Source organism: Anastrepha ludens, chromosome 6 (genome assembly GCF_028408465.1).
Source record: "Anastrepha ludens isolate Willacy chromosome 6, idAnaLude1.1, whole genome shotgun sequence".
Taxonomy (NCBI): Eukaryota; Metazoa; Arthropoda; class Insecta; order Diptera; family Tephritidae; genus Anastrepha; species Anastrepha ludens.
The window spans coordinates 29,583,280-29,853,847 of record NC_071502.1 but is presented as its reverse complement, the minus strand read 5'-3'; the positions used below and the strand labels follow the sequence as shown (position 1 = coordinate 29,853,847).

At 37.3% G+C, this 270,568-nt stretch overlaps 4 protein-coding genes across 4 annotated transcripts; 3 read left to right on the top strand and 1 right to left on the bottom strand.

Annotated features, from left to right (window-relative positions):
- Positions 1 to 92,249: 92,249 nt before the first annotated feature.
- Positions 92,250 to 233,226, top strand: LOC128867000 (5-hydroxytryptamine receptor 2A-like). The gene is made up of 6 exons (XM_054108091.1): positions 92,250 to 92,341; positions 121,207 to 121,396; positions 125,557 to 125,694; positions 169,322 to 169,549; positions 201,088 to 202,066; positions 232,570 to 233,226. Exons 1-5 carry the CDS (start codon positions 92,250 to 92,252, stop codon positions 202,024 to 202,026), a joined length of 1,587 nt encoding a protein of 528 aa, XP_053964066.1. The 3' UTR covers positions 202,027 to 202,066; positions 232,570 to 233,226.
- Positions 233,227 to 251,692: 18,466 nt separating this feature from the next.
- LOC128866415 (E3 ubiquitin-protein ligase TRAIP) lies at positions 251,693 to 253,881 on the top strand. The gene is made up of 9 exons (XM_054107123.1): positions 251,693 to 251,998; positions 252,064 to 252,279; positions 252,339 to 252,408; positions 252,473 to 252,663; positions 252,820 to 252,912; positions 252,968 to 253,025; positions 253,085 to 253,201; positions 253,257 to 253,496; positions 253,561 to 253,881. The coding sequence occupies exons 1-9, from the start codon at positions 251,883 to 251,885 to the stop codon at positions 253,741 to 253,743; spliced, it is 1,284 nt and encodes a 427-aa protein (XP_053963098.1). The 5' UTR covers positions 251,693 to 251,882; the 3' UTR covers positions 253,744 to 253,881.
- Positions 253,882 to 256,889: 3,008 nt separating this feature from the next.
- LOC128866414 (armadillo repeat-containing protein 6 homolog) lies at positions 256,890 to 260,821 on the bottom strand. Its single transcript, XM_054107122.1, has 7 exons — positions 260,544 to 260,821; positions 260,361 to 260,484; positions 259,977 to 260,144; positions 259,293 to 259,910; positions 257,650 to 257,790; positions 257,435 to 257,584; positions 256,890 to 257,366 (listed from the first exon to the last, which is right to left on the bottom strand). Exons 2-7 carry the CDS (start codon positions 260,475 to 260,477, stop codon positions 257,148 to 257,150), a joined length of 1,413 nt encoding a protein of 470 aa, XP_053963097.1. The 5' UTR covers positions 260,478 to 260,484; positions 260,544 to 260,821; the 3' UTR covers positions 256,890 to 257,147.
- A 2,763-nt stretch (positions 260,822 to 263,584) lies between these two features.
- Positions 263,585 to 265,670, top strand: LOC128866112 (eukaryotic translation initiation factor 3 subunit J). The gene is made up of 6 exons (XM_054106610.1): positions 263,585 to 263,800; positions 264,039 to 264,130; positions 264,595 to 264,717; positions 264,931 to 265,219; positions 265,291 to 265,427; positions 265,497 to 265,670. The coding sequence occupies exons 1-6, from the start codon at positions 263,785 to 263,787 to the stop codon at positions 265,557 to 265,559; spliced, it is 720 nt and encodes a 239-aa protein (XP_053962585.1). The 5' UTR covers positions 263,585 to 263,784; the 3' UTR covers positions 265,560 to 265,670.
- The last annotated feature ends 4,898 nt before the right edge of the window (positions 265,671 to 270,568 follow it).

Below are 270,568 nucleotides of genomic sequence, written 5' to 3'. Positions count from 1 at the left end.
ATTGGTAAACACGAGATTTATTTATATACGCATACACTGACGCACACACACACACACATGTAGAGCTGCTTGTGGTGTTGCACACAAAATTGAAATGCAAAATGATATGCTGGCAATTTTAAATTAATTTTCCAATTCGTGATGCCCCCAGAAATATGCAATTGGTGCAGCGCCCGCAAATAACAACTGAATATTCTAGGGAGCGTAAAACTAAGTCACTTATTATAAGGATCAACTATCACTAAGCGTACTCAGTGCTCAGTAAAAGGACTCAGAAGTAGAAGCTTTAGGCTTGAGGTGGGTTTTTTTTTTTTTTTTTTTTATTTCATTAGGCGTTATGGTAGCGCGCTACCCTCAAGTGGCCTTCTGAAACCAGGCTGGGCCTATTTCCCTCCATCACCTCTCGCCGCGGGACAACCGTCAAGCATTACTTCGCGGGGAGAGAAGGCGATTAGTCGCCGTTGCTGTGTCGCAGTCTTTCCAGACGCCTCATCTCTTTCATAATCTCGGCCGCTAAGTCGCATGCCGCATTCCAGTGTTCCTTCGAGCGGAGCATGCGATGTACGAATGTTTCCGGCGGAGGAGGTTCTCCAATGGTTCTATAGAGTCTTTCTTTTGCAGAACGGAAGCGTGAGCATGTGAAGAATATGTGGTGAACGTCCTCTAGAATGTTTCCATCGCAGTAGTTGCAATTAAAGCATCCATGTCCACTCAAAAACCGGTTCAGGTAAAAGTTCAGTTCTCCATGTGACCTCTTTAACCAAAGCTTTAGGTTGGGAATGCATCTGTGCGTCCAACGCCTTTTGGCCGAGTTGTCCCACCTAGTTTACCACTCGTCGATGCAAATATCTCGTAACGCGGCCCGAGTAGACGAGGTCGCTGTGCTCTCGCTATTTCCATTGCTAATACGCCTAGCGGGTACATGCCAGATATTACTAAGGCTGCATCGTCGGACACCGTTTTAAATGCGTTACATACGCGTAGTACGCACAACCGGTAGGTAGACTGTAGACCTCGGAAGAATGCACTTGGTCCGTTTTATTCGCCCAAATTGGAGAAGCATACAAAATTTGGCTTTTCACGACACCAGCCAGAAGCTGACGGCGATTTTTTTTTTTCTTGTACGTTTAACATCAGCCTCGACAGCGCCGTCGTGTTGGTGGATGCTTTTTTGTTGGCGTACTCGAAGTGTGCTTTGAAAGACAACCTTTTGTTTATCATTATTTCCAAGTATTTGACGGCGGGAGTGGTCGTTATATTGAAATCTCCGATTCTAAAAGAGATCTCTTTTCGCTTTTTTCTGCAGGGTGTAAGGATTGCTTCGGTCTTTTGTTGCGCTAGATCTAGCTTATTTTGGGCTAGCCAAGATTGTACGCTGAAAACCGCATGGATCGCATTGTTGCGGATATCGCCTAGATTTTTAGCCGTTACTACAACGGCAATGTCGTCGGCAAAGCCAATTATCTTGGTTCTTATTGGAATCCTGACACGGAGAGCACCGTCGTACGCTACATTCCACAGCAATGGCCAGAGAACCGATCCCTGTGGAACGCCACTTGTTATTTTAATTTTTCTTCGTCCCTTTGATGTACTGTAAAATAGAACTCGGCCATCGAAGTAACTGCGCAATATTCTCCTCAGGTACATGGAGACCCCAATTCGCTCTAAGGCGTCTAAGGTTTTCACCCAGTTTGCAGAGTTGAATGCATTTCTGACGTCTAGGGTGATAATCAGGCAGTACTCTTTGGTGACATTTAGCCAGCGGGTGCCGCTGATTGCTTTCATTGCAAGCTGGATTGCTGAAGATACTGCATCTATCGTTGACTTCCCCTTTCCAAATCCGAACTGATTTTCGGCCAGGCCTCCCTTTGATCTGACTTCCGCGTCTAGTCGATCGGATAAAATTCATTCGAGCACCTTACCCGCAGAGTCGGTTAGACATATTGGTCTGAAGCTCGACGGCTCCTCCGCTGATTTACCTGGTTTTGGGAGCAAAATTAAATTTTGGCGTTTCCAAATTGACGGAAAGGTTCCCTCCGAAAGGCAATTATTAAATACGTTGCTAAACACTTTGCTTTGTTGTTCGATTGCTAGCTTGAGGTGGGTAAGTGGGCATATGTGAGGATACTTGATGATTATTATTTTCTTGCATGTCTTTCTTGAGTGAAAGATCTTTCAGAATTACTCTAATATGTTACTCTTTGCAAAGCAAAAGGTTGAAAAGTTTAGGCTACAAAAATTAAACCGAGACCAACAGTTTATTGATGCTTCAACTGGACATCGATGTCCATGGCGACGGCAAGTGTTAATATTGTCTGCAAAAAACCTATAGCAGATTAAAACTTACGCAATTTTGACTACTTTTCTTTTGGTTTTTTTAGTATTCAATAATTTTTCACAAAAATATTGTTTATCCTATAACAATTATCATAAAAATCAAGTTTCACGATTTATAAAAATTCAAAAAATGTCATTTATAATTCCAAATTTTTACATCAGAATTTAAAAATCATCCACTTTAGAATACCTCAAATCATTAAATCTAACAAAGCGCACCAGCCGTTACATTCTCGTACCAACCCGGACACGCAGTTGGACACACCAATGAATGCTAAGTCCTTCTCCATATGAAGGAAAGGTCTTCCCCTTCCTTTGCTAACGCTGGTACCGCATCTGGCTTCCCAAGCCGAAACCTTTGTATCTATTCGGACGAAATGACCCAGCCAACGTAGCCGTTGGATCTTTATTTGCTACATTATTTCTGTGTCGTCGTAAAGCTCATACAGCTTATTATTTCATCGCCTACGATACTCGCCGTCCCCAAAAAGTACAACAATCTTCCGCAGAGTCTTTCTCTCGCACTCACTCCTAGGGACGCCTCATCGGGTATTGTCGTCGTTCAAGCTTCTACACCATATGTTAGGACGGGCATGATGAGAGCCTTATAGAGTGTTAGTTTAGTTCGTCGAGAGAGAACTTTACTACTCAGTTGCCTACTTAGTAGCACTTGTTGGCAAGAGAGATTCTACGTTGGATTTCAAGGCTGACATTGTTATTGGTGTTAATGCTGGCTCCCAAACGAAGTCTTTTACAACCTCGAAATCATAGCTGTCTCCCGGGACGTGGGTACCGATACGCGAGTTCGTCGACTGTTTGTTTCAAGACAGGAGTTACTTCGTTTTGTCCTCGTTCACCACCAGACCCATTCGCTTTGCCTCTATCTCCAGTTTGGAGAAGGCAGAACTGATAGCGCGGTTGTTAAGGCCGACGATGTCAATAATCTCGGCAAACGCTAACAATTCTGCGCTCTTATAAAATATTGTGCCTGAGCGATTACGTTCTGCAGCTCGCACGATCCTTTCCAACATAAGGTTAAGGAAGTCACACGACATAGAGTCACCCTGTCTGAAACCTCGTTTGCTATAAAACGGCTCAGCGCTGATAATACGTCTCTCCTACTTTTCGGCTCCCGGTAGCGATACCACTTGCACCCGATCGCAGCAAGGCCCTATAGGCAGCGCCCTTCTTTTAGCTTTTCTTTCTAGGCAGCTTTTCTTTCTCGTTGTACCAGTTGTTTTTTTAGGCTAGCCGAGGTACGATTTCTTCTTCGGTGGCGGTACGTAGAGAACGAGAAATGTTGCTCCATTAATCGTGCATGCCAGATTGTTGGGCAATACTCTCTGAAGACAGGAGTGTAAGTCCAGTGGCGAATCTTCTGGCTGTCTGTTGCGATTGCAGCTTTGCGATATCGAACATTCTTTGCGTAGTTAGATGTACGTTTTTTGCTACACAAAAACATTTGCGTAGTTTCACTGCAAAAAAGCAATTATCCAAGTCGCTGTTGAGTCCTCGGACTGTATTTGCATCTAAAATACGAAAAGCGTGCATTCCATCTATCGCAACATAATCGATCTGGTTTCGCGCCTTTCGAACCGGAGACAACCACGTGGCTTGGTGTACATATTTTCAAAGTAGACAAAGTCTTTCATCGCCCCGACGTTACACTTTTCAACACTGGTAATAATTTTTACAACTATCAAACTGAAAACTTCAAAAACTCGTTGAAATATATGAGTGATGAAGTATAAAAAACCCACACAAAAAAAATAAAATTTAATCAGCCTTGACTCTCCTTCATTTTCACACATTCCGTGCAATTAAAATTTGCACAAATTTCCAATGTGGAATTTTATTATATTTTATCAGAAAACCCGACGGCTGCAATTTGCTCTACGGCCGCTGTTATTGGCAGACATCAATTTTTGATTAAACTTTTCGTTGCATTCGAGTAATTGTTGTTATCGGTAGCGCCGCTTCTGCTGTTTGAACGTAATTACGCTTAAAAGTTTAATTAATAAAATTTTCACAACATTTGCAAGGATTTCACGCCAATATGGACGAGTAGCAGAGGAAATGCGAGTACTCGTGCATTGAGGCTGGGCGCACAGCAGCTGGCAGAGTGTGGGGGCAAATATGCAAAATATTAAAATGTGGGCGTTTTGTTTTCTACAAAAATAATACTTGTCACTCAAATTAATTGCAACACCGTGCGGCAGTCAAAGTTGCCCGCGGAAAAATTTCCTATGCACGCGAAACTATAGATTTTATGCAGTAATGTCGCATGTCCGGTTTTCATTTCCTCATTAATTTAATTTTTCTAAGACTTTAAAGTCTCAAAGTACTAAATTTAGAATGAAAAATACAATAATTTTAAGTACTTTTACTTACCCTGTGCCATTTAAATGGATATCGAAAGAAAGCGAATACATACAGCTACAAATTTTTGAATTTTGAAACAATATTTCATTTCCATTTTTTATTTTTTTATTGTAAATATAATTAAAATTTATTATGAAAAAAAAATATTACTGGATATGTAGTAATACATATATAAACTCCGTTCTTCTTACTATTACAACTTTGCTCCTATGGAATAAAGTGCACACACCAGATATAGTAAAAAACGCAAATTTGCCCTCGCGAAAAGTAAACAAAAAATTGTGTTTAGTAACTGAGTCTACGAAAGGGTAGAGTGGGCAATCAGTTCGTTCAAACCCTACAAATCACGCGGACCAGATAGTATTTTTCCTGCTCTGCTCTCCAAGGGCACTGTGAAATTAATACAAATTCTGGTACAAATATTCAGATCAAGTCTTAGTTTAGGCTATGTCCCTTAGATTTGGCGGGAGGTCAAGGTATTATTCCTACCAAAGGGAGGCAATAAGCTTCCTGAATCTCCCAAATCCTATAGGTCAATCAGTCTTATGTCTTTCATGTTGAAAACCATCGACAAGTTACTAGACTATTACCTAAGAGAGGTGGTTATCTCGATAATCCCACTCCATAAACTGCAATTTGCATATCGAAAAGGGAAATCCACAGTTACAGCACTACACACAATTCGCGATATAGAAAAGGCCATTGACCATTGCATTTGAAAACGTAAACTTTCAAGCAATAGAACTGGCGCTCTCCAATAGAGCAGCCGATCCAGCATTTGTTAAACGGGTTAGCAACATGCTAAACCAAAGGATAATCACAGCCTGGCAAGTTACCCTAAGTGTTACAGTCGCGAAAGGATGTCCACAAGGAGGGGTAGATACTATCCTAGATGAAGATTTGGTACAAACCCTAAACAATAAAGGATATAAAAAAATAGGGTACTCCGATGACATTTCTGTAATAATTAAGGGCAACCACGAAAGGAGCATAAGTGCGACGATCGCTGTAAGTGCGAAGGTATTTAAACCCTCCTCACCCACCACAAAAAAAAAGAAAAACAAAAAAAATCAAAAAGGGTTCTACAAATTATGTATCAAAATGGCAGTTTTGGTGCTAACTGGGTCTGCTTTGCGTCACTCAGACAACACCTGGACCACCACCACAACCCCCAGCACCACGGAGTTCATATGTCAAATAAATTATTACCTCATTCCTCAAACACAACTTCTCGCATTAAATAATGGGCTTTTTAATCTCATTGCTGGAGCCGTGGCCGTCTACCAAATGAGTTACAAGTAATTTAAAATAAGATTAAGGGTATTCTCAGTCACAATGGACAAATTTAGGATTCACGTCCAAGAGGCTCCTTCCATTCTTCTAGGCAAACACGAAGCCTTACTTAAACAGCTCGTCGAAATCAAAGTATTTAATTACCTCAATCTGCGTCCACTGAAATTTCACTTTGGACATACATACATAAATAAATATGAATACAAATCAATGTTCTCCCATCTACCGTCGATGCAGACAGTAAAGGAAACTAGCGCGAGCAAACTTCTGTATCAAATGTTAGGCGACGACAAAAGTCTAGTAAAATTGTCTAAATATCAAAATACAGTGACTACCACAGCTCCAATCGCATTCTCATGTGTGAACCGCATCACAGTGCACCTACATATAGAGGAACCTTATTCCTAGACCTTAAAAATAAAGTACTGAGTTTGCACGTTTGGAAAACTAAATTTCCTTCCGATTTGCGCTGGTTTACGCACCACACCCTTTATCTCTTTGTACATTATTTAAATTTCTTCACTTACACTCACACATACATATGTACGTGTGTGCATATAAATACAAAAACACTTACTGAAGAAGACAAATGAAGTACGAAGCTAAAATATCGCTCAACGGCCTACGCACAAAAAGAGGTTAACGCATACACCACCCATAGACTGGCCGACCGATAGGCGAATCAATGGTCAAGCTTGCCAACGTATTTGTCAAAGCAGATATGCACTTTTACATACATACATACGAACATGTACATATACTTAAAATAACACCAAAAGCAGGCAAGCAAGGAAGCAACTAGTTAGATGACAGGCTGGACTAGCCATGCGCCTTCTTAATGGCCTGCCAAAGTGCGCCTAGACGAAGAAGAAGACAAAGGAGGTACTCATGAAAGGGAATAGCTGGCTGGTTGCGCACGAATGCCAGCAGAGCTTGTAAACTATGAAAGATATATTGTCCATTTAACACATTGACAACGAAATAAAGATTAATGGTCGCACCCAACGCTACCGAAACAGAGTGACGGTAAAACACGTCAAGAATGAAGACAGCAAATATGTATGGGTACGAATCCACTGGCGTAGCTGAGAAGTTACTAAGGGGAGTTGGTGCGAAATTGTTTTGAATTGTTAATTTCTTATGGGAATAACTCAAAAAATGTTGCACAAAACGTGAAAAGTGAGCTGCTGTTGACTGACTACAGAAATGATGCAGAAAACCCAGGAAAACAGACTTGCCCTCCAGAAACCCCAGGAAAACAGACTGGCAGAAGTTTAGGGAGGCGTTGGGGGCCTTGACGTGACGCCACAAAGACTTCGGAAAGAACAGGAGATTGAGGTGGCAGTTGAGAAACTCAACGCCGCCTTAGTTGAATGTTTTGAGACAGCCTGTCCAATTCGACCTCTCCTTGATCGGACTCCCGTTCTGTGGTGGAACCGAGAGCTCCAAACATTGAGGCGTGAGTCGAGAAAATTTCTAAACCGGGCCCTCAAGACTTACCTTGCTGAGGACTGGGAGCGATACCGTCATATTCAGAGGAACTACAAGAAGCTAATTCGTGAGTCGAAAAGGGCTTCTTTTAGGGAATTCTGCAGCAGTATTGAATCTCTGAGTGACACGGCGAAATTGGTTAGGATCCTGAAAAGGGACCCAACTGCAAAGCTGGGGTCACTTAAGAAATCTGACGGCTGCTTCACGTAAAAGAAAAGTGAGACATTCATCTTGCTGATGGACTCTCACTTTCCAGGAAATCAGATAAGCATTGGCCGGCAACAGCCCTCAACGAAAGAGGCTGGTGTCAGAGCTGCTACACCTTCTCGGCGGGACTGGTACGTTGTCAGGTCTGTGGTGAATGAAGCCGCCATTCGATTTGCCATCGAATCTTTTGGCGGCTACAAGCCCCCGGAGCAGATGGCATTTATCCCGCCATGCTGAAGGAAGGCATAGAGTCAGTGACTGTAGCCCTGAAGATAATTTTCACTGCATGCTTAGCACTGGCTTATATATCACGCTCGTGGAGGATCGTGAGGGTCGCTTTCATCCCTAAGGTTGGGAGAGATGACTACACCAGTCCCAAAAGCTTTAGACCTATCACCATGATCTCTTTCATGCTGAAAAGTCTCCACCGGCTAGTGGAGTTGCATATGCGCCAGAAGTCGGTAAATGTTCCCCACTCTCTCCATTTCAGCATGTCTATCAAAGCGGAAAATCCTGCGAGTCGGCACTGCACAACCTCTTTGCTAGGATAGACCAGCCCATCGACAGAAGAGACTACGCTATGGGCCACGGCGGGCCACTTCCTGTGCGTCTGCCCCGCCTTCGCTCGAATCAGGTTTGAGGTCTTTGGCTGATGTGTTAGGAAGCGACCACCTTGGCTCCTTAGTACCACAAGATCTACCCTGATTTCTTCGGAGATCGGGTAGATTTAAAGAAAATTAAAAGAGAATCCAAGTGTAGTACAATGGACTTAATTAATGTCTGAGTGCTGCACTTGCTAGTTGTCCCGACGAAAAAAAAGCAGCTGTTGCGAATTTGTTATATGGAGAAAACGCCCAACACTGTCAAGGGAAAAAATTAAACAAATCGCTTAACTTACAATTTGCGATCTATTATACTTAAATTGAATAAGGCATACAACTGCATAACAAAAATCTTGCTGGAAATTAAAAACCGAATTGTGGATTTTTTCTAATTTTTGGAAAAAAAATCGAAACTGGTTTTATGAGATTGGTTTAGGCTAGGGACGGGCAGCAGAGTGGCTCGCTCGCAGCAGAGCGTGCTAGCAAAGTGCTAGATGAGGGGGCGACAAACTTACATCAGAAGGGTAAGCAATAGACGTGTACGTATATTAATCAGTTCTGAGCAACGCATATGTGTTTGTAAAAAAGAGAGTGAAGCTTTGCCAATAGCAAAGTTACCAGATAAGGGGAATTCATTCCATGTTAGGGGATTTTGAAGTGTTGGGATTTGCTAGATCGTTCATAATATATATTATAATAAAATGCTTTTCGTTTTTTTTATTGGAAACGCTTCTTTGAATATTAACATCATCTTTGCAAATTTATATTTTATTTACTTTTATAATTTTTGTAATCAAGAAGCATAGGCGATTTTATAATCAAGAAGTTTGAACACTCGCATGTCAAAGTTTCATAGTTTCAAACTATGTGGAGAAATATTTGTACTGACAAATCAGTGTATACTTTTCTGAATGAAAAAATTGTCTTCGTTTACATATAAGTATGTATGTATATCGTATGTCTTTATGTTAGTGAATTGCTTTAAAGAAATGCAGCAAACAGTAATTTCAACCAGCCATGTTTTATTTAAACAATGCATGTTATAAATTTTATGTTGTTAAAAAAGACAATTTATACATGTTTCCATTAAAAAAATAGAGGATTTTTTCAAAAAACATTGAGGAAATTATCATAGCAGAGTGGGTATTCTTGGTGAGTACTTAGTTGCTCTCAAATTCAAATCACACGCATATGGCAATGCGCACAGTATGACAAAGTATACAAAAATGATTAGAGAAATTTGTTTGCATCCGCTCATGGATTTCGCACCATCGGTGGCAACGCAAACCACTTTTCGCCATGATACACCCATGCTTTCAGTACATTCATTAACACATTGAAAAAAATCTTCACCTTTAGTCGTCCCTTTCATTGGAATAATGTCCAAAAGTTCTTCACATATATTTGGGTGGGCATCAACTCCTCGGATAAAAATCGCTAATTGGGCTATGTCCGATATATCTGTACTGTTGTCAATTGCCAATGAAATCGCTGTGAATGATTTTATACGCTCTTTTAACTGCGATTTTGTAATTTCCGCCATTTCATCTACTCGTCTGCTTATAGTTCTACGAGATAAGGGGCTCTTCATTTAGACTTAAGGATTTGTATATACTTTTCCTTTCTTCTCCTACATATTCATCATATTCACTCCTGTGCAGCTCATAATGTCTCTTTATGTTAAAAACCTTACAGACCACACGTTTTTCACATACAAGGCATTGTGATACTCCGTTTCGGATTCAAATTTAACAATATTCTTTTATTTGAGGTCATGCTGAACCAAATGTTTTATATTTAATATTTTATTTAACTTTGTTTATCTAAATTAATAGTTAAAACAGAGTAATATATTACACATTAAAAATAAATTTATGTTTTTGTCGGCAGTTGAACACTGTGCACTTTGTTTTGACGTTCGCCGTTTCAAATTTTTAAATAGAATTTTCAGCACTTTCACTGCATCCACACCAAACAAATACACTTAATATTAGTGTTTTTTTACGCGACAATAATATGTAACTTACGGTCTCAAAAAATATCGTCGAAAAATGAAGAAATCACGAAAAAACTGATTTTATGTAATATATGAAATGTCAAAACTTATGAGTAAGAGTTGCCGCAGTTGTTAAATGTGGGAAACAATTTTGGAAATTGTTGATTTTATTATTCATGATTTATATACATAAGTATATACTATTGGTTGTTTATTTTTATTTGTAGTTGTGCATATCAGAGTGTATTGGATTTATATGGGCGAAATTAGTTGTCAATCACGTCCACGTTTTATGAAAAATAAAAGAAAAAATGGTATCATATAGTAGCTAAAAATTCTGAAAAATTTGACAAACTTCGGTAGCTGAAGAGAGTTTGCAGTTTTATAAAGTAATTTGCTAAAAAATTGATTTTCTGGATTTCTTAGCTCAATTTAAAAAAATATATCCGATCTCAAAAACCACTTAAGTAATCATAAGATAAGTGTGAATAATTTACAGATTCGTCAGTATATGCAGTGATCAATATTATTGAAGATTTAACTGTCATTGCTTTCCAATATGTAAGATTTTAATTTAGTCTCAAATGAAATATTTTCAGAGGCCTTAATCTTCTTTACATCTAGCAATTAAAAAACAGTTTACGCGAAGTATTGAAATGTTTTATTGCATGTCTATTGTTGTTTATTATCTTAATTCATTATTATAATAGAAAGTGTAATATGTATTTAATTTAGTTGTTGAAGAAAAATCTACCAAAAAACCAAATTTTTTAGAAATTTTTTGAGATGAAGTTAAAAGTTGCCATCCCTGGTAAGAACTCATGAATAATTGCTCTCTCATTCAGGATACAAACACAGACACAACTCGCTCAATTTTTCTGTTTCTTCCCTGTGCTTTGTTATCCCCCTTCACCTAGCACTTTTAGCTCGCAGAAGCACACGCTGCTGCACAGTGCAAATGTGCTGAGTTTGCCCATCACTAGTTTAGGCAATGAGCACTGCCTTTTTACGAAAAATAATGAGCATTCATCAAAAACAAAAAAAATGTTCAAAACTGCTCCAAATGCTGGTGTGCTTTCGTTTTGTCACGAGAAATAATTTTGGTAATTTTTTTTATTTTTTTTAATATAAACGACAAGGCCAAAATCACAGTGCGACCACGAAAGTACAGCTAAAATTATAAGCGTTCAACTAAAAACAATTTTACTTAAAATAAAACACAAATTAAGAAACTAATAGAAAAGGCGTTTGATTCAAAGAATTTAAAAATTTTCTAACCGAATTTGCCAAAATTCGTAGCTTTCTGCATATTTTTCTTTTAAGGGGTTACATCCGTCCAGAATTAAAAAAAAATCAATTTTTTTTACAGAAATTTTTTTGATATAATAGTTTTAGGCATATTTCTGTAGAAGTCGATTGTAAAAATTCCCTATAGGTACAAAATTATGGTAAAAAATGTAATTTCCCGACGAGAGTTTGATGCGTACAGGTAGCTGTCCTTCGTTTAAGGCAGCTGGCCGTTACCACTCGTTTTTCTCGAAACTACTTTTTCTGGCACGGTCTGGATGATAACTCATACAGTTTTTGATATTTTTTGATCCAGTTCTTTTTTTTAATATTTAAAAGTGTTTTCTCTATAGTTTGCCGAGCCGGATTTATAAAAATTTTATAAACATTTGCACAATTTTTCGAAATTCAAAAATCCGGCTCGACAGACTACAACTACAATTTATTATTTTACAAGCATTTTTTTTACTTTTCACAAATCCACCAACATTTAAAGGAGAAATGATGCAGAACGTGGAGCAACTTTTTTTCATTGTACTTTGGGTTACGTCATTTTTTATATAATAATTTTTATAAACAAAAATTAAAGTAATTTTTTTTATAAAGTTTTAGTCTAGTAAATAATGTTTAAAATTTTTTCTATTTTTTTTCTATTGTAATACCTTCTAAAAACAGTTTTTCTTAAATCATTATAAAATGTCATATTTTTCATTAGGTGCGAAACTAAGTTCTCGCTGTTTTTTTTTATGCAAATACAACTTTATTCTGAAAAAAATGGCTACAAGTGAACCATTGAAAGTATTGCCCACCGCTGGCTACTACTTTTTCCCATCTTTCTGGTAGATCTCGTATACCGTCGCGGGGAAACTGTTCATCTTTTGAGGCTATCCGAGAAACAAGCCATTTTTTGATGTCTTCATATGAATGGAACTGCTGGTCAGCTAGACCATGTGCCATCGATCGGAACATGTGAATGTTGTTTATGGTGCCGATGCACGTAATTTTGGTCTCCTCGATTCTGTTCTGGAATTTTCTCTGTTAAGTATATTAAAATGTCGATAATGTCGATGAAATCACAGAAATAATCGAAGTTCACCGGTATGTTAGTGGTCGTAGGAGCTAAAGATCGACCATCGAACAATTTTAAGTCATTTGCACAAAAAGTTTTTTGGGAAAATAATGGATTTGTTTTTCCCCAATCTTTTATATTAATAAGCAGAGGCACAGCATTTTTCATTGATTCGCTGTGCGTATTTGAATATAGGAAAACTCGAAAAGCTATGTAAAGCCCACTATGCAACTTTCAGGGATTACTGAGTATAGTCTCCGCTATTAATAAAAAAATACAAATGAAAATCAGAGAGTAGTGTTTTTCACAAATAAAACAAGCAAAAAATCCCAAAAACGTTAAGCAAAAATTTGAATACAATTTTTTTTTTTATTTTTTAACAAATTTTAATTAATATAATTAAATTTTTTCTCAAACAACTTTTAACAAATTTTTAATTTGAATTTAAATTAAATTCTTTTTCAAAAAATTTTTAGCAAATTTAAACTCAAATACATTTTTTTTTTCTCAATCATTTTTTATCAAATTTTTAACTTAAATTTATATTATTGTAAATTCTTTTTAAAAATTTTTTTAACAAATTTAAATTTAAATTAAATTTTTTTTCTTTAAAAATTTTTTAACAAATTTAAATTTAAATAAAATTTTTTTGCAAAAAATTTTTAAGAAATTTTTAATTTAAATTTAAATAAAATTCTTTTTCAAAAAATTTTTAACAAATTTTAACTCAAATAACTTTTTTTTTCGAACAATTTTTAACTAATTTTTAATTTAAATGTAAATTAAATTTTTTTTTCAAAATTTTTTTCAAAAATTTGAATTTTTTTTTTTTTCAAAAATTGTTTAACAAATTTAAATTTGATTTCAATTAATTTTTTTTTTTTTTCGGAAAACAAAATTTTACAAAATTTATTTTCCAAAAGAAAATTTCTTCAAAAGCTATACTTTATCCTACAAATTTTCAAAGAATTTAAAAGATAAAATTTTACGCAAAAATAATGAATTTAGTTTTCCCCAAGATACTATGAATATAATATTGCTCCCAATTACTGAAAAAATTAAAGCCAATTTTTTCATCAGTCACTAAATCATTGCAAAATTCAAACGATTTTGCACTTCTTCAACCAACGCCTTGTCTTTAATACTTCAATGGCATTAAAAATCGTTATTTAATTTCATATTTCTAACTACTTTCGTATGAAGGTTTGTGCCATTGGAGGCTGTGCAATTTTTGTAAAAATCATACAACTTAAAGTTGCAAACCTTGCACAAAATTCGCTAAAATGAAACAAGTTTCGAAATTAGTTTGAAGTCACTTGAAATCGTATTGATTTGTGAAAAAAACATTTCCATACAACCTTGAGAATTTTCTTCCAAATAAAGTACAAATTCGGAAGTCTTTATCTTATATGGAACGAAATACTTAATACCTCAGTGAAAAAAAAAATTCAAAAAATCAACGAAAATTGTAAGGCACTTGAAATTTCCACGCTGTATACTAGAATTGTATAGTTTTATTTTTTTTTATTTAAAAAAATGTGCGAGATTTTAATGGGGCTTATTGTTTTTTTTTCTGAATTTTTTTTTTTGTTTTTTCAAACTTGTTAAATAAATGTTTGTGAATTTTGTGCAAAATTTGAAGCTTTGAATTATATATGTAGCTCTTGTTGTAGCAAGCACAAAAATTCAATGAAGACTTAAAAACATTCATATACGAAAAAAAAGACAACAAAAATATTATTGGCTGTAAAACTAATTAATTTCTTATTTTTTTTTTTTTAAACCATTTATTTAAGTAAAAAGTGAAAAAAATATTTTATTCAAAATATTGTCCATCGGAAGCGGCAATTTTTTCCCATCTTTCAGGCAATTTATAGATTCCATCCCAAAAACACTTCTCATCTTTTGTGCCGAGAAAGTCATCAAGCCATTTTTTAATACCATTGAACTTTTACGGGAATAACACCTCTCATTGGAAACCCCTTTATTATTTCGAACACATTGACACCTGTGGACCTTAAAACTATTTTTTTTTAGTTTCGAAAATATATCCGTTTTAACTGTTCAATAATTGCAGCGTTATGTTGGACTTTCTTATAAAACTCCTAAGCCAACATTTTTTTTTTTAGAAAAAAAGATTTACTTTAAATAAAAATCTTGCAAAAGCGTACGCTTTCTTATTTGAGTTGACGTTAATCAACTTGCAGTTAAGAATTTTTCACAAGCACGCTCATTGGGGTCCGGCACGTAATGCGCCTCTACCAAACGCGCCGCCCGTCGTATGAATTTGTATGAGCGTGGCTCAGGAAAAGTGGCAACAAAGTGCAACAGTTTATAAAATTGCTAAGTTATAACGGTACTTGACAAACGCTTTCAATGTTTGTTGTGTGTTGGCACAATTGGATATTTAAGTTTAGGTCGACGTTGACGTTGGTATTTCCGGCTCAACGTAGCTTAGTCGACCCGCAATCTTTGACTCGCCGCACTGGCATCACCTAGGGCCTGACTTTGACTTACAACGTGGCATGCAACGTTTCCGCTTCCTTTTCAAATTCAATACCAAATGAAAGCGAAGTGTTTTCTTTTATTAAACTGAACGTGAGCACTGTGTACGTGTGTGTGCGTATGTGTGTTTGAGCATTTATTATGTATGTATGTATATGTCAATGGGCTATTCTTCTCACTTCTACCAACCATCCTCCGTTCGCTTCAGCCGCCTCAGCTACTTTCGTTTGGTTACTTAAAAAATTAGTGGTGTCGAAAATGAGCACATACAACTACAATAATAGTTACAACAACAATTACAATAAACTCTACACTCATTAGCACTACTCACGGCAGACGCACTTGAACGTAGCGCTGCGCTTCACACCTACCTTCGCACTTTATCAACTCTCAGCTCAACTCTGTTCGGCTCTACTCGAGCGACCATTAAACACTATTACCCTTAGTGCTATTAACGTCACCACTACTCCATACATACACGTGTAGGTTTGTATATACGTGTGGCAAATTACTTAGCAGCGCTGTTTATCATTTGTAACCCTCATTTCTTGCACATGCCCTTCATGCAACTAAACGCCCATATGTTTGTCATGTCCTTGCGCGTGCTTGGCGTGTCGGTATTGGTTTGACTTTGCTAATAGCAGGACCTTGGGAAAATTTAATGAGATTTACCTCTACATATGTATACAAATTGCCATCTTCCTTGACTGCACTTGGCCTGCCTTCCTTCTTCGAAACTCTCTCGGGTGCTCTTGAGTTTGCGGTGGACAGTTTCTCTGAAATTTCTGTGGATTTTTCTTTTAATTGCACTAACATCCGCCTGCTGGGAGTAATGCCATAAATACCCTTCATACTACGCGCCCCCCCAAAACTGAGCAGTAATTATAATCTTCTACAGTTTTAGAAAACTTTTTTTTTACTTTTTTTTTTGCTTTTTTGTTTTTGCTTTTTTTTTTACTTTACATACTCTGGACGCACAAAGGACTTTTGATTTTATTGCATTAGTGCTTGGCATTTTCACTTAATTTGTTACGAAAAGTTGTAGTATGAGAAATGAAAAAAAAAACACCTTTTACCTCAACTGCTTTCAGAATTGTGCGGCAAATTCACTCAATGGAGACAAGGAGGAGACGTGTACATATTTGCTGTAAATATGTCTCGAAGATTTTTTCTTTGTGTTAGGCAAATTTGAATTTTTTCAGCCACATATTCCATAAGCTAGATATTCCACAAGTCACGATTGCCACAAACAAAACTTTGCTCATAGCTGCACACCACCCGAGGTGAGGTCCAAATAAATGGCTACGAGTTGCTTGGTTTTTTCTACAAACCGCCGCGAGCAGCTCAGGCTCACCGAGTAACTATAAAGGGTGGGATCAAAACTAGTCATGGGAGTCCAATAGCTACCTATTGCAGACAAAGAGCTTCAGCTTTCCTGTAAGTCACGCGTTGCTTTCCGAATATTGTACCAAGTTAAACTTCCGTTAATCTATTAGGTTGGGGAAGTAGTTCGTAGTGAAGACTTTTATTTAAACAAAAAACAATAATTGTATCTATAAGTTAATCAATTTTATATTCGCCGTTGCAGTTTACAAACTCTTCCCACCACGCCACCAATTTGTCGATGCCGTTGCGCCAAAACTCGCCTGGTTTGGTGTCAAAGAAGTTGTTCAGATAGTTTTCAGTTTTTAAGAACCTCATTGTTATCGAAGGTAACGTCCTTCATATGGTTTGACAGGGGGCGGAAAAAATGGTAACAGGTCGGTGCAAGGTCGGTGCAAGGTCTGGAGGAAGTTTAGTTTGACATGTCGTTCAGATATTTTCAGGCGAATAGCCTCATTAACGCGGTGTAGATGGACAATGTAGAGCTCCTTGTTGGCCGTGGCATTCATTTCGTGCATATATCAGTGCATCATGACCTCCCAGTCCCTTCACACACATATTATGTTCTTATTTGGATGAAGATCCGGCTTGACTCTCGGCTTCGGCGTAACACCTGGAGCCATCCACTCCTTTCTTTGATTCACATTGCTGTATAGGCACCATTTCTCATCTCCCGTGCCGATTCGGTACAAAATGCGCTGCTTACGACCGCGTGTTGCTCGATGGCGGGCGAGTTGCTGAGAAGCAATTTGAAGGCGACTTTCTTTGTTTTTTTTTTGCGTTAAGCTCGTGAAGCACCCGACTTGAAATTTTTCGGTAAATTCTATGGAATGAACGTGATTCAGAATCGCTTTATCATCGCAGCTCATTTTTTTTCGCCAATCACAGGTGACGAAAAAAATTTCAGTATAATAAAGTCTAAGTTTGAAGGAGCAAATCGCATATATTTTTGACAATTCCTTTTTTGTTTTTTTATTTTGTGCACACAAAACGTAAGTGCTTGGTATAAAAAAAGGTGTATGCTTCATTATTACCTATTAGACAAAAGTGCTGATGAAACGAGTCGTATATTGATCAATATTTACGATAGTCACGCTCCTTAAGATACAACTAGTAAAGAGTGGTTTCGACGCTTCCAAAGTGGCAATTTCGACGTGACTGATAAAGATCGCGAAGGGGTACCGAAAAAATTGACAGATCAACCGTCGCTAAACATTTTCATGCGATAAGAATGGTCCAGAAAGCAAGTAACAGGGCGCCACATCAATTGAAGGAGAGGGATTACGTATGATCTGCTTCTTGAACGGCAGAAAAGAAAAGGTTTTCTGTATCGCATCGTCACTGGCGATGAAAAATAAAGCCTGCCCGGGGCACCAGGTCTATCGACAGCGAAAAAAAAAGTCATGCTTCAAAGGTTATGTTGTGCATCTGGTGTGATCTGAAGGGTGTTATCTACTATGAACTGCTTAAGCCATCTGAACGAATCACTGGCGATCGTTACCGACTGCAACTACTGTGTTTGAATCGAACACTCAAAGAAAACCAGCCGGAATGGGACGATAGACAAGACAAACTGATTTTGCCGCATGACAAAGCCAGGCTAGACGTATATTTCCCAGACATTGTACTTTCAGATTACCATCTGTTCCGATCAATGCAGTCAGCCCTTATTGGAGAGCTGTTCCCTTTTGAGAGCATCGCAAACTGGCTCAACGAATGGATCAAGTCAAAAGAACTCGAACTTTTCGTCAGAGAAATCCGTATGATGCCTGAAAGATGGAGTAAAGTTATAGTTTCCTATGGCACACTCATGTGAAGTAACATAACATTTTTTTATTTTTTTTTTAATACATTTATTTGCAATCTATTCATAGAACAATAAGCAAATTAGTTAACTAAGTAAATTTGACTTATATTATTGATCTCTTACTTATGTACAAGCATTTACATATTGTTTAATTTAATTAATTAATTTCTATAACATAACATAATAAATTCACAGTTTGATTCTCTGATGGCGTCAAGTAGATGTTTTCCTTTAGTATTGGTCAGTCTTGAAACCCAAGCCATGTTCTTTGCCTTCAAAATAACATCCGACTATAAATTCGTTTCCGAGTGACTTTAGGTAGCCGACATAATATTTTATTTTATTATTAAATTTTTGGCGGACAGTAAGCAGCTGAAGCAGTGAATTATCCATGAGTGTTACTAACTGTCGTTGCTTGTAGATGGTTCACTTTGAAATGCTCCATTTAGTTATGTATAACATTTTGTCCCAATATAATAGCTGTGCCTCCGTGTGCTTCATTGGCTGAATTATTGGTATAAAAAATTGTATATCCTGGAATTCTCAGAAAGGTTTTATCACTAAAATGTGTTTCCGATAGCCTTGGTATATCAATGCTGTTTTTTCTGATGAAGGTTTGAGCTTCCAGTATATGTTGACTTAGTCCGTTCGCATTCCATAAGGCCATTGTAAAGTGATTTTCTTTGATCATCCATTTTGGTGACGATCATTTTTTTCTTCAATTCTTGTATATCATCGTTTTGAGGCATTTTTCTATTTATTTATTTGTTTTATATTTTACTTTGTTATTTGTTATATGTGTTACTGCTTGTAAAGGGTGGTTAAGTTTCAAGGGCCAGTATTGATTTTGAATAAAATACAATTCTTTTAGGAAATTATTATCATTTCTCTTTATTATGTATTATTATTATATATATTATTATTATTATTATATTATTATTTATATAATATTGGTATGGCTCAATTACGTATGAAACAAAACATCGGCCAAATGGCCGCCACGGCCTCGGCGGCACACCTCCAGCCGATGGTCCAAATTTTCGATGACGCTGAGGCATAATTGAGGTTCTATGCCGTTAATGTGCCGAATTATCTCATCCTTTAGCTCTTGAATTGTTGCTGGCTTATCGACGTACATCTTTTCTTTCAAATAACCCCAAAGAAAGAAGTCCAACGGTGTCGTTGACGTTTAGGTGTGGTTCACGTTCAGCATCGGCCCTTGAAATTTAACCACCCTTTACATAAGTCCTGAAAGCTTTTCTGGTGGGTTCGCTTGTGTCGTTTTGCTGGCTTGGAAAATTTAAACTGATTATTATTCTGTGGACTTATCATTCTGGCAAGTGCGACAATGGGAAAATATTTTTGAAAAATAGCAAAATGGCAGACTTTTGAAGAAAAGGTATTTTTTTCGGGTGGAAATCAGACTGTAGTATGGAAAGTTAGGGCTGGAAAAAACGAATGTAGCACCTACCAGAATGGCAAGCCTACAGAATAATAATCGGTTTAACTTTTTCGTTTCAAATGTCCTGAAGAGCCAAAATTCTGTTGACAAGCCACCTATCTTTTTTTAAGACGCTTACTTTGGTGCCACACTACTAGAAAAAAATATGTCAAAAAAAAACCAAAATTTTTTTTTTTGTACACCGTTTGAAGTCAATAATAACATACTATAAAATCGAAATGATCGCATTCTATTTTCTTGAAAAAAAAAATCCTAAAAAATATCTATAAAAAATAAGTATTTGACCAGACTACATGCAAGCTCAAGTGTACATACACATATACATACATGGGGCTCACAGCGGACTACCCTAAAGGCAGAGCACTCCGTGAAGCATTTGCATGCCTGGATATTGTTTTACTGAACAGCAGCGGGGAACATACCTTCTTCAGAAATGGATTTGGTTCAATAATAGACATCACGTTCGTCAGCGCTACATCTACAGAGAACCTAAGTGGAAGCTTAGTGAGTGTTATACTCAAAGTGATCACTCAGCAATAATATGTGGCATTGACTTAAGCGAATGCAAACTTCAAAAACAACAATAAAGTTTGAAGCACCGAGTATGGAAATCCGGCACCTAGATCCTGGTATATTTAAAGAGATGTTGCCAACAAGCGAATATACGGCATGCGCGAACGACATGGCAACCAAAATTATGGGTGATATTCGTAGTGCCTGCGATGCGTCAATGTTTTGCAAGGCGACGAGATCAATAACTCCAGGGGAATATCGGACAACCAGTTTGGTTTCCGAAAAGGACGGTCCACCGTTGACGCGATGAATACCGCCAAAAAAAATTCCACAACAGGCAATAAGTGATACCCGATGGCTCGAAGGTCCCAAAGAGTACTGCTTAATAGTAACTTTGAATGTAAGAAATGTATTCAACACCGCAAACTGGGCCAAAATACTGGACGCACTGTACGAGTTCGGAGTATCCTCCTACCTGCGAGCAATGATACGAAGCTACTTCGAAGACCGCGTACTGAATTACGACACAGCAGTAGGCAGAAGGAGTTAAAGGTTTCAGGCGGGGACCCTCAAGGTTCAGTCCTTGGACCATTGCTCTGGAACATCATGTACGATTGTGTTTTGCGCCTCAATATACCCAATGGTGCCAACATTACCGGATTCGCGGACGACATCGCAGTAGTTATTACGGCGAAGAGACTGAGCGACATCTGCGAAAAAGCAAATCGGACCATAGCGTCCGTTAATTCATGACTAGTGCAAAACGGCCTTCAACTCGCCGAGCAAAAAACGGAGTCCGTTCTCATATCAAGCCGGAAAAAAGTAGAAGTGCCAACTATACAAGTTGGCAATCACAGCATCACGACAGTACCAGAAGTTAAATATCTGGGAATAATGATAGAGAGGAAGTTATCTTTTAAAACTCACCTGGAGTATGCGACCAAAAAAGCATCAGTAACTGTAGCAGCCTTATCGCGAATAATGCTAAACGCCCGCGCGCCAAAACAACGGCGACGTCAACTTCTAGCAGGCGTGGTGAAGAACCAAATATTATACGGTGCTCCTGTTTGGCACATGGCTGCGCAACATCTTTCCTACTTCTGCGGTATAAAGGCAGCGTACCGTTTATGTGCGCTTCGAGTCTGTTCCGTCTTTAAAACGGTTTCAGAAGAGGCAGCGCTGGTTATCACTGGAATGTATCCAATAGAGATATTGGCAAACGAGGCTGCAGTATTGGCTGACAATGAAACGCAGCGCATCGTAGCACGGGAAACTACATAGTACCCAAACTTTGCAGCAAAAATGGAATAATACAACGAAGGGCCACTGGACATATCGCTGCATTCCAGACTTGCGAAGCTGGATTGAAATAAAACACGGAGAAGTGGATTTTTATCTGACGCAATTCTTAACCGGGCATGGATGCTTCAAAGCATACCTCCATCGGTTCAAACATGAATTGGATCCCACTTCCGATTACTGTGGGGTAAACGCGATAGAAGACGTTCACCATGTATTCTTCGAATGTAAGCGTTTTATGGTTCTAGATCGAAGCTTCGGCGCATATTTGAAGAAAACTACGATCCAGATACATTCGTACAATCCAAGCTACAAAGCAGGGAAAAATGGACGGCAGCATGCGATGTCTTAGCAGAGAATATGATAAGACTAAGGACCCTCGAAAGATTACGAAGAAGGATCGGGCGACTAATTCGTTCTTCCCCGCTACGATGTAATACTTGGCGGTTGTCCCGTGGGGTGCGGAGCTTCGGCGAAACAACAGGCTTGTCCTGGTTTCAAAGGGCCACTTGAGGGTAGCGCGCTACCAAAACGCCCATGAACAAAAAACATACATACAAGCACCTCATTTATATGCAAATATATTTGATCACAATATTTCTTGATATCCATTTTTAGAACAGCCGCTACGGCATATTTACCCAAAGTATTTTACATATTTTTCGCACACACACACGTACACATGCATATATGCATTAAATTATGTGAATGCAACTAACTACATAAATTCAACTGGCAGTGAAGTATTTAATTTTAACTTTATGCAAACAAACACACACACACGCGCACTTTTAAACAAACAAACACACACACCAACTCATGTGCCAGCCAAAAAAGTTGCTGCTCACTCTCGTGAGTGCATTAACTGATAAGGAAGTAAATTTTAGTATTTCCTGTGCTTACATTTTTTATATTCTTATCCGTCTTCCTACAAAGTTTTATTGTTGCTATTTGGTAGCAAATTATTTTTACACTTTATCGAGTTGAGAGCCAGAAAATGTCGTCAAGATATTTCAAATCAGCGGCACACTGACACTCTTACACTTGTACAAACAATGCATAGATAGAGGCGACACACATACACGGGTGACACACACACACATTGGCTGTAGTAAAAGTTCTGAAGAACTAAAACGAAATGAAATTCCATCAATTGTGTGTCAATGACTCTTTGTTTGTTTTGGTGAGTATGTGGCAGTGTGTGTGTGCGTATATTTATTTGTCTGCATTCATCATTGAAGTGGAAATAAAGTGTTACTGATATGTGGCAAGGCATACGACGGAAAAGTGGTCGCTAGGTCCCAGCGATTTTGCCACTCAGTTATGCTCCCCAGTCTTTCTTCTTTACGCTCTTCCGCCGTTAATCTCCTGTTTAGGCTTTTGGCTTTGTCGTACACTCTACCCAGTTCAGAGGCCATTATATCTGGTGGCATGATACCCGATATGACACATACTGCTTCAAACGACACTGTCCTGAAGGCACAGGCAACTCTAAGGGAAATAAGTCTAAAAACTATTTCCGCCTTCTTCGCGTATGTTTTCTGTATCAGGGCTTTACCCCATATGGGTGCTGCATACATGAGTGTAGACTGGGTAACTTTAGCCAGGAGCGCTCTTCTACTCTGAGTGGGACCACCGATGTTGGCCATGATTCTTGACAGTGCCGCCGTCACCATGGCTGCCTTTCCGCATGCTTTTTTAATGTGCTCCTTGAAGCTTAGTCGAGCATCGATCATTACACCCAAATATCGTAGTGCCGCTTGTGTTGTGACGTTAAACCCATCAATGTTTAGTGTGGTCGTTTCTAACTTTTTTCTACTCGTAATGAGAACTGCTTCTGTTTTTTGCCCTGCTAGCTGTAGTTTAACCGCCGTTAGCCATTGTTTGACCTTCGTTGTGGCCTCGCTGCAGATACTCTGAATCTGAGGGATTGTTTTGGCGACTATGGTTAACGCAATGTCGTCTGCGTATCCTATAATTTGCACTTCCCTCGGCATTGGAAGTTGCAGTACCCCATCATATAGTACATTCCATAGGATCGGGCCCAGCACAGATCCCTGCGGTACTCCGCCCGTCACTGCATATCTCTTAGGGCCTTCATCTGTATTGTACAGAAGTACTCTTTCCGACAGGTAACTGTTTATAACCCGTACTAAGTATGCTGGGGTTTTTTTCCCTTCAAGAGCCTTTATAATATGTGGCCAGTATGCCGAGTTGAAGGCGTTCTTGACATCCAGAGTGATAACTGCACAGTATTCTTTATCACCATGCATCCACCTGTCACCCTCAATAGCCTTACTTGCAATGTTTGTCACCCTCCTGACGGCATCGATGGTTGAACGACCTTTTCGGAAACCAAACTGATGTTCGGATAGCTCAGCCGGCGCTTTCTCCAGGTGCTGTTCCAGGCGTGTGCAGATTAGTTTCTCCAAGATTTTACCCATAGTATCTATCATGCAGAGTGGCCGATAAGAACTTGGGTCACCCGCTGGCTTATTTGGTTTCTGAAGTAGGACCAGTTGTTGTTTCTTCCATACTTTCGGAAACGTGCCTTCATTTATACACTTGGTGAAGTGTTCTGCAAATGGCTTTGTGTTGCGCCTGATAGCGATCTTCAGCGCCTTGTTCGGAATTCCGTCAGGTCCTGGAGCCTTAGCATTGCCGAAACTTTCCGTTGCCAAAATCACCTCTGCTTCACTGATTGTGACACTATTTTCTGCTGCGTGGCACTGGGTCTGGCTTGGTTGCATGTCTTGCTTTGGAAAGAGTGTCTGTACAATCTTTTCCAAAAGAATGGGGCAAGTCGGCGCCTGTCCTCTACCTCCTTTGACCTTGGCCATAACGAGTTTGTAGCCATCACCCCACGGGTTTTCGTCCACATTCTGGCACAGTTCTTTAAAGCTAGCTGCCTTGCTGCTTTTAATGGCTTTCTTTAATTCTTTCCGCTTCTTTTTATAGTTCTCGCGGAGCCTGAAGTGTTCTGCCAACCCATAGCTCCTTTGGGAAAGGCGCCTTGCTTTTTTGCATTCGCTTCTTAGGGTGCTGATCACCTCGTTCCACCAGTATACAGGCTTTCTGGGAGCGCTCTGTGTTTTCCTGCTCATAGCGGCATCGCAAGCTCTGCTAACATATTTTACTAGCAGTTCCGCCTGTAGTTCCACATCGTTGGTGCTAGTTGGGTTCTTTTCTAGCATGATTTGGAACATTTCTTCATCAAGTGTCTCCACGCGTGATAGTGTCTGTGCGCGTGTGTGTGTGTGTACATTTGGAAATGGCTTAGTGAAATCAAATGTGAAAAGGAAATTAAGTGTAAATTTGTGTAAGTTTTATACTTTTCAAAAAACGCACACGAGCGTACACTTCTCAGTGCTTGTGCTCATGCACACACTCACACACACACACACACACATGCCAGTATTCATTCGGTTTAGAAATCATGTGCGTACGTACGGTAATAGTTCTGCTTTGAGCATTAATTTACTTCACTCAATTATGGATGCACGAGAATGTTGCTGCATGTGATTGTGAATGTAATTCTGTTCCATCTAATTCCGAGAAGTGTGTGAGTAAATCTTGTTTGTGGCGGCCTGGTTAAACTGTGGCTATGCAAAGTGGGCCTGCAGGGAAATCCGCTAGTAGTGGATTTATAGACATGACTAATTCGAGCTTCGTTTCTTTTCTATATTCTTTGCTTTGGTAAGCCCCTTCTGAGTTTTGCGCGGCGATGCCCCAGAGAGTGATAATTTTCGCCATTGCATCAATAGTGCCCAGTTCAACAGTTGAAACTTAGAAAGTTCTGATCATCCTTTTATTATTATTATTATTTCTTATGGTTCCAAGGAGGCACAAATGGCCACAATAAATTCCTTCCATTCAGAAATGTTCTGCGCCAGTCTCTTCGCTTTAGGTACGTAAGTGAAATGGTTGAAACCAGTCTGGCACTACCCACGTAGCACAAAGCGCCGTTTTGATACTACTATGAGACCTCCAATAGACAGATATCTCAGCCATCCAGAGCTGTTGATGTAATGCAGAAGATTAAAGTAATTCAGTGAAAACTTCTGTGATGGGGTTAAAAGGTAAACCTAGCTTTTGTGCGTGTGTGCCGATTGTCCAATGACGATGGCGAGGAGTCCAAAGGGCTTTCTCAGCCCTTCGTATATCGTATTGGAGCCAAAGGGTTTTCGAAATAGCACGCGAATAAATGGATCTCCATCTTTTTTGGGCCTTCCTGAAAAATAAGTTATGCAATTCCCTTTTAATAACAGTCAGGGTGATGTCGATAACGGGATAGGACACCACTGAAACCACTTCAGTTGACCCCTTCCTGGCAAGCTCATCAGCAATCTCATTTCTCTCTATATTCCTATGATCGAACTTTTTAGTTTCTTTTCTCATACAAAGGCCAAAAATGGTGATATTTTGAAATGATTGTATGGGGAACCCCCAGGGAAGTTCCAGGGGGTATGCCACTGGCATGGGTGGATCAGCCGTCTAAAGTTAGTGGGGGTCGGTCATACATTTGGACTCGATTGGAGCACTCTAAATGGGTCAAAGTGGGATTTTTCATTCGACCCAAATTGGGGGACATCAGAATTCGTTTTAGAGGTATGGTTCCTTCGGCAAAGTTTGATCCCTAGAATACGATTTTCACAGAGCAATGAGCGATTCTTAAATCGGCCCGCCCTACTGCACACCCAAGACATTTAATCTCTTCCTTACAGAATTTGACACCATGGTGTCGTCAGAGTCTTGATCGCGGCTTGATTATAGGAAAAGTTAGTTAGTGTCTCTCTCGTTCCCACGTACACATTCTGCCTGAAAAACACTACCCCGCTGAATTAGTGAAAAAATCCCTGCTCCAACTTGCAATTGCATCTTGCAGCCATCAAGGAACACAGAACCAGAACAGAACCAGTTTCGGTCCAGATTTTCACTTCGTTCCACTCCTGTCTATTTGGAAAGCTTGCCCTAGCACGACCCTCGAACTCGAGTTTGCGGATAGAGAGATCTGTCCAAAGTTAAGAGAAATATGGTGTTAACTGCCCAAAAATGTTCCCATGTACCTTGAGAGATTGCCTTGTTTAACCTGACTGCGTCTTGAACAGCGATGGAAATGACGTGTAAGTCTTAGACAAGTTGCTGGTGATGCCAATACAAGTAGTTCTTTGCACCTCCCCAATTTAGGGATGTTATAGGTCTTCAAAAAAGCTTCCCACCAAACCGGGCATCCATATGCAGAGCCACTACGTTTTGCGTCCAAAGAACGACCTGTGGCTTGAGTCCCCATTTTTTTGCCGAACGGAATAGGCGGCTATACTGGTCTTTAATATCCAATTTTCATTGTGCAGCTTCCAATGGGGTTTGTGGTCAAGTATCACTCCAAGATACCTAACTTACGATGAAAGCGGGAGAACGTGATTGCTTAATTTTGGAAGTCTCTTAGCTTTATTCCAGATTAAATTCATGGCGCGCGTTTCCAAGAAATTTGTTGCACCAGTTCTTGTCTTTCCTGCAGGGGTTTATAGGTATGTATGTATGTATGTATATGTGTATGTACATACGTATGTGTTCATATACTTACCATAGATACACATTATCACATGCACATACACATTTGTACTTGCGTTTACAACAAATTACTAGTAGATTTCTGCAGTTTAAAACAGATTTACGAAATTAAATTAAGGCATTTGATGTGACAAGTATCGTTCAAGTCACTCAAGTCATTCAAATTTGCCGCTTAAATGCACTTATATACATAGAAGAATTTATTCCAAGAGTCATTGAAGTGAAGTTACATAAGAATTGAAGATAATAGAATTAAAGGCCTTTGTACAAACCCATAATTAAACCACTTTAAGGTACACTCAAAGAGGTTATCAAGGAAAACATAAAAAATAATAAAATAAAAAAAATAAAAAAAAGCACAATCAGTGTATTGAAAGCAAGGAAATTACCGATATACTATGAATTTAATTTATTTCATGATTGACACTTACCACCCACATAAGAAGCTCTCGCATGGAAAGTTTGCTATGATTTAGAAACCAAGTGAGCCAATCTATTGGTTAGATAAAGGAATTTATTGGGTTGGGGGTCGTTTTTAAGTTCGTAGCGTTTTGATATTTTCTTTGATTTTACAACGATTTGTTTGCTGTTGGACAAAGGGTAAGTATTCATTCGATGTAACTCTTTCTGCCTTACGAAACTATGTTAATTGCATTTTTGAGTTATTTAATTTTTTAATATTTTTGAGGCTTAGAAATGGAAAACCCAGGAGGCAAAAATCAATATTTTCGACACCTGCTCTTCTTTGGTTTTCGTCGAAGCCAAAAAGCTGCTGAATCGGCCCGCGACATTTGCGACGTGTAAGGAGAAGGTATCATAGACGTGTCTACAGCACGGAATGGTTTGCAAAGTTCGAAAGCGGCGACTTTGACGGAAGTATTTCTGGATTCGAGGAAGAACCTCTCAAATCTGTTTTGAAGAAGCGGAGGAACGGTCGCCAAACCAGTCGTGAATTGGCAGAAAAAAAGAGTTGGGATCATAAACCACTTTCAATTATCCTCTTTCAATGCGATTTATCGAACAATTGAGAGCCGCTGCTCTTCGAAATTAATCGGTGAATGTAAGACAAAACTAAACAGTGTTGCAAAACACAAGAAAGTTTGTATTATTTGGGTGTCTGGATATTGCGGATATGAAGGCTCTGCAGGCACACCACTAGACCCTGAACGCTTTCTAAATGAGGTCTACCCATGGAAGACGTTGGCCCGAGTTGGGCTCTTGCAGAGCTTTGTGAAAGAACCAAACAGGAAACTAGCGACCTTTCACCTAAATCTGAGAATACTGGTGGATATAGTCACAGAACACAATGTCCTTGGTCAGCATATGGCTGCCATGGGAATCATTGGTGACGCAATATGCCTATCCTGTCTTGCGAATGAGGACACTGCAAAGCATTTTCTATTTTCTATGTAGCTGACTGGCGTTTTCTAGAATCAGCCTTGGGCTCTCTAAGGCTCTATACTCTTCCTCTTCCGGATCCTTTAAGATTCATCAATGAATCCGAAAGATTTGCGGAGGAGTTAGGTTAGGTTAGGTTATGGTGGTAATCGATCCGTATGACCAACTCACTTAGACCTTACAGGTCTGTTGTGATACCACTGTGCGACACGGTAACCTTGTTTATTTACTTCCACGAAACCATATTGAGGCTCTAATGAAGCGCAAGATTGGTCTAGTCCCCGTACCAGATAGTTCTGTAAGAGAATTGAAAAAGTGTTTACCTAGACAACCTGCTCTGGTTTTAGCTAAGAGTGGACAATTGCAAAATAACTGCTCTACTGTTTCTTCCTCCTCCTCATCCTCCTCATCTCTACAACTTCTACAATATTCATGGAATAACACTCCTAGTCTCAAGGAATGCCTGCCAAATAGCCAGTGGTCGGTAACGCAAGCCACGACCTTCGACATATCTTATCTTGAGAGGCTAAGCAATTCCTTTATTCTTTTCTTGTTTATTTGCGGCCATAGTAGCCTGGCTGTTACGCATTTAACATCATCTTCCTATGACCTATTGACCTCTTGGCTAATGTTGTGTTTTATTATTAATTTACTCGTGGCCAAAGGTATTCCAATGGTACTATTATCACGGAGCAGTTGAAGAACAGTACCTTTTCTGGGTAGCTCTACAGTTTCTCTCAATATCTCTGTGTCCCGAAACCCAAATATGGCTGATCTTGATTAAGACGCTCATATCATTTAGGGCTGCCCGGCATTTTGAGCAACCTTTGATCTTAGTATAGCCGCATTCATTGATTTAATGAGCGCTTGGCTATCCGAGAATATATTTATAGTCGTTTTTGTTACGACATGCGTATTTAGGTATGTGGCCACATCTTTTATGGTTAGAACCTCTGATAGACGCTGCAGTAGTCTGGTAGTCGAACGGATAGTTCCAGTCCTCATTCATTCGAAAATACTCCATAGCCAACTTTATCGTCTAGCTTGGAACCATCTCTATAAAAATTTAATTCCCCCCTTCTCCATGGCCTTGGTGTCTGTCTTTCTTCACGATATACTCGTCTTGAAGAGCTTGTCGAAAGTAAGTCTAGGAGTAGAATGGTATATTTCTTGTTTGTGACTGTTCAGAGTGTGCAAAATACAGGCGTGGCCAAACCGCCGTTCTTTCCATAGTGCCATACTTTTGAGTCTAAGCGCCGAGGCGGCTACCACGTTTTTCCTTACCAGATATAGTGCAGCTAAATTGATTAGCACTTCAAGCGCTTTGTTTGGGGTAGTTCTGAAAGCACCAGAGATGCATAGAGAAATGTTCTTTGAACCTTACTCATGATTCTAGCGCAACTCACCTTTAGAGCAGATGGCCACCATACAAGTATTCCATATATTAAGATTGGTCTAACTACCGAGGAGGAGTTACGTCAAACCAATTTTTCCGTCTTACCATCCGTATAGTGGTTATCCTGTGTCTCTATTCCTTCCACTGTAATTTTCCTGACTCAGAGCTTGGACTTACATATCTAACCCCTCACAAATCTAATCTACTTTAATTTGCAACCACTGAATGTGCTAAAATTAAAAAAAAATTCAAATATAGGGTATCTCATCAGGCTTTGCACAATAGATCGCTTTTGGTCGCCGTGCGCAGTAGCCTAATAATAATAATAAGACGACAACGTAGGTTTTTTGAGCTTGTGCTCTTAGCAGAATGACTAATAACCACACAAATCCTGTGGATTGGCTTTGCCAGCCTCTCAGGCTATACAACCAGAGCCGTCACAAATTCACTCCGCAGCAAAACTTAACTTTCTACGCTTCCTTGGACATCTTCTCCCTCATTCCAAATGTAACAAAGCCATTAAATAATAATTCAAGTTACTCAATTTGTTATCTGAATTAATAGTTTAACTGAAATGGTAATAAATAACCGCCATTGATGGAGTAAAATATTGTATATTCTCAAAAGTCAAACGAAATAACCCAACTGTAATTCAATATTTCTTCGAATTCGGGTAATAGCAGAGACATGCAAATGGCAGATTTATGTGGGATATTACCTGATTAAATAATTAGTCGATTTATTTGAGTTGTATTTATTACGTTTTCACAAATTAAATTTTATCATTCAATCCTTCGCACTCTTTCTGCATAAATTAGATTTTATGAAATACCCCATTTGTGCTCCATCCACAAGCGCTGCACACGCGAATTGGGCTGAAAAAGTGTTGCAAAAATACTCTATTTGAAATACGAATTCAACCGGCAAAAGCAACAACAACAACAACAATTTGCACTATCTCTTCAAATTGATTATGCAGATGGCGTAGTGAATCAATTTAATGAAAATGTGAATAAAATTTATAGCCTTTCACAAGCCCACACACACACACACAAGTATCCATTTAGCATTGAAGAGCGCAATGTAGGGAGAGCAAACAGGTGGTTGTGGTTAAGTTAGCAACGTTAAAAGACTATAAATACAAGAACTTGAGGTACTCACCCGCTTGGATGTCAATATCAAATATACAATTAATCAAATAAATTATTCCAAACGAAACAGCACTGAGCACATTAATTCTCGAATACCTGCTTGCCCCTCCAAAGGCATTGCCCCTACAAAGCTTTTGTATACTCGAGTACAAGCATACACATAAGGGCATGCATAAAGGCAGCTTAAGGAAGGGCGAATTAGAGGCAGGTGAGCACGTTTGCAACAAAACTTAAGCACAGGGTGTCTCAAGTAAGAGTTTCTTTTTGAAATTCAAATCACATGGCACATTGCGCATGGCAGTGAAAATTTACTATCTATTTATTGTTTATTTACCACATATTGTGTACAGGGTGTACATTTTATGTAAATTCAGGGAATGGAAATATGAAAATGTACTCAAATACGAGTGAATTTAGTTTTGATCTGCTGAGAACACCAACGACCATATTTATATTATTTCAGCTCTAAAAAATAACTTTACAACTAAGGCAAATTATAAATTTTCGCATACAAAATAAAAAAAGTAGTGCATTGACTATGCTTGCGATGATTTTAATAAAAAAATGAGAGACTTGCGGAAGAAGAAAGAAGCAGAAAGATTACATTCCAATGCTTTAGATGTGGCTGGATTGGTGAAAATACTTACTTGCATCCGATGGGTGCGCCATTAATGGCTTTATTCTAACAAACAAGTTTTAATAGGCGAGCGATTCCATGTCCAAGCTCAATAGTATTTTGGGCATTGAGACCTACTCTCCTACCTTCCATATCTGGGAGGCGTTCCCCTATCCACCATCTGGGGACGCGCCCCAGAGGGATAACAGGTTCCCCCAAGGGTTTGGGCATAGTCTTCAACTTTTCTGAAAATTGGTTTATTTGTAGGCTTGAGTAAAATTTAAGGAGTAAGCTAAAAGAATTTAAAAGACTATAAAAATGAATCTTATTTAACTTTTTTATATTTTTTAAATCAAATATACTTAAAAAAAAATTAACAAAAAATAAAAAAAATATATTAGTTGCGCAACTAAGTTCTCGCTGTTTTTTCGATGAAAATACAACTTTATTCTGAAAAAATGGTTACAAGTGAATCATTGAAAGTGTTGCCCATCGCTGGCTATTACTTTTTCCCGTCTTTCTGGTAGCTTTCGTATACCGTCACGGTAAAACTGTTTATCTTTTGAAGCTATGCACGGATCAGGTCATTTTTTGATGCCCTCATAGAGTGGAACTGCTGGTCAGCTAGACCCTGTGCCATCGTTCGGAACAGGCGATAATTGGATGGCACAATACCTGGAGAATATAAAAAAAAATTGGAATAAAAAAATTTACTTTTGTTAAAATTTTAGTTTTTGTAAAAATTTTAGTTTTTGTAAAAAATTTACTTTTTGTTAAAATTTTAGTTTTTGTTAAAATTTAATTTTTTGTTAAATTTTTTTTATAAATATTTATAGTTTTATTATTTTTAATTTTGGTTCAAAATTCTTGGAAAAAAATTTGTTTGTCTGCTTTTATTGCGAACGCAGCGCACTGAATTTTTTTGAAGTAATATACAAGTCTGAAGTGTCTTAAAGATCGCATTCATTTTCGAATTTTTTGATTGTCGCTAGTGGTCTCGCGCATTTTCTCAAAATAAAAAAAAATTGTAGCATTCGTTATGTGAAAGAAAATGCACCGCCAACAAGAAAAATTATCAAAAATTACCGCAAATTTTGAATTGCTCCAAGGTCGCAAAATTTAATGGGCATTTTCGTTGAATTTACGGAATTTTGTTGCCTTTTTTTAAAAACTTTTTCACAACGTCTGAAACTTTAAATTAGGCAATTTTTGTTGTAGTTGTATTATATTTTTATGAAAAAAATCTGAAAAATTTTACGAACAAAAAATTATGAATTAAGTGAAAAATAAATAATTGAAGAGCTAGAAAACTTTTTTTATAAAAAAATATCTAAAAAAATTTATAAAAAAAAAACAAAAATTATGAATTAAATAAAAAATAAATAATTGAATGGGCTGAACTGCATACCCACAATTTTTATGAAAATTTTTTTGAATTTTTTTTTTAACTTTTTCGCAATGCTTCAAACCTTAATTTATGCAATTTTTGTTGTAATATGTATTATTTTTTTTTTTTTTAATATCAAAAGAATTTTATTAAAAAAAAATTAAGAATTAAATGAAAAATAAATACTTAAATTGGCTACAAAACTGCATATCCAGAATTTTCATGAAAATTTTCTTGAATTTTTTTAAAACTTTTTCACATTGTCTGAAGCTTGAACTTATCCAATTTTTTTTGTAGTATGTATTATAAATATTTTTTTTAAACATCGTTATAAAAAAAAAATTAAGAATTAAATGAAAAATAAATGATTGAATGGGCTACAAAACTAACTGCATACCCAGAATTTTTATGAAAAGTCTCTTGAATTTTTTTTTTAACTTTTTCACAATGTCTGAAGCCTTAATTTATACAATTTTTGTTGTAGTATGAATTTAATTAAAAAAAAAAAATTAATTAAAATAAATATAATAAAATATTCGAACCTTTGCAATATGTCACGCTGCTATTATTGCGCACACAGCTGTATATGCTGCCAGTTGCAGCTGAGCTAAACCTGTAACGGTACAACGAGAATAACACAAATACGGCTTAAACACAGCGTAATACAGTGCAGATGAGCGTTGAACCTCGATAGGATGCTTTATTACAATTATTTACCACTTTTGTGTGAACAACAGCAGCCACAACAACAATAATACAGCATATAAAAACATCAAAAAGCCGCCTCCAGCTGCTGCTGCTGCTGCTACTAATTCTGATGCCGCTGCTGCTGCTGTGTTGCGATAATATTTTGGCAGTTGGTGCTGGCTGCTTCATGGGTGATAAAAACCAGGTGAATAGCAAGCAAAGAAGAAGAATGCGCGTGTAGCGCTGGACATGAAAAAGATACGAAGAATGCTTTTGCTACAGCAAATATTCACATTTTATGTATCGGTGTGCGTGCATGTGTGTGTGTGTGTGTGTGTCGGTGTGGACTTCGATAAATATTTCTGCTTTCGTTTGCTTTGCGTGTGCCACTTATAACTATAGTTTGCGCCATTTCAAGTGATTAATGGCCAGTTTTGCTTAGCGCGCAAACTTTTCCTAACTGCTAACTGTTCAAAAGCCGCAGAACGTACACACCAACAAAACACGCTACATACACACCACACTACACCACCAACAAAGCAAAAAGAAACCAAATGCAACTACAATCAACCGCAAGCACTACAATGATTCAAGTGATGATGAGTAGTGGTAGTAGAGGCAGTAAGGGGTAAGGCGGGAAGGGGAAGGGAGACAGGAAGAGAAATGAAAATCGTGCCGGAATTAAGGAATGAGTATAGCGCTTGCAAGCAGTACAGTGAGCGTGAGCCGGGGAAAAGCACTACTTAACCCCTCCCACGCGTTTTGCCTGCAGAAAACACTCCAACAGGTTTGACAGTGAAATATTAATGGCGCTTACCGGCGCGCAACTCCACCTGTTTCGCAACTGGCACCTATCTGGTGAGTTCGCAGTCATAACTAGTTTACACGCTTCTGCTTTTCCGCATGAAAACTTAGTTGTTTTGCATGGCGATATCTTGGAGATTTAGGATGTTATTGGGTGCTGAGATCAAAAATCAAAGAATCAAAACTTAAAGGGTGGTCTAGAGCTCGAAAATTTAGAGTATTTTCAGGATTTTTTTTTTACTATAAAAGAAATTAAAAGCGATATTTAAATTTTTTAGACTTCTTATTTAATTTCTTTTACATATAAAACTGAATTTTTTTTTTTTTAATTTTAATAATTTAAAAAATGGCACTGAAGGTGACCCTCCCGAAATTATTTAACTTATTTTACATACAAAAATGAAAAATTTGTTTTTTTTTTTAATTTTAATAATTTAAAAAAGGTCGCTAAAATTGACCCTCCCGAAAAATTGGACCTGTTTATCAGAGACACAAAATTCTAACAAATTATCAATCAGTATGACTGTAGCTATGTCCCATACTAGAATAAAAAAAAAAAATTTAGAAAATGGCGCGGTTTTAAATTTGACACTCTAAAAATCGGGTTTGTTTTTACAACACCAGGGCGAAAAAAATCGATTCGAGACAAATGAGTTTAAAGTTAGGGGTTCACGGGCGCGCGAACCGCTCTCTACCTAGTTAATGGTCTGTGGAAGCTATAATATTGGGAATTTCCGCATGACAATTTCACAGTATATTCTTAAGGTACTACTACCTAAGGTACTTTCGAAATATCAAAAAACAAAAAATCGATTTTTTTGAAATTTTTAGACCACCGGGTCGCCACACAATCCAATAATCGATTTTCACCATCTTCTCTTGATACCAAATTCTTATCACTCAGGAAGTTTTACAATGAGAGAAAAATATGCTAATCGCTGAGAGCCAGGACTATATGGTGGATGCAATTAAACTTCCTAACTAAGCTCCCAAAGTTTTGTGGTGCGTCACTGCAGACGTGCGCTGTCCTTATGGAACACAACACCTTTTCTGTTGGCCAATTCTGACCGTTTCTGGTTAATCGCTAGCATCAAACGGCTCAGTTGTTGACAGTAGAGATCTGATTTTAGTGTTGGAAGCAACTTATAATAAATGATTCCTTTTAAGTCCCACCAAATACCTGGTAGAACCTTCCTGCCTGTTAGTCCTGGTTTAGCCACCGTTTTAGGATATCATCAGGATTTCACCCCTCCGGTTTTCGCACAATAATCTCGCATGTGACCCATTCCTCATTCCCTGTCCACATCTGTTCTAGAAATGGGTCGATTTCATTCCGTTTGACCAAATCTTCGCAGATGGAAATTCGATCCTTCAAGTTTTTTGGTGTTAATTGGGGTAGCACCCAAGCATCAAAGTTCTTTTTGAATCCAGCTTTGCGCAAATGGGTCAAAATTGTTTTGTGGTCAATCTCAAGCTCCTGGGCTATGCGACGACTACTAACAGGCCGGTCAACTTCGATTATTTCTGATTTTGTCGACATTTCCGACGATGGGCCAGACTCTGAGAGGTGCAGCTTTAACATCAAAAATGCCTGAACGGAATGGACGAAACCGAAATTGCACGTAATTAGCTACTACAGCATCGGCACCAAAAACACCATTCACAATTTCACCTGACTCGCATTTTCCTTTCCGCCGCTATCAAAGAAAAACTGTAAAATATTAGGGATGTGACCTCGAGTCGAAAAAATCGATCATTTAATAATCGATTTTTTTCGTTTCAAGATAAATCGATTTATAAAAAATCGATTTTTGAGGGAATAATCGATTTTTGTGGATATTTCGATTTTTTAATACGAAAAATGCATATTTGATATATAAGTATGAAAAAATATCTAAAAGGACGACTTTAAGATTATAAATACATATTCAAATTAATGATACATATATACATTTTTTAGTACTCTTAAATATTTTATTGCAGTAAAAATAATACAAAACTATAAGAGTACAAAATATAGCAATATAACAAACAAAACTAAGAAAATAAAAGAAAGCTATCTTCAAGCTTTTAGTTTAAGTAATAAAAAAATTCAATTAAATAATTGCCACAAATGTTTTGTATCAATTAACATTCGACTAGAATCAAAATAAAATTAAACGATTAATTTAAGTATTAAATATAACGAGAATTGTTGGGTATGAACATTAAAAAAGAAAAGGAAGCTTCCTCCAAACCTCAAATCAAAATTTATCAGAAACTTAAAAAATTATTGCCATAAATCTTCAGTCAAAGAGTTTAAAAATAATAGTTTTGGTAGTCGCTTTCCTAAAATACGGTTTCGAGTTTTTCTGACAATATTCCCAGCCTTCGAAAATAATCTTTCAGCTGGTGCAGAAGTGGCCATCACTGAGAGGTGTTTCAAAGCTAAGTCTGTTAATTTTGGAAAAGTTCCCTCAGAACTTCTCCATACATCGAGAGGGTCTACTTTAAGATTTGATAATGGCGCTGCGATATATAAATCTATCTCTGTATTTTTTGTCATTGACGTATTAGCAGCCATTATTTTGTTATGGTGTACCTGCCATATATCTTGATCGTCGCTGGCAACTTGTGATGAAACAGATGATTCAAAATCGGTCACCAGTATAGTATCATCATTCCTAGTATTTAAACTTAGGCATCGGTTGGTATAATTAATTGTTTTTGACAAAGATAATGGCTCATCTAAATGAATTTTTTTGAATCTAGGATCCAAAAACGTTGCGACTGAGAAAAGGTGAACTTTCTGTATGTTTTCAAATCTTTTTTTTAGTTCTGTTTGCAATGAATATTTGAATTGATTGGCCAAATCACTGGTTATCGGTATAGCGTCTAACAAAGTTCTCAAGCACTTGATAATAGGTATAGCTTTACTAGCTGTCACATATTTTTCAGCGCTCATTTCTTCGGTAACATTGTGAAAAGGCTTTAAAACTTTTCCAATTTCTTTGAGCACAACGATTTCGTTTGCTTGAAGCATTTGGGGTGCATTCGGATGGTTTATTAAAATAGATCCAATTGTGCTGCTCATTAACACAAAACGTTCAATCATAAATAATTGTGAGTTCCATCTTGTAGACACATCTCCGACCAAATGCTTCAATTTTCCTTCAACAACGCTTTCCTGCATTTGCATCTGTCGCAATTCTTCAGCGCCTACACCACTTTGGTGGAACCAAGTTACGATTTTTCGTACTTTATCCAAAAAAAGTTTAACATCAGAGGAACTCACAGAATTTTCAACTACTAGATTCAACGTATGTGCTAGGCATCGAATATGTTTTGCTCTGCCGAAAGTAATCTCAATAGCTTTAACCATGTTAGCGCCATTGTCTGTAGTAACACTCACAATTTTGTCATGCGACAAACCCCAATCTTCACAAACATTAAGAACCATCTCCGATAAATATTCGCCTGTATGATTGTCATGAAGCGGTTCACATGCGATATTCACCGATTTCATTTCAAAATTTTCTATAAAGTGGACAGTCACGCCTAAAAAACGTCTTAACTGCATATCCTTCCATTCATCTATTGTAAGATAGACGTTTTTAACAGACCGTAATTTTTGTTTAATAAGGGTCTTTTTTTCGTCATATTTAGAATCAATGAGATCTGTGATAGTTTTACGACATGGAACCTTGTACAAAGGAACGATAGTTTTCATTAGCTTTTTGAATCCTGTTCCTTCCACCATATTGTAAGGAAGACTGTCCCGGCATATCATTTCTGCGATGCTGTTTGTTATTTGTTTATTTTTTTCTCCATCTGAGGCATATGCTGAAATTCTTGAAAAAGCCGCTCCGATAGTTGATCTAGCCCGTTTTGGAGTTAACGACGAAGCCTCAGTGTCTGTCAATGGCGAATGCACCAATGAATCATTATGCCTCAAATTGGTAGTATCCTGGGCATCAACTTCATGTGAATTCTGCGGTGATAAAAATAAAAACAAAATATAATTTAAAATATTTTAAATAATAACTATTACATCAAATAATGAGTTTTACCTCGTCAGCTTGTAAGACATCAGAATGTTTTCTTTCCATGTGCTGTTTCAAGTTTGTAGTGTTATTGCATGTTTTTAACTCTTTTGGGCAGTATTTACATTTTGCGGTTGCATTTTCCTTCCTTATTGTAAAATACTTGCGCCAGCAGCTTCTGGGTGTTTTAGCAGCGGAAGACATTTTTATGGTTAAACCAATATTTATTTCGACACTTCAAAGCTTCCAAGAAATAAATAAAGGCAGGATCACAATTCATTACATATTTGTACGTAAAGATGGCACTGATTTTTATCGACTTGTTCACATTAGTTAGCTTACTTATCCATTTTATCATCCGTCGCACAGATGGCACTATTTACAAAAATCGATTTAAAATGTGTAATTCATATAATCGATTTATTAAAAATCGATTTTCGCCTTTAATAAAATCGACTACAAAAAATCGATAATAAGAAAAAAAATCGATTAAAGCAAAAATCGATTATTTTTTAACATCCCTATAAAATATACCGAAATTCCTCTTTCTTGACTTCAATTGTTAGCACCCTGTCACCCTGTAACTCACAACTGAATACAACAAACAAAAAACAGCAAACGATTTTTTTTAGTGTGAAATATCACCTTGACAACGAGCAAAAACTATAAATGATCACTACAGCTATCTACCGAGTAAATAATGGATTTCGTTTTCCCCAAGCAGAACCCAAATGTTGGTCTCTTTATTACTGCGACCTCTCCTGTAGTCTATTGTGCTCGACGGCAAGCCAATAATTGGAGACTTCTTATGAATTCGAGTACTTCAGTAGGCTTTTTGTGCCATGTCACTAATAAATTTAGAGTCACTCCACTTAGCTGTAAGAGTCTTCACCTTCTGAGAGCTGCACATTCGCAAAGTTTCTTGGAATTCTCAGAGTTACTCTAGAGTTTCATTATTCAGTTTACAAAAATGCCAGATGCTCGCTTCTGCTACTTCTAGTTTCCTGATATGATAACGAAGACTGCAATGCCCCTTATATTTAGTGTCCAATGAGAGTTTGGAAGCCTTCTCTCTCCAGTTTTAGTAGCCGATTTGATGCTCCTTTAAAGGGAACGACAAACTGTTTAATCTGCCTCTGTGCTGTGCACTCCATCCATTGCCGCGTGAATTCCCCGTCTTCGCAGTCTTTGTTAACTTCCCTTATTTGGGCTTTAGTGCGCCGATATTACCATTTTTGCACGTTTCCAATTAATACTCGTAATAGTCTGATCACACCTATAAGGCTAGTAGAACGTTTGTAATTTGTAGAATTTCCCCTTTCTGCAGCTTCTCGTAGTTCAGCTTTTACCTATGGGGTATTTATGTATGTTTACATGTACGTATTTACGCGTATTGGTGTGTCCTGTCGGCTGCGGACTCCTACTGTGCAGTGAAGAGGTGAACTACTCGTTAGTAAGTATAGTAAATGGCTTTTAGTGGTTTGGCTTTTGCGGACTGTGCGACTGGCTGGCACGCCAATAACTATTACATTTACTCGGCGAGAGCGACAGTTCTGGTGCCATATAAGTACTGCGCACAAACTTATTTACATACATACACTTGGGCTTACATAATTGAGTCGCAAAATATATTTTTAGCATATGTAATTGCAAAATTTTTTTAAAAATTCTAATTAAAATCTTGAAAAATTTTGATGATAATTTTTTTTTCTAATTTTTTTAATTGTTGCTAATTTTTTTAACAATTAATTTTTTCTTATATTATAGATCCTCAACCGAGACGACTCTCTTCTTTGCGTTCGAGCGCTGGGAGAGGTATAGTTACGTTGCCTACTTTAGACGCGTTTTTCTCAAAACTATATTTTTCGAATTGGCGTACACGATAACTCGAAAAGTTATTGACCGTTCTCCCTGAATATTTGCACAGTTCTTTTTTATGTATTACTTTCCATGTGAATTTACAATTCAGAAAATTTTTCGAAAATATAATTTTTTCGAAGCAAAAATAGTAGGGAAATTCGCTCCAAAATTCATTTTTTTTTTTTAAGCAATTTATTCCGCAATTTTTTTCTTTTTTTCCATTTGCTTTTAATTCGTATAGAAATTATGACATCAATAAACAAAAAAAATTTGGGTTTTTGAATTCAGGTTTTTGATCGAGAACCCCGCTGCGATCTTCTTGGAAGAATTGAGTGTGCATCCGCCATTTTAAATAATTAAAAAAAAAATGTATTCTATTTTAATGTATAAATAAACTGTTTGCCAATTTTGAAAAATACATATTGCCCTCTTCATTTAAAATAATTTTAATGAAAATCAGGAAAAATATGGCCGTTTACAGGTATCTGTCCCCTTAAAGTGCCTCGCCAAAAAAGTAGCTGTTTTCCACCCAAAGCATAAATTTTTGTAATATTTTATGTGTACCCACAAACTCCATGTTGAGTCAAACTATTTCATCGGTAGTCACAATAAATATAAGAAATTATACAAAACGCAAAATAAAATAAAAATCAGTAGGGCAGCTTAATGTTTACATACACATACACACACAAGTACACACAGTAGTCACTTACGGCAATGCTCGCATTTCAAGTCCAGCTCTTTAGTGGATGATGATGCAGTATGCGCTGGTAATAAAACCATTTCTTCTAGCGAGTTTGTGTGTGTGTGTATGTACTCGTGTGTGGTTTTATTGTTTGCAAAGCGTTCGACTTTTACGGTATGATTTAAGTATTTTTGATCGTTGGCAAATTGTCGTAAAAGGTGTGTGGTTTTTATGGCAAGAAATTTATGAGTGGTTTTACTTATGTGAAACTATTCCTTTTCCTAACTACGCACGTAACCCTTCAGCTACGCAAAATGTGGTGCATAGAGGCGAGGCGGTGATTTAATTTTGCTAATACAAACTACCCATAAACAACTATATGTACAACAACAATAATTTATATAATATGCTCAAACCATGTTATAAGGTTGCCTTCAAAGGACGTCCATCTTTTATGCCGCATAAAACTCTTTTATTGCAAGCTGTTATTATTTTTTATTTAACTTTCTGAGATTTTATTAAAATTCTTGCGCGTTATAAAATTATTTATTTTACTACTTGCGTTACACAAAAATCCGTTTACACTCTTTTTTATTGTAATATAGTACTTTCGTGCGTGCGTGGCAAATGTTCCGCTAGGTGCAAAGTTGTGTCGACAAACACTTCATTTACTCAATTAACTGTGTGAAGAGTAGGTGGTTTAACGCCCCGCCTCTGTTATATGTGTCAATATGTTATGTAAACATGTTTTACATACACAAGTATGCCGTATAGCGACTGCTCAACTCTGTTAGTGGAGACATTTTATCAAGGTTTTCAATTCCTGTTACTGTAAATGTCCCATTGCCGTTACGCTGTTATATTGCGAGAGCGCGTTAAAATGCTAGAGTGCCACAGAGCCATTACTGCAAAAGCATTTGTGAAAATTGAATTTATATTTTTCCCTAGCGCAGTTATTTTTTCATTCGTTTAATGAAAATGCGCTCATTAAAACCGTGGCCGTAGTAAGTGGCGTGGAATTAATTGCTGATTCAAGCGATACATTAAGATTTATAACCGCTAAAAGTTTGGATTGCACTTGAAATGTTAAACAGAAAGAAAGCGAAAAGACCAAACGGGTGGTGTGCATTTCAAGGCAAAGTATATGGAGAGTTGTATGTTTTTAATGAAAAGTTGAATGCGTCATATTGCAAAGGTGTTAAAAGATCTTGAGCCTCCGAGAGCTTACTTCGCAATGCGAAACTATTTATTAATAATCACATTTAAAGCTCTGAAGAGTGGAATAGCCAAGCTATATCAAGAACTTAAGTGTGCATAGTTAAAAAAAAGTCATCTGCTCTAAAGCGAGTTACGCTAAAATCATGAGTAAGATCCAAAGAACAGCTCTTTTATGCAGGACTACCCTTTAAGGACTACCCCAAATAAAACGCTAGAAGTGCTAATCAATTTGCCTGCACTAAATCTCGTAGGAAAGAACGTGGCCGCCGCCTCGGCGCTTAGACTCAAAAGTATGGCGCTATGGAAAGAAGCCTATATTTTGCACACTCTGAACAGTCGCAAACAAGTAATAGACTATTCTACTCCTAGACTTACCTTCGACAAGCTCTTCAAGACAAGTATACCGTCAAGAAGGGAGTGGCAGACACCAAAGCCATGACGAAGGGGGGAATTAAATTTTTATAAAGATGGCTCCAAGCTAGACGATAAAGTTGGCTATGGAGTATTTTCGAAAGAATTAGCACTGGAACTATCCGTTCGACTACCAGACTACTGCAGCGTCTATCAGGCAGAGGTCCTAGCCATAAAAGAAGTGGCCTCATACCTAAATACGCACGCCCTAACAAAAACGACTAAACGGTCATTAAATTAACGAATGCGGCTATACTAAGATCAAAGGTTGCACAGGAATGCAGCTCTAAATGATATTAGCGTCGTATTCATGGACAGCCTTATTTGGGTTCCGGGACACAGAGATATTGAGGGAAACTGTAGAGCTGATGAGCTGGCCAGAAAAGGTACTGCTCTTCAACTGTTCCATGAAAAAGTACCATTGGAATACCTTTGGCCACGAGTAAGTTAATAATAAAACCCAACTTTACCCAAGAGGCCAATAGCTTATGGGAAGATGAGGATACATGCGTAACAGCCAGGCTACTATGGCCGCAAATAAATAAGAAAAAAACAAAGGAACTGCTTAGCCTTTCAAGAGAAGATATCTCGAAGGCTGTGGCTTGTGTCACCGGCCACCGGCTATTTGGCAGGCATTCCTTGAGACTAGGAGTGTTCTACCATGAATATTATAGAAGTTGTAGAGATGAGGAAGAGGTGGAAGAAACAGTAGAGCACTTCCTTTGCAATTGTCTAGCCTTAGCTAAAATCAGAGCAGGCTTTATAGGTAAACACTTTTTCAATTCTCTTACAGAACTATCTGGCACGGGGATGAGACCAATCCTACGCTTCATAAGAGCCCTTAAAATGGTTTCACGAAAGTAAATAAACAAGGTTCCCGTCTCGCGCAGTGGCATCGCAACGGACCTGTGAGGTCTAAGTGAGTTGGTCATACGGATCGACTACCACCATAAACTAACCTAAACTATAGTTAAAAACTCTGCTAAATTTCAGAAAAGTCGAATACTTCCGCTGCAATTGAGGTAACTCACATAATTGAGAGACAAAAAAAAAAGTTTCACAGAAATTTTAACAAAAAAAAATTAAATTTTATTCTAAAAATAATTTTTTTTCAGTATATTTTACGCTAAAATACTGTAAACCAAATCATTTATGAAAATACAAAATAGAACCGAACATATTTCACTTTAGAAATTCTATAACAAAACTTTCTACAACAAAAATTGTATCGCAAAATTAACAAATTTTTACAAAAAAAGTTCAGTTTACTTCCTATTACAAATATAAAAATTTTTAGAAAAATTCACGATAATGTCGAAAATACTTGAACTAGAAACGCTCATTTTTGGAACAGCATCGTGAAAACGAAACTAAGCTAAAAATCCGTAGCAGAATTTGAGCGCCACTTTCATAGCCAATTAAATTTTATTGTAATAAAGTGCAACTTTTAAGTGGCTTTTGTTGATTTTTGTTAATTTATTTCCCTAGCGGTATTGTGCAATTTCTAGAAGTAGCCCATTTATGTACATAAATGCCTCAAGCTCTCATTACAATTCATAGGTCAGCTAGTACATGCAAGCCCATTGGCAGGTTCAAAAGTATTCTAAATAAATTGAGACATTCTATTTAATTGCTTCAAGGAAAGCAAAAATGCGGGAAAAAATGCAATTATCTGCTTAATTATCTACAAAATTAACGATAAATGAGCGCAAAGCAACTAAAATAACCGAAGAAAAGCTGCTGCATAGCTAAGGAGAACAAAACACCAATTCTCTAATGATTGTTTTTTTGTTTTTGTGTGACAATATAAGTTGGCACGAATGTGGGTAGCAAATGGATGAAACAAACAAAGTTATAATGCACTAGTCGACGACTAAAGCGCAAGGGCATAATAGCATTTCGGCCACGTGCAACATAAAAACGAGTGTGTGAGTGGGTGAGAGCATTGCTCGAATTGAGTAGTACTTGTAGCGAATTAAGAACTAGGGGAACTGTACGAATGCTTCATGTGTTAACAGTGGAGTGGCGCAGGAGATAACATAATAAAGTGTAACAGGGCGTCTCACACATGAGAAAAACGATATGTGTGCTTTACTATAGCTCAAAGGTAGTAAAGGTAAAGGGAGTAATTTTTTTTGGTGTTTTTATATTACATTGGTTTTAGATCCTTCAGTTAGAATCGAGTAGCCAAAAAATTATAATGAAGGAGAAATGTCAAGAGAATTCAAAAGCATATTTTATTTTTTTTCATAACAATACTTGCCAAATATATGAAGCATGCGAAGAAAATTTGTTCAAAAGAAAAATGTGATAAAAATCATTATGAACCGCTTTCGTAGTCAAAGGTTAACTAATTAATGTTTATTAGCCACTTGTTGACAGTAGTTAATCAATGTAAAGGTTGTAGTTAACCAATGTATAGGTATCCATCAATTAACTAATAGTGAGAACAGATTAAGGGGGCAGATACCTGTAAACCATATTTTCCCTGATTTTCATTATTTAGATTATTTAAAATGAAGAAGTCAAAAATTTTTTTTTTTCAAAATTAGCATACAGTTTATTTTATGTACATTAAAATAATTTAAATTTTTTTTTTTATTTTAATCATTTAAAATGGCGGATGTACAGTCAATTCTTCTAAGAAGGTCGCAGCGGGGCTTCTCAATCGGCGGGCATTTTGGCATCAGCGTCAGTGACCTGATTACAAAAAACCTAATTTTTGTTTGTTTATTAATGTCATAATTTCTATATGAATTAAACAAAAAAAAAAAAATTCATAAAAACGATGTGTGCAAAATTTCAGGGAGATAGGTCAATAACTTTTCGAGTTATCGTGTACGCCAACTCGAAAAATATGGTTTTGAAAAAAACACGTCTAAAGTCGGTAACGTAACTATGCCTCTCCCAGCACTCGAACGCAAAGAAGAGAGTCGTCACGGTTGACGATCTATAATAAAGGGTGGACCATATAGCGTTTGCTTTTTGAACCACCTAATTTTTTGAGAATAGTATATTAACACAAATGACATGTCAGATGTGTTCATAATTTACTTAAAGGTTTAACATTTACGAAATGGGTCGCGGTTACAATAAATGGCGAACGTTACCGTGACATGCTCAACGACTTTTTGTTTCTAAAAATTGAAGAGGATGACATGGACGACATTTGGTTTCAACAGAACGGTGCAACTTGTCACACTGCCAAAGTTACACTCGAACTTTTGGCTACCGTTTTTGAAAACCGAATAATCAGCCGAAATTCCGATATCAATTGGACGCCTCGAAGCTGTGATTTAAGCGCGTTAGTCTATTTTTTGTGGGGAGCCGTTAAGGACGAATGCTATGCGAACCATCCAGAGAGGATTGATGCTTTAAAACACGAAATCGAAGTTGCCATTCATGAAATTGGAGACCAAACAATCGAAAATATGCTTAAAAATTGGGTTGATCGAATGGCCTACTGTAAAGCCAGTCGTGGCAGTCATTTGAACGATATTATTTTTCATTCATAAATGACAATGTTCAATCTTCAAAATAAAAAAAAAAAGTTTGAAAAAATATTGATTAGTTTTTCTTTATAGCCGATTCAAAAAACAAATTTTATATGGCCCACCCTATATAAGAAAAAATTAAATTTACGTTCTAAAAATTTTTTGACATTTTCTTAAAGGATTATGTTAACATTTTATGAAAAAAAATTGTTTTCGAAATTTTACAGGTATCTGTCCCCTTAATATTGAAACACAACAATTAAATTTTCAAACTTTTTAATTAAAATCTTTTAAACTGGTACTTTGATAAGTTTTTGTAATTAATTTTTAGTGCTTTTAGTAACGAACTTTTTATTTGCCTATAGTCTGTAAGAAACTTCTACTTTCGTAGACTAAATTTACATGAATAAATCGAAAATTAAAAAAAAATTGTATGCTCACTTTTAGGGTACATTAAATGTAATTATAAGCGCTCTAAATCCGCATGATTAGCTCAACTCACGGCTTTAATCAAATATTTAACATGACTTCTAAAACTTCTATATAAAACGATACTATTCACAAATCTTTTTACTGACTTTGATCTGCAGTATAGGGTCAGTCAAGCTCAATAGAACTGCACACGCAACATTTTGAAGTTATGTTAAAAAAGTCTCTCTGTTAGCAGGGGGTGGAGTTATATACACAAACATTCATTCCTTTCGCTCCATAGTAAAGCATAGAGCCACAGGGTGTTGAGTGGACTGTGGAATTTTTATTTGTAACAAATATTCTACAAACCCGTTCGTTAAAGCTCCACTGAGAATTCATCAATAAAATATATGGTACAATTTTATAGTGTTTTCTCAATACTTTGAAACATTTTTATAACCAATTACTGATATGGCCTTCAGCAGCACTATTAGCACACCGTATTTGATTGATTCAGTAACCTGTTCACGTGCACCATTAAAGTTGTGAAGACATAAAAATGTCAGACATTATCTGATCGATTGCATTTACAATTTTTAATAATCATAATGGTTTTTCATCATCCAGAGACTTGTAATCGATTACAATAAGTAAAAAAAAAATCAAAAAGCAAACATTACAGTGGCCGCTGTAGCCGCTTGGGTTGGTGCGCGACTACCATTCGAAAGTGTCCGAACGATACAAAAAGTTTTTTCTCTAATAGCCGTTGGCCGTCAGCAGGCAATGGCAAGCCCGCGAGTGTATTTCTGCCATGAAAAAGCTCCTCCATGAATAAAAATAATTTTCAATTCTAAGAATAGTTGTTTTATTTTATTCCATTTGTTAATTAACTAATTTATTTATTTAATTCCTCAGTTACAAAACATTACAATGACAAGCTATCTCCCTGACGGAAGATGTAATAATTTTTGCTAGTGGCGGCGTAAGTCAAAAAGTGTGAACTAAGCAGCGTAAAGGTCACAATACAGATTTCCATCATTCAAAATCGTTTTTTCTTTGTTTTAGTAAAAAAATTATGCAAAAACAAGTGGATGATTAATTTTGTGCCACCTTGTACTTACTAAAACCTAAAACGAAAACAATACAACTGCAAATAAATATGGAACGTGCGAAGTCCGGCTCAATTCCTCCAGAGCAAAATAAGATATTTCAATAAAGCAGCATAAATTTATGCTTTACAGACTCTAGACCAAAGAAAGTGGAATATTTTTACAAATAAGCAGACACTATTACGCTTGAATTCCATCACAGAATAAAAAAATTCAACAAAACTGAGACGCAAATGCTTTTGATGGCTTATAAACAATATACTGAACTGTCATTAGAACAATTTTGACATTGATGTCATGAGCTGTTTTACAGATACAAGCAGTGTGAAGTTGGTAACACTTCATATCGTTCACCCTGTATTTTGTGACAAATATTTTTTATTAATAAATATAACAAATATATATTTTTTAATCAATATAGTTTATTCAGCTTCCGGCCGCTTTTAAACGTGCTTTCGACGCTCTTCAATTGGTTTAAGCCGCTTTTATTTCATTAGCCACGGGAGTTTGGACAGTAGATAGGCATTCATAGACTATTCAATCAAGTTAAAATGACGAATGTTGCCACGAAATAATTTTATAATCCATATACTCCAACTTTCTACTGATGAGCTCGAGTTTTGACAGCTTAAATGCCACAAATCTTGAAATCTGTTGAGAGCCTAAAAACTCAGTTAAGAGGATATTCTAGAGTAGAATTTTGAAAATTTTTTGAATTTTGTTTTGCATATTTTCAAAGTGTATAATAATATAATATATGTACCCGTTTTTTATACATTGTCCGTCAATAAGGAGTTCACGTTCGCCTTTGTTTGATTTGTTATGAAAAGAAATCTTTACGAGTATGTCTTTTGATAAGAGAGGTTCTTATGTCAGTTTTATGAAAAATAACTGTCCACGTGCAGCCAAGAGAGTTTTTATGATTTTGGCATACGAATGAACTAAATTTTCTTTTAAAAATTATTTATAATTTTTTTTTAACATAGTAAAATTCGCTTTTTCTGAAATATATTTGTGATTTTCCGAAATTGCTTCATTTATTTTCTCAAGTACGATTAAAAACGGCACAGCTGCCAAAATTGTAAATTGCGGTGGCGAATTTTCAATACCAAAAAACATAAAAATAAAAATACCCTAAGAAACTGACGGCCTACATGAATTCCCTATACAGACATTAACGGCATGGTGCGCATACATTTGCAACGCAATTGCAATTTTAATCCGTTCAGCGTAAAAAAAAAACAAGAAATTGCGAAACAAATCTGCTGAGTGTGTACATGAAAATCCACTCCCGCAATAAGCCTTCCATGTTCCCCTCACTGATATTACACTTCGTCTGCCCGCGCTGCCTGCAGTTCCATTAGCTGGACATTGACTGCACTCTTAGTTGCTTTGTACTTGTTACTTTTGTTGTTTTTGTTGCTGTTGGGACATGTCTCTGCATTAGTGTAGCTCATGTTGGGTGGTGCCTACCAGTTGAATAAGCAACAACAGCAAGGGCAATCATTACAAAGGCAAAGGCAAATACAAAACCAAAACCACCGTACGAATGCAATGCACTTTCGGAGGTGTTCGTAGGGGAACAAATGTTGACAGCTAGAGAGCTGCGTTATGTTGCATTGAAAAATTCAATGGTAAACTGAAAGAGATAACACAAAATTTCCAACATGGCACGACCAAGCGGCGATTGGGTTATCATGGGTTTCATATGCTTGTAAGCATTCATGTTCGGACGAGATTTGCTGTAATTTTATTGCCGCACTCAACTGCAGCACTTTGTTGACGCTGAATCCCATTTCACAAACCCACCGAAGATTTTTGAGCAATTTGCATGTGCTTTCAAATGCATTCGCCAGTGCATTACGCATTGCCAACACGTTCAACACTGCCAACTCTCGCACCCAGTGCATACGAGCACTCAGTAAAAGGAGCACAAACGAAGATCAGCTCAAAGCGACTTTGGCAATTCCGTATCAGCGACCTGTAATGGCAGTCGTGTTGGTGCTGGAGGAGAAAAGTGTTAAAATGGCCGCGATATATGAAAATCGTTTTACGAGTGTAACATTGCGTGTCCCAGGCTGATGCATAAGTGACTTCATGCAGCACAGCAGCTGAGCGGCTTAGTGGCAGAGGTATTACAAGTGGCGCAAACTGTCGAAACCAGTCGAATCTGCTGTTGCTGTTGCATTGTTGCATTAGCGTAAGTGCAGAAGGGGAACAAGTAAGCGCACGCGTTATTTTCGCTTTTTGAAAGCTTCAACATGCAGCACATTTGGGATTCTTAAGGACAACCAGCTGTGCGTATCAGCAGTATCGTGTAATGCCACACGCGCTTACTAGGGATATACATTTTTTTTTAATTTTTATTTTTACAATCCCGGGTACCTGGATATTAAATCATTCGGGGATTTACGGTATTTTAAGAAGCTCTCCTACCATATAATAAGAAATAAATAAATGGCTTTTAAGTCCACTTTTCTATGCAAAGTGAAAATTATTTCATTAATAACAAAATAAAAGACATTCGCTTTTGTCTTTCTACGCATTCAATTAAATTTTGTACCCAGTGTTGCCATACCTTAGCCATAACCGTAACCATAGCCATCAGCTGTTCTGATCAAACATATGGACGTCACTGTAAACGATTATAGGTGCCGCACCATAACGCCATAGCCATAACCGTAGCCGTATGTATCCATTGAATTTTGGTTTTTCCCCGTAACTGTAAGCAGCTGTGAAATACCTGGCATTTGGTTTGACATTTGCGATAAAAATTTGAATATTAGAAATGCAAGACGAAACATTAACTGAAAATGCAAATATTTTCGTTAATTCTAAATAAAGAGGCTTAAGGTGTGTTGAAAACATATCGATGCAAAAAACTGAAAAAAGTAAGCGAATGTATTTTGTGATTGAAATAATTTATATAGGGTGGTTAAGTTTCCAGGGCCGGTGTTGATTGTGAATAAAATACAATTTTTTTAAAAAATTGTTGTCATTTCTCTTTATTATGATAATATTGGTATAGCTCAATTATGTAAGGAACAAAATATCGGCCAAATGGCTTCCACGACCTAGGCGGCACACCTCCAAAGGCCACCAAATGCCAATAGTTCCTCAACTAGAGAGTGGTTAAGTTTCAAGGGCCGGTGTTGATTTTGAATGAAATACAATTTTTTTAAGAAATGCCCGCCGCGACCTCGGCAGCACACCTCCATCCGATGGTCCAAATTTTCGAGGACGCTGAGGCATAATTGAGGTTCTATGCCGTTAATGTGCCGAATCATCTCATCCTTTAGTTTTTGAATTGTTGCTGGCTTATCAACGTACACCTTTTCTTTCAAATAACCCCAAAGAAAGAAGTCCAACGGTGTCGTCGACGTTTAGGTGTGGTTCACATTCCACATCGGTCCTTAAAATTATCCACCCTTTATAATTTTGAATCTCGTACAATCCACGCGGAAAGTAGTCGGCTTAATTTATCGAGGGAACACTTCTCGAACTTGTTAAATAGTCACAATAGCGCATGCCACAGAGAACGTGAAGATCCCGGTACCCCAATCGTTGACGGCGGAACTGTCGTTGTGCTCCCCGACCATTAAGCAATCGCTGGCGTATTCCGATAATATTGACATCATCGGCCTCAACAACTGCGCTGCTAGTTTTGTCTTTTTCAAACTGGATAAAGAAGCAAAGCGAATGGGACAAAACGAATTACCCCCTGCCAAACAATCGGCGCGCTCGCTTATCGGCACCCATGTCGCTGTTGACAGTTATAATTTCGAGATTGTAAAAGACTTCGTGTCAGCCTCGAAATCCAACGCAGAATCTTTCTTCCCAACAAGTCATACTTTGGACTAAGTAGGCAAATGAGTAGTAAAGTTGTAGTAAAGATTTTTAGATCTTTACACGTTGGTGACGGCGAATATCGCATGCGATGGAACGGTGAGCGGTATGAGCTTTACGGCGACATAGATATAGTGCAACAAATAAAGATCCAGCGGTTCCATTGGCTGGGTCATGTCATCCGAATAGAAACAAACGCTCCGACTGAGAAAGTATTCGACGCGGTACTCCTTGGTGGTAGCGGAGGAAGAGGAAGGCCTTCTCTGCGTTGGAAAGTTCAAGTAGAGAAAGACTTGGTTTCAATTGGTGTGTCCAACTGGCGCCGGTTAGCATGAGGCAGAAACAACTTCTTAAACTCGGCCAAAATCGCATGAGCGATTGTCGCGCCAATCAATAAGAAGAACCTTAAGTGTCCATGCCTCCACATCGTACAACAAAATAAACTAAACATAATATTGAAGATACCGAAGATGTAATTTCATGTTCACGCTTTTAGTGGAAAGATCTTTCCTAGAATTGAAGAAAGCTACCGTCGCTGTTTTAATCCGACGATGAATTGCTCTGTATTTATCAATGTTTCGCTAAGCCAACGTCCTAGATACTTCAATCTCGATACACCTTGGAACGGATTGTCACACACATAAATTTTTAAATTGGTGATTTGTTGCGACTTTAGACTTCCCAGATTAAATGACCACGTTCTCCCGCTTGCATCGAAACTTATGTATCTTGCAGGGATACTTGACTCCAAACGTCATTAGAAGCCACACATTGAAAGTCGTGTTAAGAAGGTCAACAAAGCTTTCTACTCTTGCAAATCTATGTTCGACAAAAAATGAGGACTTAAGCCACATCTTGTTCTCTGGACACAAAACGTAGTGGTTTGGGCAATTGTAACATTTAGATGACTAGTTTGGCGGGAAGCTCTTCGGAAGGGAAATAATATGACTAAACTGGGGAGGTTGCAAAGAATTGGTTGCATTTGCTTCACCAGAGCATTAGAACTTGTCCCAGTGCTGTCCTTAATGTCGTTTTGCACCTCGTTTCCCCATCCACTTTCACATTATTCCCATCGCTGCTCAAAACCCAGTCAGGTTAAAGGAGATAAAACTCCGGAGACAATCTCTCAACGTACAGGGTAGCATTTTTGGGCAGTTAACTTCACATTTCTCTGCACTTCGTGAAGATCTCTCCATTCGCCAACTGGAGTTCGAGGGTCGTGCCAGGACAATCTTTCCAAATAGGCAGGATTGGAGGGAGACGCAAATCTGTACCGATGCTGGTCCGTCTATACTGGAGACTCTGAAATGGAATCGGGAACCGGAGCAGGCGTTTTTTTCTAATCAGCCTATTTATCTATTTCTTTGAAATTGCCGTATTCTGCTAGTCTTTGCTACCCTGCAGGCACGCAAAATGCTTAGGGAACGCGGGAGTGAGGCCGATTTCAACATTTTCTATAATAGTTAAGTCACGATCAAAGCATTCACGATGCTATGTTGCAGATCCAACTGGTCAACTTCTGTAAGGAAGAGATCAAATATCTTGGGTGTCCAAGTAACATTTCTCTGATATAGAGGCCAGGATATAGGAATATAGGAGGATATTAAATTGCCGATGAGCTTGCCAGGAAGTGGTCAACTAAATTGGTCCCCGGGTTCTCTCACCTGTCATTGACATCCTCCTGACTGTTGTTGAAAGGGAATTACAATACATGTTGTTCAGAAAAGCGCAGAACAGATAGAACTCCATTTCCTCGTGTGCCATTTCGAAAGTCCTTTGGCTCCAATACAACAAGCGCAGGACGAAGCAAATTCTGGGGACTCCATGCGATTCGATTTCCAAGCTCGTAGCTGTGCTTACCGTCAATTGCATGATCGAATTGGGCACACACAGAAATGCTAGATTTACAATTTAATCCCCATTGCAGAAGCTGTGAAGACCTTTTAGAGAAGAAGAGCAGAAGGTTAAGCATTTGCTCTGTACATTTCCGGGTTTTGGCAGCTGGAAGGATAAGGTCAGCGGGTGATCCGTTCTTCGATAGCCTGCGGCAGTGCGGCAATCTAAATTCAATCAATCTTCTCCATTATATCAACAGCTCTGGTTGGCTGTAGATATCTGCGCATTAAAGGTCTTATAATCGTATCAAAATGGCGCTTTATTGCTGCTTAAGGAGTGTCAGACTGGTACTTCAACCATCACCTACTTATCGACCTACCTCAACCTTATTAACTTTTTTAGTTATTCTCAAATTAAGGCCTGGCACTTTTCCTTTCAAATGATACCTCACTTCTTTTGAAAGGCGCAGTGTAATTGGTCAACGTAGAGTTGTTAAAACAAAAATAAATTCTGTATATTGTCGCGTGTTTCGCGTAAAAATTATGTCATTTAATGAATTTTGAAAAAACTTATGTCGGTATAAAGAAAACAAAGAGATGGTCGACCACCCTAGCACATCATGTCGGTACTTGCATGCACGCATTTCTATTCACTTTTTGAGCATTTTTTTGTTTGTTTGTTTTTGCTGCTTAAATATGCACTTTGTTGTAGCATAACTTGTCAGCCAGCGTATTGCTCGTATGAGTATATTTGCCTGCAGTGTGTTGATTCATTTTACATATTTTCGTGCATTGATTGCGTTAACGTTGCCCCACTTCACTCTCTATTACTGGTTGACGGCATCCATCCACAGTTCCTCCCTCTGGCACTCCAACCGTAATTACTAAGAGACAGCCTTTTGCGACGAGTTGGGTGCTGGTGTCAAAATCGACGGCAAGCATTACTCAACTTCGTTATTCGCTACTTTCTTTCATGTCCAAAGTATTCACGAACAGTTGTGAAAAGTCACACTCGCAAGCACCAATTGCAGCAGCGCATTAAATAGGGTTTATATGCGTCCAAGCTTATGACATGAAGGGCCAACTTAACAGTGGTGGAATGTGCGAACTGCTGTAAGAATGTCCACAGCTATTTATCTGACCATTTAAGTACATTTGTTTGCGTTTTTTATTTTCTCAAAATTACTATCATTTCACAATTTGTATAACAACAATAAAAATTGTGACCATTCAGTGATCTTTAGTGGCTGCTTGTAAATGTGCAAAGGAATAACTGCAATAATCCTTGGAATAATTCAATGTAGAACATGAAGAAATGCATACCGTCAAGTCCAACTAGAAGTGAATTTTTCAACGGCGGCCGCCGTACCGAATAGCTTGGTGCGTGACTACCACTCGGAGTTCAGAGAGAACGTAGGTTCGAATCTCGGTGAAAGATCAAAGTAAAGAAAAGGTATTTTCTAATAGCGGTCGTCCCTCGGCAGGTAATGGCAGGCAAACCTCCGAGTGAAATGAAACCTGCCATGAAAAAGCTCCTCATAAGACTATCTGCCGTTCGGATACGGCTTGAAACTGTAGGTCCCTCCATTTGTGGAACAACAAATAGGAGGATAAGTATTTGTGGTGTGCGTTTTGATTTTATTCCAAATACCCCAAAAAACAGAAACGGAAAAACCTCACATTTCCATTACTTGTGAAACACGTCTTCATTTAGCCTCTGGACCTCTTTAAAGCATTCGGCCAACGCAAATTTTTAGAACCTAGTATTATCCCAAGAATCACGCGGACGTTATTCCATTTCGTTTCGTCAACATTGTTAACAAAAATGCCCAAGAAAGTCTAATGAAAAATAGAGTTTTTGAGATAGATGGTGTGTTCCAATTCCTGTTTCATTTAGAGGAGTTAAAATCGAAAATGTCAGAAACAACATCAAAGCGGCCGTCACACCATGCTCCCACAAGCACTATAACATTCCTCCTCCCGGCTAATTCCTCCCTGGGACTGTTAAAAGTATTGCACCAAAGTGAAACTGCGATTGTGCCTTTTAGAAACACCAAGTACGTGCAACCAGGTTCCTTTTCTAGTTGTTTATTGGGGTTACACGCTATCGATAGCTACCATTACCACTTTGTCACCAATAGGTCATCGGAATGTTGCAATAGCTTTGCTCGATATCGACTTGTCAACTATTTAGGTTCATCTTGCGATTCACCTCAAGCGTTTGTGCTTGTCGTCTGTTCGTAAATGCAGTCATCCCCACAGAAGATCTGCTTCAACATGGCCTCTTTAGATGACGCATCTGTTGGATACTCTAGCTCGGTCGGCTAACGATCCTTGCTGCTAACTTTTTTGCTGCTTCTCATTTCTCTTTCGAGTTCAACATTTACGTTACCAGGTTATCTGGCATGGGAAGACGCCGAGGGCGAGCTCAAAGCGCTGTCCGTTTCATCTAGTTTAGGAATCTACGTGAGTGATACAGTCGCTTAAATTGCTGTGCTCATATATCAAAGAGTCAAGCCGCGATCAAAGCTCGGACGTCGCCATGATGCAGAACGAAATTAGTAAACTTCTGTAAGGAGGAGATCAAATCTCTTGGGTGTGCAGGTAACATTTCATTGATCTGGGTTCCAGGACATAGGAACACAGAGGAAAATGAGATTGCTGATGAGCTTGCCAGGAAGGGGACTGAATTGGCCTCAGAGACCTCATACCCGGTTATCGTCATCTCCCTGGCAGTTGGTAAAGGAGAACTGCGCAAATTATTTCTCAGGATAGCGCAGGAAACATGGAGCTCCATTTCTTCATGTGCTATTTAGAAAACCCTTTGGCTCCAATACGATATACAAAGGACTCAGAAAGTCCTTTGGACTCCTCGCCATTCAATTTCCAAACTCGTAGCTGTGTTTACTGGTTACTGGACGATCGGAACACACGCGGAAAAGATTGAAACTGTAGAGCACTTTCCCTGTAAATGGCCGGGTTTGGTACCTAGACGACTAAGGTCACTGGGCGCTCATTCCTCCGACAGCCTGGGGCATTGCGCCAACCTAAATCCAATCAATCTCCTCCGTTATATCAACAGCTCTGGCTGGCTGTAGATATCTGCCTGTTAGAGTCTCATAATGGTATCAAAACGGCGCTTTAGTGCTACTTGAGGAGTGCCAGACTAGCACTTCAATCATTTCACCTACCTAACACATCAAAGAGAACTTTACTTACTATAACGCAGATGGCATCACCCGATGCTGTTCTGTATGCTACTCTGAGCGCTAAGTCTGTTAGCTTGCAGTATCTCTTTTGCGCGTCTCGTTCGTCCTCCTAACCATACTGGTGCGGCTTATAGAAGAAGTTGCAGTTGAAAGGCTCCTACCTCCAACGTTTGGTAGCACACGAATGGGTGTGTTATTTACTCTCAATGCCTTGCAACTGGTTATATTTATTTGCTCCTAGAAATGTCAGCTTCTCATCGACATGGACTCCAAGATAATTTAGCGATGCTTGGAATTTGATATCAGGTCCTCCAACCAAAATAGTGAGGCTCTTTTTCGGCCTACATTTAATGATAAGAACTAGCTCAATTTTGAGCCAAATACTCGACGTATGCACCGAAGCCCCACGGGCAACGGGCGTGTAGTATACCACCGAGCTTTTTGCACAAACTCATTCTCACACAAAACTTCTTCTCAATCAATATAAAAAATGTCCGACGCATCTGAGCATCAAAACTCTGAAACTGAGGCCTATTTTGAGGCAAAAGATAAATCATTCTACAAAAGTGGTATTGAAATGTTAGAGCGGCGCTGGAACGTTTGCGTTGTTCTTGATGGAAATTACGTTAGTGAATAAAGGTAATTGGAACAAAAAAACATGTTTTCTTTGTTAGTCCCGGAACTTTTCCGCACATGTGTTATGGTATATAAAAACCCAGCCTTGAGCTGCTTTTTCGCGCAGCTGAAGCGATTTATACGCAATTCCGACTGTTGGATCTGGATTAGTTGAGTGTCACTATAGCAAATTAACAAGGCGAATTGAGTATTGTAGGTGGCGCCATTACACAACAGTTACTTTACTCTGACGTCAGCTTCCTTCGCAATGCAAAACAAACAAACAAACAGACAAAAGTAGAAAAATTCGCTTGTTTGTGAAAACTCAGTGAATGGCTTGGTAATATTGGGACTTATGAGATTTAAACTAAGCAAACTAATGCAAACGAAGTGCCGCGTGTTAAATTGCTAAAGCACAAATGAATATAAAGCCTCCAAACGCAGTTGTTTGCGTTTATATGCGGAAAACGCCGTGGCCAAAAACGTATGTATGTGGGCGTATAATTTCTTGTGTTTGGTTGTTTCCATTGCTTTTGTCTACTCTTCTTCTTCAAAAACAAGTAATTCCCCTTCCTTTTGTTTGTTCATTGATGGACTCTTACGACACGGCGAATTCGGAAGGCGCAATTTTCGTCTCTATCATTATTGGCAAATTAAGAGGTTGCGGGGTAGTCAGAGGCTCGCAAAAATGATGATTTTCAATAATTAATTTTTGCTAGTCATTTGCTTTATTTTACAAAAATAAAAGCACAGCATTAATATATCACACCTAAATATCCTAAATAAAATCAAAAACACCATAAGCATGGCTCAAGTTTCAGACCACATTGACCCAACGCTCTGTTTCACAAAAGGATACACGGTTACCTTTCCTGAGAGGATCGAGTGGAAAACAAACCTGAAATGGATGAATGATGATTCACAAAAATGGTACACTGATGGATCAAAAACACCTTATGGCGTAGGAGCAGGAGTAGTGGGGCCCAAAATCCACAAATCATTCACTCTCACCAGGGACACCACCAACTTCCAAGCGGAACTATACGCAATAATGGAAGCAGCAAACATCACAAGAGAGTAAAGATTAGAATACTCTCGGGCAGCCAATCAGTTCTAAAAGCTTTAGATAGCTATACCTACTCATTAATTTGGGTACCAGGACATGAGCGATATGACGGCAACGAAAAGGCAGACTTTCAAGCCAAAAAAGGGGCAGATGTAAATTTCATCGGACCTAGTCCCATGTTTGGATTTAACAAAAACAGTCTAAAACAAAAAGTAAAATACTGGGCCAAAACTCTGTTAAATCAGCATTCGAACAACGTAGAGCGTCTTAGACACTCCAAAAAGTTCCTAAGTTTCAATGCTAAATGAGCTAACATGGTCCTCACGTTAAACAAAAAGAGCATTCGCACTCTCACAGGCGCCCTCACCGGTCACTTCACCTGCTCAAACACTTCCATAAATTAGACATAACTAACACCAGCACCTGCCGATTTTGCTGCGAAAATGAGGAGTCTATAGAACATCTCATCATCGAATGTCAGGGGTTGACGCATAGAAGAAAAAGGTTTTTAAACAAGTTCATGCTTACAGATGAAGTCCTACAATCACTCCCTCAGAAGGAGCTGGTACAATTCATAAGCATACTTAACAGTCAATAGAGAGCATAGGGTGCACAATAGATCAATATGGTCGCAGTGCTAAAGGGACATACCTTAACCCTTTACAACAACCATAACCATATCACATTTCAACTTTCAAAAAACAAACAAAGTGCATGTAACGTAGTTCACATAACAGAAGTGAAACTTTTAAGGCAGACAAAGAAAGAGGGAGAGACCCGAGAGAAAATGAGAGAGAGAGAGAGAGAGAGAGAGAGAGAAAGAATATATATCTAAATAATTTCACAACATTTGCAGAGAATACAAATAGACAAAATTTACAAAAAAAGGGAGAAGGGTCGACCGGTGTAGGTAAACGCCGGACACAAGTCGAAGCAACAACGCGCACTACTCCAAGCATTTATCACCCGCACAAACGCAGCGATTCCAGCAAATTACCGCAGCAACGGCACAAATTACCGCAAGGCAAAACCAATAAATCCGACGCCGGAATGGACAGCACTTTACAGTACGCACAAGCACTAGCCAGGAGACGGAAATAAGCGCCAAAAAGTAGGCACAAACACAACAGCCAAAAAAATTGGGACCAAAAAACTCCCCAAAAAGTAGGCACCAAGGAAATATAACGCCAAAAAGGAGGCACCAAAAATATATTTCCTAAAAGTTTGCACCAACAAACAAGCGCCAAAAAGTAGGCAGTGTTATTTCTCACTAGAAATTAGCAACCACAAGGAAAAACTCAGGAAAAATAGCCTAAATTGCATCTAAGATATAAAGGGTTTTTCAATTGGCGCGGGTCGATTTTGGCACCCTGTGGCAGCCATTTTGTTTTGGTGACATCTGTCAAATCTTTTGTTTATTATTCAGTTGCTAATGCCTAATCATCATGGCAATTAACACGCTTGAACTGCACGTTCAAATGATAACACTTTATTATCAAAATGAGTGTTCGTTAACGCAAACGTTGCGCGCATTGCGCCCATTTTTCGGTAGACGTGGTGGCCCTTCCAATTTCTTATGGCCCATATTGAACCATATGGACCTAGACGACATGTGGTTCCAGCAGGACGGCGCTACGTGCCACACAGCAAACGCCATTTCATTCCATTTCAACATCTACCTGCCCTTATTGAAAAACTTTATATATAAGGTATAGCTCTCTCTCTCTGTCCTTTTCCTCTACTTTATATCTTTTTTCTCTCTCGTGGAACGAAAATGCCCAAAACGTTGCATGGCCTTGAAATTTTACTCTCCAATCTCGCTCGTTGATCGACGCCTAAGAAGTTTCACTTCAAAAATTGAATTGTTAATTGTTGAATAACTTGAAAAGTATTTGTCGTATTCACTTTAAATTTTCAAACAATGTTTCTAAGATATTATGCTGTAAAAAAATGAAAAAAAAGTTCAAATTTTTTGAAAATTCTGACTACCCCTAACCCCTTAACATATCCCTGTCAGTAATGATGAAGGAAAATTTTGTATACAAAATATTATTGATGGGAAAACCTGCAGTCCCCTGCAGTCCCCTGCATGACATAGCCCCATCTTGCAGAGATGAGATTATATTTTATTTTTGTAAATTACACTGCTACTGTAAATTACTACTACCGGCATACTAGTATGGATAAGCATATATTTGTGCGTAAATAAAAAAACTGTACTGCGTTTAATAGGAAAAATAAGAGTACATGCAAAATCCATTTTATCCTTCTTCCTACTTTATATTTTGACTTTTATGTTGCTTTTTTATTCTTCTGTATACAAAGAATATGTATGCATGTAAAAACATATTTATATCGGGTGTTTTATTAGGAGCTTGAGATCTTAAAATCATAATGCAAAGCAGAAAAATGTTTGGAATAAACTAGTAGAAAATGGCATGGGATTTATATTTTGAACATCCGTCGCGGCTATGAGTTGCATAGACCATTCAGTCATCGAATTTTTGACTACTTTTTGTAATAAATCTGGCCTTATGGCGTCAATGGGGGCTTGATCATTGCGAAAAATTGACTGCTAAGCGCGCTGTAAAGCAAGTTGAGCCGTCTTCTTGGAGACAAATGTTGTCGATGTTTAGCTGATTCATTTTTGGAAACACAAATTCAGTCAGCATGCTTCGATAGCGCTTGCCTTTCAGCATAACCGTAACGGCAACTCATTTCGAGGGAAATAAGGTCAGAATAGGCCAGTGCTCTATGAACTTTACAAACAAATTTATAAATTTTTTTTTTTTTTTTTTTGCAAAGTAAATTTCCACAATTTGATCTGGCTGGTACGATCAGGAGTAGCAGGTAAACTGATACTGTGTTATCACAATGGATCGACAACGATCTAAGTGAGTTATTTTAGATACCGACCGCCACTTCTCCTCACCTACCTACCTATCTTCCCCAATTTGGAACCGTTGTTCTGGCGTTAAATGATTCATGAAAACTTGCCAAATCTTACTGAACAGAAACATTAACACAGTTTGCCATTCTCAGCTGTCGAGCAACAGTCATCGATATCGATAGTTCTCATGCTTCTGAAAAAAAACACCCGTTACAAGTATGCATTTAGTTTGCGTAGTTTGTTTTTATTGCAAGTTTCAGATAACTTTGTTAGCCCTGGCGCATGTATTTTTGCTATATACGACTCCTCTTTAATTTTGCAGTAAACAATTTTTTAATGAAAATTCTCTTTTATGGGCCATATTCGAGTGAAAAAATTCAGCAGGAGTAAAATAAATTCCCGGAAGCCAAATAAACGCAATAAAAGAAAGGGTTTATGATAATTGAGCGCCTTTTATGCACTGCAGTTTGTATGCGAATTTAATGCAAAGTCATGAGATATAAAAAGGAAAAACAAGAAATGACAATAGGAAATAAAACTCTTCTAAAATATGCAACATGCAAGGGGAAGGGTAGAGAATTTAAAAGAGCAGCAAATGTTTCTAGGCGAAAATAAAAGCATTTCATTATTAAAAACTTCCTGGAAATTAATATGCATATATTTACTGGTACACATACACACACATACCCTTCAAGAATTGGGTGATGGAAATTAACATATAAAAAATGATAACTAACACATATGCAAACGCTTTCTGAACTCTAAACTAATGACACAGGGAACTTGCAGCCATTTAAAAAAAAAAAAAAATAATAAAGGCCAAACTTTTCTCATCGCTGATATGTCGGAAATAACTTCTTCTGCATGGAAATGGCATATGCGACTTAATGAAACAAAGTCTGTGCATTAGGCCGGGTCGATTTGTGGGGAGGTAAAAACATCGCCCATTGCTCTGTGAAAATCATATTCTAGGGATCAAAATAAGAAACTTTGCCGAAGGAACCGTACCTCTAAAACGAATTCTGATGTTCCCCAATTTGGGTCGAACTTTTTAGTTTATTTTCTCATGTAAAGGGCAAAAATGGTGATATTTTGAAAAGATTGTATGGGGAACCCCCCAGGGGAGTTCCAGGGAGTGTGCCACTGGCATGGGTGGATCGGTCGTCCAAAGTTAGTGGGGGTCGGTCATACATTTGGACTCGATTGGAGCACTCTAAATGGGTCAAAGTGGGATTTTTCGTTCGACCCAAATTGGGGGACATCAGAATTCGTTTTAGGGGTATGGTCCCTTCGGCAAAGTTTCTTATTTTGATGCCTAGAATACGATTTTCACAGAGCAATGAGCGATTTTTAAATCGACCTGCCCTACTGTGCATGTAAACTTTACAGACAACCAAATCCAATACCTTCTACTTCTTCTTAATTGGCGGGATAACCGCTTACGGGAGTTGCGCCGAGTTTAACAAAGCGCGCCAGCCGTTTCTTTCTCGTACTAAAATATTTTCTTGTTTTCTCGTGCGTCATTTGAACATAACAAGTGAGCCAAGCCTTTCTCCACCTTTTTTTCCAACGCAGAGGAGGCCTTCCTCTTCCTCTGCTTCCACCAGCTTGCACCGCATCGAATACTTTCAGAGTCGGAGCGTTTGTATGCATTCGCACGACTTGACCCAGCCAACGAAGCCGCTGGATCTTTATTCGCCGCACTAAGTCTATGTCGTCGTAAAGCTCATACAGCTCATTGTTCCATCGCCTGCGATATTCCACTTCACCTAAAAGTCCAAAAATGTTCCGCAGAATCTTACTACTTCTACGTTGGATTTCAAGGCTGTCATTGTAAGCGGCATTAAAGCTGGTTCCTAAATAATCAAAGTCTCTGACAACCTCGAAATCATAACTGTCAACAGTGACGTGGGTGCCGATACGCGAATGCGCCGACTGTTTGTTTGAAGACAGGAGGTACTTCGTTTTATCCTCGTTCACCACCAGACCCATTCGCTTTGCCTCTTTATCCAGTTTGGAGAAGGCAGAAGTAACAGCGCGGTTGTTAAGGCCGATGATCTCATATATGATCTCTCTCAATAATCTCGGCAAACATTAACAATTCTGCGCTCTTATAAAAAATTGTGCCTGAGCAATTAAGCTCTGCGACTCATACGACCCTTTCCAACATCAGGTTAAAGAAGTCACACGACAGGGAGCCACCTTGTCTAAAACCTCCTTTGGGATCAAACGGCTCGGAGAGATGCTTCAACATCTGATGGCGCTGCTGGTATTGAGCAACGTCATCTTGCATAGCCGTATTAGTTTTGGAAGGATACCAAATTCAGACATCGCGGCATATAGGCAACTCCTTTTCGTGCTGCCGAACGCAGCTTTGAAGTCGACAAAAGGATGGTGTGTGTCGATTTCCCTTTCATGGATACTTTCCTAGATTTGGAGTATTGTGAATATCTGATCGATGGTGGACTTTCCAGGTCTCCAGCCACACTAATAAGGTCCAATCAGTTGGTGGATGGTGATCTTCAGCCTTTCACACAACACGCTCGCTAGTACCTTACAGGCGATATTTAGAAGACTAATCCCCAGATTGCAGGATCACCCTTCTTAAGAATTGGCCAGAGCACACTTCAATTCAAATCGGCAGGATTGATTTCATCCGACCATATTTTGCATAGGAGCTGATGCATGCACCTTACCAGCTCCTCGCCGCCATGTTTGAATAGCTCAGCCGGCTGTCCGTCGGCGCCCGTGGCTTTGTTGTTCTTTAGCCGCGTCATCGCTTTTCTCACCTCGTCATGGTCCGGAAGCGGAACGACAATTCCATCGTTAACGATTGGGGCATCGGTATCTTCACATTTTCTCTGATATGCGCAGCTAACACTGTTTAACAGGTTCAAGAAGTGTTCCCTCCATAACTTAAGTATGCTCTGGATGTCAGTCAGCAGATCGCCGTCTTTGTTTTTACAGGAAAACGCCCCGGTCTTTTAACCTTCTGTAAGCCGCAAAACTTTCTGGTAGAACTTTCGGTCGTTGTTCCTATTAGCCAGCATCTCAAACTCCTCGCACTCACGTTTTTCGGCCTCTCGTTTCTTCATTCTGATACTACGTCTTTCTTCCTTTTTGAGCTCCCGGTAGCGATCCCTCATGGCTCGCGTTGCGTTCAATTAAGACTAAAAATTGCGTCAGTTGTGATTTGCCTTAAGTGATGAATATTCACTTTACCGTTGACTACAAAGCAGCATTAGAGTGAGCAGTAAAGCTACATAATTAATGTGTCAACAAAATCCATAAGTTAGAGGGAGATGCAAAATCACACGTGCACAATTTTTTCCGAATTGACACTAAACATGTCACAGAAACTTTGGCCTGAGCTTTGGCGAATATTTCCATCAACAGTGATCAACATATGATCGGTCAAATGACTGTCAGTGTTCTTGTGGGGTATCCATTTAATGTCTTTGTTTATACATTTTGCGCGCACTGCCTATACAATTGCAGTCGTATCACATTCATTTTCCTGTGTAGATATACAGCAAAAAAGTAATAGCAAAAGAAATATTATTAAAGTAAACCAGAAAATGCAAATTGATAGTTTTTATTTCAAGTTTTTTTCCTATTTTACTGTCATAGTTTTAATATGTGCACACATACATATGTAAGTACATAACATAGATACTCTTACGTTGCGGTCATGAACATCTGAGGACCACACAAATTGCAGTTTTTGCTGCATTTTTTATTTAAATGCATTGGTTTTGATAATATTTTGTTTTTGTTTAAGTGCTCCAAATGTGAAAAAGCTTGTTAAAAATATGGTTCTGAATAAATATTTTACATATTTTTAGTCTAAAACAGAAATATGCTAATTGCACGTGGTTTGTGTTTTGAATAGAATATTTTTGATACTTATTCGGATAAATTTGCTTAAATTAAGTGAAATGAAAAGTTTTTAACGTTCACAATTTTCTGACTAATCTTCAATTATTGAGCAATGAATGAAGCGGTCATATGCCGCTTTAGACGACTTCCACGATTTTATTAACATTTTTGACGAGGTCTATCAGAACTGAATCATTGCAATCACCGACTTGCCATTTCATTCGATACAGTAATGAGTCCATAAACAGCATTGGTTCGCTGGACGTGGTTGAATATAACTCCAAAAGTTATGGTAATCCCTATTTGGAGTTTTCAGCAATTACTGAGCGTTGTCTCTGAACAAAATGAGAACAACAGTATAAGTGAGGGTGCTTTTTAAAATATGACCACAAGAAATGTATTAACAAAAATTTTGTTAAAAAAAAATTTTTTTAAGAAAAAATTATTTTTCCAAAAACAAAATTATTATACACTAGGTATAATTTAATTTTACAAAAATTTAACATTAAGGAAATCTGAATATTATGATTTTTAAATTTTTTTACCTACATTTTTTACGAAAATATTGTATTACTTTTTCCCAAAACAAAAAAATTTTAATTATGATTTTTAAATTTTTTTACCAAACTTATTTTACGAAAACATTACTTTACAAAAAAAATTTTTTTGATTATATGATATTTTATGTTAGTTAAAAAATATTCAATGAAAAAATCTCAAAATTATAATTTTAAAATTTTTTAATAATTTTTCATTTTTTTTACCAAATTTTTTTTACAAAAACATTACTTATTCGAAAAAAACATGCACTTTAATTATATTTTATAAATTAAATTTTTAAAAATTTATCATTGAAAAAATCCTAAAATTATAATTTTTAAATTTGTTTACCAAGAAATGTTTAGGAAAACATTACACTTCCCAAAAAAACATGTCAAAATTACACTTTTTAAATTTTTTACCAAATTTTTTGTTTGTGAAAGTATTACTTTTTCCAAAAAAAGAACTTTTTTTAATTATATTTTATAATTTTAATTTAAAAAAATTCAGTGAAAAAGTCTCAGAATTATAATTTTTAAACTTGTTTAATAATTTTTTAATCTTTCTACACAATTTTTTTACGAAAACATTATTTTTTCTAAAACAAAAAACATTTTTAAATTATATTTTATAATCTCAATTTAAAAAAGTGCAATGTTCCAAATTATATTTTTTTAATTTTTTTAATAATTTTAAAACTTTTCTGCCAAAATTTTTTTTTAGACACGTGTAAGCACTAAGAAAAAAAAATCGCGCTGAGAACTTAAGTGTAAAAATACTTTGAAAAATGTTTTCATATTTAATTGAATTATTTAGCGCAAGCTCACACCGAAAGAACCCTACTTTAAAGGCGATGCGATAAATTTGAATTTTTTGTTTTACATAAATTTGAATAAGATTTAATAAATAACAAATAAATTCATATAAATGGAATTTAAATAACATTGGCGTTTACGGCATCCTATTATTTATGCCATCTCTGTATGCAATTAAGTCCATTAAACTGTCTCTGTCCAAGAAAGCTATCCGACACAGCTGCTCAGTCTGCAAATACGTTTTCAGCAATTCACATTTATGAGTCTGTCCAACCGCATTTCATTGCGCAATCTTTTATTGCCCAAAGCTGGCCAACTGTCTGGCATCAATTTTTCTTTACGACTGCATATGATTTCACACAGATTGAATGGAATGCGAGCACAAATCGTTCAACTACATGCGGATTTATGTTTAATGCTAGAATAAGAATAAAAATAGTAAAAGCAGCAAGTTTTTTCATATCTTGCTTCAGTTATAGTTAGCATTTCTATATAAACAGCGGTAAAAACTGCTTCTGATTTAATTTTAATAATTTTATTAAAATTAATTTTATTAATGCAATTCATTTTCCCACAAAAACCATATAAATTTAAGTCACAAACTTTGTGCAAATTGAAAAAAAACATTCATAAAATTTGTATCAGTTTGTAGTCTTTTTGTTAGCATTTTTTATTCAGAATTTTGCTGAGAGTCTTCATTTTGAAGGTGTCTTCTTCTTCTTAGTATCACAGTATGTAGTAGACCATAGACTTCATCAACAATTTTCCTCCAGTTCATTCAATCTCTTGCTACATTCGTCCAATTGCGAACGTTCGTCACTTTCAAGTCTGCTTCAAAGCCATCAAGCCATCTCTTTCGCTGTCGGCCTCTTTTTCTCCATCCTATTGGAGATAAAGTAAACAGTTTTTTTAAATTCTTTCATTTGGCATTCTTATAATGTGGCCAATCCATTTAATCTGCTGCGCTTTAATAAAAAGTTGAAGTTGTCAGCGGCTTCATTTATTCAGGAGCCAGAATTAGCGCCCATAATAGGCTTGAAATTCAAAGGAAAATCTCTCTTGCCAACAAGCGCTACTTTGGACTAAGATTGCCGGGAGTAGTAAAGTCCCTCTTGGCGAGCGAAACTAATACTCTACAAGGCTCTTGTCATGTCCGCCTGGACGATGACAACATCCGTTGAGGCATCCCTTGGAGTGTTTAAGAGAAAAAATCTACGGTAGATTTTTAGACCTTCTAGTGCTGTAGGAGCGTTTTCTTCATATACTTAGTGCAGCGAATAAAGATCCAGAGGCTCCACAGGGTCGGTTATGTCATACAAAGGATACAAACGCTCCGGCTCTGAAAGTATTCGATGCGGTACTAGCTGGTGGTAGCAGAGGAAGGCCTCCTCTGAGTTGGAAGGATGAGGTGAGAAGGCCTTTGCCTTACTTGATGTGTCCAAGAGGCGCCGGTGAGCACGAGAAAGAAATTACTGGAAAGCTTTGTTAAACTTGGTCAAAATCACTTAAGCGGTTTTCACGCTAATCAAGAAGAACAAGATCAGAATTTTTTAAAAATTAGTTTTCTGACCCACTAAATTTTGATGTAAGGAAGTGCAAGTTTCAAGTGGCTCGAAAATCGGATTGATTTTTGAGAAAAATTGTTTTCTGATTGTTTCGGGTGTTTTCTTAAATATCAAAGAAATTTTGAGCATTTTTTATATGGAGAAAATGTAAGTTAATGGTACCTCCAGTAAACTACCAACAACATGCGCACATACCCAAAAACAATTTTTTCACGTAAAAGTTGCAATACAACCCGAAAAACTGGTTGAGAATAAGTATTAAAACTATCAAAGTTTTCAAATAAATTTAGAAAAAAAATTTGAAATATTCCGAAAAATAAATTTAGAAAAATTCAGAAAAGAAAAATTTAGAAAAATGTAGAAAAATAAATTTAGAAGAATTCTGAAAAATGAATTTAGAAAAATTCTGAAAAATAAATTAAGGTAAATTCAGGAAAATAAAATTAGAAAAACCCAGAAAAATAAATTTAGAAAAATTCATAGAAATAAATTTAGAAAAATCCATAAACAAAAATTTAGAAAAATTCAGAAAAATAAATTTAGAAAAAAACAAAAACATAAATTTGGAAAAGTTCAGAAAAATATATTAAATTTAGAAAAATTCAGGAAAATAAATTTGGAAAAATTCAGAAAAATAAACTTAGAAAAATTCACAAAAATAAATTTAGAAAAATTCCAAAAAAAATTAAAAAATTCTGAAAACTAAATTTAAAAAAATTCATAAAAATAAGTTTAGAAAAACTCACAAAAATAAATTTAGAAAAATGAAAAAAATTAATTTGGATAAATTAAGGAAAATTCCGAAATATAAATTTAAAAAAACTCAGAAAAATAAATTTAGAACAATTCATAAAAATAATTTAGCAAACTGCAAAAACATAAATTTGGAAAAATTCAGGAAAATAAACTTAAAAAATTCATAAAAATAAATTTTGAAAAATTCTGAAAAAAAAATAAATTTAAAAAATTTAGAAAGCTTCATAAAAATAACTTTAGAAAAATTCAGAAAAAACAATTAGAAAAATTCTGAAAAATAAATTTAGAAAAATTCATTTAGAAAAATTCATAAAAATAAATTGAGAAAAGTTCATAAAAATAAATATAGATAAATGCAAACAAATAAATTTGATAAAAATCAGAAAAATAAATTTAGAAAAATTCTGAAAAATATTTTTAGGAAAATTCAGAAAAATAAATTTAGAAAAATGTTTAAGTGGGAAACACAAAGTTTGAATAAAATGTGAATTAAAAAATTAAAAAAATGAATTTATCTGATAACTTAAAAATCAAGAAGATCAAGGATTTGACTTGATATTGACTTGTACGAGACCATCAGCGCAAATAAAAAAAAATTCAGCCACTTGAAATTTGCATTTGTAAACCTAATAATGGCAATAAAGATAGATAAAATGGGTCCTTTAGTTTGTATTTAGTAGCTCTATTAATAAAAAATAATAATTGCACAATCCTGGCATTGTACATATAGGTTTTTTTCGAAAAACAAGAATTCAATATTTCGATGCAAGCCAAATGGAGTCAATAGGTCCCTTAATAGTAGAAAGAAATTAAATTAAATTATGAAGAAGTAAAGTTATTAAAATAAATGAAATTGAATTATTAAGAAAGCTAATGCAGAAATATCAATTGAGCACATTTTCACACTTTCTACGGTACTTTAGGTTTGATTAATCTGGGTGACATGAACGCATACATGGAAAAGCGAAAATTTAATTCCGCACTTTTCAAAGGTATTTCAAATCTGTTGGCCATCCTCTTCGCTGGAAGCGCCATTTCACTTCACTTCACTTTGTGGACTAAAATCAAATTTGGAAAAAGAACCTGAATGACCTTTGATTTCAACAGGATGAAGCAACATTACAGTCATTAATCTTCAAGACGATGCCAGCTGGCCTTCACAAAGCTACGACTTAACTTCATTCGGCTTCTTCTGCGGCTTTCTGCAGATGTACATATAATTCCAGCAATCCAGAAACAATCCAGGTATCCCTAAGATATTCATCATCCGCACCATACCTGTGAGAGAGCCAGAAGCAGTCGCTAAGATCTTTGCAAATTGAATTGACAGAATGGCGGAATTTTTTCCCCATTTGAGTGTTACTGCCAAGTCACTCGATGCAATCACATAAATGAAATTATACTTTAGGTGTATAAATAAAATGCATACTTATTTTTTTAAATAAAGCCGTAATTTCCAAACAATTTCAAATTGAAAATCTGAACTTTAAAATCATAAGGCTCCTGGAGAAATAAAATTCAATGTCTACTTGAATGCGAGACGCTTGCAAGTTTTCCTATTCACATTTTATTTGATCTCAAGCAAAATAGAGAATTCTAGTAAACAATGGCAGACAATGAATACCGAGAATAGTTCACTAATATTGAATGGAATTAGCTGTATTCTCGTCAGCAATGCTCGCCCCACATGTAACTGCAAACAAACGTTAAATCTGATGAAGCAGCCAGAAGGCATAAAGAGAAATGAGAACAAAAGAAAGCAATGAAAAATAATATGCGCCTCATTTGTTTTTATTATGAAGCTGAATTTCATTGCTGCTGTCCGTATGAGTAAATGCATTGAATATAACAAATCAGGCTCAAACGCCGGCAACGTACGCCACAAAATATGCTTCCTAACTGCTTTGGCACTTTGTCTGCTATGGGATTCGTGAGTTCAGGATGCGTGTGAGCACCTATTGACTTCTGGTGGTGGCTGCTGTGCGTTTCTCTTTTACTCACTTCGTGCATAAGCTTTTGCAGAAGTCATTTATAATACATGCACATTAGGATGGATCAAAAAAAATTATTTAATTTTTTTATTAACTAATTAAATAAATTATTAATTAAGATGTATTTAATTTTTCAATTCTTTTTTATTTGATGATACCCCAAAATTTTTGTGATTTTTGTTTTATAGTTATCCGTGCCGCCAATACTTTGAGTTAAACGTATTTTTTTTTAATTTAACTATTTTATATTTAACTGTGAACCCTCAAATTTAAAGAAACTTAATAAAAAATATGTATACACCTATGGAATGAAACTTTCAGCTATTAGTCCGTAGATGTCGCTAGGAGTATTTTTAAACCTTCCCAAATGTCTTTTTTTTCGTCTGTCATCTGTCAACAATATTCAGTTCATTGTTTGTTACGTTCCATACAGCAATGCATTTTTGTCGCTCTTAAAATTCGAATTTCGTGCCTTCAAACTACGATTTGCGGACGTCGTTGATTTTCTATTATCAATTGAAGAAAAACGCTTCTCAAGCTCATCAAATGCTTATAGATCCCCTATAAGGGGCATGCTCTAAGTAGAGCACAGTGCTTCAGGTGGATTGAAAAATTCCGAAGTGATGATTTTAGCGTGGAGAACGAGGACCGTGGCCGGCCACCGAAAAAGTTTGAGCACGTCGAATTGCAAGCATTGTTGGATGAAGATGATGGTCAAACGCAATAAATGATGGCAGATCAATTGGGAGTGACCGAAAAAACCATTTCCAAATGTTTGAAAGACATGGGCGTGATTTTAAAGGTCAGAAAATGGGTTCCGCATGAACTGACTAGATGACAATGCTCCACCACATCGAACAAGAGCGAACCGGGAATTAGTGGGAACCGCTGGTGCATGCGGCTTACTCACCAGACTTGGCGCCTTCCGATTATCATTTCTTTGCATTGATGAGCCACGCACTTTCCGAGCAGCGCTTCAATTCTCATGAAGAAGTCAAAAATGGCTCGATGATTGGTTTGCGGCCAAAGACGGCCAATTTTTTTGGCGCGGCATCCACAAATTGCCTGAGAGATGGAAAAAATGTGTCGCTAGCAATGGCTATTATTTTTAAGAATAAATTTGTAACCATTTTTTGTTAATGGGTAAATTCTAGTAGATGTGGTAAGGTAAATTTTTCAAAAAATTTAGTTTCTTATAAGCTTGAGTATACTGATAAGTAAACCGAAAAACCCAAAAACAAATTTTTTATTTAAAAATTTGTTGAAATGTTGAAAAATTTGGTAAAGTTCTTTCCAAAGAAACATCAAAACCAAGCACAATTTAATTTTTTAGGATAAAATAAACATAAAAAATAGTATTTTTTTTTGAACAAAATTTTCTGAAAAATGTTATTTATTTTTTCATCATTTTTAATAAAGATCACCAATCAGATTATTCTCTTAGTTTTTGTTTTTTATTAAAAGCTGAGACTATGCTCAGTAACACCTGCAAGTTTCATAAGACGATTGCTATGACTTTTCGCTCTATATTCAAATACAACGCAGTGCTCAAAGTTTGTTGATATGAAAAAAATGCAAAAGACTTCCGCAAAAAAAATTGTAAAAATCAAAGTGAATTTTGTGTTACTTCAAACTAGCATTTTATTTTAAAATTGAGTGAAAGGGACTACAAAACTGCAGACCCAAGATTTTTCTTAAAAGTCTGATTAAAAAGTTAAAGAACTACTGAGAATTTTCTTTAGTTTTTTTTAACTTTTTTCAAAATTTTATATTACTATACTCTATTACTTTATATTACTATATACGCGGCTCGGCCGCCGTAGCCGAATGGGTTGGTGCGTGATTACCATTCGGAATTCACAGAGAGGTCGTTGGTTCGAGTCTCGGTGAAAGCAAAATTAATAAAAATATTTTTCTAATAGCGGTCGCCCCTCGGCAGGCAATGGCAAACCTCCGAGTGTATTTCTGCCATGAAAAAGCTCCTCATAAAAATATCTGCCGTTCGGAGTCAGCTTGAAACTGTAGGTCCCTCCATTTGTGGAACAACATCAAGACGCACACCACAAATAGGAGGGGGAGCTCGGCCAAACACCTAACAGAAGTGTACGCGCCAATTATTTATTTATTTATACTCAAAAAAAATTAAATAAATAAAAAATAAATATTCATAACCTTGTTGCCCTAATTGTAAATGGAAAAACCATTGTATAAGCTACGAAATAACTTTGCCGTTATTTTAAAAAATAAAAAAAAATTTACCTGATAAATACAAAAATGCCTCTGTTAAATAATAAAGTCTTTTTTCAATAAATTTTGTAATATAAATTTTAGTTTTTTTTAGATAAAAATAAGATCACCTTCGCTATCATTTCGTTATTTTTCTGACAATAATAACAACAACAAATCAGGATTTCTGCACGGTAACGCACGATGCCGTTGAGAGTTCCATCTTTGAGGTTTATTTATTTTTTGATTTATTTATTTATTTCTTTATCTATTTATTTATTTATCTATTTTCTACTTTCTAAAAGAAAAAAGTTTCTAAGCATGCAGAAAGCAACATAAACACAACCAGACTCGAAATCAAACCAACAACAACTTCTTCCAACAGATGCTATGTGAGCTATGCTGAGAAATTGGATTGCAAAACCTTCGTTCCTCGAACAAAGACTTCACTCTCATACGTCTCTTTCTTAATCGAGAACGGGACCAACCAATTAATGTGTAAAATTTATCGCTGACTTCAAAAGTATAGAAGATTTTTGTATGTCATGTAGTTTTCGAGATATCATCACGTAATGCCTTTATATATGTTAAAAATATTTTCCCATAATTTCTAGGTGGAACAAAGGACCTCAAGTTCATTTGGATTGAAGAAAAAGGGCTGATTATAAAAATTTCTATTATATGGGAGTTCCGTTAGATGATCAAATGAAGGGATATATCAAATTAAAGGAAGTTAAATTTTGTAATATATATTAATTCGTTCATGCTTTAGTTTTGAATAAAATTCAAAATTCTCAAGGTGCTTACAAATAACAAATTACAAATTAAAAAAATTTTTTTTCTGAAAAAATATACAAAATTTCGATTTAGTTTTTAAAAAATATTTAAGAAAAAGCCGTCGAAATTTATTTTTTTAGTTTAAATTTTTTTTTAATATTTTTAGTTTTTTTAATTAAAACAAAAAACTTAGTAGTAAAGTTTTTTTAATATATATATGAATTAGAAAACCCCCTCAAATAAATATAAAATCTATACGCAAGAGTGTTTTTGAAATTTAATTTCTTTATTTTTAAGAAAACTTTAAGATGTGACCAACTCAAAATTTTCAGTGTAATTGTTGATTTTCCGAGTAACAAATTACCTGATTCACAAAAATCATGCAGGTATTCGAACTCAGCGACCGATTTCACATAGGAATTGGTTGGCCTGGATCTTAAATTTTTTTGGCTCTAAACTAAGACTACAAAACATGCTGATCAGCTTCAGAAAGACCCTAATACAATCAATAGCATACCAGTTTTTGATCGGGTTTTCATTTACCAAATGCTGTAGTTTTCTATTTTACCCACCAGCCATAGCACATTTCAATCATTTAACGCCATTCTAATACACCAACACTAATGCGATTCTAATGTGGCAACCCGGAAGGACATAGCCAAACAAAGAAACCATTTTGACCTGGCAGTTTATCATAAACACACACATTGCCACATATTAAGTACAAAGTGTGCTTGAGCCCCTGCATACGTTTGTTAGCTGATGAAAAATAACTACCGCAGAGAGGCTGTGCGTATGCCGACAAACGAGCAATAATAACATGGTTATGACAGCAAATTATTATTACGATTTTTTCTTTTATTTCGTTTTTTTATTTTTATTTACTTCTGTTTTTTTACTATTTTTTTGTTCGCAATACAACGCAAAGCTGGAAAAAAGCACTAGCAAATGGCAAACTAAAGGAATAGCAAAGCAGATGGACCTGCATGTGTATAAATGTAAATATATATATGTGCACATGTATATATAGCTTCGAGTAATCAGTAGCCTATTACCCAGGCAACCATGCGCTGCAAAAGAGCCCAGGCAAGCTAACCAGCTAACCAATTCGTCATTGTGTCCTTCCGACAATGTGACACAAAGCGAACGAGTGAAAGTGCCAACTGAATGCTAGCAATCAAGTTCATAAATGAAAGGCAAATTATCAACATCCTGCGCTTATAAAACACACACACACAACTCACTCATTTTCTACTTTGTCAATGCTGCTGCTGTTCATTTCATTTTGATCGGCTTTATTTTGCATTTCTGTTGTCTTTTCATTTTTGCCTTCTGCTTAGTTTATTTATTCATATTCCATTTCGTTTCTTGTTTTTGTCTTTTTGCCATTGGCGTATATTATTGTTTCATTTTCCAATACCGCAGCTTGTATGCACACACTCATACATTTGTTTACAAGTTGCGAGTGCGAGTGCATGTTGCGTATACGCCGCGTTGCCCACGAGATCTGATGCTGCTTACACAATATTACTGTCAACAATGTCATCGATAATAAATAATAATAAATGATGATATTTAATGCTTTGCCATATGGCATATGCATTTATTCATTTATTTTTTGCTTTGACATTTGCTTTTACTTTTCCATAGACTGCTTAAATAAATAAGTGCGAGTACGTACTTTTTAATATATTTTTTGCAGGCTGTTTCGTAGTTTTTCTTCTATTTGCAATGTGCGCTTAGTATGTCTATGTCACTTTTTTAGCATAGTCGTTGAATATTCGGAATGCCATGTGTGCATAAATCGTTAATTTCAAGCCATTTCTATTAGTAGCAAAAGTTTTATTGAATTAATATACATAAAAACGTTTGTTTGTGATGGCACATATGGAGCCGTTTATGCATACATAGAGATAAGAATATTAGAAACCAGATTATCATTAATGGGAATTCATGAGTATTTTACTCATAAAAACTTTTAGGCAAAAAAGTGCAAATATTTTCAACACAATAAATTGGAAAAAAATGCAAAAAGAAGTGGAAAAAATTGATATTGCAATCAAGATTCTAAAAATATTTTGCACCTCGTTATTATTAATTATTACTCTCAAATTGCTGAATTACTTCTACAACGTGGCGCAAAATTAAATATCCAATTTGGTTTTTGAAAAGCTTTTTTAATAAATAAATAAAATAATTGGTTAAGTGATATATTTATATATGTATACACTAGCTGTACCCGGCGCGCGTTGCTACGCCAAGAACTAACTCGAACTTTATTTCGAAAAAGTCGGTTGAACGGGGCAGAAGTTGCTACTCTACAGCGCCACCTGGTGGTGAGTGCCATCAATGAGCATATTCTACAAACCTTCTCCCTGAAAAAATACATATATATACCAATTTTTATAATAATCGGTCAAGTAGTTTTAGAGTTCATCGATAACATACAGACAAATATTCATTTTTATACACAAAAATATAATTGGGTACTTGGGCGAACTCCTCCTCCCATTTGTGGCGCGCGTCTTGATATTGTTGCACAAAATGGAGGGATCTACAGTTTCAAGTCGACTCCGAACGGCAGATTCCTTTTAAGAGGAGCTTTTTCATGGCAGAAATACATTCAGAGGTTTTTCATTGCTTGCCGAGGGACGACCGTTATTAGAAAAAACTTTTTCATCTTTTTGATATTTCACCGAGATTCGAACCTACATTCTCTCTGTATTCCGAATGGTAGTCACGCACCAACCCATTCGGCTACGGCAGCCGTGATGGAAATCTTTATTTAGGCCTTTACGCGCTCCATTGCTTATCTGTTTGTTTCGTTGCAGTATACAACGCAGCTGTCTAGTTCACAAGTCTCAAATATCATTGACCAAAAAAATACGATCTAAGTCTTGCTAAAGCCGGGTAATGGCAGATGAAGTGGTCTGTACTTTCTTCATCCTCCGAGCAAGATGTACACAGTGGCTCACCATTGATGCCTATGTCGACAGAATGACGTCCCTACTGATTCTGCGCCATCGTTAGCCCTACCAGAAATCTTGACTCACTCCAGCTCTGTTTGAGAAGGAACTTTCTACCAACCTGTAAGAGCTGTTAAGAAAATAATTGGTTATTTTGCAGGTGTTAATATTACACCAGCGGTTTTCATGAGCTTTACTAATGAAAACCTTAGTGTACTCAACAATTCCTGTAATACTTGGTCATACAATTTCGTTCCGATTCAATTCAACGGCAGCGCAATTCTAACACAGCGCAGTTTGTCAGCGGCAACTGTGCACTAATACAACATGAAGCTCATTCCACTCTAAAACTTAGTTTAACCACAATTCAGACTAGACTATTCTAGACTATTTGAAAAGAATCGTCCAAGTTTTGCAATCCGCTTACTTTACTGTTCCCTAGAAGTAAAGTAAAATTTTAAGCTTCGAGGTACCAAAGCCAAAAGGTTTAAAAATATCATAGTTCTCTCCATACGAGCGAATAGTGAACAGTGAATAGTGAGCATAGTAGATATGAATGGAGGGTAATGAAGGCACTCTTGACATAAACTTTTTAGAAAGACATGGAGCCTTCATCCAAAAAGAGCGCCATGAAAATAGCTACCATATACATCCATAATACGACCAGGCTTATGCGGTAGATTCTTAGATAGTCGTCACTGTCGCTTAGCGAATTTGTGAGTGATTACCATTAGGTTGTAGAGTCTACCAGGCGGAGGGGGTGAAATAAAATCGTTCCCATTGTTTATGCAAATATCTAGATCTACCTAGTAAGCATTTCGGTATGCCTTTCTTACAGCAAATTAAGGAAATCTAAGACCTAGAAGTAAAAAGTTTGCTGCTATTCTTGGATCTCTCGAAATGGATTTGACCTAAAACAAAACAAAAACAAAAACAAAAACACACACATCACACCAGAATAGTGGTAGTAAATCGGTGCTAGTCGCTAATTAGTATTACTTCAATAAAAATACTCAACGACAACTACAACAACAACCATTGCATAAACTAGGAGGTGCACAGAAAGTCGTATGCATCCACAGAAGTTCTCAATATTAAAACGTATCTCTTTCTGCTGTGAAACTCCGAGGACTGCTGCTAATGATGTTAAGCTAACAAGCGACGTTTATTTTTCTCTTACCCGGTGGTGCTATCGACAGGATAATGAGATAAAATAATAATTTATGTTTGTCTGGAACTATTACGCATACACCGACAGCTCTCAAAGTAGATTTAGGATTTCAGTTGGAGCTCCCCTGCATTGTAAGCAGTCAAAAGATCTCTTTATCTTTTCATCTGCTCATATTTCTAAATTTTTTCAGCCAGAATGTTTTCCGCTGTCGGGCATTTATGGTCGCGGCACTTTCAAACCGAACTCGTCACCATTTTTGGCTGGTATTTGAATCACGGGTACTTTTATGATTCTGATATCTTTCAAAACCGCATCGGACCTGGTTAGCAGTGCAAAACATTTTCAAATAGCATCTGCAGCCGGATCTCATTAAAATTAATTGTGGCTTCGTATCAACGAAGCATCGCCGAAAACGGGATTAACGATGAGTTAGACAAATAATTTATTTTCTTTATCTGTGGCCTTAAGAGGATGGTCATTGATGAGTGTTTACAACAGGCCTTAGAATAACATCCAGTATATTAATGAACATCTTTTGGTAATATGGGTAATAATCCATATTCTCATTTTTATCCGACGCGCTGATTATTTTTAGCACATTAAATAACTGTTTTGGGATTGGCATTTTTTGTCCACCTAAGCCTAATCCAACCGCTTGCAGGTACAATGTTTTGTGTTTGTATAAATGTTCTTTTAAATGATTAAAAAATCAAAAATTAGAATTTTGGTTTCTAGCCACCATCACCAATTTATCCATTTAGTAAAGGCGCTAGAGTAAAGTGTAAAAAGCTCCACTGAAATAGGATTTTTCTTGGTTCTTCGGACTCAGGCCATCCCCTTATTATTTTCAAACAGGGACCGAAAATAAGTTCTTTTTTTCAGATTTTCATTGAACAACTCAAAATCTTCCAAATATCGTGGAGCAGTTTCGAATATGTATGCATATACGTAAATGTGTTCATACTCTTTATATCTCTTCTACGATTTAAAAATTGTTGAGCAATATCTATAAAAATAATTATTCAGAATAATATTTCTCTATGTACTACAATTATTTATCGAGATATATTATTTTAAACAAAAATAAAACTTAGTTTTCAAGTGTTATTTGCTTTCGCTCTGAAGTAAGTTTTACTATAAAGTTGGTATTTTTTGGATCAGAAAGGATCAATCATTTTTGAGTTTTGTTATTTGATTTATTTTTTATTTTTTATCGGGAATAAAACTCAATTTTTGAACATTATTTTTTCTCTCAGACATAAAAATTATCTTCTGCATTTATTTTCTTTTTTCTTAGATCGAAAAACAAACCCGACTTTTTTTTCACATGAATACCCATCACCATCAGCGAAAAAAACATTATCAAAAACCAACATGCTTTTTTAATCACTTTACCATTACACTTTTTGAACCTAACACTTATTAAACTAAAATTCAACTATAAAACTACAGAACCAACTTTTTTCTAACGATTATGAGGATGGGCAGGCATATCGCAAGATGTTAATGATAACTTAATATCTTCGATGCCTAAAAAATGCACTGCAGTTATCCAAGATAAGAGATTTTCTCACAGAAATGTATTTCTTTACAACAATATAGGGGGTACTTTAGTTTGGTACGTTGAATTTTTGAGGAACGCACAATCAATTTTTCATTATGGATTGGGTATAGGAATAAGTTTCCGTTCATTCTTAGCCAAAGTTACGAATTAATTTATCAATTAAATAATACCTGATATTACGTGAAGTATGGGTCATTGGAAGCTACAACTTTACTCCATCTTTCAGGAAAATTAGGAGTCTTCCGACGAAAAATTGAAGTTCTTTTGAGTTGATCCATTCATTGAGCCAGTTTGCGATGCTCTCGTAAGAATTCAACCGCTCTTCAATAAAGATTGACTGCATTGATCGAAACTGATGGTAATCTGAAGGTAGGAATACAGCGGTTGGGGCAAGATTTCCCAATTCAGTCCCTCTAAATATTTATGTATCCATTTAACAACGTGTGGCCTAGCGTTGTTATGCAGCAAAATCCGTTTGTCTTGTCCACCGTCCCATTCGGTCTGCTTTTCTTTGGGAGTTCGATTCAAACGGATTAGCTGCAGTCGGTAATAATCGCCAGTAATGACTTCAGATGGTTTAAGAAGTTCATAATAGATGGCACACTTCTGATCCCACCATGAATATTTTTTTTCGCTGTCGATGGACCTGATGCACCCCGCAGGCTCCAACATTTTCTAGTTATCATAATAGATCCACTTTTCATCGCCAGTGACGATGCGATCCAGGAAACCTTTTCTTTTCTGCCGTTTAAGAAGCATCTCACACGTCACCAAAAGTCTCTCGATATCCCTCTCCTTCAATTGATGTGGCACCCAGTTACCTGTATTCTAGACTTCTGGACCATTCCCATCGCGTACAAACGTTTGCCGACGTTTAATCTATCAACATCCAACACATGTTTAGACATATAATCAAGGGTTCGAGGTTTGGCATGCGTTTCCATCCAATAACTGTTGCAGTTAAGTATCTTCGAATTTTTTCGGTGCCCCGATCTTTATCACTCACGTCGAAATTGCCACTTTGAAACCTTTGAAACCACTCTTTGATGGAGCGAGATTACGGTAAATATTGATTTATATACGACACGTTTTACCTACACTTTTCTTTAAAAGGTAATAACGAAGTCTGAGTTCCCGCAAATGCTGTGTTTTCGGGACGATCGCAGACATTTTTTACGTCAGATAAAAAAGGATCTTTACGCTTCAAACGAATGTCAACTACTGCGATCGGGACCCCACATATACACCTTCAAATCGCCGGTATGTTACTAGAGCGAACACAAAAATAGTATCAGCAGCCAGACCTCTTTTACGAGGGCGGAAACTTATTCCCATGGCCATATATTTGCATGAAAAAAATTTAAAATTAAAGCAGAAACGAAGCAAATAAATTGAGCTAAAGCTATTTGACATCTAACAAAGCGTATAGCAGTGTATAACACAAATACCAAAAATCCACTACAAATAAATAAATAAATACACTTCATTTCTAGCTCAAACTCCACACATCTAAGATTTGTATTTCTAGCACCTGCTGCAAAATGCAATATTGCAAAGCCAAATTCATGGCAGTTGGCTGAAAGTCAAGATTTTTGCGCGTGAGCACGCACTCAAACTAAACACCAACAAATGCCACAAATTATTACGGAAAGCAAGAATGATGTGAACCAAATATATAAACACACCCACACTCTCTCTTCTAACTGTGTATGAATGTGAACGTTGGTGCGTAAGTAGAGCATTTCCTTTAACAATGGCGTAGAACAGCGGAACCACGTGGCGTATTGGCTTACTGGCAGAGCTAGTTTTAGCCTGCTTGAGAGATCATTAAGTACGTGCACGTGCAAGTAATGGCCCATATTTTGAATGTCGCTAAAATACAATAAGAAAATCTGTAACCATAAATAGCTACCATACATACATAGAAAGGCAAGGTACTAACTAAACTATAGTTCGCAGCAGCAATTCGCAGTTTCGAAAAAAAGCTACATGGATTTGATAGCAGATGCGTAGGTATTGTGTGTGTGCCTGTCGCCATTTCATACGTCAGCTTTAAACCATATTAATATTTATGAAGGCGCGAAAATTTGGCCAAGATATTTTTTAAGGTAAAGGCGAAAATTTGTTCAAGATCTTTTTTAAGGTAATGTAAACAGCGGCCGCCACACCTGAATGGGAGTACTCAGGCTCGAAATACCAATTTAAAATTTGTTTTCTAATAGCCATCGCCACTCGCTAGGCAATGGCAGACCTGCAAGTGTTTTTTTCGGCAGAGAAAAAGTTCCTCATAAAAAATCATCTGCCGCTCGGAGGCAGCATAAAACTGTAGGCCCCTTCATTTGTGTAACAATACCAAACAGCTCACAAATAGGAGCAGAAGCTCGGCCAAACTAAAAATAAGGAGTCTAAGCGCCTTGGCCAAAAGTATTAGACACCCTATTAAAATACAAGTAATTTTAATTATGGCTACCAAAGTGACCGCTGCTTTTTGCAAATGTGTCACTACTGTGTTTAACCTACGATTACAACAATAAATTGTGTCATAGGAACAGTCATGGCACACGTGGTGGAGCCCAAAAAGTAGTATTTTTAAAGGTATACTTAAAATACTTACTTCTCTATTTTAAATTTAGTAGTCACTGTATGGAATTTGGAACACCTGCTGTGACATCCGCGAGTATACAGTAGGGTGTCCCGTCAATGTATGAAATTTTTTATTTTTCAAGATATCCAAACGCAAGGGTTGTCAAAATTTGCGTAATTTTACACAGATTACGAATATCATATGAAAATTTGAATTACATATTATCTTGAGGGCTCTACAGAACGTTAAAGTTTATTAAATCTTACATTTTTACAAGAATGAACCATATGCCGAAAATAAAGCAAAAGTTAAATTCATAAGCTGGTTTATTATGCAAATTAGTGAACTACAGAACAATAAAATAAAATAAACGAATTAAAGCGGTCAATTAATAAAAGAATCTTAATATTTAAAAAGATTTTTGTGCCCAAAATTTGGCATTTCTGCTCGAGATTGTAGCCTGGTTCTAATGAAACCATCTCTAGAGCTTGCGGCAGTTACACGTTGTGAGGCCTCTGTTACCAGTTTTACACACCTTTCCACTGATTGTGTATGACAAGGAAAGTCATCGATTTCCAAGATCTTATCTTTTGCCATGTTTTTTAGCTCCTCGTCTGAAATGTGACGAAGAACAGGGGGTGTTGTAGTTAGGCATTCGTCCCATAGAATCATTTCAGTGTAATCTCGGGCCGAGAAGTTAAGTTTTGGTGGCCTGAATATTCTGAGTTTTGTTGAAGATTCATTTTCTCTAGCTGTTATTATTTTCTGTAATGCCAGCTCCCGAATGTGATCCCTCTCATCAAATAACATACTGGCAAGTAGGTTTTCTGGGTGCGCATAAAAGGCGTTTCTTTCGATAACAGGATCCACAACAGATTTCAAATTTTCTGGCAGAAATCGAGAGTACTGAGTCAATTGGTAAGTATGCTTCGCGCCATCCTTAAAAGAACTTTGTTGTTTGATAAGGAACCACATCGGGGCGTATGCTTTAACAACATAATTGACAAGCAGTTTCAAATTTTCTGTTGGATGAAGAGTACTTATATAAAGCCTGAGTATACGATTAGCAGTAGTAAGCCATCTCGAGTGCGCCATTTTTCCAGGCTGACGGTTTGCCAGCTCAGGAGCACAGAAACCAGTTGATACAGCATTACTCATCTGATAAAGGTATTTTTGATCTGTACTAAGATCATCGATCACATTTCTCGGCAAGTCAGGCAAATTACCAGCCACCGCACAGAAAGACACGGGGGTTTTAGTTTCACAGCCAACTAATTGTTTTCCGATAGGTCCAGAATATTCTTTAGGCCCAGAAGTGGGACCATCTAAAGTAGAAAATAGATGACGAAGCGGTAATTCGTTAGCATGAAGTAAACAAACACACCATTGGAGTGGCCGTTTTAAATATTGCTCTAAATTTTGAATCACGCCACCCTTCCAACCGGTATTAGTTGCAGTTCCGTCACATCCCACGCAAATCAGGTCATCTAACTTCCAACGTTGTCCTTCTAATAAAGTTGTGATCGAAATCTGAATTTCCTTCCCAGTCCCACGATTCGGCGTTGTGTGACCTAAATAAATTGATCCAGGTTCAGCCAAAACTGAGACGTGTTCTTCTAAAACTTCTTTGCGACGGTAGCGATTCCCTATTTTCTCATTTATCAGAGTCTTGTCCTTACGTCCATCAAAGTAAATGCTTTTTATAACGGTGCTTCCAATATCTTTTGAGGCTTCGGTCCGGGCTTTAGATACCGCTCTGTGGATCTTGTTTTTATCAATAACCAGAGTTAACTCTTTGGTAGAAACCAAGCCAACGTCTGCCAAAACCGCCGAAGTTACAGCCGCAGCAGATCGCAACGATAAGCCGTATCTGTCACAGACCTTAGCCACGGTAGGCAACGGCAGTGTGTTTCGATTTGCCGTTGAAGTTGATGGCGCCTCTACTGAGGGCATGCTGGTCGATGATCCCTCTAATATCGGATTTATTTCCAGACAAGATTCACTTATCGCATCTTCATAACAGGCTGAGTCCGAATAGGTTTCTTGAGTAGAACAGAACTTTTTTGTTGCCCTTGTTGATTCTTCTATTTGTCTCTGCTGTCGTTTCATTAATCTAGTCGTTTCCTTCTTATCAATTCCGCCAATAGCCATTTTCCTGTCATTTCTCTGATCCAACATAAAATTTCTTTCATTGATGGGAACTTTTTTAGGTTTTAAACATGAACAAAATTTGAAAGAAGTGCATTTACAAGCAGCAACGTCGAAGAGTTTTTCTGATAACACTGAGAAACATTTCAGTTCATTTTCATAGCTATCACTTCTTTTGTTTTTGGGGTATATTTTTAAATGGAGATATTTTTCGAAATGTTGTTTTTGTAATTGAATAATTCGTTCTTTTGTTACGATTGGAATCGAAGCTTTGGTCCAAATATCGCATATTTTTTCAGAAACAATCGCAAATGTATCTGAATTTGATAGATCTTTTCCATTGTACTTCAATTTTAGATCGTGTTTTACGAATAAAATATATTTAATGACGTCCCTTATGGTTGGTAGCTGTCGATCGCCAAGTTCTTCGTAAGGTCCCAATATAGCACAAGTAGTTTCACTACGCCTCAAACTCATTATTTAATCCACTTTTAAAAATAAAACAATCGCAACTGCACTTTAACGACACAAGAAACTGAGTGGCTTTGAAGAAAACACTCCCTAGTTAAGGTAAGAAACACTTCGAATTATGTTGAAAATTGAGGGTATTTGCAGGTTGAAACCTAGCAAAGATTTAGTGATTGGGAACTTGTCAATGCCTGCGAATTAAAATATTATGTTTACATTATACTTGAATGTAATAAAAAAGTTAATATTTTTGTATATTCAATTCAGTTCAGCGAAATTAAAAAATGCGAAAAATTACAAAAAAAGGTAAAATATTCTAAAGTTTGAAGATCGGTAGAGACCTGAAGATATAATTTCATTTTTATTTAAAAATTATTTTTGGAATCTACAATTAATTACACAAATTTTAAGAGGTCTTGCATTTAGAAAAACTAAAAAAAAATATTTCGGGACATCCTAGTATACAGGTTGACGAGGAATAACATCCAGATTGCGAGGCAGCCACTGTTTTAATCTGGGGCTGAATGGCTGCTGATTGTGTGAGAGAAATCTTCATTTGCAAGGTTCGGATTGGCAGTCAAAATTACTTCAAAGTACTAGAACTGTACTTTTGTAAAGGGTTATCCAATTAGAGGTGTTGTTTTGATATTCAAAGAAAAATGTTTTTTTTAATATAAATGATCGGATGTTTATTTCATTATAAAGAGGAAGGTATGCCATTGATAGTAGAAATAACATCAGGCAAATGACCACCACGACCACGATTACAGAACAATATCCTATTCATGAAATTTTCCATAACCGAATTGCAAAGTAGCTGCCCTATGTCCTCGATAGCCTCACGAAGTCCATCCTTGAGGTTTTGAATCAATCCTATACTGTTCGCGTAGATCTTCTCTTTCACGTGGCCCCAAAGAAAAAAGTCACAAGATCTCGGTGGCCAATTGTGATCACCTCTTCGAGAGATAACACGGTCCGGAAACTTTTCCCGTAAAAGATCAATGGTTTGGTTGCTGGGTGGCACGTAGCGCGTCTCATTGAAAATAAACGTTGTCCAGATCAATGCCATCCAATTCCGGCCATAAAAAATAGTTAATAATCAGTAATTAAATCAAAATAACACGTGTTATTGGAAAACCCTTTACTTTAAATAGAATTCAATTCCAACAAGGCAATTTTATAAACAATGACATTGTTTAGGTAGATTGGCCATCACAGTCCACAGATCTAAGCTCTATAATGTGGGCTATTTTAAAACGTAAGATAAATAAACACAGCATAGCATCACAAATAGCCATAAAAAAGGTTTAATTCACTGCTGACCAGCTTTTAATTAGGTCTTCTCTAGGCCCATTGTGGTACAACCAGGCTGCCCCTCTCCTTAACTCTACACTATCCTCATTGAACCAACCTGTGACTTTAATGTATCTAACAATCTTTGTTAGCTTTAAATTAGCTACTTCTGCCAAATTATTCAAACAAGTTTTTCCTAGAGTATTAAACCTTCTTCTACCCAAAGCCATGTACCCGCATAGAAAGTGTTCTACAGTCTCTTCATCTTCAATATCCCTACAGTCTGTGCAGTAGTCGTTATAGGGACCTCCCAGTCTACTGACATGCCTGCCTATGCTCTGTTATCATAGAACCCCACAAACATACTAACACTTTAGACGCAATAACTTCGCTTCCACTGAACCGAATGTCTCACTGCAACCCCTACAGGGCCAACCTACCCTTCAATCCTATCTGCAGAACCTGTCAAGCGGAAGGAGCGAAGGAAAGTCTTTTCCACTACTTATTTCAATGTCCAGGGCTAGCTAGGACACGATTCCACTCCTTTGGTAAGCCTTTCTTGCAGCAAATTAATGAGCTTTTAGACATCGAGATAAAGAATTTGCTGCTATACTTGGACCTCGCTAAATGGATTTGACTTAGAGCAACACAAAAAAAAATAAAAAAAAGGAAAAACAAGAAAAAAAAAAGAAAACAAAGTCACTATACGAGGTCGGTGGTAGTAAAACGGTGCTAGTCATTAATTACGATTATTTCAATGGAAATACTCAACCACTTCAACAACAACAAACCAAATGTTACCAAGCTTTCATTGGAAGTCAGCTCGGGATGTAACTTCTAACGCACCAACTCATTAAAAAGATGGTGCCATCAAAAACGTTTTTATGACGCCAGTCTTGTTTATTTTGGACTTCATCTTGTACTTATTTTTACATTTTGTTTATTTAAAAAAAATCTTTTTTAATATCACTAATTTGTATTGAAAAAAATATATGTGAATTATGTAATTTCAAAAAAAAGTGGAGCGGATTGCATGCCTAGCAGGGAATTAAATCTAGTAAAGTCCTGCTGAGTTTTCATTGGGGGCGATTTTTAAGTGGCGGGTCCCAAACCCAACGCACAACCAGCTATCCTGGAATGTTTCGCCTTCTGACTTTAGCTCACTCCCGAACGGGTGTTCGGAAGCTACCCAGAGGATACGTGGGCTAATCCCGGCCGTTGTGAGCTGCTTGAACCCTATGTAGAAGAATCGTCCTGGCCACTCCCAAGTGAATGGCGATCAGTAACTTTCCCCACTTGCGTGGACTTCTACACATGGAACCATCCTCCCAACGTAGAATCTCTCTTGCCAACAAGTGCTACTTTGGACTAAGTAGGCAATTGAGTAGTAAAGTCCTCTCTCGACGAACAAAACTAACACTCTACAAGACTCTCATCATGCCCGTCCTAACGTATGGCGCAGAAGCTTGGACGATGACAACATCCGATGAAGCGACGCTTGGAGTGTTCGAGAGAAAGATTCTGCGTAAGATTTTTGGACCTTTGCACGTTGGCAACAGCGAATATCGCAGACGATGGAACGATGAGCTGTATGAGCTTTACGACGACATAGACATATCGCAGCGAATAAAGATCCAGCGGCTACGTTGGCTGGGTCATGTCGTCCGAATGGATACAAACGCTCCGGCTTTGAAAGTATTCGATGCGGTACCAGCTGGTGGTAGCAGAGGAAGAGGGCGGCCTCCTCTGCGTTGGAAAGATCAGGTGGAGAAGGACTTGGCTTCACTTGGTGTGTCCAACTGGCGCCGGTTAGCACGAGAAAGAAACGACTGGCGCGCTTTGTTAAACTCGGCCAAAATCGCGTAAGCGGTTATAGCGCCAATTAAGAAGAAGAAGAAGAAGAAAGTCCTGCTGAGAGCCACTGATGACTAACGCCCGCGTACTTTTTCTATACCAGCTTGAGTCGTACTACTTTTAAAGCTAACTGTATATTCTATGCCTTTCCTTGAAAGATGCTTGATGTGCATAATTTAAGTAGAGGAATTTTCAAGTAGAGCAACACATAATTACTGCACACTTTCGCTTATCAACGCTTACCTTAGTAACACGAACATAAACACGCACACACACTAACTACCTATACCAAAATATTGTACATTTTTTAGTTTGATTTTTCATCAAACTTCTCTCATTTTCCACGCTTTCATATTTACATCGCATATTTATGAAGACTTTAATATTTATCAGCAATCACCAACAACAACTGCACAGATAAAAAGTTATTTGGAATGCTGTGGTTGCTTTCATAAATATCAAATGTGAAATGTTTTGTATGAAGTGGTCCCGGTGTTGCCCACGAAAATTCATGCAATTCACTTGAAATTTAAATGTATTTAAGAAAGCAGCAAAACCACGCCAACGCCCCGCTCCTTATTAAAATCTGCTTCTTTTTTTTTAATCAACCCTGACCAAACGAATGCCCGTTGAGTTTCATATTTGCGCACTGATTTGGCGTTGGCGTTGGCGTCCATGATGCACTTAGTTATTACATTGCTTCTGTTGTTGGTTATAATTGTGTTGTTGGTGTTGCCACTGCCGATGTTGTTGTTATTGCTGATTGTGCTGTCTGTATTGTAACATTAACATAATGTAATTAAGTGCTGGACATGAACGAACACTGATTTTTCGTGTAGCATTTCATTAGCATTTCTTGCGCTTTTACGTTTTTGGACTATGCGAGGGTGACTTATGTATGTATGTACATTGAAGAGGCGTTGGTGTGAACTGAAATCACTCATTTGTATGTAGCTAAGTAGGTACAATTATGGTATAGCATTAACAGTCACCAAGTCATGGTGTCGTTAAAAAAAAAAAACCAACTCTGCTGCAGAGATGTGAGAAAAATGGCGCTTTGGAGCGGAAATTTTTTTGCGAGTTTCTAAGGGAAGTGTAGTGGGTAGAAGTAGGTATTGGATTTTCTTTGGATTATTTTACTACCAGCTGAAATTTGGCATGCGTTGCTACTTAGAAATATAAAAATAGCGCGCAAAATGATGCACGCATATGAAAGAGATACAAATTTCGCTGCTTATTTCAAATTATAATGAAGCAGTTTTTTTTCAGAATTCGAGAGATTGAACAGAAATAGATCAAGGCATGAATAATGGACTTATTTAATACAATTGTGATACAAATTTTAATTTCCTATATTTATAAAGGGTGGTTAAATTTCAAGGGCCGGTGTTGATTTTCAATAAAATACAATTTTTTTTTTTAATTATTGTCATTTCTCTTTATTGGGATAATATTGGTATAATTCAATTACGTATGGAACAAAATATCAGCCAAATGGCCGCTGCGGCCTCGGCTGCACACCTCCATCCGATGGTCCAAATTTTCGATGACGCTGAAGCATAATTGAGGTTCTATGCTGTTAATGTGCCGAATTATTTCATCCTTTAGCTCTTGAATTGTTGCTGGCTTATCGACGTACATCTTTTCTTTCAAATAACCTCAAAGAAAGAAGTCCAACGGTGTCAAATCACATGATCTTGGCGGCCAATTAACATCGTCGCAACGTGAGATTATTCGGCCTTCAAATTTTTCGCGCAAAAGAGCCATTGTTTCGTTAGCTGTGTGACAAATGGCACCGTCCTGTTGAAACCACATATCGTCCACATCCATATCTTCCAATTCGGGCCATAAAAAGTTCGTTATCATGTCACTGTAACAGCCTGACGGGCCTCATTTTGGAAAAAATACGGCCCAATGATGCCGCCGGCCCATAAACCGCACCAAACAGTCACTCTTTGTGGGTGCATTGGTTTTTCGGCAATCACTCTTGGATTATCATTCGCCCAAATGCGACAATTCTGCTAATTGACCAATCAACTGGGGTGAAAATATGCTTCATCACTGAAGATGCATCACGCGATATGCATTTTGATTTGATCGCCCGTTTTCATAATAAGCCTTAATAACTTTGACGCGTTGCTCGATTATGTATCCTTCCATAGTTCAAATTGAATTAGTCTGAAATTGTAAAGTGTTAAATGAAATGCAGAAAACAACTTGATGTTTAGGCGTGGTTTACATTTAAAATCGGCCCTTGAAATTTAACCACCCTTTATACATATATAAATATATATAAATATATGTATAATGTATTTTCCACAAAGTGTCTACTGACGTGGCGCAAGCACCTACAACCACTCACCACGCACCACCCATCACTCAGACACCATTTTTCATTTTCAAGCACTTTGATTTGCCACCATTTTATACTCAAATACAAGCACTTTCATTTCCATGAAATTGACTCCAAAAGCGATGTAAGCCCGAAGAGCGCATTTACCACTGTCTACAACTCCACACCCAAGGCTTTGCCCATTCTCACTCGTCATCATCGTCTTTCAGCGCTAAGCATTTGTTTTCATTTTATGAAAAATTACCAAAATTGAATTTAAGTCAATCAATTTATCATCAACAAAACCAGGGAGAAGGCAAGAAAAAACTTGGCGTGGAAGGAGCAATGAAAGTGAAACGCTGCCGGGAGCGGTAAAGTTGAAGAGGAAAAAATTAGCTGAAATTTGCTAAGAAACGACGGCACTACAAGTGAATGGCACAGCTTTTAAAAAACCAAAATGTAATTCGTGCGGACGGTGGTGGGAGTAGAGTGGCAAACTCTGTTTACTAGACGCCTGCCTTTGGCTCAGCAGTTGGTCTATCGCGCAGTCAGACTCGTACTTTTTATTTTATTTTCAATATTATTTTGCTTCGCCTGCTTCTTCTTCTTCTTTGCTTTTTTGCCTTCCAACGCGCCTGCTGTTCAATGGCCGTTATTGTCGTGAAGTGAATGATGAATTACAAGGCATTTATTAAACGTAAACAATTTTAATGCGATTTTCATTTCAGTTTCACAAATAAAAGAAGCGCGCGTCATTCTATGGAATATTTTGAAGTTAAAAGATTTTCAATTCAAACATCAAATCACGCTTGATTGGGTATTTTTGATGGCAAATAAAATCAAATTGTTTATGAAAAAGATTATGTTTTGTTGCCTCATTACACGTGCATTACAAATATTAAGTAGAGCAGCAATTCCTTAATTATGCTTAATTACCTCAAAAAATCAATTTTTAATTTAATCAGAGTTAATGGAAATTTCTATGGAAACCAGCGACTAAGCTTCGCCGATGAATCCGCCAACTGCGGATTGGCGATTACCTCACCAAAATCGGAATCCATTCTACAGAAAACATGAATTGCATCAGCGGTTATGTATGCAATTTACATATAGAGAAACGGTCCAGTCTAGAGCGCTGCAGAACTGCAAAGTGTTTTGTTACAGGCCCGAACGGGAAACTGTCCAAATTTCTTCTAAAACTTGGCAGAAAAGATGTTCAGTCGATAGTCGGCAGACTGTTAGTACCGATGTCGGTACAACCCGTGGGCCAGCATTTTTCCGCCTTGTTCACACCTCTCGGGAGCATAGGGCCTCGTTAAGACTCTTCCATCGTACACGATTCTGTGCTGTTGTTTTCGCACCGTCCCATGAGATCTCGGCATCTGCTAGTTCGCGCAGCATCGACCTTCTTCAAGTGTTTTTTGGTCGACCGCGACCTCTGCTCCCTTGCGAGCTCCAGTCTTGTGCCATGCTTGCATATGACCACCATTGAAATCTTTGAAGACCCGATTTGCCTATCTTGCTTGGAGAAGGCGGATAGCACTGAGCATTTTCTCTGTGAGTGTCCGGCATTTGCTAGAGCAAGGCTGCGACGTGATAAGAATGAGTAAAATTCGTTTCTTTCAAATTGGAAGAAATTTTCAGATTTACCAAAGAATCTGGCAAATTCTCAGAGGATTAGGTTAGGTTAGAATAAATGGCTGCCCTTGCGAAGGGACCCACTTGGAAAAATATTTAAATTCGTCTCTTGTGATACCATACAGGGGAAAGGAGAAGGAAGAGAAGAAGGGGCCTTGGGATTAGAGGACGACGACCATGCACTTACGACGACGATCGACGGTTAGGTGTCCATGCGAACGTAATTAGCCGCATCAAGCTCCTGATGAATTTCACCCAATGAGTGATATTGAAACCCGCAATATCCGCAGGTGTAACAAAAAAGTGAAAGCCCAGATGTCTAAAGCTTTGCCTGACGAAAGCAAGACAGCTGCGAAGAAGGTGTTGAGATGATTTCACCACATCCTAAAGACAACTTCTGCAGAACGCACTTGAGGCAATGCCAAGTCTCACCGCATGGGCACGTAACGGACAATGCCCGGTAAGGATGCCCACCAAATTCGAAAGCTGCAGCTTTATTAGCCTTAGAAGTTCCCTCAAGCGCCCGTGGATAGAAGGATCTCGCGACTTTGCACGTTTGCACACTAGTCCTGCGCTTACACAGTTGAAGCGAGGCCCATCTTTTCCGGAGCAGACCACAGGTACTCAAGGGAACCCCAATCTCCCATTTCGTGATGAAACCATCTGCACGGTTCCCTGTCTAGCCAGCTCATCAGCCCAGCAGGACTAGCTATCTCTGTGTGTCTGTCTCTACTCTATCCTATTTCTTTCTCTTTGTTACTTCTCCCCTTTCCTCCTTGACTATCTGCCATTTTATTTTCCATAGTTTTTTGAATACAATGGGATTTTTTAGCCTGAGTGCTTTAGGAGTTACAATCTCCCGGTACTTCTTCGTCGGCCTTTTTCAAATTTCAATTTCAAAGCTTCACCACGGACCGATTCCATATCAAATGACCACGTAGTTTTAAAATTGTCGTAAGCTTTTATGAAAATGGATTCATTTGTAGGCTTGAGTATAAAAAACTAAATTGAAAAAAAAAAAAAAAAAAAATTAAGTTTTCAGGTTTATTTCGCGTTGAAAGTTTTGAACTAATATTTTTTAAATTTTTGTAATATTTTTCCTTTTTTAATTTGTTAAGTTTTGAGTAAAATATATTAAAAAAAAATTTTTTGTTTGTTTGTTTTTTTAATTTTTTTTATTTATTTTTTTTATTGATTCTATTTTGTTTGTTTTTTTTTTTGAAAATTTTGGACAAGTGGACAAATACATTCGGTTATTTTTAACATTTTTGTAATAGTTTGTTTTATTGTTCGAATAAAATATACTTAAAAAAAATTTTTTTTCTAATTTGTTGCTTTTTTTGTTTGCTCAAACTTTTTTTTCTTTTGCTCGAAATTAATCATTTTGACATTTATTCTACGTTAAAATTTTGGACAAATATTTATTTTCGGTTACTTTTAACATTTTTGTAATATTGTTTTTTCTTTCAATTTGTTTGAAAAAAGTATACTTTGTAAAAAAATATTATATAAGAATTTTTTTTGTGGAAAATTTTTGTGTGAAACATTTGCTTTTGACATAATTGAAAAACACGCCCTCAGATTTTTTTCTAATTTTTTTTTTAATAGATTTTTTTAAATTAATTTGAAATTTATTGCACGTTGACAATTTTTGAGAAATATTTTGAATTATTTTTTGCATTTTTGTAATATTTTCTTTAATTCGTTGGGATAAAATAAACTTAAAAGAAATTTGTTTGGAAAAAACAATTTTTTTTTGTCTAGGCTCATAATTAATAATTTTGCGATTTATTCCTCTTTGAAAATGTTGGATAAATATTTTCGGTTACTTTTTAAGGTACTAGACCACCTTGGAAAGCTAAAAAGTACAACATATTCAATAATTTTTTTTTCATGTTCTGTATAATATATTAAAATAAATTTTTTTTTTAATTTTTATTTAGAGCTTATATAATACAAAAAAAAATTGATTTATTAAAATTTCTTTTTTTAACATATATCCAGGAGGCGCCAAAGTCGAGGCCTGAAGAAAATCATGTCTTGCGGCGGACAGTTAATCTTAGAAATGGTAATTCTAAAACAAAAGAGAGAAACAAAATTTTCAAAAGGAAGGTTCCTTGCGTGAGAATTTACCACAAACTGACAAAAAAAAAAATAATAAAAAAATGGCGGATGTTTGAAAAAAAGTTAAGAAAACACCCCTGTTTTTCACAATGTTATGCTTAAAAAGCAATACTTTATTAACTTTTTTTTTGCAAAATGTGGTAAATTGGCATACAAAACATCTTAACAAATAAAACAAGACCAAAATCATTAAAATCGGCTTAGCAGTTTCGGAGATAAAGTGTCCGCCATTCGAAAAAAAGTAATTTCTGGAAAAACGCGTTTAAAGTTAAAACTTGCTATTTTCTTTCAGCTGAGTCAGCAAGTATTGAGTGCAGGATGCGCCTGCACATTTTCACTGATTTCACTTTGTTAGAATTCGAATTTAAAAAAACAGTTTCAGGTGATGATTTTTAAAAGTATAAGGATTGAAAAAATGTAAAAAAAAAAATTTAATTTTTTGAAACTTAATATATAAGGTGGTCAAGTACCTTAAATTTTTGTAATATTTTTTAATTTGTTCGAATAAAATATACTTTGTAAAAAAAAAAATTTTTTTTTTATCTATTTTTTTTGTTAAAAATTTTTGGAAATTTTTTTTTTCTAATTTTTGGATTTATTCCGCCAAAGAAAATTTAAAAAAATATTTTCGGTTATTTTTAACATTTTTGTAATTTTTTCGAATAAAATATACTCGGTCAAAAATTATTTTTTTTTTCAGTTAATTTTTGTTCAAACATTTTTTTCTAATTTTTAGATTTATTCTACCTTGACAATTTTAGACAAATACCTATTTTTGGTTATTTTTGAAATTTTTGTAAATTTTTTTTTTATTCGTTTGAATAAAACATACCTTAAAAAAATTTTGTTTGGAAAAGAATTTGTTTTGTGGAAAATTTTTGTGATTTTTTGTATAATTGAAAAACGCACCCTCAGATTTTTTTCTAATTTTTTTCATTAACAGCTAAGCTATACTTAGTAATCCCTGAAAGTGTCTTACTGATTCAAATAACACTTCGCATTATATTCAAATTAGAACGCTCAATTTTGTTCGGAAATATTCAAACAGCCCGGCCAAATGAGCAACGAGTACGCGCACACCTGTTTGACGACCATTACTTGAAAGCTTTCGAGCGACTAAAGTCATTGGGAACCTAAAGAAATGCTGACAGATAGAATTGACAATATTTATTGAGCTGTTTAAATTTTTCAGAAACTGCGAGTTTCAAACAGTTGAACAATAAACGAGATTCGAGCGAGTAACGAGTTATGTAACAAATTTCATTACAATATCCCAATTTGTACTCGAATTATTTATTAAACAACCGTTTTTGGGGGAATTTAACCTCACAAAAATTCATACACACGTACACTCGTTTTCCCTCCTCAGTCATTTTTACAACAGTTGACGGGTTAACTGACTAGTCATGTAACCGCAAAAGCTCAACCACTCAGCTACGCCACTACGCACGTGTGCACAATAAGCGCTCCAGCAGCCGACATATGACAGCATACACGAAAATATTAAAATTTATGCGCATATGGGCGCGCAAGTTAATCGCACTGTGGAGCATACACAAACATGCATTCGTACATGTGTATGGGTGTATACGTGGATAGCAAATATTTTGTATTTACCTGGTACACAAAAATGATCCACTTCGTCACAAGTATGGGAATAAATATTTTCTTATTTCAAGCATTCGTACCAAACGTTCGGTACTCCGGCGATGGGAAATATGGGTTTTAGCAATACTGGAGGGCTCGTTGTGGGATAAAACAAACTTTGTATGGGTTTTTTTTACTATACGAAGTAATTGTTCTATTTAAAGGGTCCATATATAGGGTTAACGGGAAAATCGTCTTAGATACTTAAGGACATTAAGGGCATTTGGGTTATGAAATACGGTGCCGAAGTATTCAACTTTAAAAATTATTAAAAAAAAACTGTTTGTTTTTATTGCTAGTACGCCCATGTTTTGGAGTGAAAGAATTTCTAGTATCCGATTTTTTGTTTCTGCTTTTAATGAAAGGGAATGTCAATTAATACAAATCACCAATAAAATTTTGCGAACTGACGAATAAACTAATTTTCATTATGTATTTCCTACTACAGGCCAAAGCTCACACAGAGCTGTAGCATCAAATGATGATTTACTACTTCACATAATTAAAAAAAAACATTTGTGTTCAAGCTATTGTAATTATTTTAAAAACTAGTAAGCTTCGGAGGTTGATTCTGGTCACCTCTTCATACCCTAAACTCATTCATACTAAAGATTTATCATCCGCACCTGCGGCCGCCGTAGCCGAATGGGTTGGTGCGTGATGACCATTCGGAATGCAGAGAGAACGCAGGTTCAAATCTCGGTGAATAATTTTGTTCAGTGGCTTTGTCTAGCCTTTCGGAGCTATAGACGTATATTCACTCTAAATCGAACGAAAAAAATCATTTTTTGGAATTCCTAATAATCTTCAATAACCTACATATAAATCCGAAATACCTTTCACTTTACTGATAATTAAATGCCACATATGAACCCTAAGCAAAATTACCACTTAAATTCTAAACACAGAAACTGAAATTTTGTTTAATATTCCTGTTGAATTTTGCCTGTAAAGTTTTAGTTGCCCATTTTATTAACTCTAACTCGAGAGCTGTTTCTAAGCGAAAAAGTTCCATTTAAATTAACTATGAGTTATATAAGTACACTTTCAAGTATGCTTTAGCTTATTGACTTTCCATTGACTTTGATTATGCGCCATATTTTTTTAAAAATAATAAAGAAAAAATGTTTTTTTAATCAACTTATTTTCTTCAAAGGAAACCACTCCAGACTACCTCAGGATTAATAACTCGTTCGACGTGTATTTTAGTTTTTCAGATGATTGGCAAGGATGGCGTTCAGAATGTCGGTACACAAGCCTTTCGTTAGCTGCAACGCCCAAAATGAGTGAAAAAGTAAAAGCCACGCAATGATAGTTAAAATTAGATTTTCAGTAAAAATTAACAAAAGATTATAAATTTTTATTTATAAAATATGAAGATACTCAAGTCAACTCAGCAATTTTTTTCTGTAAGGCACTAAATTGTTCGCTCTTCTCGACATATTCAATTCATTTACATGTAATTCATAGGCGTAGTTTTCTGAATAAAAGTTGCCTAAAATGCCACATTTTTTTATATATTAGATCAGAATTTATTGATTTTAAAGCACAACTTGTTAAAGCCACTTAAGTTGTTTTACCTATCGTTCACAGCTGTATTGAAGTGGTTAATAATCTTTTAATCACTTTCAATTTCTTCAAACAAAAAGTTTGGTTTTTGGTTATTTGGCGATTTCTATTCGGAGTACTTCATTGCATGCAGGCTCTACTTCACACAAATAGACACAACGCTGTAAAAGTAGTTTTCGGCAGAACTCAACTGTTGATCTGCGCATGTTAAATTCTGAGAAATATTTGGTCAGGCAATCAATCAAAAAACTCATGCACTAACTTTTCGGTTGGCAAAACATTCTGATTCCTCGAACTTCAATTGAGATTTTGGGTGGTAGTTGATAATTCAGTTGAATTTCCAGTGTGATTTCGATTACAGTTCAAGGAAATGTTTAAAATTCGTATATCGCTTACAAACTTTGCTTCACAAATTTTACTAACCCACGTTTTATATCCACACCCGACCCGACAAAATGTTTGTGTTTGTATTTATTAATACCACTATGGGGAGATTCAGCACTGCGCCATGAAATAAATATGTTGTACCCCCTTTAGAGATTCAGAGTAAGAATTCCTGAGCCCAACTTCCTCCATAAATTTTTGTACTTGTCCTGGTTTACTGAGTTTTATTTCGTTCTCTGGTATTTGAATCTATCTTACGAGGGGTGCCTTTTATATGTCGGGATTTGACAAGCCTGGTGTTGCAATCTGGCAACTGACAGCTGTATCGCAAAGTTTGACATTTTTTGGCTTTTACGTACTCGGAACGTTTTAAAATACCAGCGCTATTTGTGTTGTTTACAGTAACTTAAAAGATTCATCTCGGTCCAAAAATGGAATTAAATCGTGAACATTTTCGGGCGGATATTTTTTAGAACTTTTGACGTGGATTAACTAAGCAACATTACATGGATGAACTTAATTCATTTTTTTGCGATGAAGCTCCATCAAGAACCAATGTTTATCGATGGTATGGTGAATTCAATCGTGGTCGTAGTTCACTCCAAGACGAATTTCGTGAAGGTCGTCCAAAATCAGTTGTTGTTCCGAAAACCATTGATGCTGTGCGCGAACTGATATTGCAAGATCGTCATGGGACCTATCGTGAGATTGATACAATCTTAGGCATTAGTGGGACCAGCATACATTCAATATTGCATAAACATTTGACTGTCAAAAAAATTTGTTCGCGTTGGATCCCACACAATTTGTCAATCGCTCAAAAAAAGGCTCGTGTCGATTGGTCGAAGGAAATGCTTAAAAAATACGATCGCGGCCCTTCGAAACACATCTATGACATCATGACAGGTGATGAATCATGGATTTACGCCTATGAGCCCGAAAGTAAACAGCAGTCGACTGTATGGGTGTTTCAAGATGAGCCAAATCCAACAAAAGTTGTGAGTGGTACACAACCATTTGTTTGCCAGTTGTCTTCCAAGAAATTAGGAAAACCAATCGCCAAAGACGGATCACTCTTCACCAGGACAATGCGAGCTCTCACACATCGGCTCAAACAACTGCATTTCTGAGCACCCAAAACATCGAATTAATGGGTCATCCGCCATATAGTCCTGACTTGGCACCGAATGACTTCTTTTTATTCCCGTACGTAAAAAACAAACTGAGAGGTCAACATTTCTCGACACCTGAAGAAGCGGTTGCGGCATTCAGAATGCATGTTTTGGAGGTACCTCATTCAGAGTGGCAAAAGTGCTTCGACAATTGGTTCAAACGCATGCAAAAGTGTATAGATCTTCATGGAGAATATTTTGAAAAACAATAAAGTGATTTTCGATTATTAAAATTTGTTTTTGTTCTCTAATCCCGACATATAAAAGGCACCCCTCGTATCAATTGAGGCGCAGCATCGGGTGCTTCTGGCACAGCAACCGTTTCTCGAGGGCCTTCACGAAATTCATCCTGCTAAGATCGACGGCCCCATTGAAACTCGTTTTATTAGCGTCTCCCAGTGGCTAAGTGTAGTACTTTAAGTAAAAAATCGAAATGAGCTGAGCAATGCATTGCCTGTCGCATTAAGTCACGGCGAAAATCAAATAAACCAACGCACGAAGATGTTCACAATTTAATGCCATTTTTTGGGCGAGATGAATTTTTTAAGTTTTTCAACTCACTGAAAAAATAATAAATAAAGTTCGCGAGTGAAAACGTAATACATAAATTTATGCTAAAATGCCAAACATTTCAATACAAATATCAATTCACAGCTCATCCCACGTAGTCTTGCCAAGGCGCAAAATAGACAAGGCAACCCTCGTATAAGCACCTCGTGTTATTAATGTAGATAAAAGTCGCTTCACCTGCAAAATATTTGCAAATGACAACAGTAATTAGTACAACAAATGCAAAAACTGCAACTGCCGGCACATGGTTTTTCCCATTTGAAGTTCCTGCCCGACCAGCGAGTGCTGCTGGTAAATAATAAATGACGTCGATAAGCTTTGCGCTGGCAATTGTTTGTTGTTAGTAATTCATAAACAATAGTTAAGTTTCAATTGCTGATATAACCATTTTTGTGCAAATCCAAGAGCAGTCAAGTGCATTTTGTGTAACAATTTATACGCAGCTCTAAAAAGCATTTTTTGTTTTTTTGTGTTTTCAATTAATTCAAAACACAAAAGTTTAACTTTTCATTGGTTTAAAAGTGCCTTTGGACGATTATCAAAAGCTTTTCCACTTAGTTGCTGGCCGATTATTGGATATTCCGCGCAAAGTTATTAAAATTGTTGTAGTGCTTTTTTGTTGCTGGTAGTTGCACTGCATTTGAAGGGCTTTAATTTATTCCAGTTTTTAACTGTTGGGCGCTTTAATAAAATTAGAATAGAATAAAGCAATTTTAAAAAAACGAAGACTATGCAAATTATATTGCCAAATGAGTAGCTGAAAAAAGAGTTGCAAAGAGCTGAATTTGTTGGTTGCACGCGTCTTTTGGGAGGGAGTTCGGGGCCCTTGCCATACGCAACCTGGACGCTGATCTGTATGAATTCACTAGATAAATGGAAGAATAAGTTCTCAACCGGTTGTGAAAATACACAGAAGGATTCATTAGGATACATTTCTGCCTTTTATTCAAGATTTGCACCGTTTAAGAAAAATTTATTGATGTTTTCGGCTTACAGACAAAAAAAACACTTAAATATAAAAACCAGGCAAAAATCACATAAAACTAAAAATCATCTATATCGAATTGTATTTAATTTTTCTTTTTATGTGCATTCTATAATTGTCCTAACCACTGTTAATACGTGCCCCTATGATTTCTTTTAAAATATTTTTATGCAAATATAGTTCAAACAAGGTGGCGCAAAATTCATCACTCAATTTTTTTTATTAACTTTTTTACTAAACAAAAAATGAATCATTTTGAGTAATAGAAATCTTTATTTTGCGCTTTACGCGCTCCGTTTCTTGTCTTTGTATCCCTTTATATACTGCAGCTGTCTAGTTCCCAAGTGTTAAAAATGATTGACGTACGACGCCATTTGCAAAAATTATAAATCTTCAGCAATTTTTTTCAAAATTTCATCAAAACTTTTAACTTTTTAACCAGAGTTTTTAGAATTTTTCTGGGCATGCAGTTGTATAGGCCATTGAATTTCGGTATAAGAAAATTTAAGTTTCAAACTTCAAAGTACCGTTGATTTTTGGCAAGTTTTTTCGTTTTTGTTGACGGTGGTAGACCAGGTGAGGAAAGACTGAGACAAAATTATGAGGAGTGATATTTTCAAGTATGACAAAAAACAAATGTCGACAAATTTTTAAGAAAAAACTAAATTTTTTTCAAAAAATGTTTTTTATTTAAAAAAGATTTAATTTAATTTTTTCCAAAAAGTAAATATGTATAAATTATCCCAAATATTAAACAAAAAGTAAAATGTTAAAAACATTTAACAAAAGCTTAACAAAAATTAAATTTTTTTCAAAAACAGATTTTTTTAAAACTATATTTTATCCTCCAAATTCAAAAAAAAATTTTTAATTTTTAATATTAAAATAAATATTTTTTTAAAGTATTTTTATCCTAAAATGATTAAAAAAACTTGTAAAATGTTAAAAAATTTTAACAAAAAAAAATATATTACCTTTATAAAATGAGTTTTTTTAAATGTGCATCCTCAAATACTAAAAAAGAGGTAAAACAATAAAAAATAGAAAGAAAATTTGTTTATTTAAAAAAAATGTTTGTAAACTCATATTTTATCCTAAAATATGCTAACATTTTTTAACAAAACCTTTAACTTTCTTTCATTTTTTTTTAGGTATATTTTATCGGTAAAAATTACTAAAACTAGTAAATGTTAACAAGGTTTTTTCAAAAATAAAATTTTTAAACTATTTTTTATACTAAAAAATTAAAAAAAAACCAATTATATTACATTTTTAAATTAATTCTTTTGAATAAAAAAATACTTCCAAAAAATTTATTTTCGAAAAAAAACTTATTTAAAAAAAATATTTGTGAAAAAAACAAATGAATTATTTTTATTTAATTTGTTTATTATTTTTAATTATGTTTATTAAAATTTAATTAAAAAAATTCTAAAGAATTAAGCAAAAATTATTAACAAAAAATTAAATTTTTTCTAGAACAAATTTTTTTAAATGTAAAATGTATTCTAAAAATAAATTTTTTTTAACAAATTTTTTTTTTTTCAAAAATAAATTTTTGGAAGAATTTTTTTTTAATACATTTTTTTAAAAGTTTACAAGCGGACCCGGCAGACTTCGTTCTGTCAAATAGATTTTGAATGTGGCAGTTTATATTTAGTCCTTAAGACGTTTTTACTCAACTGACCCTCACACACCGCCCTATCATTATGGTGACGGTTATGTTCAGGAGAATTAAAGAAAAGGGTCAGCTCCTAAGTATCTTCGCTTCCTCGAACTTTGGCCTTGGGACCCACTAATAACCCCGACTGGGATGTTTGCCAGAGGGCTTCAAACTAAGAGGGGAACTCAAGGTTCAAACCTGATTGAAAAATAATCTAAAGAGATAGTGAGAACCTAAAGGTGACAAATATTTATAAAGGGGGTACTTCAATGACAAAACATGAAGATAATTAGTTATTTATTATTATTATTATTGGCATAGGGTTAATAACCGATATATTAAGAAATAATGAAATAAAAAGTATATACATAAGTATTTTCAGTAATCGCTTTATTGTAAATCAAGTGAATCACAATTATTAACAAAAATCTGTTTTATTGTTATTGTAGTTCTTTATGATTTACAATGTTTTTTGTTTGATTACCTGTTGAATATACAAACAAATTTGATGGATTTCCAACACGGGAACAGGCAACATACCATTGACTATGTGAGAAACATGGGTTTTCTAGATTAATTAATAATGTTTGCCTTTTGGTATTCTTAAAATATGTTTGGATTTGTTCTAACCTATTTGTATTTATTATTTGTGAATGAAATCATTCTTTAACTCGTTCTGAAACTAAAACAAAAGAAAGATTATTGCGAGGCCAATTAAATCTATAGCTCTTACATTTTTTGACTCCTCAATTTGGTCGGGTTCACGATATTATCACTTTTGCGTGGATGCATTAAATCCTCCAACGCGAACACGCACTCACACGACTCTACATTTAGTTAGAAAATATTTGTATGGGAAACAGAAAAGGGCTATTTTAGGGTTTTCCAGGCAATTATTTGAATTTTTCTCGCCGTAAAAACCTTCCTTCAAGGAACATTTAAAAAAAGGAATTGTTAAGATTGGTCCATGCGTTGTTGAGTTATGCGCTTACCAACACATTTTGCGATTCATTTTTATATTATAGAATTTATCCTAAAAAAGTAAACAAAATTTTACAAAATTTTAACGAAAAATTCAATTTTTTTGAATGCACCTTTTATCATACATATTAAAAAAAAATGTATAACGTTAAAAAATTTTAACCGAAAATTTTACTTGTTTTTAATAAATTTTTTAAGGTATATTTTATACTAAAAAATTTTAATTTTTCTAATATACATTTCATCCTCAAAAGTTTCAAAAAAATTTCTAAAGCGACAAAAAAAATTTGGAAAAAGTATTTAAGAAAAAGTTTATTTTTTTCAAAAAGAAATAAATAAAGAATTTTTTTAAGTATATTTGATTCTACAAAATGTAAAAGAAAAGTTAAGTGTTAAACATTATTAACAAAATATTTATTTTTTTTATAAAAGTAAAAGTATATTATATACTATCTAAAAACTTAAAACAAATTGTAAAATAATGAAAAAATGTAAAAAAAGTTTAATTATTTTTTTAATATATGTACCATATATTTAACCCTAAAAAATTAAAAAAGATTTCAAAAATTACAAAGAGAATTATGGCAGAAATTTTTAAGAAAAACTTTAATTTTTTCAAAAATAAATAAATAATAAATTGTTTAAAAGTATATTTTATTTAAATTTATCGAACGATTTAGTGTTTTTTTAAATAAAAATTGAAAAATGTTGAACTCCATATCCAAAATTTTAACATTGAATAAATCACAAGCTATCTCGCTTTCAACGGGAAGATAGTTTTATGGCCCAATACACTCGGTGGAAATACACTCGAAGGCTTGTTTGCCACTGCTGTCAATGGAAAAACTTGTTTTAAATGATTTTGATGTTTCCTATCCCAAAAATGTATCCGGAACGCTCAATCACAATACTAAAATTGCATACACCATAAACGAAAGCACTCGACAAAGGCGGCTGCTCTAATGAAATAAAACAAACACAAATTTCCCAATTACCGAATAATAACCACAAAATTTGAAATGCTGATTGCAATATCTGCCAATCAAATTCTCACATTTCGATGCGCTAATAATTAAAACAGCGCAATTAATTTTTCAGCACGCAATTTGAGAACTAAACCACCAAAGTATGCAACAACAATAGGAATAAATTCGCTGATATTATTTTCATTCGCGGCCGACTACATTCGAATCTATTCATATATAAATATTTTTATTTTTAATTATAATTATTATAATTTGCATGTTAATCAATAATTGTTTTTAGAAATTTGGCGATGGCCACAAGGCGCATTCATAAAATTCTATTTAAAAACTGTATGTTGCTAACCCCCTGCGGCTGAATAATTCTACAAATTAAATAATGCAAACGCATTTTACGCTCGCATGTGCATAGGGGACTATTGACACTTGTAATCAGACAAATTATCACCTACCAACCGCCCACCCATACAAAAAGTGGGCAAACAGTTGGTTATGACTGTGCAATTTACCAATTAGCTGCGCTGTTATTTGTTGGAAAAACAAAACGACCGCATCTGGATACACACTTTAGTAGGCTTGAGTTAATATCTATGTACATATGTGTGTATGTATGTATGTTTATTAAGGTGATTCAATTTTGTTTCAAAATTATTCCGGGTAAATTTGGATGCTATTATAAAATTCCAAGTAAATTTTAAATGCATTTTCGAGTACCCCAAACTTTAAAAGAAGTTATCTTATTTAATACGAAGTTTATTAGAAGTTTAATACACACTTAAGTACCGGGTGTTTTTTAGCTGCATGAGAACTATTGATATGACAGCTGACAATGGCAAACTGTGTTGGCATTTTTGTTCCTTAAAATTTGGCAAGTCATCATGAATGGTTTAACGACACGAACTGCGCTTCCAAATTATGGAAATCTGCTTTAAAAAAAGTTAAATAAAATAACAATAAATATATTCCCGAAGTCCATAGAGCACTGGTGGCATCATCGGTCCTCTTTGCCTTCGAATTGAGGAAGGAGCTGTCGTTATGGTGAATGGAGAGCGATATCGCGCCAAGCAGACTGAATTTTTGTTTCCAAAAGCTAATCAGCTAAACATTTAGTTTCAATAAAAGGACATCATTTGTCATAAAGCTCGCTTAACAATCAATTTATTGCAATAGTCAAGCCACCATACCGCCAGATTTATTGGAAAAACTAGACTGATCCAAAATAAAATGAAATGATCTTCCAAAAATATTTCTGTTTTATCACTTTAAGTTCTCAGTCTCTTAAAAACACAATCTGTACTATGAATGCTTTTTTTAATTCAAACTTTCACTAGGGAATTTTTTGGTATAAAGAATTTATTTTTGGTATCTATTTTTTATTTAAAAAATCACCAGGAGGTACTGCAAAACAAATTGGATGGAGTTTTCGTATAAGCAAATGAAACTAAAATTTGCAGAAAATCAAGGTGTCGAAAAACGTTGACCTCTCAGTTTGTTTTTTACGTACGGGAATAAAAAGAAGTCATTCGGTGCCGAGTCCGGACTATATGGCGGATGACCCATTAATTCGATGTTTTGGGTGCTCAAAAATGCAGTTGTTTGAGCCGATGTGTGAGAGCTCGCATTGTCCTGGTGAAGAGTGATCCGTCTTTGGCGATTGGATTGCCTAAGTTTTTGGAAGACAACTGGCAAACGGTTGTGTACCACGTTGTTCTAGTGGTAGGTTGCGACATGTTCAGTTTTTCCGAAAAAACAGGCGACCATTTGCTTGGAAGTGCTTCGTGCGCGAACAACTTTTGTTGGATTTGGCTCATCTTGAAACACCCATACAGTCGACTGCTGTTTACTTTCGGGCTCATACGCGTAAGTCCATGATTCATCACCTGTCACGATGTCACAGACGTGTCTCGAAGCCCCGTGATCGTATTTTTTGAGCATTTCCTTCGACCAATCGACACGAGCCTTTTTTTGAGCGATTGACAAATTGTGTGGGATCCAACGCGTACAAATTTTTTTGACAGTCAAATGTTTATGCAAAATTGAATATATGCTGGTCCCACTAATTCCTAAGATTGTCTCGATCTCACGATAGGTCACATGACGATCTTGCAATATCAATTCGCGCACAGCATCAATGGTTTTCGGAACAACAACTGATTTTGGACGACCTTCACGAAATTCGTCTTGGAGTGAACTACGATTGAGTTCACCGTACCATCGATAAACACTTGTCCTTGATGGAGCTTCATCGCCAAAAAATGAATTAAGTTCATCTATGCAATGTTGCTTAGTTAATCCATGTCGAAAGTTGTAAAAAATATCCGCCCGAAAATGTTCAAGATTTAATTCCATTTTTGGACCGAGATGAATCTTTTAAGTTACTGTAAGCAGCACAAATAGCGCTGGTATTTCAAAACGTTCTGAGTGCGTAAAAGCCAAAAAATGTCAAACTTTGCGATACAGCTGTCAGTTGTCAGATTGCAACACGAGAGTTGCCAAATCCCGAAACATAAAAGGCACCCCTCGTAATCGTAAGGAGTCTGCGTTGTGAGTGAGGAACTCGTATGTTGCAGCACAACCGAGCACTACTCTGGCAGTCAAACTGCCGTAAAATCTCTACAGTGCAACAATACTTTTTCCAAGGTAGCAAGAGAATGTAGAACTATTATAAATGGGCTGGCTAAGCGGTGCACCACGAACGTTGTCATGGCTCCTGGCCACTGAAACATTCTGAGAAATTGCATCGCGCATCAGCTGGCTAGGAGAGGAACTGATCTTAAATCACTCAATTCCTCCCAATGTATGAGCATTCCTTTATCCTCAAAAAAGCTCTTTATCAGATCAGTCTAGCAGACTTAGATCGGCAGCGCACAGTATTTTATCGTTTATCCGATAGACAAAGTGGTTTCGCGACATTGGGAATTGGAGGGCGAGCTTGAGTTCAAAATGGGTCCTAATTAAAGTGGGTCCCTTCTGCGCCCGCATGGGGCGGGGCAACCACCGTGAACTAATCTAACCTAAAAACGTATTTAAATTGAGTTTAGTTTTGGAAGTCCATGAAAGTTTGCAAGCATGTCAATCATCATATTTTATTTTTGAATGGAGAAAGAAATCAAATTAGACGAGTTCTAAGTTTAAAGAAGTTCTAACTTAATTTCGTCCTTCACATCACATATGGCAAGTGGCACATCAAACGATGACTTTAATACTCAAAATTTCACTTTTCTAAGACAAGGCCTGAGGCTGAGTTGTCGCGGTGAGGTAAGATTCAGTTTCTTCAGAAAACTATACTGTACTATCCAGAATTTTGCGTTCTCGATAGAAGCCTTTTTGGTTTGTGTACGGGAACGTTCATCGGTTTTAGGTTCCAGAGGATAAGGAATGCAACAATAACCTTGTACGGGTGCAAAGGCGCTATGGGAAAAGATGGGCCTCTCGCCTAAAGTTGTATTCTGGCTCCATAATACAACTATAAAGCCAATTCTTTTGTATGAAGTCATTGTCTGTTGGAACTCATAGCATCGATAAAGAAGCTGGAGAGAATCCAAATGAAGGAATCAGTGAGAAGCTTCGAACTACTCCTACTGTAGTGCTTAATGCAATGCTAAATGTAGTACCTATAGACATTGCAGGCACAATCAGACTGAGAAGGTCAGGCTATAAGCTTGACCTCAACTACGGACACTCAAGTGTCCTTAGGTATTTTGCGTTCATCCCTTTAGCATCCCAGCTCAATTCGAGCGGAGCATTCTCTACTATAATTCCTTCAAGGGAGGAGTGGGCGGAGTGCAGTATTTGGAGGCAGCGTGGTGAACCTATTCACCCATGCCTCGAAATTGGATGAACGAATCGATAGAAGAGTATGCTGCTAGGAGTTCCCCATCAGACTCAAGTTCGGTTACCGGACCACTGCGGTGTATTCTAAGCAGAGGTAGCGGCAATTAAAAAAGCAGCTGATTGGCTGCTCTTTTGTGTAATAACTGTCACGGAGGTTAATATCTACTCCGACAGCTAAGCGGCAATCAGGGCCCTGGGCTCGATCAAATGGATGAGATAGCATCATCTCAGCATTTTCTCCCTAACTGCCTTGCTTTCGCTGGGGTTGGATTTAAGCATCTTGGCTTTCATCTCTTCGTTATTGTGATTTGAATAATTAAAGAATTACTTTCATATTGACTAGCTTGAGATCGCTAAAAAATCGCGTTGGTTTATGACATTTTTTTTTCTTGCTAACAGTCATGTGCGTTTTTTTATCATCATCATCATCAACTAGCGATTACAGCTCAGGGTAAGCTTTAGTTTTGTCCCTCTTCCATTCTGCATGGTCCATAGCGATAGACTTCCAGCTCCTAACTCGTAGCTTTTACAGGTTGGCTATGACTTGGTTAAGCCAGGTTAACCTTGGACAACCTCGGACAACCTCGGACTCGGGCTGTTAAAGAGTTTTTTGTTTTCTTCATATAAGAAAAATTTCGAGCAGTCGTTCTTTGCAAAAAAATTTCACACTCTGCGAAAAAAACTTATAAAAAATCAACGCAATTTTTAGTCACTTCAAACTTGCACTTTAGCAAAGCAGAGTTCAATAGGCAGTTTTGACATAAAACTACGTACTCAAAATGTTTCTAAAAATTCTGATTAAAAAGTTTAAAGTTTTTGTGAAAATTTTTGGAATTTTTGTTTTTAATTTTACAAAGTTTGATACTTCAAGTTACAAGTTTTTATTTGTAATACAAAATATATTTAAAAAAATATATTGTATATAAAAAAATTAAATAAAAGTTAAATACATAGTCAAAAACTTGCAATATATCGTGCTGCCATTATTGTGAGCGCAAGTGTATATATGTACAAGATGGCGCAAAATTAATCACCCAATTTTTTTTTTTGTTTTTAAAGACTTAAAAAAAAATTTTTTTATGTGATGGAAATCTTTATTTTGACTTTTATTCGCTTCTTTGATTGTTTGTTTGTAAAAGAAAAGTGGATTTTTGTACAAGGTGGCACAAAATTAACCATCCAATTTTGTTTTTGAATAACTTTTCTACTAAATAAAAAGAAAATATCTAATATTATTTTGACTTTTACTAAAAGTGGATTTTTGTACAAGGTGGCCCAAAATTAATCACCCAATTTTGTTTTTGAATAACTTTTCTACTAAATAAAAACAAAATAATTTTATTCTGACTTTTACTAAAAGTGGTTTTTTGTACACGATGGCGCAAAATTAATCATCCAATTTTGTTTTTGAATAACTTTTCTACTAAATAATAACAAAATAATTTTATTTTGACTTTTACTAAAAGTGGTTTTTTATACACGATGGCGCAAAATTAATCATCCAATTTTGTTTTTGAAAAACTTTTCTACTAAATAAAAACAAAATCATTTTATTTTGACTTTTACTAAAAGCGGTTTTTTGTACAAGGTGGCGCAAAATTAATCATCCAATTTTGTTTTTGAATAACTTTCAACTAAATAAAAAAAAATATATTTATTTTGACTTTTACTAAAAGCGGTTTTTTGTACAAGGTGGCGCAAAATTAATCATCCAATTTTATTTTGGAATAACTTTCAACTAAATAAAGCAAAATAATTTTATTTTGACTTTTACTAAAAGTGGTTTTTTGTACAAGGTGGCTCAAAATTAATCATCCAATTTTGTTTTTGAATAACTTTTCTACTAAATAAAAGCACAATAATTTTGTGTGATGGAAATCTTTATTGCGCTGTTCACACGCTCTATTACTTGTCTGTTTGTATACCGCAACTGCCTGATTCACAAGTGTCAAATATGATTGACTTACGACGCCCTATGCAAAAATTATAAACCTTCCGATAGGATGATTAATTTTGCGCCACCCTATACATGCATTCATATGTATGTACTTAGGCACACCTGCGTGCACGACTGGCTGTCTATCCATGCAGGTAAAGCACAAGTGCGCATTCATATGCAATTTTGTGGCTTCAACCGCAGCAACGTTACCACACAAAAAATATAAAACTAAAATGAAAATAACAGCGGTAATATCAAACAAGCCCATCACAACTAAATTGACGGCAAAAACAACACTTAACCGCACTCACATCTGGTGTCGCCTGAATGACGGTGTTAACAACGCTGACGCGCCCCCTTTTACACACTCGCCCATCGAACATAACCGCCATGCAACTGAGCCATTTTATTGTATTCACTTCATGTTTACATGCAAAATAAAATTTCCATATGCAATTTTATATTATACGTTCAACATATTTGCTGTAAATGACAACTTGGCACGCATCCACACAGACGAGTGCGAATAAAAGCGAGGCGACGAAAGGAAATGTGTGTGTGTGGCGCGTTGGCAGGCCGCCTGCACCTGCCTTGGCTGCAACTGTAACTATCAGAAATATGCATAATAACCAGGTGCAACGCAAGGCAACAACGCGATACTGTCACGTGTCACGATGCTTATTAAACAATTATCGCAGCTATACGCACACATAAACATTGTAAAGTGCAGCAAATTTATTCATGCCACACTAAGTTAATACATACATAACATGCACTCACCAACGGGGCGTTTCGATGGGCGCTTGCAACAAATTAGCGAGGGCTGCAAAGTGTGCAACATTCGATTTTTGCTAATTGGCTGGCAAATGGCTAAGTGAAAGCCGAGTGCGGCCAGCGGTGCTGGACATGAAAATTTAATTAATGAAATTTTAATATTTATTTTTAGTACTGGTGGGCAGCCTTAGAACTCGTTTATGGAAATGTGGGCTTAGGTCGCTGGTATTAGGGCCACATTTCGCTTAAAAAATTGCCCACCAAAGATAGAATAAATTGAAGTAATATCATTACTCTTGTACGGCAGTGAGATACGGACAGTTGCGCTAAACTGCAAAGCTAAGCGCAAAAGACTGGAGGCTGTACCACGAACAGCGGCACTCAGAGTTGCTTCAGCCTACCGCATTGTCTCAAGCGCGGCAGTTTCTGTGATCAGCATGGAGATACCTGTCGATCTTATGGTCCGGGAACGAATGGAGGCGTGAGATTCCCAAAACAAACACGCCATCACTAGCGCCGCGTATTGGAGATGTCAAACCATGCAGCGGTGGTAAAACCGATGGAACACTGAATCGAGTGGCAGATGAGCGGGGCAACTCTTTCCAACCATTGGCAAATGAGGTCAAAGGAACTTCGGAGAAGTGAATTATTTCATGACTCAGTCAATCTCGGGCCACGGATACGGAAATAACTATATCGCATGGGTAAGGCAAGCAAACACAGGTGCATATATCGTGAACCACCGAGCGGTGACGCCGAGAACACTCGCTTTAGCTGCGGCAGATGGCTCGTAGAAAGAGATACTCTGAGGTAGCAGTTTGCCGACAACGCGCCTACTGATATAATCAGCAAAATGCTTGCAAACGTGAGAACAGCTGGAATGCAGCTAAAAGATACATTGAAGACGTATTACGGAAAAAATATAGACCTCGACACAGTACAACAAAGCGAAGCCGCACAGACATATTCATAAGAAGACGAACATACAGCATAAAGCTGTTGAACAGATATGGTGAATCCAGACATGGGTGATTAAAACTGTTTTGGGCTCTCCCGAAGTAATGCAGAAAATAGTTCCGGGAAAGGAGTCTCCCCAAAAGAGGAGGAGAAATTGTTTTAGAGGCCGCACCAATCGACTCAGTAGACGAGGTCGCTGTAAGTGGGAAGGTATTTTGAACCCAACTTCACCCATCAAACAAAAATCCGTAATGTCGTTTGCTTTGAATATTCAAAAAAATAAGATTAGTGGGAACCTCGAATTGAACAAAAACAAAAAACCAAACCTACGGGCTATTTGCTTTCTATAGTGAGCAATGAAAACTGAAAGCGTAACCAGTCCACTTGAGCCTCCTGATGGCCGCCTCAGTCAAATGGGCTTATGCGTGGTCACTACGTTTTGAAACCCATTGGCAAATTATCAAGAAAAAGCTCGGCAGACAACTGCAAATCTCGATTAGTATTTCTGTCTTGAAAAAGCTGATCATACTAAACTTTAGGTATACAGGGTGACAAAAAATAACTGTATACAAACTTCTCTGTGAAATTAGTTAAATGTAAAATTTTTTTAGCGAATGCTCTTATTTTGTGATTCTTGTGTGTATTCTGAAGTACAAAAAAAGTATTCGTTTCTGTTCCAGCTCTTTTTAAATACTTGGTATAACGATGTCCAGTAGTCCAGAAGCTTGGAATTGCACGTTCATTGGTTTCTCGTGCAATCAAACGATTTAAGGAGATTGGTAATGAAGGTGACCGTCCTGGAAGAGGAAGATAACGAACTATTGACGCTTCAGACAACCGAAAAATCATCAATGCTCTTGAGACAGGCATCAATCGTGAATCAGTTCGCCTTATAGCAAAAAAAGAACTTGGACTTAAGCCTTATAAACTGCAAAAATGCCAGCAGCTCACGGATGAAAACAAGAAAGATATCGCTCGCTCCAACGTCGGGCCGCAGGTACGTGCTGGGAAAAAATCGTCTTTACGGATGAGAAGCTGTTTATCGTTGAACAAGCTCACAATCATCAAAACGACAGAAATTGGTCTACAGAAGCCCCTGGACCTTCGTCCAATGGTGAACATAGTCAAAATCCGCGATCTGTCATGGTATGGGGTGGAATTTGCGCTAGTGGCAAGACTCCTCTGATTTTCATAGACCAAGGAGTCAAATCCAATAAAGAAGTTTATCATCAAGACATATTAGAAGCAGTTGTTCTTCCCTGGTCCCAGCAGCACTTTGGTGACGATGAGTGGACGTTTCAACAGGACTCGGCACCAGCCCACAGAGCAAAAACAACCCAAGAGTGGTGCAAAGCAAATTTCCCCTCTTTCATCCCAAGAATGGCTACCCCACTCACCGGATCTGAATCCGCTAGATTATAGCGTATGGTCGATTTTGGAAGCAAGGACCTGTGCAAAACGCCACAAGACTTTGGAGTCTCTGAAGCAAGCGTTGCGTCGAGTGTGGGATCGTATAACGGTAGACGAACTACGGCCTATAGCGCCAAATTTTTTGAAACGTTCGAGCTTGTGTATTCGTGCTAAAGGTGGCCACTTCGAAACTTGCTGAATATAATGTTACTGAATCACTGTTTATGAAAATTTCACAATTTGTTTTGAGCTACTCTCAATGATAATTTTTTTTCATTAAAAAATTTTGTATACACTTATTTTTTGTCACCCTGTAGAATTTATTAACCAGTTTTCACAAATTAATTTATTTTTCATTCAAATTTGTAAGAAGTGTTGCAATTAGGCTTGTATTTTCCATAATTCTTTGTATCCTATATCCTTATATTCAGTTTATATAAAACTTTCTTAGAGTGTGAATCCGTTCATAGTCTGAAAAGTTCCGTGCCTGGCAAAGAAAACACGTTTTCTTTTTTTTCAAAATTAGCTTCTTTCATCAACGTAATTTCCATCAAGCACGACGCAAACATTCCAGCGCTGCTCTAATATCTTTTATCTCAAAATAGGTCTCAGTTTCAGCCATAACCTCTTCATTCGAGCGAAATTACTTACCGGCGAGCAATTTTTTTTAGGTCTGCGAACAACCAGTTGTCACTGGAAATCAAATCTGGCGAATACAGTGAAAGTGGGAGCTATTCAAAGTTCAAATCATGTAGTTTTGCCATTGTTTTGATTGACTTGTGATGCAGTGAGTTGTCTTGTTTTTGGTCAACAGTGGGCAAACGCGGCACCCATTTTGAACAGAGCTTTCTCACAGTCAAACGCTCATGAAAAATAAAGCCTCCACGTCTTTTGATGTCTTTACGATGTCAGCTAACTCACGCAACTTCACTTTTTAATCCATCAAAATGATTTTGTGAATTTTTTTGATGTTTTCTGGTGTTACCGCCTCATTTGGGCATCATCTGTGTCTCTACGACCGCGCGTGAAGTAAGCAAACTTTTTTTTTATTGTTGTTTCTGATGGAGCTGAGTACCCATAATACTTTTCGAGCCATTGCTTCGCTGGAAGGGTATTTTTTCTCAACATCAAAACACGAAATTCCTGTTGATCCATTGTTTTAAAAATAGCAAAAGTAGCGTCACCCTTAGCACAATAACTCACGAAATAATGAATAGAATATCATGAAATTTTAACAGCTCTTAGTACTAACTGAAAGCGAGGTGAATTGAATAAAACTTGTGCCATCTATGTGTTAGGCCCATGTGATTATTTCAATGTTCCGATGTCCCAGGACCCAGATTAAGGTAACGTTGTAGTTTTCGCTCAAGGTGATAAGGCTATTCCTGCTCAGTTCCGCCAGTGTAGAGGTTGTTGCAGCCAATCCAGTACCTGCATTGACAATCTAAAAAAATAGCATTCAAGAGAAGTCTGCGATTACAAGCTTCTCCTATTGCCACTACTTCCGCCTGGAAAACACTGCAAGTGTTAGGAAGACGCACAGATTTTTCAATTCTAGACCTATGCGAATATATACAATAACTGCTCCAACACCACAAACCACTGTTAAACCGCCTGTATAGATTTTTATGACGTTTGGTGAAAGTCCCTTACTCCATTTCTCCCGCGGTAGAAAGAGAGTGGCAAAATTCCTATTGAATGTTACCGTCGGGCTTATACGTATAACAAAAAAAATGCTCGTGTTTTCCTACTAAAAATGTGTTTGTTTTTCCCAACAAAATTTTGTGTATTCTGCTGTTGTTCAAAGGAAAAAATAACAAAAAGAATCCCTTCTAATTTCCGCGTGCCCACATAAACACCGATGTATAGCTACAGGCATTAAAAAAGGTTTGCAATTTTTTCCTATGTACATTAATGTTTGCCACAGCTGTTACTTTGCACACAGCCAAACTCAGACACTCACATATGCCATTGTGGTTCTAATGAAATATCAAAAATTCACAAACAATGTCGAAAAGTCGACAAAAAATTTGCGAATCCGACCTAAAAAGTATGAGAACCAGCCGGCAGCTTTGTAGCTGGGAACGCATGCAACACCAACTATCGAAAGTAATATATGCAAAGTTGTTGCTATAATTGCAGCAACCTGTGCGAAAGACAACATGTACAACAATGTATGACAACGTATATATGAATATATGTATGTATGTATGTATATCCCCATAGAAGTACATTTACATATGTAAGTGTAGCATTGATATCTTTTAGGCAAAAGCAAACAAGAAAAATAGATTTGTTTTTGAGGTAAACAGGCAAAGGGAGCTTTTGAAATCGAACTATACATGTTCGAAAGCATTCGCAAATGTACGTAATTGTACGTTCACACAATTGTTAAGGTGGAACTTAATAGTAGAAATTGAAAATCAAGTGCATGTAGGTAATCACTCTAGGAGCTCTCCTATATTAGTAGAGGATTTCAGGGACTGATATGAAGACATTTAAATTCTTTCTTCAAAAACGTTGGCCTTAGATGGGAGCCAAGTACTCTCCTCAAGTTAGTCTAAGGAACATGCGTTTTGGAACACCGAGGCATACATATAGGGTGCTTCATTAGAAAAGTGAGGCCCTACTAGAAAAAGTAGTCAAGGATGATAGGTTACAAGGTTTGGCCATCCGAAGCAAAATTGTGAGAGCAACTTCGGCTGCCACGTCATCGAGAATTCGACAGCTGAAATCAGCATTTACACGCTCGTCCAATCAGAATGTTGTTCAGATGGCACAGAAGTCGCAGGCTGCGTTGATTTTTTCGCGTATCACCAATACAATCGCAGTTTTTTTGCCAACAAGCCATTGTCGGCTGCCATAGCCGAATGAGTTGGTGCGTGACTACTATTCGAAATTCAGAGAAAACACCAAAATTACAATAAGAAAAAGTTGTTTCTAATAGCGGTCGCCACTCGGCGGGCAATGGCAAATCTCCGAGTGTATTTCTGCCAAGAAAAAGAAACTCATAATAAATATCTGCCCTTCGGAGTCGGCTTGAAACTGTAGGTCCCTCCATTGGTGGAACAGCATCAAGACGCACGTCACAAGTAGTAGTAGGAGGAAGCCGGCCAAACATCCAAAAAGGATGTACGCGCCAATTATGTATATATGTATAAACCGTTTTCATAGCCCCGGATACGTCAGCAAATCACCTGATTCCTTCAAAATCGCTGGTATAGAGTTTTTTAATTAAAACTTTTGTAATTTGTTTTTTTTAACTTTTCAGATAAAAATGTGTTTTTTAAGAAAGTTTATTCTCGAAAAAAATACACAAAAGGTGAACTGAATAAATTTTGAAAAAAAAAATTTGATAATCTTGTTCAATTTTGAAAATTTTAATACAATTTTTTTAAACTTTTATAATTTGTTTTTCTGGTTTTGTACTTTTTAGAAAAACTATACTTTTTAAAACGTTTATTTTCGAAAGAAATGGAAGAAAAATGTGGTCTGAAAATTCTTAAAAATTCTGGTATAGAGTTTTTAAAACTTCCTTCAAAATCGCTGAGAGGCGGTTAGCGGCCTGATGTTGGCCACACCTCTACATTTTTCGCCTCGTGCTATCCTGTCCCATTTTTTTCTTGGCGTCAAGGTCTTACGCTAAATACCCAAGTGGCCTACCAGTATTTAAAGACTCAAAGTGACGGTAGGCATAGCAATTCAGCAAAACCGGACTGGGTCTTAGTCAAAACCTAAAAGCTTGAAGGATACGTACGGCAAATATTTTTTATAAGAAACTTTTTTGATGCCTTTTTTGGTTCCTCCAGGCGTTTAATTTGCCTACCGAGGGGCAATAGATATATTCTCCCGTGTTTGATTTTGCATGTCCACAGTGGGTTTTGACAGGAATAGTTACGTTCGATAGCAGAGAAATTTTATGATCGGAAAGAGTTATTATTTTTCGAATTTTGCAACAAAAATAATCATTACTTTTTCATTTCTCGAATGATATTTGATTTCGGAAATAAAACTAAATTCGAAAAGCTCAAAATACCGCACCTCATCTAGACTCACCTCAACTCAGCTTAACTCACTTCTTAATGACCACGGACAAATTTCCGTTTACTCCCTTTTTCCACTGTTAACTAAAGGTAGTCAGACCCAATCGATGTTTCAAAAAATGTTTCGCAAACTAAAGTACAACCTTACTATGAGCGAAACAATGTATTTCCCTTCAACATTTTACCCTTTCCATTTTCACTTTTTTTACGTCACACATTGGCTTAGAAACTTATGCGTAATAACGGAAATTTTTTTTGAAAACAATAGGGAAACAAAAATTTAGTAACCGACAAAAAAAGTGTAAAAACATTGACGCAACATATTTTTTATAAACGTAATCTTTGTGGCGTCATGTATAAAATCGTGTATGTGTGTGAGTGTGTGTGTGCCATTTGTATGAGTTTTTAATGCCGGAAATGCTCACTGCATACCAAAGTGGCAACACTTTTCAACATGGCATTGCACATTCGCCGTGCGGATGTTCACAGTTATGTACTACTAACTACCCCACTCCCTCGCTCACTCCCCCAATCATAGCAATCGGTTCTAATACAAAAGCGTTTCTCTGCATTTTTCGTGCATTTTTTAATTTTTCTTTTCTACTTTTTTGCTGCTATCAGAGTCTGCATTGGGTGTTGGTTGCGGCATTTTTTGTGACGATGTTTTGTGTTTATGTTACTCACACTTTCGCATTCAACTATGCTACAAACTTTTGACGTTTTTCTACAGATTCGCAAATATGTACATATGTAAGTTTAAGTTTTTCCCAAAATTTATTTGATGCTTCTCCCTGTCACAGAAATGTTGCAGTGTGAAAGGGAATATTTAAATTTAAGAATTGACATGAGCTATAAAGGGAATTCAAGTCAAGTGATCCAAGTATTTTGGAAATTATCGTCAATCATTCTGATGATTGGTTCAGTTGGTAGGCGCTTGGCCTACCTATAGTGTGCTCGCAATGAGAAGTGAACTGAATACATTTTGAAAATCTTGAGATTTGTTCGATTTTGAAAATTTTTATATAGAGTTTTTTAAAGTTTTTGTAAATTGTTCTTTCTTTTTAACTTTCAAGAAAAAAACATGTAGTATAAAATAGAGTGTATTTCTTTCGAAAATAAAGTTTTAATAAACTATGGAAGTAGAACTGAAAAAATTTTGAAAAATATTTGTTAATTTTGAGATCTATTCAATTTTGAAAATTTTGATTACAATTTTTAATTTTTTAAAACTTTTGTAATTTTTGTTTACTTTTCAGAAACAAATATGCTTTTTACAAAGTTTATTCTCGAAAGAAATAAAATTTGAAATGGTGAACTGAATAAATTTTGAAAAAAATTTTGAAAATAAACTATGAAAAAGTCAACTGAATAAATTAAAAAAAAAAATTAATAATCTTGACATCTATTCAGTCTTGAAAATTTCGGTAAATTTGGTAAATTTCTTAAAACTTTTATTAATTTATTTTTGTTTAACTTTTCAGAAAAAAATATGCTTTGTAAAAAGTTTATTCTCGAAAAAAATAAACTGTGAAAAGTTGAACTAAATAAATTTTGATAAAATTTTGATTACCTTCAGATTTATTCAATCTTGAAAATTTCGGTATATAGTTTTTTAAAACTTTTGTAATATTTTTTTTTACTTTTCAGAGAAACATATATTTAAAAAAAAATTGTATTTTCGAAAAAAATTTGGTTCAATTTGTTCAAAATTTTTTAGGAAAAACTTTTGTTTTCTTTTTTAATTTTTTTCAAAATCACGCACCGTCAAGAATTTTTTTATTAAAGTGCTTTTTCGAAAAGAATTTGGCTTCAATTAGTTCAAGACTTTTGAGGAAAAAAAAAATTTTTTAGTGGAAGTTTTTAAAACATTAAAAAAAATTAAAATCTTGAGATTTTTCAATCCTTTTGTTGTACTTTGTTGGTATAGAGTTTGTTAAAACTTCTTTAATTCCTTTTTTTTAATTTTTCAGATAAAAATACTCTTTTTAAAAAAATAATTTTTCGAAAAAAATTTGGTTGAGATTTCTTCAATCTTGAAAATTTTGGTATAGAGTTTTTCAAAACTTTTGTTATATGATTTTTTTTGCAAGTTTTCAGAAAAACATATATTTAAAAAAAATGTATTTTCGAAAATATTTGGTTCAATTTGTTGAAGATTTTTGAGGAAAAATTTTTTTTCTTAAATTTTTTTCATTAATAGCTGAGACATCCGAAAATCCGTAAAAGTTTCATTGTGATTTATTTTCGAAAAAATTTAGTTCTAAATTTTTGAGAAAAATTTTTTTGTTGAAGATTCTTAAAAAAAATATTTTTTTTTTTGTTCAGCATTTTTGAGAAATTTTTTTTTGTTTTTTGTAATTTTTTAAAAAAGCACGCCCTCCTTCGAATTGTTTCTTATTGTTTTCATTAATAGCTGAGACATGTTCAGTGATCCGTAAAAGTTTCATAGTGATCTCTTGTCGAAGAAAATTTGGTTCGAAATTTTAAAGAAAAATAAAAATTCTTATTAATTTTTTTTTTGTTTTGTTAAAAAATTTGGGGAATTTGATTTTTTTTTTCATTTCTTAAAAAGCACGCTCCCCTCAGAATTTTTTTCCATTAATAACTGAGGAGTTTCATAGTGATTTATTTTCGAAAAAAATGTGGTTCCAAATTTTAGTAAAAAAATTATTTTTTGTTCAAAACTCTTCAGCAAAATGTATTTTTAATTAAAAAACAAAACACGCGCCCTTCAGAATTGTTTCTTCTGTTTCTCAGTAACGCGTAAAAGTTTCATAATGATTGATTTTCGAAAAAAAATTTGGTTCCACATTTTTAGGAAAAAATTATTTTTTGTGCAAGATTTAAAAAAAAAAAAAATGTTTATTTGCTTTTATTTCTTTGTTCAAAATTGTTCAAGAAAATTTTTTTTTCTTTTTTAAAAAAGCACGAGCCCTTCAGAATTTTTTCTTCTTTTTCTCCGTAAAAGTTTTGTGGTGGTACTCCCATAACACTACGAGTTATATTCAAATACGCTTAGCAAACCAGTGCGAAACGATGCTGCTCACAGAACCTACGTGAAATTGGCTGAAATATTCTTGTATCGACCTTATATTCAAGACTTGGCATCAAGCGATTATCACCTTGTCAAGTATTTTCAAATGCTTCTAGATGGTACTAAGCTGGCTTTATGAGAGGCTTGGAAAAATTATTTAGTATATTTTTTTATTAAAAAGAATTAAAATTTCATAAAAAGCGGAATTATGAAGTTACATTTAAAATATACCAAAGTTATCGAACAATGATGTTCATCAACATATATTTTGTCCCCTTCAGAGTAGTCTCTCTCAGAATATATCCTTATTCCAATATTTTTCTTAATCCACGAACCACCTCTGGCCGACCAAAAAACACGCTTTTTGCTCATTTTCAGATATGATCTGAAAACTTCGAACGATGCGTCTTTTTCTTCACAATTAGAAATCTCCGTAGTTTCATGGGTATTTTCTATTTTGGGGCAGGGAAAAGTTGCAAGGAACAGAGCTATAGTGTTAGTTTTGGTCAAAAAGTTCAGAATTTTCGATCCTTACTTAACCAAGCATTTTTACTTAAGCCATAAAGAGTCTTTCAAAAGACACTCTTAGATGTTATTTTATATAAACAATTTTAAGATTTTGATTCTTTCAGGTTTCACTATTTTATTCAAAACTCGGCTCTTAAGAATTGTGAGTGAAAAATGCCATCATTTAAATATCCGCAGGTGAAATCCTCCAAACAGTCGCTGCATGAACGCCTAATTGTTGAGAACGTCGGGATATTTAATGTTGAAGGTTGTTTAGCAACACTTTGCGCTACAGCAGCAATAACGTCCAGTTTTTGGTCTTCCTGTCCTTTTTCTATTCTCGACAGAACCAGTCATCATGTAAAATTGTACATCTGCCTACTTGACAAATGTCAAAGATGCCATAAAAAAAGTACCGTCGAGGAATTATTAACTACTAACATCTAGGCGTCACCTTTGAAATATCCTTCATATGAAGTATTTTCCTGTAAATCACGCGCTGAGCCCGTGAGCCCGATTATTAGATAAAAAAGCGTCCAGCAGTACGGGAATGCGAAAACTCGCTTTTAAAAAGCAGCTGGTTCATGGCTTTTCATCACTCAATTCACATAAATAGTCAAATGTGCTAAAGTAAAGCACCAAGTTCTACCACTCAGAATTTTACTTTTACAACTCCTTCTGAATTAGAATGTCATCTATGGCACTTTCTAACCAATAGTAATGAATTTTTAATTTTTTTCCACTTTCAGGTATTGGGCGGTGACTAACATCGATTACATTCACTCGCGCACAAGTAGGCGTGTCTTTCTTATGATATTTTGTGTGTGGTCGGCGGCAGTTATAGTATCGTTGGCCCCTCAATTCGGATGGAAGGATCCGGATTACCTGCAGCGTATAGAACAACAAAAATGTATGGTTTCACAGGATGTTGCATATCAGGTGAGTTATTTCTATATTCTCCATAATTTATTGTGAAATGATTTTAAGTTTTTTATTTTTTAAGAATTTACGTAATAAATGAAACATCTTAACAATAATGCCAAGGTTTTAGCTTTCCCCCTCCCATCGCTTCTTTTGTGGTTTAGTCTAGTTTTTTCCAGCTATGACCCTAAGGACATACTTTCCGGAAGTCCGCAGCAATCGGCTCGTTTTCAATTTTTCTGCACAAGCTTGTGCTCCATAAGTCAATATCGGTCTTACAATTGTTTTGTAGATTCGTGTTTTATTTTCCATACCCATATACTCGTCTTTCCATACGGTTTCTCGCAGACACCCTGCTCACCAACGGTGTATGCACGTATCATCCGCTAATGTTGCAATTGTGGTGGGTTCAGGAGTGTATAACAAGTAGAAAATAAGTCCAATTGTGCTGCCTTGTGGGATGTCTGTCCATGCTTTATTCGAAGCTACCGATCATTGATATGGGCTTCTGGTAGATCTGTAAACTGCACCGGATAAATGGCCGAGCGGACGCATTTTTTCTCCAGAGCTTCTTTTATTGTATGGAATAGCCTATGCACTTGTAGTATCTCAGAATGATTTTTTCTAAGCTTAAATGGGTGAGTAGGTGTGGCTCCTTTGAGCGCGATAATCGCTTTTAACCGAGTGGCACAAACAGCTTCTCAAACAGTTTTCTCAACAATGCAAGTAACGAGATTGGGCGCCAAGAGGCTGCAGCCCTCTCGAAAGGAAACGAAAATGCATTATGAATGCAATTTACATAAAGAGCGATGGTCCGGTCTAGAACGCTGCAGAATTGCAAAGTGTTTTGTGACAAGTCCGAACAGAAAACTGTCAAACTTTCTACTAAAACTGGGAAGGAAAGACGTTCGGTTGAAGGTCGGTATCATTACAGTACACAACCCATGGGGTCAGCACGGTACGAGGTTTGGGCTCCGATGTCGTGAGAATGAGTAATACTCGTTTTCTAAAACTGGAGGATATTTTCAGTTTTACCAAATAATCTGGAAAATTCTCACAGGACTAACTACCTCTGTCTCTGCCTCTGTGTCTGTTCTTTCATATCTCTTTCTCTGATATTTTTCTCCTCTCCCCCTTAATTATCCACCCTCTTTCCAGAGCTCTGAATGCAATGGGCTGAGTGTTTTAGGAGCCACCAAATCTCTTGGTGCACCTTTGCTCAACCAATTCAAATTTCATTTTCAGCCTTCTCGATATCGCTTTTTGCCCAAACTTAAGGGGTAATTGCTTTTGTAAGTGGATGATTGGTTTCTTTATATTCGCTGTGGCTCTTTAAAGGGAATAAACGGATTCCTTATCAGCTCACAAGCGTTATACATTTTTGTTGAACATTTTGCTTTTGTGTTCTTGCGATTTGTCTCTGAGCAGCTTAATTGATTTATTAAACTCACTTTGTAATGGTGGGAATCTTGTTGGTTGCCATTTTTCCTTATTTTTCTTCTTTTTTTTTGTTGATAAGACACAGTATCCCATATGTATAAGGTTGTGGTATACAGTCAACCCTCCTAAAACGCGGTAAGTGCGTACCGCGTTATATAGAAACCTCGCTATAAGAAACTCGGATTTAACCATACAGACCAGGATAATTCGTAACGCGTTCTATGGAAGCCGGAAAAATTAAACAAAAACTAAACTAAAAAACTGTTTTCCAACAAAAACAAGACAAACTTTTGTAAAATTATGTAATCTTTCAACACTCATCTTCACTGTCAGATATGAGTCGCCTAACTTGTCTTCTTTTAATTGGTAAAATGCCTTCCACTTGGTTCATCTTCACATTGGTTTTCAATTATAGCTTCTTTTTCTAACTGTACTAAAACCTATGTATAGGGAGCTAAGCAATTTCTTAACTATCTTTTAAACTTTGCGTTGCGCTCCGTTGACTGATCAGTTTGAATGCAATGAAGTACTAATTCTTTAGCCAAGTTTAGCCCTTTTTTCACATCTTGTAAATCGAGATTTGGCACCCATTTGTTTTCCTTATTTTCGTTTACCAATGCATTTGAGGTAGGTGCATCAATTAATTCCATCAGTTCGTCTTCATCTAAAATTTCTTCCCTGAGTACTAGTTCTCTTATATCCTGATGGTGTACTGCAAATTCTTCTTCGCTTAAACGAGAAGCAGTGTTTACTATTTCTGCGGAAGCCATAACGCGCGTGCGAGTAACACATTTCGCACTTAACGGACAGCCATCTGCTACAGTTTTCCTTATAAGTGGTTAAATTCCCTAAGAGTGGTTAAATTTTAAGGGCCGATGTTGAATTTAAACCACACCTAAACATCAAGTTTTCTTCTGCATTTCATCTGACATTTTTTCAATTCCAGACAAATTCAATTTGATTAATGCAAAGATATATAATCGAGCAACGCGTTGAAGTTTTCAGGCTTATTTTGAAAATGGGCGTTCAAATCAAAGTGCAATATTATCATAATAAAGAGAAATGACAATAATTTCCTAAAAAAATGTAGTTTATTCAAAATCAACACCGGCCTTTGAAACCTAACCACCCTTTATAATCTGCATTTTTCTTTAAGGCTCGAATTGTAAATTCATTCAAATTTGTTGGTCTTGCAACAGCCGATATTTTTCCCCGCCTTCTAAACGATTTAAAATTTGGATTTTATCTTCAAGCGATATAAACTTTCTTTTTAATCCTTTCCTTGTTTCTTTTGTGGTTGACATGAACGCAAAGTGCAGAAAAATTTTTAGAAAGACTTGGTCACTGCGAAAGAGCTCTGAGACAACTGAAACCGAGTTGGCAGATGGCTATGAGATAAGCTGGCCGCCTAATAAATTCCAGTTGACGACGATCATAATGAGAAAAAAACAAGGAATAAGTGTATTCCGCCAAAATTCCGAAGAATTTCTCAATCGTACGGATATCACTCCGACATTTAGCATAAAGTAGGCAAATGCGCCTCATAGAGTGTTACGATAGGTTCTTACTATAGGCTCAGCACGAGGTTGAGTAAGATTTAGGGTAATTAGTGAAAGGCGCCGATTAGACGAAATACAAGGTAGCTAAGTGTCAATGCATTCACATTGGGATTGTAGGAATTTAGGTGTAATGGGTAGGTATTTGCAACATCTGAAAAATAAATGTGTAAGGCATATTCAAAATGAAGATTTCAGGATGCTTAGAAAGAGAACATGCAGAGAAAATGACTTAAGGAGGTTGACACTAAGTAGTTAGTTAGTTAGTATTCAGCTAGAATCGGAAGGTACTTATCATTTGGGCGTACGGCTGAGTTATTCAGACTGTTGCACTAGTTACTAGTCATTGGTAGTCTGCGCGGAAGGAACTTATGGGATGCTGTTGAACGGAAAACGCACTGTAAGAGTACTGCGTTATTGGAGGGTTGACTGTATATTTTCATTTAAATGTTGTTTTACTTAACCAAGCAGATTTCTGTAACTGCATTGCAAAGTCCATTGTTTCCTTTTCGATATCATCAGCGCTTTTGCTTTATTTTTGCCTATGCAAGTATTTCGGCCGCCGTAGCCGAATGGGTTGGTGCGTGATTACCATTCGGAATTCACAGAGAGGTCATTGGTTCGAATCTCGGTGAAAGCAAAATTAATAAAAAAAACAAAACATTTTTCTAATAGCGGTCGCCCCTCGGCAGGCAATGGCAAACCTCCGAGTGTATTTCTGCCATGAAAAAGCTCCTCATAAAAATATCTGCCGTTCGGAATCGGCTTGAAACTGTAGGTCCCTCCATTTGTGGAACAACATCAAGACGCACACCACAAATAGGAGGAGGAGCTCGGCCAAACACCTAACAGAAGTGTACGCGCCAATTATTTATTTTTTTTTTTGTTTTAAGTATTTGTTGTTGAAGAAGTTATTGCAAAATAATGATTATCAAAATTCTGGGCCTAGTCTCGAAATCCCGATATTCTAAAAACAGATCCCGAAAATCCCGTATTCGTAAAAAACTCTAAAAAGTTGCCATCTCCAATTACAACATCTTCGATTATTTGAAAATATAGTTTCAGTAGCAGCCGTTAACTCCTTCCTTTCCTGTAAAACAACTTTTTAATTTTTCTCTACTGAATTCCCTCTAACAGAATGTCAACATTAAAAATTGCACTGCACTTTTAATTACATTTCAGGTCTTTGCCACATGTTGCACGTTTTATGTGCCATTGCTCGTCATATTGGTGCTGTATTGGAAAATCTACCAAACGGCACGTAAACGCATACACAGGCGACGGCCGCGGCCAATCGATGTGACCGGCAACAATAATCAGGTGAGTGGCAATTAACACAAAATAGCGTGTTTCATGCAACAATGGCTTCAGTAGTGTAAACATGCCCATACACACACATACACACACACACTCTCACACACGAGCATCATGAAAACTTGCTAGAAAATGGCTAGCCGGTCAAATCAGCAAAAAACAATCGAGCAACGTTATATTACCGCAAATTAGTAGCAAAAGGGAAGCAAAAGTTACATCACTCATGAAATTTCGAGCTTCAACATTTTGCCACAGTAGCTGAGTGCTTTAACTTACCTGCAGAATTACGCAACTTTCAGCGATGACATCAAGCAAGAAAACATACAAATGCAATAAAAACCTTGTTATGAATTAATATTACGTAAACAAGTTTTTATGTGCGAAAGGGAGAGAGAGAGAGCGAGAGAGAGAGAGCGATAGGGAAAGCGGAAGAGCATTTGGTATGCTTCTCTCTGTGAATAAAAAAATTAGCTACAGCATTAATGGTTTCATTAGCTTAATTGCTTCACAGCATTCAATCTACTGATGCCCCGACCCGACCAGGTTTCAGCAACACATTTTGAACCCAAAATACTAGAAACACTGCTGAAATAGCACAATAACTAATTGCCATGCTTTTTGCAGCTACTTTTTGTTATTTTACTTATTTATTTTCTCTTCACCACTCAAGCCGCGTGGAGCAGTGAGTTCCTGAAGTGGCACAGATGTGTCTAGGCTGTGGTGGGCCAGCAACTAACTATAAATGGTCAACCACAAAATTTAATGTCAGGCGTAATGAAGTCCGATTGTGCAACCACAATTGCTGGTATAACATTTTTGTAGTCCTGTTGCTGTTTTCCCCCTTATATGGCTGCATACATAGCCACGCAGCGCCTGTTGTAGTGGCTGACAGAACGAATGGCATTTGGTTGCGGTTAGATACAGAAGAAAAATGTTTATATAATAGAATGACAAAGGGAGGTGGCAAGAAGAGTTACTAAGCGGAAATTGTGCAATAAATTAAAAACCCAATACAAGGGGGAGGGCGTGCAGAAAATGTATTGTGAAAAAAGAAGAAAAGAAGAAACGAATTCAAAGCAAATCGTAGAAAAATGAAAAAAAAAACAATATGGAAAAGAAATACTTGGCAACAAAACAATTAACCACTGAGCAAAACAGAGGAGACGCGCTGTAAAAGAGGAGGCAAAAGTGAAGGTAAAACTACTCGGAAATTAAAGATAAAACTAATAAAAGTGACAAAGCGCGGAAACTTTTGAAAACTAGCAGAAACTTTTTGAAATCGCATAAATTTTCTTGATTGGGAGAACTTTTAAATGTAGCAAGGAACGTTAAGGGAAACACAACAAAATTTATAAAAAAAACAAGAATTTAATAGCATTAAATTTAGAGGAAAGATACCACGATTTTAAATTTTACCACGAGAATAATTTGATTACCTTCAAGAATTTGGGTACTTAAAAAATACGCACAGTGTGGAAAAAATGTTAACCAGATAAAAAATTGTTTTTTTTACTTTTCACATTCATTGTTATTGTTGAAGTAGTTGAGTGTTTCTACTAAAATAATCCAAAGTAGCGACAAGCGCCATTTTATTACCACTGTTTTTGTGTGATATCTTGCCGTTATTTTTTTTTTTTTTGTTTTCTTATTGCAATCAGATGCATTTCGTGAGTTCCAAATGTAACAGCAAACTTTTTATCTCTATGTCTGAGATTTCATTAATTTGCTACAGGAACGGCTTACCGCAAGAGCGAAGTCTTCCTCTAACATAGCTCCACCTAGTCACTGGCAAAAATAGTGGAAAAGACTTTCTTTCACGCCCTCCGCCTGACAGCTTCTGCAGATGGGATTGAACGGAAGCTCAAGCCTGGCTGCATGATCGTCTACTTTCCAGTGGCCTGTAAGGGTTGCAATGGTACATAAGATGTATGGGTGAGAGCATCCTAGCAGGTAATTCATCCTCTCGCCATGTTTTTCTGGTTGTAGTGCACGTAGTTACTTGCTTCCACCTTCTCTCGGCTAAAGCATAGTAGTGTGAAACAGTGGATGCTTTGATTGTATTCAATGGGGTAGCAGCTGGCACCGCCTCTGTTATTCACAGTGTCGAACCTTTTCTTGGCGGCTGCCGTAGCCGAATGGGTTGGTGCATGACTATGATTCGGAATTCAGAGAAAGAACGTTGGTTCGAATCTCGGTGAAATACCAAAATGAAGAAAAGGTTTTTCTAATAGCGTTTGCCTCTCGACAGGCAATGATAAACCTTCGAGTGTATTTCTGTCATGAAAAATCTCCTCATAAAAAATATCTGCCATTCGGAGTCGCCTTGAAACTGTAGGTCCCTCCATTTGTGGAACAGCATCAAGAACAAGATACAAATAGAAGGAGGAGCTCGGCCAAACATCCAAAAAGGGTGTAATAAACCTTTTGCTGCCAGCTCGTCTACTACCTCATTACCCTCTATATTCCTATGACCGAAAAACCCATATCAGAATAATTTGAAGCCAATGACCAAGCAGCTCGAGTTCCTTTCTGCACTGTAAAATTAACTTGAATGAAATGGAATTGGAATCTAAGGTCTTTATAGCTGTTTGAATGTTTGAAAAGATTTAGCAAAGATCTGTCTACTCCTGCAAAAATTCTTTGTGGTGTTTAATGGTGATTTGCATGCTTCCCTGTTTGCTAATTGATCCTGCCTGGAACACGCAGGCATAGTCAGGTAGTCGAATTGATTTGGATAAGTTGAGTGGCTCCGAATAGAGGACAGCATCGACACCACAGTTCGTCTTAGAACCGTGAGTGCAGATTTCAATATCGAATCTACCAATCACCTCCTCTTTCCTCCATTCGGCACTCGGTGGAAAACCTACCGTAAAATCTTTCTTGATGTTAAATTCGGGACTGGGAAGTCTGATTTATTTTTGAGCAGTGAGAGACCCTGTAGGAGGATTTTGCTGAGACCGAGCGATCTCGTTGTCCAGCTTCCTATGTCTGTGAGTCTCTCTGCGCTGCATGTAGCGATTATTTTTCCGTCTGTTTAAGGCTGATAGTAAATGTTAGCATGTTAAGCGCTTCAGTGGCGATAAGCGCTCCTGTGGTTAAGATACACGGTGATTTTTCTATCTTCTTTAGCTTCGTTTGCTTGCGTTTATTTTCCATAACGGGCCACGCAACTAGTGCCGCATATGTTAGTATAGATCTTAAAATGGCTGTGTAAGACCAATTAGATAGCGTTGTTGAAGACCCAATTTTTTACACAACATTCTTAACCCACCAACTTCCACCGTGGGATCGCATTTGCACTACATCGACGGTGGAGCCGTGATTATGGCTATCAAACACAAGAGAAACCTGCGTCCAAACTCTCAACCTAAGACGTATAGATGTAAGAGTCTCCATTACTTTCGTTATGAAACAGATGGAACTTCGAAAGGGTGCGATAATGTCATGTACACTCCCGTCTTGTCTGCGTATGGTATAGTCTGAGTCGTTAACTCAAGAGTCTGCAATTTTCGTCCGACCGTCTGAGTCAGCTTCCTATGGAACACTGTTTCATGTTCAATTTAACACTTGTCGGGTAGTTTGGTGTGATCAAACGAGGCCCCAGGTATTGATTTTATTTCAATCTAGCTGCCGCTACTGAAACAGCTCTATTTATCGCCTTTCTTCGTCCTGCTTGCGTGGCATAGCTTGGCAAACTTACATGTGGCATCCCGGCAATGTTTGGAATTGCACTTACTGCTATTTAAATTTGTCTCACTTGGCTAACTCCTAACGTTCTCTTTCGTACCTTAGACTGTAAAAGAGTGCGTGTGGCACGTCTTCAATCTTATCAAGGTAGGGAAGACAGTGTAATGCAGCGGAGAAACCAAACCTATGCAGATAATACTGGAAGCAACCGTGTCCGCTCAGCATCTAAGGAAGACAGTAATCTACTTCTCCGTGCCTTCATCGTAACCACGTAGCATGGTTGAGGATGAATTCGTGTGTCCAGCGGCTATTAGAAGAAAGATCCCATCTTCGCTCTCATTCGTTAAATGACGCAATTCGCTGTTTCAACTTTTTGACCCTTGGTGGTTTTGCACCTTGCTTTCGATAGAGACGGTTTAGTACGCATCCTAGAATATCAAATTTCATCCTCCGGTACCGTTTTGTTAGGCACAGCATCAAAGCACAGCACTCACCATATAAACCTGCCTGGCGTCTCGTAGATGGGCTTCCCCGGACACATGGGTTGCATGTGCCGCATGGAACGGTGTCGGACGAAGCAATCTGCGTCGGTTGTACTGCTCGCAAGGTCCCAAGCCGACAGAGGGACTCAAACAAACCGATCGCTCTACCTCGATAGGTGAGTGACAATCAAAATGGGACCAGTCACCAAAAGGCCGGTAGATGCATAGATTGATCCCACGGATTAACGAGTGGATCTGTCGAAAATACAAGACATTGTTTTTTTCCTGAGGCAGCTTTTTAGCGGACACGGATACTTCCAAAAATATCTGCATCACCTAGACTTAGCTAGTAGTCTTTATTGCCGAGAGCACTTGGACGAAGAGGAGACTGGCGAACGAGTGGCTTTTTATAGCAGCTGGTTCGCTAAGGAACTCCATGACCTACAAACAAAGCTGGTGTGTTTTTAACTCCCACTAATCTAGGCCCACAAATGCTCGAATCGAATGAAAAGTGGAGGCCGGTGCAAGCTTTTGCAACACAACTTATCGGGAAACTTCGCAACAGTGATTGGAGGAATGATGTTAGATAAACGCAGCAGCAAGAACAACTGACGTATTGATAAAATGCAGCAAAACGAACACCAGACGAATGTATCGATTGAGCTTATTGCTCACGACGGCCTCCAGACATAATTACCAAATCGGTATCTCTGTAGGATGAACCATTGGACTTGAGGTGTTTTAGTGGCTTTAAAGCCTCTCGCTAAAGCTTTCGATTGCTGTTATATATATATATATATAATTGGCGCGTACACCCTTTTTGGGTGTTTGGCTGAGCTCCTTCTCCTATTTGTGGTGTGCGTCTTGATGTTGTTCCACAAATGAAGGGACCTATAGTATAGTGGCAGAAATACACTCGAAGGTTTGCCATTGCCTGCCGAGGGGCGACCGCCCTTGAACCTACGTTCTCTCTGTGAATTCCGAATGGTAGTCACGCACCAACCCATTCGGCTACGGCGGCCGTCGCTTCTCAGCCTTAGGGCTAAGATCAAAGTGTAGTTACACCTGCAGTTACACCTCGTAAAAAAAACAAGTCAAAGGTGGCGCAAAATTAATCACTCTATCGGAGTATTTATAACTTTTGCAAATGGCATTGTAAGTCAATCACACTTGTGTATCAGACAGCTGCAGTACACAAACAAATAAGCAGTGGAGCGTGTAAAAGTCGCAACAAATATTTCCATCACTCAAAATCAATTTTTCTTTATTCAGTAAAAAAAGTTATTACATTGGATGATTAATTCTGCGCCATTTTGTATAAGCAAAACAGTCATAAAAATAGACAATTTTCCTTTTCACAAATTTGTCTCCTTAACGCCACCCCTAAGGCAGTGCAATAAGTAGGTGAAACACAACTTACCAACGAATGGCCAACTTAAATGAAAACCAAACCAATACGAAGATCCACAAGTGTTTTGAGCTTTCGCTGGAGTAAGTGTGCGTGCGTGCATCTGTATATGAGAAGGTATTCATACCCCGAGCCTTGCGTGAGATGCGGCACTAAAATGTCGAAAGATTAGTTAGCAAAAGTGACAGTTGCTGGACGAAGCATACTCTTTAAGTTGAGCCAAGTGGCCGGTGGTTCAATTCCCTTAACACTTAGGCGGCTGATACCAAAGTCGAGTGATGGACAGATAGATGTTTTTATGATGTACATACACAAGTATGTATGTTGTATGTGCATTCCACAAGAGCAGAAGATGCTACGCTAGCTGGCTTAGAAACTCTAGGAGAGAGCCTGTATGAATTGATGGATAGCAGCTGTGTTTTGACGGGCAACTAAGCTCAGTGGTCCAATAAAATAGCACTGAACATAAGCTTCGGTTGTTTGTGGCACAAAATTGGTGCAACAAGGGAGTGGACTGGCAGCAGCGTACAACAAATTGTAAATGGGAAATCCCTTCGTAAGCATCAGTTGGATAAATTTATTTCTTTTGTTTGTTTTGCAGATTTCCTTTTCTATAATCTTTCACGCTTTTTATGGTGTGTAAGATTTTTTCCGCCTAGAAACTTTTGGTCATCATTTGAACTTAGCGCGCACAAGTGACCCGATTTTAAATATCATACAAATGATTAAAAAGGAGGGCGGAAAAACTGAGAAAATGTATGAAAAAGCAGATGAAAATGTAAAAAAGTTAAATGAAAAACGAGTAATGTGAAATGTGAAATACGAAATAAGAAATGTGAAATACTATAAGCAAAATATAAAAAGTGAAGCTCAAGTGAAACGTATTAAAACAAAAATAAAAAAAGAACAAAAACAAACATACTTTCCTCTTCCAATACTCGCGACAAGCAGCTGCTTTTGGGCGAATTTACAATTGACGCGTGTTAACTGCCTCGCATTTTGACGGCTGACGGGCAGAATGACTAACTGATCCGCGCAAAACGACTGGCAACTGACAGGCGAGAAGTCGGATTGACCGTTGCTGAGCATTGCTTACTAACTGCCTGTCTGCTTGCTTCTTCTTATCGCACGACGCACAACTTACACCCTCCAACTACCGAAACCTATTTATTGTTCTACTACAATGGTTATATGCACTCCAGTTGTTTTTTTTTTATTTGACTATTGTAGTATTTCCTTATTATGTTTTTATTGCTTTTGTTGGTCGTATCGCTCTTCACATTGCAAAATGAAATAAGCGCAAGTAAAATGTTGCCTTTGCAGGAATATGTCCGTTGAGCTCCCACTTTTTATATCCAGCTTATAAATGCATAAAGGGACAAATAAGATTTACATAAATTCATTAAGCAATGTTGGTTTCCAAGGTTTACAGTGAGTGGAGCGTACAAAGGGTGTTTCAAAAGTGGCGCGTAGATGTCAGTAGTGAATAACTACTTGAATGAAAAAGGTTTGCACTTCGACCTAATAGTCTTTTGTACCCTTTTGATGGTCAAATTATTGTCAAATTTGACATTTTTCAAGTAAGCAGATGAGCTATTTGATTTGAGAGAACAACGCGTTAAAATTATTAAAACTTATTATGAAAATAGTCGAACGAAATGTCGCAAGATTCCTGACTTTTTTAAACGTCCGAATGAGTCGACAATTACAAGTTTTTAAAAAAATGTTCAAAAAGATTCTTTTGAAGATAGAAAAAGCACTGGCAGATCAAAAACTGAACGTTTAGTTGAGAATATTGTTCTCCACAGTTCTTCGCATTTAAATGAATAAAAATAGTGAAACCTGAAAGAGTTTAAATTTTTAGATTTTTTATTTTCAAACAACATCTATATGTAGATAAGGGTGCCTGCGTAATAGACTTTTAGCTTAAGGGGATTCTAGTGCTAAGCTCAGTTATTAGCGGTCACGTCGATTCAATTCAGAGGGACATCAGCTCCCTAATATCAGGTGATATAATATAATATTATTTATTATTAACATGCAGCACACTTTTGATGTTATTCCATACGAGCCTACTGTACTCAAAAAATATTTAATATGTTCATATCGGGCAAAACTGTCTCTGAACTATCCTCAGACCATTCAACAGTATTAATAAAATTATATAAATGACAAAAGAAATAAGAGCTCAACAAATTGATTTTGGTTCGAATATAAATCCATATTTGCTTATGGAATATTTCAAAACACTCTTAAATCTAACCCAGACAGCAAATAACCAAATCTACGCTACTATCGAATTACAAAATGACTTCTTCGACTGCCCAATCCTGTAAACGAAATAGTTAAAATACTCAATAAAACGAGAGCAAATATGGCGGCTGAGCTTGACAAAATTTCATACACATTTTTGAGAAATTCAACTAGCTTGCGGAAATGTACAATAAGTTATACACAACTCGTAAAGTGGGAGACATTTTTCAAACAAAATTGTCTTTTCCCAATTTTCAAAAAAATTTATAGAGCGGAAGTCACAAATTACAAAGGAATATCTTTCATGAATTCTTCTTCTTCTTAATTGGCGCGATAACCGCTTACGCGATTTTGGCCGAGATTAACAAAGCGCGCCAGTCGTTTCTCTCTCGTGCTAACCGGCGCCAATTGGACACACCAAGTGAAGCCAAGTCCTTCTCCACCTGATCTTTCCAACGCAGAGGAGGCCTTCCTCTTCCTCTGCTACCACCAGCTGGTGCCGCATCGAATACTTTCAAAGCCGGAGCGTTTGTATCCATTCGGACGACATGACCCAGCCAACGAAGCCGCTGGATCTTTATTCGCTGCGCTATGTCTATGTCGTCGTAAAGCTCATACAGCTCATCGTTCCATCGTCTACGATATTCGCCATTGCCAACGTGCAAAGGTCCAAAAATCTTACGCAGAATCTTTCTCTCGAACACTCCAAGCGTCGCTTCATCGGATGTTGTCATCGTCCAAGCTTCTGCGCCATACGTTAGGACGGGCATGATGAGAGTCTTGTAGAGTGTTAGTTTTGTTCGTCGAGAGAGGACTTTACTGCTCAATTGCCTACTTAGTCCAAAGTAGCACTTGTTGGCAAGAGAGATTCTACGTTGGATTTCAAGGCTGACATTGTTATCGGTGTTAATGCTGGTTCCTAAATACACGAAGTCTTTTACAACCTCAAAATTATAACTGTCAACAGTGACGTGGGTGCCGATACGCGAGTGCGCCGACTGTTTGTTTGAAGACAGGAGGTACTTCGTTTTGTCCTCGTTCACCACCAAACCCATTCGCTTTGCCTCTTTATCCAGTTTGGAGAAGGCAGAACTAACAGCGCGGTTGTTAAGGCCTTTTCATGAATTGCAGTGCAAAAATTCTAATTTATGTTTTGAATACTCGATTGGCACAATGGGTTGAAGAAAATAACTTGCTCACTAAGCTTCAAGCAGGTTTCTGGCAAACATATTCAACGATTGACACTATCTATTGTCTTGCTTCAATAGTGCACCTAAAATTTAACGAGAAGAAAAAGGTTTATGTCTCTTATGTTGATTTTAAAGGTGCCTTTGACAAAGTACCCAGGAATCTGATCATTTCTGGGGATATCTTCCAAATTTGTTAACTTCTTTGAACAAATATAGCGAGGGACAAGATTCGTAATATGAACAAGTACAAATTATTCAGATGATTTTGAATAGATGTCTGGGGTAAAGCAGGTTTCTGATGTCTCCTTTACTTTTTGCACTACATCTAAATACTTGCATGAAGATTTGGGTGGTGGTTTGAAGGTTGACGATCTAAATATAAGGCCGCTTCTCAATGCCGACGATATATCCATTTGGCGGTTGAAAATTTCAAAAACATTCCAAAAATGATAAATAATCTAGGGGTCTGCTGTGAAAAATGGAGCATGGAGGTTAACCTAGCCGAATCGGCAATCATAGGGTTCCGTTGGGGAGGCAAACTATCTAAAAAAGAAAAATGGCACTATAAAGAAGAGAATATTATTTCAACAGACACCTACTGTCACCTGGGGGTGGTTCTTGCATCCAAATGGTTCTCCAGTACCATCTAGAAAATGGGAATAACGCCGAAAAGTCAAGTTTAAACTTAACATGGAATAAAATTTTTGGAAAGAAGCAAATAAAATTATGTGTGTAATGGAAAATGTTTCAGTCAGTCTGCCGAGCTGTCCAGCTGTTGACAAACACAACTGCAATTCATAAAGAAAATTGTTCAGGTATCAAGCTGTTCCCTTACTTATGCTTATTTAGAAACAGGTATCGAGTGTGGTCACATTTACACGTTTGCATTCCACTTAAGCTACGAGTATATCCAAAAACCAATATTTGCCTATGATTATGAGCGCGGTCCGCGCGCTCCTGTACCTCAAACTTTAAACTCAATTATCTCGAAACGACTTTTTTAAAAACTGCTCCTGTTGTAACTCAAAAAGTTATCAACCGATTAGTTTGATGTTTGGTGAGGCCTTTCTGTACACTACTATCGGAAAGATAAACCTAAAATTTCAGATATTTCGCGTTGATAAATTACTTTTTGGGGGTTAAAAATGTCAATCAAATAGCCCTAAATTCCAACTTTTTTCAAAGGCTTATTTTATAATTAATTTTATACTTGTTTTTATTTAATTTTATAGGTTCATCCTTTCCGTTAATATGTTATAAAGAAAAAAACTGATTGTTTCTGATCGATAGATTAAGAGTAATAAATAGAACAGTTTGGGACCTCGCGCCGTAGGCACCGACAAGAAATGATCCGGAGCCGCCATTTTGAAAAAAAAATGAAAACTTTTTTTTTGCACTCTTGAAAGGTTAAATAAAGTTTTGTTAAAACTTCAAAATAAGATAATTATTGGGAGGTTGAATTAGTTTTAAAGGTTTCTTTCGAAGATTTGGGGCTTTATTGTGAAAAAACGGTACAAAATATTTTATTTGAAGTATTGGCCATCGCTAGCTACAACTTTCGCCCATCTTTCGGGCAATTTCCGGATGCCGTTTCTCCAAAATTCTGGCCGCTGCTTGGCTATCCATGACTCAACCCATATTTTGGTAGCCTCGTACGAGGAGAACCGCTGGTCCGCCAAATCGAGACTCATATGCCGGAACAAATGATAATCGGAGGGAGCTATGTCTGGACTATACGGCGGGTGGGGTAACACTTCCCAGCCAAGCGTTCCAAGGTATTTTTTGACAGGTTGAGCAACATGCGGCCGAGCGTTGTCATGTTGCAAAATAACCTTGTCGTGCCTTTTTACCGTTTCCGGCCGTTTTTCTTTCAATGCCCGGCTTAAACGCATCAATTGCAGTCGGTAACGATCCCCCGTGATTGTTTCGCCTGGTTGGAGCAGCTCAAAATATACGACGCCGACCTGATCCCACCAAATGCAGAGCATGATTTTCTTGCCGTGAATATTCTGCCCCATGATTTTTTGCGTTTTGGGTTATCGTAGTGGATCCATTTTTCGTTGCCAGTCACCACCCGATGCAAAAAACCCTTCCGATTTTGTCGCTCGATCAGCAATTCGCACGTAAAAAGTCGCCGTTCGACGTCGCGCAGCTTCAACTCGTACGGGACTCAATGTCCTTGCTTTTGGATCATTCCCATCGCTTTTAGACGCTTGCAAACGGTTGATTTATCAACGCCCAATGATTCAGCAAGCTCTTCTTGGGTTGGGCACGAGTCCTCGTTTACCAATTCCCCCAATTCCGCGTCCTCGAATTTTTTGGGCTGGTCAAGACGCTCCTTGTCTTCGGTGTGAAAATCACCACTTTTGAATCGTCGAAACCAGTACTCACATGTTGAAATCGACGGAGTATGGTCTGGGTAGGCCTCCTGCAGCAATTCATGGACTTGGGCTGTATTTTTTTTCAAATTGAAGCAGAAAAGCAAAGCTTCCCGCAAATTGCGTTTCGACGGCACGAAAGTTGACATACTCGGAGCACGAAAACACTGCGTTGTTTATACTTCAGTGAAATGGCAGATACTGATAAACAAAGCCTAGGGATGAGGCTTTGTCATGAATATATATTCAGTATTGCCAACGCGATAAAGTGATAAATAGCGGCATCTGTGTGTCACCTTTAAAACTAATTCAACCTCCCAATTTATCACCTTTAAAAATATGTTTAAAAAATGACCGATTTTGAGGCTTCTACATGGACTTGCCCCCTTAATACCTGTACTATACTGCATTATAAAATGATATTCTTTTGTTTGTTCTTAAAAAATCTAGAAATACGGTTCTTACAGACTACAATAAAATACTTAACGAAAATAGTTCACACTTATCCATATTAGTCAGTCAGTGGCGATTTGAAAATTCATAAAGTGAAAAATCAGAAGCTAAAGAGTTCGAATTCTTAGTAAATTCTTTCATTGTTCTATCGCCCTTACCCGTTCTAGGGAGAATAAATCAGTACTCACAGGTTTCTTTGTGGAATGTAAAAATAAATGCGCTCCAAAAGAAAAAGACAATTACACCACTGAAGATATTAAAAATAAAGCAGAGTGAAGCAATATTCCTGCTATTGGATTGGGGAATAACTGCATAGCGTTTTTACATTTTCTTTATTTTACAACGATTTGTGTGCTGTTTGGCAAAGGATAAGTATTCATTCGATAGAACGTTTCTGCTCTTAAAAACTATGTTAATTGTATTTTTGGGTTTTTTTACTTTTTATTACTTTTGGGGCTTAGAAATGGCATACCTAAGAAGAGAAAATCAACATTTTCGACAGCTGCTCTTATTTGCTTTTCATCGAGATCAAAAAGCTGCCGAAGCAGACAAAGCAGCCTGGCACATTTTCGACGTGAACGCGTATGAAAAAGGTGTCATAGGCGAGTCTACAGCACGGAAATGGCTTGCAAAGTTCAAAAATGACGACTTTCACGTCAATGACACGTCTCGCAGCGGAAGGCCTTCTGTATTCGATGAACAACGGTTCAGAACATCAGATTTTAAGGAAAACGTTCGCCAAACCAGTCATGAATTAGCGGAAAAAATGATCATATGCGATCATAAAACGATTCCCAGTCATCTTCATTCAATGGGATTAACCGAAAAATTTGGCGGCTGGGGACCTCACGAGCTCAACGAAAAAACAAAGAAAGCCCCCTTCAAATCGCTTCTCAACATCTCGCTTATTCAATGACTAAAAAATACTGCAAAAATATCTACCCGGTGTTGTTAAGGATTGTCGACAATCAAGTTTGGATTTTCCGACCAAGTGTGGCAGTTATAAATTCAAAGCCAACGACAACGACATCCAGCTATGCAAGCATTCCAATACGAAGCAAGGAACCTCACATTAAGTGCGAAGTTGTGTTTAATTTTTAAGTAGACTGAATACAGATACATACAACTGCAGAACAAGAAATGTATTTTTTTTTTAATCTGTTTCACACTTGAGTTCTTAAAATGTCACGCTTTCAAACCTTTTTGTGTTAATTGGCATCATTTTTACTCTTGACAAGGGTACACGCAAGAATCGGCTAGTTAAGCCAACAAATATCTCAGAAACTAAGAAGGCTGCTTAGGATAACCTATAAATGTTTGTATGTGCATATGGTATGTGTGTACGTATATTTAAGCACGGGCATGAAAGCAACGATTTGGAATGAAAACCCTTATTAGCGAAAATAAATGGAATTTTTCAATTTTTGTAAGTTATGAAAAGCCCAACATGCATTCATATTTACTTATAGATATGTAAGAGTTTCGAGTATTCTTTCTTGCTAAATTTTCCCCGCTTGAACTTAAGTTGGATCCTTTTAAGCAGAGCATAAAGGTCAATAATGCAACTGCGCCATTTTCGGAGCTACTGAGAAATTGACTTCAGCACATGCCGAAAAGTAGGCCAAATTGCAGGTAGGTAGGTGATGCGGCCTCGGTAGGCTAGCATAAGTGCACTAACCTGCCACCCAGAGGTTGTGGGTTCGGATCCCACGTAAAGCACGGTCCACGCACTTTTCCAAACTTACCTACTTCTCATAAAAAAGCGCATTACTTACTGAAACAAGTAAAAAAGAAAAGGAAAAGCACACAGTTATACATTGCATCAAGTGGCGCCAGCAAGAGGAAGCGGGCAGCCGCTATAATAGCGCAGACACACCACTTTAGCGAAGTCCTCAACCATCTGAACGATCCTTCTGCCAGAAAAATGTGACACACAGATGGCGCTCCAAGCAGTAAGAAAACTTTGTTCCTAAGAAACGACAGGTGGGCATTCCCACTACTTAGGACTGATAGCGGCAGGCTAATCACCTACCCTGTCAAATAGATTAACGAAACCAGCGCAAGGCAAGTCTTGTCGAGGCCCTATGCTCCCGAGAGGAGGGAACAAGAAACGAAAAAAAGGCGAATTGGTTAAAATGACCACTCTCGCCCTCCCCAAGCAGCACTAAAGCACCGTTTTGATAGCATTTTGAGACCTCCAACAGACAGATATCTACAGCCAACCAGAGCTGTTGATGTAATTGATGGGATTAGCGCACCACTTCAGGCTGTCGAAGAAACGAGCACCTGATGGCTTAAATCGTCTGGCTGCCAAGCCCGGATATTTACAGAGCTTTTGCAATGGAAATTAAATGGTAAACCCAGCTTTTCCGCATCTGAGCAAATCGTCCAATGACCGATAAATAAAGATAAGAGTTTGGAAATTGAATGACGTGTATTCCACAGAATTTTCTGCGTACTGCGTCTATGGTAGAGAAAGAGGTTTTAGAAATAGAACAAGAAGAAATGAAGTCCCCTCTGTTCTGCGTTTTCCTGAGAAATAAGTGGTACTATTCCCCTTTACCAGCAGTCAGGGGGATCCGATGACATGGTAGGAGGTCTCTGGGACCAAATCAGTACCCTTCTTGGAAAGCTCATCTGCAATTTCATTTCCCTCTATGCTCCTATGTCCTGAAACTCAGATCGGAGAAATGTTACCCGCATACCCAAGAGATTTGGTCTCCTTCAGAGCCTTGATCGCGGCTTGCCAATGCCTCCCTCGCTCCCATGTTCCCTAAGCATTTTGCATGCCTGCAAGATCGCAAAGACTTCTGCCTGAAAAACACTAACAGCATTTAAAGAAATAAATAAAATGTCTGATTTAGAGAAAACTCCTGCTCCGACTCCCGATTCCATTTTGGAGCCGTTCCATTTGTTGGGATATTTCCGTATACTTTATTACGGTGCCTAGGTTAGGTGCGCTTGGCTAATCAATGATCCCACCGAGCCCTACTATTGCCAAGTGTGTTTAGACTTCAGATCTTACTTGTGATACACTGCTTCACTTGCTCCCTCTATGAAAAGAGGAATGCATAACCAAGGCAGCTTAGTTCACAGCCTTCGCACAGTCAAGGGAAGAGGGTAAACGAGGAGTTGTATCCTATCCAGTAGCAGTGTAAGCCCATTCATCGTATACACAGATAGCTCCACGCTCGTGAGAGCGGTAGGCGCGGATATACATCTATTCCAAGCATCTGAGGGTCTCTTTTTGTTTCCATCTTCCCGACTACTGCAATATTACGTAACACAGGTGCAGTTTGATGCGTTAACTAGAGATGAGACATTTTTCTCACAGTTCGGTGACGAAAACACGAGATGGCTGAGTCATTTCACTCAAATAACATCGACTGGAATTGTGGGGCAGATGAAGTAGCGAGATGCGTCACCATACTCGGCCGGTACGTACAGTCTGTTTCAGAAAAAAGAAATCGCGATTATTCATAAAGTATAAAAGATATATGTATATTTAAAATTCGCAATACTTAATAAGCCGTATAGATTTTGGGAATTTGACGCACGAGTTGCTTTAAATCATGGACTGGCTTTCCGTTAGCGTCTGGGAACTGACAAGGCCAGTCCATTGCTGTGACGTCGTTTTCTTGTTTTATTGTTTCTCAATGTATTTTTCTGAGATCAATGGTTTTGATAATTTGGGACGGTAGGATATGTTCGCCTCCTTCTTAATGCTAAATGCACAGAATCTCAGCTTAGCCAAAATTAACACCTTCAGTGCGACCGGCATATAGAGATTTCCCATTCTTGGCAGACAATGCTTCAATGAGCGGGAAGAGCTCAACACTGTTTAATAGGGCGGGTCGATTTAAAAATCGCTCATTGCTCTGCGAAAATCGTATTTTAGGGATCGAAATAAGAAACTTTGCCGAAGGAACCATACCTCTAAAACGAATTCTGATGTCCCCCAATTTGGGTCGAACGAAAAATCCCACTTTGACTCATTTAGAGTGCTCCAAACGAGTCCAAATGTATGACCGACCCCCACTAACTTTGGACGGCCGATCCACCCATGCCAGTGGCACACCCCTTGGAACTCCCCTGGGGGATTCCCCATACAATCATTTCAAAATATCACCATTTTTCGCTTTTAATTACATGAGAAAAGAAACTAAAAAGTTCGACCCAAATTGGGGGACATCAGAATGGTATGGTTCCTTCGGCAAAGTTTCTTATTTTGATCCCTAGAATATGATTTTCACAGAGCAATGGGCGATTTTTTTGCCTCCCCACAAATCGATCAGGCCTACTGTTTAAGTTTCAGTTTAACCCATTTTTTAAGTTTCTTGTAAACAAATTAAACGCATTTGTCTTTGCCACCTTAGACTTGAAGCTATTTTTTGTTTTTCAATTATTTTTTGTTTTTCCTTTTGCTCTCAATCGACGGCAAACAACTTAGTGCCGAATCCTGCTGTTTTATGTGGCCTAATTTACCTTTATTTCTCTTCGCTTTAATGTAAATATAAACATGAACGATGAAAACCACGAAACAAACCAAAAGCGCCTTAGTAAACATTCAACGATGCTGAAAAGGACAAGTCGAGCGAAAACACAGGACTTGCGCACTTTTATCATTTTTCCCATAATCCGTTTTTACTGACCTTTCATTATATTTACTTTCTAGCCAACTAAGCGGCACCTTAACGTCGCTTGTGGCCGACTCCCACTTTCAGCAGTCATTTGCAAAAAACCAAAATTCTCCCAAGCATTAACAACAACCGTATTTCCATGATTTTCATTGTTTAAAGCTGTCTATATCCTAGAATGTGAAATAAAAGTCAAGGCTTCTCATTACATAGCACACAAATACAAAAATAGGTAGAGATTTTTCCTGGTTATTAAATTACAAAAACAAAAACGGTTGCTGCGCTTGATATACAGGGATGTATGTGTGTGTGTGTGTGTGTGTGCTTCTACTCGTGATAGAACTGTGGGCAATTTGATTGAAGCGCATGCAAGACGGTGAAGAGAAAAGTGTGAGCAGTGCGCAACAGCTGTTTAATTTTACGGTCGAGCAATGAACTTAATTGACTGAATTTAAATTGAAAATCCTCTTAGCAATAGCACATAATTAATGACCACAATGTAGAGCAGTTGATGGGTTACGATTTTTTCTTTGTTTTTTTTTTTTTTAGAGCAATGAATTTTTGGAAAGAGTGATAGTTGTAAAAAAGCTCTCCAGCTGCGTAAAATACACGTTAATTTGTATGTTATATTCACTGGAAGAGCGCATAAATTTATGCCATTAAATTAAGTGTGATTTTATTACTTTTAAGTACAATTTTGTTGACAAGCCAATTTATTCAGTCATTAAATCGTGATCTTTCAAAGAAAAGAATTAACGTTTCTTTCAACTCATATTAGGCTGTATTCTAAGTAGTTGAAGTAGTTGAAATATTTCACCATCATTCTTAAATTTAGTACCTAAAGGATGGAGAGCGTTAAGGTGACTTAAGTTGCTTCATCAAGAATTCCAAAGACATTTTTTTTGATGATTTTCTTTATTTACTTCTTATTTTTTATATTTTAACTTATTAAACTGTTTGAAGAACAAATTTTACCATGTGAGCTTTCGTACTGTAGAAAATAAAAATTGCATCTTAATCTAAAACTGCAGATTTTATATAATAAAGTGGTTTTTCAGTTTTTCATTTTCTCATCAATATAAATTTTTGAAGGACTTTAAAATTTCATAGGTTTATTTAAAAAAAAAATTTGAAATATTTTTTCGCAATATGCGATATTTATATGGATATCAAGCGAAAGAGGATATATCTAGCTATTAAAAAAAAATTAAATTAAAATTTAAAAAATTTAAAGCATTTTTTAAGAAAAATATATTTTTTTTATTTTTATTTTATAAAGGTTTACATAACAATAAAATTATTATATTTAAAGAAGCTTTTGGTTAAAAAAATAATATATTATTTTTTATTGAGTTTTTCAAAGTGCAACATCTACGGTTCTTTTTAATATTTTTATAAATGTCTTTTTTTTGTTTTATTTTTTGAAGTCAAACTTCTTAGGCGTCGATGGACGAGTGATGATAGAGAGTAAAATTTCAAGGCCATGCAACGTTTTGGGCATTTTCGTTCCGCGAGAGATAAAAAAGATATAACGTAGAGGAAAAGAGAGAGAGAACTATACCTTATATATATCTTAGATACACTTTAGGCGGTTTTTACTGAGTTTTTCCTTGTGGTTGCTAATTTCTAATGAGAAATAATACTGCCTACGTTTTGGCGCTTGTTTGTTGGTGCCTACCCTTTGGCGTTATATTTCCTTGGTGCATACTGTTTGGAGTGTTTTTGGTCCCAATTTTTTTGGGTTTTTTTTTTTGGTACCTACTTTTTGACACTTATTTCCGTTTCCTGGCTAGTGCTTGTGCGTACTGTAAAGTGCTATTCATTCCGGCGTCGGATTTATGGGTATTGCCTTGCGGTAATTTGTGCCGTTGCTGCGGTCCTGGAATCGCTGCGCTTGTGCGGGTGATAAACGCTTGGAGTAGTGCGCGTTGTTGCCACGGTTTGTGTCCGGCGTTTACCTACACCGGTCGACCCTTCTCTGTTTTGTCTATTTGTATTCTCCGCAAATGTTGTGATTTAATTAGATATATATTATTTCTCTCTCTCTCTCTCTCTCTCACTGTACAACGGGTCTCCCCCTCTTTCTTTGTCTGCCTTGAAAGTTTCACTTCTGTTATGTGTACTACGCTACACACACTTTTTTTTAGTCTTAACAATTTTGGTATACAGTTTTTTAAAGTGAAATATCTTCGGTTCATTTTAATATGTTAATAATTTTTTTTTAATATTTTCAGATAAAATATATTACCGAAAATAAGTGTTCTTTGCAAAAAAAATGTTGTAGTTATTTTTCAGTTATTTCTTATATACGAAAAATCATAAACAATTTTTATTTTTTCACACCGAAAAAATTTTTTTACGAAATTTTTTTTCAAAATAAAATAACTTTTTTTCTAAACTTTGGTTTTTTAAGAAGTAATCTGAAAGAATTGTGGTAAAATTTAGTGATTTTAGAAGTAAAGGTAAAGAGTTTTTTGTAGTGAAATATCTTCGTTTTTTTAAATATTTTTATAAATTTTTTTTTTGTTTTTTGTTTAAGATAAAATATTTTTCCTAAAATAATTTTTTTTGTAAACAAAAAATTAAAAAAATTTTGTTTCCAAAATGTATCTCCAAAAAGGTTGTTCATAAACAAAATGGATGATTAATTTTGCGCCACTTTGTATATCTTTTTTTTCTTAAATAAATTTTTGTTTTTCCTTCTTAAATTATTATTTTTTGATCCAAAAATTTCTTAAAAACAAAACAAAATTTCTTAAAAAATTCTGAAAAATTATTTAAACCTTTCTTAAAAAATTCTTAAATTTTAAAATTTAAATTTAAATGTGTATTTAAAAAAAAAATTTAAGAACAAAAAAAATTTTTTTTTAAGAAAAAATTATATAGTACAAAGTAGCGTAAAATTAATCACCGATTTGGTTTATGAACAACTGGTTTACTAAAACGAAAAATATGGATTTTAGTGATGGAAATATTTATTTTGATCTTCACGCGCTCCATCGCTTATTCATTTGTATACTGCAGCTGGCAAAACTGATTGACGTACGACTCCATTCGACTTCCATTATAAATCTTCCGTGCTTAATTTTGCTCCACCTTATATAAAAATGTTCTTTGCGAACCGTTTTGTTTAAAGTTGTTGAAATTTCCTAATTTCCTAATGATGGTTGAGCGAAAATCATTATAACATTAAATTTATGTAAGCTATCAAAACATTTTTTATTTTATTTTCTAAAAGTATTTTTATTTTATAAACTACATATGTCAATATATATATATGCATATATATATGACACATATCAATTCTTTTTATTGTAAACAAAATGGCGCAATTTAGATTTGACTTCTTTCATCAGGCGCTGAACATCAGTTTTTGTTACGGTCTCTGCTGCTCTCTGCCAATTCATTTTCAACTGCTGCTCATTTTTAATTTATTTTTTCGTCTTTAGTAATTTTCTTTTAACAATTTCCCAATAATTTTCCATGGGTCGCAATTAAGGACGGTTTGGTGAACAATATTTATCCAGCGATTTTCACACCAGTCCATGGCAAGACGGAATAATGGTACGATGCTAAATCGGGTCAGATCAGAACAGAGCCTTTATGAGCCGTGGTAAGGAACGTTTTGCTTTCCACACCACATTGGCAGATGGCTTGCCAAACTAAATACTTTTTACGTAACTTGTCCAACACTTTTAGCTTAAAGGCACCTGGGACTCCTCTTCTCTTTGTTGCAGTACAAAACTCAGCGTCTTGAAACTGTTTAAAGTCTGATTTGACGTAAGCCTCGTCGTCCATAATACACACAGCCAAATTTTGGAAACAAATTTTAGAAACAAATTTTTTTTTTTTTGTAATTTTTCAAATTTAATAAATAATTTTTTTACAAAAACAATAATTTTTTTACAAAAACATTTATTTTTTTACAAAAACATTTATTTTAGGAAGTACATATATTTTATCTTAAATAAAAACAAAACAAAATATTTATAAAAATATTAAAAAGAACCGAAGATGTTGCACTTTAAAAAACTCTATATCAAAATTTTTAATATTAAATAAACTGCAAAAAAACTAAATTTTACCACAATTCTTTTAGTTTACATCTGAAAAAACAAAATTTTAGGAAAAAAATTGTTTTATTTTATAAACAAAAATTTGGAAACAAATCATTTTATTTTGGAAAAATTGTTCGTCATAAATAACTTTTGTGCATAAAAGATTTTTTACAAAAATAACTATTAAAAAAAATATTTTATTTTGAAAAAAAGTTATTTATCATTTCTCGTATATAATAAATAACTTTTGTGCATAAAAGATTTTTTACAAAAATAATTATTAAAAAAAAATTTTAAGTACAAAAAGTTTTTTACAAAAATTATTATTTTAGAATATATTGTATATTTTATCTTAAAAAATTAAAAAAGGAAATTTATAAAAATGTTAAAAAGAACGAAAGATGTTGCACTTTAAAAAACTCTATACCAAAATTTTGTACACTAAATAACTACAAAATCACTAAATTTTACCATAGGTCTTTCCCTTTACTTCTTATTATACCCAATCCTACGAATAAACCAATTTCCACACCATGTCGAAAATATTTAAATCACTCGATACGGGAAAAAAACTGCTTTAAATAACTATAATTCATTTGTTTCTTACTTAATTTTAATAATTTTTATGAAAAATTTATTTTATACTACCAAAAAACTATATGAATCCAAATGCCTTCAAATTTTATGGAAATTTAGAAACAAAAAATCAACAGAATATCATCAACATTTCACTCTATAAAAAGTGAGTAAAGAGTTTACATGAAAATTTTGAGTATGCAGTTGTATAGCTGATTAAATTTTGTTAAAGTGCAAATTTCAAGTAGCTCAAAAATTGCGTTCACTTTTTTGACATTTTTCTTGTTTTGCTGACGCTCTCATGCATTTGCTCTATATAACGAATGCCGAGCACTGTCCATTAAGTATCCACTTGGGGAGATGTGGCAGTATTTCGATTACGTTTTGCAGCAGATGTCTGGAGGATGGAGTGGAACTATCTAAGCTGTGCTGCTGCGTTGGGGTAAATATTACTCACCAGCTGAATTTGGGCGGCTAGCACAGCCTTGTTTATTGATTTATTTTCAAGAATCCAAGAAAATATAATTTGAGACTAAAGAATAATTAATTTCATTCATTCAATTACAAGCTTACCTCTAACTAACTAAAAAATAGAGTTCAATAGTACAGAAAATACTTTCTTAGAAACTGAAAAACTAGAAAGTTAGAATTGGAGATCTCATTAAAATCACGAAAAATACGTCCAATAGGAGCACTGCGAGCATAATTTGTACTAAATTTATTTCATAAACTTATTCATTTTTCAAGCGTCGTACGGTGATTTTCGTAAACAATTTTTTGGAACAACATCACTTTGTACAACTATGGTTAGGTTAGGTTGAAGCGGTTGTCCTGTGGGACACTCTCAGGCGCATAGCCCATTGTGATGCCGCGTGGGAAGCTTTCCCTATATCTCCTAAACCCAGTGTGTGCTTTTTAAAAATTTTAGAATACCTCCAATTTTTGCAGAACTGAGAGCTTCTAATTCGTTAAAGAGTGGTAAACCTACTTCTGGATAGAGCAGGACAATGGCACAAAAGGTGCGAAATCGTTTCTTCCTCTTCCTCATCAAGATAAATTCTACAGAAGTCATGTGCTTGCACACCCACCCTTTGGGCGTGCCTACCTATGAGACAATGTTCCGTTATGACTGAAAGCAATGTGCTAAGACTGTGTTTATTTAGGCTTAGCAGAGATTCTGTGCGTTTAGCATTTAGAGTCGGCCAAAGTTGATGGGCGATTTTGCAGGTGGCTTCATTGCGCCATCTATCGTTTGCTTTCCTTACGATTTCTTCACGGATAAGTAGCTTACATGTTTGTAAGTGTATGCCTATGTCATTGTTTATGTACTCATCGGTCAACTTGGTGCCGAGTCTCGCTAGTTCATCGGCTCTGCAGTTACCCTCAATGTCGCGATAACCAGGGACCCATATTGTCCTTAAGCGAAATGACATTATGAGATGTGCGGCACTTCATAGCTACTTTGGAGGTTGTCGACTGTTTTGTGAGGAATTTTATGGCGGTCTGGCTGTCAGTGAAAATTTATATGTCGTTTCCAGAGATCGCATCACACTGTACCAGTGTCGCGGCTTTCATTATTGCCATCAGTTCAGCCTGAACAGATGCTCGGAGTATGCACCTCCACCCACCCTGCCCTCAAGCCTCGAGCCATCTGTGTATATATGGATGGACTCGCCCTGTCTTACATCGTCCCGTTCCCACTCTTCCCTTGAGGGTAGGAGGGTCGTGAACGTTGTAATGGCAAGTATTGGCAAAAGTGCATAGTCCACCAATCTGGGAATTCCCGAAGCCAGGATTTTTCCGTGACCGTAGCTCTTATTTGACCACTTACTTAGAGTGTTCAGCCTTATTGCCGTGGTACGCGCGATATATTTTGCCTACAGGTCTACCGGCAGGGAGTTTAATGTCGCATATATGTAATGCTTTCGATGGTGTGGTTGACATCGCGCCAGTTATGAGAACAGATGTACGACTATACCACAAATATAGATATACTTAACCTGAATACTTTTCTCCAGAAATCCATTTCAATTCATTCCATGGAACTTGGAGAAACGAGAACTACAAGCAATGGTACAATTTCTGTCTATTTTCCCTATATGCGTGCGTCCGATCATGATTCTCAGTAGTTATTAGGGTCTTTGACTCACTTATTGGATACGAACTTTCAGTGGTTTAGAAAATGAAGCAAAGCACCCTTGGAAAAATTTGAATGTCATTTTGCATTTCAACCAATTGTTCCATGTATACTAGGGCGGGTCGATTTAAAAATCGCTCATTGCTCTGTGAAAATCGTATTCTAGGGATCAAAATAAGAAACCTTGCCGAAGGAACTATACCTCTAAAAAGAATTCTGATGTCCCCCAATTTCAAAATATCACCATTTTTGGCCTTTACCTGAAAAAATCAGCTAAATGGTTATGTTTTTTCTTTATTTTTATTTATTTATAATAATATTTATTATTTATTTATAATAATATCTATTTTTTCTCTTAAGAAATTTATTTAGTCAGAACATATGTAAATGAAAAAATTAATTTAAGTGAGTTATAGAAAAGAAACTAAAAAGTTCGACCCAAATCGGGGGACATCAGAATTCGTTTTAGAGGTATGGTTCCTTCGGCAAAGTTTCTTATTTTGATCCCTAGAATACGATTTTCACAGAGCGATGGGCAATTTTTTTGCCTCCCCACAAATCGACCCGGCCTAATGTATACAAACATAACCATGAACTTCCGGTTGAACCATAAATTAACTAAAATTTTTTGTCTTCATTTCATGCAGGGTATTCAGTACTGCACATAGCTACCTTTTTTTTGCCAGCGTTACTGGTAATCCCACAAAAGCTAATACATATCCACAAGCACAGATATTTGTCATTTGCTACGACATAATTCGCCTTTGGGCGATAGCAAAACAATCGTCGAAAAAATATCATTTAATGTAACTTGAGAGTACCAAAAAGCAATTTCACTTCCTTTCGCCCACTTTTCCCTGTATCAAACGTCCTCTCTCTGAGGACTTTTGTAGCTTGAGCTGACCACTTATGTCCGAATATGAATGCGATGCTAAGAGTCCTTCAATATTACCCGGGCACGTCTCTATACATTTTCGAGCAAATATATGGTATACTCGTGCAGTTTTTGTTGTTCTTTCCGAGTGGTGGAATATGTTTTTAGGCTATTTAGTAGAGAAAAGCAGATGGAGGGTATTCAGTGTCTCATAATGGAATATTCAAGAGCTGCACATCATTTTTGTTTATACATATACATACGCACTCACACATACACAAGTATGTAATTATACTCGCATATATTTTTTTTATGTGCGACAAAGACACGCACTTAAGTACTCGTTAATGGAACCTTGAAGTGCGAAAGATGTTGATTTGCTGCAAACGCTTCATATTACAAATAAATTAATTACACACTCTTCGGTTATTGAATGTTTGTTAACAAAATGTGGGCAATTATGAATGGCGCGATTGGTGGAAGCGAAGGAGATCAACTGCCATTTCAGCAGAATTTCATACTTCAAACAAACAATAAGCGCAGCAACAACAAAATCAATGAAAAAAGGTTCAACTCGCTAATGCATACATCGTTTCGCCATCAGCTTAGTTTTCGGCATAATTACAGGATACGGCCTGATGGGTATGTGCGGTAAGACAATGGGTTTGCTAACCAATAATTTATGGCGCAGTTGGAAATACGAGGCGGTAGGGGAGAGTGTTTCACATTGCCTCTTTGCAGCTCTGAGAATGTAATGTCCATTAGTAGTGATTCCTCGAAACCGATGAAAATAAAAAAATAATTGGCGCTTACAGCCTTGCTGGGTGTTTGGCCGAGCTGCGGCTACAATTTTTGGTGTGCGTCTAGATGTTGTGCCAGAAATGGAGGGGCTTCAAGTTTTAAGCCGACTCCGAATGGCAAATGATTTTTTATGCGGTTATTTTTAATGGTAGAACAACACTCGAACGTTTGACATTGCCTGCCATTGGAGACGACCGCTATTTGAAAAAACTTTTTCTATCATTTGGTGTTTCGTGCACGGAGACTCGAACCTTTGCTCTTCCGAGTCACGCACCAACCTATTCGGCTACAGCGGCCGCCATAATTGATACTTTTTTCGCGAAGCATGCAGTTTTTTTACTCAAAACTTTTTCAAGCTTGGTAACATATGTCCACTAAAGATTGAGGCTAACTTCTGGCATACGCCATTTGAAAACAAACAATTGAATTAAAAATTATTTTTATTTGGTACTTCAGTCGATTGGTTACATATCAAAAATACATTTAGATTACACTCAATGGACCATTGGCTTCGATTTTTCGTAGAGTAGAGCGCACGTAGAGTTGGACGCTACTTATACCGATTTTTTTAACTTTCACTTGATTCGATTGGTTAACTGTTGCTCGTTTCGTGCCTCCCAGCCCTTTTCGTACACCATCCACTTGAGAACTGCAGAGAAATTTTCTATTGGACGTTTAGAGGATTGTGCTTTTTTGGCATAAATGGTATTTTTTGCTCAGTTAACCAATCCAATATTTTTTTTGTATAATGGCAGCTTGCAAGGTCTGGCCAAAACATGATTACGTCGCTATTGTGATCTTTATCGATGAATTTCTTCAGTTTTTGGCAAGCATTTACCGATATAAACGTCAGCATTGATCGCTTTGGCTTTGTTTTTGCGAATCAATGGTTCTGAAACACCCTTCGAAGAAATGGCCACCCACACTAGCACTTTCAGCTCACATTTTGATTTGCTGGCATATTTAACCTCGTTTGGTGTTGTTTTGATGTGTTCAGTGTAAAAACCGTCGTTGCCACTCAATTCATGATGAGAAAATATGAAGTCCGATTCATCATCCAAAATTATGAATCTTTCATTCGCAAAGTGTTCACGACGATGTGCACGGCAGCAAATTGGTATTTTTTCGAGTTGTTTCGCTGTATATTTTGGTGCTCGCTTAGGCTTACGATAAATTACATTGTTTTTCTTCAAAATCTTTTGAACGCCAGAATTTGAAATGCCAAATTTTCGAGCTAATTTGCGTGTTGATTGATTGTTCTTGACACTTGACAGCAGTTTTTTCGTTGTTGCGGCACTTACTTTTGGTGGGCGACCCGGTATAACCTTATCTTCCGGTCCTTTTCCATTCCGGCAATCTTTCAAAACAAGAAAATAGTCTCAAGGGAGATTGGTTTACCTTCAAACACCTTCAGAATTTCACTTGTACTGAGTCGTCCAAACAGATTGGCGACAGATTTACCTAAATCCAGCTTGTACGGCATTTTGAATGGAAACTTTCGCGTAATATGAGCTTGACAGTTAAGTATAAGCACACTTGGACATGACAAGTGCATAAAGCTACATCTGTGTGTTTCTTTATGCACCCAAATATGTGTCTGAACTTAGTCTCAATATTTAGTGGAGAATTCTCCAGAACTCCCTTGCGGTGATCATCGCAGGTCCTTGGAGATTCATCTAAAATCAATCGGACAAGAGAAATTAATAGATAATCCTGTGCCTGATTGAAACTTTTTTTCAAAAATAACAATATGGCGGCTTCAAGAAATAAATCCTTCGATCAGGCAAGAGTTTTTCATGTTTTTCAAAAGCAGTATAAATTTGATTGAAATGTACTGGTTGTTAAGTTAAAGTGATCACCAGTTCAAAAAACAAAATTTTTTGAAAAACATATTTAAAGTTTTGCTATCGAGCTCCGAAGTGCCCAAGCAGCCTTTGTTAATTGGTGAATAACTCGAAAAATATTCGTCGGATTTACTTCAAATTTTCACACAATATTTTTAAGATATTATACTTTAAGAAAATTTTTTGTGAATTTTGTTTAATGTTTGGAAGTAACGGATGCGAAAATTCTCTTTATGGGGGAAAACACTCAACGCAGTCCATCAAAATTCCATATTATAAATTTAAAAGTAAAAGCGAACTGTTGCTTGACTGCAAAAACTAAAATTCAATTCTTTAAAAACCTCGCGAGCAACATGTAAGTCAAACAGATTCGCGTGATCAGTCGCCAATCTAAAGATTGTAGGTCAAAGCAAGCAGATCACAGTAAATGTGGCGCAAGATCATGCCTCACTTTTATGTGATCTGGCATCCAGTCCGCTATGACAATATCGCAGTTAGGGCTATGACTTGCAACATCGAATGAGTTCTGAAAAAAGTGATGAAGCTGGTAAGTTAGTTATCTTTGAGGTAGCTGGTGCATAGAAAAACTCTAGAAGTATTAGTCAAAGTCAGAAAAAGCGTTGTAAAAGTAACTCCAGCTACAATTTTTGTACTATAAATTCCATTACTTCCTTTCTAGCGAAGTGCCAAAAACCACTTTATGAATTCAAATGTATCCTAAGACTAGCAACGCAGCTGTTCCCGATAGTGGTGGAGGTTATAACTGGACGCTATTCGACGGGTATTCATAAAGTAACTCATCAAGGCTTGCCTTGCCTTGCTTTCGCGAATTTCAAGAATGCTCGCTTTCAGGCTTGGATATAACCAGCTCTGAAATTTTCCCATCACTAGCAGAATTTTTTTGGTATTTCTCTATTTCTGTAATTCTTTATCGCCATCATTTAAATATTTCCATTTTCCTTGCCTCGCGTGCCCTTTCTATTTTTCACTTCATGGTGCAACAATAAATGGATTCAAATCGCCGTCCAATTGAACGCTCTTTCTTTAGCGGCAATCATCTGATGTTTTTTTAACCTATCTGCTTCCTTAATAAAACACAATTAGGGTTCTCTGAAATACAGTTCTACTCCCTATCCAAAAAACATAAGCTGGCTACATTTGTAATGCATCTTCAACAAGCCAGCCAGCAAGCCTTACCTTTAGGATCTCATTCTCTTACCGAACTTTCTTCCGCGCAATCGAAATTTGACGGCAACAGCGGAACACTTGACACTTTGCATAAGATGCCTTTGTTCGAATCTAGAGAGAAAAAAAACTGAAGAAGAAGAAGCAGGTGCATAACCTCAGGCGTAGCGTATGATGCTACGAAAATAAAAACAAACAAAAATCTTTTAAAAGTTTCAGCAACTTTTAATAACCTTAAATTACAGGAGTATAGCCCAATGCATTAATTAACTCAGGTAATTTTGTTGCACACAAACAAATGTACATATTAAGATAACCATACACACCTGTGTTCATAATAATAGCAGCACGACATATCGCAAAATTCTGATTACTTATTTATATCATACATAATTTTTTTATTTTTTTAAAAACATGTAAACATATAGTTCAAACAATAACAAAAATCATATAACACAAAGTTTCGAACCACAGTGGAGAGTATAATAAGATGGCGCCTATAATTGTATGTACCGTTACTTTACGCTTACCGATTTTGACAATATCAGTTGATTTTCTTGACGTCAATTGGTGATCAGTGTGACCAGATCACCATTTTCATAACTTGGTTTAGCATTTTTCTTTTGTTCTCTTGCCTCGGTTAGGTTAGGTTAGGTTGGTATGGTTGCCCAAGGAAGGAGCACTCTTGGACGAAGAAAAGGATTCGTCCTTTGTGATACCATTATGAAGAGGGTGAAAGGGAAAAAAGGACCGATTGGATAGAGGGCGGGGAGAGGTTGGTCAGGAGGGTGGGTTAGAGTGTATGTACTGCGAACGATGACTGTGCTGCGTTTGCGTCAACCGCTTTGTGTTACTAATGAAATTCATCAGATTTTTAATGTCAAAGAAGTAAAAGCCAAGAAGAGTAGGTGCTGAGATGATTCCACCTCATCCTCCATACATCCAGCGCAAAAAGGACTCGAGGTGATTCCAAGTCTCACAGCATGCATTACTCGCACATTGTGACCTGTGAGAGAACCCACGAGATTAGAGAGCTAATATTTTTTCAGCCTCAGAAGCTCGCCCGAGCACCTCCAGTCCACCAAAAGGACTTCGCGACCCTACACGTTCGCTTAGTTGGCGCGATGCCCATCTTTCCAGGAGCAGACCGCAGGTAATCAGGGGGATCCCAATTCTCTCCCTTCGCGGGGAAATCATCTCACATGTCCTTTGTTTAGCCCGCTCAACCGCCTCACAGTTTTCTGCAATGTCGCTGTGACCGGGAACCCAGATGAGGTTAATGTCAAAGAATGCGGACGCAGTCGAAAGTGAGGTCAAGCAGTTTCGAATGCACTGTCATAGAAACGAGGGCCCTTATTGCCGCTTGACTGTCGGAATAAATATTTATTTTCTTGACTGTTAGTACGCATGTGAGCAGGCAATCAGCTGCCTCCTTGATTGCGGCTACCTCTGCCTGGAACACACTGCAGTGGTCCGGTAACCTGAATTTGAGTCTGATGGGAGGGAAGCTACCCGCAAAAGACTACTCCGCCAATCTTTCCTTCCAACTTCGATACATCCGTGACCAAGTTCACCTTGCCCTGCCCCCAAATGTAGCCTTCCGTCCACTCTTCCCTTGACGGAATATGAGTGGAGAAGGTTCCGGTTGGACTAAGCGAGGGTGTACACTGATCCGTTGACAGAAGGATGAACTCGAACTCCTCCTAGTGAGGGAAGTTGATCTCTGGGTATTTTATATTTTCTCGTAAATAGGACGAACTCCGTCTTAAGAGGATTCACCGACAGGCCGCAATCCGTTGCCCATCTAACAACTACGTTCAGATATCCCTGCATCCAGTTGTACAGAGTATCCACAAAATTTCCTCTTACGATTAATGCCACGTCATCCGCGTAGGCAACCACCCTGCAGCCCCCTTTCACCAGCTCCTCCAGCAAGTCATTTACGACAACATGCCATAGGAAAGGCGAGAGAACACCACCTTGCGGAGTGCCCCTACTCACCTGCCGGTGGATGGAGATGCCGCCCCATTCTGCCGCGACAGTTCTGTCGCTAATCATTTTAAAGATAAATCTGATAAAGTCGGTTTCGACCCCTAATTTACCCAGAGACCTGGTGATTGCCTCCGGGAGGACGTTGTTAAAAGCCCCCTCAATGTCGAGGAAGGCGCCCACCGTAAATTCCTAGCCTCGGACTTTACGTTTTTCTTCTTGACATTTTTCTAACCTCTTTTCATTTAAATGTAAAAATTAAAAAAAAAATTAGTTCAATAATTCCCTCAGTTCTATTTAGCTTTACTTTCCTTTATGATCTGGTAACATTGTCGGCGGTTGCTATTATTGTTGGTGTTGGTGATTATTCGTCTCTTATTTGTGTGACATTTCTTTCCTTTATTTACATTACTTTCCAAGTTCGTTCTTGTTCTTCACCTGCAAGCAGTCAAATCTCTCTCTCTCTCTCTCTCTCTCGCAACTGCAGTGTTGCCTAATTTTGGATATAAAAAAGCACTAAAATCCCCATTTGAAGAAGACAAGAAATACCAACTTTTTATTGAATTACTTAAAGAACTTTGTATGCGTGACAAATTGTCTTTATTGTGTGCGTTTTTTTTTTTTATTTATTATGGTTACGTCCAAAAGACGAAAAAAAAAACAGAGTTCAACTTTTTTGTACAGGGTGCACCATCTTTTATGTCGGCATGTAAACGCTTAAAAACTTTATCATTTAACAACCGATCGACTTCAAAATACCTGTTTTCGATACGTCAATTCAGTACAATTTCAACCATGGATCGCTTTACACCGAAATAGTGACGCTATACATCAAACTAGTCGTTCTATTGTTCTAACTCAACGCGCATATCGCAAAAAGTATCGCGGCAAACAGGCACCGTCTGACAATACTATTCGTCGTTTGGTGTCGAATTTTTTTGAGCACGGGACAGTAGGAGTTCGTCCACATGCCATTCATCAACGGCCAAGACGTTCCGATGAACTTGTTGAAGCAGTGTAGTATCGTCGTCACGCTCAGCATTTTGGCGGCAGTGAAACCTCAATGCAGCACATTTTAAAAAATTATTTAACTTTGAATGTTTTAAATTTTAAAATTTTCGAAACTCTAGCATCAAGAAACTTTGTTACCCTGACGGGGGTACCAAGATCTCTTGAAAATGGAATGAAAGGAATGAAATTGCAGACACTTGGTGAAAAAGGGTGTAAACGCTCTCTTCATTGGTACTGAACCCTTCTGCGGGGTAAATAACAGCTTCAAAAGTGCCTTCCTACGTAAACGGGAACAAAGAGGCCGAATCGAGTACTGGAGCGCCCGAACGGGCAAGCGGCAATCGAAAAGACTCATTGATTCGGAACGTATAATGGTAGAGGCAATCACCTTAACCTCAGCAGAAAAGACATACAATTCTATACTGAACTGCTAACAGGACATTGTGTGAACTCAAAATTGGCAAAAATGATTCTTGTAGACTTTGTAAAGAGGCACCAGAAACAACAGAGGCACTGCCCAGCAGTAGCACGATGTAGAGCAAATTACCTGGGAAGTGGGGTTATAGATCCTCACCTGCTGATAGAAATTAAGCCTACAGCAGTTTTAGGATTTTATTAGCCTAAAACTTACCAGGTCGGTCTATGCGTGGCTTTTTGCCAACCAGGCTAACCTAACCTAACCTAACCTAGCCTAAAACCTTTTGAGTAGGTTACATGGCTGGTTAGGCTATCTTCTAATATCGCAGTGCATAATAATTTTAATACTACTTGTATAAGTAGGAGAAGTACGGAGGGAATATAGTTAAGGATGTGGAAATATGTATATGCGATAATATATTTAAATAAACTTAAAGTAATAATGCCAAAAATTCTTTCAACTGTATTTCCTTTATTTAAGATTTTCTAATATGAAATCAAACTTAAATCTGCTTAGTAAGTACTGCAATGGGTGTCACATGCTCGAATATATGTACATATGTTGTGTGTGTATGTAGGAACAAATGAAACTTTGATTTTAAGGCAAAAAAAAGTATTGTATAAATTCTGCCCATACACGCCCACTGCACATCGCGCTCTCTACCAAAAATCACAAACACAAATGAAACAGTTTCAACTTAACTAGAACAATCAATCCAAACAAGCATTCATTCGTTCATTGAAATATTCTGTCATCAACTCGGCAACCACTCAGCCATTCAACCCAACATTTTGAGGCTGTCAGCAAAACAAATCTTTTCAGTCATTCAAAAGAGCGGATTTCCACAGAATGCGGGCTAGCACGGAGTGCAGTGAGTGGTGCCTTCGCCTCAGTCATATACGAGCTATTCAACCCATTCCTTGTATAAATTAATACAACTGCTAAAAATTTGCATACATTCATTCAACGGGTTTACTGCGATAAATCTCGTATATCAGAGAGCTAAAATTTACAGCAAAAGCAGTGACATGCGTGCGTATATATTAGATCTATGTTTGCAAGTACGTGAGTGTATGCGAAATAAGCGTCTACAGCAGACAGACATATGTACTTCTAATGGCTTTCATCTTGAAACAAATACGTTTGTTTGTAGGTTTCTAGTGTTCCTACCGACGGCCTCACATTCAGCTAGGAACTTCGGCGGCGCTAACGTCGCCAAATGGCAAATGGCAAATAGCAAAATTTTCATTAAACCACACTAATGATTTATAATCACCCAAAAGCTAAGTAAACGAGCAAAACAAGTAAGTTATAAACCAAGCTAATGAACGCATTGTAAAAATTGTAGGCTCTTAGTTTTAAGTTCGCATTTGGTGCGGTGCGCGGTTGAAATTAGGCAAGAAATGAATGGCAAAATCTGAATTGCGTCAAAAGTGAAAAGTTTGTGGCGGTGTCTGTGTCTACTTAGCAAATGTCGAAATGTCATTGTATAATACAAATTAAACATATCAACGTTCTAATTACTTAAATTGCTGGATTAAAATGCGGTTGTTGCGTTGGGGGGCAACAGTTGGGTTGCTCATACGCCCAGTGTGCCACTTGTGAGCACTTGAAACAGCAGGCGCACTCACATTCCCCATTACTATTCTAGTCTTTTGTGCGCATGTTAGTCCTTTTGTGGCACTTAATTTTTACAATTGTGTTAAGTATCAACTGCAACATTGTTAATGTGTTGAAAAAAGCATTTGCAAAATAATTATATGCCGCTTGCCGTTTGGCTTTATAGTCAATGTTAGAATCGAAGATACTGAAAGTGCAGAAAATTGTAGAAAAAATATATTAAAAATGGATGGTTAATGTACTAAGGAACAGTCAAAGTGTAAAAAATATATATCGGCTGCGTGACTAGCATTCAGGAGAGCGTAGATTCGAATCTCTGTGCATGAAACACTAAAATGACAGAAAAAGTTTTTTTTAAAGCGGTCGCCCCTCGGCGAGCAATGGCAAACCTCCGAGTGTATTTCTGCCATGGAAAAGCTCGTCATAAAAACCATTTACCATTCGAAGTTGGCTTAAAACTGTAGGTCTCTCCATTTGTGGAACAACTTCCAAGACGCACACCACAAATAGGAGGAGGAGCTCGGCCAAATACCCAACAGAAGTGTGCGCGCCAATTATTTATTTATTTTGTTTTTAAATAATATACTTTGCTACTAAATGTAGTGCTTTATATTACTTAACTTGGAATTAAGTAAGCCTAAGTCTGTTTATTTTGATATAATTAGTACCTCTTTATTAGAAACAACAAGCATTTCATGACCTTAATAATAGTTTCTGACTCTATGCAACGAAAGGCTCAGATGATACTCGTCTAAATTGTCTGGTGGCGTGGATAGTTCATCCACATGTCATCAATCCTCACAATGACAATCGAATTATAAAACCACAATGACAGCAATGGGTAGTAGAGGAGGACAATTAACTTTGTTTTATTCATAGCTTCATTTCTAGCCACTCAAATATTGTCAAGCATGACTCACCGTTGGATCAAGCCACATTTCCTATCAATACCTACCATACGATTGGGTGGTCTGTAAATGTTGACCACTACTAAGTCAGTTCTCTGAACTGTGGAGTGGATGCTTCATTTCGGTAAAAACTTCGATCCAATAAGCGCTCATCATGGACAACACAGTATTCAATTCGGAAATCAATTTGCTATTTTTACAAAATTGTTCATATATGAAGCAACTCAATTATTTTTGCCAAGATATGATATTCACCGTCAGCTTAAGGTTTATTAAGCGAAAAAAAAAATTTAGTATGACAAAGCGCAAGTTTTGGTTCAAAATTCTCGTTGATTTTTCAAAAATTAACGAGATTTTCTAGCAAAAATATATATTTTTATAAAAAATTATTTTATTGAAAGATTTATATAAGAATATTTATTTATTTTATAAAAGATATGTTTTTATATTGTAAGATTTATTTTTTCAATAAATTAATATTTTTTATGAAAACAAAATTATTTAAAAACGTTTTTATTTTATTAAAAAATATTTAAGTAAAAAATATATTTTTATAAGATTTACTTTAATAGATTTTCATAAAAAATATTTTTGTATAAAAAAATTTTATTTTATAAATAAATATATTCAAAAAAATACGAACCAAGATTAATAAGTTTTAAATTTTAATAAATATTTCTGAAAAGATTTCGCAACTTTGGTTTTAGTAGTAGTAATTCTTTATTTATTTATAAGCTTGACTTGTTTACAGTAGCACAGAAAACAAACTATGTGATACATCACGCTGAAATTTGCCATGTAAGCTTATAAGTCCTACCGAAAAACAAAAAATTTATTTTTGCCATATGTCATCCGCGGACCGTTTTATTGATACCGTCTCGTTCATATTTGAGTAGAAGGTAGGTGCTTTTTTTGTTTTTGTTTTTTTGTATATCCAATTAAATGAAATTCAATACAATTCAATTTATGAAACCAGCCAAGCAAAACAACCTGCAACACTACAAGACGCCTGTACCGCATTTTGGTCAGCCACATCTGTAAAAGGGTCAACCAAACTCGCCACTCACTGGCTTACCAAATTACTCAATTGGCTGTTTCCCTTTTCCAATTGAAATTTTTTTCGAATGCAGGAAGACATAGAAATCAATAAATGGGCTAAGGAAAATTTACCATTTTTGGCTAGATAAACACATAACTGTTTTGTTAGTGATGCAAATAAATTCTCTAAATATAGGACAGGCAAAAACTGCTTGTTAAAATAATACCTTGCTAGGTGAGCGTCCTTTTCATCAATGGAATACTGTAAATGTCCTATGGAATGCCTTAAATCATGCGCCACTTCCTGCAACGTCAAGTAGAAATATCAAATGAAGGGATATACTAATCACCCTAGTTTTTCCTATGCAGCAGAGGACCGTCTTCTTCGATCATTACCACCGCCGTAAATACTCTCAAGCTGGCCATATTTTAGCTCACTGAACTATACGAATCTCTTCATTAGGTTCATTCTACTCCATTAGAGCTACCCCCACACAGACTTCTGTGTCATACAACAGGATAGATGTGATAAGATGTTTTTGTTATAGGTTTTCTTCATTGACAGATGGATTTACTATTCAATTGCCTACTTTTCATAAAATATATAAATCATAACTAACTATTAACTTGGTGATCAAGATACTCTAGCATCCCTCTTACTACCAAAATATTCGTATTTTGTATTAGTCTATATTTTTATATCTTTCGATTTTTGACGTTGTTGCAGTCATCCAAAATAACCAGGATATCACATATGATCGAATCCTAATAAAGTTTGTCAAGAGAGAGAATTTAAAAGATAAGAAGAGACAGATGGATGGACAGATCATTACTCCTCACTACTCGCATTACCTCCCAAATTTTTTTTATTATATGAACTCTGAAAATTTGACGAGGAAAAGAAAATATAGCATTTTCAGCCGGACAGCTGCTTCGAAAATGTATCACCCTCCAAATCAGATGTCCACCATATTTAGTATCATCAGGGCTCGTAGCTCACTGCTTCTCTGTCTGAGAAGGAATTTTGTTACCAGCCAATCAGGGCTTTTCAAGGAAACACTGGGTTGTGTGGCAGATGTCAGTACTACTCACCATGAACCTTTTTTAATGAAAGCTTTGTCGGAGCTATGCTTGGCTCCGAAATTAGCTTCAACCCAATTGGACGGTGCGAAGAACCGCAGTTGCCCAACTCATCAGCCCGGCTCTCACATAAATTCAAACTCATTCCACCTTGCAACGTCGTTTAGCCTTAACTTGCACCAGTTTTGAAAAGGTGCGGGTTTGATTGTCAACACAGACCCTGATTTTAGTTCGCCATCTTTCTCCAATTATTTCCTCTTCAACTTTAAGTTATGCAAAGACTTCCGATTAAAATATCGTTGCCATTGCATCCGCAGCAGTTAAGCATCCACAATTACTATCAAAATGCCATTCCACTCCAATACGATTTTTAGTCCTCGAACTGTCGGTGTGGTTATTTTATACGGAGCTGCTTAAGAAAATAGCTGGATCTCTCCATCGATCCCTTGTAGGAAAGCTAACATACATAATTTCTTCCGAAAAAAACTACAGGTAACAGTTTGCATTTAGTGCCAAAATCAGAAGGTGCGGGCTTGACAAACTTCTTAGCAACTCATTGTGTCCCCAACTCAGATCAACGTGCCACAATCTACAATTGATGTCCCTTTTTCTACTGGTTACCCTGCTTGAGCTTTAAGATTCTCTACAGAGCTGCAAAACACCGTAAGGTTTTTCTTACTTTGTCCTCTCCGTCGATAATTATAGTGGGAGGATCAAGTTGGGATTTGGATATGTAAGGTTTATTTCGTTACCGGATTATAGTACTATACCGGACCCCACAAATGACATTGTAACTGATTTTTTTATTAACTCGTATTTTTTCTAGAAAATAAGTATGCTGGCAGATATAGCTTTCACTTCCAATTATGAGTGCTTCGTGAATTGAATGCCAATACAATATTAGTCTCACTCTTCTAATAGGAGTTGGGGCGAAGTTGACGGTGACAATACATATAAGTACGACTAAGTAAATCCAAATTCATCGTCCTAGCTCTCTAGGCTGTAGCTAACAGTTATGATTTCGAGGTTCTAAGAGACTGCATTCATGTAGGAACCACCATTAACACCAATAATAACGTCAGCCTTGAAATGCAACATAGAATTTCTCCTACCAGCAAGTGCTACTTTCTACTGAGTAAGCAATCGGGTAGTAAAGTCCTCTCTCGACGAACAAATGGCTCTCATCATGCCCGTCCTATCATTTGGCACAGAAGCTGCTTGAACGAGGAAACATCCGATGAGGCGTCACTTGGAGTGTTTGAGAGAAAGTCCCTGCGCTAATCCTTTGGACCTTTGCACGTTAGCGACGGCGAGTATCGCAGACGGTCGAACAATGAGCTACATGAGCTTTACGACGGCATAGATATAGCGCAGCGAATAAAGATCCAGCGGCTACGTTGACTCGGTCCTGTCGTCAAACGCACCGGCTCTGAAAGTATTCAATGCGGTACCAGCTGGTGGTAGCAAAGGAAGAGGAAGGCCTCCTCTACGTTGGAAAGATCAGGCGGAAAAGGACTTGGCCTCATTTGCTGTTTCCAACTGGCGTCGGTTACCACGCGAACGAAACGACTTCCGCCCTTTGTTAAACTCATCCAAAATCGCTAAAGTGGTTATCACGCCAATCTAGAAGAAGAAGAAGGCACTCTAGGTAGATTCTAGGATTCAAAAATGTAAACCATTAACAGGAGAAAGGAGCCGTTTTCGAAAAATTAAGTTAAAAAGAGTGCCTATTTATTCAGTGTTTCTAATTAGTAGCAGGGAGCATTGAGAAGAAATTATATTAGCGTACTTCTATCCCTACCTCATCTCTGTATGACTATATTATTACTGATCGCGAGTCTTCAACAAGGGTTTATACATAGAATATAACAGTCAACGAGTAAACAAATAACCGATTATTTTCCTTTCAAGAGAAATAAAATTGGTACCCTGGTTTATGCGATTTTACTTTTTTGAAATATTTGCTGTGGGCGTAGGTACGCCAACTCATTGGTATAAGCTGACAAACTAAGTAACAACGTATGGCAACTTGGGAGGTCGGTTGTGATGGAAAAAGTGGTGCGAAATCGAACCAACCGTTTAATTTTCGTGGAAGTAGTGGAGGTAGTCAAATGCCCAAAATTATTTATATCTGTAGACACTGCAGGTATTCAGACAGCAGCCGCTAGTCTCGGTAGCGTCTAAGGTCACTATTAACTGTTGCTTTAATTGCGGCTATGTATGCATATCATATGCGATAAAATGTGCAAAAATATCGTTATGTAAGTGTTAATACATGGATATAGTATATTTGTAGTGAGCCAACTTGAAAGCTGGACAGAACAAAAACCACTTTCCAATTATTTTGCATCGAGCCACATCGTACAGAAATTGTCTCTGAAAAATATAAATATACGTGCATACAAGCATACACCTGTGTATAAAACCACTACAATCCCACTTCAAAATATACGGTGTTGAATAGATGCACAAGTTGCAGCACAAGAGGATTAGCCTGAACTCATATTCCACGTACGAGGGGCAGGAGATAAGAACTAAGGTAACTTATGAATGAGAAAGGATCGCACTCAAATGAATTATACTTTTCACATCGGATGTAAAATGTCTTTATAGCCATGAAAAAAGTATGTTTTTGATTTCTCGTTCAAATGCTTTTCTACCGCCGCCTTCATCTCACTGTAATCCACAAGTCTACGCTCTGCAAATTTTTTTTTTAATTAAAAAAAAAATAAAAATTTCACTAAAAGCCTCACCTGGACTGCAAGATTTATGGTCAATCTCCAAGCTTTTAAGGTGTCGCTCGCAACCCGTACGGGCACGTTGCCTTCTAGAAATCGTCTCTATATACAACTGCCTAAAGTGCCTCCATCTACAGCCGTTCATTGTGGTTCCTTTGGAATAATAATCAATTAATAATATTCATTCGGTATCTCAGAAAATGGTGTTCATAATCTATAACGTCGACTTATTCACTTTAAATTTCTTTTGCTACTTTACTCTTCTTTTAGTTCTTCTAAACATTTTCATTTTTTCTATTTATGGATCTAATATACTTGAAAAAAATCTTCCATTTTAATTAATATAGTTTTACTTTTTTTTTGTTTTTCTCTTTAGGTTAAATTATACGATAAAAAAGAATGTTCAAATATTGTTTTAGGCATAATTTTTTTTTTTATTTTTGAAAAAATTTTTTGCAAGAAAATTTTTGATTTCATTTGTGAAAACCTCCTTAATTTTTTTTTTTTTAATTCTAATAATTTTTTTATATTTCAGGATAAAATACTACACTTAAAAAACATTCCACTTTAATTATTTTTAACTTTTTAATTTTATATATGCTTTAAAAAAATTCCACTTCAATTATTTTTACCTTCTTAACTTCTTCTTCTTCTTAATTGACGCAATAACCGCTTACGCGATTTTGGCCGAGTTTAACAAATCGCGCCAGTCGTTTCTTTCTCGCGCTAACCGGCACCAGTTAGACACACCAAGTGAAGCCAAGTCCTTCTCCACCTGATCCTTTTAACGCAGAGGAGGCCTTCCGCTTCCTCTGCTACCACCAGCTGGTACCGCTTCGAATACTTTCAAAGCTGGAGCGTTTGTATCCATTCGGCCCAGTCAACCTAGCCGCTGGATCTTTATTCGCTGCGCTATGTCTATGTCGTCGTAAAGCTTATATAGCTCATCGTTCCATCGCCTGCGATATTCGCCGTTGCCAACGTGCAAAGGTCCAAAAATCTTACGCGAAATCTTTCTTCTCGAACACTCCAAGCGTCGCTTCATCGGATGTTGTCATCGTCCAAGCTTCTGCGCCATTCGTTAGGACGGGCATGATGAGAGCCTTGTAGAGTGTTAGTTTTGTTCGTCGAGAGAGGACTTGACTACTCAATTGCCTACTTAGTCCAAAGTAGCACTTGTTGGCAAGAGAGATTCTACGTTGGATTTCAAGGCTGACATTGTTATCGGTATTAATGCTGGTTCTTAAATAAACGAAGTCGTTTACAACCTCGAAATCATAGCTGCCAACAATGACGTGGGTGCCGATACGCGAATGCGCCGACTGTTTGTTTGAAGACAGGAGGTACTTCGTTTTGTCCTCGTTCACCACCAAACCCATTCGCTTTGCCTCTTTATCCAGTTTGGAGAAGGCAGAACTAACAACGCGATTGTTAGGGCCGATGATATCAATATCATCGGCATACGCCAACAATTGTACGCTCTTATAAAATATTGTGTCTGAGCGATTAAGTTCTGCGGCTCGTACGATGCTCTCCAGCATCAGATTAAAGAAGTCACACGACAGCGACTCACCCTGTCTGAATCCTCGTTTGGTATTCAACGGTTCGGAGAGGTCCTTCCCAATTCTGACGGCGCTGCTGGTGTTGAGCAACGTCATCTTACATAGCCGTATTAGTTTTGCGGGGATACCAAATTCAGACATAGCGGCATACAGGTAACTCCTTTCCGTACTATCGAATGCAGCTTTGAAGTCGACGAAAAGATGATGTGTGTCGATTCTCCTTTCATGGGTCTTTTCCAAGATTTGGCATATTGTGAATATTTGGTCGATGGTAGACTTTCCAGGTCTGAAGCCACACTGATAAGGTCCAATCAGTTGGTTGACGGTGGGCTTCAGCCTTTCACACAATACGCTCGCTAGAACCTTATAGGCGATATTTAGAAGACTAATCCCGCGGTAATTGGCACAAATTGCAGGATCGCCCTTCTTATGGATTGGGCAGTGCACACTTAAATTCCAATCGGCAGGCATGCTTTCATCCGACCATATTTTGCATAGGAGCTGATGCATGCACCTTACCAGCTCCTCGCCGTCTTGTTTGAATAGCTCAGTCGGCAGTCCGTCGGCGCCCGCGGCTTTGTTGTTCTTTAGCCGTGATATCGCTATTCTCATTTCGTCATGGTCGGGTAACGGAACGTCAATTCCGTCGTCGGCGATTGGGGTATCGGGATCTTCACATCTGTGGCATGCGCAGTGTCACTGTTTAATAGGTTCCTCGATTTAATAGTCTTTCTTTCATAATTTAAGATTGCTCTGGATGTCAGTCACCAGATCGCCGTCTTTGTTCTTACAGAAAAACGCCCCGATCTTGAAACCTTCTGTAAGCCACCGAACTTTCTGGTAGAATTTTCGGGCATTGTTCCTATTGGCCAGCATCTCAATCTCCTCGCACTCACATATTTCGGCCTCTCGTTTCTTCTATCGGATGATACGTCTCTCTTCCTTTCTTAGCTCTCGGTAGCGTTCCCACATGGCTCGCATCTTTTCTTTCGGCGGCAGCATGACATTCCTCTTCGTACCAACGGGCTCGCCGGAATCCGATTTCTTCTTCGGCGGCGGTACGTAGAGAACGAGAAATGTTGTTCCATTGCTCGTGCATGCCGGTTTGTTGAGCAATACTCTCTGAGAGCAGGAGTGAGAGTCGAGTGGCGAATCTTCTGGCTGTCTGTTGTGACAGATGAGATCTATTTTATATTCGAGAATAAAATATTTAAAAAAAAATCCATTTTACACAATTTTTTTTATAATTAAGTATAAGTTATACTTAAACAACAAAAATTCTCCAAAGATCTTTCCAAAATTTCTTTAGGCATATAATATTTTTTATTTTATTTTTTTGGAAAGAAAATTGTTTCGCCCTTTCTATTTTTTGTTATGAATTATTTTTATATTTTTATTAATATTTTTAACTTTTTCATAACTTGAATATTTTGTGTTCTATTTAAAGTCAAAATATACTTTGAAAAAATTTTTTTTACATAATATTTTTTTTATATAATTTCGGATGAAATATACTTTTAACATTTTTTGGTAATATTGATTTTCATCAATTGTGAACACTTCCTTAAAGTTGTTTTTGTTTGTTTTATTTTTTTTATTTTAGTAAAATTTTTTATATTTGACAATAAAATATTCAAAAAAAACTCCATTTGAATTATTTTTTTTATAATTTATTTAGTAAAAATTATACTTTAAAAAAAGCTTCTCCAAAACTGTTTCCAAAATATTTGTAGGTATATAATATTTTTTATCTTATTTTTTGGAAAAAATGTTTAGAAGAAAATTTTTTTCCCCCTTCCAAATTTTTTTTGTTAATTTTTTTTTTAATTATGTTTATATTTTTATTAATTTGTTTTCTATTTCAAGTAAAAATATACTTAAAACAAAATGATTAAAAAAATTTTTTATATAACAGTTTTTTTTATATTTTCGGTAGAAATATACTTTTCCAAGCAATTTGATTTAAATTTTGTTTATTTTTTTTGTTTTTTTTTGAGAAAAAAATGTACTAAAACTAAAGGTGTCCCGAACTATTTTTATTAATTATTTTTTAACTTTTATTAATTTTTTTTTTTTATTTAAAGTCAAAATATACTTAAAACAAGATGTTTCAAAAAAAATTTTTTAATGTTTTAATTTTTTTATATTTTCGAATGAAATATACTTTTACAAACAATTTTTTTTTTAATTTTTATAATTTTTTTATGTAGAAAATAAAATATACTTAAACAAAAGTTGTCCCAAATTTGCCTCTTCTTAAAAAGAGGCAAAGATATTTCACTTTAAAAAGCTTCTTAACAAAATTTTCAAGGTTTACTCAACGTCTCAAAACGATAAAAAATTTTCAGTTCACTTTTATTATACTCCAGTCTACAAATAAACAAATTCTTAGGAAAATTTAACACCACGACCAAAATACTTGGATCACTTGACATGAAATCGCTCGCTAACCCTACTCACTACTCGCAGTAAATGCCATCAACAACGAATGACGAGTCTTGAGTTGTAGTAACATCAGCCACCCCTCGTATGTTACGGCGTTACCAACACATACACATTAACGATGGATTTTAGAAAGGTAGCATATAGAATGAAGTTAAATGCATAAGCGTAGCAAATAAAGAAAATGCCAAAATGTGAAATTTCATTTTATCGCAAATTGCGGATTATTTAGCCATAAAGAGGGCAACTCGAAACCAATTTAAATTTTTAAGCAGCAACAAACACGAAGCCAAATGCTAACCATTTGTGTTTACGAGAACTCGCTACACATTCCTCCCGACCTCTGAGTTCAACGCTTTTCACCTGAATAAAGAAGGATGAAGGCACTTATGTACGTGCCAGCAGCAAGTGGACAAGCAATGAAGTGCAGAGTGGATAAAATAGCAGCATGGAAAGGTAGAAAGAAGCTGCGGTTGTGCGAGTAGGGAAGCATAAACTTGAATTTGATGTGATGTTGTAGTTGTTTAATTTTTGCCTGTCCATCGTATACGAGTATTGTGGACTGAATTTCTTATCAATTTGTTGCCAGATTGGCTCGTACTTTTGTCATTTTACGATCCTTTCTGGACAAATGTGCCCAGTCTCAAGCCCACACACACACGCACACATACGTGAATATACATACACACACAGAAAGTAAAAATTACATATGTGACTTTTGATTGTTGCCTTGAGCTGGCGGTAAGCTTAGGACACTTTGATTTCACTTTCCTGTTACTTAACCACTTACCTGATTTTTCGGTTTTATTTTTGCGTTTCTTGTATTTGCTTATTGGTGTGTTTATGTATTCTATCTCATTTCAGCCCGATTTGTCAGCGCAGAAGAAACGCAAACGTCTCAGGTTACGTATCGGTAAATTTGCCTCACCTCACACCGGCGCCACTGGCCAAACCACACTCGGCCTGGTTGAGGGCAACTCAACTAATACGGTTAATACTGTAGAGGACACCGAATTCAGTAGTAGTAACGTGGACAGCAAAAGTCGGGCGGGCGTCGAGTCGACCACGATGTTCACCAACAATCCCGAAGAGGTGAGCGAACAAATTGAATGAAAGTGAACCAAAAGCTTAAGCTTACACTGTGTGGGTGTGGGTGTGTGCGTGTGTGTGTGTATTTGTGTGTATTTGGTGTTCAACGATAAGCCACGCACACGAATTCTGTGCGGCTGGGATGTTTGCGACATTAAGGTAAAAAACGAGCGCAATAAATGCGCGTATTGGGATAATTGGGATAATGCCAAGCAAATTTTGATCCAAGCTAACAAATATTTTGAAATGTAGCTCCTGCTATCACGAAAACACAAACCCAAAAAAAATAAAAATAAAAACAAACAAGAAAAAAGAAAAAGCAAATAATTTGCTTAAAAGATTTACGACTGCAATTTGAGAAGCAATTCAAACTTTGACGACAAATTATCATAAATAAAAAATAAAAAATTTGTGCTGAAATATAAAACAGGTTTCAAGACGACCATAAGAGAATACAAATGCTAACTTTTTAGCAGCAAATTGTAGAGAAGTATAATAGGAAACTACGTGAGTTGTAAAAGGAAATGATTTTCATTTCATGGTGCGACAAATAGGCAAAGCCAAACTAAATTGGAAGCCGAAAGTACACAGTATTACCATGGACACAATTTGGAAAGTAACAGTACACATATACATACGAGGTGTGTTCAAAAAGTATCGTGAATTTGGTGTTTTTTTCTTCAAAAATTATTTATTTATCCATTAAATCTATTTTGTCCCCTTCAAAGTAAACCCCATGAAATATTTTGCACTGGTGCCAACGTTTTTTCCAATCTTCGATGCACTTCAAAAAATCATTTTTTTTTACCTTATACAGCTCCTCCTTCCATGCCACCTTTATCTTGTCATTCGTAGCGTAGCGTCGTCCTTTCAAGGGCCTCTTCAGTTTCAGGAACAAGAAAAAGTCACAGGGGGCCAGATCTGGGGAATACGTGCCTGTGGCATCAGGAGGGTGTTGTTTTTGGGCAAAAAGTCAACGATGGCGCACAAGCAACGATGTGTGAGGAGGGGCGTTATCGTAATGCAAAAATCCGGGCGTTTCTGGCGGATTTCTTCGCGTAAATTGCGCATAATTTGCCGGTAATATTCCTTATTGACCGTTTTACCCTGTGGCAAGAACTCATGATGCACAACGCTCCAGCAATCGAAGAAAACGGTAAGCAAAACTTTTACATTCGATCGAATTTGGCGCGCTTTTTTGGGTCTTGGTTCATGCGGCAACTTCCATTGAGATGATTGAGCTTTGGTTTCCACGTCACAACCATAAGCCCATGATTCGTCACCAGTTACGACCCTCTGGAGCAAATTTGGGACGTCGCGGACAGAGTCCAACATCTCATTAGCAATGTTCATGCGATGCTGCTTTTAGTCGAAATTGAGCAGTTTTGGTACGAATTTTGCGGCGACCCGTCTTATGCCCAAATCATTGAAAAAATTCGAATGGCACGAGCCAATGGATATGTGTTGGTCCTCAGCAACTTCTCTAACAGTAGCTCTAACAGTACCATTTTCTTCACTTCATCAATTTTTTCGTCTGTTGTTGAAGTGCTCGGGCGTCCAGCACGCTTTTCGTCGTTCACATCTTCTCCTCCTTCTGAGAACATTTTGTACCACCGATAAACGTTGCTTTGGTCCAAAGTAGCCTCCGTTAATTTCGTATTTCACACAAAATTTGATACAGGTTCTTTGATCCATTTTTTTTTAATAGCTAAAAATCGAAGACGAGCCGAAACACGTGCAACCAAAGCAGCTGTCAACAATTAACTGAACATTCAAAATGGCCAAACACGTCGGCATGAGTGAGAGACATGAGTATTAACATATCACCACAAAAAAATCGAGATTCAAATATATGTAACCTGCGAAAATTCAAAATTCGCGATGCTTTTTGAACACACCTCGTACATATAATTGGCGCTTACTCACTTTGTTGGTAACTTGACCAAGCTACTCCTCCTAATTGCCGCGTGCGTCTTGATGTTGTTCCGCAAATGGAGGAACCTACAGTTTTATGACGACTCCGAACGGCAGATGGTTTTTAGTGGGAGGTTTTTTCATCGCAGAAATACACTCGGAGGTGTGCCTTTGGCTACTAAAGCTCTAACCGCTTAAGCGATTTTGGACGAGTTTCACCAGTCGTTTCTTTCTCGAGCTAACCGGCGCCAGTTGGAAGCTACGTCTTCCATCTGAGCTTTCCAATGTAGAGAAGTCCTTTTTCTTTTTCTTCTACCACCAGCTGGTACCGCATCGGGTACTTTCAGCGTCGGAATGTTTGTATCAATTCGGACGACATGACCCAGCCAACGTAGTCCCTGGATCTTTATTCGCTGCGCTGTGTCTACGTCGTAGTAAAGCTCATACAGTTCATTGCTCGATCGCCCGCCATCACTAACGTGCAAAGGTCCAAAAATCTTGCGCAGAATCTTTCTCTTAAACACTCGAAAGGACGCCTCATCGGATGTTGTCATCGCACGCTTCTGCGGCATACGCTAGGACGGGCATGATGGCTACATTGTCTCACAAAAAGGCCATTCGAAATTTACGCAACGAAGAGAACCGCACATTACATTACGCGGGTCTCGCGAGGCAGCTGAAGCGCTTCATCTGCAGTAGGTGGTGGACTCCGATAACGGCATTCACGGGTCGGGAGTTTAGAAAGATGGCGAGGGTCTCCCCTTGAATGTCGTTTAGTGTTTGTACCCGACAACCCGACCCGATACCCTGTCCGGTCCAGACGTTGCAATTATATTTTGTCCTGGATCTCGTCAGTATAGTTGTAGAGATGCCTCCTGACGTGCCTGGGAGCTGGCTCTTGTTCCAGCTAATATCTGCAGAGCTGATACCTTCGTTAGCACCCTAGAAGAAACTGCTTGCTGAGCATTTTATTGTGCTCCTTAACTGGGAGTCTATAGGAGGGTTTTGAAAGCCTGGCATAACGAGCTCCAACGTGGCCATCGATCTTTGCAACATATGAGCCAGAAACAAAACAGCAGTCGACGGTACGAGTGTTGCAAGGCGAGCTAAATCCAAAAAAGTTGCTGGCGGAAGAGACACCTCAAAGCAAATAGTCACCGATTGTTTTTTAGTCACCGACTGGTTTTGTCTCAACTCTACCACTAAAGAAAACAGTCAATTCTGAGTGATACACAACCATTTGCTTCCCAGACGTTTTCAGAGAATTAATGTAATCGAAAAACGAATCATACTCCTCCAAGACAATGCGTGCTCTCACGTATTGGCTCACACAAGAGAGTTGTTGAGCACTCAAACGATCAAATTAATGGCTCATCCACCTTATAGATCTAATTTGACACCTTACGATTACTCTTTAGCCTCGAACATCAAAAATAAAATGCAGGCTCAACGTTTTCCAACCTCAAAAAGCTGTTGATTCCTTTAAACAGCTCGCTTTGAAGGTATCCACTTCTGAGTGGCAAAAGCGCTTTGAAAATTGATTCAAGCGAATGCAAAGATGTATTGAAGTAGAGATATATAGACTTCCAAGGATCTTTTAAAAATGAAAAATCTATCTCAACAAGTTTAGAGATTTTTTTTAACTCAATTAAGGTTCTAGAAAAAGGAGCATTCTGAGCATAAAGGGATTTTGAAAGACCAACATAGAAGAACTCCGACCTACGCAGAGCTCTGGCCGCAATATTAAAGAAAATCATCTCAAGAAGCAGCGGACAGTCAACAGCCCCACGGATTGAGTCGAAAATTAAAGGTAAAGATGGGATTATTCTCCTGCTTTGCAAAGATTTTAAGTTGATCAATAAGCATCGCATTTCATATGTATGGATAGCATCCGAAAAGCGTAAATTACGCAACGTGAAATGTAAAAATACTTTCTGGATTCGTTCAATTCTAGCAGCATGGCACAAATAATACGGCGACTAGCGTTATAGCTTGGGGTGAGTTGTAGCTTAATCAACTAGCCTTCCCCAAGTTACACGATTCAAGGTAGCATACCTCCAGCTATGTACTTACAGTTTCTTGTTGTCTTGGATGCTGTTGACGAACCAGCGTTTTCTAGGCCTTCCTTTACATCTGGTGGCCAGCGCACGCTGTAATTTTAGAGGGATTTTTGGGGGGTTTATTAAGCAAGTGCATAACTGGACCTAACCATTAGAGTGGTGGCGATTTGACGAACTCAACGACATCTGCCCCTTTGCAAATCCGCAGCAACTCCTCGTTGTGCCTGATTCTATAGCAACCAATCTCGACCGGAATGGCACGTACACTTTTCGCTGTAAGTGACTGTAACCTTTCGTAAAATTCTTCTTTTGAAAGTTCGAAGATTTTTTTCATCTTCAATTGACATTACTCATGACTCCAACCATACGTCAAAACCGGTCAAAACAATAATAAGGTTGTTTTGTAAATACTGTATTTACAGGGGCGTGAGTGTAGTCTGGATTTTAAAGGTTTTTCCAATAAGAGGTGTTAATTTGATGAAATATCAATGGTTTCGTTGCTTGTGTGGCACGCAGCGCCGTCTTGTTGAAAATAAACGTTTTCCATATCAATACCATCCAATTCCGGCCAAACAAAATCGTTAATCATCTCTCGATAGTGCAATCGATTCCCGTAACTGTTGATCCAGCTTCATTTTCGAAAAAGTAAGGTCCAATGACTCCGCTGGACCACAAACCGCACCAAACAGTCACACGTTGAGGATAGAGAGTCTTTTCAACAATAACTCTTGGATTTTCTGAGCCCCAGATCCGACAATTTTGCTTGTTGACGAAGTCACAGAGGTGGAAATGGGTCCCATCACTCAAGATGATTTTTCGATGGAATTCCGGATCATTTTCATGCATTTCAGCGACCCAATCAGCAAAGACACGACGTTGTTGATTATCGGCCGGCTTGAGTGCTTGTATTAACTGGACTTTATAAGCCTTAAGACTCAAATCTTTGTGCAAAATACGGTGTACAGGGTTTGATTGAAAAGTAATAACCCTTATTTTTTTTAAGCAGTTTTATTAAACCTTTTGGCTTATACAACTAATATTCTTCAAAATAGGGCCCGTCAATACACCGCTGGTAGCGGTCCTTCCACTGCAGGAAACATTTTTTAAACTCATCCGCCGGAATCGCGTTTCATTCGGCTGTCACAGTTTTTTTGGATCGCCTCGATGGAGTCGAAACGCCTCCCCTTCAGCTTTCTTTTCAGGGGCGGGAACAAGAAGAAATCCGGAGGGGACAGGTCTGGGCTGTAGGAAGGGTGGGGAAGCACCGGAACCCCCATCTTGGCCAATGCAGAGGTACAGAGGAAGGCGGTGTGCGCCGGCGCATTGTCGTGGTGAAGGGTCCAATTGTTGACGAGGTCGGGCCGAAGCTTGGCGACGCGATTTTTCAGCCGAAGGAGCACTTCTTTGTAAAATGCCGCGTTTACAGTGCTTCCTGGAGGTACAAACTCCTTGTGGACGATGCCTCGAGTGTCGAAAAAGATGATCAGCATGGTTTTGACCTTGGATTTCGACATGCACGCCTTCTTGGCCCAAAAGCCTCCTTGAGTAGCCCAATGGTTTTGGTACTCTTTTTGTTTAGCTTTACGCAAAATTTGATCGAGTAACGTTGCTCCAACGGTCGCTGCATTTTCGCCACTGCAAAATCCTAACACACTTTTAAAACAGCTTTCACGCGCGGAGGGATGTGGACTGCAACGCTGTCGCCAGCGAACTGGGACCGGTTTCTAGTGGAAGGGGAAGGTCCAGCGATCATTTTCCCCCACCAGCCGATTCGGTTGATCACTTGGCAGACGCTCCGCGCGGGAAGGCTCATTACTTTTCAATCAACTCAATTACAGGGAATGACCTTTGGCCTAAATCCAAAAAACGACGAGGAGTGGACAAACCTGGATTTTCTTCAACGCTTTCGGCCACAACAGCAATATTTTCGATTTTCGGCTGTTCTTGGGCGACGTGCACGGGTTTTATTCTTCACATCACTAACAACTCGAATTTTTTCACCAATTTCTGTATTGCGGTCCGACAAGGTGCTTCACGATGACCCAAAAATGTTCGAATTTTTCGAAACGTCTCTGCCAAATTTTCACCATTTTTATAGTGAATTTTAATAATTTCAATGCGTTGTTCGTTAAATTTTTATTAATTTTGTAGTTTCTACTTGTCAAATATCAAAAAATGACAACTAAAAAAGTGACATCTACCAAAATAGCGGGCTATTCAAAATAACACCTGTTATTGGAAAGCCCTTTAGTAGTTTCAGGTTGGCGTGTATCCGAAAATTCTTTGAAGTTTCAGATTAAAAATTTGAAAACTTTTATGACAATTATTTTTAATTACGCTAAATTTTGTGTGAAGTTTAAAGGTTCACAGAATACGGTTTTTATTAAAGAACGAAAAATATTAACAAAAAAAAAACAAGTAACAAAAAAATTTAGGTCCAATTGTTAATAAAAAAAATTCACTATCACACTAAAATCACACTTTCAGTTATGCTCGCCACTGTATATAAAACATACATAGCTCGAAAGCTGTTCCTTCCACGCCGTACTGCAATTAAAATGTAGGACCACTTTTATTTATTTAGTTTTGCAAAGCGTTAAATTACTTTCTATGGATTAAATTTCAAACTGGATTTAGACACATTCCCTTTTTGTATCACTGGTAACATACAATAGTTGACTTCTCCATATTTCTCACTAAATAATTCCCAATTTCTCCACCTACACCTACACATACTCGTGTACATATTATTTTCTGAAAACTAATCTGCTAAATTACTGCCTACTAAATGCCAACAAAACACCCTTTCCACCCATTTACAATAAACTTCATCCACTTACAAGTGCGGATGTGGCATTCGCTCGGGGAAACAGATTCAAATCCCTTTATTTGCTGTTTACAATTGAAATTTTGTGAAATGCCTCAGCGTTTGACTGCACCTTTCTTGCATCCGTTGCTACATCCGCATGCACATTCACACATACATACTCGTGCATGCGGGTTTTCATTCTCAAATGCCAAACTTTGAAGATATCATTAACTTTTAAGCTTCGGAAGTTGTAAGTGTTAACTTTGCCCAAATTGACCTCTGATATCTTAGTTAGCCATGAAGGCGCACAAAAGTTCATGTTTGAGTTCACTTATAGATATTTATGCGGGTAACTATGCACAAGTCTTGCCGGCTTAGTCGGTTGTCATTTTCTTTTATACTATTTACATGTTCTCCATATATGCATATGTATGGGTTGTTCCATTGTAACGGTCATTACATTCGTACAGCTATTTTACCAAATACCTGAAAACACTTTTAGTGAAGCAAAGGCCAAGCAAACTCAAAGAGTTACGTGGTTTTCTACTAATTGAAATAATTTAATATTTCCAGCGTACATTTCTACACCGAATTACGTGATAATACAATAACAAAGTAAATAAAAAATAAATAAACTACAATCGTACCACTGCACAATGGGAGCATTTCATACAAAAGTTGATCATAAATAGCAAAAATTGATCTGGTACAAGGTGCGGCACTCAAAGTGTAACCAATTAAAAAGGCCATACATTTAGTTTTGAAAATTATCTTTATTTAATACAAAGTAAAAAATGTGTGAAAATAATATAAAATTTAGAATTAATTTACTTTTGCTCGATATGACCACCTTCTGCCTTGACTATGGCCTTGAAACGATCCAAAACCGAATCTAAGCTGTCCGAATTTGACTTGCAAGTATTTTGGCCCACTCGCGGACAATGGACTTTTTCAGCGCCTCGAGACTGGCGAACCTTTTAGTTCGGACTTTGCTCCCCAAAATGACCCAAAGAGAAGAATCCATCGGATTCGCGTCTGGTGAATTTGAGAGCCATTCTGTGGACGTTATGAACGTTTTTTTTAAGCCATTCTTCACTCGAGCTTTGTGAGACGGTGCCGAGTCCTGTTGAAACGTCCATAGTAAGCCACCGGCATCAAAGCAACCTCCAGAATACTTTCCCGATAATATTTCGTATTTACCTTAACTTTTTGCGGTTTTAGCAACCCAAAGCATTACCTGTGGCGAGTGCTGGTTCCTGGAGGCTAATCGATGACTCAAATTCTCGTATGAACAGTCGGTCAAATATACCCTAACTTTTTGAAGTTTACGAATTGCTCAATTTGAAAAATTTTCTCGTCAGAAAACACAGAGTTCGGAATTGACCGCTTTCGGCCAAGTGAAGCAACTCCTTCGCTCTCTCAAGTCTGACTTGTTGCTGCTTTGGTGTGAGATCATGCGCCTTTGGATCTTGTAATGTTTGACTTTGAGATCATTTTTCAATATGCGGCGGATGCTATAGACAAATATTTTCAGTTCTTCCACCATTTGATTGGCACTTCGTCGGGGATTTCGCTCAAGTCGCTTCATCACTTCTTGAACTATTTCACGTGACGTTGCAGTCTTTTGATGACCACCTCCAGGACGTTTCGCGCTGCTTCCAGTATCGTTGTAACGATTAATGCTGCGATAAACAAAAACTTTATTTACTTTAAGGTGCTCGAGCTCACGAACAATCGCTGATTGTAATTTTCCGAGATGCCCATGCATCAGCTGCGCGCGCGGACTGAAGTTGGTTGCACTTCGAGTGCCGGGCCCTGTAGCTTAAAATTTGGTTTTTGTTTTTTGGGATTTTTTGATGTTTTCTGATGTTATCCCCCCAATTGGACGTCCACTGCGTTGTCCATCATCGGTGTCTCTACAACCGCGTTTGGAGTCAGCAAACTATAGTTTTATTGTTGTTTCTGATGGAGCGGAGTCCCCATAACACTTTTCAAGCCATTGCTTTGCTTGACCGATATTTTTTGTCACGAAGAAGCAGTGTAAAATCAAAGCACGAAATTCCTTTTGATCCACTGTTTTGAAAATAACAAAAGTAGCGTCACCTTAGCACAATAACTTACGAACCAATGAATAGATTGTCATGAAATTTTAACAGCTGTCTTTATAAGATTGGTGCTAACTGAAAAAGAGCTGAATGCAATAAAACTATTGCCATTTATGTGCTAGGCCCGAGACTTTTCAGCCAGACTAGACTTTTCCATCCGCCTGAACAAAGTCCATTTAATCTATTATTAACTTCATCTTGGTCTAAGTAGAACTATTCACATGACCGATATCTGATTTGTTTCAAAATAGGATGCATTAGATTTGTGGGGGGTTCGATAAGTCCAAGCACTCAGTCAGGAGACCATTGTAACGCATCTAGGGGTACTGGCATTTAGACGCCACTTTCACTTTTGCAAGACCCTTTAGTAGTTTTAGCCGGCTAATCTCCACACATCATCAAATAAATGAAATAGCTAGTTCTTTTTTATGCTCATAATTTAATATAAATACATACATACATACACATATTTCATTCAATTTACCAGCATTCGACGGCAGTGTTCTGCAAAATTCATGCCGCTTCGCTCATCGCATTCAAGTGACCTTTATTTCTAATGCATAACATTACGATTTGATTTTATTTGTTTATTGAAATGTCATAATATATTTATCTGTTTATATTTTATTTTATTTCGCTTTCTTTTCTACGCTGATTTGTGCACCAAACCGCAGCGCGCAAAAAAACACTGAAAAATTGAAAGCAAATGCGCATTGGGGAGCATACAGAAGCTGTGGCGTACGCTTTGCTGAACCCAGCAATTGTCCGTTCGGCGACGTGGTTGTGACAGTGGAAACCTTGCCAAAATAAATATTTAATTTGTGTCGAATGTTGATTGCGAAAAATTGTGAATTGTTTGAACAACTGGCTTGCTAATAAATACTTCCCACTCCCCCAGCACTGAGCAGCCTGCGTAAACGTTGACCGCCATTTGGAGGTCATTTATGGGATTTTTGAGATTAAGGCAGGTTTTGAGGGTAAAGGCCGCTGTAGGAGAATTACTTGCAGGAAATTTGCTTTCCAAACGTAATTTCGTAAGTTCATTTTAAATGGTAATTTTAATAAGAATCGTAATAGGACAATAGGAAAGCTCGTCACAGCTCGAGTTTTACTATATTTTAAAGGAAATTTGTGTAATTATATATTTTAATGTTTTACAAATAACTGAATAAAGGTCTGCTTGCCAGTTTAACTGTCATTTTGCCACAGTTTCTCTCGGACTCCCTTTAGAGTCACACTGTATCTTTGTTTTTAAAGCAAATATGCTGAATTTTTTTCTTACTTGTTTTTTATGTGATTTTGACGTCATCTCTGCTGTATCCTCTTCGCATTATGTATGCTTACCTCATTCCACCTATTCAAGATTCACGCACAATCTGCGGCGCGCTTTATGTATTACTCTCGCCGCATATTCACTCGTGCTGAAAATCTTGCCTAAAAGTATGCAATGCTTTTATTAGTGGAATTAACATAAACATGCACATTGAACTAATTTTACGCTAGACCGCCTCAACGCGTTGCCACAAACATACGCTTGTCGGGTGATTTTTTAGAGGTATAGAACTGCTTTCTAAATACAACAAAAAAAAACAGGCCAGCCGCACTTCTTAATTTCTGGATTAAATTTAAATATTTTAATGAGGATTGAAATGATTTTTTATAAAATTACATGCAATAATAGTGGATAATATTATTATTCATTTATTTCTGAAATTTGTATATTAGTCGGTGCTTCAATAGCCTGCACATTTTGTATTGATGGTGCAATAGCAGCAGTGGATACAATCGGTTTGTGGTAACTGAAATAGGATATATCTGTTCTTGGCTCGATTGTGTCGATATAACGAGAAAATACGGCATCTAATGTTGTTTCTGATTTGGTGTTGAGATAAAGCGGTCATTACTCATTTGTACATTCAGTTAATGTTCTAAAAATTCTATTAATTTCATGGAAGTGTCCGATGCAAAATTTACATTGAAATCTCCAGTTAATATGAGAGGTTTCAGATCGTCGCGTTGAGGAAGAAGTTTACCACCATCACGAGATAATAACAAACCTTGAAAAAATTCGATAATGTCGTTGATATGTGAACTCGGAGTTATGTAGACACCCACAATTAGTATTTTTTGTCCATCTATCGCACGGCGCAGAGAAATACAAATATCACCGACATCTTCTGCTATAGCTGCATTTGATGTTGACTTACTACAGCGGTAAAGCGTAAGTGTTATGTGAGGACATCCACGGTATCATTTTTGTTGTAGTAGATAGCGACTCCTCCGTTTCGAACATTACTTCTTTTACACTGGATGAAGCAGTTAAAATTCGGTAAACTGATTGCCTCGTCTTCACGCAACCGAGTCTTATAAAAAACTACCACATTGCATTTTTCCATAACTGGATTCAATACGTCAGTAGCTTGAGCACGTAGACTTTGACAATTAAAAGAGTATATCGACAATCCTTCTCTTTATTGTATAAATTGAATGATTTGTTGATCAAGAGTTTCCAAGCAATTCATCGACAGTCTTCGAAATTCTGCTTGCAATGATGTCCTTGTTGTTGATGGTCTCCGGCCATGGTAGAATCTCAAATCATCATTGCGTGTAATTATAAACAATCCATCAATGGAAATAACACGTGACAGTGCGATTGTGACTGCTTTTTATCGTATTCATAGACTATTTCAGAATATGTATCGCCCTGAGATTTGTGTATGGTACTGGCACATGCACAAACTACATACAGGAAAATGTGTAGCTGATCGTCTAGCTATCGGCACTGCTATTTTACTAATTTTGTTAGCTATCATATGTGCACTGCATTTCTTTCGAAGTTTTTGTCCTATTTTCGGAGTATCAGGAAAATCAAGCCCTACAAAACTCCCTTCTCCAGCGTTGTCATAATCTATATGAACTAGTTCACAAGGGCGCCATTTGCTAAGCCATCGGCTACATCAATGTTCGTCGTAATCATGTAGTACACATTTTCCACCGAAGCACCGCCGAGTGGCAAGCGGTTGACAACAGAGTGAGGAGACTATGAAGCACCGTATAAGGCGGAGAAAGAGAATAGCTTGTATGCTGTCGACTTATACATTTCGTGACGGTTTTTCGTAACGCTAGCTCGTGTGTCGCGGCCTTGAAATTATACTCTGATTTTCGAGAAAAAAAACGACAATTAATTGTTAAAAAAAAATCGAAATTAAAAAAAAAAAATATATCCTTTGATCAGGCACGTGTTTTTTATGTTATTCAAAAGTAGTATAAATTTTATTGAAATATAATTATTGAAATGAAGTGATCACCATTTCAAAAAACATAGTTTTGAGAAAAAGGTTTTTAAAGTTTTGCTATCGAGCTCCGGAGCGCCCAAGCACTCTTTGTTAATTGCTGAATAACTCGAATCGTATATGTCGGATTCACTTCAAATTTTCACACAGTATTTTTGAAATATTGTACTTTAAGAAAATCTGAAAAAAATCCAATTTTTTGAAAATTTCGACTATACCCCTAACCCCTTAAAAATTACACAGCATTTAGGGCTTGGATTTATTTTGGACATACACCTCGCGACAACATTTTGAACCTTTTAAACAATTTCGAATATTTTGCTTGTTTTTTCGAATTTGCATTAATTTTATATAAAAGCAATACAAAGTATGTAAATCCAATTTTCATATTTTATGAAAGAATTAGAAAAATTCCACAAGCTCTGCAGCCAATTGCACGATTTTGAATTAGAATTTCTACAATGCAGTTTTATAGCATTAACTATTAGGGTAATAAAGTGGAAATTTGAAGTTGCAGAAAAATAACATTGATTTTTATAATTTTTTTCCTTGAGGTTAAAGTGAATTTTCTTCATATACAAATTTTTTTTTATATGGTCACTGCGGCCCAAACCATTACTTGCGATGGGAAATTGCTTCGAGTGGCCATACGTAGGCTCAAATTCTCGTATGAGTGCTCGGTCAAGTAAACGCGATCGTTTTGAGTGTTTATGAACTGCTCAATTGAGAAATTTTTTTCATCAGAAAACACAATGTTAGGAAATTCGCCACGTTCGAGCAAGCGCAACAACTCCTTTGCTCTTTCGCACCGAACTTTTTTTGCTGGGGTGAAAGATCGTGTGCTTTTTGGAACTTGTAAACCTTGACCTTGAGCTCATTTTTCAATATGCGTCGAATGCTGTCTTCCGATATTTTCAGTTCTTTGGCCATTTTTCTTCCACTTCGACGTGGATTTCGTTCAAGTTGAGCCTTCACTTTCCGAACCATTTGTGGCGTTGTTGTGGTTTTTTTTTTTTGTCCACCTCCATAGCGTTTTGCAATGCTACCAATATCATTGTAACGTTTTATAGTGCGATACACAAACATTTTATTCACTTTGAGGTGACTGAGCTCACGAACAATGGCTGGCTGTGATTTTCCAGCCAAATATAACGCAATCACACTATTACGTTTGAATTCCATCACAGAAAAAAAAATTCACAAAACTGAGACGCAAATGCTTTTGATGACTTATAAACAATATATTGAACTGTCATTAGAACAATTTTGACGTTAATGTCATCAGCTGTTTTACAGATACAAGCAATGTAAAGTTGGTAACTCTTCATATCGTTCACCCTGTAGTAAGCAGAAAAATTGTCAAAAAACAATGCGGTTTTTTAGTCTTTTGTAAAACAAAATTTTTAAATTTTTCCAAACATTCTGATTGAAAAGTTCAAAATATTGATTGAAATTTGTTGATTTTTTTTTTAATTTCCACAAAGTGTCAAACATGGATTTATACGAGTATGGTTTTTGTGGAAGAATGAATTATACAATATTTTCATAATAAATTATTCAAATTGAATGAGTAAGAAATAAATTTTCCTTGCTGTTCAATAAGTCCCTGCTTTTTAGTTATTATTTACCCATCGGTTAAGTCTATTCGAACAGCTAAACAAACAGACAGCGCTACTGAAATTTCCCCAAATCTACAAAGCACCCTTTCCATATACGTTCAAGTATTTGTTTGTGCTCCTACAAAACTTTGGGCTCACTGCACTCTGGGCGCACATAATTTGCGGAGAAAAAAACACGCGGAGCATAAAAAACCGCTGATTTTAATACCCAAACTCATCACTGTCTATCATCTACCACCTGATTTTGGTTTTATTTATAAAATTTTATAGCGTAGGCACATATTTATTCATATTAGTGTAGTTGCGGAGGTGCAGAATATGATCCATTTTATATCCCTTCAATACAGTGCGCCTTTCACTCCTTTCCCTTCTGTGCGAAAATGTTCCGCGCTGTAAAATGCGGACGAAATAAAAGTGAAATGTGTGCGCAGCGCAAAACGTTTGGCTCAATCAGCAATTTAAGAACTGGTTGGCATGCGTTACCACAAAAATTGATGCGTTCATATGTTGCGCATACGCCACGTTGTCTATACTAATTTAGTATTGCCAGTGAAATATACATACAAAAGGCAACAAAAACATAGCTAATATTCAAAGCATTCAAACAATATCGACGTGGTTGTTCACTTTTGCCTTGTTCCGGATTATTGATACGCGACCCTTCAAGAAAAATATATCAATTTTTTATTTTTTTATTGTCTTTGTTTTTTGCCCACAATAAATTTGTTTACTTTTTACGCTCGCCCATTAAAATAAAACGTTTACATTTCGTTACTCTGTCTCACTCAATCTGAACAGCATAACCACCATGCCTCCTACCGCACACTCTGCGGTAATCATATACCATTATGCATACAATTCTCCCTCGGTCAGCGAAACCCTATAAAAACGTGATGAAAATTTATATTGAGAATATTCACTGGGGAAATTTGCTCGCCTAAGTAGCGGTGAAGTCGAGCGGCACACACCTCGTAAACTGGCTATAATATCCGTAACACTTAAATGGCGAACAACAATAACAACAACTATAATAATAACGAATGGCACTAAAGAGCGCCCGAAGCAGAAGCGAGCTGTTGTCGTCGTCGCAGGCATGGCAATGCCAATGCCAATTTTGTCATCAAATAGGGCACACACACATACTTTCAGATATTTTTGTATAGTAGCCATATGAGTAAATGTATGTATATGGAGACACTCATGGTCGTGCTTACTCCCGAAAAAATAATTAAAATAAAATAAATGTACTGTTATATCGCATTAATTTGATTAAATTGAGCGTAATATGCGAAATGGTGGCATCTGATTTGCAGCCAAGTAGTTGGCAGAGTGAGTTAATAGCCGCATTTGTATAGAGATTTACTTGCACGGCTGTGTGAAATGAATTGTGCTAAATACGGAAGGCTGGGGAAACGTAAAGAAAATTATGAAGTCGTTATGTAGATAAAGAATAGCAGAGGATTTTCATGTATCCAGCAAGTTATTATTTTTTTTTTATTTATTAATTATTGTATTTTTGTAATAAATCAATATCCTATCTTGCGTATGCATTGCATATGCATACGACAAAATAGCAATTATGAGATTCAATAATTTAATGCAAATGCTTTTGTTTGCTATATACGCTTGAAATTGTAGAAAATACTTCAAAACAGTTTAATCGCCTGAACCTACTTGGTACTCCGTGGCGGGTTTGGCACTAACTAGTGCAACATAAAAAGTCTTCTTACAAATCTTGTATCTTCTGCTAAAAACCAACAAAGATCTCGCAGATTCGGCAAGGGCCATAGTTCGGTCTGCAACTGGCACCAGAGCGATTTCTTGTCAAGAGATCCAAGTATTTTGGTATTTGGTAAAGTTCCTCAAAATTGGTTTATTTGTAGGCTTGAGTTTAATAAGAAGTAAATTGAAAAAGTTTTGGAAAAAAATTAATAGTTTTAAGATTTACTCAATGTTAAAAATTTTGATATGGAACTTTTTAAAAAGAATTATTTTCGGTTTTTTACATTTTTATAAATTTTTAAAATATTTTTGTATATTTTTTAGTATATTTTATAATTCTTTATTTGTTTGTGAAAATCGTTGGAAAAAAATTTTTTTTTTTCATTTTCGAAAAATAATTCCTTATATTTTTTTTTTTTTTTGTTTTTAAACATTTCTCTGAAATTTTTCTTTTGTCATTTTCAAAACAAACACTCCCTCATATTTTTTTACATTTTTGTTTTTTGCTTTTCTTATACATTTGTTTTATATGTATGTATATACAGGTATCCCTCGTATAACGCGATAGTTACGTTCCAGAAGAATTGCGCGTTATGTAATTCCGCGTTATCTAAAACATAGTTTTCATATAAATTTGGGGGTTATGTTCCAATAGGTTCTTTTTTAAATAAAATACGTACAAAATAACAGATGCACATATATTTCAACTCAATACTAAAGTTCAGACTTTATAATACAATTAAAAACACAAAACAAAAAATTTGAAAACAAACTAAAACAAATTAAAGGTTTATTAAAAACTTTATTGTTATTCTTCAAACTTCATATGGTAATTAACCTGTTTCACTGTCTTCAAAGATATTTGCACGTGGGCGTTTTGGGGGAGCAATAGCATCAGAAGATATTTTTCAACATAGTTTTCGCTATTGGATAAGGAACTCGTTCTGGGACCTTGTGGTTCTTCTACTGGTTTTATAATTGCAAAATCTGTTATCAGTTTTTGGTGGGTGGTTTTTTTAAGCTCCTTTTCAATTTCGTAATAAGGTGCTAGATTAATATCTATTCTATCTATCTAAGGCAAAAAAGGGTAATTCCCGGTTTACATTAAAAATACATTACATATTATAAATATGTGGTACGCAAATTAGTGTTACCAGATTTTATAATTATGTATTTTCCCCTTCGCATTTATAAGCCTAAATTTCCCGTTGTACTGAAACCTAATTTTTCCAAATCGCGTTATATCGAAACCGCGTTGTATAAGACCGCGTTATACAAGGGATACCTGTATATGTATGTATATTGTATTTTATTAGTTTTTCGAAATTGTTGGGAATTTTTGTTTTATTTCCTCATATTTTTTTATATTTTTATTTGTTTTTTTGTAAAATTGTTGAGACTGCCTTTTTTTAATTTCGTCATATTTTTTTATATTTTAATTTGTTTTTTCAAAATTGTTGAAGAAAATTTTCGTTTTTTTCCATTTTCGAAAAACACTTCCTCATATTTTTTTAATATTTGTATTTGTTTTTTTTAAATTGTTGGGAATTTTTTTTTCATTTTCGAAAAACACTCCCTCATATTTTTTTATCTTTATTTCTTTTTCAAAATTGTTGGGAAAAATTTTTTTAGTTTTTTTATTCCAACAATTTTTTTTCAAAAAATTTGTTTAGTCGTATTTTATTTATTTTTCAAAATCCTTGCAAAAAAAAATTTTTTTTTTCATTTTCGAAAAACACTCATATTTGTATTTATATTTTTATTTGTTTTTAAACATTTCTTGGAAAATTTTTGTTTGTTATTTTCAAAAAACGCTCCCTCATATTTTATATATTTTCTTTTTTCATTTTCGAAAAACACTCATATTTTTATTTGTTTTTAAACATTTCTTGGAAAATTTTTGTTCATCATTTTCAAAAAACACTCCTTCATATTTTTTTTATATTTTTGTTTTTTGGTTTTCAAAATTTTCCGAATTTTTCCCCTTCCTCTTATTTCTTTTATATTTTTATTTACTTTTTAAAAATTTTCTGACAAATTTTTGTTTGTCATTTTCGAAAAACTCTCCCTAGTATACTCTTTTATATTATATTTTATTGGTTTTTCAAAATTTTTGGGGAAAATTTTCGTTTTTTTTTCATTTTCGAAAAACACTTCCTCATATTTTTTTATATTTGTATTTGTTTTTTCCAAATTGTTGGAAATTTTTTTTTTTCATTTTCGAAAAACACTTCCTCATATTTTTTTATATTTATTTCTTTTTCAAAATTGTTGGGAAAAAAGTAGTTTTCGTTTTTTATTCCAAAAAATTTTTTTTTCAATTTTTTTTTTTTTCAAAAAACATTTTTTTAATCGAATTTTATTTTTTTTTCAAAATCGTTGCAAACAATTTTTTTTTTTTCGAAAAACACTCATATCTGTATTTATATTTTCATTTGATTTTAAACACTTCTTGGAAAATTTTTGTTTGTCATTTTCAAAAAACACTCCCTGATACTTTTTATATTTTTTTTTTTGGTTTTCAAAATTTTTGTTTTTTTTCATTTTCGTAAAACACTTCCTCTTATTTCTTTTATATTTTTATTTGCTTTTCAAAATACTTGTTTATATTATATTTTATTAATTTTTCAAAATTGTTGGGGAAAATTTTCGTTTTTTTTCAGTTTCGAAAAACACTTCCTCATAGTTTTTTATATTTGTTTTCTCAAAATTGTTGTGCAATTTTTTTTTGTTCATTTTCGAAAAACTTCCTGATATATTTTTTATTTATTTTTCAAAATTGTTGGGAAAATTTTTTCTTTAAATTTTTTTTACATCCTTATTTCTTTTTTGGGAAAAACATTTTTTTTTTCAAAGTTTTTTCCAAAAATTTTTCAAGCTTTTTCCAAAACAAAAATTTTTTTTTAATTTTTTTCTTTCAATTAAAAAAACATGTTTTAATCTTATATTTTATCTTAAAAAATATAATAAAAAAAAAAAAAATTATAAAAATGTCAAAAAGAACCAAGATTTTAAGAAACGTCATAAAAACTTTAAGAAACTTCACAAAAATTTCATGAGAAAATTCCAAAATTATTAAATTATTACGAAAATATCCAAAATATGTTCAATACTTGGATTACTTGCCATGAAATCTCCCTTTAATTTATACTTACATTTATTGCTTATACTTTATATTTATATATTTTATTTTATTTTTTTATTTTATTTTAAAAAGCTTACATTATTATAAATATTGGGCAAACTGAAGCAAACGCAGTGCTCGCAGCAGAGGTTTTTGTCTGGATACTTTAAATTATATTTTACCTTTCTTCCACAAGAACTAATCTGGAAAACGGCTGAGCTCATTTCGCCGATAATGTTATACAATAATTTACTACAAATATGATAGTTTTTGACCACCAATGATTTATACATTAAAAAAATTGTTAGCAGGTGGCTTAAAAAAAACGATCCCGAACTACATACAAATTCTATACAGAGGAGCTTCAGCTGCTAACATGTGCTGACATGTACCAAAAATACTCATAACAGCGCTGCTGAACTCTAAAGTTCAAATGAGAGCGCACTCTCACGTTTTTCCATTAACATTTATGCACTAGTGGAATGGGCATAATACAGAGTGTTGTACAGCATGGCCATATTGTTCAGCAGTTTGCGATAGCCTTGCTGTACAGCCAATACTTTGTTGGTTAAATCACTGAACAAATATCAAAATATTTCGATGTTTGGTTGCCGCAACTATTTGCATGTTATTGCTGTATCGCACGCAGCGCAGTGTATATTTCGTCGCTACATCACTTATAAGTATTTGCTGATTTTTGATAATGGACTGACAAGAAAAAAAAGATGTTAATTATATAAACGCTACACAGCACTTTGTGTTGTAGGTATTTTACATTGGACTTTGCTAGAGTGAGCAAGGTTACCCTCTCGCTCATTATTTACCAAAATCGGTAACTTTCTCTTGCTTAGGTAATTTAATAACTTTTCAGTGACGAAGTTTTAAAAAACATTAATTCAAGTTTGGTCGTTGGGTAATTACAGGAACTGACATTTGAAAATGTAGCTGATGGTTTCTTGAGCAATGGGCGGCATTAGCAGAGGCGAAAGGTTAAGCAATGTAGGAGCAAAAGTTTTTGCTATAAAAAATTACAAATGACTTGGAAAAGGAAAAGAATTGCGCGCCTACCTTTTTATTGGAAAATATAATCAATATAGCGAATACGGTCAGGGCAAAAAATATCAAAATTCAAAGAGAATTCGGAGCCATTTCGAACTTGCACTTGATTGCACTAAAATTTAATGGACTTTATTTAGCTGCGTACCAAAGTTTTCTTATTAATTCTGATTAAAACTTTGAAAATTTTGAAGAAAATTCGATTATTGTAATATTTGTTGTAGAATGAAAAAAAAAATTTATTTATTTAACAATAAGCTTAAAATTTAAATTCTAAATTAATTGGATTTCCTATCTTTGGCAGTGCAGGCCTTAAGCTCATTCCAAATAGTGTTATGAGTTGAGTGTTGAAATAAGTTTTTGTAATAATAGCTGTGTTTTTTTTTAACTTTAATATTAAGTTGTCATAGGCGCATTCTATAAAAGACAAAAAAATTTGTTTAAATTAAAAAATAAAAATTTGTAAAAAATTCTCAATATGTGGAGTTTGAATAATTTTGTGACGGAGTATGTAACGAAGGAGTTCGAATACGACTTTTCAAAACAACGTTTTGTTAAAAAAAACCTAAATTTATTAAATGATACGGCGGCCGCCGCAGCCGAACGGATTGGTGCGTGACTATCATTCGGAATACGAAGAGAACATAAGTTCGAATCTCGGTGCCTGAACCTCAAATAATAGAAATGGTTTTTTCTAATAGCGTTCGCGCCCGGTAGGCAATGGCAAACTTCCAAGTTTATTTCTGCCATGAAAAAGCTCCTCATAAAAAAATATCTGCCTTTCGGAGTCGGCTTAAAAATGTAGGTCCCTTCATGTGTGAACAATATCAAGACGCACACCACAAATAGGAGCAGGAGCTCGGCCAAACAGCCAAAAAGAATGCAAGCTCTAATTATATATATATGTATATCTCTTTGCTAGCATCTGTTTTTTTTTTTCATAGTTGTTTTTACAGTCAGCTTCAAAATATTGTGCACACCACATATTGCAAAATGTTAAATATTTATTTTATTATTGTAATAAAATTTTTTTTTTGTTTTCCATAGAATGCGCATATAAAAATCCTATTAAAAAACCTCTTTTTATTTCAATTATTTTTCTATTAACTATAGTATATATTTAAAAAAAATGTAACACAAAAATTAAAACTTTGTAAAAAATTTTTAGAAACTCGAGGAATTTCCATCGAAATATCAAACTTTTCAATCAGAATTTCCGAAAAAATTTCGGGTATGCAGTTTTATAGCCGACTAAATTTTGATATAATAAAGTGCAAGTTTCAAGTAGCTCAAAAATTCTGTTGATTTTTGACAATTTTTTCTGCTGATGGTGTTGGGTGTTTTCCTCCATTTAAAAAAATGCGTGCATTCCACTGTACTTAACATTAACAGCAGTTCGCAGACGCTAGTATGTACTTATATATATATATATATATACCCGCACATAACTACGTAATTACACTCAACATAACTATCTACACACATCCATACATGCACGGGCACACCACTTCCATATGTGGAAGCTGTAATGACTGCGTTCTTGCTGTCGTGACACCACTACACTCAGCTACGCTCTTCGCAGATCACCTGAGCACCATGACTACACTACTGAACAGCGCTCAGCAGCATTACATAGGGGTACAAATTTGTATAATATAGAAAGAGCACACTGAATTATGTACATATGTATAACACAGTCAACTATAGTAAGTATTTGCGTTGATCCATTAGGACTGCGATATCAATAAAATTCCAAACCAAATTTTTGCGTTTTATTTGAAGACTTTTTAGTAAAATACGCACTCTGCTCATTCCCAGCCTTTTTTGTTATTTAAAATATTAATAAAGAAGATATTAATAAAAATTTTGGGTCTCTATTTGTAATATTTTGTAAGTGTCGTTTTGAATTCCCACGAGAAAGTGATGATCTTAGCAGAAATTTTTGTGTTCTCGTATAAAATATCTCTCCTTTTTCAAGCAATTTTAGAAAAATATGGCCTTGAATTTATGTGTAGGCTATACAAGTTTTGATATGAACGACTACATTATTTCTAGAATAAGAATTTTTCTAATTTTAGAAAAAACGTATCTTAAAGTTAACCTACTATGGAGCCGGGTTGGGCTGAGCATACATATAAGGCTTTCTTCTAGCAATACCAAGGCGAGAAGTCTACACCTCCGCCTCGGTATGGCAACACATTCGAGAAGCACGTGTAGGTGTGTTTCTAGGCATAGCATCGCAGAAACGACAAGAGTCATTGGACGATTTGGCTGTGCAATCTGCAGTAACCTGTGAGAATGCTATCGAGGGAGACTTATGAGATGCTTAAATCTCTTTTGATTATACCGTTATACCCTTGGTAGGAGCTTACGTCTCGTAGTTTTACTTCTTTGCTTCTAAACTCTTCCTTAATAGTATTCCATGGCAAGGATGGACTTATAAGTATCGATATCTCTAGCCAATGCTTTCGCTACTTTGTTCCCTAGTATGCGTCTACATTTGGTCCGTGAGTCAAATACGAATGCGCGCTCCTAGTGTGTTTTTTCTATCTATGCACTCCAAGACTATGGAGGACTTAACATTAAAAGATGTCAAGGCCTTAAGTGCAGCCTGACTGTCGTTTAGAATGGCAATTCGCTCATTCCAGAGGTTTCTTCGTAAATTGATCTCTGCTTGGAAAATGCTATGAATACTACCCATCGGCTCAGATACCTTTTGGGGTTATATATCTCATATATTTCAAGCGATATGAATTGGCTAACTGCAGATCAGCGATTATCCCACAGCGACGAGAGCCCATAATCGGAATTATTTCTATAGGAATTATGAATAGGATCAGCGATTATGTATGCAATTCACATAAAGGACGATGTTCAGGTCTAGAACGCTACAGAACTGTGAAGTATTTTGTGACAAGTCCGAACAGAAAATTTTCGAGCTTTCTACTAAACCTTGCTCGAAAAGATGTTCGGTTGGTGGTCAGTATTATTACAGGACATAACCCATGAGGTGCACCATCCGATGTGCCTATCTTGCTTAGAGAAGGAGGATAGCACTGAGTATTTTCTCTGTGAGTCTCCTGACTTTGCTAGAACAAGGCTAGGTTTCTCTCAAACTGGAGGATATTTTCAGATTTGCCAAAGAGTCTAGAAGAACTAGCTATCTCTGTCTCTGTCTCTGTCTCTGTCTCTGTCTCTGTCTCTGTCTCTATCTCTGTCTCTGCCTATGCCTATGTCTCCGTCTCTATATATATTCTATCCTATCTCTTTCTCGCTGTTAATTCTCTGCTTTTCCCCTTGACTATCTATCCCTTTTACTTACCAAAGCTTTGAATAAAATGGGCTTTTTAGCCTGATTGTTTTAGGGGTTACCAATCTCTCGATGGTTCTTGGATTGCTTTTTTTCAAATTTCAATTTTCAAGTCAAAGTGTTGCTACATTGGAAACATAACTCAAAACGCTCGCCTTTGCGTAGCGTTCACAGGCTCACCGTCATTATTGTTAAAGATCACATAATCAGTCAATAAGATATGATTTACTAAAATTTATTACATTTAAAAGTTATTACAAAAACAGCAACCTTGGTAATAAAACGCCACCTTCACAACCTGCTCCTACTCTGACACTCAATTCGGAGTCCTTTCAAGCATAGAACCTCTCAACTAGTGCGCGGTCGAGTACGAGTATTCATTACCGTTAACAACAAATATTAATGTTTTGTTGCTTTTTCTTATCTTTTTTACTGTTAAAGTGTACTTGTACATGTTCACACATACACTTGCATATAAATACCATAATAAAATTTCTAAATGAATTTTTCATATCATTGGATTCAAAATTTATTACCTATAAAATCGAGCTTCATAATTTATGCATAAAGTGGATAAATATCTTAGACAATTTTTCGACCGTAAAATTATGAATGTAATTTGTATTATTTGTATGCCCAGCTTTCATTTAAAATACTAATTTACAAACAGCCATACGACAAGGCACGCACCCACGCTCATACCCTCTCGCACACATAACAACCACGTTGCAAGAAATTCCGAATGGTGGTGTTTCTCCACCAAAATTGAGCATAAAGCGCCTATTCTTAACTTTCATAAATGTATAGTGAGAGAACTCACATACTTACCATAGTTAGAGGCACACACACCTGCACTAGCACGCGCACCTGCATATGAATGGTTTTGTATGAACGTAATAGGGCATTAACTGTAGTGAAAGAGGACGACTCGAATGCCAACAACTTCAGCATCGACTTTGGCAGCGTATAAGTTGGCACCAACTTTGGCCACGACTGTCACGCTCGTCAACTAGTTGAGGCAAACAAAATGGAAAGTAAGTTTTAATTTGGTCTAAAGCGCGGCGCACAAAATTGAACTTCAACTATAGCAATGTAAGGCACATAGTACTCGTATGCATAAGCACCAATTAGAGATGTTCACCCCGGGACACCGGACTTCCGAGATTTTGGTATTTTTTAAGTCCTGAAAATCCCGCGTTATATGCCTACAATTACAATACAAATAAGTAATAACAAATCCCGAAAATCCCGTGATTGTAGGCAAATAATTTGTAATTAGCAGAAAATTCACCTTTCATAGCAAAACTAGCGAGTTTAGCTTTAACTTTCCAACAGATATGAATGAAAAAATATTTGAGTTTCTGTCAATCACAAAATACGAGCAAATTCAACCTTCTTCCACACAGAACCATCCACCCGTTTAAGAGTGATCAACTGTCTATTCCTCTTCTAAATTCTGACAGCTTCCTGGAAGGCCTTCGACGACGCACCTCTGCATTGGCCAAGATGGGGGTTCCGGTGCTTCCCCACCCCCCCTACAGCCCAGACCTGTGCCCTCCGGACTTCTTCTTGTTCCCGCGCCTGAAAAGAAAGCTAAAGGGGAGGCGTTTCGACTCCATCTAGGCGATCCAAAAAACTGTGACAGCCGATTTGAATACGATTCCGGCGGATGAGTTTAAAAAATGTTTCCTGCAGTGGAAGAACCGCTACCAGCGGTGTATTGACGCTTAAGGGTCCTATTTTGAAGAATATTAGTTGTATAAGCCAAAAGGTTTAATACAACTGCTTAAAAAAAATAAGGCTCATTACTTTTCAATCAAACCCTCTATATTAACTTTGTCTTGAGTAATTTGGAGCGAGAAGCCCCGTCTAGCTAACTCATACGCCTTACAGTTACCCTCGATGTTACTATGGCCAGGCATCCAGAGTAGAATTGTAGAAAAAACCTTTGCGAGTATTCTTAATTATTCATAACGGGGTTGCTGCGGATTACCTCTTGAGCAGCCTTAGTTAGAGCAGCATTCACCCACTTCCAGGAATTCTTCGGGATTTTACTCTCGATGTCACTTTCATCGAGAACACCTTTAATGATGCGGTTCTTATTAGGTGTGATAATGTGGAGTTTTTTTGCCTGCGAAATCTCGCCCTCAGCTGGCCTTTGACGCTTTAAGGTTTCCGGACGTTAAGTTTGAAAACTGGATATTACTGCCTTCACCCAGTCAATTGTCTCATTTGGCGAAGTCGAGTGTACCCAGGTTAATAACCTGACGGCAGTGCGCCTCTCCTTATATCATGCTTCGGATTCGATAATCTGATAACGGCCCATTTCTGCACCTGAGAACTATTGTTATTATTGTCGGGGATAACAGTAACCCTAGCTGGATTACTAACCTGCGCTTCTCGTTGCAGTTGCTTGCTTGCCTTGGAAGCTGTACCCACCATATGACTAAGCTTGGCTTCTGTCATAGTGGGTGCTGAAGTGGAATTGGCCAGCGGTGCTCTTCCTTTCTAGGAGCTGAATGCTTCTACCGGCCCTACAGCGGAAGGTCTGAGCTCCTTCCAATATCTTTCTTTAGTTTCTTTACTAATTTGTTCATTGAACCCACGAGTATTGAAGTATAGAATGTCCGCCTACGCATAGCTCCAGATACGTAAGTAAGGCTGGCTATTACGGAGGGCCCCAGGTATCCGTAAGGTCCGTTTGGGACTTAGTTATTTTTGAAAAGGCTCTAAGTCGGACAGATCCTCGGCACGGGTCGCATTATACCTTGATCCAGCCCTTTTCTCCGGCCATGTTAAAGATGCTTCAATAATGCTGTATTAGTGAAGAGTAACAAATACCAATCAAAGCAAAATTAACTTAGCTAAATACCTCCAGTCAGCACGCCTAGCATAGTTCTACCATCTCTTCGGGTCAGTGATAGTATAAAACGAGTGCGACTGTAATCGTCTTGTATTGCACATTCCTGCAAGTGTAAAAGCTTTCCCATCTTGTCCTGAATTTTCTCATCATATTTTCGTCTAGTTCGTTGTTTAAAATTCGTGTTGACTTTGATATTTCGTTGACGAAATCCGTGGATGGAGAGACACCAGAGAAGTGTAGCTTATAATTCGCTTTCTACTTCCTCCCTGCCATGAAAAACAAGCGTGAACGTTATACTAAATGATGTAGTTGCTTTAATGGCTCCCTGACTATCCCTGTATGTAAGAGTTAACTTTAGAGTTGGTCCCGGTAGTAACACAAGCAAGGTCTGCTGCCTTTACAACTGCGAAAACCTCAGCTTAGGGAACGTTGCAGTGATCTGGAAACTTATACGACTTCTTTATGCCTAGCTCTGAATAAAAGTTAAATATAAAAGTTAAACGTATTGCGTTTGGCCCTTAAAGCCCTTACGCCATCCTTTCTTACGATAGAAATCTCGAACTTTTTTCCTTTCCTTTTAAAAACCGGAGCTACATAGTCTATATGGACTCTATTATTCCGGTTTATTCAGCTATGTCCATAGGTCCTAGCTGAGAGTTCCTTTACGGCTTTAAGTCTTCCTTCAGATTCCGCTACAAGGTTTTCTGCAAAAATGATCTATCGGTGGTAGTTGAAGTACGTATTTGAGGGCCGCCGTTGAAGTCGTTTTATAGCGCTTTCCTAATGCATAAAGCAGCTGGTTGCTGCACCTTTGCCATAGGCGCAATGTATGAAGATTTTGTTTTTGTTTTCTCCACAGTCCACCGCACTAGAGGTACCATAGAGCATTGCTTGTTCTGACGACCACATGCGTTGAGGACGTCATTGACCTTTTTCACCCTTTCCTACACATTTCCATTCCACAGCTTGCAGTCTAGTACTACCCCAAGGGTGATTATATTGGAGGTACTTTTTCCAATAGGGTTTTTTGACAGATTGCGCGGGACTACCGTCAAACGAAATACATATTTTTTTCAGTATTCATTGACATTTCATCATGGAAATACTAACGTCTCAGCAAAGTTTACAAATCGGGCAATTTTATTTCGAAAATCGACGCTCTGTAATATGTATTCATCGCGCGCTCAAGTTAACTTATGGCGCTTAGCGATGAGAAGCCCATTTTTATCTTAATGGTTACGTCTGAAAGAAAGATTGCTGTATTTGGGCTGGAGAGCAACCCGAAGCAATCCATTGTAAACAACCGTTTGGTGCGTGCGTGGTGCCTATGAGCTGGAGGAATTATCGGCCCATATTTCTTCAAAGATGAGACTGGCGCCTTAATAAACGACTTTTTGATACCGGAAATTGAAGTCCGTGATCTCCACAACATTTCGTTCGAAAAAGACGGCGCCACTTGGTATACAGCCCGCGAAACAATGGATTTACTGCACCGTCGTTTCGGTGAGCAATTTAGCTCTCGTCTCGAACCTTTGGATTAGCTACCAATCATATCATATCCTTTTCATATGTCATATCACACCTTTGGACTTTTAATTGTAGGGCTATGTAAAGTCTAAAGCCTTGTGGATAATTTGTCTTCGATTGAGTCATTGGACGCCAATATTACTAAAGTTATTCACGGGATACCGACCGAAGTCCTCCGGCGAGTCAAACAAAATTGGTGTTTACGGATGGCCGAATTACGACGCAGTTACGGCCAACATTTGAAAGGAATTATCTGTAAAAAATAAATGTTACGAATGTTCTACATAAAAGTAATAACGGTTACCTAATCAATTTGAATCCTCGTTATTTTATTTCAATTTAAACTCCTTCTTCTTCTCTTCTTAATTAGCGCGATAACCGCTTACGCGATTTTGGCTGAGTTTAACAAAGCGCGTCGATCGTATCCTTCTCGTGCTAACCGGTGCCAGTTGGACACACCAAGTGCAGACAAGCTCTTCCCCATCTGATCTTTGCAACGCAGAGAGGCCCTTTCTCTTCCCCTGCTACCACCAGCTGGTACCGCATCGAATACTTTGAGAGCCGGAGCGCTTGTATCCATTCGGACGACTTAAACCCAACGTAGCCGCTGGATCTTTATTCGCTGCACTATGTTTATGCCGTCGTAAAGCTCATACAGCTCATCGTTCCATCGACTACGATTTAAACTTCGATACATCTAAATTAATCACCCTTTACTTTGTATGTTGTTTGAGAGTCACTGCAGCGCCTTTAGTTTTATTAAGTATTAATACACTTTTTTCGCGTTAAGTTGTTGCAAGGAACTGAACTATTCTCGAGATTACGATAGCGAGATCCCGAAAATTCCGGGATCGTAAAAATAGTAAAAATTCACAACCCTCACAAGTCATACATTTGTAAGCCTTCCGTGAGCGAGTTTCTGTACTTCATAGGTACATTTTGTAGGCCAACAAATCGTACATTTTTAATTGGTATGTGAATGTTTTGAATAGTTAAGTCCTTGCGTGAATTTGTTAATGAGAAACTAATTTGAGAAAATTTCTAATTAGTGCATATTAGAGTGGGAAATATTACAAATGAGTGGCCAACAGTGGCTTTTGGTTGAGGTTTGATGGCAAATGGTTTGCTCATATGTGGATTGTTGCATGCATAGGTACCGTTTTATACTTTTGCAAAGGTAATTAAACCATATTGGAGCTTAAGAGAATCATTTCACTCAGTAATTGGTTTTGTTCTTGCTTTTTGTGCTTTTTCGTTTTTCTCAATAAATTTCACAAATGAAAATATGGCAATCCAAATTAAAAGTGTAACGCATAAAATAACTCAAAAACCTGAAATGTTTTTTTTTAAATTCATTTTTACTTCAAAATCGAATTAGAAATAAAGAAAATATTACAAATTACCGTTTTTTCAGCCATATCGCACTCTCCACTTCTTGAACACATCAGAGCCCCTAATGATTTATATAATAGTCTCATCCTCAACATAGCTCATCGAGCTCCTTTGCGGCGCATAGGGCCTAAGTAAAATTTTCTCACTCCTTTCTGTTCCCTGATTTTGCTTTTACTTGCTAACCGAGGCAGACCTAGGAGCTCAGGGCGCCGTTGCATTGAAAGTGAAATAAAAGCTGTGAACAAAAACCTCACGTGCCAGTTGTTCATAGCTTTTATTTCACTTTCAATGCAACGGCGCCGTGAGCTCCTAGGTTTGCCTCGGTTCCGCTGACCCAGTCTAGTGCTTGTCTGCCCATCAAATGCGCAGGATATACCTCAGGCTGTGGTTTACAAACACTTGCAGCTTTTCAACGGTTTCGGCGGATAGACACCAGTTTTCACAAGCTTAGAGCTGGACAGACTCAACATTTGAATCAAAGATTCGATTGTCTGCACGCTGATTTGTTTGGACAGCCACTAGCAAATGAGAGACTATCAAATGTGTTTCGTGCTTTCTGCGGCCTTGTGAAAATATCACTTTTGCATCCCCCATCTGCCGTGAATTGACTTCCAAGATATTGAAAGCCGCTCACTTTGTCAATGCTGTTCTCTCCAACATTGAAGAACGCGTCATTCGCATTTGTCGCCAAATATTTTGTTGCCCTTTACATTGACTTTGAGTCCAGTAGTGTTAGAGTGCCTTACAAGGTATCATAATATATAATTTTTATTTTTATTTTTATTTTTCTTGATCGGCACTTTAACCGCCTAAACGATTTTAGACCGAATTCAACAAAGAATGTCAGTCGTTTCTTTCATGCGGCGCACCGATGCCAATTAGACATACCAAGTAAAATCGGCCAGATCATTTATCGAGATTACACTATTGAGCAATCCATTTATTTCGGGTATATATTTAAGATTTTCTGAAAATCGATTAATTTGTAGGTTCGGGTATAAAAAGAAGTAGACTGAAAAAATGTTGAGACATTTTTTTTTAATTTTGAGATTTTTTCAATGTTAAAAATTTTGTTATGAAATTCTTTAAAGTGAAATATCTTCAGTTCTTTTTAACATTTTTATTTATTTTTTTTTTCAATTTTGTAGGATAAAATAAAGGCGCGTTCATTAAAAGTTGTGACACTAGACCAACAACAATGTTCTGTACGTTTGATTGTCAAAGCGAAGTATTGAGAAGCTAGAAAACAAATAATGAATTCGCCTTGTTTCATTCTGAGCTGACAGCCATATGGACGCGGCGAAAGAAAAAAAAATAGCTCAGCTGATTTACCAACCTTTAATGGACCGCCTTGAATAAAATATATGTATATACATCTTAAAAACATTTTTTCTCAAAAAATATTTATTTATTTGTTCAAAATTTTTGGAAACCCCATTTTTTTGCCACTATGAAAAATACACCCACTCAGATTTTTTTATTTTTTTTCATTAACAGCTGACATAATGACTCAGTGACTCAGTAATCCCTTAACGATTTACATAACTTTTCGAGTTATATTCAAATACGCACAGGAAATCAGTGAAAAATGCTGTGCATCTGCTTATGTAGCGACGCCTCGTTAAATTTACAAATGGGCGTAATAGACGAATACGAATGATAGTGCATCGCTAAACCAGTATTTAACACTAATTTTTATTGATTTTTATTTTTGATATATTTTTTCGAATAAATTTAAAAAAAATTGTTTTTTATGTCACTTATTCCACTTTAAAAATCTCCACAATCAAAGTTTTATCGTTGAAAAATCTCAAAATTATCACTCAGATAAAATGGGATTGGTCCAGAACGACGCGTGTAACTTATGTGAAGAAGAAAGGGTACGTTAGAACACCTCCTTTGCTCTAAGCAGAACTCATTACAACAGCCTGGGATCGGTATACTTTTCATCTCTGAAGGATATTGCTGACAAAAGCTTAAAGTATGTTTAACCCGACTGCAACAACACTGATAACACTACGGACCCTTGTAGTCTATGCGAGATCCATGCAGATCAGACAAATATACCTTTTTTCCTTGTTCACTCCACTCGGGAGCATAGGGCCTCGAGAAGACTCAGTCTTGCCTTGGTTTCGTTATTCTATTGTGCTTTCTGACAGGGTAGGAATGCCCACCTGTCCTTGGGCAACGCCTTCTTACTGCTTTGAGCGCCATCTGTGTTTCACATTTTTCTGGTTGAAGACTTCGCTAAAGTGGGGGGTCTGCACTATTACCGCGATTACCCGCTTCCTCGTGCTGGCGCGGTGATGCAATATGTAACTGTGTTTTTTTGTTATTTTGCTTGTTTTAGCAGCCACAATGCAAATAATGCGCTGACTTTCGGGCGGGAGTAAGAATTGGAAGGATAAGGAATGAAACTTTTTTTTATAGAAACTAGGAAAGTAGGTAAGTTAGGAAAGTAAGTAAGTTTGGAAAAGTGCGAGGACCGTGCTTTACGTGGAATTGGAACCCACAACCTCTGGGATGACAGGCTAGTGCACTTATGCTGCCAAATATGCCTAACCTAACCTAAATCTCAAAATCATTTCTAAAATATGTATCATACTTCAGTCACTTCGCAAGCTCACAGAAAATAAAAAAAAATTGTTTACTTATATTTCTTATCACTGCTTTCCATTACTGCTGAAAAACTTGCACATTTCATTATTACATTCCATTAATTCTCCTTTCTACGACTTTACTTACAGATTCCAACCACTTCGACTAGTCAAATATCGACTGTTTCCCACCTGGTAGCATTAGCTAATCAACAGCATGCAGCATCCAAATCATCGTCTACAGTGCAACAGCAACCAGATAAAGGCAGTAGCAATACAAATACAACGCAAACCGCCATAGCCTCAGATGTAACGATAACAACAACAATAGAAAACAATAAATTGCCTGCAGCAACAACAAAAGTATGCATAGTAGCGCCAAGCGACAGTAACGGCATAACCTCAACACCACCTGCGATAAATGGCAGCACAACAGCAGTGTCTGTTGCTAATGGTGCTGCCGAGGTGCTGGAAGATCCACAATTGCAGCAGCAATTGCAACAAGTGCAGCACCAAACTGACATGACAACAGCGGGTGGCGGGAAGACAGCACCACCGGCAGCATGTGCCTCTAATGCCACCACAATCACTTCCATATCGGCGCTGTCGCCGCAAACACCAACAATCGTCAACACCGCAGGCAGCGTTGGCGATGATGAACACCAGCACCCATTAGCGCCCACAGCGACGTCATTGGCGGCCGCATCCTCCTGCCAACTGCCGTCAACACCCAAGCTAAAGTATCAGCAACCATTATCCAGCATAGCAAATCCCGTGCACAAAGTGACGAAGCGCAAGGAGACACTAGAAGCGAAACGTGAACGGAAAGCGGCCAAAACATTGGCCATCATCACCGGTGCCTTTGTTATCTGTTGGCTGCCATTCTTCGTGATGGCGCTGCTATTGCCGCTATGCGAAACATGCGAGATTAACGATGGCATAGCGTCGGTATTCCTCTGGCTGGGGTATTTTAATTCAACGCTGAATCCGGTGATTTACACGATATTTAGTCCGGAATTTCGACAGGCGTTCAAGCGAATTCTCTTTGGAGGTCACCGTCCGGTGCACTATCGCAGTGGCAAGATTTAAAGTATAGGGGCCGTGGTAACGTCTGAAGGGTTAACATACAGTAAGTCAGTTAAATGTTTATGATTGATTCTTGGTTATTGTAAACTATCTAAGTTTAGTATTTATAAGAGAAGCATAACTTCATTGTCTGAATAAGCTAGAGCTGAAATCGAGTGATCACTTTCCAAAGGGAATTAAAGTAGTAACGTACGCGGACGGCATAGTGCTTATGGTTTCAGTAATATTTCCAGCCACAATCAGTGAGATTATGGAAGGAGCTCTTACTCAGCAATTGGGCCACGGACTGTGGTTTAAGTGTAAACCCGAGAAAAACTGAACTGATGATATTCACCAAGAAAACCAAGGTACCAAACTTTGATCCCCCAAAACTAAACGGCCTTAGTCTCACGCTAACCCAACAGTCAAAATACTTAGGTGTTATCCTAGACCCCAAACTCAGCTGGAAGTCCAACGTAGAGTGCAGGGTAAAGAAAGCGAGTATAGCACTTTGCACGTGTAAGAGAATGTTGGGTAAAAAACGGGGTCTCCAACCAAAACTATCCAATTGGTTCTACACAGCAATTGTAAGGCCAATACTAACTTATGCCGCACTGGTCTGGTGGCCTGCAATAGAAAAGAAATACAACAAAACTAAGCTGAACAAGATACAAAGAATAGCTTGTATCTTAACTACAGGAGCGCTTAGCACCAGTCCTTCTGAAGCGCTCATTGTTCTAACTCATCTGCTACCATTAGATTTACACATCAAAACAATCGCTACTTGCAGCGCGGTGACACTCAGAGACATAGGAAGCTGGACAACAAGGTCGTACGGACACAGTAAGATCCTCCTACAGGGACCCTCGCTGCCCAAAAACAGATCAGACTACACAGTCCCCGACCTTAACTTCAAGAAAGACTTTACGGTATGTTTTCCACCGAGAGCCGAATGGAGCAAAGGGAAGGTGATTGGAAGGTACGATATTCAAATCTGCTCTGACGGTTCTAAGATGAACTGTGATGTAGGAGCTGGGAGCTCCATTCGGAGTCACTCAACCTATCTCAGACAATTCGTCTTCCTGACTATGCCAGAGTGTTCCAGGCAGAACTTTTAGCGATCAGAGAACCATGCAAATCACTAAAACTCTACAAGGAAGTTGGTGCAAGAGTAGCTATCTTCTCAGACAGTCAAGCAGCTATAAAGGCCTTAGACTCCAACTCCATTTCATCCAAACTAGTCTTACAGTGTAGAGAGGAGCTGGAATTGCTTAGTTGTTAGTTTGAAATCACTCTGATATGGGTTCCCAGTCATAGGAACATGCGGGGTAATGAGATAGCGGAGGAGCTAGCAATAAAAGGTTCGACACTTGACTTAGCCGGGGTAGTGGCAGTCTCCACCCCACTGAATACAATAAAAGCATCCATTGGTTACTTTACAGACTAATGTAGCCTGAGACATCACCTAAGCAAAAAAACTCCGAACACATTCGGTAAATGTCCAGCACTAGGCAAACGGCCGTGGGTCTATATAAATTATGGAACAATAAACCCCAGAATGTGCTAACATTTTTAAAAAGCCTTCAAAAATAAAGGGTACCTTAGCATGTTTTGCACAATAGATATCTTTTGGTCGCAGTGCGCAGTAGCTTAACAATAGAAATATTAGTAATAACGCAGAAGCCAAATCTTTGCAGTTGAAGCAAAAAAGCTATGCAGCCTAGAAAAGTCACAGGCGTAGAAATTGAAAGCATGTCTCTCGCAATAATGTGACATGACGTATGCCAGCAGGCGAAAAGCAATCAGAGATAGAAGTTTTAATATTAGCGCCGACTTATATGAAATCAAGAATAGGATTAAGTCACTTCAACTTTTTACATAATTCGCAATATTTTCAAATTTATATTCGCAAATATTTCGCTAAAATATTCGCAAAATTTTCTTCATTAATTTTTTATAAAAATATAGTTCATTATACATCTCGAATGTGCAGGAAACATTTCCCTTATGGGCTCCTGGGCACAGGAATATTGAAGGAAATGAAATTGCCGATGGCTTGCCAGGAAGGCGTCGACAGAACTGGTTTCAGCTGGCCCCTTTTCAGACATCGGTGTCCCCTTCACCGTTGTTAAAGGGAAACTAAACAATTTCTTTCTAAAAAAGAGCAAGACAGATGGAGGTCTGTCTCATCGTGTGCTATTTCGAAAACCCTATGGCCCCAATACGATAGAAACAGAACGCTTGAGTTGATGGGAGTCCCCCGCCATTCAATTTCCGAACTCATTGCGGTGTTCACTGGTCAGTGGGTGAGCGGTACTCATGCGGTGAAGCTTGGAATTCCAAGGATTTTCTCAAGCGTTTTCAGAAGTAATAAGGTCAAACTAATGTGCCTATAGTCCTTTGAGAGTATCGGGTTGTTCTTACCCGCTTTCGGTATAAATACAGGGTTGCCAATATTCCGCGTTGGAAGCGTCAGTCCAAGCAAATTTTTACCATGGAACAGTACACGCCACGCAAGTGCTCCCAAATTGTTGAAATTTACATTCAACAAAAGAAGTCAATTGTGAAAACTCAACGTGCGTATAAAAGATTAAATAATCTGAAAAGTGCGCCTCCTAAGAACACCATTAAACGTTTGTACGAAAGGTTTTCGACTGGTGATGCTCTTTCTAATCCAAAGAGGCCGAATCAAAACCGAGCAAAGCGTCGCCAAGGACATCCCAAAATCGACGTTCTCAGCAGTTGGGCATTGCTCGGACCACTTTATAACGAATTATCCGCATTGATTTGCATTTATTCCCGTATAAGATTCAATTGACGCAAAGATTGTTGCCTGCGGACAAGCCTCATCGATTGGAATGGACCCAAAGCCTCAGACATCCTGTGTACATATATCGCTCTTACCCATGGTACCAAAAGATCGCTCATCTTTTGGAGTTTAATGCCCATTCTATTTTTTAGATTGTAATAAACTCTTCCGAGATGTGTGCTACGTTATCTCTTAAGGGATCGTGATCTGAGTAGTCTAAGCATCCTAGAAAATGCGTGGTGACTAGATCTTGTAGTGATTCTTCACAACTACCAGTCCAGTCTCCGTTAGTTTTTCGAATTTAATTGGGCGTGGTGGAATGTTTCGATAACAGTTTCCTGAGCCTAGCCGCTTCATTTGTACTTCCTTTACTGCCACAGAAGTCTTTCCATGATTCTCTCTTGGCCTTTAAAAGATTTATTGGAAAATTTCAGTGATTATATGGCATTAAAAAAAGGGTTTAACGCAAATCGATTGTAAATCATATGACGAATTTCCTTTAGGAAAACATTGTAATTTATTTTTAAATCACAACATTTTCGATTTGTTTGTTTTTGTGTAATTCATTTATATATTTGCTCCAACCTTCAATATAATTAAAAACCAATCCCTCACATATGACATAGCGTCCCCCCTATTCCAATAAATTTTAATGCGACTACCTGCCTACCTACGCTATAATAAAACTGCACATACATAGGTATATACATTACATCTGGGGAAAATATCAGAAATATCTGTTTTCCATAAAATAACAAAGCTGCAATGCTTACCTACTTTATCATTGAAATAATTGACAGAAAAATAAAATTTGTAAAAAATCGAGGTACAGAAAAATAGTAGCAAAAAGTAAAACTCATATTCCACATGTTGCTGGTAATAAAGAGGAAAATCTGTACTTGAACAGAGTCCCCAAGCGTAAAATTTCAGCAAATTTTTTTCAGGCAATGCAGAAAATTTACAAAATATATCAAGAAAAATGAGACATCAAACCAAAGCAGAGTGAAAAACATTAATTTTACACATACACACCAATACTTACATGCCTACATTCTTAAAATACAAACATGCACGCATGCCCTACACACATATATACATAGACGTAGTATACATCTGTATTTATACGACAGCTACTGCAACAAAGCACCGGAAGTGCATTAGAATTTAAAGAAGCAAAATGCAAACTAGCAATCACGGCAGCTCACATTCGCACATTATTCTATGTACACAAGTGCATATACAGCCATGGTCATATAAATAGAACATTTAGACTTTGAAAGCAAAGAGTTGAATATGTTTTTAAATAATTATTTTTTTGATTGGGAAAAAGCAACATAAAAAACAAAACTAGGATCTGTCAGACTCACGCACGGTAGAAGTGAAACTTCTAAGTTGGTTGTTCCATGCATGGGAGCCCCGGTTTAGATCTCTCTCCCCTCTCTCGTGTTAAATTCAGGTTTTCATTTTTTTTTTCTATATCACTCCACATAAATTTGTACTATTTATTTTTGTCCTTATTAGCTTCAAATTTGACACTTGGGTGCAGTGTTGCACTTGACGCTGACATTTCTTTGCACTTCCAATGGTATTTTTTGCCTACTTTTGGCGCGTTAATCAATTTGCTTTGATCACCGAAACGGTTGAAATGTCATTTTACAACCTTCTACTTCAACTATCGTCACTCGTTTGGCAAACGCACTCATTGTATCGCTTCGTCTCCTCCATACCTACCATCTATTTACTTCACAGCAGTTTCTTATTGCTTTCCCGCTTACACACATTCAATCGGCGCTTTATCTGATACTCACACACAGCACTCATTTGCACGGGCTATGGCTGTCTATAATACCCGTTGTCGATTGTCGATTGTCGGTTGCCTGCATGTCGCCAGTCTACTTCAATGCTTACTTGTGTGCTATATACATTTTAGTTCATATTATTTCGTGTCTCCGTGGCTCCCTCACATCGTTCAGCGCTTGCGATGCGAGAGAGCGACAGAGAGAGCGAATAGGCGAGAGTGGGAAGGAGCAGCTGCTCCTTGGCCCCGCCCATTTGACGGATTTCGGTAACGCTCCGAACTTACCGTTTCACTCGCCTATTTTCAATCTTCCTTGGGGCCCCCGACGCGCCTAAAGAAGTTTTACTTCAATAAAAAACTTATTTACTTCCATTTTAAAACAAAAAAAATGGTCAAAAAGATTTTCAGCTAATTTACGAAAACGTTGATAACTCACGAAACCTCCTAGACATATAAATAGCACATCCTAAAAAAAACCCAAATATATATAAGCAAAAATAGTAAACAAATTAGATTTTATTATTATTATTCCATACTCCTTTAGGAGCTAAAGGATTCAACAAATGTTTTCCAAATAGTTCTATTTCTAGACATAAATCTCAGTTCATTAAACTGTTTTGCAGTTTCATTGCGGGAAGTCCTTTGCCAAGTCATCACTGGTCTGCCTCTGCTTCTCGTTTCTTGCGAGTTCCAAGTCAAAGCGGCATGCGGTATTTCCTCATAAGGCTTTCGCAGAGTATGCCCTATCCATCCATATTTTCTTTTCTTTATTTCACTGTTGATGCTATTTTGGTGCGTACTTCTTCAGAGCTCCTCGTTTGTTATAACTCTTGGCCACCATATCTTAAGTATATTACGCAGACACCTATTTATAAACGATTGCAGCTTTGCGTTCGTTGCAGATGTCACAAGCCAAGTTCCCGATCCGTACAACAGCACAGACTTAACGCACGCGTTAAAAATTTTAACCTTTGTGCAAGTTTTGATGTTTTTGGTGCGCCACATATTTCGAAGCCTAGCGAATTCGTTACGTGCCTTATTTATTCGGTTGTAAATGTCACTTTTCGCACCACCGTCTATGGAGATAGTACTTCCCAAGTAACAAAAACTGTCAACGTCTGCAATGGTTTCATCACCAATTGTAAACAGCGCCGAATTGATAGCTTTAATACGCATAGATTCCGTCTTTTTAATATTAATTTTGAGTCCTGCTTTCGCGGACTCCTGCTGAAGCAAATTTAATTTCATCTGCATGTGTTGAATGCGAGAGTAAAACAGCGTCATCTGCATATTCCAGATCTTCGAGACTGGTGTTCATTCTCCAGGGAATTCCCCGGTTTACAGAGTCAAATATTTGAAAAATCCAGTCCACTACAACGATAAATAACAAAGGGGGCAAGACACACCCTTGTTGCACTCCAGTAGTGACACTTCACTGAGCTTTCCATTGTGAAGAACCCTACAATTCGCACCATTGTAGCTCTTTCTAATTAGATTTGTGATTTTCCTCGGTATACCTAACCTATTTAAGGCTTCCCATATGTATTCTCCTTTCACAGAGTCAAACGCCTTTTCATAATCCACGAATGTCATATATAGGGTGGTATTATATTCAATACATTGCTCAATTATCACTCGCATAGTGTTGATGCTATCAATGCAGGAACGATTTTTCCGGAATCCGGCTTGTTGCTTACGCAGCTTACTACTTATTGGCTCAACAATGCGGTCTAAAATGATTTTATTAAATATTTTGCCAACTGCCGGCAACTGCCGGGGTATAGACCCCTCCAGGTGTTACAATCCGACAAGTTCCCCTTTTTGGGCAATTTTACCAATATCGCTTCCTTCCATTCGGATGGTATTATCTGCGAGTTCCATATATCTCGAAAGCGGGGGTATAATATTTCAGCTGTGACATTCGCATCAGCTTTTAAGCACTCAGAATGGAATAACAAAACAAATCACATAGTTAAGTAATAATATTGTTTTACCAGATTAGTAGTTTGTATAGTACAAAATTGTTTTTTGATTACTTCTTCAACCCTTCGCTCCACGCTTTCTACAAGCTTGTGGCATCTTTCCTTTGGAATTGAGTACCAAGCCTCCTCAACTGCGGCCCACAAATCATCAAATTTTTTTAAATTTTTGTTAGCGATTTTGACTTTAACGTCATTCAACAAATTTTGTATTAGATTGAGATGAGGGCTCTGCGCCGGCCAATCCAGTACATTAATTTTTTTTTTGTTTTGTTGTTGTTGTAGCAGCATATACATTTCCCGTGCATGTATGCGGAATGCTACTAAAGTGACAGTCCTTGGCCGGATAAAAATCCGGGTCGTTCCGGTTACGTAGAACCGACTGTCATGGGAACGAATTATCTTGATATATTTGGAATTTTTCCCCTTTTGAGCCATTGCTTCACTGTCTTTACACTATGCTTTGTATCATTGTCCTGCATAAATGTCCAATTTAATGGCATAAACTCAAACACAGATGGCTCCATTTTATTCTGGAGTATATCCAGATACTGAAATCTAACCATTTTACCAACCACGCGAACAATCGGCCCAACACCATGTCGGGGAAAAAGCTCCCCAAACCGTGATGCTTCCGCCACCGTGTTTAATCGTCTTTGTGTGAACATAGGATTTAGAACTTGATTTTTTGGACAACGCACAATAGTTTTATAGTTATTTTAGTTTCGTCGGTCCAAAGTACGTTTTTCCAAAACTGAATAGATTTGTCTTTATGGGCTTTTGCAAAGGCAAGTCGGTATGTCTTTTTGACAGGAGTGGTTTTTTCTGTTTATGCGGCCAAAATGCTGGGCCTCGTTAAGTCGCCTGCGTACAACCTTTCTGGACACCTGTAGACCAGATTCTTGGTTTATTTCTACTTTGCTCTTGCGTATTTTAGCTCTATCCACATTTATATCAGTTATTCGCGACTTTGATTTTCTTTCCATTTTTTTGCTTAGATAGGATGAATCTTTTTTTACTAAATTAAGAGCATTATAAACCATTTTCCGAGAGCACATCATCATTTAAGCTATGGCGAACACGGTTGGCATCGCTTTTACAGCCCTTTTGAGGGCAATGTTGGGTACTCCATCCAGTCCTGGGGCTTTTTTGTCTATAATTGCGATCATTATTTCTGCATAGCTTTTTCCGTTTTGACTCATACGGTATACACATAAGAGCTCTTTTCTCCGGCGTGCAATGTTTTCCACGTCCGATTTTTAGTAATTACTGTAAAATTTTATTTAAGAAACAAAAAATTATACTAAAAATCGCTGAAACAAAATTAAAGTTTTGCTCTCCGCTGCTCAAGTTAAAATGTGCTATTTTTGTGTCCACTTCAAAACACCAAACAAAAAAAGAAACGCAAAAAATTCCATCGGAAAAAATGGTAAATTTCTCGCATAAATGTAAGCTTAATAACGGCAATTTGATCAAAACATCATGATTGCAAGCTTTATACAAAATTAAAACATAATTCTGCAAAATTTCAGCTAAACTTAGAATATTTTATCTGAAGTTTTAGAAACCTTTCCAGTATAAAGTTGTATTCCTTAATGAATTTGGAATAATAAAATACCGTTTTATGTGCCTAAAGTATCATCATCATCATCATGCATAGCACTTCAGCTCGGTGTGAGCCTTAAGTTAGGTTAAATGGCTGCCCTAGCTTAGGGCACACTTGGACAAATATTGAAAATTCGTCCGTTGTGATGCCTTACATGGGAGAGGAGAAAGGAGAAGGGAAGGAAGAAGGAGCCTTGGGATTAGAGGATGAGGACCATGCATTTTACGACGAGGCCGACGGTGGCTGATTTGCGTTCGTAGTTAGCCGCAACAAGCTACTGATAAACTTCACCAAATTTGTGATATTTATACCCGCTATATCCGCAAGCGTTGCGAAAAAATTAGAGCCCAGATGTCTAAATCTTTGCCAGACGAGAGCAGAGCAACTGAGAAGAAAGTGTTGAGATGATTCCACCTCGTCCTCCAGACAGCTTCTGCAGAACGGAGTTGAGGCAATCCCAAGTCTCACGGCATGAACACCTAACGGGCAATGGCCGATAAGGATGCCCAGTAAATTCGAGAGCTGGGGCTTTTTTAGCCTTAGGAGTTCCCTCGAGCGTGCCCGATCTACTCGTGGCCAGAGGGATCTCGCGACCTTGCACGTTTGCGCACTATCCCCGCGCTCGCTGAGTTGACTCGAGGCCCATCTTTCCAGGAGCAGACCACAGGTTCTTAAGGGAACCCCAATTCTCTCATTTCGCAACGAAACCATCTCCAAAGGTCCCGCTCTAGCCAGCTCATCAGCCCAGCAGTTTCCCTCTATACCGCTGTGACCGGGAACCCAAATGAGCCTGATGTCGAAGTATTCGGATGCAATCGAGAGAGAAGCCAGACATTCCCCGACCAACCTCGAACGCACTAACAACGAGCCCAAGGTCTTAATTGCCGCTTGGCTATCGGAGCAAATATTTACTTCCTTAACGGTAATTACCGAGGTAAGCAACCAGTCCACCGCTGCCTTAATTGCGGATACCTCCGCTTGGAAAACACTACAGTGCTCCGGAAGCCTAAATTTAAGTTTGATGGGAGGTTCCTTACAGAATACTCCCCCACCAACCCTTCCGTCTAATTTCGAGTCATCCGTGAACATGTTTGCCATGCCTTAGCTTCCTGCACAATTTTTCTCCATGCATCTCAGTCCATAGCCATACTCCGGTAACTGGTTGCTCCTATGCTTCTTAGATCGTCCTCAATGTCGTCTAACCATCTTTTCTGCAGTCATCCTCTTCACTTTTCACCGTACCTGCGTGCATCCAAAACTTTGCGAGGTATTCTTTCGTCAGGCATTCGACAAACGTGTCCTAGCCATCGGATGAGCTGCGATTTAACAAACCGCTTGACGTTTTCGTCTTGTAGGAATTCCTCTAGTTCGTTTTTATATCTAACGCAAAAGAGACCATTTTTGACCCAGAATTTGTCTCAGTATTCTTCTTTCCAATATGCTAAGTTGTGTAATTGTATCTGCTTTCGGTGTTCACATTTCACATCCATATGTTGCTACTGATCGAATCAGTGTTTTATATATATTTTGATTTTCATACCTCTACTCAAGAGTTTACTTTTTAACAGTTTAACGTGGGCAAAATGTGCTCTGTTGCAGTCTGCACACATTTTGGACAGCAATCGTTGACCCATTCGTTCTACTGAGGAACGGTCCGAGATACTTAATTTGATCCACGCTTGCAAATTTACTATCACAAATTGTAACGTCTGGCGCTTTTCTCAACGTCCTAATCCTTGCGAGATATTTCGTTTTACTTTCATTGATCTCTAATCCAAACAATTTCGCTTTTATTTGGAGTGCTTGCAATACTTCTTTTGGAGCGTTCACACTTCTCGCGAGAACGACCAGTTCATCAGCAAAGCCACATATTCCAGAAGTTTTTGTGAATAAAGTCTCTGATAGATTAACATCTTTAATTGCATTGTCTAGGAACAGATTGGGCATAAACGTCTCCCTGCTTTACTCCTGTTTCAGCTCTGAGTAGGACAGGCGATTTGCGTTGTAAATAAGAGCACTTTGGAATAGGTCTCAGCGATATTTAGACTTACTAGCGAAACCAATTTTTTGGGTATTTCTTGCATGCGAAACCTGTATTAAATTTTGCCTCTTTCAATACTATCGAACGCTTTCAGAAAATCTATAAAGAGGGCAGGCAGGTTGATTTTATACTCACGAAACTGTTCGAAAATTTGGCAAACTACAAAGCTTTAATAGGTCGTCGACCTTCCACTCCTAAAACCGAAGTCTAAGAAATCGAGCTGTCTAAACAAAAATTGTTTGGTGACGGCTCTTGTTTTTTTTTTCTTATAAAAAGTACAATGCATAGACACTGCAGCTGATACTTTCTACATTTTTTTGTCAACGGTCTTACGCATTTTCTTCCAAGCTAAATTCATTCTTATATGGAATAAAGTGCAAAAAGTCGTCAGCAAAATTAGTATTAAGAATCCAAACGGTTTTTAGCCAATTAAAATTTTCCTTTAGATATTTTATAAAAAATTCATAGGCCATACTGCTGCATACCCAAAAAGAATTAGACTAAAAAGTTGAAAATTTATATGTAAATTTGTTGATTTTTTCTAAATTTTGTATTAAGTTTAAAAGTTAACAGTATTTAAGAGAACAGATACCTGTAAACGGCCATATTTTCCCTGATTTTCATTAAAATTACTTCAAATGAAGAAGTCAATAAATTTTTTTCAAAATTGGCATACAGTTTATTTATACATTAGAATAATATAAATTTTTATTTTTATTTTAATCATTTAAAATGGCGGATGTACACTCATTTCTTCCAGGAAGGTCGCAGCGGGGCTTCTCAATCGGCGGGCATTGTAGAACCGGCGTCAGTGACCTGAATACAAAAACCCAAAATTTTTTTTTGTTTATTAATGTCATAATTGTTATATGAATTAAAATAAAAGATGAAAAAAAAATCGCGAAATAAAACGCTTAAAAAAATGAATTTTGGGGCGAATTTTCCTACTATTTTCGCTTCCAAAAAATTATCTGTCTCCTTAAAACAAAAAGAAAGAGAAAAATTTGTCAATACCAAAAAAAAAACCAACATGCGCTCAGTTATGCGCGCCACTGTACATATGCATGTCCGTACATACATATATATGCCATATATAAAATCTTATAAAATACATGCGTACACAAATACCCACAACTAACTAGAAACAAGATATTTTGCTGGCATTCTAACATACGTGCATTTGTAGATACATAGCAGAGTCGGCGTTGCGTATACGCAACATTTTAGTATAACGTCAGCTAGCATTTGCAAAATCAAATGACATACAATTGAGAACAAAATACATACATATACATGTACGAAAGAGCGAATAAGAAGCAAACCAAAAGCCAGTGCTTAGCAGAAAATTATACGAAATTGTTGTTGCACAAAATCACTGAAGCAAAATTGATTGCATTTGCGTATTGTCAATATAGACTATTTGTGCAATTCTTTTCCGTGTCCTTTTCGTCAAAAACCATTTCATACACTAGCAATTGCGGAAGTTTTTTTTTTTTAAATAGAAAGTACATCACTTGGGAAGGAATACGGAAGATTTATATTGCCTTGAGAAGTGTTGACTCTTGTTGTCTGATTGTGTGGCTCAAAGCCTACCCCCACCATAATCTGGCTTAGAATTGGCCAGAGTGAGGCTCAGCAAATAAAAAAGGAGCATTTAAAGGGAAAATACTTACCGAAATATATTTGTTGTGTGCATTTTGTGAATGCAATACTATTAAACGCACTTAGCTATGAGATGTGAAGAATGTGATCAAATTTAAGTAATAAGCAAAATTCATACATTCTATATTATTTAAAAAAACATTTGAAACAAAGGGGTCGTTATTTTGCTGTCGCAAAGAGACAAGCTTAGGCTAGGCTGCAAGTATTTTATAATTGTATATGTTTTACCAAAAAACCATTTCACTTCTGGGCCTTTTTTGAAGTGAAACTTCTTAGGCGTCGACGGACGAGTGAGAATGGAGAGTAAAATTTCAAGGCCATGCAACGTTTTGGGCATTTTCGTTCCGAGAGAGAGAAAAACGATATAACGTATAGGAAAAGGAGAGGGAGCTATACTTTATGTATATCTTAGATACACTTTAGGCTATTTTTCCTTAGTTTTTCCTTGTGGTTGCTAATTTCTAAGTGAGAAATAACACTGCCTACTTTTTGGCGCTTGTTTGTTGGTGCAAACTTGTAGGAAATCTATTTTTGGTGCTTACTTTTTGGCGTTATATTTCCTTGGTGTCTACTGTTCGGGGAGTTTTTTGGTCCCAATTTTTTTGACGCTTATTTCCGTTTCCTGGCTAGTGCTTGTGCGTACTATAAAGTGCTATCCATTCCGGCGTCGGATTTATTGGTATTGCCTTGCGGTAATTTGTGCCGTTGCTGCCTTCCTGAAATCGCTGCGTTTGTGCAGGTGATAAACGGTCGGAGTAGTGCGCGTTGTTGCTTCGGCTTGTGTCCGGCGTTTACCTACACCGGTCGATCCTTCTCCGTTTTTTGTAAATTTTGTCTATTTATATTCTCTGCAAATGTTGTGAATTTATTGAGATATATATTCTTTCTCTCTCTCTCTCTCTCTCATTCTCTATCGGGTCTCTCCCTCTTTCTTTGTCTGTCTTAAAAGTTTGACTTCTGTTATGTGTACTACGATACATGCACTTTTTTTCTTCTTTGTTCACGCCGCTCGGGAGCATAGGGCATCGACGAGACTCTTTCATTATATACGGTTTTGGGCTGTTGATTTTGCGCCATCCCATGTGATGTCGGCATCTGCTAGCTCGCGTAGCAGCGGCCTTCTTTAAGTATTTTTTGGCCGACCACGACCCCTGCTCCCTTGCGGGTTCCGGGCCAGTGCCCTTCTCGTGATACTATCTGGTGGTTTTCTAAGCTTTGAACTATGCATCACTACTTTCTGCATTTGATTTTCCATAGGATGAGTTCCTCATTTGTTGGTCTGTACGACGCGCCGTTGCTGATGGTGTGCACCCAGAATATTCTACATATGATTCGGACACATTTATTGACGAAAGATTGTAGCCTCTGTGTGATGATGTTAGAGACCAGACATGTTTTACTTCCACACAACAATACAGACTTCACAAAGGAGCAGTTTTAAGCACCGAGCGGTTTCCGAGCTCGCCTATACTGTATGCATTCGCCCAAATACCGCCCTTCTGAGACATTTGTTTATCATCCACATAGGTAAGAAGAAAAGTAGACATCAAGAGAGAGTTTTTTTATAAACAACAAAGGAAGAGTCTAAGTTCAAACAAAAATTAATTTTATATACTCGTCAAAAATTCTATCTTCAGCGCACCGCATTTGTTGTTGGTTTTTTTTTTCATAACACAGAAATTCATTGATCAGGTAGGTTAGGTCAAATGCAATGCATAAGTTGAAGTTTTCTCGATAGTAACTCGAATCTAAAGTTAAAAAAAACCCAAAATATCTGTATATGTGTAGGAGAGCGTAAGCTTCCTTAACTATAAAACCGGCTCAAAATCGTAAATCGGGGCAAAGAGAGTGAAGTTGTAATTTTTCTAATCCTTGAAATACCGAAAGTCCGATTTAATAGCACGAAATAATGATTTTGGTGGTATGTGGAAAATTTGAAACATTCCACTGAAACCTGCGGCTCGCGAGCCACATGCGGCTCTTCGGCATCGATGCCTAACTCTCAGCCACCCACAGACTGTAAAGAATTCGTAAACCAAATGGAGACTCAGGGTTCCGATCTTCTTCTTCGCAATAAAGAGCATTGGCTTTCCAAAGATAAGGCGTGAAAACCTTTCAAACATTCCTAAATGAAAAAGGCATTAATCCACCTGAATTATTGGTATGGGAATAAGTTTCCGCCTTCGTAAGAGAGGTGTCGCTGCTGATACTATTTTTGTGTTCGCTCTAGTAACATACCGGCGATTTGAAGGTGTATATGTGGGGTATCGATCGCAGTAGTTGACATTCGTTTGAAGCGTAAAGGTCCTTTTTTATCTGATGTCAAAAATGTCTCCGTTCGTCCCGAAAAAACAGCGTTTGCGGGAAATCATGCTTCACTATTACCTTTGAAAGAAAAGTGCAGCTGAAACGTGTCGTATATTGAGCAATATTTACGGTAGTCATGCTCCATTAAATACCACTTGTAAAGAGTAGTTTCGACGCTTCCGAAGTGGCAAGTCCGACGTGAGTAATAAAGATCGCGAAAAAATTCGAAGATACTTAACTACAACAATTATTGGATGAAGGCACATGCCTTGATGATATAACTAAAGAGTTAGATGTTGACAGATCAACCGTCGGTAAACGTTTGCACGCGGTGTGAATGGTCCAGAAAGCAGGTAACTGGGTGCCACATCAATTGAAGGAGGCACTCGAGGAGATATCGAGAGATATTTGGTGACGTGTGAGATGCTTTTTCAACGACAGAAAAGAAAAGGTTTCCTGCATCGCATCGTCACTGGCGATGAAAAGTGGATGTATTATGTTAACCCTAAGCGTCGAAAATTTTGGAGCCTGCCAGGTGAACCAGGTCCATCGACAGCGAAAAAAAATACTCATGCTTCAAAGTTTATGTTGTGCATCTGGTGGGATCGGAAGGGGGTAATCTATTATGAACTCCTTAAACTATCTAAAACCGATGGAACTGATGGCCTTCTAGCAGTGCAAAAGTGTCTTTGGGAAAATTTGGGGTCTTTCACCTAGCAAGATCCTAAGCACCTTATCGAGACTACAACGCACTGTGGTCATCTGTTGCACCAGAGCTTTTCCGAATACTTCAGACCCGGCATTAAATGCTCTGGTTGGTCTACCACCACTCGAGTGCACTCTATGCTTTCATCCAAGGCCATTTGCAAGCTGAAACACAATGGGAACTGGTATGGCCCCTGTCCGGCATTGGACAACAAAGTAGGCATGGACTTCGGTCGAACGATTCTCTCCATGCTTCTTGACTCTAGGTTATCAAGAGTCGTACTTGAAAAGAGATACAGTGTGGTGTTGCCAGAGGCTCAAATGTGGTCAAACTCTAAAAATGAGCCCGGAAAATACTTTTTTCGCATTTTCATGGATGGCTCCAGGACCGAGCACAGTTTCGGCTCTGAGGTCTATGTGGAATCCAGCGGGACAAAACTGCATTTTGCTCTTAGAATGCATGCATCTGTGCTTCAAGCGGAGGTGTATGCTGTTCAAGAAGAAATGAACTTTGTTGTGAAAAACAGATGGAGAGGCAGATCTATATGTATCTGCAGCGACAGCCAAGCTGCGCTCTTGGCCGTAGACAGCCCCTCAACCACTTTAAGAGTAGTCGAGTCCTATAATTCCAGGCTGACCTATGTCGGTAGACATAATAGCCTGATGCTAACATAGGTCCCGGGATACATGGGTATCGTGGGTAACGAGTCCTCTGACTCCTTAGCTAGGATGGGCTCCGGGCCAAAGAAGTTGGCCTCAGTGGCCGTTCTGCCACTCGATTCTGCAGTCATTAAAGCCACGGTTAGCAAACGGGTTACTCTGACCCACTCGCGAGCTTGGCAGGCTGAGAGAGACTGCACATGGACAAAACTGATGCTACCTTCCATATCCGATCGACTGTCGCAGTTTCTAGTGTCACTAAGCAGAAGGGACTGTACGCAGCTGGTTGGACTATGAGCAAAGCACATAGAAAAGGAGGGCATCTCAGACAGTCCACTCTGTCCAGCATGTGGAGAGAAGAATGAGACGGCGGGCCACTTTCTGTGCGTCTGCCCCGCCTTCGCTCGAATCAGATTTAAGGTCTTTGGCACTGATGTGTTAAGAAACGACCACCTTGGCTCCTTGTCACCACAAGATCTACTCAGATTTCTTTGGAGATCGGGTAGATTTAAAGAAAATTAAAGGCCAACTCGAGTGCAGTACAATGGACTTAATTTTGTCTGACTGCTGTACTTCCTAGTCTGTCTCGACAAAGGAAAAAAGTGGCATTATTAGATATTTACTTGTTATTTAAGTAAAAAATTAAAAGAAAGAACACTAACTTGAACTTCAAGCTTCTTAAATATGCCCTAAGATCTCTAAAAGTTTCTGTCCTATATCCCTCTTTAGCTCCTGCTTGTTATTATTTGGATTTAAGTCACTTGAGTGCAGAAGCTCGATTCCATCGCTTTCTTATGGCGAGAACTTTACAAAGCTCTTACGCTTTTTACGTCAAAATATTCAAAACGAATTATGAGCCCAATGAACGTATTATTCGGGCTCTGCGCTAATTTAATGGGATCCAGAATCCTGTATCGTTAGATGTTAAATAAATAAATAAACTCACAATAGTTCACATCTGTGGTTCCCTACATTTTGCTACATAATTGAATAACATTGTATGATTTGACATTTTTTTAAAGCTAACTTCAAAGCTATATGGAGGTTTTTAATTATGTTATAAAGGGTATAACAAAAAGTTGCATAGATTTTTATATACATAGTTTCATAAGAGAAGCAGAAAAAAATAATAATATTCTCAAACTCATCCGTCAAATCATAATTATATTATGATTTATATACACGCAAATAACTCGGTTTCTCTTTTTTCCAAATTTTAACCACTCAATCAAGGCGTACACACTTTTTTCAAAGTTACCTCTTTTTTGTTACCACTGGGCAGGAATACGTCTTCATTGACAACAGCCAAAAACGACTTTGACAAGCGCCAAATGGTAATCAATCAACCAATTTGCATGTTGCCAAACAGGCGCGCAAATGCCTAATGTTTTGCCAAAGAAATGCCTGGGGTGCAGTTTTCGTAGCTTCCGGTTCTAAGTTGCCAAGTGGAGCGGAAACTAAAGTTTACTTAGCTCTTTCACTGCCATTAGACGCGTAAATTGGAAGAAAAACTTGCGCTTGCATACAATAATTGTATTAAGCTGGAAAAAGGGTACGCGTGCAAAGAGAAAGAGAGAAGTTATTCGGAAGCAGAATTCTGGAGAAAGTAATTGTTAAGCGTCAACTACCGAAGGGGACAAATACATTGCAATAATTATTGCTGCTGCAACTAAATGACAAGATTTATAACTCAGAAGGAGTTAGAAGTTATAGTGCTGATGAATGGACTTGGGGAAACCAACTTTCGCTAAGGAAAAGAACGCAACAAGAGCACATCGAAAGAGCTTTTTAAAGAGTTGACCGAACTATTTGCCATGATGTGACTACAGACTTTTTGACTTTTGTTCGACTAAATATAAAATGTCGGCAGTGCATAAGTATTATGCTATATGCTATAAATTACTCGCAAAAACGGTCAACAAGAGACTTATTAGTTACGCCGAAAAAGTTTTACCGGTGTGCGGTTTCAGAGCTGGAAGGTCGACGACAGACCAAATATTCTCCCTGAAGCAGTCAATGGAAAAGTGCTATGGGCACAAAAACAACTTCCACATGTTGTTCATAGACTTTATCGAATCGAGAGTATTGGTACAAGACAGACTATCTGAAGACTTTACAATACACACCGGAGCAAGACGAGGCGACACGCTTTCCTCAACCATTTGTAATATTTTACTATGCTTCGCAATATATGAAGCAACTAATGCAAAAAGAACTGGACCTATACTAAACAGAAAAACAAAAATATAAATACGCGTACGCGGACGATATTCCGATAATCAGCAAAAACATTAGTGCACTATCAAATAGTTTTTGTGATATAGAAAAGGCAACCTATAAAATGGGATTGAGAATTAACGAAGAAAAAACAAAATATCTGTTGATGTACAGAAAAAACGAGATGATACCTGACACAATCCAAATCGGGACACATGAATTTGAAGCGGTGAAAACTTTCCTGCATTTGGAGTTTAAACTTTAAACTAAGCAACGACAACGCAATGAAATCACAATCGAGAGTACAAGCAGATCAAAAAGTTTCCGGAACAACCGCCAGATGACCCTCTAAGTCAACCAATTTGAGTTCTGTCTTCTTTTCTTGCCCCATCCGTGATTAACATTCCTATAAAAATTGTATCGCCATTGATTTTTTCGAATTTTTACAGTTTTAAAAATGAATTTGAACAACAACGAGTTAATATTAAATTCTGCATTAAGAATGTTTTCAAACTTTAGAAATCTTGGTAAACTATTTCGGCAATGATACCCTAAAGATAGCAGCCGTTTACGAGTGGCATGAACGCTTCAGAAGAGATCGTGAGGCCATCGAGGATGACGAACTTAGTGGCAGGACGCCGATATCTAAAACTGATGATAACATCACTAAAGTGAAAGAAAAGTTGATCAATAACCCCAAATTAACCATCAGTTCTATGAGGCAGAGGACTTGAACATTGCTTGTGGATCCACTCAGGACATTGCAGTTAATAATTTGGTTTTGCGTCGTGTTGTTGCAAGTAAAACTGGTCTACAAGAACTTAAATTCGATGCAAAAAAGGGGCCGCGTTGATATCGCTAACGACATAATTTCCAAGGCTGCATCCGACCACGAAATCAGTACGGCACGCAATCCACACATCAGGCGAGTCAGTGGAGAGCTCCGAATGAACCAACACCAAAACCCACGACGTTTTCGGTCAAAAAAGAAAGCGATGTTCTCAGTTTTTATGGATTGCAACCATATTGCACACCACGAATTTTCACCAGAAAGTCAGGCAGTTGAAATTGAAATTTGAAAAGGTCGAGCCAAGGAGCACCAGGAGATTTGGTGGCTCCTAAAACACTCAGGCTAAACAGCCCTTTGTATTTAGAGCTCTGAGAAGAGGGTAGATAGTCAAGGAGGGAAGGAGAAAAGTATCAAAGAAAGGTATAGGAAACAATAGAGACAGAGGTAGAGATAGTTAGTCCTGTGAGAATTTTCCAGATTCTTTGACAAATCTGTAAATATCCTCCAGTTTTAGAGAACGAACATTACTCATTCTCACGGCATCGGAACCCAAAACTCGTAGCCTTGCTCTAGCAAAGACAGGACACTCACAGAGAAAGTGCTCAGTGTTATCCGTCTCCACCAAGCAGAACAGGCACATTGGGTTCACAATGATTTCAATGGTGGTCATATGCTGACCCCATGGGTTGTGTTCTGTATTAATACCGACCATCAACCGAACGTCTTTTCTTCCAAGTTTTAGTAGAAAGTTTGAAGGTTTTCTGTTCGGACTTGTCACAAAGCACTTTGAAGAACACTGCAGATTCTAGACCGGACCATCGCTCTTTATGTAGATTGGCTACATAATAGCTGATCCAATTCATGATTCCTGCCGAACTGATTCCGATTATTGGCTCTGGCCCTTGTGGGAAAACCGCCGATCCACGGTTGGCCAGTTCATCGGCAATTTCGTTTCCTTGAACAACGGAGTGTCCTGGAACCCATATAAGTGCAAGGCTGTTTTGTCTTGCGACAGAATTAAGCTTCTTCTTACATTCTTGAACAATCTTTGAGGTTTGCTTCGCGTTCTCCAGGGCATTCAGTGCAGCCTGACTGTCACTGAAAACTCCAATCGGTTTCCCACTCCATCTCCTCTCGATTATCCATTCGGCTACTTTCAGGATGGCAAAAACTTCTGTTTGGAAAACAGTTGACATTTCCCCCATAGCGTAGTGATACTTATTACTATCGTTTAAGTACCATTCGTCTCCAGACTTTATTTCATTCTTGGACACATCGGTAAAGAAAATATCGTCAAACCTCCCTGAATGCATTCTGGATTGCTGACATCAAATTTCCTTCCAAATGAAACTGTGGGTATCAGGTCGTATTTAGGTGCCAAAAACAGTGGGTACTGCTCAGATAGCAACTTAAAGATTTCTCTGTGTCCCGAAGTTCCGTTCTCGTGCCAGAATCCATTTTTATGGTTGTTGTATCTTAAGTCAGGCAGTTAATAAGAACTATTATTTGTGCGTTAAGAGATGTTTACATGAAGCAATTGGCTAAAAAATAAAGGATTCCCTTAAACCAACAATTCGTGTATTTGACACCGTCGCACGGTGTCATCATAAGTGGAGAATTTTTTACCAAAAATAAAATGAATATCATCCAACAGCCTTCGAATTCAACTGATATGGCTCCCTGCGATTTATTTCCGTTTCCTCGTTCACCCAATACTGGAAACGCGGGCAGCTCTGATGGCTATACCGAAAATAAAGTTCCAGAAATATTTTGAGAGCGGGAATAAGTGCGTTGCAGTTGATGGGGAGTACTTTTTTGAAGGCGATATCAGCCCTTCTGAGGAATACCATAAAATTGAATTTTCTGAATATATTCCGGGAAGTTTTTGATCAAGGTGGTATATAAAGTATTTTAAATCAAAGCTGTTGAACAAACCTCCCAGAATTACGCTATATAAATCTGCAGTCCCACCAGTTCTTTGCTACGGACCGGAGTCGTGAACAATAAGTGAAAAAGACAAAAACAAAATCTAAGTATTTGAGAGGAAAATTTGGAGGCAAATCTTCGGTGCAGTCAAAGACAACGGCGAATGTCGTATTATGTGGAACCATGAACTGGACCAACTTATAAGAGCAGAAAATGTTTATCAAAGCTCAAAGACTAAGATGGCTAGGTCATATCATGAGAATGCACCCCACGAGAGCTGAACGAAAAATAATTGACGCTTAAACATTTGCAACAAAATCAAGAGGCAGACCAATATCAAGATGGATGGACGAATTAGACGACGACGAGGAAACACATGGTCAATCACTGGAAGGAATCAGCCAAGGAGCGGGTCAAATGGAGACAATTTGTGGAAGAGGCTAGAGCTGTAGCGCCAAATGATGATGACGATAAGAGAATGTAGGCTTTAAAAGTTCTGTTGGCTTTTGAACACAACGTTTATACAAACAAACAGCCCTCGAAAAAATGTATACTGCCACAGTAGTTTGACCAGTTTTGACTATTTTCATTAGTTTGTTCAATTCTCATAAGTTTTTTTGTTTTTTTTTTTATTAAAATATGCAATGAAGGACTTCAGTCTACATGCAGGCATCATATTTTCTTTTTTCCCAGAAGATAATTGAATATTGAAAATGATCGAAAAAACAGTTGATGTAGATTTTTCGGAACTCATATTTATTCATAAATTTACTAAAATTTGATTATTTCACTTACTTTATAACAAAAAAATTAACAAATTTACAAAAAAGCGGTATGAAAAAATGTAGGGAAACAGTACCCAAATCTTGTGAGTACCCAAATCTGGGTTCATTACGACATAAACTGCAGGGGAATTCTCGCTGGTTAACTTGAAAGAAATTGCAGAAAAGAAAATAGACGACATAGGCAGATTCATAATCAAATCAAGATGGTGCGACTAATAGAAAGAGTTGGTTCTACAACTTATGTCTCAAAACGGCATCTTTTGTGTTAATTGTGTCTGGGCTGTGTCACTCAGACGATGACTATGTCTGTAATAGATATAGCCGATGAAATTTACTACGCATTTCTGAAGTTAGCAATGCCAACAGGTGCCTTCTTTTATAATCAGAGGAGCTTTTAGAGGAGCTTTTTCATGGTAGAAATACACTCGGGGGCTTACCATTGCCTGTTGGTGGCGACCGCTTTTAAGAAAAGTGTGCTCTATTTGATGTTTCATGTTCGGCTATTCGAACTGTGGCACTTGCGAATGGTAGTCACGCACCAACCCATTCGGCTACGGCGGATTCGTCTTTACAAATTAGAAATATAAACTCTTGAGTGTGGAAAGGTCCCGGAATTCATTTGATTTCCTCATTGGGAAGCCGAGCATAGACTTTGACTTTTTTTTCCGGGACAGACTAGCAGACAATTGAATCCATTGTACTGCAATCGGGTTCCCTTTTTAATTTTCTTTAAATCTACTCGACCTCCGAAGAAATCTGAGTAGATCTTGTGGTGCCAAGGAGCCAAGGAGCCAAGGTGATCGCTTCTTAACACATCAGTGCCAAAGACCTCAAGGCTGGTGGGGCAGACGCACAGAAAGTGGCCCGCCATCTCATCCTCCTCTCCACATGCTGGGCAGAGTGGACTGTCTGATATGCCCTCCTTTTCCATGTGCTTTGCCCATAGAAAGTGGTCCGTCCTCAGTCCAACCAACCTCCTACAGTCTCCTCCGCTTGAAACACAGATGCATGCATTCCAAGGGCAAAGTGCAGTTTTGTCCCGCTGGATGCCACATAGACCTCAGAGCTGTAACCGTGCTCGGTCCTGGAGCCATCCGTGAAAATGCAAAAACAGTGCTTTTGGGGCTCATTTTCAGACTTTGACTATAATTCAGCCACTGTATCTCTTCTCAAGCACGACCCTGGATGGCATGGAGTCAAGGGGCGAGGCAAGGACCGTTGGATCGAAGTCCATGCCTACTCTCTTATCCAGTGCCGTACAGGGGCCGTACCAGTTCCCATGGTGTTTCAGCCTGCAGATGGCCTTCAAGGCCTCTCCTTGGATGAAAACATCAAGTGGTGATAGACTAATCAGAGCATCTAATGCCGGGTCTGAAGTAGTCGGAAGAGCTCCGACGCAACAGAGGCGACAGTGCATTGTAGTCTCGATAAGGTCCTCCTGCCTCCCACGAGAGAGAGTCTACTCATCCAGACCACTGATGCATAGATGATAATAAGACCCCACGTTTTTCCAAAAAACCCCTTGCACTGCCAGAAGGCTGTCAGTGCTTTGGATGTCTTTGTTTCAACGTGTGATTTCTAGAGGAGCTTACTATCGAGGATTACTCCATGATATTTAATTTCCTTGGATAGCTGGATTGTGACTCCTTTTAGCTTAGAAAGAACTAGTCCATCAAGCTTCCTCCTTCTGGTGAAGAGGACAATACCAGTCTTGGCGGAATTTGCCGATAACCCATTCGCACAGCACCAACTGTCAATCAGATCCAGAGTTTTCTGCACTTTCCTGCAGATGTTTATAAACGAAGGGCCTGTTACCAAACAGGCAACATCGTCCGCATATGCTTGTGCGTAGATTCCCGAGTCGTTTAAGGTGGTGAGTAGAGGATTGATTACCATACACCAGAGCAATGGTATGACACTAGCAGATCTTCTTCTGCTTGTACCGAGACGATTCTTTGGGCCAGCATCAAACGAATGCAATTCACTAGCACCCGGTATACTGTCAAATGTGGCATTATCAAACGCCCCCTCTATGAGTAAAAAGATGTCCATAGCGTAGTCCCTCCTATCGATGGCCAGCTTTACCCTAGCAACAAGGGTTTGCAGTACCAACTCGCAGGATTGATAGGCATGCTGAAATGGAGACAGAGGGTGAGCCTTCAGCGGCTTCTGACGTATGCGCAATTCCACCAGTCGATCGAGACTTTTCAGCATGAAAGAAGTCACCATTCTCCAAGAGCGTGGTCTGTAGGCCAGTACCAGGCATGCAGAAAAGATTAGACTTAGTAATCATAAAATTTATATGTTTAGAAATGACATTTTCGCAGAAAATATGATTTCCCACGGCCTTTCTTTTCATATGTTTTGAATATTGGAAAAAACGGTAGAATATGTGTATTGGTTGTTGTTGTTGTTGTTGTAGTAGCAGCTTATAAATTATCCATACACGCAAGGGGAATGGTGCTGGAGTGGCAAGTCTTTGGTCGGTTATAAATCCCGGTCATTCCGATAAAGTAGAACCGATTGTCGTGGAAGGGCGAGGGAAAAAATAAATATCGAGTTTGAACTATTGAATCTTTCTCGTGTTATTGACCAACTATGAATAATTTTCGCACAGCCATATGTCTAAGATTACATGTAAGAAAGTTCTATGAAAATCAACGAACTTCTAAATCTCTTTTAAATTATTTTCTTTCCTGTTTTCCATCCCCACCACACTTCTCGAAGTTTAGTGCTAACTTATAATATAAGAAATGCACCACATCAAGTGCTATCATCCGGCATTTACTTTTATTACTTCCCAATGCCATTGCCACTTTTTTCACTCGAAAAGTTCCCAGCACTCTCTGCTGCAGGCCACCTACACCTACCTTCTAATGATGGCCACACTGAGCTCAATTGATTTTCCCACTTCCCACAATGCATGTTCTTTTCTTTTGCCGGTTTTTATCTCAACATTCCCCATCTACATATACAGTTTCTTATGCTGGCGAAATTTTCAAATGCTGCTGGGAAAAGTTAAGTCCGCAGGTCAGCATCAGCGCTTCTGAGGGCAGAAATTGCAATTGGGATGGTGGTGATAGTTACAAATACTAAACGAGCAAGTTTAATAGCAACGACGGGTGAGATGGAGAAATGCGATGAAATAAAATATAAATGAGAATGGCCATGATAATGAGTTCCCGAGTGAAGATGACAGCAACGGCGATAAAATGCAGATAAAACTTTTGCCTTTTTTTTTTTTGGGTATGTTGATAAGAGACAAATTATTATCGGTGCGGGCGGGTGGCTGTCGAGAAATTTTATTATAATTTAATATGATAAGTGATTTTCATTTTTTTTTCATTTGTTTGCTTTATTTCCATGGAAATTTCGCTCATCCTTAACCACTTTTTTCACTTTGTGTATGTTTATGTGTTTGAGTTGGGTAAATGGGGATCACATACAATAAGACATTTATATTTAAGCTTGATGGAAAAATATGCAAAAAACGTTTTTAGAATTAATATGTTTATGTGCACGTGAAATCAGTAGAATCGTAGTTACCACAAGCAGCAAAATTTGTAAGCGAACAAGCCCAGGTTCGTAAGCTTGCAGTGGCGTTGTTCTTCTGGGCAACCCCACAAAACGAATAAGATAAATTAAGAGAAGAAATTTGCGTAACGCGAAAATATTTATTTCTTCTTCTTTATTGGTGCTAAGCCATACTGATCGAGTTCAACAAAGCACCAGTATTTTCCTTTTGCTACTAACTGATACAAAGTGAAGCCAAGCTCTTCGTCACTTGGTCTTTTCCACACAAAGAAGATGGCGCTTGTTTTGTATTGCCACTGCGAGCGGGTACCGCAACGAATACTTTAAGAGCTGGTATTGGGCCTAGCCGGTTAAGGGGGGAGCCTGGTTTATGAATTCTAAAAATTGCATCTTTTTGCGATTTTTTTGTTTTAAGGAAAAAATTAATTTAGCACTGCAAAGTTTTTTCTAATATATCTTTTAATGAACATTTAAAAAGTATAAAAAAATTTTGTACTGGTTAAAATAAGTTGAAAAAAATGTTTAACATAGAAATTAGTAGAGCGTTGAAACGCTGGAGTTTCCAACTGGCGTACAAGATACAGCTCGTAATTATTATCTAAAGCAAAAAATTCAAATGGATTTCTAATTATCATGATTTTTTATTCTAGATGAACTAAGAAAACTGAGGGAAATTCCAAAATTTCAACTTTTTGGAGGTTTTAAAGAAAAAAATGCCTTTCTATAATAAAAAAAATTCACTTCATCTTGGTATAAAAATCTTGAAAATTTTTTTTATCTATTTTGTTAGTTCAAATAGAAGAGAATTTAATACTGAAGGGAACAAGCTATGATTCATTTCAAAAGGTTCATTAGTTTTTTTTCATTCATGTACGCCAATTCAAAGAAATCATAAAAATGAAAAGTCGAGAAAAGAAGATAAATTTTGTACTATAGCTGTCCGGTCACAGCGTAACTACCTAACGCTCGCCTACCTTTGGCTTTGTATCTACGGAAATATTGAGAATTAGGCTCTGTAACTTTGTGTGAAATATATTATTCTGAAATATATTAGGAATCGCTTAAAATGAAAAAAAAAATTGATTTTTTGACCTTATAAACCAGGCTCCCCCCTTAAGAAGCTGGATGTTTACTTATTGTACCAACCGCTCGTATGAATAATTTACAGGGTCCGGTACTCGAAGTGTAACCAACTTCAGACCGCTCGCGTAGCTGATGTACGTGCATCAACTGTCTGTTAGCTGACTAAATGACTTTCCAGAGTATTGTTTACAAGCGCGCGGAAGTATTTTGCCGAGAGTAAACGCGAAAAAAGGAAATCAGTAATGGATTTCAAACGTAATAGTGGGATTGCATTATATTTGGCTAGCAAATCACAACCAGCGATTATTCGTGAGCTCGAGCACCCACAAGTAAATAAAGTTTTTGTTTATCGCACCATTACTCGTTACAATGATTCTGGTAGCATCACGAAACGTAATGGAGATGGTCATCAAAAGACTGCAACGTCACATGAAATGGTTCAAAAAGTGATGAAGCGACTTGAGCGAAATCCCCGTCGAAGTGCCAGTCAAATGGTGAAGGAACTGAAAATATCTAACCATAGTATCCGCTACATACTGAAAATGGTCTCAAAGTCAAGCCTTACAAGATCCAAAAAGCGAATGATCTCACACCAAAGCAGCAACAAGTCAGACTTGAGAGAGCGAAGGAGTTGCTTCGCTCGGCCGAAAGCGATCAATTTCCGAACATTTTGCTTTCTGACGAGAAAATTTTTCAAATTTAGCAATTCGTAAACTTCCAAAACGTTAGGGTTTATTTGGCTGACCGTTCATACGAGAATTTGAGCCACCGATTGGCCTCTAGGAGCCAGTACCCGCCACAGGTAATGCTTTGGGCCGATGTAACCGCAGATAGACGCTCTCCAATCGTTTTCATCGAGCCTAGCGTCAAGGTAAATGCGAAATATTATCGGGAAAGTATTCTGGAGGGTTCTTCGGAGTCGTAGACTATGGATGTTTCAACAGGACTCGGCACCGTCTCAGAAAACTCGAGTGAACCAAAAATGGCTAAAACAAAACGTACCGAACTTCATAACGTCCACACAATGGCTCTCAAACTCACCAGACGCAAATCCGATGGATTATTCTCTTCGAGCCCTTCTAGAGAGCAAGGTCCGAACTAAAGGATTCACCAGTCTCGAGGCGCTGAAAAAATGCATTGTCCGCGAGTGGGCCAAAATACCTGCAAGTCACATTCGGGCAGCTTGTGATTCGTTTCTGGACCGACTCAAGACCATAATCAAGGCAAAAGGTGGACAAAAGTAAATAAATTCTTAATTTTGTATTATTTTCCCACATTTTTTACTTCGTATTGAATAAAAGTAGTTTTCAAAACTAAATTTATGACCCTTTTAATCGGTTACACTTCGAGCGCCGGGCCCTGTATACAGCTCACACCGCTCACAGAGTTCATTGATCCAATATCTGTAGATATTTCGCCTTCCGCAAATCTTTCTCTCGAAAACACTTTCATCGAATTTGTTCATCGTTCATGCTTCAAAAGACTTAAAAAGTGTTGCCTTTCTTCAACGAGAGAAGACTTGGCTCTTCAATTGCTTATTTAGTGGCATGAAAGGTAGGTAGGCGGATGTGGCCGACGGTCTTAACACCAACTGACTTAGACCGTTACCGATGAACTGTGCTACCACAGTAGCAGTTCACCTACTACTCCTCGTTAAACCATTTTGCTTGAACTGGCTGACACTTTTATCCCTAAGGTTAGTTGTCCAAGAATCTTCCAAGAGAAGGTGTATGCCATCTATCTATGTGCAGATATCAACTTAAACAGAAATTTTCACAATGCGCGGATTGCCATTCTGAGCGACAGTCAGGCGGCACTCAAGGCACTGTTATCCTGTGAGATTAAATCCTCCCTGGTCCTTGAGTGTACTGAGAAACTGAATCTATTAGGAACGCACAAACACATTCGGCTAATTTAGATTCCACGACACAGGGATAAAACTGGGAACGAAGTAACAGGCGCATTGGCAAGAGAGGCTGGGGCCTCCTTATTAACAGGACCTAAGCCCTTCCTTGCTATGGTACCACACACCATCAAGGAGAAGCTTAAAAATGAAGAGCTAAGGCTAAGAAAGGTTAGCTGGCACCCAACTATGGGGCTACGCCAGGGGGGTACATCCAAAATAGGTTTAAAAACTCATAATCCTCTCCAAGAATAAACCGAGAATGCTCATAGAATGCTCACATACGTTTAGTTCAACCCATCTTTATCCTGAGCTTACTAATGGAACTGAATCTGGATGAGCAGTCTTGCCTTTGCCCAACCTATACAGCGGCACGAGATCTGTGGTTTCAGCATCCTCCAGACTTACTTGTATTACTTGTAATCTTCACTCTGTCTCATTTCCAATGTGAATTTTTGAGAGATGGTAGTTTACCAAGTATTTTCCTTGTGCCTACTTTACGCATGCCATGCAATTCGCTATTGTAGGTAAATGACCTTATAAGCCTTTTGGCTTGACGGAGTTTTCGTGTGACTTTCCAATGAGTAATTTTTTGAGTATTTTCCCAGCTTTTTACCCTGCATTTAGCTTTTGCCCAGTTGATACCACAGTATAGTTCTGGGCCGTGAAAATCTGCAATCGACCCCGCCCTAGCGAGTTCATCTGCAATTTCATTGTCTTTTATTGCAGAGTGACCCGGAACCCAGCAAAGGACAATTTTATGTGTTGAACTAAATTGTTTCAGGATGTTAAGGTATTCGTAAAATAAATTTCCATTTCACAAAATTTAAAGCTAGTACTTTCACTGCAGCTTGAATGCCCGAGTATATACATAGTTATGTATGCACCCTTGTTGCCCCTCATACGATTTATTCTCGTACAGATTGAAATTGCTTCAATTTCAGCCATCTACCCATCGGTTCGGAGATTTTCGTGTTTCGGCCATAGATTACCGCAGCGTTCTTCAGTATTCCGATTGTGAACCATTCGAGACTTCGGGGAAGGGCCTATGGTTCTCGCAGTTCCTATTGAACGCGGTCTGACATTGTGAATTCAAACCTACGGTTAAAAATGCAATTGCTTAAATTAAATTAAAACTGTAGGTTCCGCCATTTGTGGAACAACATCAAGACGCACACCACAAATGTGAGGAGTAGCTCGGCCAAACACCTAAAAGAAGTGTTTATTTATTTTTGAACAAGTTTTTAAGCATCTAGCACGACTTTTCGGGTACCCCTGTAAATAAAGGGTGATTTTTTAAGAGCTATAGGAAAGTTTTAAAAAAACACGTAAAATTTAGAAAAATGGAAAGCAGGCTTGTCTGAATAGACATGAGCTTTAACATAGCCCCACAAAAAATAATCTAAAGAGGTTATATCGCACGATCTGGGTGGCCAATTGACAGGTCCCGAACGTGAAATAAAATGTTCACCGAACTCGCCTCTCGACAAGTCCATTGTTACGCGTGATGTGTGGCTTGTGGCACCGTCTTGCTGAAACCACATGTCATGCAAGTCAAGCTCTTGAATTTTGAGCAAAAAAAAGTTGGATATCATTTCACGGTAGCGCTCACCATTTACAGTTACGTTACGATTTGCAGCTTCTTTGAAGAGGTACGGTCCAATGATACCTCCAGCCCATAAACCGCACCAAACTGTGACCTTTGCTGGATACATTGGTAGCTCTTGCAATTCTTCTGGCTGATCTTCACTCCAAAATCGACAATTCTTCTTATTTACGTACCCATTGATGCAAAAATGAGCTTCGTCGCTGAACACAATTTTTCGATAAAAAAGTGGATCTTCGGCCAACTTCCCAAGAGCCCATTCACCGAAAATTCTGCGTTGCGGTAGGTCGTTCGACTTCAATTCTTGCACCAGCTGTATTTTGAGAGGCTTCACACCTAAATCCTTTCGCAAAATTTTCCACGTTGTTGAGTAACAGAGGCCCAATTGCTGCGAACGGCGACGAATCGATAATTGATGGTCATCATAAACACTGGCCAATACAGCTGCGATATTTTCTTCAGTTCGCACTCTACGTAAGCGTGTTGGTGGTTTGATGTCCAATAATGTAAATTTGGTTCTAAATTTAGTCACAATAGTTCGACTAGTCGCTTCAGTGGGTCGATAAACTGACTATAAAATGGAAGAAGCGCGCGATAAACTTTCTTAACAGAACACGCATTTTTATAATAAAATTCAATGACTTGCAAGCGTTGTTCGTTTGTAAGACGATTCATGGTTAAATTATAGACCAAACTGAAGACGTTTGACAGTGAAACAAAACACGAAACGTGCGTCAGCTGTTTAAACCAACAGTTTAAAGAGATAATAGCTAAAAAATCACCCGTTAGTTATGCACCTCAGTTTATGTATGGAAATTTGCTAGGTTTTGTATAGATGTAGAAAAATATTGCATCCAGTTTAAGGCGAATCTATTAAAGATGGTGTTGATAAATCAGCTGAGTTGTTTTTTTTTCTTTCACCATGTCCATGTGGCTGCCGGCTCAGAATGAAATAAGGCGAGTTTATTATTTATTTTCTGGTTTCTCAATACTTTGCTTTGACAATCAAACGTACAGAACATTGTTGTTGGTCTAGTGCCACCACCTTTAATGAATGCGCCTTAAAGCAACACCATTTTTCACACATATTTTGGAACTTCTAAAGTAATACAAAAACAAAAACTAAGTTACTTTTTTCTCTACAAATTTTTTACAGAATTCTCAGTGGAAGCAGCAATGAATAACGGCGGCTTTACTTAGCAGCAATCAAATTAAATGTTTTATCAAAAATGAAATTCCTTTATTTTCAATAATTTGGAGATGGACTGACAAAGATATTTTGGCGAAAACGTGGGTGCAAAAGGCATTGGATTTGGTCACAAACAAACTTGAGAAAGCAAAGCAAATTAGTTAAAAAAGAAAGAAGAAAAAAAAGTCAGTCTAAAGCTACGACATTAGGGGGAGAAATATAAGAAACAACACCAATCATTGAGTAATAAATGTAGAAAATAGACAAAAACAAAAAAAAAAATAAAAAATAAAACAAACACAAAACCCTTTTCTTATCAGACTTCTAAGCTTAAAAAATATACTATATAGTTAAGCTTAAGGCAAGGTGACCGCAACAGCCATGGAATTGTAATTGTAGAGCCAGTGGGTGACACTTGCGAGAACGGAAATTGAATGGAGAGCAAACTCAAATACAAAGCAAAAGGAATGCATGAAACTGAAAATCAAACTGCTAGCTTCTGTAAAAGGAGTACAAAAAAAAATTAAAAAAAAAGAAACTGAAATAACGAATAAATAAAGGAATAAACTGCTCCTCACACATTTCTGCGGTTATGAATACAAATGTTATATACATACATAAATACATACATACATACATTCATGCATGCATAAACATGCTGTACTTTGTCGTAAGCCAATAATCATACATGCAAGCATTCATACATACATACATACCCACATGCATGTGTGCGCCCCTAATTAACAACTATACTAATACGTCGTACGTATTTCTTCGTAAGTAGATGGCTACAAAAATATTTTCATAAATTTAATTGTTAACAAATTTTCTAACTTGTAATTGTTGGTTAAGTGTTGCGTGTGTGTATGTAACTTATTTGGCATAGAGTGTCGTAAACGTGAAACATAAAAACAACAATAAAAAAACAAATAAAAAATAGCAGCAAAAGCAAATACTCGTATGAAGGATATTGATACTTATACTTGTATGTATGTAATAAAAGTTAAATCAATTGAATAAATTAAGCAATACTGCATACATACAAACATACATACATACACATGTGTGTGCATGCTTGTATTTGTTCAATACTACTCATAGTTGTATAAATACACGTACATACATACACACATACTATATGTAGCTAGTAAGCAATTAAATAGATTTATATTTATAGGTTGTTGACTTTATATGTAATTAAGTTGAAATGGTAGCATTAAAAGCAGAAATAAGTGAAACTCTGAAACTCTTACGAGTATAATTAGTAATTAAAAGAAAAATAATAATACATATGTACATATTAACGTGTCAGCAGTTAGTGTGTGTTAATTAGGTATAAGATTATATTATTTATGTACAGTCTTTACAAAAACTCGCTTAGCATAAAAATGTACCAATAAAAAATAATTACTAATTGTTACAAATTTAAGAAAAATAAAATTTACGACGAAGAAAAATGGATTTCTTTAAATATTTGCATACAACTACACAAATATGTATACACAAAATACACAAAATATGTAGTTAAGATAAATTTAAAAATAAAAAATAACAAAAAAAAATCAGCTTAAGTAAAAATCAGTTTTGAGTTGACTACATAAAAAGTACTAACAAAATTGCAAACGTGTAATTTTTCGGGAAATATGGGTAACATTGTATTATTAGGTGATAAAAAAATTGTAAAATTGTATAGAATCAATAATATAATACCATAGTTTAACCTATCATTTAAATTGCAATAAAAAGTATTCGTATCATAAAAAACAAAATGTAATTACTACATAGACCTAATAGGTACTACTTTTTCGTTTTCGTTTTCATTCTTTTGTTTTTGTAGTTAAACTATTTACTTGTAAATGCAAATTTATTATTATTGAGGTTAGGTACTAAACTAAATGGCTTCATAAACTCGCATAAGTACACACTTAAATACATTTATTCAGCTGCAAGTTAAAAGCAGTTCAAATAAAAAAAACAAAAAACATTTCATATCCTCCATTAAGGGAGCAAAGAAAATTCAAGAAAATCAAAAGTATTAGGTAATTTTCATACGCTAAAACACTAAGAGAAGAAAAAGTTATGTATGTATATGCATATGTGTGTATACTCATGATGGAAAGAATAATGAGATGGCGCCTTTCGTGGTACCGTTACTTTGTTCTCAGCGAATTTGTCAATGTGTTACGTGGTTTTAGCACCAGTAAGGCCAGATTACCATTTTCGTAACTTGATTTAGCATTTTTTGTTTTTGTTATTTAGTCTCGGAGTTTAAGTTCTTTCTGCATGACATTTTTCTAGCCTGTTGTAAATAAAAATAATGTGTATAATTTTATAAAATATGCATTTTTTTTAAATTAGTTCAATAATTCTTCTTCTTCTTAATTGGCGCGATAACCGCTTACGCGATTTTGGCCTAGTTTAACAAAGCGCGCCAGTTGTTTCTTTCTCGTGCTAACCGGCGCCAATTGGACACACCAAGTGAAGCCAAGTCCTTCTCCACCTGATCTTTCCAACGCAGAGGAGGCCTTCCTCTTCCTCTGCTACCACCAGCTGGTACCGCATCGAATACTTTCAAAGCCGGAGCGTTTGTATCCATTCGGACGACATGACCCAGCCAACGAAGACGCTGGATTTTTATTCGCTGCGCTATGTCTATGTCGTCGTAAAGCTCATACAGCTCATCGTTCCATCGCCTGCGATATTCGGCATTGCCAACGTACAAAGGTCCAAAAATCTTACGCAGAATCTTTCTCTCAAACAATATCGAATGTTGTCATCGTCCACGCTTCTGCGCCATACGTTAGGACGGGCATGATGAGAGTCTTGTAGAGTGTTCGTTTTGTTCGTCGAGAGAGAACCTTACTACTCAATTGCTTGCTTAGTCCAAAGTAGCACTACGTTGGATTTCAAGGCTGACATTGTTATCGGTGTTAATGCTGGTTCCTAAATAAACTAAGTCTTTTACAACCTCGAAATTATAACTGTCTACAGTGACGTGGGGGCCGATACGCGAGTGCGCCGACTGTTTGTTTGATGACAGGAGGTACTTCGTTTTGTCCTCGTTCACCACCAAACCCATTCGCTTTGCCTCTTTATCCAGTTTGGAGAAGGCAGAACTAACAGCGCGGTTGTTAAGGCCGATGATATCGATATCATCGTTCTTAAGTTCAATAATTCACTCAGTTTTATTTAGCTTTACTTTTTTTTAACATCTGGTCGCATTGCCCGCGCTTGCAGTAGTTGTTTTTGTTCTTTTTCTACTTTCGGCAGTCAAATCTCTCGCTCGTTACTGCAGTGTTGCCTATCTTTGGATATAAAAACGCACTAAAATGCCCATTTAAAGAAAATAAAATACCAAATTTTTATTGAATTACTTAAAGAACTTTGTATGCGTGACAAATTGTCTTTAAAATGTGCGTTGGATGGATATGTGCAACTTAATTTATGAGTTTTTTTGTTAAAAGAAAATCTTTTGTTAAGGGAACGACTTATTTGCTATATTTGAGGTTATGTAAAAAGATAAGGTACTCTTTTTGTAAAAAAGTCAGTATGGTTCTTTCAGTATTTTCTCGTATTTTGTTGCTTATTCTTACTATTAATACACCTCTTGTTGCCCTATGTCCCACTACGGATTGAGGACCGGACGAAACGATTACAGCTCTATGGTTTTAATTCGCATTCAGTAAATTCAAACGCTTTTTAAAATGTGTAAAAAAGTTTTGAATGTTAAGAAGAGTTGAGAGAAGGACATCTAAATTCTTGCATTAACTTAAAAGTAGCAAAAAACTAAATTTGCACTTTCAAAATATCAAACTTTATAAGAATCAACAAATTTGCATTAGCACTAAAATCTTCTCAGAGTGACTATTTTTAAACTTCCATTGTTTAATAATACAGTTTTTTTTTAACTTACACTTGCGGTAGCTTTAAATTAAAAACAAAAAGAAACAAACACCAAACTTAACTTTTGAGTATAATAAAAAAGCACTAAATTTATTGTGAAGAGCAAATGGCTGGCAACACTGCACAACTTGGCAAACGTGACGTCACGCACTCTCTGATGGGCGCAATCTTGTTTCTATCATTCTTGTGTATACTCGTGAGCGCCGCATAGCAAAAGCAAATCAATTTGAGCATAGATATGTCGCAGAGAGAATTTAGCTGAGCCGCAAACCGACGCCACGCGTCTAAAAGGTAGCACATCAACATTTTCAACAGTTTTGGCTGTTTTGCTTTTCTCTTCTTTTGTGCCAAAAGGTAGGTACAAAAAAAAAAAACGCCAAAAAAATTGGGACCAAAAAACGCCCCAAACAGTAGGCACCAAAGAAATATAACGCCAAAAAGTAGGTACCAAAAAAATATTTCCTACAAGTTTGCATCAACAAACAAGCGCCAAAAAGTAGGCAGTATTATTTCTCACTAGAAATTTGGAACCACAAGGAAAAACTCAGGAAAAATAGCCTAAAGTGTATCAAGATATATATAAGGTATAGCTCTCTCTCTCCTTTTCCTCCACGTTATATCTTTTTTTTTCTCGCGGAAGGAAAATGCACAAAACGTTGCATGGCCTTGAAATTTTACTGTTCATTCTTCTCGCTCGTCCATCGACGACTAAGAAGTTTCACTTCAAAAATAATTGTAATACAAAATGGTCGAAGTCTAGTTGTACCATCATTTAAAAAACCATTTGTCGTTCGGAATCGGTTTACAACTGTACGTCCCTCCATTTGTGGAACAACATCAAGACGCACACCATAAATAGGATTAGAGCTCAGCCAAACGCCTTACAGCAGTGTATGCGCCAATTATTTTTTACCATTTACCTCGAACTGTACGTGAAGCCTATGAAATTTTTCGAAATTGGATTCACTCCTATTGAGTGAGTCAAAATCTACCAAATGGCATGTAAAGGGTGGTTAAGTTTCAAGGGCCGATGTTGATTTTGAATAAAATACTATTTTTTTAAGAAATTATTGTTATTTTTCTTTATTATGACAATATTGGTATGGCTCAATTACGTATGGAACAAAATATCGGCCAAATGACCGCCGCGGCGGCATACCTCCATCCGATGGTCCAAACTTTCGATGACGCTGAGGCATAATTGAGGTTCTATGCCGTTAATGTGCCGAATTATCTCATCCTTTAGCTCTTGAATTGTTGCTGGCTTATCAACGTACATCTTTTCTTCCAAATAACCTCAAAGAAAGAAGTCCAACGGTGTCAAATCACATGATCTTGGCGGTCAATTGACATCGCCGCGACGTGAGATTAATCGGCCATCAAATTTTTCGCGCAAAAGAGCCATTGCTTCGTTAGCTGTGTGACAAGTGGCACCGTAGCTACTAAGTTCAACCTTTCTGGTTCTTGATTAGAGATACAAATACATACAAATTTCGGCTACCGCGATCGCCGACAAGAGCGTTGATCATAAATCTGCTCAATATCTGACCGCCAAAAATTTATTCAGCGACCGCCGTAGCCGAATTGGTTAGTGCATGGCTAGCATTCGCGAGTGCGTAAGTTCGAATCGCATGAAAAAGCAACATGAAAGAAAAAGTGTTTCCTTATAGCGGTCGCTGCTCGGCAGGCAATGGCAAGCCTCCGAATGTATTTCTGCCATGAAAAAGCTCCTCATAAAAAAGCCTCATAAAAAAAAAGCTCCTGATAAAAAATGTATTTCTGCTTGAAATCTCCGCATAAAAAAGCCTCATAAAAGAAAGCTCCTCATAAAAAAGCCCTTCGGAGGCGATATAAAACTGTAGGTCCTTCCATTTGTGGAACAATAGCAAGACGTAAGCCACAAATAGGAGGAGAAGCTCGGCCAAGCAACTAACAGAAGTGTACGCGCCAATTATTTATTCTCTTATTTATCCTATAAACACAACGCCTAGTCAGTCTCACAGAACGTTTTGCTCTTTATCGTCCAGTAGTTACTGCGGCATTTTCTAAAGCAAGCTTCCTTAGTCTTCCCATTTATGTCCCTGTAACTGAAAGCCCAAGCCACCATTATTATTTTTTTTTTTTTGATAAGTCATAAGCAGAAGACATTTTACCCAAACCAAATCCTAGCTTAAATTCGTGACTGGAAGCCCAAAGGATTAATTTTGCATAAGTCTGAGAGGAAATTTCTGTGTTACTCCAGGAGATGCATCCCGTCTTTGACCATTCATCTTAATATAGAAATAATCAAGCAATTCCAAATTAATCAGAAAATAAACTGACCCTAACAACGCAGTTCTGCTTATCAGAAACTTCAATGAAAGGGAAATGCCGCTCTCTATGTAGTGGATATGAAATTATAGGTAGCCCTGTATCGAATTCTAGGCTTCGTTTGCTCTTTGTCCAAAAAATTAATGTAGCTACCCAGCAGGTTGCTTTAGGTGTTGGTTGTTAGAAAACCGGCTTTGAATATTTTTTAGTATATCACTCGGACGTAATCTACTCGTAAATACATCTATTATCCCAGCATCTAGTGCTTTGTGTGCTACTGAATCTATCGGCGTTCTACATTGGGCTGGAACGACCCAGATTTATATCTGGCTAAGGACTGTTACTCTAACAGCATTTCCCATGCAAGCATGAGGACTGGTTATGCTACTTACAACAACAACAACTAGGGCTGTGTAGGAAGAAACTAATTTTACATATGTACATATGTATATCTGCATGATAAGTTTTTTTCGTGCTTCATTTGCGCTGCAGTATTTTTTTCTACAAATTATTGAAAATTTTCAGGGAAGTTTAACATTCACTCGTTTTTGTTTTCTTTTTTTTAATTTTTAAGACAAGCAAAGTAATGTTTTTTTGTTTTTTTTAGCTGCTTTGCGAACTTTCACTAATTTCAAATCAATGGAATACCTGTTACCCAAGTATTTCCGACATAAGTGGTCTTGCACACATTTGCTCCGCATAATTTCGCATGCAAATCCACTCTTCCTAATATACAGCCAAAAATGTGCAATACGAAATTTTTTATAGAACTAATACACACATACATATGTTTGTACAAGTATGCATTTTCAAATTTTTTAAAAGGCCCACATGTTGCATCCTGCGTAATAATAATTTTTAGATTAGTTGGGCACTTAATGGTACCCCATTCAGAACGCTATTTTGCCGCGCAATAATTTGAAGACTTCTTTCTCTTGTTTTTCTTTTCTTTTTCTTTTGTTATTATCTTTTATTATACAATAATTATAATTTCAACTTAGTCTGCATCACTTTAAAAAAAAATTATAATGATTGCGCTGTTTGTTATTGAAACCAAGTGGCGGTGACTTTAGCCCCAAAAGTCGCCGACAATAGCAATAACAAAAATTTGAAGCAAATTTCGACGCAATTTTTATTTTTTTTTATTTTTTTTTATTTTTTATTTAATGCATAGGATTTTTGGTTAAAAAATATAAAAGGTTTCACCCATTTATCAATAAGAATTCATTGAAGTTTGTCCATTTTTTTATTAATGGAATAATTTTGCTCACAGCCGATATTTTTTGCCTACAAAACTTCTTTAAATTGAAAATAAAATTCTGTGTTTTTTTCTCTCTCGCTGGGTTCAATTTTTTGCAATTAAGTGGATCTAAATCTGTAGACGAAAAGCAAGCATTTTAAACGTGCTTATATATGTGCATACTTCCTAAATACAAACCCAATCATAGGCGTGATTTGGCATAATTAGCGGCATAAAAACCAAGCAAATAAAACTCGTATGGGTTAATCCATTTCAAATCGCACGTGCCGACCTGTTCAAAAATTTATTTTGCAATATGACTAAAAAGATTTTTTTGTTCAACAATTTCGGAAGATACGCATAAACATTTTAGGTTTTTTTTACCATTGGAATTGGCGTTTTTCATTGAATTTTCTTTGATGCGTACAAAAGCGGATTTTTCATTTTCTCCCAGGACAACTTTTTATTCGAACGTTAATAACTTCTGCAAAAATGCATGGATTTGATAGACTTTTGGTCCTTTGTAGTCTATGGTTCATTTAACTGAGCTCGTATGTACCTAAAACAAAATGTTTGAAAATTTAAGTATTAATGAATAATAATTTAAAAACTAAAATTAAAAAACCAATTTTTTTTTTTTTTTTTGATATTGCTATATTATTTTTTTTTTATTTTATGGAAGAAAGTGTGATGTATGGTGATTATATGTTAAATAAATTTCATCAAATCTTCGATCTAATATTGTTTCCTAGTTTAAAAATTAAAATTAAAAAAATATCGATGCTGCCATACTTTTATTTTTAGTTTAATGTTATTTAAAAAAGTGTGATATATGGCCAATATTCTATATTAACTAGATTTCATCAAATCCTCAGCATAATATTTTTTCTTAATATTAAAATTAAAAAAAATCTATGTTGCCACATTTTTTGTTTAATGTTATTTAAAAAAATGTGATGTATGGACAATATTATATGTTAATTAGATTTCATCAAATCCTCAACATAATATTTTTTCTTAATTTAAAAATAAAAATTAAAAAATAAAAAAAATCGATGCTGCCATACTTTTATTTTTAGTTTAATGTTATTTAAAAAAGTGTGATATATGGCCAATATTCTATATTAACTAGATTTCATCAAATCCTCAGCATAATATTTTTTCTTAATATTAAAATTAAAAAAAATCTATGTTGCCACATTTTTTGTTTAATGTTATTTAAAAAAATGTGATGTATGGACAATATTATATGTTAATTAGATTTCATCAAATCCTCAACATAATATTTTTTCTTAATTTAAAAATAAAAATTAAAAAATAAAAAAAATCGATGTTGCCATACTTTTTTTTTGTTTAATGTTATTTAAAAAAGTGCGATGTATGGACAATATTATATGTTAATTAGATTCATCAAATCTTCAATCTAATATTTTCTCTTAAATTAAATGGTCAAATTAAAAAAAAAAATTGTATGTGGCCATATTTTTTTGTGTTTATTTTATGGAAGAAAGTGTGTTGTATGAACAATATTATATGTTAGTTAGATTTCATCAAATCCTCAGTCTAATATTTTTTCTTAATTTAAAAATAGAACTTAAAAAATAAAAAAAATTCGATGTTGCCATATTTTTTTTTTTGTTATTTAAAAAATGTGATCCATGAGCAATATTATATAATATGTTATTTAGATTTTCTCAAATCTTCGATCTAATACTTTTTCTTAAATTAAAAACTGAAATTTAAAAAAAATAGTCGATATTGCCATATACTTTTTTTTTAATTTTATGGAAGAAAGTGTGATGTATGGTGATTATATATTAAATAAATTTCATCAAATCTTCGATCTAATATTGTTTCCTAGTTTAAAAATTAAAATTAAAAACAAATCGATGTCGCCATACTTTTTTTTGTTTAATGTTATTTAAAAAAGTATGATATATGGACAATATTATATTATATGTTAATTAGATTTCATCAAATCCTCAATCTCACATATTTTTTTGATTTAAAAATTAAAATAAAAAAAATTCTATGTTACCATATCGTTGTTTTTTTTTAATCGTATTTAAAAAAATGTAATGTATAGACAATATTATGTGCTAATTAGAATCATCCAATCTTGGATCTAATATTTTTTCTTAAATTAAAAAGTCAAATTTTAAATTTTTTTTTTCATATGGCCATATTTTTTTCGTTTTATTTTATGTAAGAAAGTGTGTTGTGTGAACAATATTATATGTAAGTTAGATTTCATCACATCCTCAGTCTAATATTTTTTTCTTAATTTAAAAATAGAAATGAAAAAAATAAAAAAAATTTCGATGTTGCCACATTTTTTTTATGTTATTTAAAAAATGTGATCCATGTTATTTAGATTTCATCAAATCTTCGATACAAATTTTTTTCTAGTACCACAGTTTTTCGAGCACCTGTAAATACATAAATCAAAAAATGTCTGGCAATATTCTAAAAATCATATCTCCAAAAAAACGAATTTCAACATTTTTCCACTAGCATGTAATATTAGTCAAAAACTTAGTAATAATTAGTAATTAAACAATTTTTTTTTTTTCGATATTGCCATATTTTTTTTTATTTCATGAAAAATAGAACAATATTATGTACTACTAAGGAGGAAGTTTCCAGACACTCGCTGTAGTCTAATGCAAAGAACTTAAAATACATAGATACCTGGGCCAAAATGAGTAGTTGAAGCCTCAATACGGCCAAGATGGAAGTAGTGTAATTTACAGGGAAATATAAAATTCCCGATCTTCGACTTCCAACACTCAACGGAACTGTTCCGCCGATCGGTGACAAGGCAAGCTAATTAGGTTTAATCCTTGACAGGAAACTTTCATGGAAGCTGAATGTTCAGGACAAAGTAAAGAAGGCTGCTTCGGCGCTCTACTCATGAAAAAAACTGTAGGCTTAAAATCGTTCACTAGTTCAATAGCTGTATATCTATTTTCAGACCAACTATGAGCAATAAACTTCTGATCTGGTGGCCAACCCTTGTTAAAAAAAAAAATGTCAATCAAGCGGATAAAGAGTATTCAAAGGGAGAGCCTCAATATTACTTGGGCGCTCAAAACAACGCCAACTTCAACTCTAAGTGTTATGCTGCATTTACTGCCAATTGCCCTATACTGTCGATAGCTAGTCGCTAATGCGGCGCTAAGATTAAAGGAATCTTCGTTGCTCAAGGCAACCAACCAGGAACCGTGGAGCATACTTGGGATATTTCCTGGTATTCCTAGCACCACTAACTTTTGTGACTCAGTGAATACATACCTAGAAAGGCCTTTTACAATCCACTTTTTATTCAGAGAGGACTGGGAAAATGGTGTAATACATAATGAAAACAAGGTCAGTATTTATACTGATGGCTCAAAGCTCAACGATCAAGGGGAAGGCGGTGTATATTCCGAAACTGTAGGCACCAATATATCCTTTCGCTTGTCTTGCCAAAATCTTGCCAATCTCAGAAAACCTTTCAGTGCTAAATAAAGGCGTAGTCACAGTTAGAGAAATCTTAATTTACTCCGATAATCAAGCAACTCTGAAATCGCTCCAAACATCTAAAAACGCATCTAAGACAGTAAAAGATTGTTACAAATAACTGAAAGTAATTGCACAGTATTTTTCTATTAAACTACTCTGGGTGTCAGGACATAGTAACAGCAGATGACTTAGCTAGATTCAGCTGCTCGCTCCAAATTAATCAGGACAAGGTCGACGACGTACCCATGCCCTTGGCAACATGTAAACTTTTAGTAGGCAGACACACCATTACTATTGCCAATTCCAACTGGAAACAGTTGCCCTATCAGTAAACAAACGTGGTCTGAATGAAGCATTGGTCACACCAAGAGTCTACTTAAATTAAGTAGGAAGGATCTAAGAATCGTAGTTGGTACTCTATCTGGGAACTGTCTAATAGGAAGCTATTCCAGTGGATTAGGGCCACCATCTAATGACTATTCTAGAAACTGTCAGGATACAGAAGAGGAAGAGACAGTTGAATACCTTCTATGCGGGTGAATGGCTCTGTGTAGAAGGCGGTTGAGGTCTCTCGGTTGAGGTTGCTCGGACAGCTTTTTAATGGCCATACAATGGCTTAGAGAAGACCAAGTAGAGTAAGGATAAGATAGTTCCGGTGGTAGCACAAGGAGCCTCTAATTGGCCTAGGTGCGTCAAAGGGCAGCCACTTTGCCTAACCTAATTGATGAGATTTATTTCTTGGATCTACATATTTTTTTAGTACCAATATTTTTCAAGTCCCTGTAAATTAATCACAAAATGCCTGAATGAATTTCAGCTTGGTGACACTTGCATGTAAAATTACATACATTTTTCAAAAAACGAAAAAAATTATGGCAACGTCGAATAAAAATGTTCAAACAAAAAAATTTTATTTTAAAAATATCAAAGATTATTATGAAATTTTCCAATTTTTTTTTTCATACGTGCCTAGTTAATTGAACCATAGCCTAGAAAACGATCGAAAAAAACCAATCAAATCCAAGCATTTTTGCAGAGGTTCTTAACGTTGAAATAAAAAATAGTCTCGGCGAAAATGAAAAGAAAATTTTATTTTACTTGTAATTTAATATATAATTTAAATTAATAAGTACGTAATATCAATTATAATTTAAAATTAATTTTGCCAAACAAATTCTTGGTCAGGTCGGCCTCTCCGATATATTAAGGATTGGTTCATATATAGGGTATCCATATACAACCAAGTAAGCCATAATTTCAACACAATCCCCCTAACTTATCCGCTCATAACTTTCCAAATATAAATTATGGCAAATATCATAGTTATATGTACACATATACATGCATACATACATACTTGAATGTTTGTTCAACTCGCGTTGCACAGACTGTAAATTATACTCATACTAATAGTTAATAAAATTGGCATTAATTCAAAGCAAAAATGGAAGAAAGATATTATAAATAAATGAATTGTATTGTATTAGTTACCAGAAAATTTAAATAAGAAAAAAAAGCATAATAATAAAAATGAAAAACAAACAATAAAATTTAATGTAAAAAATCAATCAATCAATTGCCTTTTGCTTTGCATATACACGCATACATAGTGCATTTGTGTGGGTGCTTAATTTTGGATGGATGGATAAAAGACAGTAATTTACCGTTTTATTTCAGTTTTTCAAATTTTCTATTGATATAAAAGGTGCGCCAAAATGTAAGCTCCGTGTGCAGTTGTCCACCAAATGGGTTAACTTTCTGACTGGCATTCGTCTGAGAGTAGCGAGGAAAAATTATTTCGCATATAGTTCCAGGAACTCATTGAAAATCGGGTAAAGAAGGCCAGTATAGCCTTCTACTCCTGTTCGCTAAAAAATGGGGACTCAAGGCACAGGTCGTGCGGTGGATCTACAACGCAGTGGTTTTGCCAATTATAACGTATGGATGCCTGGTTTGGTGGGAAGCTCTTCCGAAAGGCTACAATATCACTAAACTGGGGACTTGGCAAAGGACTGCATGCATTTGCATCACCGGAACAAGTAAAACTTGCCCCAGTGCTGCCCTGAATGTCGCTTTGCACTTACTTCCTATCGACTTTTCCGTCATTTCCATCGCAGCTCAAAGTGCAATCAGGTTAAAGGAGGTTGACCTCTGGAGGCTATCTCTCAGGGAACATAGTAGTAGCATTTTCGGGCAGTTAACACCGTATTTCTCCGCACTTCGAACAGATCTCTCTATCCGCAAACTAGAGTTTGAGGGTCGTGCTAGGATAATCTTTCCAAATAGGCAAGATTGGATCGAGGGAAAAATCTGCACCGAAGCTTGCACCTCTGTCTTCACTGACAGTTCCAGGATGGAATTGGGAGTCGGAGCAGGGGTTTTCTCTAAATCAACCAATTTATCTATCTCCTTTAAACTGCCGAATATTGCTAGTGTTTTTCAAGCAGAAGTCTTTGCGCTTCTGCAGGCATGCAATATGCTTAGGGAACGCGACAGCGAGGGAGATATTAACATTTTCTCCGATAATCAAGCCGCGATCAAGGATCTGACGACGCCATGGTGCAAAACGAAATTAGTAAACTCCTGCAAGGAGGGGATCAAATCTCTTGGGTGTGCGGGTAACATTTCTCTGATCTGGATTCTAGGACATAGGAACATAGAGGGAAATGAAATTGCTGATGAGCTTGCAAGGAAAGCGACTGAATCGGCCTCAGAGACCTCCTACCCGGTCATCGACATCCCCCTGGCAGTTGTTAAAGGGGAACTGCATATTATTATTTCTCAGGAAAGCGCAGAAAAAATGGAGCTCCATTTCTTCATGTGCTATTTCGAAAACCCATTGGCGCCAATACGATATACGAAGGACTCAGAAAGTGCTTTGCACTCCTCGCCATTCAATTTCAAAACTCTTAGCTGCGTTTACCGGTCACTGAACGTCGGCACACACGCAGAAAAGCTAGGGCTACCATTTAAACCTCATTGCAGAAGCTGTAGGGACCTGTCAGAGAAGGAGACTATTGAGCACTTTCTCTGTAATTGTCCAGGTTTGACAGCTAGACGATTAAGGTGTTCCTGGGCTTTCCTTTCTTCGACAGTCTGGGGCAGTGCGCCAACCTAAATCCAATGAATCTCCTCCGTTATATCAACAGAACTGGCTGGCTGTAGATATTTGCCTGTTGGAGGTCTCATAATGGTATCATAACGGCGCTATCAGTGCTACTTGAGGAGTGCCAGACTGGAACTTCAACCATTTCACCTACCTACCAGCAACTCACTAATTTCGATCGGTTACCGTGAGATATCTCCTGAATAGAAATCAGTCACGCGTGTAGATATTCCGAGATATTCGACTTAAGACTTAAGAACAAGGTATTGCAAAGCCTGTTTACGAAGTTTTCTAACTTTTGTGCACCAAAAGGGGCGGCTGTAAGCTGGTTTCTAACTTAGAGCAGAAAGCTCGCTCTACATACCGTCCCTGAAGACATAAAGTCCCAGATAACGGTTATGCGCGCAGACTGTGAATAACCCCGTTAAAAACCATTCCCAATTATAACTAAAGCGGAGACTCAGATGGAATACACAGATGGTCTAGGAATTGCTTTTAAAGGCAAATATCTTTGGTAGGTAGGTAGATTTACCAGCATGAACTGATAAGTTTTTAAAAGAGAAGGTATGGCTCTGCCGAAAAGCAAGCAAACATTGGCAAGATAAAAAGGGAAATTCAGTTTCGGACTTAGACTGGCGATATGGGAATACGCGAACAACTCGCCGAAATCCTTTTCAATCAGCGACCCTATTTAACAATTTACTCTTGTGTTCTTGATTGAAGAGCCTACAAATACTGCCCTCGGCACTAAATTGATATCTTGACTGGCGACTTCTTCAAATTTATCGTTGCTTCAAAAATCGAAAACGGACTGAGTTTACTTTCTTAAATTACAACACAGTCATTCCTTTTCTCATGCTAGCTGACGCAAATAAGTCGAAACTTGCTTCACTGGTTCTTTAACAGCCGGAGAACTACAGTCTGCTGGAATTGCATAACCAGCCATCCTATAAGAATAAAAAGCGAAAAAATAAAAAGATCGTACGCGAAATTTGACAAACGTCACTGGGAAAAAGTCCGAAAAACTTCCTCAGCACCTTTCTTTCGCATAGTCTAAGAGTTGCCTGGCACAATGTTATCCCTTTTCCAAGATTTTGCGATACATGTACAATAACGTTTTTTCTGTTCTTCGAGAGGCGAAGAAAGTAGTCTTACTTGGCGGGAGTAATGCACGGATAAGTTTTCAGGCTAGCGAAATTATACAATTCATCATCATTTAGCGTTACAACCCGTGCTGGATTTTAGCCTTCTCTATGACATTCCTCTAGGTCTCTCTGTCTCTTGGTAGATATTTCCATTTGCTTACTTCGAGCGTTCGTAGGCCTTCTTCTATGCAGTCAATTAGTCACCTACGTGGGCGACCTTTGATTCTCATTGTCATAGGTTTGTGCTGTACTATTAGTTTTTGAGCACGCGTGTCTTCCATACTTAGAACAAGTCTACTCCACCTTAGCCTTTGCGTTTGAGAAATTTGACAATGTCCTCGCCATGCATAAATGGAGATAACTCTTGGTTGGTTCGTATGAGGTAATCACCTCTTTCGTTTAGCCTGGATGAATCAAGAACTTCCTATACTGGGCACATATAATGGGTGCAACCAGTTAGTGGATCAGGATCTTAAACTACTGTCAGCATATGCAACAACCGGGCAAAGACGCACAAGCAAATTTTATCAACGCTACATTTACAGTCCAGCGAGCAGCCCATTAACTTCAGCTGCACTTTTTTAGCTCTATAAAAAGCATCTTGGATACCTGGATAACTAGGACGCTAACCTACTATGTACAATATCCAGAACGTAATTGGGCCAAAGTTAGGCAGGCATCGCGAGACAACTGAAGCTCTTCGTCTGCAATAGGACGTGGTTAAACTCCGATAACACTATTCGGAAATCGGAAGCTTAGGAAGCTGGTAAGAGTCTCCCGTTGAATGGCGTTTATTGCCTGTTTGTACTTCTATACTCCCCGGTTCAGTAGTAGTTGTTTTCTCGTGCACCTCGTCATTGTAGTTGAAGAGATGTCTCCCGACGTGTTTGGGAGGTGGCTTAGGCTCTAGAAAATGTCTGCAGGGGTGATACCTTTGGTCTTGTCTCTTGGATCGCAGCTGTTGGGATTCCATGGCGGCTCATGAAGTCGATTATGTCGTCAATCTTACCCATGAGTGAGTTGTAGTTGAGTTGTAAGAGTTTAAAGCTCCACGGGATAAAAGTCGCGGCATAATCTTGTATTCTATTAATTTTATATACAGTTTGTCAAAAAAATCTTTGCATATGAAAATAAAAAAAGAGAAAAATCAAAAGATACATTGAATTTTAATTGAAATAACAACTATTTTTTTTTTTTTTTTTTTAACAATGTTTTACAAAAACATGTTTTCCAATATATTAAATAAAATATTCTAAGGCGATAATAATATGCTAATATATACTAAAACATAAAAACAGTTGAATTTCTCTGCTGTCAAAAAAGTGTTTGCACAGTTGGTTGAAAATCTAGTTTGAACTTGAATCAAGTTTATACTTGTTCGAATTTTCCGGGTCAACAAAGCCGAATCTTCTAATACTGGAAGTCAATTCGTTTTTTTAAATATCAAGATATACTTCCTTGGTCAATTTTTCGTCCAAAATTTTGATTTCATCCACTCCCTTTGTTGATATACAACCCCAACCCTTTACTGACAGTTTTCAAAACTTTACGGTAGGGATAATATTTTTGTTTTGTAGTGCTGTGAGAGGCTTCCGCCAGACTCTCTGGGGTCCATCATGGTGGTAGAGCATCATTTTCATCTCATCTGAGAAAATAGCGTCATCCCAGTACTCTGTGGGAAGTGATATGTGCTGGGTGGCAAATCGCAATCTTTTATCAACGTTTTGTACTGATAACAGGGGAGTGGCTAGGAACACTCTTGAAGAATATTTGTGTTTTTGCAACGTTTTACAAGAGTTTCATGAGAAACTCTTAACCCGTAGTCTTTTTCCACTTGAAGAGCTAATCCTCTTGCTTTGCGGGCTATTATAAATAGTTTTAATAATTTTACGTTCAATTCGCTGTGTCATTTTTATTTTTTTTTTTTGTCTGTAGATCTTTTCAACTCGAGTCTTCCTTCATTTTCAGCACGGTTTATGATATTATATACAGTCCTAATTTTGATCGAGAACATATCGGCGATTTCTCTGGCTGATTTTTCTTTGTAGTGATTGAAATACACTAATTGAATAATATTTTTTGAAACTCGCTTTCCTGGCATTTTTTTTTATTCAAATCTAAGATCACTTGTAGCACTGAAGACAATCACTTTACTTACTTACTTACTTAGGTGGTCATACAACTCGTTACCGAGTTACGGCCGACCTCACTAGCTCTCTCCAGGCGCCTCTGCTCCGCGCGCGCCTTCTCCAATTCTGTACACCAAGCGAGCATAGGGTTTCCTCCACCTGGTCTTTCCACCGGAGCAATGGTCTTCCTCTACGTCGGCTCCCTTGGACTTCGCCCTCGTACACCTTCTTGGCTGGAGCTTCTTCATCTATACGCACGACATGCCCTAGCCAACGCAGGCGTTGCATGGTGATGCGTTGAAGTACGTCAATGTTGGCGTAGAGCGCATACAGCTCATGGTTCATTCTTGAGCGGTAGTCTTCGCCAACGCGCACAGGACCAAAGATCTTACGAAGAACTTTTCTCTCGAACACCCCAAGAGCGGCTGCATCGCTTTGTGACACTACCCATGCCTCTGCGCCATAAAGCAACACGGGTATGATGAGCGTATTGTAAAGTGTCAGTTTGGTCATGCGAGAGAGGGCTCGACTACTCAATTGCTTACTTAACCCATAGTAACATCTATTAGCAAGAGTGATTCTCCGTTTGATCTCCAGGCTGATATCGTTGTTGCTGTTAACGGCGGTGCCAAGATAAATAAATTCTGGCACAACTTCGAAGGTATAGTTGTCCGCAATGGCGTGCGTTCCTACACGCCGGGTGCTCCCCGTTGTAGACAGCATATACTTCGTTTTACCCTCGTTCACCACCAGACAAAGTCGACAAAGAGATGATGGGTGTTGACTTGCTTTTCATGGGTCTTTTCCAGAATTTGGCGAAATGTGAAAATCTGGTCGATGGTGGACTTACCACTTCTGAAGCCGCACTGATAAGGCCCGATCAGTGTGTTGGCAAACGGCTTAAGTCTTCCACATAGGACGCTAGACAGGACCTTGTAAGCGATGGTTAGAAGACCGATGACCCGGTAGTTGGAGCAGATCTTCGGGTCACCCTTCTTCAGTACAGGACAAAGAACACTGAGATTCCAATCGTCGGGCATGCTTTCTGCTAGCCATATTTTGCAGATGAGTTGATGCATGCTCCCTATCAGCACAAGACAATACTTTATAACTGAATAATTTCTTACCCCTTTCACATTCCATACCATTTGCAAAAAAACCCAACTGAATGAATTTCGTGGAAAATAACTGCATTTTTTGTTGTTTTCATCAGTCATGCAAAGATTTTTTTGACACTTTTTAAAAAGAGTAAACATCTTTTTTTTTTGGTGTTGTTTTTGTAATGTGTGTGTGCTTATTTAATAACTGTTGGCGCCTAATAGTCGTAGACAAATACAGTAATGGAATGTGTGCATAAATTTTTTGTTTGCTTTTTTATTTGTTGTTGGAACTCTCGATCAAAGCTAAAATTTTACATTTTCCTGCACTATACAAAGATATTCTCGACAAACTGTATATTTCAGCTGCAGGAAAAGGAGAGAAAGAAAATACAAATATTATTTCTTTGGCAATCAAGCACCAACCTGCTGAGGAAACAACAACACCTTGTATAGATTCGCTTTGTCACACACTTTTTCCCAAACTCGATTACAAATACACTTTCCCTTCTACGTCATCTAACATAATTGGTTCATGGGTAATCGCACTATAAATCATTTTCAGCACTTCTTGTCATTAGCACTACAAATCGAACAGTTCTGCTATATGTAAAGAAATCAGCTGACCTTGTTTGACAGTTCCTGTCAGCACACAATTCTAAAATTGGCGGCAATAGCTGTAAACAAAAGGGTGAGAAAGTGTGAACACAAGGTAGTCCTTTACAAAACGGTTAATTTTATTTTCCGGAAAAGTTTTTTTCGAAAATTAATCGCAGGAGTTTTGTTGCATGTACATATTTACTTGTTGGATGTTGACTAAATAAATTTGTTTCGTTGGAGATCGATATGCTCAATTTGAATTGTGTTATTTGTGCGGAGCTCTTCGTTGCCTCAGATGACGTGCGAGCAACCAATTGTGGTCATATGTTCCACTCAACTTGCCTCAACCAATGGATGGAACGGTAAGTGCGCGATATCAAGGAAATAAATGTGTATAAGTAAAGAATGTTTGTTCATCGCACAACAGCTCAAAATCGTGCCCTCAGTGTCGCAGCAGATGTACGGACCGCAGTGTATTCCGAATTTATTTCAATTTGGCGAATCTGGATGTGAGTACAATAGATGTGGGCTCCCTGCAAGAGCAAGTGGACAATACGAATCTGCAATTGAAAATGAAAGAAAAAGAGCTAAATGTGGCAAATCAGCAGATAAAAACGCTTAAAGATCGGGAACTTATGGCAATGTAAGCCTAGCGTTAGCTTCATTTTAGATCAAAAAAATTTATTTTATTTCTTAAAACAGAAAAACTATTCAAGGAATGGAGAAGAGAATACAGAAAAATGATTTCACCATTCTCAGCTATTCGGAGCAGGTTAGTGATGCGTTTCTTTGTGTTGAATATTATAACAAAAAAAGAGCTGTTTCTTTGACTTTAGTTGCAAATCGTGAAAACTGAAGCAAAGATGGCCGATGAGCTACGCAAAGAAGTGGAGAAACTTAAACAGCAAATAAAAACAATAGAGTCAGTGCAATCAATTATCGCAGCTACAAATGTGGAAGCTGAAAAAATGCTCAAAATTGAAAAGGATCCTGTGCGTTTGAGCACTTGGGTGGCAGCTCTTAAACGGTTAGTTTCGCGAAAGAAATATAGGACACCAATTAATTTACTTAGCCAATCACCGGAATCAGCCACTTCTTTGGTCTACATATCTACAAATTTAGTTTCATATAAAAGGCGTGAACTCCAACTCCTTATGTGTATGTCTTTTTCTTGTCATTTTAGAGAACTGCGCACTTGTGAAACCAAGAAGAATGATCTGCGGAGGGCAATGAAAGTAATGCAGGACAACTTGCGACAGGAAATGGCTGCTAAAAAGTAAAATAAAAATAATATACAAGAATATATATTTAAATATCCGTAAAATTTGCAGATCTTGTCAGGAACAAATTTCGCTATTAGAAAGTGAAAACTATCAGTTGCAAGAAAAAGTAAGAAATGTGTTGCATTAAAAAAACCCAACTATTTCTAGAGCTCGTTTTTCTTGTAGATTAAAGCACAGGAGAGCAAAAAACCTTTAAGTTTGATGGCTGATTATAGAAGAAGGAGTACAGATGCAGCGCCAATTGCATTACCAGAGAAACGCCAAACCTTATCGCCGACAATTGTTCGTACAATAAACAGTTTATACTTGATTGGTCATACTCAATATTTCTTTCTAGAAGGAAAATCTCAAAAAAATTGAAGATTCGAACTCGCCTTATCTCAATATCAAGTCCAGCAGCATAGGCTTGTTGCCATTATTTAAGCGTAACCAAGACACTCAGCCAGACCGAGCAGGAACTACTACCACGAAATTGGCCACATTAAAAATATCGCCGAAAAAGACTGAAAAAACAATCATTACACATAGCCGCAGTTCTGGCATTCTGCGCAAAACTCAAAGTGATATCACAGAAAAGGTTCATTTGCAGCCAAATCGTATTAAACTTTAATAAATCACTCACAATTTTTTTTTTTCTTTAGTATTCCATTATGAAAAAGCCCCGACTAGCCATAAGCGCCTCTGCAAATGCCAAGCACTTTGGCGTTAACTTCGAATTAAGTGGCTCACGTGCGGCATCTCCCACAAAACCAAAGCCAATAGGAAGTACTTTGGACAGCCGCCTGAAAGCTGGTGGTCTGCGTAATATTAAGTTAAACAAATAATGTCTGCCAGCCGATTTGCATTTGAGCGACCTTAGTTCGTACCCAGCATATAATTAAGCTAATTTAAATTAGATATTTATTAAAGTTTTTTGTATATTTTTGTATGCTATGATTATTAATTGTTGTACAATGTAGAAACGTGATGTGTTATTTAACTCAAGCGATTTAGTTTTCCAGAATAATGGGCAAGCTTAATGGCGTATATCTCGTGGCCAAATCCTCTCATCGACGTAGGAAATATTTTTTCTGTACCTGCGAATCATCCAAAATTGCTAAGCAATTGCTATCCATCCGACGGTACTTATTCTCGAATACCTGGTTATTGTAACAAGTCATGTAATAAGTCATTCCGTACAGAATTCTCGGTGAACGTAACTGAAACGAGTCCTTGGTCGGACATAAACCCGGGTCGTACCAGTAGCATTACGATAGCAACTATGGTGGAAATGTTCTTCTTTAAGGCTTTCTGTTTGTCTATTGGATAGAATAGAGCAACTATACGCTCATTGGGAAGATCTCTAAAGCTCTGTTGTAATGATTTGAACTCCATAAGTTGTAAGAGCGTACCAAACCCAAACGATAGTATATAAAGTGCCATCATTCAAGACTAAACTGATAGCTCTGGTAGTCAGTGCGTATATATTAATATTGTAATTTTTATTATATTTACTAATAAAATAATCCTCGATCTAAAACAGTTAAGCAGTTAAATTACGGCATCAATCTCACATTCGAAAGAAGCACAAGCAAAGCCAAGAATTGCACTTAAGGGATTATATACAGTTAGAATTTTCAAAACAATGTACATAAATTTAAGAATACACACAGAAAATTTAATATCGTTCCGGTGAATATTTTCGAAGTTACACGCAAATTTGAAAAGGCGTTTTAGAGTGCTTGAAAAGTGTTTTTCAAACTTGAAACGCGTTTTTTTCAAAGTCGGTGACCAACGTTACTCGAAAACGGCTAAACCGATTATTCTAAAATGTTAGCACGAGCTTCTTAAATATATGTTTTAGCAATTAATCGAAGATTTTTTCTCACCGATAAATATATATTTTTTTTGTAAACAATTTAAGGCCGAAATTTTTTTCAAAAATCGATTTTTTTTTTTTTTAGGAACCGGCATTTTGTCAAAAAAATTTATTTTGTTTATTTCTTTGATTAAATACTAGGCTTAACATTACTATAACGAAATCTGTTTGGTTATTTGATTTTAGAGGATTCAGTTCAGAGATATAGTGGTCAGCGCAAACGTCTTTTTTGAGAGGAGCTCCCGGAGATCAGCTGTAGCTTCTTTCCAAATAGATATTTTTACTAATACTAAGTCTTAAAATACATTTAAAAGATAACATAATATGTGTACAAATAGATCAATAAATTTAAAAGTTTTCTCAGAAAACATTCTGAAAAATTCGCTTTCTTTTCGGCCTTCTAACTGTATGTAACCCCTTAATTACTATTGTCTTACACAAACCGCAACTTACTAAACCCTGTCAGTGCGATGTAGTCGTCTTCGTCTAGCTCATCTATTGATAGACCCAGGAAACGTGCTGTAGGTGAGTAGGTTTGATGGCTCATGTGAAAAAATGATTAGTTACGTGCGGAGTGCCTTCACATGCTGGCCATATGTTGGATATAGCTTCTACAGTGTACAGAACATAATTGTGCCAAAGGTACGCGGGTCTCTCGGGGTAACTGAAGCTCTTCATCTACAATAGGTGGTGGTTGGACTGCGGTGACGGCATTCAGAGGTCGGGAGCTTAGGTAGGTGGTAAGTACCTCCCGATGAATGTCGGAATTGGTGTGTCATCGACTTTTACCTCTAGTAGCAGTTTGACCTCTTTTGTCCAGGTGGTAAAGGTCGCCGTGGACCTAGTGGGGGAAAGTTGGAGATTCCTTGCAGTGAAAAATCGAGAAAGGTCGGAGAGGTTGATGGCGCACAGGCCATCAATGTCATTGCCCGACGCCATTATCGTCGCCAGTCGTCAGCGTATGAGACCAGGGAGACTCCCTCTGGTGGTGGTTTGAGCTTCGATAGGTAGAAGTTGAACAGCAAGGGTGAAAGGACTCCACCCTGCGGAACACCTTGCTTGATCTTCCTCTGTTTGGTCTCGAAAAATCACTAACGAGACACGACCGCTCATAGCCCATAGCCCAATAGCCCACTCATCTAACACCCCTCTCCCTCTGGACTCAACCTGTCGAAACAGCTAGTTTCCTGGCCCTACCGTTAGACGAGCTAGACTAAGACGACCGGTGAATACGCTACATTGACAGGGCAAAGGTAGTGCTACAACAACAACCACTCAAATAATTGGCAGTCCACCTCTTCATCCCTGGCAGGAGTGTCGACTGATAAACACCATCTAGTAGCATGGAATGGCTGACAGTGTCGAAAGCCTTCTTCAGGTCCAACCCTACTAGGTCAGTCCTCTCGCAGGGGCGCTTTTGGTTAGGTCCGTGGTTTATCTGGGCGTTTATGACGGTGGTGACGGCTGTGGTGGTGGTGTGCACTCGTCGGAAACCATGCTGATGTGGGGCTGGGGCCAAGTGTTTCGGGAAGAGTGAGAGTAGGAGGGCTTCAAGTGTCTTCTCTACTGGGGAAAGGAGAGTTATCAGCTGATAAGATTCCCTTTGGTTGACGGCTTTCCCAGGTTTCAGTAGCGGGACCACTCTCCCTGCTTTTCACTTGTCAGGGATAATGAGAGTGGTCCAGAACAGATTGCAAACCCTTGTGAGAAATCCTACTCCCAATGGTCCCAGATGCTGCAGCATCAGTATGTTCAGTCCGCCAGGGCCAATGGCTTTAGATGTTTTGGTTTTGATGATGGCCCCCTGAGCCTCATCACAGAAGAAAGTAAGTGGCGCACTGTGGTTTGTCAGTTTGTGCAGCCGTCTGGTGGCACGACGCTTGGATCTGTCGTCCAGGTGGTAAAGAGGGTTGCTGTAGATTTAGTCTTATATCCCGCCTTATTCTAGGCTCTCGCTGGTATGAATTGGATTGAATGAAAAATTATTTTTTAGCGTGGGTTTACGAAGTATACTCACTTCTCTGCTTTGAATCTGCTTTGATAGCGCCTGCGCAATACTATTTCGAAAACTCTTTTTTTACCGCACCACCAATAAAAAAATATAGAAATGTGTATGAGTGCGTAGTATCCGTGAGGTTATTTTTATTTTTTTGTTTTTGAATATGAATGTAGAAAAACGCTGAAACAAATATAATAATAAAGTTAGTAATTTGTATTAATATCAAAATATGCAAATACTAGGCGCAAATGCGTTAGGCCAAAAGCAGCTTCAGCGGTATTATTTCAAAACGTATAAGATCATATAAAAATGAAGTTCCAATAATGCTACACCCGTTTTTTTCTCCTATTGCGTTTCAAAAACGCTCCCTCTCACTTATCAATAATTTTTTTCTCAGCGACGCCGGTAAATTCTTCGCGAAGTTCCACTTTGCAGCCCAAATCTCGAAGCGCTGCTTTTACATCCTGTTGTATAGAGGGATGGGAACACAAGGCAGTATTTAGCAGATCTTCCACGCCATAAGATATCCAGCTTTCGCATTGGTCGCGCGACCGCGACACCATATTGCGAATGGCCCAGGCACCGTTACGCTGTTAAAAAGAGTGCCAAAAAACAAATTTAAGCTGCATTCGCAAAATCTATGGAAACATTTCATTACCTGAATTATTTTATTATTAGGATGCCTGCGGATGGTCTCTACAATTATTTCTGCGATACCAGTACCAAAGAAGATAACACTATTATCTTTAATGCGCAAAGTCAACGTGGCAATGCAGGCCAATGCCGCTGATACTACATTTTCATTTGTCTATAAACGATCAAATATGCCTCTAGTTTCATAAAAATGTAGTAGGTATTTCAGACGGTACTTACCAAATGTATTTCCAGCACTTGTTTGATAATGGGTGCTACGCCCTGCTGCACTATGTGTGATTTGACTGTGTCATTTCCACCCAAGGCCCGGAGCAATTTTAAAGCTTCACGATTTACACGCGCAGAATCTGAATTTGCTGTCTTAAAATTAGAATGTAAATTGTTATAAAGTTAAATTTGCATAATTTAGAATTATTGTTACAAATATATTAATGAATTAAAAACTGCTCGAATGTTTTCAGCTAGATTTCTTTGATGAGTCACTAAGTCATACTTCGCAGGTCATACTTTCGGTGATTTAAAGATGGCATTACGTTTAAAAAAAATGGTTTTAGTTGATAGGTTTGTGTTTGGTGAATGCAATTGTAAAAAAAAGGAGTAAATTCTACTACAGGCGGGCGGCTAAAAAATTGTGCGCTATTTATGGACCCAATATAGAATGGCATTCAACAGGCAAGCAAATGGTAGGTGGTAGGCCAATGTATTTGTTGTTGCTTACTAAACCCTGTCACGGTAATGTAGTTAGCCGTCGGCTTCGTATAGTTCATCTATCGGTTGGCCCAGGAAACGTGCTGTTTCGAGAGGTTGGATTCAGAGGGAGAGGGGTGTTAGGTGAATAGGTTTGATGGGACATGTGAAAAGGTGGTTAGTATCGTGCGGAGGTAGGACAGGTAGGAGTTTAGTTTACAACAGTATGCAAAACGTAATTGGGCAAGTCTCGCGGGGTAGGTAATGTTCTTCATTAGCAATAGGTGGTGGTTAGACTCCGACCGTGGCTGTACTGATTGCAGTATTTTGCCATTTCTGAAGCTTAATCCACTGCGATTTGTCAGTTGCAGGCGACCAGATGGGCGCGACATAGTTCAGAACTGGTCGGCCAATTGCTTTAAATGTCGCCAGCAACATTTCTTTGTCTTTGGCCCAGGTACTGCCGGCGCCGGCAAGCGATTTGAAAACTTTGTTGTGATTTTGGACCTTACTAACAGTTGCGGTTGTGTATGCAGAAAAGGAGACCAAGCTATCGAAGATAACTCTCAAAATGTTGGTGTTGCTTACTGTCGGTATGGGTGTGTCATCGACTTTGACCTTAAGTTGCAGTTCGACCTCCTTCGTCGAAGATTTAATGGGGGAAAGTTGGAGATTCCTCGCAATGAAAAAGCGAGAAAGTCTGGTGAGGTAATGTTGTTGTTGTTGTTGGAGCAGTAATACAAGCCCCGTCAGTGTAGGGTATATCACCGGTCACCTTCGTCTGTCTCATCTAGAGGTAGGCCCAGGAAACATGCTGTTTCGACAGGTTGGGTCCAGAGGGAGAGGGGTGTTAGATGAGTCGGTTTTAGGGGCATGTGAAACGGTGGTTAGTGTCGCGCGGGGTTCCCTCACATGCCGGACATATGTGTGGTATGTCGGGATCAATTACGGATACGTTTATTTTGGTGCACAGACCATTGATGTCATTGCCCGACGCCATTATCGAACAATCGTCAGCATAGTATACCAGACCCCTTCGTTAGAATCGCTTTTAAAATCATAGAAATCTTCGAATCGGTCCGACATGTTAGCACTTATTCCAGAATTCCAGCAATCTGTACTTCATTTAATATATTACACATCAATTTGGCATACTGGTGTAAAAAAAGGCTCACCATGATATCAAAAACTAATTTAAGTCCTCCTGCATCCTCAATGGTTGTGCAGAACTCTTGACGCACCGCCAATGCACCAATCGTTAACAGCAAATCCGCCAAAACATTTGGATCGTTGTAATCGCCCAATAATTTCGTCAAGTCAATAATATATTCACTTGCAACGCGACGTGCATGTTCGTGTGCACATCCAAACTCCACACGTATATCGTCATCCAGCACTAAATAGCGTAGAGCAGCAATCACTTCACGTATTAGCGACACACTGCTATGCTTCGAAACGAATGGCTTCAACTTTTTCACCACTCCCGCATTTACGATGTTTTGGCGATTTATTTCATGCATTATACATGCCTTTTGTTGCCATTGTAGTGTCAAAATGTTTATATTTTCATCTTCGATGGCCAATAATTTTAGAATAACAGAAAGTGCCTCTGCGTCAAAAACGTCAGGTTGTTTATTTGTAAAACTATTAGCAGCTTTAAGGCAGGCCTCCAATACAGCCAAATTAGGTTTAGTGTCTTCAGCAGTTTTTTGGTTAGCAAGTTCCTGCTCTAGCAGCGTCACGAGCGCTTCATGAGCACCGTTTTTGCCAGCGAGTACGCGATGCGAAATGGACTATGTTATTGAAAAAAGTATATAATTTTGGTAATTTATTTCAAACGATAACATACGACATAATACCTTTTGACATTCAGTATCCAAGACATGCAAATTCTCCAGCAGCTTCTTAGTATCGGTTGATTTTTGACCAATATACGTTTTTATTTCATCAATTATTTCATTTAACACAGGTTTACCAGTGTCTGGATTTATGGTCAAGTCCTTAATGATGTTAACCAAATTTATACCCTAGTAAAAAAAATTTATTAAAAGTAATTGAATAATGTGAATGAATAATGAATCAACTGAAGGGGTATAACTTCGTGAATTTAACTACGAATCGCAACATTTGGCCTCAAAAGCATTACGTAGTCAAATGAAAGGTTGTTGCACTACTACTGAAGATTGGTTTATGGGATCCCCCACTCAAAATTATTCACTAAATAGGAGATGCAATTTACCTACCTGTGCTTCGAATTGCTTGATTGTTTCTTCTTTTGCCTCCTCTGGGCTCATGGAAAAGTCTATGATATTTTCCTTCACCACATCGTCAAAGGTTTCTTGCGAAATCACTTTAGCCATTTTGCAACTAATTGACGATTTTTTTTATTGTAGCACCCAATGAAGTCATAAACTCAGCCCACTCACCTAGTTTTTGTGGCTACAAATATTTCTTTTCCACAATTTCAACTTTCTGTTTCCGGAACTTATTTTAATTACCGCTGATCTTGATGGGCATTTAAATGCAATTCAAGTCTCTTAGTAGTACATCGAAGCCAAATTTATAATTTTTTACAAAAGTTTAAATTTTCATTGCACACGGTTAATTTTGGTTGATATTTCGGCGTTTTTTTTTTAATTTCTAATTACAGTCTATCATTTCAGAGAACTTAATTTCTCTGTTTGAAGATTTTCGATTTGCTGTTCCAGCGTTGCCAATAGTATGATTTTAAATCCTCTTATATGAATAAACTAATGGGCCCGTAACAATGGATCCGTTGCGCCCGTTGCAGCAACGAATTCGACAAACAGAAAAATAGATTACTATGGTGCCCCCACTCACCGACGTTATCGTAGTCCTTGTCTATTGTCCGTGAGATATATAAAATTGAGCAAAATTTGAGCCCGCAGAAAACAACTGCTTTCGTTTGGTTACATATTTACACAATACATCGGTTTGTGTTGGTTTCCAAAGACAACAACCAACAAATGCAATTACTTCATTTGTCTATAATTAACTTTATTCAACAATGTTTTTAAGTTATTTTAATAAAAATTTAAAAAAAGTAAGCAACACATCAAGGCGAATTGAATATCCAAGGTGGCGCCATAAAAAAGGGGCAATCTTTTTCGCGATTTTGACAAGTCTGACGTCAGGTCCATGCGCAATACAAAACAAACGAACAAAACAAACAAACGTGGGAGAAATTACATGCTTCTGAAAATTCAGTGAATGGCTTGGTAGCATTGTGATTTGTGTGATTTAAACCAATCAAACTAATGAAATAGATGTGCCGTGTTTTAAATTGTGAAAGCACGGATTAGTATAAAGCCTACAAATGCAGTTTCTTTGCGCTTTTATGCGGAAGGCGCCGTGGGAAGAAAGAATATATGTGTGTGTAAGATTTCTTGTGTTTGCTTGTTTCCATTCAAGGCGAATTTATTACAGGTGACAGAAAACACATATAAGTAACACCCTACATGTATTTGTTGTTGCGTTTGGTCCAACCATCACGTCAAAATCAGCAAGCAAATGTAAACATACGAATGTAAACATACCAATACATACAAACAAAGCATATTATTTTGACGTAAGCCATACCTAAGGTGAAAAATTCAGCTGGGTGAATGCTGTCACCTTAATAAATCCACCTTGTTTCCTTTGCTTTGGCATACTCTTCAGAGAATGTTAACGTTCTCTGACTTCTCTATACATTAACGTTCTCTGCTACTTCTTCACAAACAAGTAATTTCCCTTCCTTTAGTTTGTTTATTCATGGGATCTTATTCATGGGATCTCATCATGTATTCTAACACATCAAAAATAATAGAACAAAAGTTTGCTCCTTCCGAATTCACTGTGCCGTCAAGCTCCAAGAATATACAAATAAGAGCAATTCCTTTTTTGGGAAGAGGAAGAATACGCGAAATAAATAGAAACTACAAAAAATGATACACCTACAAACACACTTTCTTGGCACGGCGCCATTCACATGAAAACGCAAAAAAACTGCATTTTGAAGTTTTATATTCATTTGTACTTTGACAATTTAAAACGTGACACTTCGTTTTAATTAGTTTTTGTAGCTTAAATTCCCCAAATCCCAATATTACTAAGCCCTCCACGGGATTTTCACAATAATGTAATTTATTGCTCTTTCGTTTGTTTTATATAATTAAGGTGCGTCATGCACCAGACTTGTCAAAATCGCGAAAAATAAAGTAACTGTTTTGGGAGTGCATCCCTTTTGGTACTCAATTCGCCTTGCATTCTCATTGAAATATTGACATTCAAACCACCGAATTGCAATTTTGTATATAAATTTTTATGAAAATATTGCTTTCGTACTGCTGCTATCAACCTATTTGAATTCGTTTTGGTTTTGAATTTCTCATCGTTCAACTCGCTACTAAAACTGTTTGCATTAACTATTCCTTCGTCTGGGCTCTTTTTTATTTTATATTTTTAAAATTAAGGGGGGACTCCCATTCCCCGGCTTAAAAAAATCGATTTATTGTTTTTGACCGATTCTTGTTTATTATACTCTCAAAGAACTCTGTGCAAAATTTCATGACAAAATTCGTTAAATTGAAGAAATTATGCGTCATCAATGAACTCGGTGCGCTCCATAATACTGAGAAAGCGTGCGAGCAATAGCCGAGCCTTAATGCAACGAAAGAAGCTCGAATTTTACGTCGGGGTCAGCAAATGGTACAAAATCAATTTTTTGAAGAGGAAGAGGGAGTACTATATGGTCCTGGAATAGCTGATTAACACGAAAATGCTGTGAGTCTTAAATATATACCTATTTCGCATAAATATTTGAATGCGTTTTTCTCAAAACAGCATTTTTCTATACGGCCGCCATGATATCTCGAGAACTATTCCGTCGATTGCTGTCAAATTTTACACGAATCTCGAAATAATATCTGTCTCTATCATAAACTACGGAAAATAAGATACATGCATGACCTTTTTTTTATAAATAAAAATCCGAGGAAAAAATTGTTTCAATAGTTCATACTGAAACTATATTCATAAGGAGTAAAATGCCATTTGAATTTTTCCTTTCAGACACCCTGAAGCTGAGTTATCGTGGCGGCCAGCGACCAGGAATTTTCATAGAAATTTCACCTCGAGCGTTTTCAAAGCCACAATTTTCCAGAAAATCTACCAAAAATTGAAGTTGATTTTATATAATGCATAATAAATATGGCTGTAAATTTTCCAAAAGATTCAACTGATAGTTTTCCCAATAAAAATTCATAAAAAACCGTATTTTTTGGCGTTTGAAATGGGTATCCCTCCTTAAATTCAGGTGATTATCTTAATGAAAGAAGTGAATGTGCCTATTTATTTCAGTTAATAATATATGTAACCGTAGTAGAATGATAATACAAGAACATGCAACGCTGCCGAAAAAGGAAATAACATATCAGATAAAGGTGAGAAGTGAAAGAGATATTTACGTGAATGACATAAAGAAGTAGATCTTGCACACGTTTGTGACAATTTTGATTTGTTCGTCACATTTTTTGCTTTCAATTTTCTACTAAACAAGGAAGCATTGAAAAAATCCGTGAAACCTGTACGGAAAAAACGAAATTTTATAAAAATTCTCATTATATTAAGTAAAAATTGAGCAATTGCAGAGAATACTTCGACAGAATGTCCGATGATTGGGGTAAGTAGTTGTTCTGGAATGTTGTCGATTCACCAATGGCTTAGCTGACATAGTATACTCGAGTAATTTGTCATTGACACTGCCACAAATACTGCACTGACAACAGCAGTTTTTTTAAAGAAAGCGCAAGGGCAACGAGAATTGGCTCGAACAAAAAAAGAAGAAAATTATGCAAGCAACAAATACTAGGTATTTTTAGTCACATTTTGCACTAACGTTAAACATTTTCCTTTTGTAGAGACAGCCGCTGATGAGGAGGTAGTTATACGACCTAAGATAGCAAATGATGTGAACAAATGGAAGGGAGAGGACGATGATGAGGACGTAAAGGTAAACTTTTTGATTCCGTCTGTAATAATTAAATATTTAGAAAAATAAGAAGAAAAGATCAACCCCCTGTGTCTTCAATGCTTTTGTTGCTTTAATCAACATGATTTGTTTAGTATTCATTGTTTGTTCAATGCCTTTTTGCATGCTATACGTCTATTTTCTAACATTTCTCAATTCACTATACTTGCATGCTACGCGTACACGTGGTCAATTATTGTTTTGCTTTGTATTATGTTGATCACAACCAGATGTCACAATCTTAAATTTTTGGATTTTCCATCGATCGTATTAAAAGTTTAGTTTTTTGATTAAGTTGTTTGTAACCAACTATAAACAATAACAATTTCATGTTATAACAGTAATTGAAAAATATACTAAATAGGAAGTAAATATATATAATTTATTTGAAAACATGATTTTATTTACGAAGTTTTGATATAATTTCTGATGTTTTTCACTTACAGGACAGTTGGGAAGACGAGGAAGAGAAGAAAGATGAGGAGAAAAACCAAGATGAAACAAAGACAACAGTGCCAATCAAATCAAAACCAAACAAAGCGTTAAAAGCTAAACTTAGCGAGCAGGAGGTAAATTAAATTTTTTAATACAGTTTTAAATTAGAAAACCAAAAATATCTGAAAGTTAGTAAAATTAGCTTAAATATAGAGAAAGACAGTACTAATTGCATTTCGATTTTTAAAATCTTCTAAGGCAAGATTTACTAATGTTTCTGCAACAACGACCTACCTCCAAATAATATATTTTCATTACCACCTCCTTATTGTTTTCTGTACTTATAGCGATTAGCAGAAGAAGAAGAGGCGAAACGTTTAGCTAATTTAACGCCTGAAGAAAAGTTAGCTGAAAAATTACGCTTGAAAAAAATTCAGGAGGAAACGGACCTCAAAAGCGCACTCGAAACATTCGGTGTGTCTAATATTGGTGGCGGATTGGACGCGTTTAATCCAGAAACAAAAGAGGAATTCAAGGAATTCGGTGCGACGCTCAGTTGGAAATTGTCACAATACAAAGAGTCGCCACATTTCCCACAGTTCGTTGAAGATTTAGTACGTAGCATATGTGTGAATTGTAAGTGCCTGTGAATATGAAGACAATCAGATCTATATTTGCGGTATTTTAATGATTCATAAATATTTCAGTATCTGCCGCGGACATTAAGAAGGTGAAAATTAATGTAGAAAGTTTGCACACGGAAAAACTTAAAATGGAGAAACAAAACGCGAAAAAACCTCCAAACAAGGGAAAAATTAAAGCCTCACTGCGTACAGAAAATGATGTATGTGATAATGAGCTCTTGAGTGTATTTGTATCTCATATTTACTTGTGTAATTCTCTATTTTCGTAGGATATTGATGGCTATCAGAAATACGGCAACGACTATGCAGATGACTATGATGACTTCATGTAAATACCGTTGAGATGCGCATACCATATTGCATAAAGAAATGTTTGCTTCATGTTTTTTTTTTTTTGTTAAAAATTAAATAGAATACATACAAATAGATCGCTATGACCTACATCTAAAACTGTACACTTAAAATTTTTGGATAACAAATTTCTAACATGCTTGTGAATTCATTTTATATAATTATACTTTATTAAATATGTATAAAAGAAAAAAGTGCATGGTTTCACACTTTTCGAGATCTCTGTTGAAATAGTTTGAAATTCACCAAAAACATCAATGAGGATGTTACTGTGGCTATAACTACTGGTTACATATAAGTTTTGGTTGTAGCTTCGGTAATAATATAAAAACTACAGAAATCGCAGTCCCTATCTAAATACAAATTTAGGGCGCATCACATTTTAGTTTATGTTACATATTTTGCCCATTGTAACAATAGAGAGGAAGCGATTCATTCATAACTGTCTGCCTCCTTGAATATAATCTGGACCAGAAGAAGATTTTAATAATAAAACTAAATAAAAAATTAAAGTTGTTAGGATATCAGTACATTTACAACAATCAGTGCTTATGCGCTTCCGGTCCCAGTCTGGCAATACTCAATAGATGCAAATGCGGCCAAAGATAACAAATCGGATTTTCGTTTGAACGCTGCAAAATGTGAATTTTTATCAAGATTAAGTATTTTCTACCTCGTGCAATTTTATAACATTTTCCGAAAATGACGACAGGGTTAGGTACAAGAAAAACAAAATGCTGGCGGTTTCTGGAAGGCATCTGCTTTGTATTCTCTACATTGTGGGACAGGTAGGATATTTTAACAAGCATGGAATTATCTATGCAAGCAAAACTGAATTCGTCTTGGCTTTAAAAATACCATGGCAACGGTATACCTGCGGATTTTTTTTCTTGCGATTAGTAGTTTGAATGTAAAAGTGTCCTCTGCTACTTTATCTTTGCGGTGTTTGATTGTTTAAATTTTCATTGAAATGTGTACCAAGGTAGCAGCAGTAGAGCAACAAAAATAGTGGCGTGTATTTTGGTGTTACGTCAATTCTCTAGACAACAACAAAATAACAGTTAAACACAGTTTGACAATTTAGAGAACAGATAAAGTTATAAAAAAGTGGAATCAGCAGTTGTTCTACTACTCAAATATTAAATTTGCCAGTGGCGTGTATTTTGTTGTTGGTTCAATTCAATTTTGACAACAACAATGTAACAGTTAAACACAGTTTGAAAAAGTCAGCTGCTGTACTGTTACTACCTTGTTGATGTGCCTTGATTCAAGCTGTCAAATCGCAAAAACCAAATACATGTAGATATTGTTGGTGCTCTACCGAAGTCACCTTCTATGAACTCGCTTTGGCCACGGCCTCACGAGCAGTGTTGCCGCGAGCGAAAATGAAAAATAACATACTTTGCACGAAAGTAATCAAAAAATAATTAAAATGCAACTACTTTTCAGTCAGAAATTAACATCTCATTCATGTAAATATATATATATATATGTAAATATATATATATACATATATATATATATTTATATATATGTAATTGGCGCTTACACCATTTGTTGGGAGTTTGGTGCAGCTCCTGCCCCAATATGTGGTGGACGTCCTGCGGTTTTTCTAGAAATGTAGGGACCTACAGTTTTATGCTTCCTCCGAATGGCAGATTGTTTTGGTTGCAGGAGCTGTTTTGAGAGAGTGGAAGCGGGATATATATATATTAGGGCGGGTCGATTTAAAAATCGCTCATTGCTCTGTGAAAATCGTATTCTAGGGATCAAAATAAGAAACTTTGCCGAAGGAACCATACCTCTAAAACGAATTCTGATGTCTCCCAATTTGGGTCGAACGAAAAATCCCACTTTGACCCATTTAGAGTGCTCCAATCGAGTCTAAATGTATGACCGACCCCCAATAACTTTGGACGGCCGAGCTACCCATGCCAGTGGCACACCCCCTGGAACTCCCCTGGGGGTTCCCCATACAATCATTTCAAAATATCACCATTTTTGGCCTTTACATGAGAAAAGAAACTTAAAAGTTTGACCCAAATTGGGGGACATCAGAATTCGTTTTAAAGGTATGGTTCCTTCGGCAAAGTTTCTTATTTTGATCCTTAGAATATGATTTTCACAGAGCAATGGGCGATTTTCTTGCCTCCCCACATATCGATCCGGCCTAATATATATAGAGGTATGCATCGAAGCGTTTAAATTACATTTATATTTCAAATTTTAAACGCAGTTCGAGAAAAAATTGTGTACTTCCATTAGATGGGATTGCTTGTTGTTGTTGTTGTTGTTGTTGTAGCAGTATCTTCGCCCTGTCAGTGTAGTGTAAATTACCGGTCGTCTTCGTCTAGCTCATCTAACGGTAGGCCCAGGAAACTGGCAGTTTCGACGGGTTGGGTCCAGAGGGAGAGAGGTGTTAGATGAGTGGGCTTGATGGGGCATGTGAAGAGGTGGTTAGTGTCGTGCGGGGTACCTTCACATGCAGGACATATGTTTAGTATGTCGGGGTCGATTCTGGATAGGTAGGAGTTTAACCTGCTACAATATCCAGAACGTAGTTGTGCCAAGATTACGCGGGACTCTCGAGGAAGCTGGAGCTCTTCGTCTGCGATAGGTGGTGGTTGGACTCCGATAACGGCATTCGGGGGTCGGGAGCTTAGGAAGGTGGTAAGTGTCTCCCGATGAATGTCGTTAATAGCCTGTCTGTATACTGTCCGATCCTGGAGAGGTCTGTCCGTTTTGTCCTGGATCTCGTCCACGTAGTTGAGGAAGTGTCTCCTGATGTGCCTGGGAGGTGGCTCAGGCTCGAGCAGGTGTCTACATGGGTGAGGCCTACGGTGACACCCAAGCAGAAACTGCTTGCCGAGCATTTTGTTATGCTCCTTAACCGGGAGCATGTGCGCCTCGTCATGTAAATGGTGGATAGGGGACATCAGGAGACATCCTGTCGCGGTCCTGATGGCAGTATTCTGGCAGGTCTGAAGCTTCGTCCACTGCGTATCACTGGTTCCAGGCGACCAGACAGGCGCGGCATAGTTCAGAACCGGTCGGCCTATTGCTTTGAAAGTCGACAGCAACATTTCTTTGTCTTTGCCCCAAGTGCTGCCGGCAAGCGACTTGAGGACCTTGTTGCGATTCTGTACTCTCGTTGCAATAGCGGTTGTGTGCGTCGAAAAGGAGAGCAAGCTGTCAAAGGTGACTCCCAAAATTCTGGGGTTGTTTATCGTCGGAATTGGGGTATCGTCGACGTGTACCTGAAGTGGCAGCTTGACCTCCTTTGTCCAGGTGGTAAATAGGGTCGCCGTGGATTTAGTAGGAGAAAGTTTTAAGTTTCTCGCAGTGAAGAAGCGAGAAAGGCTGGCGAGGTAGTCGTTTACTTTTGAGCATAGGCCATCAATGTCATTGCCCGACGCCATTATCGTGCAGTCGTCGGCATATGAGACCAGTGAGACTCCCTCTGGTGGCTGGGGGAGTTTCGAAATATAGAAATTAAAAAGCAAGGGTGAAAGGACACCACCCTGCGGTACTCCTTGCTTTATTTTTCTCTGTTTTGAGGGTTGGTCTCGAAATACTACCGACGAGGGACGACCACTCAGGTAGTTCGCGGTCCACCTCTTCAGCCCTGGCGGGAGTGTCGACTGTAAAATGTCATCTAGTAGCGTGGCGTGGCTGACTGTGTCGAAAGCCTTTTGTAGGTCCAACGCTACTAGGACTGTCCTCTCGCAGGGGCGGTTTTGGTTAAGGCCGCGGTTTACCTGGGTGTTTATGACGGTGAGTGCCGTGGTGGTACTGTGCACTCTACGGAAGCCATGCTGGTGTGGGGCTGGAGTCAGGTGTTGAGTGAGGAGTGGGAGTAGAAGGGCCTCAAGTGTCTTCACTACTGGGGAAAGGAGAGTTATCGGACGATAAGACTCCCCTTGGTTGGCGGGTTTCCCAGGCTTCAGCAGTGGGACCACTCTCCCTAATTTCCACTTATCAGGAATGATGAGAGTGGCCATAGACAGGTTGAAGACCTTTGTGAGATATTCTACTCCCAATGGACCCAGCTTTTTCAGCATCAGCATGTTTAGTCCGTCGGGGCCAATGGCTTTTGATGGTTTCATGTGTTTGATGGCCCCCTGAACCTCGTCGCTGGTGAAAGTAAGCGATGCACTGTTGTAGGGCAGTTTGTGCAGCCGTCTGGTGGCACAACGTTTGGATCTGTCGACCGGAGGATGCAATATAAATTGCCGGCTAAAGTAGCTCGCGCATCTCTTCGGGTCCGACGAAGTACGACCGTTGAAGGTGATATCCACCTTGTCGTTGTGCTTCGTCGGGTTCGACAGGGACCTTACGGTGGACCAGAGCTTGCTCACACCAGAGGTGAAGTTACAGGACTTCAGATGCTCTACCCATTTGGTCCGCTTATGTTGGGTGACCAGTTGCCGGATCTCCAAATTGAGATCCTTTATACGAGGATCCCCGGGATCGGCCTGGCGTAGACGGTCACGCTCGTTTGCCATAACGGCTGCTTCGGCTGGGAAATTGGGACGTAATTCCCGGATCCGTCCAGCAGGTATGAAGCGAGCCGCGGCGGCTGTAATCGCCTTGCGGAGTGCGCGTTCGCCTGCGCGCACATCGGTGGGAGTGGGTAGGGCTGCGAAGATGTTCTCAGTAAATTCCGCGAATCTGGTCCAATCAGCTTTGTTAAAGTTGATATATGACCGGTGATCCGCGGAAACAAAATCGGGGGTCTCTCGATCGAGATGATAATGGGCAAGTGGTCTGATGCAAGCGATAGCATAGGTCGCCAGGTTATGCTATTTATCAGTCCAGCGCTAGCAATTGTTATGTCAGGCGAGCTGCTACAATTGCCCACTACACTAGTGGGGGCGTCGTCGTTTACAGTGCTGAACGTCGAATCGTCTATCTGCTCTGCCAATAGCTGTCCCCTACGATCATTTGGCAGGCTTGAATGCCAAAGATCGTGATGCGCGTTAAAGTCACC

Coding starts and splice junctions, on each gene's coding strand:
- LOC128867000 (XM_054108091.1), top strand. CDS start 92,250: ATGATTTCACCACATCCTAAAGACAACTTCTGCAGAACGCACTTGAGG. Junction 121,397..125,556: donor CACAGGATGTTGCATATCAG/GTGAGTTATTTC, acceptor ATTACATTTCAG/GTCTTTGCCACATGTTGCAC. Junction 125,695..169,321: donor TGACCGGCAACAATAATCAG/GTGAGTGGCAAT, acceptor ATCTCATTTCAG/CCCGATTTGTCAGCGCAGAA.
- LOC128866415 (XM_054107123.1), top strand. CDS start 251,883: ATGCTCAATTTGAATTGTGTTATTTGTGCGGAGCTCTTCGTTGCCTCA. Junction 251,999..252,063: donor CTCAACCAATGGATGGAACG/GTAAGTGCGCGA, acceptor ATCGCACAACAG/CTCAAAATCGTGCCCTCAGT. Junction 252,664..252,819: donor TGGGTGGCAGCTCTTAAACG/GTTAGTTTCGCG, acceptor TTGTCATTTTAG/AGAACTGCGCACTTGTGAAA.
- LOC128866414 (XM_054107122.1), bottom strand. CDS start 260,477: ATGGCTAAAGTGATTTCGCAAGAAACCTTTGACGATGTGGTGAAGGAA. Junction 260,145..260,360: donor TCAAGCAATTCGAAGCACAG/GTAGGTAAATTG, acceptor TTTTTTTACTAG/GGTATAAATTTGGTTAACAT. Junction 257,585..257,649: donor AAGTGCTGGAAATACATTTG/GTAAGTACCGTC, acceptor GATCGTTTATAG/ACAAATGAAAATGTAGTATC.
- LOC128866112 (XM_054106610.1), top strand. Junction 264,131..264,594: donor ACGATGATGAGGACGTAAAG/GTAAACTTTTTG, acceptor TTTCACTTACAG/GACAGTTGGGAAGACGAGGA. Junction 264,718..264,930: donor CTAAACTTAGCGAGCAGGAG/GTAAATTAAATT, acceptor CTGTACTTATAG/CGATTAGCAGAAGAAGAAGA.